The sequence below is a fragment of the Rhinichthys klamathensis genome, unplaced genomic scaffold (genome assembly GCF_029890125.1).
Source record: "Rhinichthys klamathensis goyatoka isolate OS25496 unplaced genomic scaffold, OSU_Roscu_1.1 h1tg000275l_1, whole genome shotgun sequence".
In the NCBI taxonomy this organism is placed as follows: Eukaryota; Metazoa; Chordata; class Actinopteri; order Cypriniformes; family Leuciscidae; genus Rhinichthys; species Rhinichthys klamathensis.
This window is the reverse complement of record NW_026606794.1, coordinates 1807245-2095602: the sequence shown is the minus strand read 5'-3', so window position 1 is coordinate 2095602 and position 288358 is coordinate 1807245. Positions and strand designations below refer to the sequence as shown.

The 288358-nt window shown below is 40.7% G+C and overlaps 12 protein-coding genes and 1 long non-coding RNA gene across 23 annotated transcripts; 5 read left to right on the top strand and 8 right to left on the bottom strand.

The window, feature by feature from the left end:
- Positions 1–13937: 13937 nt before the first annotated feature.
- Positions 13938–44143, bottom strand: muc3a (mucin 3A, cell surface associated). The gene is made up of 11 exons (XM_056268656.1): positions 43953–44143; positions 30512–30627; positions 29455–29513; positions 29283–29357; positions 28958–29076; positions 28819–28863; positions 16668–16848; positions 16123–16284; positions 15449–15534; positions 14771–14910; positions 13938–14535 (listed from the first exon to the last, which is right to left on the bottom strand). Exons 1-11 carry the CDS (start codon positions 44011–44013, stop codon positions 14491–14493), a joined length of 1089 nt encoding a protein of 362 aa, XP_056124631.1. The 5' UTR covers positions 44014–44143; the 3' UTR covers positions 13938–14490.
- On the top strand, positions 20660–20951 carry LOC130102683 (uncharacterized). The gene is made up of 2 exons (XR_008809258.1): positions 20660–20741; positions 20901–20951. It is a non-coding gene; the product is annotated as an uncharacterized LOC130102683 (long non-coding RNA).
- Positions 44144–116551: 72408 nt separating the features above from the next.
- On the top strand, positions 116552–126231 carry ache (acetylcholinesterase). The gene is made up of 5 exons (XM_056268650.1): positions 116552–116825; positions 122034–123511; positions 123742–123934; positions 124089–124267; positions 125012–126231. The coding sequence occupies exons 2-5, from the start codon at positions 122101–122103 to the stop codon at positions 125131–125133; spliced, it is 1905 nt and encodes a 634-aa protein (XP_056124625.1). The 5' UTR covers positions 116552–116825; positions 122034–122100; the 3' UTR covers positions 125134–126231.
- A 2056-nt stretch (positions 126232–128287) lies between these two features.
- zgc:92664 (uncharacterized protein LOC436695 homolog) lies at positions 128288–130299 on the top strand. Its single transcript, XM_056268665.1, has 5 exons — positions 128288–128510; positions 128740–128834; positions 129503–129723; positions 129848–129952; positions 130106–130299. The coding sequence occupies exons 1-5, from the start codon at positions 128490–128492 to the stop codon at positions 130168–130170; spliced, it is 507 nt and encodes a 168-aa protein (XP_056124640.1). The 5' UTR covers positions 128288–128489; the 3' UTR covers positions 130171–130299.
- Positions 130300–139477: 9178 nt separating this feature from the next.
- si:dkey-6n21.13 (P2Y purinoceptor 3) lies at positions 139478–142553 on the bottom strand. Of its 2 annotated transcripts, none has more exons than XM_056268653.1 (2): positions 142210–142553; positions 139478–141409 (listed from the first exon to the last, which is right to left on the bottom strand). In XM_056268653.1, exon 2 carries the CDS (start codon positions 141280–141282, stop codon positions 140044–140046), a length of 1239 nt encoding a protein of 412 aa, XP_056124628.1. In that variant the 5' UTR covers positions 141283–141409; positions 142210–142553; the 3' UTR covers positions 139478–140043. The 2 variants fall into 2 exon arrangements, with proteins under 2 accessions (XP_056124628.1, XP_056124629.1); XM_056268654.1 differs by having other exon boundaries at positions 142442–142549.
- Positions 142554–142906: 353 nt separating this feature from the next.
- Positions 142907–146411, bottom strand: si:dkey-6n21.12 (schwannomin-interacting protein 1). 3 transcript variants are annotated; one of them, XM_056268661.1, is made up of 7 exons: positions 146204–146411; positions 144834–145079; positions 144596–144711; positions 144432–144519; positions 144066–144227; positions 143322–143439; positions 142907–143222 (listed from the first exon to the last, which is right to left on the bottom strand). In XM_056268661.1, the coding sequence occupies exons 2-7, from the start codon at positions 145038–145040 to the stop codon at positions 143122–143124; spliced, it is 792 nt and encodes a 263-aa protein (XP_056124636.1). In that variant the 5' UTR covers positions 145041–145079; positions 146204–146411; the 3' UTR covers positions 142907–143121. The 3 variants fall into 3 exon arrangements, with proteins under 3 accessions (XP_056124636.1, XP_056124635.1, XP_056124637.1); XM_056268660.1 differs by having other exon boundaries at positions 144834–145051; XM_056268662.1 differs by lacking the exon at positions 146204–146411 and having other exon boundaries at positions 144822–144954.
- A 687-nt stretch (positions 146412–147098) lies between these two features.
- rnaseka (ribonuclease, RNase K a) lies at positions 147099–148361 on the top strand. The gene is made up of 3 exons (XM_056268666.1): positions 147099–147348; positions 147785–147867; positions 148075–148361. Exons 1-3 carry the CDS (start codon positions 147271–147273, stop codon positions 148217–148219), a joined length of 306 nt encoding a protein of 101 aa, XP_056124641.1. The 5' UTR covers positions 147099–147270; the 3' UTR covers positions 148220–148361.
- A 685-nt stretch (positions 148362–149046) lies between these two features.
- Positions 149047–160434, bottom strand: alox12 (arachidonate 12-lipoxygenase). The gene is made up of 15 exons (XM_056268649.1): positions 160246–160434; positions 158490–158635; positions 156512–156716; positions 156329–156410; positions 155237–155359; positions 154964–155070; positions 153640–153812; positions 153411–153554; positions 152357–152560; positions 152117–152203; positions 151639–151808; positions 151349–151470; positions 150330–150430; positions 149743–149913; positions 149047–149461 (listed from the first exon to the last, which is right to left on the bottom strand). The coding sequence occupies exons 2-15, from the start codon at positions 158631–158633 to the stop codon at positions 149282–149284; spliced, it is 2013 nt and encodes a 670-aa protein (XP_056124624.1). The 5' UTR covers positions 158634–158635; positions 160246–160434; the 3' UTR covers positions 149047–149281.
- Positions 160435–161738: 1304 nt separating this feature from the next.
- Positions 161739–186108, bottom strand: pelp1 (proline, glutamate and leucine rich protein 1). Of its 2 annotated transcripts, XM_056268647.1 has the most exons (18): positions 185938–186108; positions 185654–185718; positions 183801–183906; positions 183523–183672; positions 179988–180059; positions 179845–179904; positions 179584–179740; positions 179374–179506; positions 179181–179268; positions 178965–179053; positions 178380–178493; positions 177956–178100; positions 177315–177468; positions 177173–177228; positions 176836–177060; positions 169407–171200; positions 162788–162829; positions 161739–162297 (listed from the first exon to the last, which is right to left on the bottom strand). In XM_056268647.1, the coding sequence occupies exons 1-18, from the start codon at positions 186076–186078 to the stop codon at positions 162205–162207; spliced, it is 3684 nt and encodes a 1227-aa protein (XP_056124622.1). In that variant the 5' UTR covers positions 186079–186108; the 3' UTR covers positions 161739–162204. The 2 variants fall into 2 exon arrangements, with proteins under 2 accessions (XP_056124622.1, XP_056124623.1); XM_056268648.1 differs by lacking the exon at positions 162788–162829 and having other exon boundaries at positions 185938–186107.
- A 2269-nt stretch (positions 186109–188377) lies between these two features.
- arrb2b (arrestin, beta 2b) lies at positions 188378–231874 on the bottom strand. The gene is made up of 15 exons (XM_056268655.1): positions 231639–231874; positions 203744–203774; positions 203029–203089; positions 201317–201361; positions 200984–201180; positions 197931–197990; positions 196348–196415; positions 195658–195793; positions 193786–193870; positions 192602–192674; positions 190041–190178; positions 189774–189857; positions 189605–189681; positions 188828–188882; positions 188378–188739 (listed from the first exon to the last, which is right to left on the bottom strand). The coding sequence occupies exons 1-15, from the start codon at positions 231659–231661 to the stop codon at positions 188646–188648; spliced, it is 1227 nt and encodes a 408-aa protein (XP_056124630.1). The 5' UTR covers positions 231662–231874; the 3' UTR covers positions 188378–188645.
- Positions 231875–232943: 1069 nt separating this feature from the next.
- On the bottom strand, positions 232944–237519 carry hmgb3a (high mobility group box 3a). 2 transcript variants are annotated; one of them, XM_056268664.1, is made up of 5 exons: positions 237402–237519; positions 235334–235519; positions 235113–235252; positions 234600–234774; positions 232944–234504 (listed from the first exon to the last, which is right to left on the bottom strand). In XM_056268664.1, the coding sequence occupies exons 2-5, from the start codon at positions 235481–235483 to the stop codon at positions 234319–234321; spliced, it is 651 nt and encodes a 216-aa protein (XP_056124639.1). In that variant the 5' UTR covers positions 235484–235519; positions 237402–237519; the 3' UTR covers positions 232944–234318. The 2 variants fall into 2 exon arrangements, with proteins under 2 accessions (XP_056124639.1, XP_056124638.1); XM_056268663.1 differs by lacking the exon at positions 237402–237519 and having other exon boundaries at positions 235334–235546.
- Positions 237520–243597: 6078 nt separating this feature from the next.
- Positions 243598–265736, top strand: cd99l2 (CD99 molecule-like 2). The gene is made up of 12 exons (XM_056268547.1): positions 243598–244021; positions 253230–253280; positions 253421–253468; positions 256761–256829; positions 257230–257337; positions 258050–258130; positions 258701–258751; positions 260137–260208; positions 260314–260376; positions 260449–260568; positions 260644–260709; positions 265027–265736. Exons 1-12 carry the CDS (start codon positions 243598–243600, stop codon positions 265086–265088), a joined length of 1215 nt encoding a protein of 404 aa, XP_056124522.1. The 3' UTR covers positions 265089–265736.
- A 3299-nt stretch (positions 265737–269035) lies between these two features.
- On the bottom strand, positions 269036–287073 carry mtmr1a (myotubularin related protein 1a). 6 transcript variants are annotated; one of them, XM_056268598.1, is made up of 18 exons: positions 286720–287073; positions 285955–286060; positions 282476–282499; positions 281617–281640; positions 281234–281291; positions 280509–280583; positions 280333–280427; positions 280104–280211; positions 279710–279811; positions 279535–279618; positions 279284–279433; positions 278328–278516; positions 277916–278101; positions 277140–277346; positions 272100–272192; positions 271809–271926; positions 271541–271713; positions 269036–269261 (listed from the first exon to the last, which is right to left on the bottom strand). In XM_056268598.1, the coding sequence occupies exons 1-18, from the start codon at positions 286842–286844 to the stop codon at positions 269094–269096; spliced, it is 2085 nt and encodes a 694-aa protein (XP_056124573.1). In that variant the 5' UTR covers positions 286845–287073; the 3' UTR covers positions 269036–269093. The 6 variants fall into 6 exon arrangements, with proteins under 6 accessions (XP_056124573.1, XP_056124576.1, XP_056124574.1 ...); XM_056268601.1 differs by lacking the exon at positions 281234–281291 and having other exon boundaries at positions 280509–280587; positions 286720–287072; XM_056268599.1 differs by lacking the exon at positions 282476–282499 and having other exon boundaries at positions 286720–287072.
- Positions 287074–288358: the final 1285 nt, after the last annotated feature.

The following is a 288358-nucleotide window of genomic DNA, read 5'->3' as shown; positions in this document are numbered from 1 at the left end:
AAGCCACGCCCGAAAACCGCCACTGGCCAATGATGGTTTAGCAACCGTAACTAGGCACGGGAGGTCTGACAAGCTTTCAAGCGAGGGAAACATGCCAAAGCGTTGTGTGCGGATTGTGCAAATCTGATACCCGGTATCCTCAAAGTTTGGATGGGGGAGTGAATTTTTTTTTCCTTCCCGAAAATCTTAAAGGCAAGAGGAGAAATGACGGGCGTGGATCAAGCAGTGGGAGACCCCATTCACAACTAAATGTCGACAGGATTAACAAAAACACCTATAGCTTGGAAATAATGACGGTTCTTTGTTCATAATGCATATATTTTAACGTAAAATAAAACGATTAAAGACAAGACGGAGGCTCACTGACATACTTTAAAATATATTTCAGCATTTTGTTAATCGACGGTCTACTCCTGACTGAGTAACTTTAACCCAATCCGATCGCGGCTCTCCCGGTGTTAGTGTTATTCCACAAGATTTATGGATAAGCAGTTTGATGTATAAATATTTGATTATTATTATTATTATTATTATTTTTTTTTTTATACAGGATGAACAAATAAAGCAAAAACAATATAAACAGAAGGGAGGAGAAGGAATTATGCATAAATACATCGTAGTTGTATGCTACATGGCTTAGACAGCTTTATACTTATACAACTTTGTCACAATATCCACGCATATTCTCAAATATAAATCATTGTATACCTGCATACCTAAAATTATATGTATGCACTAACCCCCCTATAAAAAATAAATAAAAAATAAATAAATAAATAAAAAAGAATAAATAAAAGAAAGAAAGAAAGAAAGAAAGAAAAGGAAACACTGAACAACAAAGCCAAACTGGTGAGGTTAACCATTCTGCCATTACTGTTTACTTAGCTAAAGATGTCTTTACATTCTTTATCTATCAACCACTTTTCCCAGTCCCTTTTAAAAGCATCTTTTTTCATCTTTAAAATATATGTAAGTTCTTCCATAACCATGATTTCTTCAATAATTCCAAACCATTGTTTACACTTCAAAGTAGTATCTTTAAGCCAGTTCCTAGTTATAGTTTTTTTGCAAGCCGCAAGAAGGATCTTACATAAGTATTGATCACTTTTAGGGACTATGCCTTTAATATTTCCCATTAGTAGAAACATAGAGGTTCTAGGTATTTTAAATCCAAACACTTCCGACATAACTACCTGCACATCGTCCCAAAAGGACTGGATTTTCTCACAGCTCCAAAAAATGTGTGTGTGATCCGCTTCTAACTGTCCACACTGCCTCCAGCAAGCTTGTTGTCCGGAGACTTGTTTGTTTCTGATCTTAGGTGTTATAAAGAAGCGGATAAGGCACTTCCAGCAAAACTCCCTCCATATTTGTGAACTGGTAGTAGTTTGGTGTATTGACCACAAGTCATACCAATCCGTTTCTGTTATTTCAATCTTTAGTTCTTTATCCCATTTCAATTTTATATATAATGTAGAGGACGGGCCGCTACACATCAACACTTCATACAAATAAGAAATTATTCTGGGTAGTGTATGCTCATGCTCATAGGCGTCCATCATCATTTTAGTAAGGGGATGGATATCATTTACTTTAACTTTCCTTTTTTTGTTGTAGTAGTCCCTTAACTGGAAGTATCTAAATAAATCCTGATTTCTTATTCCAAAGTTCTCCTTTATGTCCTGGAAACTTCTAATTTCACCCTCTGTAATTACACAGCACAATGCTGTTATTCCCCTATCCCTCCACTGTTGAAATATTGGGTCATCCCTTCCTGACTTAAATTCCTCATCCTGAGTAATCCACCTAAGTATTCCAATTTCTTTCTCCAATTTGAATTGTTTAACAATAGAATGCCATACCTTCAATGAGAATGTTGTTATTGGGTCCAGTTTGTCTTTAATATAACCATGGATTTTACTCTCCCCTATAAGTGACTGAACTTGAAGATCTTGTATATGTGTTTCTATGTTTTTCCACTTGGCTATGTAACTAGAGGTACACCAATATAAGATGGGACGCAACTGTGCTGCACAGTAATAATTTTTAAGACTTGGAAGAGCCATGCCACCTTTCTCTCTAGGTAATTGGAGTGTTGAATAGCGCACTCTGGGTCTTTTACCCCCCCATATATACCTGGATATTATTTTGTCCCATTCAAAGAATTGCTTTGGTGGGATTTCCACTGGGAGGGATTGAAACAAATACAGCAGGCGTGGTAAGACATTCATTTTTATTCCTTTTATCCTATCACTGAAGCTCATGGGATATGTGGACCACCTCTCAATGTCACTCTTTATATTATTAGTAATTAGATCGTAGTTGGCCCTATACAATTTTGTTAAGTCTTTAGTCATATTTATACCTAGGTATTTTATACATTTTGCGTCCCAATTAATGTCATAGTTTTGTTTGAGTTGCGTGTTTGGTTTACAATTAAGCATAAGAATTTGGGTTTTTGTTACATTTAATTTGTATCCAGCATATTCATTAAATTGCTCTAATACTTGCATAAGGTTTATGAAATGTTTTTTGGGTTCAGTTAAATAGATCATAACATCGTCTGCAAAAAGACAAATTTTATGTTCCATGCCGTTAATTTCGACCCCTGGAATCAACAAGTGCTGTCTGATTGATTGAGCCAGTGGCTCTATATAGATGGCAAATAGAGAGGGACTAAGACAGCAACCCTGTCTAGTTCCTCTTTCCAGGAGGAATCTATCTGATAGAGACCCGTTTACTCTTACTCTAGCTGTTGGGTTCTGATATAATGACTTGATACACTGGATAGATTTGTCATTAAAACCCAACTTTTCTAATGCTAAGTAAAGAAATTCCCAGTTGACCCTGTCGAAGGCCTTCTCGGCATCAAGACTGATTAGGCCTATAGGTAATTTATTTCGATGAGCCTTATCTATTATATGGAGAGTTCTTCGTATATTGTCGTATGTTTGTCGACCTTTAACAAAACCTGTTTGGTCTTCGTCTATCAAGTCTGGTAAGAACAATTGTATTCTGGATGCCAAGATAGAGCTAAATATTTTATAGTCTGTATTAAGAAGTGATATGGGTCTATAGTTTTGACAATATTCCCTGTCTTTTTTCTCCTTGGGGATAACAGAAATGATAGCCTCTTTCCACGATGGAGGGGTTTTCCCTTCTTTTATGACCCAATTGAACGTGTCCCTTAGTAATGGCATCAGTTCTTTGTTGTAAGTTCTATACCACTCTGAAGGGAAACCATCGCTCCCTGGTGATTTGCCTGATTTGAATTTGCCCATGACCTGTTGTAGTTCCTCCGTGGTTATTTCTGCGGTTAGACTTTTATTTTGTACTTCACCAATAGAGGGCATATCTAATGTATTAAGGAATTCTTGTGTTTTGGTTCCATTCATACCAGAGGTCTGTTTGTATAATTCTTCATAGTACTTCTTAAATATATTTCTAATATCTGTCGGTTCGCATTTAATTTGATTCGTTTTGGGGTCTCGTATTTTGGAGATTAAATTATCAGTTTGTTGCTTCCGCATTCGTCTTGCCAATAATTTAAGTGCTCTCGGTCCTGATTCATAGTAAGTTTGTTTCACGAATCTAGCCTTTTTCTCCACTTCTGACTGCAACAAGCTGTTAACTTCCTTTCTCAATTCTCCCATTTGAGCCAACACCTCTTTATTTGATTTATGCTTATGTTTTAACTCCAATTGTTTTAATTCTGAAATAAGTTTCTCATAATGAGCTATCCTTTCTTTTTTAAGAGTGCTTGTAATAGCTATTAATTTTCCTCGAATCACTGCTTTTAATGCATCCCATAGTATAGAGGGGTCCACCTCTCCATTGTTATTTTCCTCCAAATATCTTTTTATTTCTATTCGGATTTGCTCAACTACTGATTTATTATTTAATATTCCTAGATTTAATCTCCACAACGTGTTCCTTCTTTCCTCTCCCAGAGAGATCTTCATATAAATAGCATTATGGTCTGATACGTCAGCTACCCCAATACTACAATTCTGTATCCGGTGTCTGTTTTCTTCTTGTAATAGAAAGTAATCTATTCTAGAATACACAGAATGCGTGGCAGAGTAGTGACTATAATCCTTCTCTAATGGGTGTAATTCCCTCCAGACATCAATTAGGCCCAATTCTGTACATATGTGATTCATGAATTTTGTTACATGTTTTTTGTTTCTTTTATGGCTTGTAGTATCCAGGTCATGATTAAGCACTATGTTTAGGTCCCCTCCACATATACCAACCCCCTCCATCTCCTCCGCCACAATATCAAAAAGTACTTTGAAATATTGTTTATTGCTTTCCGGTGGGGCATAAACATTTATCAAAGTTACCATGGTATTATTAATTGTTCCTTTAACAATAACATATCTCCCTTCTTTATCCTTTACTTCTTTGTGACAATCAAAGTTAACACCTTTTGGAATTAAGATAATGACCCCTCTCTTACGATGGTTTGGACATGAACTATAAAATATATTTTTAAAACCCATTTTTTTCAGTTTTTCATGTTCCTCATTTGATAAATGTGTTTCTTGGAGAAAATAAATATGTTTCTTTTCCTTTTTCAATTTGGCTATAACTTTAGCTCTTTTGACTGGGTTCCCTAGTCCATTAACATTCAAAGACATTATCTCAATGTCTCTCTCCTGCATTCAACTATCTCTATAACAATCACTGTATAATGATAACCCCACTGGCAAACATTTGAACAAATACAAACTACTAAACAACTTTTACATAAACCAAAACATATTAGATTAACTGAAAAGATATCAACTGACCTCCAGATGGGTATGTTTACCCATAACTTAGGGTTTTGAGTCACTGTCTCCATAGAGAGGGAAAGCCTCGGCTGAACTGAGGGCCCCCTTCTAGATATGAGATGCAGTCTGTAAGATGTTTTTGCACCCATACTAGATATATTTTCTTCATTGTCCATGTCTCCCCTAAGTCAATGCATGTTCACAAACGCCTCTCACTGTATTATTGAATTGTTCTAAATTACGGTCATCGCGCAACATTATTTCCCATTAACCCCTTATGTATTAGTCCCTTGTTCACGTCGTCATATAGAGGGTTTCTTACTAATTCACCGTGTTTGTTCGCCGAAAATCCTCCAGCCGTTTCCGTGCTCTTCTGCTTGTCTCCGCTCTCCGTTCTCTGCCGACCCGTTGCCATGCTAAACTTTTCCGTGCCTCGAATCGTTCCAGTAACGTTATTGGCCCGGCTGCATCTTCGGAATCCGTCACTTTATATCCTCTATCACGCAAGTCTTTCTCCACTTCTCCCGCTTCGTTGTATGTTTTTACTCCATTATCCCAATGAACTCTCATCTTTGTAAATGGAGTCTGAAATCGAATCCCCTCTTCTTTCAAAATTTTCTTGGCTTTAACATACGACTTGCGTTGCTGCACCACAGCCGAGGGGTAATCATGGTCGAAGAAAATCCTCCGCTCTCCAAGTGTGATTATTTTCTTTTCCCATGCTCTTCTCAGGACTTTCTCCTTCGTATTATACTGTAGGAAATTCACCACGATGGCCCTCGGTGGTTGATCTGTTTTAGGTTTCGGCGCCAGAGCCCTGTGCGCCCGCTGAATTTGACAGTCGTTTTCAATGTCAAGTTTACTCCGGATAATTTCTTCGACGAACTGAGTAACAGACCCTTTCTCGGCCTCTTCTGGCACTCCGAAAATCCGCAGGTTATTTCTTCTGGACCGCGACTCGAGGTCCGTAAATTTTTCCATCATCTTTTTGTGTTCTTGTATGAAGTCGTGTAGTAGACCATCAGTCTCGGTGCTCCAGCACTCCATTTCTTCAACCCGCGACAAGGTGGCCTCAGCTTTTGCATTTTGTTCCTTTATTTCTTCTGTTGTTGCCACGATTTTTTTATTTATGTCCTCTTTAAACTCATCTAGCTCGCGTTTCATCTGGGTTTTGAGTTCATCTTTAAATGACCCAAGCTCCGCTTTCAGCTCGCTGCGAAATTCCTGTATCTGCTTACTAATAGCATTTAAGCCCGCGCGCAGAGCGTCTGAAGTTTCTCGGTCGCCATTTTCTCCTTTTTCTTGCATGCTATCTGTCTCTGTTCGTTTGGGGTCTTTACCTTGCTTTTCGAGGTTTCTTTTAGCTTTAGATTTGTTGCCTCCGCTCATCTCTCAGCACACGAAGATTCTCAACAAATATATATCGAGTTTAGCGGAGTTTTTAAACTGACTTAAGGGAGCTCACAGCTTAACCTGCCATCGTGCTTCACTGCCCAACCGGAAGTCTTCAACTGGGAATATTTGATTATTTTCACATTCACTTACCCTGCTGTGCACGAACACAGCTGTTCCTCAATTTGTGTTTCCCAGTTGAACGGTCAGCGTATGAGGTGGCGGCTGCTTGCGCTGGGACGATAGGCTTTAGCTTCAATTTTTATGAAATTATTCTATACTCGATTGCATATTATGTCGTGAATATATCCCTCGAATGCATACTGTAGTCCGTTTAGTCTGTCTCTCTCAGATATTTCACATGTTCACCAAAAATGAGTAATTATCTCCTTGGGAATGTCTGACACCGGTGCATACACACTATAATAGATGTGCCAGGCGTGAAAGCTTGACAGGCGTAGCAACAGTAACTAGGGAGGGCGAGGCGTAGCAACAGTAACTAAGGAGGGCGGGGCTGAGCGAAGGGTCAATGGCTGGGTTTCAGTCACGTGATTATGATGACGCGCGAAATTCAGATGGAGGGCAGGGAGTGAAGAGCGCAATGGACGAGATGGAGGAAAGTCAGTACTGTACTACTTTACACGCTATTACAAGAGAAAGAAGTAAACAAAAAAATCAATGTTGAACGTGATCCTTACGTTATGAAGAGGAGCGATTTTTCAACTGAATTGAAAGATTTTCCTGCCAACGAGGCGGTAGATATCAGCAACTACCTCGTCTTACAGACATACTTTGACTTTACAAATTTCGGAAACGTTACACGTTACACAAACATAGCCCCTTAAGTTGTATTAACTCACCTTTGACGAAGTGATCACGGCACACACGGGCATTTTCCCATTCGGCTCCTCCCGACCGCAGACGTAGGTTTGCAAGCCAGTTTTTCGGTCAATTTCTTGCATTTTCCCCCCTTATGAACAACAACTTTTGGTACACGATAAAAACTCCTCGTGGTTTAATCGATTTAAGTAACCATAAACGATGCAAAACATAGGCATTTTGAGTTCCCTTTCGAGAGGTTCCTCCTATTGCGTAAGTAGCTTACGCTATGGGAAAACTCCTTTTCTCGAGAAATATTGAAGTCTTTATGTAAAACGCATTGCAGCTGCACAGCATACAGCAATGAGTGAGGCAGCTCGGTCATTGGCTGTGCTGCGGCAACTGCACAAACCTATGACGGGGCGACTCTGAACCCGCTTCCAATGAGCGTGCTTCGCGCCCGCGCGCGTCAGAGCCCACCAAGATGGGCGTGGCCAAGGGCTATATATTGGGTGCCCCGTCGTCTGAGTTCTTTAGATTTAATCTCCTTCAGCAAAGACCTTCTCTTCGCTGGATCCTCCGGATTTCTTGGAGTCTTTTTGCCGCCGCCGTCGACAAGCCGACAGCAGGACTGCTTCGAGGATGCCGGCGCCTTCAGCCGCCTTCGATCGCCTTCTGCTAAGCCATCCGGCGCGCATCACCTTTATATCCTTTCAAAGCTTACAGTGTTCGCCCCCGCGACACTTTTCTAAAAGAGCAAATTCAAGGCGTTGTTTCAAATGCCTTCCTGCGCCTCGTGTCGAGGCCCTCTTCAGGACGGGGATCGTCACATCATTTGCACCCGCTGCTTGGGACCGGACCACGCAGAGGCTGCCCTTATTCGAGGCGGATGTCCCGAGTGTGACGCCCTGGGCCTCACCGAGCTGCGCGCTCGCTTCGCCGTTTTCACCGCGAAAGAGCCCACTTCCACCGTGCTACCATCCCCTCTGGTCGAGCCGCGCAAGAAGAAGCGCCGCTCACAGAGGCCGCCAGAGCACACGGTTTGCAGTGATGTCACGCCGGGCCAATCCCCGCGTGCTTCACCACCACCCGAAGACTCCCCGCCGCCAGTCCAGTTCACACAGGTGGACCAGCACCCCTCCAGCGGAGCGATGGGTCTCGTCTCGTTTGGCGCGTCAGGGGATGACGACGAAAAGGATGACAGCCTTTCCTGTGATGCTGCATCCGACGACTGGCCGGGCTCGTCCTTCGACCCCGCGCCATCGACATTAGCGGGCACGAGCGTGGGCTCCAGCATGGACTCGGAGATCGTCCGCATCCTATCTAAGGCCGTGGAGAACCTCGGGCTCGATTGGTCTTTCCCGGAAGAACCCGCCCGCAGCCGACTGGACGAGTGGTTCCTGCAGGGGCGCCGACAGGCCCCTCGGCAAAGGCCCTCCCCTTTCTTCCCGGAAGTTCACAACGAACTCACGAAGTCGTGGAAAGCCCCGCACTCCGCTCGCCTGAAGCCTTCTTTTTCTTTGTCGCTCTCCTCTGTGGACGGCGCGAAAGAAAGAGGCTATGAGGGGACTCCGCCCCTCTAGGAGGCTGTGGCCAATCACCTGTATCCACCCTCCAACGCTGGATGGAAAGCCAAAGCTTCTCATCCCTCGAAGCCTTGCCGATCTACTTCAGCTCTCGCCGGTCGCGCATACGCCGCCGCCGGCCAAGCTGCATCAGCGCTTCACTTTATGGCTGTCCTCCAGGTGTTTCAAGCTAAACTTCTCCGCAGTATGGACGAGTCTGGACCTGATCCTGAGGCATTCAAGGACCTGCGCAGCGCCACCGACATAGCACTGCGAGCCACAAAAGCCACCGCCCAATCCATCGGGCGTGCTATGGCTACCCTAACTGTCCTTGAGCGCCATCTGTGGCTGACGCTAACAGAGATGAAGGATGCAGATAAGGCGCCATTCCTCGACGCGCCTATCTCCCAAAGCGGCCTGTTCGGACCAGTGGTGAAGGAGTTCGCTGAGCGCTTCACCGAAGCCCGTAAGGATTCGCAGGCTATGCGTCACTTTCTGCCCAAGCGATCTAGCTCATCGCAGAGCCGCCAAAGGCCGCCTCAGCAGCAGCGAGCTAAGACGGCGCCTCCCGTCTCTCAGCCCAGATCTGAAACTGACTTTCGTCGCCGCTCGCGCTCTGCCAACAGGAAGCAACCGCCCGAGCGACGGGGACCTCGGCACAAGATTGTGCTGAACCCAGAGCCTCGTAAGTCCTCCTAGCTACAGGGAGAAAAAGGGAGAGCGCGTGTCTCGCAAAAGCCGGACCGTTCTCTCCAAAACGTTTAAAACATTACCCAGTCCCCTTACAGGCGGCTGGAAATGTCTGTACAGCAGCCAATGTGCCAGCCACACAGCTCGCTCACCTGCAAACAAATGCCGTTTTTACGGCGACACACAGAAATCACATAAAGAGCCATTTTCAGCCTGTGTCATTAAAGGGTCACGTGTCCACACCAAAGTGCGCATTCCCACATATCAAAACTGTCAAAGCAGTGCCAAATGCTTTCCCAGCTCAGGCTGGACGCCCCATAAATGTAGATTGTGTGCCAACTGTCACGTATGCACCACTACACATAAGCACTGTTCCCACAGTTATAAACACTTCCCCAGTAAAAGCGGGAAATTCTATAAGAGTAGCGCGTGTGCCCGCTGTTATGCACGCACCCCAACTCACAAACACTGTTTATATGGCCAAAAACCTCCCGCCACGAGCGGGAAGTTTTATGAAAGTGGTGCGCGTGCCTACCACAGTCTGTGCACCCCCACTCATAAGCACTGTCCATACAGTCTTAAACATTTCCCCATCTCACACTATGAGTTTTATGGCGAGCGTGCCTGTAATCTCACACGCACCCCTGCACTCGGCATTCAACAAAGCTGCTCAGCGCGCGCCCGCGTATTAGCACAAGGCGATTTGCCGGCGGCAGCCATACGTCACTGCGACACGCCCCCAGCCAGCATTCAGCCCATATCTGTGCGAGCGAAAGCTTGGGAAAATATCCCCGGCATGCCGAAATGGGTTTTGAACATAATAAAACACGGTTACTCGCTTCAATTCGCTCGCAGACCGCCCCGCTTCACAGCAGTGGTCGAGACGAAAGTGAGAAAAGATGTTTCACATGTTCTACGCACCGAGGTGCTCAAACTGATAGAGAAAGGCGCTATAGAAACAGTCCCTCCCTCTATGAGCGAGGCAGGTTTTTACAGTCGATATTTTCTCGTCCCGAAGAAGGATGGTGGTCTCCGCCCCATTCTAGATCTCAGACATCTGAACAAAGCTTTAATGATTCGCTCGTTCAGAATGTTAACAACCAAGCATATCCTCGCGCAAGTTCGCCCGGGGGATTGGTTTCTATCAGTGGATCTGAAAGACGCTTACTTTCACATTCCGATTTTCCGATTTCTGAGATTCGCTTTCGAGGGACAGTCATACCAGTACACAGTACTACCATTCGGCCTGTCACTGGCACCCCGTACATTCACGAAATGTATGGATGCAGCACTTTCCCCCCTGAGGCAGCGGGGAGTGCGAATACTAAATTATCTCGACGATTGGCTAGTCCTAGCACAATCAGAGAGCCAGTTAGTGACACACAGGTCTTGGATTATCAGTCATCTAAAATGCCTGGGTCTAAGAATCAATTTTGCAAAGAGCATGCTATCCCCCAGCCAGAATATTCCTTTTCTGGGAATAGTGCTAGACTCAGTGCAGATGACGGCGCGCCTCTCATCAGAGCGCGCGCTCACTATCCGGCGCCTTGCAACATCGTTCAGAGCGGGCGCGCGCGCCCCCGTCAAGCGATTTCAAAGGATGCTCGGTCTCATGGCCTCGGCATCAGCTGTACTCCAGCTAGGTTTGTTGCACATGCGTCCTCTCCAACGCTGGCTCAAAAGCCGTGTCCCCACTCACGCGTGGCGCTCGGGCCACTTTTTAATCAGAGCAAATCACGGCTGCGTAAAAGCCCTGACGCCCTGGAAAGCTGTCGACTGGTATCAGTCCGGTGTGAGTTTGGGCGTGAACACAAGGAGAAAAATGATCACAACAGATGCCTCCAAAATAGGTTGGGGGGCCCTTTACGAGGGCAGGCCTGTCTCCAGCTTGTGGTCAAACCCGGAGAAGCGCCTACATATGAACTGTCTGGAATTGAAAGTGGTCGCTTTGTCTCTCAGAGCCCTGCTTCCGTACCTGAAGGACGAGCACGTCATAGTCCGAACGGACAACATGACGGTAGTCTCGTATATAAATCGTCAGGGTGGACTCAGATCGAGCTCCCTGCACTCGTTAGCCAGGGAGCTCCTCCTATGGTCCCCGCGCAACCTGCGCTCGCTGAGAGCAGCGCATGTGCCAGGTGTTCTGAACCAGGGAGCGGACATGCTGTCCAGAGACAAAGTTCTCCCAGGAGAATGGTCTCTCCACCCCCTGACGATTCAGTGGTTATGGCAAACCTTTGGCAGAGCAGAGGTCGACCTCTTTGCCTCCAAGGAAAATGCGCACTGCCCTCTCTTCTTTTCAAAGAGCACAGACGCGCTCGCCCAAATCTGGCCGAGCCGCCCGCTGTATGCCTTCCCTCCGCTCGCGATGCTACCTCAGGTCATCAGTCGGATCAGGGAGTAGAAATGTGCAGTGCTCCTGGTAGCCCCACTCTGGAAGAACCAGACGTGGTTTCCAGAACTGATGCAGATGATGCAATCTGCTCCATGGCCGATTCCGCTGAGGCTGGACCTCCTCAGGCAGGCCAACGTTATGATCCTCCATCCCCGCCCCGATCTGTGGGCCCTCCATGCATGGCCCCTCAACGGGTTCCCGGGAACCTCCCCAGTGGAGTGTTGGGAACCATCACTGAGGCGCGAGCGCCCTCCACGAGGCGCTTATATGCCCAGAAATGGAAGGTGTTCAGTGACTGGTGTAAATCCAGGAACCTGAACCCTGAGACATGCGAAGTACCGAGTGTGCTCGTTTTCTTACAAGAGCTGTTGGAGGCAGGCCGCACCCCCTCCACGCTCAAAGTATATGTGGCTGCCATAGCGGCATCACACGACCCCGTAGAAGGACGCACACTAGGGAAAAACTACCTAGTTGTTCGTTTCCTGAGGGGCGCCAGGAGGCTAAATCCCCCACGCCCCCCTCAGTGCCGATCTGGGACCTGGCCACGGTCCTGGACGCACTCAAAAGTGCCCCGTTCGAACCCCTCCAAACTGTGCACCTTAAACAGCTCTCGCTCAAAACTGCTCTCTTGCTGGCTCTCGCCTCGGTCAAAAGAGTGGGCGACCTGCACGCGCTGTCATCAAGCGCTGCCTGCCTGGAGTTTGGACCTAACGACAGCGGAGTTGTCCTCAGGCCAAAACACGGGTATATTCCTAAGGTGCTCTCTACACCCTTCAGAGCACAGGTGATATCTTTGGCCTCCATCGTCTCCAGCGGACGAAAGCGACGCTAATTTACTCTGCCCGGTCAGGGCGCTCAGAGTATATTTGGAACGTTCTGCCCTGTTCAGACAGACAGAGCAATTGTTTGTATGCTTTGGCGGCCGCACCAAAGGTCTCGCTGTTTCAAAGCAGAGAATATCGCGCTGGATTGTTGATGCTATAGCGCTGGCTTATGAAGCCAAGGGCCTTCAGTGCCCCTTGGGAATCAGAGCTCACTCTACGAGAGGCATGGCCTCCTCGTGGGCGTGGTCAAGTAGGATACCCATTCAAGATATTTGTGCGGCAGCAGGCTGGGCCTCACCGTCAACATTTATCAGGTTTTATAACCTACAGGTCCCCTCATTGCACTCCAACATACTGTCGGTCTAGCTATGCATAGGCTGGAGTGTGTACATGCTGAACATTATCTCCTCCCTTATAGGGTCCATCTCTGGCTGACTTAGAGGATTTTTCATGCATATCAGTACATAAAAATGTGCTTGTGTGTTTCTCTGGACGCCCATTGGGCCGTTCCACATTGTCCCTTATAAAGCCCGCCTTCGGCCGGCTCGTTGGATAATTACTTTGCTTAAAGGCTCAGGCATCTGGCTCCGGCTTAATAGAGCGAAGTCAGCACGCACGGCGTTTTACATGGTGTTCCCATAGCGTAAGCTACTTACGCAATAGGAGGAACCTCTCGAAAGGGAACGACTCGGTTACTAACGTAACCTCGGTTCCCTGAGAGGAGGGAACAAGTATTGCGTAAGCTGCCGTGCTTGTGCTTGGTCAGTTCGCTTCAGTCGATTGAACCTAAAGAACTCAGACGACGGGGCGCCCAATATATAGCCCTTGGCCACGCCCATCTTGGCGGGCTCTGACACGCGCGGACGCGAAGCACGCTCATTGGAAGCGGGTTCAGATTCGCCCCGTCATAGGTTCGTGCAGTTGCCGCAGCACAGCCAATGACCGAGCTGCCTCGCTCATTGCTGTATGCTGTGCTGCTGCAATGCGTTTTACATAAAGACTTCAATATTTCTCGAGAAAAGGAGTTTTCCCATAACGTAAGCTACTTACGCAATACTCGTTCCCTCCTCTCAGGGAACCGAGGTTACGTTAGTAACCGAGTCGTTTGTTATAGTGCTTTCTAAATACAGCAAATCACTTCCTGCCCTCCATTTGCATTTCGCGCCATGGCAACGCAGTGGCGTGACGTCATATGAAAACAAGCTATTGAGTGGTGGAATATACTATGGGAATATAGAGTAAGAAAGCCCTATGACCAGTGCTTTTGGAAGAACAAAAGAGTGTTGCATGTCTGTGAATTGGAAAATTACAAAGAGAACTAATAAAGATACTCTCTGTTATCTCTTGATGTGCTCAAAATCTTAGATGTTTAAATCTGTATTTGACGTTTTCTTATTGCTGGCAATAGCTCAAGAATATTATTTTGTTGTTCATGTATTCGATTGCAATTTTTTTAAAAAGACACCTAAAACAATTGAGAATATAGATATTTATTAATTTGAACATAAGCAAGTGTCAATTTACAAACATGTGGAGTATAATGATAATAAATAATTTGTGAAGTAATGTTAATAAATAATTTGTGGTCAATATGTAATTTACAAACCAATTCATATTAATGCAATGTCATAATGAACAATAATAAAACACAAAGACACCTGAAGAGCACTAACAAAGTAAAACCTGTAAAATTATATAGTTCTACACTATATTCTTATTTTGCTACCTTCATTATTTTAATAATATATCTGAAGGGTAGCAGGGCATTTCTGAAGTTTCACTGCTTCTCTTCATCATGTAATGAAACATATGGTCGGACAATGTTTGTCACACATCTGAGATACAGAATATATGCACAATTGTACTACTGCTAAATTGTATGGTATAAATAGAACTCTATTTGCAACTAAATTGAGCTTAATACATCAAGACTGGATATTTTGAAAGCATCAAAGCAACAAATATATTCAATATGTCAAACAGAGCCACCCTACTTGTGTTAAATTCCATGCGTTTAGAAAATCACACTAAATATCAAATGATGACCGGATCTGAGGTCTGTCCATTTTCATCTGTTAAGAGCAAAAGACATAATGAGGAATTTTCTAAAAACAATGATAGTGATGCTACAATGCTTACAGATAAAACAGTACAAGAAAAATGTACTGGCTGTTTGTAACAGGTACCTTCTGTGGACATACATATGTGTGGCTGCACATAGTTTTAGATTTGTTTACTTTATACCGACTGTTTGTATGAACAACATATGCTGATACATGTTTATCTGTGTATCCTGTCAGTACTCACAGGCTGATCTCTCTGAAGATAGCGGAGATGAATATCAGGATCAGGTGAGAAATTCTGGGTGTAGAATCGATCTGCAGAGAAATCTGGTTTTCCAAAACTGTCCTGCTTACGTGAGTATACAGGATTATCATACGTGCCATCTGGAAATACAAAAAAGGTAAGTTGACTAATCAGAGGTTAAAAATGTATAATTTTATATTCAAACTTGGGGGGGGGGGGCGGCGGGGGGGGGGATCTTCTATACACAACGTTAGTTTATTTTAGATCAGACTACAGTGCTCTTATTGCACAGGAAGGCAAAATGAAAACATTTATTTGTAGTGGTGTAGTGATCTTTAATTCTCCGTATAGGTTATGGGTATAAATTAGTGATTTATGCTGTGCAAATGATGTACACTCGCTAATATTATATTTCACATAATGCATGCATTCGGAACGAGACTGAGCCTTTCTTTTTGAGTTGCTCTCAATTTTGTGCTAGTAGCAAAAAAAATCTGTATCTGAAATACAGTGAACAGATTGGGAATGAATAAATGAATGTTTACCTATCAAATCAGGTTAATACCAAGTGTTTTATGTAACAGATTTTTCTAAAAATAACACTACTGTTAATACTAATTAATTGTGCACAACAATAATTTGGTGAATGATTCAAATGTTCAGTTATTTCTTTGGTACCTGAGTATGATGTTTTGTTTTGTGGTGGCCACTCAAAGTCATCATCTAACCATTCTTTCACTAGCTCTTGCTTAATGTCTTTATTCCTGTAAGTCAAAGAAATGGAGTTATGGACAGGAAGACATAAAAACATAACACCGTACACAATACACATTTGGAAAATAAGCTGTTTTCATTAAACCTGAGAGATAGCATTATCGCAGATTTTTAGAGGGACTGTCAGAAAGTTTTGAATCGTCCACAGATTTCATGACAGGATTGTAGCCCTCATACATGTAAAAATACCGCTAAATAAACAAATGGAATTAGAAAATTCTCAAGCAAACTGCCCTTTCTGGACTTGAGAGTAACTGATGGATTGTTATTTTCAGGGCATTCGCGGAACAATGATCGTGCAATGATCTAATGTTCAAAAGTTTATCAGGACATTCTGCAGGCCATCTGTCCACCAATTGATGCTCAACAGACGTTGGGTGATGTTACAAGGCAACGACCCAAAGCACAGGAGTAAATGGCCAACTGAATGACTTCAGCAAAAATAAATAAAAAATGCCTTCTGGAGAGGCCCAGTTTGAACCTCATTGAAATGCCTTGTTATGACCTCAAGAGTGCGACTCATTATTCCAAAAATATTGCTGAACTAAACAGTTCTGAAGTTTCATGCAATAGCTTACCTTTTTACCGTCCGTTTGTTTATCACGAGATAAACTGTCAGGATTGCTATAGTTATTACTGCAATGGCTGCTACTATTCCCAATCCGGCATATAATCCAACCTTGTACACCTGGAAACTGCAGTCCTCTCCCAAGAACCACTTAGCATCAGTTTGGTGGCAACTAGAGCAAAGATGCATTATAAGTCCTTTTCAATTTTCATAAAGACATCTGTACATATTTTTTACTATTGCTTTGTAATTGCTTTTGTTTAGTTTAGATCATTCCAGTTCTTTAGACTGGTCTTGCACCAATCATTGGTCTTGATCACATGAAATATTTCATCCTGTCAGAAGGATTCAAACTTTTGATATTGCTTACACACCAATTTAAGTATATATTCATATTTCTATAATCAAACTAGCCATTTAGTTGATGCTTTTATTTAAAAAAAAAATACACTTAGGCTATGTCGGGGACAGACGTACAATCATTCCGTTTCCAGCCCATATCTTTAACCACCACTATATAGTTAAATAATACAATTGTGTGATGATAGTACGTACTAGCAGGTTGGACCTTGTTTAGCAACTGCACAGGTGCCGCTGTTCATACACGTTTTTGGTTGAGGATGATTGTTATTGCATGAAGTCACACATGTCACTTTGCCACCCGACATAACACCAACATAATACTTTTGGAAGTCTTCAGTAAGATTTTTTGTAGCCTCAGCACACAACTCTTTGGCTGTGGAAATAAAGAGTCAGTCAAAATAAATAATAAATACAATAAAAGTATAATTGCCTGATTTAATTAGAAAATCTATGCTACCGTATATATATATTTTTTTTTTGCTTCCCCAAATTAATTGTTGGTCTCTCTGTATAGACGAATCCGGCGAAACTACCGGAAGTAAGCGGGCGCCATTACTGAGCTGTTGCTGGGTAGCGTTGCGCCATTGCCTCCTATTGTTTTATTTGCAACTTGCGTCCACTGGAATAAACAGCCCGCGATTTACGACTGTCACTAACGTTACAACTTTTATAATGTCGAGTGGGAAAACATGTTGGCATTTTGAAAAATCATCGGATGCCAGGCGAAGGAGAAAATACTCTTGAATACCTTTAAAACAACAGAAGGGGCGCATTGGGGTAGTAACGTTAGTAACAGTAGCAGCTACTGTTATGTCTGTTGTTAATGTTTGATTTGCTTGACTGTGACAGATTTTTTTTTAAAATAAATTAAATTAAATATGCATTTTTTGTTATAATAACAATTATTTAATGACATAAGTAAAAAAATATATATAATGAATATGTAATATAGTGCTCAGCAAAATGTCCTCTCTAGCTATTTTTTCTATTCAATTAACATGCTATGGTCATTAAATGGCTTTCCTGAGCTAAATGTAACGTTATGTGACATAATTGTTCTCCTGCTGTTATATTGACCTCTTTCCATGGTTTAAAAACACTAATTGGTCGATATTATGTATACTTTCTAGCTGTACCTTACCCTTGCCTTTTGCAATGTGAAAATTAGATAAATAATGGACACAAATGAAAAACATGAATTCGTTTATTTGATGTCATTCATTTATTTATTGTTGCCAAATGGACAGATCTTTTTATAATTTCCTCGTTAGCTAACGTTAGCCTAGCTAGCTTGCCAAGCTATTTTCATAAATAATCTGTAAGATCGTTTGTACCTTCATCTGTGACTGGAGGCCACTGTCTAACATCATCAACCCAACAAGTCATTCTGCCTGGCTGTAGCTGTCACATAGAGCTGTCATCGAGGGTGCGTTATCACCACAGTCTATGGTTATCACGGAGGTTTGTTTACATACCGGTAACAGCTCAGTAATGGCGTCGCCACAAGATGGCAGCCTACACAGAACGCTCGTCGGATTCGTCTATAGCTTCTCTTCCAATTCTCTCCTTTATTCACTGAAACCTTTTAGAGCCTTTTTTTGACCTTTTCTAAGTAGTGTCTTGGTTCCCCTTCGTCAGATCACTACAACGTGAGTCAGAAGTGATTCTGACGAATGGGGATCGCTTGTGAGAGCCTATCTAATTCGAGTGAAATAACACGAGCCAATGCACATTGGCATGCGATAATTGCACCTGCTGCTGTGCATCGCGGCGCGAGCATATAACAAGCAGCAGGTGCGTTCGCATCTTTGTCTTTCGCTTCGGAGCCAGACAGTGAATGCTGTTCCTGTCTCCTGCAAGATTTCTACACGGTGTTTGTCGAGTCTCTGCGAGGAAGCCTCTGTGTGTGGTGTTGGTGTGACGGCGCGAACAGCGGTGGTCGTGATCTCTCCGTCTCAACAGTTGAGAGCGAAAACAGCTGTTTTCACAGCTTTGTTGGTTCGGTGGGCGTGACACTGAGAGTGAGTGCTCACACAGGATTGCATTATTCCCCTGTGTGTAGCCGCGGCTATCCCCCTGTGCGTTTCAGCACCTCAGAGCACTTCTAAAAGAGCTAACACGATCTGTCTGCGTCTTTTTCAAGATGTCATTCAGATCGTGTGTTTCTGGATGCGGTCAATGTTTGACACTGGCTGATGGGCATGATCGCTGTATCACGTGCTTGGGCTATAGGCACGCTGAAATGGCGCTCATGGATAACAAATCTGAGCCCGACAAAGTGTGGTTCCTCAACATGGTCTGTGGTCCCGTTGGTCCCGCTTGCGCGGTGTCTGGGAGCCTGGCTAGCGCTTCCCAGCCCGTCTTGCTGGCTCATCCGTACCATCAGGCTCGGCTATGCGATTCAGTTCGCCCGGCACCCTCCCAGGTTCAGGGGTATCCACTTCACCTCTGTGCGGAGTTCCGATGCCCCTGTCTGGCGGGCAGAGATCGATGTCCTACCGGCGAAGGACGCAATCGAGCTGGTTCCTCCAGCCGATATGAGGACAGGGTTCTACAGCCCCTACTTCATTGTACCCAAGAAAGGCGGTGGGTTACGGCCAATCTTGGACCTGCGAACCTTGTTGAATCGGGCCCTGCACAAGCTCCTGTTCAAGATGCTCACGCAGAAACGCATTTTCGAGTGCATCCGTCCCCAAGATTGGTTTGCAGCGATAGACCTGAAGGACGCGTACTTTCATGTCTCGATTCTTCCTCGACACAGACCGTTCCTGCGGTTTGCGTTCGAGGGACGGGCATATCAGTACAAAGTCCTGCCCTTCGGGCTGTCCCTGTCGCCCCGCGTCTTCACGAAAGTCGCAGAGGCAGCCATTGTTCCACTCCGAGAACGCGGCGTTCGTATTCTCAACTATCTCGACGACTGTCTGATTCTGGCTCAGTCTCGGGATCAGTTGTGTGAACACAGGGAGATGGTGCTCCGTCACCTCAGCCTGTTGGGCCTTCGGGTCAACTGGGACAAGAGCAAACTCTCCCCTGTGCAGAGGATCTATTATCTCGGTATGGAGTTGGACTCGGTCAACCAGACAGCGCGACTCACAGAGGAGTGTGTCCGGTCAGTGTTGAACTGCTTGAGTACAATCAAGAGCAGGACAGCAGTCCCACTGAAACTTTTTTTCGCCGCAGTAACGCCGCTCGGATTGCTTCATATGAGACCGCTTCAGCACTGGCTTCACGGCCGAGTCCCGAGATGGGCGTGGCAGAGTGGCACGTACCGGGTGCACGTCAGCCCGCACTGCCTCCAAACCTTCAGCCGGTGGTCGGACCCTTCGTTTCTACGGGCAGGCGTTCCCCTAGAACAAGTGTCCAGGCATGCTGTGGTCTTCACAGATGCCTCTGCCATCGGCTGGGGGGCCACGTACAACAGGCATGCAGTTTCAGGTCTGTGGACGGGGCCTCAACTGCATTGGCACATCAATAGCCTTGAGTTGCTTACAGTACGCCTTGCACTGGGCCGCCTCAAAGGGCCGCTACGTGGCAAGCACGTTCTGGTCCGTACAGACAACACTGCGACCGTTGCGTACATCAACCGCCAAGGTGATCTACGCTCCCGCCGCATGTCGCAACTCGCCCGCCATCTCCTCCTATGGACTCAGAAGCATATGAGGTCGCTTCGTGCCATTCACATCCCTGGCGTGCTCAATCGTGCAGCCGATGAGAGTGGCGTCTCCATCCCCAGGCGGTCCAGCTGATATGGGACTTCTTCGGAGCCGCACAGATAGATCTGTTTGCCTCTCCGGACTCGACCCATTGCCAGTTGTTTTACTCCCTGACCGACGGAACCCTCGGCACGGATGCACTGGCACACAGCTGGCCCCGGGGCCTGCGCAAGTATGTGTTTCCCCCAGTGAGCCTTCTCGCACAGACACTGTGCAAGGTCAGGGAGGACGAGGAGCAGGTCTTGTTAGTTGCGCCGTATTGGCCCAACCGGACCTGGTTCCCAGAACTCATGCTCCTCACAACAGCACCTCCTTGGCCCATTCCTCTGAGGAAGGACCTACTTTCTCAGAGACGGGCACTCTATGGCTCTATGGAGGTTCTAGGTGACCTATCCCCAACCGGTGGTAGAGACCATCACTTCTGCTAGAACCCCCTCAACGAGGCGCCTCTATGCTCTGAAGTGGAACCTGCAGTGTTGGGAAAGTTCACTTTCTACATGAACTAGTTCAAAGTTCAGTTCACACATTTTAAAATGAACTAGTTCAGTTCATAGTTCATACTTCAAAATTTTTAACTAAGTTCACAGTTCCAAAAAATGAACTAGTTCATAGTTCTTTTTTCCATATGTTGCTGCGAGCTATTTATTTTGTTTTAAATTATTGCCACAGCCCATACAACCACAGACAGCAATTATTTTATCGGCGGGCAAAGTTTGCACAGAAATGTAAGATTTTTCCCATCCTCACCGACCTTGTCATAAAACTCGTTTAAATGATCATACGACGCCTCCTCGATGCTTTGTCGACCTCATGCTGCTTTTTGTTTTGATGACGCATGCGGCGGCCGCGGTGCGACACTGGTGGCTTGTGTTGCCAGATTGGGTGTTTTTTTCGCTACATATTAAGGCCTGTTTATGGTGTGTTTTAGCTGGGTTTTCATCTAGAAGGCTCTATAGAAATCTGGCACCCGATTGAACGAAGTTACTAAGAGAGCGTGCGTTCACAGACACCAGAATGAACGAGTTCACAGTATCGTTCATCAGGCAGTAATATAGTACGTTCAGTTCACGTTCGCCCAAAATATGAACGAGTTCATGAAGTTCAATGAACGCGTTCAGGCACAACACTGGGAACCTGTTTGTTGAATGGTGTTCTTCCCACCGGGAAGACCACCGAAGATGTCCGATCAGAGTTGTGCTTTCTTTCCTGCAAGGTGGGTTGGAGCGAAGGCTGTCTCCCTCCCCCTCAAAGTGTATGTTGCCGCTATTGCCGCACATCACGATGCAGTTGAAGGTAAGTCATTGGGAAAGCATGACCTGATCGTCAGGTTCCTGAGGGGAGTGAGGAGACTGAATCCGCCTCGCCCCCCCCTCTATACCCTCTTGGGACCTGTCTCTGGTGCTCAGCGCACTGCAGAGACCTCCCTTTGAACCATTGCACTCAGCTGAGTTAAAGATCTTGTCACTAAAGACAGTGCTCCTGACCGCTCTGGCTTCCATCAAGAGGGTAGGGGACCTGCAAGCATTTTCGGTCAATGCATCGTGCCTAGAATTCGGGCCGGCCAACTCTCACGTTGTCCTGAGACCCCGGCTCGGATATGTGCCCAAGATTCCTACCACTCCCTTTAGGGACCAGGTAGTGAGCCTGCAAGCGCTGCCTTCGGAGGAGGCAGACCCAGCCCAAGCTTTTCTCTGTCCCGTCCGCTCTTTGTGGGTTTACGTGGACAGAACGCAAAGCTTCAGGACGTCAGATCAGCTCTTCGTCTGTTACGGACCCCATATGTGTATTCCTCCACGATCAGCTCCTCTGCGGACGAGCCCGTGTCTTTCCCTCGACAGAGCCCACTCTGACATATATGCTGGTGTTCTTTCCCCCCTATAAGTAGGCTGGAACCACCCCAGAGACTGCCATATGTTGTACTACCCTGCTTGGCTAGTCCATATGTGTATCCGTCACAGTACCTCCCTCCGGGGTAGGATGTGGCTTCCGCAGCGTTCCCTTTCCCAAGGGCACGCTTTCCCAGCGTTATCCAATAAGTCACACTGAGTGGGTCTTGCGGAACAGCAGTGACTGACCTTCTCTGCTTAGAGCTCCTACTTCTGCCCAACACTCGGTCAGGCCAGGAGGCTCAAACGGAGTGCTGGAAGGGCCAGCAGCCGTGGCGTTTTGGTAGATATCCCCATTCGTCAGAATCACTTCTGACTCACGTTGTAGTGATCTGACGAAGGGGAACGTCTCGGTTACGTATGGTAACCCTCGTTCCCCGAGTAGGGAACAGAGACGTGAGTCCCCTCGCCACAGTTGCTGAGCTTCCGCTGTACAGCCGAGTCAGGTCCGGCTCCTCAGCGGAAAAACAAAGATTCGAACGCACCTGCTGCTTGTTATATGCTTGCGCCGCGATGCACAGCAGTTGGTGCAATTATCGCATGCCAATGTGCATTGGCTCATTTTATTTCACTTGAAGTAGATAGGCTCTCAGAAAAGATATCCCCATTCGTCAGAATCACTTCTGACTCACGTCTCCGTTCCCTACTCGGGGAACGAGGGTTACCATACCTAACCGAGACGTTTCTAGTAACAATTAAATTATTAGAAATGTGATAATGATAATGTTTTGTGCCCTTTTTCTAATTTATGCGTTTGTGTTTTATCTCTTAAATACAATTCATATCCAGAGGCCAGTTGGAAGTTATTTGTGTAAACTTTAAGCTTTTGCAGAACTGTGATTGAAAACATGCAGAATGTTTCGAATATTTCAACATCAAACAATACACATTAAAAACATTTCAGTTCCCTTTCGAAGGGAACTCAACAATACGTCATCGACGTTATGGGGAACGCCTCAGGCGTGACAGGTGTCTGAAATCACTATCAAATCACGTCAATCACATTGACCGGCGACAGCCCGTGAATCATTAGGTGAAATGATTAACGTGCGACCTGGAAGTATATAAGGGCGCCTTGCAAACATGACAAATCATCTCATCGTCTTCAGGGACTGTTTTGTATGAAACGCTACTCAAGTTACGAGCGAAAAGAGAAAGGTAAGATGAAACGCACAGCAAAAGCAGATTGTTTTCGTAAGTGTGCCGACCCGTGTCCGAGATTTCTGACACCGGCTGACACACACGAGCTGTGCGTTTTTTGTCTGGGAGAAGAGCACGCACGGGAGGTTCTCGAGGGAACCCTCTGTGCGAACTGCGAGCGTTTTTCTCTTAAAACGCTCCGCTCTCATCTGGCCCTCTTCTTGAGTGAAGGGGGCTCAGCATCTGTTCCTCGTGGTGCAGGTCCCGCTCGTGCTGAGGCCGAGCGGCGACTTACATCATGGGGTTCTCAGATGGAGCTCGTTGATCGCCTTGAGAGGGCTGTAAACCTCTCAGATGATTCAACGGCTGATGAGGGCGAGCTGCAGGTCGATGGGGAAGATTTTTCACCGACTGTGCCTGCAGCTGAGGCTCTTCAGGACACGCAGGAGATGGTTGAGGAGGTTTATGATCAGGAAGATCCTGAACCTCTTCAGCCATCCTGCCCCGTGTATGCTGAGCTGGTGGATGTTATGGAGTGCGCTGCTGGCAGGCTGCGGTTGCCTTGGCAGCGGGCTAGAGGAGGGACCGCTCGCGGAAGGCTCGATGATCGGTTTCTCCCCGGCCGTACACCACCAGCTCGGGTGAGCCTTCCATTCCTTCCTGATCTGCACTTGGAGATCGAGAAGGCATGGAAGAACCCATACTCTGCCCGTATTCACCAACATCAGCGGGCCAGTTTCGCTGATGTTGAGGGGATCAGAGAGCATGGGTACGTGTCAATGCCGCCCATTGACACGTAGAACTATCTCGTGTCTGGGCGGGCAGCGACACTGAAAGCTCCAACCCTGCCATCCAAGCCGCTGAAAACATCGGCTCGTTTGAATGGCAGAGCATACACGGCAGCAGGTCAGGCCGGTGCTGCACTTCATACCATGGCAGTGTTGCAGGCGTACCAGGCCGACCTGCTGGGGGATCTCGACCAGGGGGCAGGGATGTCCCCTGAGGCGGTGGCTGAGCTGCGCCGCACCACAGATCTGGCTCTCCGGGCTTCCAAGCAAACCGCTGCCCCGATCAGTCGGTCGATGGCGGCGATGGTGGCCACGGAGAGGCATCTGTGGTTAAATCTAGCTGGCATCGGGGAGAAAGAAAAAACCTTTCTCCTCGATTCTCCAGTTTCGCCTTCCGAACTCTTTGGCACCTCTGTAGAAGAGGTGGTGGGGAAGTTCAGGGAGGCAAAGGCGCGCTCAGCAGCATTTAGGACATGTATACCGCTGAGATCCGCGTCCGCACCCAGGCAGGCGGGAGAGCCTGGCCCTTCACGGTCTGAGGACCGTAGGCAGGGCCAGCGAGCCAGTGTCGCCTCTTGTGCGCCCCCTCCCTCGAGGAGCAGGTTGCAGAGGAGGCGTGACACCCGCAACAGAAGAGATTTGAGGGAGGTTATCCAGAACAAACGCTCACAGCGTCGGTAGTGGGTAACGACTCCCCGGAGGGTCACGAAATCTGCCCTCTCTCTTCTGACCCCCAGGCATTCATTACATCAGGCCTGGGGATGGGCCTATGATGAGAACTATGTTCTGATGGCCCACCTGGGCCTGGTTAGTGGAAACGCCCCTTTCAGGCATGTAAGGTGGCGGTTCCCAGGTTCGTAAAGAACTGTTTGGCGAATCTTCGCTTTGCACGCCGCAGGTGAGCTGCTGGTCTTCTCAAAGAGTATTTTTTGTGATTAAAAAATAACATATTTCTCTTTACAGACCTCGTTCCCTGTATAAAGAGTTATGGGGTCATGTCAAGGTAATAAGGTAAGAGAACTTTATTGGATATCAGGGCCCTGAAGTTCCCCGTTAGGTGGCCAGAACGATAACTATGTTAGCCTTCGGGCTGTTAGCCACCTCAGGGTAGAGTAGTTGGTCTCTCTCTTAAAATGTTTTTATTTAGAGTGTTGACTGACGCTAGAGCTTCAGATAGATCTTAAGTCCGGCCCACGGGACCGTTTGACTTTCCTGAGTATTTCGCCCCTTGAGCTCTGTTTGGGTTTTCATTAGGCTGAGCGATTCTGCATCCTTTTATATCGAATAATACAGACTTTATTCCTTATTAGGCTGTGGCTCCTCCGAGCCCTCAGATAGATCTATGCTTGCAGGTTGGCCCTCACCAGGGCCGCCTCTGTAGCTGGCTTAGGCTGTGCCAGGGATAATAGATGCGTTCTGCTAAAATTAGCATTTCTTCCTCTGACCCTTCACTTTGTGAATGTAGGTTTCTAGCATCCCTGTATAAACAGCCTCCTCCCATGGGAGTCGTTAGGCCAAGGCCCGCCCCCTTCTCTGCATTCTGGGGTGACTAGAGTAATGCAGCGTGGTGCAGAGGATGGTTTATAGGACATGGTAGGCCTCAAACAGGCCTCCGTGGTATATATGTCTTTATTGAGCAGGGTTAGGCCGTCTTTCGCTTCACGAAGAAGACTGGGTTTAAACCTGCCCGACCCTGCCGTGCAGAACTGGTTAGGCCGCCAGTATAGGCTTCACTCACCTTGCTGAGCTACTGCTCAAGCTTTGGGTTGTAGGTGGGTGGTTTTCATTCAAGCCCCACTCCCCTAGGTTGGGCACAGATACATTTCTGTTACCCCTAGAGCTGCTGGCAGGCCCGCACCCTGGTAAACTCAGGTTGAGGTCTGAGCGTTTCACTCCCAGTTCTGTTTTTTATCCTACCTCGCACTACTATGGCTCGGGTCGAGTATGAAGTAAGCCTTTACTTCTTCTTTGGTCGAAGTACGTTCCCCTGAAGCCAGACCATTGCCCTGTGCTGGACGCCCATGCATTGTTGGTAGGCCCCTGACTATCTGGGGCCTCCGCTGAGGCAGAGTGGCGTATGTTGTACTCCCCTTGTTTTAAGGGTATTAGCTCTCTATGCTGAGTACACTGCCATGGGCAATGTGATTAGGCACCAGGATGCTGTAGGCGCTGTGTAAACAGCTTATCTGCCAACGAAGGCTGCGCCATTAGGTAGTAGGCCTCAGCAGGCCTCCTTGTATGAGCAGCCCCCAAGAGGGCGCTATAGGCTACTTCTCGAGAGAATTGTTCGGCCTTGGTGGTTCGGGCAGTTGACTCACCGGTGGGTAGTAGGCCCTAAACAGGCCTCCTCGGAGGTGAGTCCCAACATTGTGGGACATACTTTATAGCTGCTGCAGGTAGCTAGCCGTACTAGGCCTCCTGTGGGTGGGCCCAATAGTTACGTTGGTGTAGTATGGTTCCCAACAGTGTTCCTTTATAGCAGAATTGACTTGCTATTAGCTAGTAGGCCCAACCGGGCCTCCCGGATAGGTGAGTCCCCAGCTGGGTGGCCTTAGCGGGCCGCCTTCGAACTGTCACCTGAACTCAGCTACCAGTTGCTATCAGGTAGTAGGCCACTCAGGCCTCCCTGAAGGTGAATTCCCTTTTGAGATGGTTATCAGGTAGTAGGCCTCACCCGGCCTCCCTGAAGGCAAATCCCCACCTACATTGGCTATCAGGTAGTAGGCCTCACCAGGCCTCCCTGGAGACAAGCCCAAGGACAGATAACTAAACAGCTAGCCTGACTTTCTATCGGGTAGCAGAAAATGCTCCCAGATATTATGGCTGTCAGGTAGTAGGCCTCACCAGGCCTCCCTGAGGGTGAGTTCCCCACGTACTATAGTTAGCGGGTAGTAGGCCTCTCTAGGCCTCCCTGTAGGTGATCACATACTGTTGCTATCAGGTAGTAGGCCTCCCTGAATGTGAGCTCCCAAATATTTTTTGGCTGTCAGGTAGTAGGCCTCACCAGGCCTCCCTGAAGGTGAGTTCCCACATGCTGTGATTATCAGGTAGTAGGCTCCTCCAGGCCTCCTTGAATGAGAACGGTCAGGTAGTAGGCCTCACCAGGCCTCTCTGACGGTGAGTTTCCACAGATTGTGGTTATCGGGTAGTAGGCTCCCCAAGGCCTCCTTGAGTGAGTACGGTCAGGTAGTAGGCCTCACCAGGCCTCCCTGAAGGTGAGTTCCCACGGATTGTGGTTATCAGGTAGTAGGCCTCTCCAGGCCTCCCTGAGGGTCCCCACATGCTGTGGTTATCAGGTAGTAGGCCTCTCCAGGCCTCCTTGAGGGTCCCCACATGCTGTGGTTATCAGGTTGTAGGCCTCTCCAGGCCTCCCTGTGAGTGGTTTCCTAGCGGTGCTGGGTTCAGGAAGCTAGTGGCCTCTTGCTATCATTTCAGCTGGCCTTATCAGGCAGCTGCTGAAGGCGAGCTTGCGCCCTGGCTCGACTAAAGTGTTCATTCTCTGCTACTGGTTCCCTCCTGGAACCTCTTTCCTGCCTACAGCCTGGTTTGCCTACCAGGCGGACCATGTGCTCCCCTCACGGAGGGTCACTATGAGCACGCGGACTCCTGAGTCTGGTCAGACGGTCGTAGGCCTCTCGTGAGGCCTCCCAGTTAGATCAGCCCTTAGGCCTTCACAGGCCTCCTCAGTGTTTGAAACACAAGCACTGGGTAGATCCATGGATCGAGTAGAGAAACTCCCCTCGCTGGTAAGGGTTGGAAAGCACTTGCTGAGTCATGCTCTCCGGGATATCCCGTCTCTGAGATCCGGGCAGAGTGGTTCACTGCCAGCTTCGCAGTCCCTCGGGTTGGATGCCTTACTTAAGGCAAGTGTCCAGAGGCTCTGTCTTCGGACAGACAGGAAGTGGCCAGACTAAGTGTCTATGCTCTGACGCCAGGTCAGGCCGTCCTGGTGGCACTTCGGGGTGAGTACGTTCCCCTGAATAGTGACGGGCTGGGGTTCCTTCGGGTTCCCTAGCCACATTCCCTAGAAGGGACCCCTTCTAATTGAAGTTGTGGTCCTAGGCCTTTGAGCAGGCCCAGGTAGGCCTTTTCATTTAACCATGTTTATGGAGGTTTTCCTGTGAGGCTTATAGCTTGGGCTATGACCGTAGGGAATGCTGTCACTGACAGCCCAGTTTGACCTGACGGTGAGTGGTTCTAGCGTTTCATTTGAAATTGCTGGTTCTGACAGTTGTCACTGCCTTTGGGCATGCACTCCCCTCAGCATGGCGGAGTGGGTATTTCGTTCCCCATAACGTCGATGACGTATTGTTGAGTTCCCTTCGAAAGGGAACGTCTCAGGTTACGAATGTAACCTCTGTTCCCTGAGAACAGGGAACGAGACAATAGGTCTCCCTGCCATGCCTCGGGGCTTGCCTGCCGTACAGTCCCTTCAGACGATAAGGTGGCGCCCTTATATACAAGGCGCCCTTATATACTTTCAGGTCGCACGTTAATCATTTCACCTAATGATTCACGGGCTGTCGCCGGTCAATGTGATTGACGTGATTTGATAGTGATTTCAGACACCTGTCACGCCTGAGGCGTTCCCCATAACGTCGATGACGTATTGTCTCGTTCCCTGTTCTCAGGGAACAGAGGTTACATTCGTAACCTGAGACGTTATTTCAGTAGTTCACTCAGTACTTAAAAATAAGCATTTTGTTTTGGCATAGAGTATGCAATTCAATGAAATGACAGAACTGATTAACAGTAGCCTATATGAAATAGCACCATTCTTCTTGCCCCTAGCACAATAAGTTTACTGAAAACTCACCATTGAGCTCAGTCGGTGATGCAGCGGCAGTATTTACACTTAAGTCTTCGACAATAGAAAAAAAAGGACAAACATAGATTAACAATGCATCTAATAACTTCAGAATATATAAAGGGATGAAATGCATATGACAACCTACCTGAAATGTTTTTTAAGTCTTGGAGAGTCTCATTCACCTCTTTGAGTACATAATTATAATCATCGTTGGCATTTTCATCATTTTTAATGGTAAAAATAGCATCATGCTTAACTTTCAGACTATCCATATGATTCAGAGAGAGAGAGAGAGAGAGAGAGAGAGAGAGAGAGAAGACAAAAATATAAAATCAGTCCTTAAATTTTTTTTTTTTTTTTTGTGTGTTTTCAAGCTGTATAATTAAGTTTATTTTGTAATTGTGGATATAATACATAACAATAAATCAAGTTATTATACATGTTTGGTTTATTACATTTTGCACTGTTACCTTCGTGGATTTTCATTCAAAGGCAAGCTTCTTTTTCCTCTATGCCTGTTTTGTGTTACTAACGGTCCCCCAGCACTTTGAAAGGACAAAAAAAAAAACTGCAATAAGACCTATTAGTCATACATTATAAGGGCATAAATATAATTACAAAATAGCTTGTGCTATGAATTACCTTAGACTTATGTTCTCCACACTCACAAAATTAGATATATGACGATACAAGGGGTCAACCTATAATAGAATGAAAATGTATCTGTTATATTTCAAGTATAGTAAATAAATTACCTCCACTGTTCAAAAAAGTTTGTGAAAGTCTTAGATACTTATGTCACTTTTAAAACATGTATGTTACTGCATAGGTAACAATGAATGAAACAAAGAGGCATCTGCAAACAAATGATTAAAAGCTAGAGCTTTTCTCAGAGTTAACTTAACTTTTTCACTTAAATTAACTTCACTTAAATTACTTTTAACCAGTGGCGTAGGTTTGATTTTGAAATTGGTGGGGACGGGGACAACAATATATAAATATATTTTAAGTTTTGATTGAAATTATTGCTACGGATATATCAGTGTCACTGGATATTGGTAGGGACACGTCCCTACTAAATTCTACGCCCCTGCTTTTAACCAACTGGTCCCAAGCTGATTTTTAGTAAATATATGCAGTTAGATCCACTCCCCAAATGTATGGGTAATAATATGTAAGTGATCAAGCACATTTGCAAGAAAAATTAATTGAAAATGAAAGGGTAGAATTGTAGAATTTTTAATGTTAATAACTTTCCTTGTGTTAATTCTCATTATGCTTTTACAATTTAGACTAAGGCCTTTACTTAAACTGGGTTAGTTCACCCAAAAATGAAAATTTACTCACCCTCAAGTTGTTCCAAACCTGTATGCATTTCTTTCTTCTGCTGAACACAAAATAATATATTTTGAAGAAAGTTGGTAACCAAACAGTTGATGGGCCCCATTGACTTACATATTATTATGGAATTATTATTATTATTTTATGAATGATTATTATCAATGGGATCCATCAAATATTTGGTAACCCATATTTTCTTTTGTGTTCAGTAGAAAATAGAAATTCATAGAGGTTTGAAACAACTTTAGGGTGAGTAGATGATGACAGAATTTTCATATTTTGGTAAACTATACCTTTAAATTATGTTATTTTAAAATTGGGGGGGGGGGGGGGGGGGCATCTAATCCACAATACCTACCTTAAGTATGAAATTATCAACAAATTCATTATATATATTAGATGATGGGTCTCCATGATCAGAAGTAAACTCTTCATTCACTTCAATCGCAACTTGAACTGCCCTTTCAATGTCCTCTGAAATAAAAGTAGAGGACATTTTAAGAAAACAAAGTAGTATAGGACTTTCAGAAAACAATTTGTACATTTTTAAGAAAGTATAAAATGTAACAACTTATTAAAACTAAAAAGTGGCTCCTGCCCATCTCATGTAGTCGAGATACCATTGTTTTGTGACTAGGTTTCTATGCAATTACAAATATTCAAGCTATGGTTTTATTAAGCCGCAGCTTCATTCAGCTTTGAATTCAGATTCAGATTTGAATACACTACATTTTAATAATGAGACCAATCTTACTGGAAAACCCAACGTCAAGAATTTTCATTCTGAAGATGACATTGTTGCAAAATAATTCCAAAGAAATTGGCATGTTACGTGTGTGACGTGGAGATAAAAGTTAATCATACAATCATTTATTTTTTATATTTGATAGACTTTTTAACAAACCTTTGACTGCAATTTCATTGTTAACATTACTGCAGTATCTCCCCGTATAACCAATCAGACAGTTACAAGCCAGGTTGTTTGTATGTGGAATTCCACCATTTTCACATATAATAGGTTTGGAGGTTGTGGTTTTAGTCGTTGACTGAGTAGATCTTGTTGTTGCTGTTGTTGTTGTTACGGTAGTCATAACAGGATTTTTTGGAGTGGTGACATCAGCTGTAGTTGAGGCTGGATTTGGTGTGGATTTGGTGTCTCCTGTAGCAATAACTCCTGTAGTTGTGACACTAGCAGAAGTAGAGGTGACAGCTCCTGTAGTTGTGGCAGTATTTTTGGTAGATGTGTCACCCATAGTAGTTAAAGCGGTAACAATTCCTGAAGTCGTGATTGTACCTGTTGTTGTCGCTATATATGCTGTAGTGGTGGCATCATCTGTTGTTTTAGCAGAATCTGTCATAGCTGTAATAGGATCTCCTGAAGTTACACCAGAAATCCCTGTTGTACTTTCTGCTGTATTTGAAGTTTCACTGGTTGCTGTGATTTCAATAGTTGTTGAAATATCTGGTGTAAGAGTGGTGTCGACTGTAGTTGTAGGATCTCCTGAAGTTCCACCGGAAATCCCTGTTGTACTTTCATATGGAGTTTTAGAGGTTTCTGCTGTATTTGAAGTTTCACCGGTTGCTGTGATTTCAATAGTTGTTGAAATATCTGGTGTAAGAGTGGTGTCGACTGTAGTTGTAAGATCTCCTGAAGTTCCACCGGAAATCCCAGTTGTACTTTCATCTGGAGTTTTAGAGGTTTCTGCTGTATTTGAAGTTTCACCGGTTGCTGTGATTTCAATAGTTGTTGAAATATCTGGTGTAAGAGTGGTGTCGACTGTAGTTGTAGGATCTCCTGAAGTTCCACTGGAAATCCCTGTTGTACTTTCATCTGGAGTTTTAGAGGTTTCTGCTGTATTTGAAGTTTCACCGGTTGCTGTGATTTCAATAGTTGTTGAAATATCTGGTGTAAGAGTGGTGTCGACTGTAGTTGTAAGATCTCCTGAAGTTCCACCGGAAATCCCTGTTGTACTTTCATCTGGAGTTATAGAGGTTTCTGCTGTACTTGAGGGGTCACTGGTTGCTGTGATTTCAACAGTTGTTGAAATATCTGGTTTAAGAGTGGTGTCGACTGTAGCTGTAGGATCTCCTGAAGTTCCACCGGAAATCCCTGTTGTAATTTCATCTGGAGTTTGAGAGGTTTCTGCTGTATTTGAAGTTTCACCGGTTGCTGTGATTTCAATAGTTGTTGAAATATCTGGTGTAAGAATGGTGTCAACTGTAGTTGTAGGATCTCCTGAAGTTTCACCGGAAATCCCTGTTGTACTTTCATCTGGAGTTTTAGAGGTTTCTGCTGTATTTGAAGTTTCACTGGTTGCTGTGATTTCAATAGTTGTTGAAATATCTGGTGTAAGAGTGGTGTCGACTGTAGTTGTAGGATCTCCTGAAGTTCCACCGGAAATCCCTGTTGTACTTTCATCTGGAGTTTTAGAGGTTTCTGCTGTACTTGAGGGGTCACTGGTTGCTGTGATTTCAATAGTTGTTGAAATATCTGGTGTAAGAGTGGTGTCGACTGTAGTTGTAGGATCTCCTGAAGTTCCACCGGAAATCCCTGTTGTACTTTCATCTGGAGTTTTAGAGGTTTCTGCTGTACTTGAGGGGTCACTGGTTGCTGTGATTTCAATAGTTGTTGAAATATCTGGTGTAAGAGTGGTGTCGACTGTAGCTGTAGGATCTCCTGAAGTTCCACCGGAAATCCCTGTTGTACTTTCATCTGGAGTTTTAGAGGTCTCTGCTGTACTTGAGGGGTCACTGGTTGCTGTGATTTCAATAGTTGTTGAAATATCTGGTGTAAGAGTGGTGTCGACTGTAGTTGTAGGATCTCCTGAAGTTCCACCGGAAATCCCTGTTGTACTTTCATCTGGAGTTTTAGAGGTTTCTGCTGTATTTGAAGTTTCACCGGTTGCTGTGATTTCAATAGTTGTTGAAATATCTGGTGTAAGAGTGGTGTCAACTGCAGTTGTAGGATCTCCTGAAGTTCCACCAGAAATCCCTGTTGTACTTTCATCTGGAGTTTTAGAGGTTTCTGCTGTATTTGAAGTTTCACCGGTTGCTGTGATTTCAATAGTTGTTGAAATATCTGGTGTAAGAGTGGTGTCGACTGTAGTTGTTGAATCTCCTGAAGTTCCACCAGAAATCCCTGTTGTACTTTCATCTGGAGTTTTAGAGGTTTTTGCTGTATTTGAAGTTTCACTGGTTGCTGTGATTTCAATAGTTGTTGAAATATCTGGTGTAAGAGTGTTGTCGACTGTAGTTGTAGGATCTCCTGAAGTTCCACCGGGAATCCCTGTTGTATTTTCATCTGGAGTTATAGTAGTTTCTTCTGTACTTGAAGTTTCACCGGTTGCTGTGATTTCAATAGTTGTTGAAATATCTGGTGTAAGAGTGGTGTCGACTGTAGTTGTAGGATCTCCTGAAGTTCCACCGGAAATCCCTGTTGTACTTTCATCTGGAGTTTTAGAGGTTTCTGCTGTATTTGAAGTTTCACCGGTTGCTGTGATTTCAATAGTTGTTGAAATATCTGGTGTAAGAGTGGTGTCGACTGTAGTTGTAGGATCTCCTGAAGTTCCACCGGAAATCCCTGTTGTACTTTCATCTGGAGTTTTAGAGGTTTCTGCTGTACTTGAGGGGTCACTGGTTGCTGTGATTTCAATAGTTGTTGAAATATCTGGTGTAAGAGTGGTGTCGATTGTAGTTGTAGGATCTCCTGAAGTTCCACCGGAAATCCCTGTTGTACTTTCATATGGAGTTTTAGAGGTTTCTGCTGTATTTGAAGTTTCACTGTTTGCTGTGATTTCAATAGTTGTTGAAATATCTGGTGTAAGAGTGGTGTCGACTGTAGCTGTAGGATATCCTGAAGTTCCACCGGAAATCCCTGTTGTACTTTCATCTGGAGTTTTAGAGGTTTCTGCTGTATTTGAAGTTTCACCGGTTGCTGTGATTTCAATAGTTGTTGAAATATCTGGTGTAAGAGTGGTGTCGACTGTAGTTGTAGGATCTCCTGATGTTCCACCGGAAATCCCTGTTGTACTTTCATCTGGAGTTTTAGAGGTTTCTGCTGTATTTGAAGGGTCACTGGTTGCTGTTAATTCAATAGTTGTTGAAATATCTGGTGTAAGAGTGGTGTCGACTGTAGTTGTAGGATCTCCTGAAGTTCCACCGGAAATCCCTGTTGTACTTTCATCTGGAGTTTTAGAGGTTTCTGCTGTATTTGAAGTTTCACTGGTTGCTGTGATTTCAATAGTTGTTGAAATATCTGGTGTAAGAGTGGTGTCGACTGTAGCTGTAGGATCTCCTGAAGTTCCACCGGAAATCCCTGTTGAACTTTCATCTGGAGTTTTAGAGGTTTCTGCTGTATTTGAAGTTTCACCGGTTGCTGTGATTTCAATAGTTGTTGAAATATCTGGTGTAACAGTGGTGTCGACTGTAGTTGTAGGATCTCCTGAAGTTCCACCGGAAATCCCTGTTGTACTTTCATCTGGAGTTATAGAGGTTTTTGCTGTACTTGAAGGGTCACTGGTTGCTGTGATTTCAATAGTTGTTGAAATATCTGGTGTAGGAGTGGTGTCGACTGTAGCTGTAGGATCTCCTGAAGTTCCACCGGAAATCCCTGTTGTACTTTCATCTGGAGTTTTAGAGGTTTCTGCTGTACTTGAAGGGTCACTGGTTGCTGTGATTTCAATAGTTGTTGAAATATCTGGTGTAAGATTGGTGTCGACTGTAGTTGTAGGATCTCCTGAAGTTGTTTCAGAAATAGTAGCTGAAAATGAAGTGATATCTGTTGTGGAAATAGAAACATTTCTTGTTATTGGTATAGCACTGAGCCTATTTTGCTGCACTCAGTGAAAAATATGTTAAAAATGCACAATAAACCTTAACAATGTTTTTGCAGTATAGGCCTTTATGAGGCAACTAAATAATCAGCACACTCTTAGAAGTACAGGTTCTATATATAACCTTAAAGGAAAATAAATAAAATTATAACCTGTTGAACATGAAAGTATTTTGCAATAATTTAAGCCATTTCTCCTTATATAGAACTTTTTAGGTGTTCCTTAAAATAAAGTCAAGAAGAACCCTAGGGTTCTATATAAAACTTGTTTTTCCCTAAGAGTTCTCTGTTTGTTTGTTTTATATCTGACTAAATCAAGAAAATTTACACAGGTCATTGTCACAATTTGGGGTTTAGGTTTCATTGTCGTGCTCAGAATTAATGGTACCCCTGGTAAATATGATCAAAACTGGCTGTAAAAAATAAATATGCATTGTTTATCCTTTTGATCTTTCATTCAAAATTTGCCAAAAATCTAACCTTAAATTGAAGTAAAAGAATTGAAAGTGTGTGGGGGGGGGGGGGGGGGGGGGGGGACGGGGGGGGGGGGGGGGGGGATCATTGAAATAAATGTTTTTCTCCAAAACACATTGGCCACAATTATTGGCACCCTTTTATTAAATACTTTTTGCAATCTCCTTTTGACAAGATAACAGCTCTAAGTTTTCTCCTATAATGCCTGATGAGTTTGGAGAACAACTGACAAGAGATCAGAGACCATTCCTCCATACAGAGTCTCTCCAGATGCTTCAGATTCCCAGATCCATGTGGGTGCTTCTTCTCTTCAGTTCACTCCACTCATCAGGGGCCTCATGTATCAACATTGCAAACACACAAAAACATGGCGTACGCCAGCTTTCACGTTCACGGCCAGATGCACTAACAGTGAAATTAACGCAAGAATGTGCGTTCCTCCACGTAAACTTCATGTTTGGCTTACGTACATTTGTCGTGATTTTTGTCCGTTGGCGACTCATAGAGGCAATAAAGTGAAGTGGCAAACATTACACTACGAATTGTTCTATCGCACCACCAGCTGTCAGATATTGCTTATAATTTGTAATTGATAAATTATTTGACATATTGTCACACGAGTCTTATTAAAATATTCTTCCTTGAAGAGTCTTTGGCCACTCAAACTTTCTTCCTCACCGTGCATTAAGGCAATATAGACACACGTCCTCTTCCTGGCAGATTCGTAACATCTTTAGTTGATTGGAACTTCTTAATTTTTACCCTGATGGTCAAAATGGGGGTTTTCAATTCTTTAGCTATTTTCTTAAAGCCACTTTCAATTTTGTGATGCCCAACAATCTTTTGATGCACATCAGAACTATATTCTTTGGTTTTACTCATTGTGATGGATGATTAAGGGAATTTGCCTTTGTGTTTCCTCATATTTAAACTCCTGTGAAACAGGAAGTCATGGCTGGACAATTCATGTTCCTAGTCCTCCTGGTGTGTTAAAAAAGGTAAACATTAATGGGAATATACTTCAGAGATATTTTACTCGTAAAAAAATGCTAGGGGTACCGATAATTGGGGCCAACGTGATTTGGAGAAAAACATTTTTTCATAATGTGACCACATTGTTTTAAGTCGAATATTTAGCTGGCGGTTGTAGAAATCGCACAATGCAGGAGAATCCAAACTAACACAGTCTTTAACACTAGAACTACCAAGGCAGTCATTTTGACCGTTTTTAAATTTTACAGTGTAATAACTATGTTAAAATAAAATCAATGTGGCTGTAGGACTTTGACTTTTCCTAAATATGTGTATATTTTATTCTGACATAACATATATATGTTATTTTATTAAAATCACAAAACACAAAACAGTTCTGACTATTTCTGAATGGCCATGGCGGTCATTTTGACTGCAAGCATTATAGATATCATAAGTCCGCTACATTTCCCGCCATCAACGCGCACATATTGTACAAGAAGTGCACAAATGAGCAAGTTTCGCGGAGGGACTTCATCACGCAACTGGCGAGCGAACTTCGCTCCGACCACATGAAATCAAAGCCACACAACTGGTGGTGCGAGCCAGGACCCGGGCAGGAGCAGCAGCAGATGGAGAGAAGGCGGCAGTGCCAAGTAAGGAGGAACTGCAAAAAAAAAAAAAAAAAAAAAAAAACACATTGTGTGGGAGCTGCACAGGAAAGGCGGTGTTTACCTGTGTGGACTGTGCGTACCCTAAGCGTCAGTGAATGTTGCGGGGTGTTTGCGCCGTTCAAATGAGCCCACTTGGAGGAAAACGTGTTAACCTGATTTTGTTCGTTAATATTTTTTGTTCACTGAAACTAATCGTTCTAAAGCAGTTCGTTTTCTTGTTTACCTAATGTTCATGTTTTTTCTTAGCCTGTTTTTGTGTGTAGCCTACTGTAATTGTGCTGCATACGTGTCCATGAAAATACATACACATTCATTTAAATTTATTAAATGAGTGATATCCTAACTTTAAGCTAGTATGGTTAGCATGCATCAAGGTCAATTGTTAAGCTAGCACATGAACTTTTATCATGGCTTACAGGAACAATGTTTAAACAAAACAAAATTTACAATGCATAAATATAAAAACAGACCACATAGCAGTATTTTTACTTTTTTTTTACTTTTTTAAATTTTACTTAAATATAATGTAGTTCATCAAGTTGGAGCAAGGACAGGAGCTTTATGTTTATGTGTGTGTGAACGTGCGCGCACGTGTGCAGATGTCTGTGACCATGCATAATATATTGTTAAAATGAAAAATGATAATATAAAATATAGTTTAAAAAAAATGTTTTATGTGACAATAGGCTAAATAAAAGTTAATTGCCTCACAAATTGTTCCATCCTTCCTATGTCACTAAAAGCCTACTGTATTTTATATCAATTTGAATATTTGACATCTGCATGGGCGGGTGACTTCATGACCAGGAAGAGATCAGAGAGCATCCGGTGCAACCAGCATTAGCTTCGAAAATTGCCGAAGCAAGTCGATAACAGGGATGCAGGAAGTATGGCAGGGCGACGCATCGTCTCGTTCCCTTTCTCAGGGAACTATGGTTACAGTCGTAACCTGAGACATTCTCTTTCGAGGGAACTCGCAATGCGCTGATGACGCTTTGGGAACGAGAATACCCAAATCGCCAAACTTTCAAATGCCTGAGTGTCAGCCTGCTGTCATCACTACACTAAGCACCTGAGACCTTGGGGCAGCATCCAGGTCCAAGTTATAAAATCTGATGAATGTGAGCAGTGAGGACCAGCCTGCTGAATCACAAACGTCTTGGAAAGAATTCCAGATAATAAAGCTTAGAAGCCATACTCCTAGTGGAATGAGCCCTGACCACCAAATGGTTGGCCAGAGGACTCACAAGCAAGAAGAATAGTCTTTACTATCTATTGCTCAATAGGTTGGATTTTCTCCACGGAGAAGTCCGATGAACATAAGTGTCCAGTGCTCGCACTGGGCACAAGAGGTTCAGCTTTTCCTGGTCCGATAAACGGGGGAGGACAGAAACCTGCAGCACAATAGGCCTCGGATAATGGTAGGCACCTTAGGAACATGGAACATACACCTTTGGGTAAGAATGACTTGGCCATCCCCGGTGCACTCAAGGCAGGTGGGGACCGAAAGGGCCTGAAGGTCACCGACTCTAAGAGGGACGAAATAGCTAGCAGAAAATAGTCTTAAAAGAAAGAAACTTCTCTGAGACCAAATCTAAGGGCTCGAAGGGAGCCCCAGAAAGGCCTTCTAGAACTATTGCAAGGTTCCAAGCCTGCACCCTAGTGCAAGTTGTAGGCCTCAGCCTCAAAGTGCCACGAAGGAAACGGGTGATCAGGGGGTCTCGACCCAAAAATGCACCACCCACCAGGGCGTGTAAAGCCGCAATGGCCGCCATGTATACCTTAAGCGTGGAAGGACATAGACCTGATACGAAGCGTTCTTGCAGAAACTCGAATACTGTGTTTACTGAACAGTTAACCGGATCCCACTGACGCTGGTAACACCAAGGAGTGAAAAACTCTCCATATAGTGAATATAGTTTCCTCGTAGCGGGAGCTCTGGAGCTTAGAATGGTCTCAACAACCTCGGTTGAGAGACCACTCTCTATGTGTTGGGCCCCCTCAGAGGCCAAACCCACAGTTTCCAAATCCCCTGCCGGGGGTGCAATATTGCATCCCCTGCCTGAGACGGAAGGTCTCTCCTATTCGGGATCTCCAAAGGAGGGCCGTCGACGAGAAGAATTAGGTCCGCAAACCAAATTCGGCTCGGCCAGGGTGGTGCTACTTAGCAGTAGGCTTATTCCATCCTGGCGGATTCACTCCAGAACTCCTGGGAGCAGAGCAACAGGGGGGAATGCGTACAGACGTAGCCTCGACCACGTCTGCACCATAGCATCCAGCCCCAAGGGGCTGGACCAAAATAAGAGGCCGCCAACGTGTTGTCTGTGGGACAAGAACCAGAGTTTCCTCCAAATAACCAAGGCGCGGGGATACTGCCACGTGATCTTGATCGTATGGAGTGGGTTTCCCCTCAGGGAGAACCCTCTGGTCCTGAGCGACCACTGTTCACATGATGGCCCCTCAGGTCTGGGAGGAGATGTCTCAAAGCATTCCTGTGCCAAAAGAGATGACGACTCCTCCACAAGCCCTGAGCTGAGCAGCCTTCCAATACCACTCCCCAGCTGGTGAGGGAAGCATCTGTCGAGATAGAAACTTGATGGCAAAGAGCTCCCAACACTGAAACCTGGGACAAGAACCAGTGTTTCCTCCATATAACCAAGGCGCGGGGATACTGCCACGTGACCTTGATCATACAGAGTGGGTTTCCCCTCGGGGAGAACCCTCTGGTCCTGAGCCACCACTGCAAAGGTCTCACGTACAGCAGGCCAAAGGGTATCACAATGGACGCTGCTGCCCTGAGGCCTAACAGTCTCTCGAACTGTTTCACAGTGTGTGACTGGCCTAGCTTTAGCTCTTATGTGGCAGTAAGATAACAGCTACACGAGCGGGCGACAGAACGGCTCGCATCATGACTGAGTCCCAGACCACTCCAAGAAAAGTGGTCCTCTGTACTGGAGAAAGCACACTCTTCTTGGCATTGAGCTTCAACCCCAACCTTCGCATATAAGCGAGGACGACATATCGATGCCGAACTGCTAACTGTTCTGATTCCGCTAAAATCAGCCAGTCGTCTATGCAATTCAGAATGCGTATGCACTACAGGGCCAGAGCTGCATCTACGCGTTTTGTGTGGGGTGATAGAGCTAGACTTTTTTGGAACAATGAGATAACGACTGTAAAGACCTGACGCAATGTCGGGTGAGTACACCTGCTCTATAGCTTTCTTTGCTAACAGGGCCTTTACCTCTTGCTCCATTACCAGAGCCTGCTCAGGATGCACTAACGTGAGCAACACCCCATTGTAGCCTGGAGGACGAGAACCATATCTGCCTCTTACTACTAACTGCAGGACCCATAGAGATATATTTGGCAGTAGCTTCCGTGCTGCCAGAAAATCTACCAAGGGAACCAGCCCCTCAAGGCTGGCCTCTGGTGTAATAAAGACAGCCAGTTCGGGACCTGAAGCATACTGGCAGGAACCACCCGAACTGACTGTTTTCGAACCCCCCTCAGAGGGCGCAAGTCTGACGCAATGTCGAGGTGACGCTGCGCCAGAAGCTCGCTGGAGACCGCTGCGCCCCGAAGCACCTAGGGTGGCGGGGTTGGCAGAACGTCCCCTGAGGGCACCGAGATGGAACGGGCACCGTATAATGAGGTGTACACTGTTCCACCCCGGTTGGGGCTGCCCTCACTGGTCTGACGCCGGTGGCGCCAAGACCTTTTCTTTTGAGCCGAAGCCTTCTCAGCGTGAAGAACAGTCCTCGGATCCGGCTTCTGCTTTGAAGCAGGTCCTGCACCCTGAGAACCGCGAGCCTGCCCACTTTCCTCGAAAAGTGACAGGCGGGAGGGGAGCATGCGAAGTGAAAGCTGCTCACAATGTCGGCAATAGCCACCTCGAAGGTTTATACCGCATGCTCCACTCCCAAACACATCACACAAAGCTTGTGCGTGTCCCCACTCGTTAAATAACGCGAGCAGGAGAGAACACAGAGTCTGTGCAATTGTTTCGCCATAGTGTTTTAGATATATATCCAGACAGACAACAGTAAATATAACAGACAGTTTGACACAGATCACTTGCTGAGGCAACAGAAGCTAATGCCGGTTGCACCGGATGTGCTCTTATTTCTTCCTGGTCATGACGTCATTCCTTCCATTGGACTATTTGACATAGATGCTTCAGACGCATTCACGCTGGAAGCGTTCCCAAAGCGTCATCGACGCATCGCGAGTTCCCTCGAAAGGGAACACATGCGCAGAGTGTGAGGTCATATTGTGTGTGCACGTCTAAGGTGCGGGTAGAAAAAATCGTCAGCAGCCTCTCAAAACAAAAAAACATTCGTCCGCTCTATTCCTGACCGCAAGTCCACCATCAGTGTTGTAGGTAGGCACTAGGCCGTTTTTTTGTGTTCATTTTTATTACATTACAATTGAAAGCGGTATCAATAATGTCAAAAATATGATGTGCAGTCAAGTTTTTGTGTGTGCATGCTGTTTAAATGAGTGTTCTTGCAAGATACGCTTGTTATTCGCAGAGTTTTGACGAGTTGTATTTTGACGACTAGAATCCAGCGCTGACTAGAATCACGCAGCGGAGGAATGGAAAGTTGACAAGCCATTAAAAAGTATTGACCTAAGAAAAACTTAAATATTTTCAATAAATCATGTTCCCATTCACTTCGGCAACGAATTTTAAAATTAATTAAACTAAATTCTATTCATAAGGTAAAACTTTTTTTAAACATTTTTAGGCATTATCATTGCCAATGCCTAATGCCAAAATGTTTTCTGTGTTCACCAAGTAATTGACAGTAAGGAGAAATTGACAATTTGATGGATAATTTAAATATATTCTGTAATCACATTTTGGTAATGTATCAATTCCGCCATGACATCTGAGCGCGAAACGCTGCTTGGATAGTTTCAAGATAGTTAAAAATAATTAAAGGTTGGGTATGGGATTTGCAAACCGGCCGGTAGATTTTAAAAATACACAACTCAAAAGGTCCTACCTTCTTTCCTCCAACGCTGGCCCTGACTCCACCCATTCGAAGAACATGGACGCGCAATCATGCATCTGCAAAACTCAGATGCGCGAGATTGCACTTACTCTCTCTCTCTCTGTACCGGGGCGACTTGCACTTAAGCCCCTTTCACACAGAGATTACGGAAAATACACGGATAAAGTGATCCAGGAATTGACCCGGGTTCGTTTGATTTTGGATCATTCACACTGCCAGTAATTTTCCGGAATCAGAGAGTGCGTTCACACACAACCCGTAAAAATCCCGTAAAGACACGTGACATCGATGTGACATGTAATGTCTCAGCAGCGTCTTAAGTTTGCTTATGAGCTGCGTTTTCTCTCTCGAGAAACCACGCTTGTGCATTTTTTCTCTGATTCGATCATAAACTAGCGCATTACGTACCGTTTCACTAGCCTGCTTTCACTACACTTTAGCGTCATCATTACGAGACGGCATTGATTACGGCTTTTGTTCACACAGCACGCGTTCCGGGAAACACGGCAATGTTACTAGGTCCCCAACCCGGCATCGATCCCGGCATCAATCCCGGGTCGTGTTTGCGTTCACACAGAAGGCGTTCTGGCAATTTCCCGGGATCAACGCGCTGTGTGAAAGGGGCTTTACTGTGACTGGGTCACACGCTTTGAGTATGCGCACGAAGGGGACACGCACGCGGGGGGGAGGGGGGTATGGTACGACCGTTTGATTGACTCATTTTCTGTCCAATGATTCTGGGTGGTCTTGGAAATGATTAGCTGGAGTTTTTCGATTCCTGCCCGTTCCAGAGATGATTAAATTGCTTAATTTTCAATTCAGTGCTTCTAACTCAGTGGCTGTAAGTGGGTTAGGAATAGGATTTCAAGTGATTTTGAAAAAAGGTTAAAAAAAAAGAAAATCACATACCCCACCTTTAATAATACAATAATAATTTAATTTAATTTAATTTAATTTAATTTAATTTAATTTAATTTAATTAATCATATGTGTTCATGCTTGTTAGAAGTTTTTTTTTTTTTTTTTTACTGATTATGAACACAAATTAATCACGACAAACCAAATGAATTGTAATTGTATTAATACGATTGATGAAAACCAGCTGATACCAAGGTATTTTAGGCCTACAATTCTAACATACTTTTTCATGAAAAATCATGATTGTATTTATTTATTTTTCGAAAGTAAGGTTAATGTAAGTAGCTTCTTGCAATACTCTCCTAAATGCGTAATAAAACCTATGTGCAAACATTACCGCTTTAATGACCGTCGTCCTTTATTTTTCAGTGCATTTGTTTTACAATATATGGCTATTACTGTCATGGTCATGGAATTAATATTATAACTATTGTTATGTAGAAGTGTAATGTAGACAGACACAACTAAAAGAGGTTTGAATTTTCCTTTGTTTAATTTTCACATTGAATATGGGTTGGAGCTTTTAATTTTGAACTCTCAAAGTGCACCAGATTGATGAATTTAACATTAAAATGCACAAAATGTTCTTACAGGGGGGCATGCCTCCAAACCCCCCTAGAAGGTCCGAAGACCGGGGAGTATAGTTAGCGTATAGTTATATAACGAGCACAGGAAACACAGTGAAAACACATACTACCGTATAAACGTGACAGCATTGACATGTTTTTTCCCCATTGAAATTAGAGTAAATTATTATTATATTATCAATATATCAAATTATCAATAATTGAAATCATATTATCAAAACATACTTTTTAGTTGCAGCTTTTATAATACGTAGGCCTATATACAATTAAATTATAAGATTAAATATAAGATTAAGAATTTGATGTATATTTTTCTCCCTACCTGAAATGAGAGACAGACTCAGGATCAAAATGAATGAAGATGTGTAGCTTATCCCAATCATTTCCCCAAATGATGCCGGTATCCAAACACATGAAAAATAATACACTGGAACCTCAGTCTTTAACAGGTGTAGCCTCTAACACATCTCAGCTTGTGCACCTTCAAATCTCCAACTCAATGTGATTTACAGACCTAAGTACATGGTTTAGATATTATATGTCACACATTCTGAAAGCTTTAATTATGTATCAAAGTCCAGAGAGGGATTGTACAGATCATAAAACACTGATAAAAAAATCAAGACTTATTTTCCTCAAACCATTTCACATTGCTACATATTTCCCAACGTCATTTTATAATACACTGATATTACACAAACTGGTGAATATTTCCTGACTAGCCCATCATAACGCTGTGAAAAACTTTCATGTTTTGGATATGATGGCTGACTTAAGGAACACAGCTTTTACACAACACATTCTTGTTACATAAAATAATAAATTATAAAGGCAAATGCGTGTTTGAATTGGGCTTTTAGGCAAAACATTTTTTTAAGATATTCAAAAACTACAAATAGGTCAGCTTCTTATAGTATATGCATTTTGTGAATTGTGTAACTGGGCTCTAATCAGTTTTAACTTGCCGTTTGTGGCTTCTTTGTGGCAGTAAACTACTGTGTGTTTTGTTTCAATTTCTCCATTATGCCCTTCAAAGTTTAGCGGATACAATATTTTAATATAAAATGCATCAATTGAAACTAGCACAATTTCCACAAAATGCTAAGAGGATGTTAAAACGATTTTGAAAATAACCTTCAAAGCACCTACAGTATAATTGTTAGGGTTGTTTCTTTCTTTAATTCCCAAATAAATCCAAATGAATTACATGTTCAATTTCTCTAGATAAATATAATTTAAAGTAACAGCAATAGATATATACATACAGAGAGAAAGAGAGAGACTGAAAAATAAAAATAGAATGTTCTGAAAAGGGATAATTAGAGTTAAGAAAAAAATGGGGAGAAATTAAACATAGCATGTTTTCAGTAAATATTACCAAAATACAAGTTATTTCTGTTTCATTTATTGATCAATTCAATGATTGAAAGCCTTGCTTGAGTTTCTGTTTCCTCACACACAGGTAATGATTTTAGAACAAAGGTCAATGTTACTTCTGTTTCATTTATTGATCAATTCAATAATTGATTCAAGCTCATGCTAAAGTTTCTACTTCCTCACACAATTTTAACGTTTTAAGAACAAAGGTCTGCTTTACATACTATAAGTTCCGTCTGTCAGTCGCGCTCAACATTACCTCGAAGACTAGCAAATGGGGTCTCATTCGGGAGCCCCAATCACCTCTGAGTTGTGATGGATGGATGACCATGTCGGAATTGTGGTCATGACTCTGGTTATACTGTATATATGTGGTAGGCTGTATATAGTTAACATTTTGGGAGACTTGAGGGTTACAGTTCCTCTAGCATGCCATGTGCCGCCGAGCTGCCGGATAATGGCGCGGGTCCTTCTTTTGGGGGACCCAGCGTGTCATTCGGTGCTCCGAGTGGGCTATTGTCCTCAGGAGAGGAAGATGAAGCTGAGCTTCCCCATTTTGGGGTGGTCGCTCACTCTGAATTGGATTCAGAGTTGACGGCCATGCTTGCCTGGGACGCCGCATGCATTCGACTCGAGTGGAACCCTCCATCTTGTCCTGAGCACTCGTGGTTGAATGATTGGTTCCTGGGTGTGGCGAGCAGTTCACAGCCACGTTCTGCCCCAGTGCCTTTCTTCCCGGAAGTGGATGAGGAGGTGCAGAAGTTGTGGAAGGCACATTTTACTGCCCGAAGCTACTCCATTCTCACTACCCTTGCTGGTGGGACCACCAAGAGTTACATGGAGAATTCCCAGGTGTTGCGTGTAATTGTGGTGCACTTGTGGCCACAAAGTGTCGCCACCTGGTGGAACCATCCGTGTCTTCAGTCCAAGGCCTGTAAGATGATGGCAGCCCTGGATGCTAAGGCTTACAGTGCCGCTGGACAGGCCGCCTCTGCCCTGCATGCGGTGGCCATCCTGCAAGTCTATCAGGCCACAGCACTCAAAGTACTGCATGAGGGTAGTTTCCCTCCGGGCGACGAAAGTCACAGTGCGGACTCTCGGCCAGACGATGTCTACCTTGGTGGTCCAGGAACGCTATCTCTGGCTGAACCTTGCAGAAATGCAGGATGTCAACAAAGTCACGCTTTCTCGACACCCCATCTTGCAAGGTGGCCTCTTCAGCGACACTGTCAAGGACTTTGCCCAGCAGTTCTCAGCAGTCCAAAAGCAGAATGAGGTCATTAAGCACATCCTGTGGCTTCTACACCTGCACGGTGTGACTGGAGACATCTACCCTGCCACTCAGTCGAGCCCTCAACGCAGGCAAAGCAGCCAGTCCCTCAGGTCACCGCTAAACCCTCTGATCGTCCATCTAAGCAGCCCTGATATGGGCAGCCCTGATATGGGCAGCCCAGAGATGGAGGGAGCTGCTCTGAACCAAGAGGTGGTGATCGCACCACTCCTTCCCCCATTTCTGTTCCGCCGCTGGCCCCACGGTCAGCAGTACCCACTTTTTCAATAAAAGAGCAGTTTCCTCAGCCTCTGGGCCATACCGGGCATGGTTTGCCAGTGAACGACACTCTGCTTCATCACGCCCAGCCCAGGCCCCCCCCCCCCACCCCCCACCCCCCACCCCCCACATTTCAAGGATGTGCTACTTCCTCACGCCTCCCTAGCCAGTCCCTCGCTAGGAACCACAGAACCAGGTACGAGTAACACTACACTCACTGCCTCGCTATGCTTCCCGGGTTAGGCCTCAGTGCTCCCCTGCCGTGCCGTTAGAGTTCGGGCCGTATTTGAGGACTACTGCTGCACATCTCGCCATTGGGTTTTTGGTGTTGTGTTTGCTTCAGTTTTCGCCACTGAATTTCTCTCAGGTTTGGTTTCTGTGGGCTGTATGTATGGCCTGTTATTGCAAGTCTTTCATCTGGATTCTGCTCTGCTCTGAGTCTGCTCTTTTAAGAGTAGTAAATTCCTCCATAATCAGGTCCCGATTCAGTGTCCTCCTTGTTAGCATGTTTAAAGGACATTAAAGGTTGGGTGGACGAAAATTTCCTCCAGCTAAACCAGAAAGACTGAAGTTATCTTGTTTGGCCCTCCACGCCTTTTAAATAATTTAAGTCCTACCCTGGGTCCTCTTCAAGGAAACATTTGTGATAACATTAAAAACCTAGGAGTTATTTTCGATCCTGAATTAAAATTTGACAAACACAGAAATTATGTAGTCAGAGCCAGCTTTATGCAGCTTCAGGGGCTTCGCAATCTTAAAAAATGCTTACTTCTAATGACTTGGAGAGTGTCATTCACAAATTAATTTCAACCAAGCTGGATGATTACTGTAACGCTCTTTACGCTGGAATTAGCCACTACTCACTCTTGTGTCTATAACTGGTACAGAACCCTGCAGCTTGTTTTCTGACAGGGACAAAAAAGCTAAAAGTGTTAGCATAACTTCATTGGGTACCTCTTCAATATAGTTGATTTTAAGGTTTTATTATTTATATTCTTGCTCCTACTTACATCTCGGATCTTCTTCATCCCTGTTCTTCTCAGAGAATCATGCTCAGATCCTCCTCACAGCTGTTACTGAGTGACTGTTCTAAAATTTTGATTAAAAACCAAAGGAGATAGCGCTTTCTCAGTTCTCAGCAAAGTCTTGGAACACCTTACCTATCTTCATTAGGTCATCCCCTACAGTTTCAACATTTAAATAATCTCTTAAAACATATAAAAATTGTCTGGCTTATTCGTAACTTGATTACACCTTTAGTATAATTATGTTTTAAAATGGTTTGATGTTTTGTATTATGTTTTACTCTCCTTTTTTTCTTTTATAATATTTGTATTTAAAACAATATATATATTTTTTTACATTTCTTAATGTCTGTTGTGCAGCACTTTGGTCTGCTCAGCACTCATGTTGCTTTTAAGGTGCTATATAAATAAACCTGACCTTGACCCTGATAAATTTGTCCTTTCTTCAAGAAAAAGAGATTTGATTTTCCTTGCAGCTAAGATTATATTCAAGATATTCAATTAATGTCTTATTTTTATCATCTTTACATCTGATATATTTCTTGTCAACATCCCAACATAAAGATTAGGTGACTATTATAACCTCTATATAGATATACAAATGAGTGTGTGTGTGTGTGTGTGTGTGTGTGTGTGTGTGTGTGTGTGTGTGTGTGTGTGTGTGTGTGTGTGTGTGTGTGTGTGTGTGTGTGTGTGTGTGTGTGTGTGTGTGTGTGTGTGTGTGTGTGTGTGTGTGTGTGTGTGTGTGTGTAAATGTCAGAGTTCTGTTTTGATTCCCTGCATATCTGTTGTTTAGCGTTCTCCTCACCCTTGTCAGTGTCCTTGGCTTCTCTTGAATGTTAATGATTACCTTTAACTGTCATTATTAGTTACCATTGTTATATTTGAGTATAAGTACCGGTACTACCTGTTTTGTTCAGTTCTTTATCTGTGATTGTTAACATTATGTGTGGAAAGAGTTTATGTTTCTCCTGAGATTCTCCTACGTATTTCTACAATGTTGGATTAAAGATGATGATTGCAAAAGCGAGAGTAAAAACAGGAAAATAGTCAAGTGGGGTGGGACTGGCATATGACATGTATTGTGATTTTGAAAAGTAAATCCAAATATCATTTGAATGTTTAATTTGAATCATTTCAAAATTGAAAGCAAAGAAGGTTAAGTGAGAGAACCCATAAAAAAGAGAGATTTACAACAGCCTATGGATAAAAAAGTGGCAGTAAAAAAAAAAAATGAAGTGGGGCATGGGTTAACATGAATTAAATACTCTTTTTTTTCTTCGTTCTACCGATAATGTGCTGGGAGGCCATTGATATTGTAACGAACTACATGCCTTTGATTGACAGATAAACATGCAATCTTATTTCACTGTTCTTGAGGTTTTTTCAGCTTTGTACAACGTTTGCTTCGTACATTTAGTTTAACTGTATTGTTAAAGAGGGCGAGCTTTACCATTTAATTGAGCTGTGCATGCGTTTTAGACACTTACATTGTTCTTGCTCCGTCAGTGCAATAACTGCATCCATGTTATGAGCCGAGTTTTTTTTATTTACTTTAACTGCTCAGTGCTCTGGTATTATCATTGGGGTTACGTATTTCAGGAGTTGCTAATAATTCAAATTTAAAATCAGAATATTAGCATAGCTCACTTACATTCACTGCAATATTGAAACGTTAGCGATACTGATTCAAAACACGAGCACCAGTGATTGGATGTTAAAGCGCGGTTTGAACGCCCCGCCCCCCAAACGAACTGAAAGTTTTGATTGGTTTTGCACCCGAGTCAGACCTGTCTGTTATTGGCTGAAGCGCTTCAGATCTGTCTGTTATTGGCTGAAGCGCAGGCCTCCACCGCAGTAGTTTTGAAAAGTGTCTGTCAAATGCAAGGGGGTAATCCATCAGCCGGAAGTTGAAGCTGCCTCCGGGGGCCGCCATTGTAGCTGGCTATCACCTGCTGTTAGCATCCCATTGACTCCCATTCATTTTGGCATCACTTTGACAGCGAATAACTTTACATCTGAGGCGTCCAAAGACTCCATTTGTCCATTATTTATTTCTAAAGAAACACGACAATGTATAAAAGGCTCCATTACTTTGTATCTTACGTTATGGCCCCGTAGAAGCCATTCTTGTAAAAATAGGCTAACGATTGCGTCATAACCACGGGACGCTCTGTCGCACAGTAGAGAAATTACCGTATAGACTGAAGTAGAAGCTCGTAGGCATTCGTTTACTTTCTATGAGGCAATCGGGTGGACATGGAGGCATAAAGTCATGGGAGAAGCCCATAGATAGAGAGTTCATAAAAGCAACGGGACAAAATATTTCAACAACAGATTTGTTTCAAATTTCAATTCAGATTTGACCCGGCACAGCTACTAGAAGGTCAGGACGGTTGCTCACGTGACAACTACGTCGTCAAGCTCAGTTTGAGCCTGCGCAGAACGCTTGGCTATCAGGAAGTGAGTGCCCATGTTGGGCTTCAACTCTCTCCGTTGAAATCAACGGGGTCGCTGTGTCCATTTCTTTTACTGTCTATGGTCAAATGTCAGCTTGCCCTGTTGCTCCGTCGGCACCTTTTTTCAAAGTAGTACCATAGCACTTTGTACTTTTGGTGAAAAATAAATGTAGCGAAGTTGAATACTTTATTTTTATTCTACTCAAGTAAGAGTAAAAGTACCACATTTTAATTATACTCAAGAAAGTAGAAAAAATCAAAAAATCTACTCAAGTACTGTAACGCAAGTATTTGTAATTAGTTACTTTCCACCTCTGATTCTAGGTGTAAATAACATTCTTCTTTCAGATGAATACAAGTTATACTAAAAATGTCCTGCTAATCCAAGCTTTATAATGGCAGTGAATGGGAGAACAAAATTGGAAGCCCAAAAAAGTGCATCCATCCATCAGGCCAGCTGACAGTCTTGTCTGGGCCCGGGACAAGATAATCTTAGATGGGGCCCCCCCACGATTTTTTTTATTTTTATAAAACACCATATACTTTTACCCAAAATGAATAATAAAAACACGTTTAAATGGGTACATTTTCTATAAATGTCTTAATTTTCTTTTCTGACCTACTGCAGTTCTTGTTAAAACACACTAGACATGCAAAATCTGTGCATTTTGGGCACTTTTTGTGTGAAATCATATTTATTTTTTGTCCATCAAAAGTGTGCTTTCACTTTTAAGCATGAGCAGCACAGCAAAAATAGACTCGGATCTGACCCATTATCTGTTCACCGATGATGACAGTGATGCATTTCAGCCGGCTTTTTATTTCTCATCTCCATAAATAGTAGTAAAGCTAATCCAAGGGCTAGAAATCAATGAATTCTTTGCTAATACTTCCTCGTCATCATGGAGAGCGCAGTTCGCACCGCTTTCTCCTTTCCACAAGCGTTTGCTCTCCCGTGGCGTCTGTCGTTGCTATGCAACAATCAACTTAGGCGCGCCTGTAAAAACGAGCGCGCCGCGTCGCTATTATGAGCTAATATCCAAAATATTTCCATATGTGGCTCTTTCCTCCTTTCTTATCAACAAGTGGATTTACAGCCACCACAGCAGCAGCACCGCCGGTCGCCATGTCTCAGCGCTTTTATGAAGAGGACGCAACTAAACGCGCTTTGGGCATGCACGCGCATCCCGGGTTTGAGAAAACCTGGTACCGTGGCGTGACGTTTAAAAAGAAATTTGTACCGACTTGGTACCGAAGTACCGGGTCTTTGACAACACTCATAAACGTTGGCTGCGCTGTTTCTTACCTTGCTCTACGTTGACTTTACTAACGTTAGTTCCAGCTTCACCGTCACCACCTTTTTAAAAATATTTGTTTAGGACATCTCGAAGGCCTCTATTTTCTTCTTCTCTTTCCTTTTCTTTTCTTTTCTGAGCACCGGACTTGTGCTGACCGGACATTTTGAGCGTAACGTTAGCCTAATGAACTTCAAATCAAATGACAACATCATATTTCGATCAGTGGCCAAACCATTTTTGTTTTGGGGGGGGGGGGTTCTTGACCACTATTTCAAGGACAATTAGGAAGAAAACGAATAAAAAGCTTTTATGTAACTCAAATATTAGATATTTTTTCAACAAATATGCCTATTTTATTTTATTTTAACAATTATTCCATAATTTAATGAGGGCACAGTTCTGGGCCCCCCTCCCTACCCTGGGCCCGGGACAACAGACCCGTTTGTCCCCCCCTGTCGGCGTGCCTGCATCCATTATAAAAGTAATCCACACGGCTCCGTGGGGTTAACAAAGGCCATCTGAAGCGAAGCGATGCATTTGTGTAAAATAAATATCCATATTTAAAACATTATTGACTAAAATAACTAGCTTCTGGCAGACAGCCTACGCAAGTCGACTTACGCCAAAAGAGTAACACTTGGCGATGTATGACGTATGTAGGAGAGTAGCGTAAGCTTTGACGCCTCTCGCAGTTCAAACTAACAGGGCTGGGCAACAAACTCAAGCTCCTCCAACATTTCTCTTTAAATATTTCGTTTTAGACTTCTAATTAGTGACCGTGTTTTGTTTTGCCTTATCTTCTGCGCTTCCTTGTTCGTCAATCCGTCATGCGTCAGGTCAAGGGTTACACTTTCGCCGTAAAACGATGCGTACGGCCATCTGTCAGAAGCTAGTTATTTTAGTTGATAAAGTTTTATGTAATAGTAAAGATATTTTTCTTACACACTTTTCTTACGCCGTGTGGATTACTTTTATAATAGATGGATGCACTTTTTTGGGATTCCAATTTTGGGCTCTCATTCACTCCCATAAAGCTTGGATTAACCAGGATTTTTAATATACCGTATATACCCGAATATAAGACAAGGTTTTTGTCCTAAAAATAGGCTGAAAAATGGGGGGTCGTCTTGTATTCAGGGTCATCTTATATTCGAGTGGAGGAATCGATTGATAGCCTTTTTCTCCCGCCGTCGACTGATGAGAGCGCCGAGGATCTCGATGCGGCGCAGACACGCTTGGAAAAAACGAGCGCGTCGCTTCCATTATGAGCGCGCATCCCGCGCGCCTACATTTGAAATAACGAACTTGAGCGCGCAAAAGACAAGATATGTGAACAGGGGGGGGGGGGGGGGGGGGGATGGGGGGGGGGGGGGGGGCGGGTCTCTGCTCGCTTGTCTCCGTCCGCTCTGGCATCCTCTTTTTCTTGTGCGGCTCGAGCAGAGGGAGAGAGAGAGAGAGCGGGAGCCGGATCGTCGTTGAAAACGGCCAGACGACCCCGCAGGGTGGTTAAATCCATCCCGTCGCACTCAGGACAGCCGCAGTCATGGCCAATCAGGAAGCGCATATGTGCCTGTCTCCGCCGACGAGCGGGCCTCTACACGAGGCACAGGTGATGCGAGGCATGTGGAACAATGCCTCGGAAATTTGTTCTTAAAATTATTTTCTGTTGAAAACAAGATTTTCCCCCCAAAATAAGTCTGGAAAATGGGGGGGTCATCTTATATTCAGGGTCGTCTTATATTCGGGTATATACGGTAACTACGATTGTATTCATCTGAAAATGGAATGTCATAAGCCGCTTTCCGACCAAGTAGTTACAGGAACTTAGTTATAGGAACTGTCCACTTCTAAACTGTTCTAAGAACTACTCTCCCCCAAACTCGGTTTTGCTGTTTGCGTTCGCACTGGCCAAGTGGCCATAGGAACTGGTAGGGGGGGTAAGGGAGTGACGCAAGCACGGCGGCGGCGGCGCCACATACAACAACAACAAACCAGCGTGGAGGAGGCTATCGGAATGTTCCTGTTCTGCCTTGCCGGGACCTTAATAACGGAGTACGAACGGCGGCGTTTAAAGATCTTGAGTTCTGTACAGAGAAACACAGAAGACGAAGGCTCCAGCGTAATATGATCTTAAGTAATATGATGGAAGGAGATAGAAGAGCAGAGCGCAGGAGGCAAACAAAACGACGGGTAAGTGTAGCAAGCATTAGCAATTAGCTGGTTGCAGGGTATCCGCGGGTCCTTAAAAAGTCTTAAAAAGTCTTAAATTAGATTTTAAAAATTTATGGCCTTAAAAAGTCTTAAAAAGTCTTATTTTGACTTATGAAAGGTCTTAAATTTTCAATGGCAATTTGAGTTAGACATATCTAAATGTTTTCCAAATTAAAACTATCTAATTAGCGTACTTTTTTATTTACTATTCGTTCTTTGTGCATTGCTCGTTCACGTGACATTTTGCACGCGAAACAGCAGGAGAGGAGAAGAAAGCTGGTTAATTTCAGTTCAATTGTAAGTTCATTCTTTATGTGCGTAGTGGTGTGCGATGTGTATTGTCTATTATGATATTGTAATCATTGTTTTACTTTAACGTTAACTATGTACGAGGGCGCACTGCGAGCTGACATCGCATTTGTCTCTCATGCTTGCTTTCACTGCGTGATGTGTCAGTGCAGTTTTAGGTATGTTCCCTAATAGACGTATAAAGTTTTTGTATTTTATATATCATATGTTGTTATCATACAATATTACATCAGCAAGAGGGCTGTTTTCCCGTGCACAATAGCAAATATGATATTTATTTTATATAACAGTTAAATTAACATTGTTACATTTTATAAACAATATTGTCAATCCCTTTATTTTATGTTTTCCCTTTATTTCGCTGACGAGAATTTCAAAATGAAACCGTAGCAGAGTCTCAATGCAAAAGACAGCGATGATTTCTTGACTGAAATCCGCGTTTTGAACGAATCATTTTAACGATTCAATGAACAATCACTTGCAGTTCCTGAATGAATCAGCCGTTTGAACAAATCGTTTGAATGAATGACTCCCTGAGACAGTGACTTGCCGCCACCTACTGGCGGGTTTAGTTTCACATTTAAAGTACCCTGTAATTAAAATGTTACAATTAGAAATCAGTTCATATTTAAATATTGAATTAAGAATTGAAAGAATTGAATATATCATAGCTTTATTTATGCAATTGTAAATGGAGTATAAATATATTAATGCCAGTTCTGATGCTGCTTCTGTGTCTCCTCTGCACTGCAAAGATGGATTTTGATTTAATGATTTAATATAACTGGTAACAGTGGTATTGTGTTATTATTCTAATATAATTTAATTTGAATGTTAGAATTTGACATAAAAGGTGATGCATACCTCTAAGTAAAAAAAAAAAAAAGTCCATATATGGGTGAAAATGCCCCTGGAACTCAATTTAAGGTTGCAAATATTGCCCTTTAATAAAAAAAATGTTAATTCCTTTCACTGCTGTGAACTGACCACTGCATAGAATATGAAAAATATGAATATCTTCGTGAGTCAGCTGTCAACAACAGGCCTAAACCAGCCATGGTACCAGTACACAAACACAATCAGTAAAATATCATCTAATTATCATCAACAAAACTTTGAAAATATTGAGAATTTTTTTTTTTCAATATTGCGCACCCCTAATGTAAGGTATTAATTTTGATTTCTTCAGGTCTTAAAAAGGTCTTAAAAAGCCTTAAATTTGACTTTAAAAAGTGTGCAGATACCCTGGGTTGAATTCGTTATGTTTGAGTTAGCATAGCCTACATAGGCGAATTGCAACAGACAGTGAAGAAAATGTGTTGACAGTGGGCGTGACTTATAAGTTGAACCAATCAACGTAGACCTAGGGAAAGGGAACTAAAAAAGTCCTCGCTCTAGACTAGGTACTGAAAGAGTTATAGGAACTACGGTCTGAGGAACTAAACTATCCCCAACAAGTCCGGTCGGAACACGCAAAATCAATGGTTATAGGAACGTTAGGTTCTAGGAACTGCAAAAGTCCCTCCGGTCGGAAAGTGGCTATATACACCTAGAATGGCTTGAGAGTGAGTAAATCATGGGGTCATTTTCATTTTTGGGTGAACTATCCCTTTAAGATGAACGTTTTAATGAAAAAAATCTGCATAAGTTTTCATTCATTGCTCTTTAGGCCAACACAAAAAAACACTAAAAAATATCCTATTAAATTTATGGTAGAAAACATCCTTGAGGAGGACGCCAAGAGCATCCTCCTCCATCCCTGAGCATCCTGCTAAGGAATGTTTTCGCTGTCGCTTGCCACCTGGCTTGGCAGCGCCTGGAGTGGGCTGGGCGTCCCTACTGCGGCCGGCTCCATGCTGAGGCCTGGCTGGGAATGCCCTCGGCGACGACCAGGCGGAGGAACTGCCACCGGCGGCGGGGTGGAGGCAGCAGGGGGCCGCCGGGGCAGGATGTGCCGGATGGCCTCCATCTGCGTTTGGGCAGCAGAGAACTGTTGGGTGCAGTTCTCCGCCGCGTCGCCGACCAGCCCAATCTTGGAAATTGGGGAGACCAGGAAACGAACCTTGTCCGCATCCACCATATCAAACAGGCTGAGCCAACGATGGCGCTCCTGAACCACTAAGCCAGGCCGATAGCGCACGCCACGACACTCGTGCCCTGGAGGGCGAGGTCGGATGCAGTGCGGTGCTCACCTATGAGCGCACGGTCTGGGCTACCCTCGTGCATGTCGAGTGCCCTGGCCGCAGCGCCATGGCACGCAAAGAGGAGGCAGCTTGCCCACAGGCTTTGTAAGCTCTACCCGTCGGAACAGACGAGAACTCACAGGCCTTAGGGGGGAGACGAGGATTCCAGTGGAGGATTCCACTGGAGCCCGGCAGCCTCGGCGGCCCGTTTTCAGCATAGCTGACATTTCTGGATCTGGCTCAGGCAACGTTACACTCCCAGAGGGAAACAACACAGCCGAGTCGTCATCTCCAGAGGCCAGCTCACCCTCCGATGCTGCTATCGACATCTTATCCTCTGGGGGAACCCCAATTGAAATGGCTGATCGGTCCATTACAGAGGGACCAGCAAGTTCAACAGGAATTCCATCGGTTGCGGTGTGATGGAGGAAACGAAAAGGAACAGGGAATGGGAAAAGGAAACGATGGAGGATTGAGGAGCCCACAGGGAATGGTTACCGGGCGAGACATCCATCACTATCCTCCTATCACCCATCCCACTCGGCACCCGGGGGTGGGGCATGGTAATGGGGATCTCAACACCGCGACAGTCATATTCCCGCAATGGGAACATGAACCATCCACAAAAGCTGCTTCAGCGTGCTGTAAGCCCAAACATGTGATGCAACAATTGTGACCGTCAGAGAGGAACAGGGAACGACCGCATCCAGAAACGCACAGGTGGAATGACATCTTGAAAAAGACACAAACGCACCTGTGTTGCTCTTTCAGGAAATAGGACCCATCACCAGTGCCGTACCACACAGGGGAATGACCGCGGCAACACTGAACTGTGAACTGAAACAGTTAGGCCGGGAGCCAGGTCCACTCCTCAGGATGTTTTTTGCTACCTTTTTTTCACTATTATTTCCTATTATCTTATACCTTGGGCCATCACAAGTTGATAATGACCACTCCCAACTCGGCCCCGTTTGGCCTCAGGGCCCAAAAAACACCCTTTTGGGGAAAAGCTTTTGGCGGAATTATGTAATTGTGAATATTAAGGAACTGCAGCTACATAAATGGTTATATAACCCTAAAATTTTGCATAGTGTATCCTGACACATAGGGGAAACTAGCAGAAAAAGATTATGGGGATTGCTGCCTTTTTACTGTCAAATATCACCCTCAACATACCCCAAAAGACAAAAAAATGTCTGTCCGCCTGACATATTGTCATCAAAGATGATCATTTTCAAGCATTTTATTATACATATAACTGCCACAAATGTACATGAAAAACTTCCCAAGTTTATAAGCTTCAATTTAAGTCCAAGATGACCTTTCTATCTAGAGGATTACAGCTGGTATAACCAAAGTTCTCCACTGTACCTCAAATCGGAGAAAACGGAACTTTCAAGCATTACCATTCCATATGGGATTTTTGCATATGAACAATATATCTAAAAAGAGTTGAGACTTGACTTATCTACTGCTATACTATATGAAGTGAATTGCATGAAAATTGAGTAATGTTATGCCCCTAGGTGGACTGGGGTCAGGGTGCAACATAGGGTACCATTCACAACAAAATCAATTAACCAAATGTGAGATTTATTAAAGCATAAAATAATTTTTTTTCCTTGGTTCTTAGATCTTTTTGCTGCTTATCCATGCTGTACTTAGACGATTGGTCATGTTAGTGTATTGTATTAGTGTAGAATATAAACTCTCAATCATCATTTTCCTCCTCCTCCTCATCTTCACCTATATTCGTATGGATTTCATCAGTCAAGTCCTCTTCATCAGTTTCATTTTCTGCCAAGACATCAACAAGGGCTTTGGGGATGACGTCGCCCTCAAACCATAGTGGTTCTAGCTTGCCTGTCTCTGTGTTTATGTGAAATCCATGGTCAAGAGGGCTTGGAATTTCCGGGTAGTGCTCATGAGCCCTCTTCCAGATGCATACTTGAAAGTTTACTCTTTTCATGTGCTGTAAGAGGACCCTCTTGCAAGGTGGGAAGGTTGAGAGGTCAACGGAGAGACCCTGTCGAAGCTCAAGACTTGAGCCACACATCTTCTTAACTTTAATCTCTCTTGCCTCATCAACTTTCTTGATTCGACGATTAAAACCGTAGAGGCGACATGTGAACTCTTGAACACCGCTGATAATCTGTTCATCGAGCTCCCAAGAGTTCCCCACTTCAGCAAAGATCTAAATAAACTTTGAATTCTGATTAAGAATTTTCATCGGACGGACCTTCCCTTTGCCTTTGAATGCTGAAGTGCAGTCAGCACCAGTGAATGCATGCAAGGCCAGAAGAGCTGAAATGTGTTCCTGTGAATAATCTTCAGCCAGCTGGTTGATGTTGATTAGTCTATCTCCCATGTCAAAGATGATGTTGACAGTTGATGACTTGGCATAATACAGGAGGATGAAGAAAATGTCAGAGTCTTTTGCTCTGACTCTAACTGTTCTGATGTGAGGCATTTTGGTTTGGATATACTGCATGTAAATGATCACCCTCACATCTGTTTCTTCATGTTTTGAACAGATCTCTGGTAGAAGTTCTTTTGACATAACTCCATCATTGCATTCTATCTTGAAAGCTTGACCAGCCTCTATGAAAATGACAGGCCTTCGGATGATGTCTTCCATCATATCATGAGAGCTCCAGTGATCCAGAAGTAAACGAATGAGTGCCTTCTTGTTTTCATCATTTGTGAGAAAACCATTCCAATCAGCAGGTCGATGAACATTCAGCCCATTAACTATAAAACGTTCACCTCAACCTCTGCGATCTCTCTCAGCTGATTTTGGTAAATAAAGACGGTCAATGTAAGTGTCTGTGCTGAATACTGTTTCAGCTGCAGCAGGTAGACTTTTGAAGGTGCGCTCTGATATAGTCTTCATTGTCCGTGGTACATCACACATGTAGAATGAGGAGTTTCCATCTTGAATGAGAGCACATTGGCTTAGAGAAGGAAGTTGTGCATTCTCAGCATCTTTGATCATGTGATTCATTCCTTTTGCTTTGTTATTTTTTGCGAAAAAGCCATCGATTGTTGAGATGTAGTATGGCGTCAGAGTCAAGGGATAGGTCATTAGGTCAGAGATGCTTATTTGTGACTTAAGTTCTTGTGATTTGATGAAGATCTGAAAGATAAACCCACTTGTGGCCTTGTACTGGATCACTTTCTGGTTTGATGCCACAAGCTTCCTTTTAGGTGTGGTAGAGGACATTGTTTTGAATCTGTTCCTCTTGATGGGTTCAAAGAAAAGGACCTTTTTTGTTTGAAGTCGATCACAGATGAACTTCTCTTTTTGAGTTTTGCCATTTTTCAGGGCATTCAGCACATCATAGCGCACCTCTTCTGGCATAGCTGCTCCTGAACTCAAACTTGTCAAGAGCTGAGAAGTCTCAAGCTGAAATGGGTTGATAAAACTCTGAAAAGCTTGTACTGTTTGCTGCACTTGCTCCTCAGACCGAGTGATTTCACGTGGTCGGAGATCTCTTTGTTGCTTCTCTGTATGTTCGCCTCGGCCACTTGTCATTTCCCACATGGCTTCTACAAACTCTCCTTTGGCATGGGCAGTCAGGATATGACGTTGGCTCGCTTCATAATTACTGGTTATTCCACAGATCCCAGCAGAATATGTCCCAGACCCTGAGTTTGACTTGAGCCATTTCATAGCTGTCTCCTCTATCGTTTTGTCTGTGTGGCAGCGGTTGCCTGGAATATGTGATCTGGAAACACTGATTGCTCCAGCACGCAAAAGTTTCTCTGATCCTGGATGTGTTTCTTCAATGTGTTCAAGAAAATATCCCAAGTATGTGAGGAATCTTGCATAGTTCTGTTGGTCTGAGCAGAAGAAGAGGTCTGGCATGTTGTTTAGAGCAGCTTTGTATCCTTCGTAGTCATTAATTTTGATTGCCTTATTCATTGACAGGACGAGCCAGATGCAGTCAATGTATTCCATCCAAAACTGTCCAGTTTCTCCCAGCTCCCCATTTCTCACTGCTTCTCTGAATGCATGATATTCTGCCATGTGGTGAGATAGGCCTACATCATCTGATGATAGAACATCAGTGAGAGTAGATTCATTCAGAGTGAGCTTTTCCAGTAAAGCAGTTCCTTCTGGAGAGAGTGGTTCATGAGTTTCCAGATACTTGTCATAGAGGAGTCTCTCTAGAGCTTCCAGCATGGATTTGTGTGTATTTATTGCTCTGTCCCAATTCTTACCATCGGTGACCCCAGCCACAGAGCCAGTGGTGATCAGATTTGCTTCCAAAGCCACTTCTACCCATCCACTCCCTTGACAGTATCTTCTGCCTATGCCTTTCAAGTATGCTCCACAGCAATGGAATGTACCAATGAGGATGATATGCTTTTGGTATTTTTCAGGTTCATTCCATACTAGAGGATATGCTTTCATGCAAACACCTAGATCAAATGTACAGATGGTGTACTCTTGTCCAGTTTCAGAAGACGTAGCTTGACTGCATCTGAAGCATTCTTGAATAGTTGTCAAGTCAGTTATGGGAGCATTGATCATGGGATAGTACCCAATTGTGGTGAGGCATTTTGTAGACTGGCCATTAAGAGACACCCAGCCTGACAAACCAGGGATGTGCTGATCCTTATAGTTGATTTTACGAGCAAAGACCCAAATTAGATCAGTATCTGATGATTTTGATTGACTATATGTGGTTAAGTTATTGGAACTAGATGACACCAAATTGGTGGGTTCAGATCGTTTCCGTTTGTAGTAAGTTGGCAACTCTGTGGCAGGACTTCTAAATGATCGCTGTTTTTTTGTAGGCTGAGTGTTAGGATTAGACTCTTGAGTGGGCTGTTCTGGGGTAGGGGAGTCGATATCTGCACAGGACTCTTGTGTAGGCTGTGCCGAGGAAAGTGCTTCTGCATCCACACAAGAACCAAGATCTTGCATGTAGATCCCTGCAGCGGTATGAATGGACCCTGCCCCATATACATCTGATACCAGCTGATCAAAATTGTCCCAGTCACTGTGGAAGACTGCTCCATCAGGCTGCCTCTTGATAACATCGGAGTTGCTGACTAATGAAGCACTTTCGACAATTGAATTTGCCAGAGCCGTTTCAAGTTCAATTGAGTATGTGTATGACTCACAGTGACCAAGCCTATTTATCAAAGTGGTGATGCTCTTAGATCTGAATAGATGGCGTAGTGTCATACATAACAAGATGTGTTTTTTCATCTTCCATTGACCTGACGTTGCTGATCTGCAGATGTCTTGAGAAATGGATGATGCCAGACTTTCCTCCCGATATGAGGGCTTCTTATCTCCACAAATGAGGTTTAAAATGAATTGTAAAACCTCTGAAGGAATCTCCTCAGTTGGATCATGGAGATCATGAGCCCTCAGAGGCCAAGGTAGTGGCTCAGAGGTTTTAAAGGCTGTTACAATTTTCTTGTGAAGACTATGGCTGACCTCTTTGCTCCAATCAGTAATTCCCAACTCATAAGCTGAACGCACTGTCGTCTTCATGGATTCTAGGGATGTACAAAACACAAATGTGTCTTTGAATGGGCAGGATGAGAAGGCGATATAATCTTTCAGATCGGGGCAGCATTCGATTTTTTGTCTCAGGTTATGGCTTGTGATCTCCGCAACAGTTGCTTCTCCAAATTCTGTTAAGGTTTCATTATACAAAGCTTTGAGATGAGCAAGTTTAACAACCTGGCCCTTTTCGATAACTTCAGTTTTTATATGGTCATGCACCCGAGTAAAAGCTTTACTGATCAGTGCCTTCTTTGAAGCTATTGTTTTGAAATTCCTGTTGTATTTATTACATTGCTACTGTATAGTGTATTTTTATTGACTTTTGTATTTTAGGGTGCCTGTTAAGATCTGGCTAGGGACAACAGATGGAAACTAGCACTTGTAGCTAACTCTGGCTTGTTTACAGCAAGTAACTTGTTTGTTGATCAATGAGCATTGTCCCTATCAAAAAAAAAAAAAAAAAAAAAAAAAAAAAAAAAATTCAGATGCTGCAGCTGAAGTGTCAGGCAGGGGTGCTCGCTTTACCATGTACTGTTTGCGACAGCATTCATGAAACTGTGCCTCCTTGGCAAAAAGGTCAACTCCTCTGATTTTGCACAGCAAGTCTTCATTACGGAGTTCCGTAGCTTTTTTCTCTATATGTTTGTATGCATTTGATTGGAATTTCTTCAAGCTGTATCTGTTGCCAGACACTTGCTTCACTGCGCTACTTCTGCAGAATATGCAATAACTGCCGAACAAAACTGAAGAATCCATATGCTCACGTGTCTGTCTAATGGAGACATCTTCTGTTTGACACTTGCTTAAAGCACGGATAGCACTGCGGAAAAACATGCGTCGACAGTTTTCATGATAACCACCATCAGAAGACAATTCATCAGGAATTGATTCTAAAACATCTTGCATACCACCACAATCAAACGTTTGTGTTTGAAGTTTCTTTTTCATATCATAGCAGTAAATGCACTCAGTGGATCAGCCTTAGAAGACAAAGGTATGAACTTGTCATTTACTGTCCCCTGGTAACCATGCAGGATGCAGATTTCCAGAGATGGCTGAGGTGGAGGCTTCTGCTTTGAAGAACTCTGGCCAGCTGTACAGTCTTCATCATTTTGTCGTTTTTTTTGACATGTTGACTGGTTTAGATATATTGTTGCATTACACACCCATCTGAAAATCAGTTTATTCATTACAACAATGAAATCATGTATAGTATTCAATGTCAATTCAATACATTGAGATCCCATGTTTAATATTTCATTGAAGTCTACCCTCAAACACAGACTGATGATCTGATGACAACCATCAGAAAATCAGTATATTTATAACAGTGACATTACACACACACACACACACACCATCATTCTCTCCCACTTCTGCTCTTTAGCTAGTCTCCCACTCCTGCTCTCGCTATCTAGCTATATTTGACTGGCTATGCTAGCTAACAATCTGACAAGTTAACTAGCTAATGTTATCTAGCTAGCCTTACATGTAGAAAAATATAGGACACCAATCTCCCAATAGAATCAATATCTTTCTATAACCAGAAAAATAGATTAACTTACCTGAAATCGTCTTTGCTGAATAACTTCAGGATGTCACAAGAAGGGTTAGGGTTATGGTTGGTTAGTGTTGGTTGGTTAGTTTGTTTATGTGTGTAACCTGTGGTTACCAATGTTTTATGTGTGTAACCTGGTTACCAATGTTTTATCTCCTAACTGTCACCGTCCCACAGGTGGGACGTTTGCCATTACATATTTTAAACAATAATATCTTAGTAAAAACCAAAAGTAATATTGACAAACTATATATAATTTGAAAGCTTACAATCTCTAGTTTTCTTATTTGGTGGCTGTTTTAAGGAGGAGCAGTAATTTATCAATTTGCAACAAGAATATTTCATATTCATTGGGAGTGTTTAGGCCTTTATTTTGAAATAGCAATAAACATGAAAAATCATGAAAGATTGGTAGAAACATCAGTTTGTTTTCATGCCAAGAGTTCAAAGATAACAAGATAACACCAATTCGATTTTATGAGAAAAAAAGGTCTGAAAATGTTTTAAATATAAAGAAAAATATTATGGATTCTCGATTTGTGATGCGGCTGTGAGCTATAGGCTAATGCACATATGTGGTCTTTTTATGCATTTATTAGAGGTTGAATTCAAATCAAATACTGCCAAACCACCCATACTACTTCTGAATAGGATGTCTACTTCATAAATCGTATGAAAATTATGGAAATAATGGTTCAGATCACTCAAAACATATATGAAAATGGAGGCACCCTTATATGGGCAGTAATGGAGTCTGGTGTTCGCCATAGTGAAAAAGTTTGGTACTGCGCCCAAATAAAATCTTACTGAAAGCTAATTTTGTGAGATATCAACCTAAAATGTGGAACACAACTTGTTCAGATTTTTGGCTTTCATTTTCTTGCAGTTTTAGAGTAAAATATATTTTGTAATATATATATATTTTAAATAAACTATTAATAATTATATTTTTACATTGCACATGTTCATAAACTCAAACTTATATAACTTTTTTTATGTTTTACTTTCATCATTTCTACACTTCTACAATAATCTGGCAAATGTCTTCTTTAAAACAAGACCAACCATAAGTCTATATTCCAAAGCATTCTTGAATTACAACCATTTAAGTTTGGATAGTAGTTTTTATGTCTATGCGAAAAAAAGGGGGGTGACAGTCATGGCCGTAGCCAGCTATGAGGTCACCGAGGTCCGGACCTCGGTCATTTTTTTTACATTCAAAAATAAAATGTCAAGCTCTCTGAATGATTAATTAGCAGTGTTTAAACCACCTCATATGAGTGTTTGCAATTCATGTTGCTGCGAGAAGCTGGCGCAGTGAACTGAACGGGGCTTGAGAGCGCGTTGTGAACGCGGGTGCAGCCTCCGTGTTGCCAGATCCACCTAATAGAAAGGTGGCAGTAGTCACCTGTTTTTCTGATTTAATGTGACACTTTAGGAAGTTATTAATGTGGAAAGGTTTAGTGATATATTAACCTTATTTCCAAAACACAAGCTTTGAACTTATTTCGGATTATTATTATTATTTTGTTTTGCTTGTTTTTCGTAGCAATATCTGGCAACATTTAACTGTCGGCATTAATACATTTAAAAAAAAAAGAAGCTTATAGACAAACTGTAATTGCATAAAGCTACCACATTCGGTAAGACAAACGCAATGACAATCGATTATCTGTAAGAAATGTATAACACTATCAAAAACAATAGCATAAAACAGATCTGTATGTTAGCCTACAGAATGAAATTTGCCAAATAACTTACTGGCCAGCTGGAAGACGGCTCATGCTGTTTAGTTAACCTTTCACAAAGCCATCATAAAAACATTAATTAAAGCAGTGTTTCTCAACTAGCAATCTATTCAGTCAGCATATTTGTGTTTGATCTGTGTGAATTTCGTCCGAATTTGACGAGTGATTAAAAGATGGCTAATTCGTAACAGTTCGTACGACCTCACTCGTACGAATTAGTACGATTTTTGCTAAAACGTACATATTTGACGAGTTGCCCAATTCGTATGAATTCGTACGAATGACCCTGACCCCGCCCCTAAACCTACCCATCACGTGGGTTTAGACAAATCGTACAAATTCGTACGAATGAGGTCGTACGAATTCGTACGAATTAGCCATCTTTTAATCACTCGTCAAATTCGGACGAATTGGTCGTGAGATTGCGTTGCACTTGCTAGACCTACTTTTTCTTTGCACAAAACTCTCCAGAAAGTGCCATTTTGGTTTATTTTTCACAAAAAAAATCCCGGGGGGGCAAACCCTCGGACCCCCCTAGTGAGAGACTACCCCACACATAATTAAATCCAAATTTAACCCCTGTATATATATATATGCCAAATTCCATTAAAAAAAAGGGTCACAGCTTAATGTCCATTGGGAAATGTGGGTCCAATGGCCAAACCATTATTATAGCAAAATTCTTTACACAACACCCCGGACCTCACTAATTTTCAAACCCTGGTTACGGCCTTGGTGACAGTATTATTCACTTGTAAGGTAAATAATTTTCGCCATTTGGCTATAAGGAATGTTTATCTTTACAGAAGGTTACTAATGTTTACTCTATTGAAGTTTGGCTTTTTGATAACAGACTGCACACTAGTCATCTTTATTCCTTGTGTTGCAAGTACTTTGTGGGCTTTAATAAATCTCACATTTGGTTAATTGATTTTGCACCCTGACCCCAGTCCACCTTGGGGCATAACATTACTCAATTTTCATGCAATTCACTTCATATAGTATAGCAGTAGATAAGTCAAGTCTCAACTCTTTTTAGATATATTGTTCATATGCAAAAATCCCATATGGAATGGTAATGCTTGAAAGTTCCGTTTTCTCCGATTTGAGGTACAGTGGAGAACTTTGGTTATACTAGCTGTAATCCTCTAGATAGAAAGGTCATCTTGGACTTAAATTGAAGCTTATAAACTTGGGAAGTTTTTCATGTACATTTGTGGCAGTTATATGTATAATAAAATGCTTGAAAATGATCATATTTGATGACAATATGTCAGGCGGACAGACATTTTTTTGTCTTTTGGGGTATGTTGAGGGTGATATTTGACAGTAAAAAGGCAGCAATCCCCATAATCTTTTTCTGCTAGTTTCCCCTATGTGTCAGGATACACTATGCAAAATTTTAGGGTTATATGACCATTTATGTAGCTGCAGTACCTTAATATTCACAATTACATAATTCCGCCAAAAGCTTTTCCCCAAAAGGGTTTTTTTGGGCCCTGAGGCCAAACGGGGCCGAGTTGGGAGTGGTCATTATCAACTTGTGATGGCCCAAGGTATAAGATAATAGGAAATAATAGTGAAAAAAAGGTAGCAAAAAACATCCTGAGGAGTGGACCTGGCTCTTGGCCTAAGTGAAGCACTCACCTTTCCGCCCTCTAACCAGCCGTCAACAAACTTGAAATTTGTTACTGTTAAAACAGCAGTTGAGAGCTCAAAGCTCGCAATCACTGCTGCACTCACACTGTAGAAACCACCAGGACTGGGAGAGTTTTCCAGAAGAACACCGACACACTCGCTCGTTGTAAACAACAGCACTCTTCAAACATCAAACGATCGGCTCCGAAGCGAAAGGCAACTAGTGCGTGGGTCCACTTCCGTATTTATACCTGGTCTGCGGGGCCGGAGTGTGCGATGCAAGTCACGCACGCCAAATTCCATTGGCTCGTTCAATAGTACTCGAAGATGACTGGCTCCCTGGCGTGATCCCATTCAGTCGACATCGACTACGTCTGACGTTCTCGACTGAAAGGGAAATGGAAGCTTTAGCGTTAAGTTCTGCCAGGAAGACTCAATTGCTACGTCACTTATTACCTTCTCATCTATCCAATCGTGTCTAATACTTGCGGTATAAAAGATCAGTACTTACACATGTTTGAGTTTGCAGATGCTGACGCTTTCATTCACCTCCATCCTCCCCACCACCACCAGGATGGTCCCTTCCCCTCCATCCTCCCCACCACCACCAGGATGGTCCCTTCCTATACCTCACAGGGGGTCGGCTGCGCCCCTGCCTTCGTCTTCAGGCAGGAAATGCAGAGTCCGGACCCTCGGATTGCGAGCTATGGACGGGGCCTAAGCCAAAGAACTTTATTGCTTGCTGGGCTATCAATAAATGTATTAATTGTTACAGTATTTATTCTCCCGAGTCTTTCTGGTAGAACTGACAGCTGTGGTTAATTTATCATAAAAACATATGCTGAAAAAATGTCTGGTACTAGGAGATGACAGCAAACCCACATCAAACCCATTGAGCCACGCATTCTCCACCACACCCTACAAATCCAAAAATGATCCTGTGGACTCAAAGCACTTTCTGTATGTCTCTCCCTTAAATATATTACCAGTGTCTGCTTTACATATACTTTGAGATACATATTAATTTGTTATCAGATAAATACCACACATAACTATACATATTGTACATAAATTTGGCCTTTCTCCAAGAAAATGAGATTTGATTTTCCCCGCATATAGCTAAGATTATATTCAAGATATTCAATTAATGTGATATGTATTTTTGTGATCTTTGTATCTGATATATTTCTTGTCAACAAGCAGCGCCATGAGCAGGAATGAAACCAAGGTTGTGAGGGGTTGCACGTTTTCAATGGGATCCGCTTTAAAAAGCTGTTTATAATTAGATCACTTATAGATCACTTATACTTTTCCAGAGCTCATGTTGTCTAGATTTTTTTGTCAACAGAAATTTCTTGGAAAGATATTTTTGCAGTGTTTCGTAAGCAGAACAATCCAAAAACATTACAGCCCACTGAAGAGATGTATGTCTATCCCTCACAGCCTCGCATTCACTCATGTTTAAAACCAAAAAGTACCAATAAATTACGTAATTGGTATACGTCGTGGGACAGAAGCTGGGAAAGATTTGCATGCAGGTATGATGTTCATTCTATTCATCATATGTTTTATTAACAGTTCATGTTAGTATTGTGCTTAACCTTAACCCATAATACCACTTTTTGTTCAATTTGTATTATTTTCTATATTTTTGATGACAGTGGTGGCTCATACTAACTTAATTTATTGCATTAACAAAAACTACTTTGGGACTGCACATTAATAGCCTTACCTTATAATGTTTATTCATCAGTGTTAGTGATATTCGTACAATTTATGTGTATGTAAAGTGGGACAGCACTCAACCATTTTTGATATAAATAAATTTGCCTGGTTCAAATTCCTAAAAATTTGGGTCGCAGCTCAATGACCATAGGAAAATGTCGGTCCCTTGGCCAAACCAGTTGAGAACCACTGCCGTAGACCATATTATCCTCATCTCTTGCCTTGAACATTGTGGAGGGATTAAAGGAAACGCCCTAAAATGGTTTAGCTCCTACCTGTCAAACTTGGATAATTTTCTTCTGCTGCTCCTGTATTATTATCTCTATGCTTCCATTAGGCACCATTTTTAGGAAACATGTTTCCTTTCATTGTTTTGCAGATGACACTCAAATATATCTGCCATTAAAATTGAATCTTTCAATGCCCTTACAACCTTCCTTAACTGATCTCAAACTTTGTATGTCACTTTGTATGTCACTGTTAAACTTGTTTAGTCCCTATGGGTATGATATTCTTAATGATCTCTTAACCTAGAGCAGTTGTCTTGCTTTTATAAACGACTGTAAAAAAACTTGTGTCCTATTTTATAGTTTCGTTAAGTTTGAAAAGCAGATAAACTTGGTCGTAAAAGCCAGCTTTTACCATCTAAGGCTCATGGCAAAAGTCAAGCTTTGGCTCTCCCTTAAACATTTTGAAAAGGTAATTCATGCCTTTAATTCTACCCGCCTTTACTACTATTCTCTTTATGTAAAAACCAACAATCTATTTCTCATCCTCAAATGGTGCAAAATGCTGCGGCTAGATTTCTGTTGAGTGCGTATCTGCGTTATCATATTACCCCGATTTTAATGTCCCTTTGTTGGCTTCCTGTGCGTCATAGCTCTTACAAAAAATAAGTTAATGTTCATTTGAAGTAAAGTTCAAGTATATTTTTAAGTATACTTTATGTAGTAAGTATACTAATTCAATGTACTAGAACTAAGTACTTGCAAGTGTACTATTTCAATACTACTTGGTACAACATTGGCCCAGTTTTTAGTGTATAAAACAGTGGTAAACTTTATGTTAAACATTGTAAACACATTTTTTAGTTTATGAAAGTACACTTTGAAGTACACTCTCAGTAAACTACTAGTTTAGTAGTTTATAGCCAACTTCAAGTATATTTATAAAAGTTTTCTTTGCATGAACATAACTGTCATGATTCTGCCCTCGTGTCCTTGATTTTCTCTAGTCTTGAGGCAGGATCATGACAGAATCATGTTTTGTGTGCAAGCACATGGTCTTGTGTTTTGAGCCATGTGCTTGTGTTGTCTCGTTACGTTACCCCGCCCCCTTGTTATCCTCGTCTCGTCATTATTGTCTAGTCAGTTTCACCTGTCCTTGTCTAGTCTGCTTCACCTGTCTTTGTCATTAGTGTTCCCCTATTTCATCCCCTTGTGTTTGCTGTCCTGTGCCAGTTCATTGTGTCAAACATTGTGAGTTATTCTCTGAGTATTTTGTCTGAAACCTGTTTATTGAGAATTGTGAGTTTGTTTCCTGTCAAGTCAGAGTCTTCGTTTGTCATCGTGTCTTAGTCTACCTCCAGTCCTGTTTTGCCCCATCGTGGGTTTTGTTTTCTGTTTTGTCATCATTAAACCCCTTTTGAGTTATTTGCTGTCTGCGCATGGGTTCGTTCCTCCATCCACATGACAATAACATCATTACTATTCATATATTATTTTTGCACTTTAAGTATACATATATGTTCCTATTCAGGTATTAATATTTATAGCCTACTTGAAAAATAACTTTAACTGTAGCGTTAGTTCTATTTCAAGTAGGCTTTAAAAATCACAGTTCCCTTTTGAAAGGGAACTCGCACTGCGCCGATGACGCTTTGGGAAACGCCTCAGGCGTGACAGGTGTCTGAAATCACAATCAAATCACGGCAATCACATTGACCGGCGACAGCCCGTGAATCATTAGCGTGAATGATTAACGTGCGACCTGGTAATATAAAAGGGCGCCTTGCAAACATGACAAATCATCTTTTCATCTTCAGGGACTGTCTGTGTGAAATGCAACTCAAAAAAACGGTGAGAAATGAAACTTGCAGCAAAGGCTGATTATTTTCAGAAGTGTGCAGACCCGTCCCCAAGATTTTTGACGCCGGGTGACACACACGAGCTGTGCGTTTTCTGCCTGGGAGAAGAGCATGCACGGGAGGTTCTCAAGGGGGCCTGCTGTGCAAACTGTCAGCGTTTTTCTGTGAAAACGCTCCGCTCTCATCTGGCCCTCTTTTCGAGTGAAGAGGGCTCAGCATCTGGACCTCGTGGTTCAGGTCCCGCTCGTGCTGAGGCAGAGCGGCGGCTTGCATCATGGGGCTCTCAGATGACCCGGCGACTGACGAGAGCGGACTGCAGGTTGAGGATGAAGATTTTTCACCGACTCTTCCCACAGCTGATGCTCTTCAGGATGCGCAGGAGATGGCTGAGGAGGTGTATGATCAGGTAGATCCTAAACCCCCTCAGCCACCCTGCCCAGTGTATGCAGAGCTGGTGGATGTAATGGAGCGCGCTGCTGGCAGGCTAATGCTGCCTTGGCGACGCGCTAGAGAAGAGATCGCTCGCGGCAGGCTCGACGATCGGTTTCTCCTCGGCCATAGACCACCAGCTCAGGTGAGCCTTCCATTTCTTCCTGACCTTCACACTGAGGTCAAGAAGGCATGGAAGAACCCATACTCTGCCTGTATCCACCGACATCAGCGAACTAGTTTTGCTGATGTTGAGGGGATCGAGGAGCATGGGTACGTGTCAGTGTTGTTTTTGGCAGCCCTTTTAGTTTTAGTCTTAGTCTTTTGGACAAAAATGCTTTTTAGTTTTAGTCACATTTTAGTCACTTAAAAACTTCATAGTTTTAGTCAAGTTTTAGTCGACGAAAACAAAAAAAGGTTTTAGTCAAGTTTTAGTCGCCGAAAACGCAAAAAGGTTTTAATCAAGTTTTAGTCAATTTTAGTAAAAAATAAAAAATAAATAGTCTTTAAAAAATAGAGAAAATAAAATGCGGCTGTGTCAAAATTGGTATCAAGTTCAAAAATAGAAAAGAAATAAAAGTGCCACTTTGCAATCTGTTAAAAAAGAAAAGAATAGAAATCCATTTGGCAAGACAGGTCTACTTATCCCTGCATTAGTGGCTGCAATGAGCCTGTTTTGAATTGCAGAATTTCTCAAAAGTCATGCTCAATGTTCAGCTGAGATCTGTACTTTGTTTTCAGTGAAACTGAAACAGCTGAAAAGCCCATCTCACAGAGATATGATGTGGCAAAGGGAAGAAGAAAGCACACAGCTCTCTGCCTTTAGCCTACTTAAAAACGTGATATATATATATATAGCCTATATATATATATATATATTAATAGATAAAATAGACATAACATACTGTGTTTGATATGGGATTAAAATGATGGGTAGTGTATGGGCAGTGTATAAGATATGAACTAATGATTAATTACTTTAATATTCCTTTGTTCCGATCAGAGCATGTGAGCGGAGAGCGCATTTATGAATATTCCGCCCTGCTCGCTCAGCTCAGCGTCGCGCGCTCAACACAGAATGGCCTGCTGGTTCGAGAATATGTGGAATAAGAGCTGCCTCGGACTAAAGTTTGTATTCTAGTCGACTAGTAGTTCTTCATTTAAGCCATAAGTGGACAAATCGGCCCTTTATATTAATTTAATTACTTAAATAGGCTATACGGGATATTGAGCGTTATAGCCGCACTCAAGCGCACGACCGCACGCATAAAGCTTGCCACAAAGAACCGGCAAAAGTAGTGATTATGAATGTGTAAAAAAATAGTAAGGAGACATTTAATTGTTTATTAATAAACTGGTGTTTTCGGTGTCACTGCAAAGATGAATTTGACGATGCGGACTCGCCATGAACGAATAAAGATAAAAAGGCATAAAACGGAAAATTTCCTCCCGTTTTGGAGGAGACCTGTCACGGCAGTGGGGCGCGCCCCACACTTTGAGAACCGCTGGATTATACTGAAACTGAAAGTATGTCCATAAATCATCTCGTCGTTTCCGACCACCAAGCCCGTTTATTGGCTTCGCCGCCATGGTCCTTCGAAGATGTGTGGTGAGTGACTAGCCGCAGCCGCAGAACTATTCGCTATGAAGCTGTGTTGTTGTGTGGAATCTGGTGCGCGCGCGGCATGGGTACCCAAAACAATGATAGGAAGCGGCAGCATTGCTGATACTTTTTTAGCTCAAGACAGATTTCACGCAAAATAGGCAGAAATGACATGCATTGTGAACGTCAGACTTATAGTCATTTTCGTTCCGTCTCGTCTTGTCAACGAAAACTCGAAAACGTCTCGTCATGTTTTAGTCACCTTAGAGCCATTTTTAGCTAGTCATCGTCGCGTTATCGTCATAAAAAATAAGTGCGTCAACGAAATCATTTCGTTATCGTCATCGTTGACGAAAACAACATTGGTACGTGTCGATGCCGCCCATTGACGAGACGTTCGCGAACTATCTCGTGTCTGGGCGGGCGTCGACACTGAGAGCTCCAACCCTGCCATCCAAGCCGCTGAAAACAATGGCGCGTCTGAATGGCAGAGCATACACGGTAGCGGGTCAGGCCGGTGTTGCAGGCGTACCAGGCCGACCTGCTGGGGGATCTCGACCAGGGGGCAGGAACGTCCCCTGAGGCGGTGGCTGAGCTGCGCCGCACCACAGATCTTGCTCTCCTGGACACCAAGCAAACCGCTGCCGCGATCGGTCGGTCGATGGCGGCGATGGTGGCCACGGAGAGACATATGTGGCTAAATCTAGCCGACATCTGGGAGAAAGAAAAGGCCTTTCTCCTCGATTCAACGGTTTCGCCCTCTGAACTCTTCGGCACCTCCGTAGAGGCAGTGGTGGGGAAGTGGCGGGAGGACCTGGCCCTTCACTGTCTGAGGACCATAGGCAGGGCCAGCAAGCCAGCGTCTCCTCTCGTGCACCCCCTCTTTGGAGGAGCAGGGCGCAGAAGAGGCGTGACTCCCGCAACAGGAAAGATTTGAGGGAGGTTATCCAGCACAAACGCACACAGTGTCGGTGATGGATAACCTCCCCGGGGGGTCATGAAATTTGCCCTCTCCTCTCTCCGACTCCCCAGCGTTCATCACATCAGGTCTGGGGATGGGGTTATGATGAGAACGATGTTCTGATGGCCCACCTAGGCTTGGGTAGTGAGAACGCCTCTTTCAGGCATGTAAAGTGGTGGACCCCAGGTTCGTATAGAACTTTCTGGCGAATCGTCACTCCGCACGCCGTAGGTGAGCTGTCTGGTCTTTTTAAGAGTCATTTTCTATTAAAATTCTGAAATGTATCTCTCTACAGACCTCGTTCCCTGTATAGAGTTATGGGGTCATGTCAAGGTAATAAGGTAAGAGAAATTTCCTGGATTATTAGGACCCTGAAGTTCCCCGTTGGGTGGCCAGAACGATAACTATGTTATGGAGTGTTGACTGACGCTAGAGCTTCAGATAGATCTATGTCCGGCCCACTGAGCCGTCTGACTTCTTCCTGAGTATTTCGCCCCTTGGGTTTTTTTAGTAGGCTGAGCGATTCTGCAGCCCCTTGTTTGGAATAATACAGACTATATTTTTTAGTATGGCTGTGGCTCCTCCGAGCCCTCAGGTAGATCTATGCTTGCAGGTTGGCCCTCACCAGGGCCGCCTCTGTAGCTGGCCTAGGCTGTGCCAAGGATAATGGAGACACTCTGCTAAAAATAGCATTTCTGCCTCTGACCCTTCACTTTGTGAATGTAGGTTCCTGGCATCCCTGTATAACAGCCTCCTCCCATGGGAGTCGTTAGGCCAAGGCCCGCCCCATTCTCTGCATTCTGGGGCAACAAGAGTAATGCAGCGTGGTGCAGAGGATGCTTTATAAGAACATGGTTAGGCCTCAATTAGGCCGCCGTGGTACATATGTCTTTATTGAGCAGGGTTGGGCCATCTTTCGCTTCACGAAGACGACTGATTCTGTCTGCCCGACCCTGCTGTGCAGAACTGGCATACATATCTAGGCCGCCAGTATAGGCTTCACTCACCTCGCTGAGCTACTGCTCGAGCGCTGGGTTGTAGGTGGGTGGCTCTCAAGACTAGCCCCACTCCCCTAGGTTGTGCACAGATACATTTCTGTCACCCTTAGAGCCGCTGGCAGGCCCGCATCCTGGTAATCCCAGGGTGAGGTGTGAGTATTCCCCTGTGATACAGGGTGGGACTGAGCACTTCACTTCCAGTTCTGTATTATCCTACCTCGCACCATTTTGGCTCGGGTCGAGTGGAAAGTTTAGCCTTCACTTCTTTTTGGTCGAAGTACGCTCCCCTGAAGCCAGAGCATTGCCCTGAGCTGACGCCCATGCGTATAGATGGTAGGCCCCTGACACAGAGGCCTCCGTTGAGGCAGAGTGGTGTATGTTGTACTCCCCTTGTTTTAAGGGTGCTAGCTCTCTTGCTGAGTACACTACCGTGGGGAATGTGATTAGGCACCAGGATGCTGTAGGCGCTGTGTAAACAGCTTATCTGCCAACGAAGGCTGCGCCGTCAGGTAGTAGGCCTCAGCAGGCCTCCTTGAATGGGCAGCCCCCAAGAGGGCGCTGTAGGCCAGCTTACTTCTCGTGGATGGCCTTGGTGGTCCGGGCAGTTGACTCACCGATGGGTAGTAGGCCTTAAACAGGCCTCCTCGGAGATGAGTCCCAACATTAGGTAGCTAGCCGTACTAGGCCTCCTGTGGGTGGGCCCAATAGTTATGTTGGTGTAGTATGGTTCTCAACAGTGTACCTTTGTAGCAGAATTGACTTGCTATCAGCTAGTAGGCCCAACCAGGCCTCCCTGATAGGCGAGTCCCCAGCTGGCTGGCCTTAGGAGGCTGACTCGGAACTACCACCCGGACTCAGCTACCAGTTGCTATCAGGTAGTAGGCCCCTCAGGCCTCCCTGAAGGTGAATTCCCACTTAGGATGGTTATCAGGTAGTAGGCCTCACCCGGCCTCCCTGGAGACAAGCACAAGGATAGACAACTAGACAGCTAGCCTGACTTACTATCGGGTAGCAGAAAAAGCTCCCAGATATTATGGCTGTCAGGTAGTAGGCCTCACCAGGCCTCCCTGAAGATGAGTTCCCACATGCTGTGATTATCAGATAGTAGGCCCCACCAGGCCTCCCTGAAGATGAGTTCCCACATGCTGTGATTATCAGGTAGTAGGCCCCACCAGGCCTCCCTGAAGGTGAGTTCCCACAGACTGTGGCTTTTAGGTAGTAGGCCTCACCAGGCCTCCCTAAGGGTAAGTTCCCCACGTACTATCGTTATCAGGTAGTTGGCCTCACTAGGCCTCCCTGTAGGTGACCACATACTGTTGCTATCAGGTAGTAGGCCTCACCAGGCCTCCTTGTGAGTAGTTCCCGAGCGGTGCTGGGTTCAGGAAGCTAGTGGCCTCTTGCTATCAGTTCAGCTGGTCTTAGCAGGCAGCTGCTGAAGGCGAGCTTGTGCCCTGGCTCGACTAAAGTGTTCATTCTCTGCTACTGGTTCCCTCCTGGAACCTCTTTCCTCCCTACAGCATGGTTTTGCCTACCAGGCGGACCATGTGCTCCCCTCATCTAGGGTCACTATGAGCATGCGGACTCCTGAGTCTGGTCAGACGGTCGTAGGCCTCTCGTGAGGCCTCCCAGTTAGATCAGTCCTTAGGCCTTCACAGGCCTCCTCAGTGTTTTGAAACAAAAACACTGGGTAGATCCGTGGATCGAGTAGAGAAACTCCCCCTGCTGGCAAGGGTTGGGAAGCACTATGCTGAGTCATACTCTCCGGGATATCCCGTCTCTGAGATCCGGCCGAGTGGTTCACTGCCAGCTTCTCAGTCCCTCGGGTTGGATGTCTTACCTAAGGCAAGTGTCCAGAGGCTTTGTCTTCGGACAGACAGGGAGTGGCCAGACTAAGTGTCTATGTAACTGATGCCGGGTCAGCCCGTCCTGGTGGCATTTCGGGGTGAGTACGTTCCCCTGAATAGTGACTGGCTGGGGTTCCTTTGGGTTCCCTAGCCACATTCCCTAGAAGGGACCCCTTCTAATTGGAAGCTGTGGTTCCAGGCCCTGAGCAGGTCCAGGTAGGCCTTCATTTAACCATGTGTATGGAGGTTTTCCTGTGAGGCTTAAGCCTAGTTCACACTACATGATTTTAAGCCCAATTTAAGCCTGATTTGCAAATCGTTGAGCTCGCCGACAGGTCAGGGTGTTATCGCGTGCAAATCGTGGGGGATTAGCAGGCAATGAACGCTCGCCAATCTGTTAATATGAAAGAGCCAACAACGCATCAAAGACGTTCGCAGACGCGTCGCCGAGCCCAGAAAAATATCTAGCATGCTAGATATCCAGAGCTGTCGCACGACTCAAGCTCACGTGATGTCATGAGCTACAGCCAATCAGAGCAAGGCATGTTCGCGTGTTGTGTTCTTCTTCGTCTTCTTCGCTGGGTATTGGCGCGCGTGCTGTTTCGCATCATTTCCGGTTTGTTTTATCGCGTGATTTTTCGTGACAAAACGTAGTTTGTAGACAAGAGAGAATCGTTGGGTGACAGAGTTGTTGTCAACTCGTGTAGTGCGTTACCTACTGTTGCGGATCAATCACGTTGTGTCGTGTGGTGTGAACAGCTCAACAGCTTGAACACTCCTGATTTCACAGAGAGCAAGTCATGTAGTGTGAACCGCACAGTTCAGCCCGACGTTTTAAAATCATGTAGTGTGAACTAGGCTTTAGCTTGGGCTATGACCGTAGGGAATGCTGTCACTGACAGCCCAGTGTGACCTGAGGGTGAGTGGTTCTAGCGTTTCATTTGAATTTGCTGGTTCTGACAGTTGTCACTGCCACCTGGCATGCACTCCCCATAGCATGGTGGCGTTGGTATATCGTTCCCCAAAGCATCATCGACGCAGTGCGAGTTCCCTTTCGAAAGGGAACGTCTAGGTTACGACTGTAACCTCTGTTCCCTGAGAACAGGGAACGAGACACTGCGTCTCCTTGCCATGCCTCGGGGCTTGCCTACTGAACAGTCCCTTCAGACGATAAGGTGATTTGTCATGTTTGCAAGGCGCCCTTTTATACTACCAGGTCGCACGTTAATCATTCACGCTAATGATTCACGGGCTGTCACCGGTCAATGTGATTGCCGTGATTTGATTGTGATTTCAGACACCTGTCACGCCTGAGACGTTCCCGAAAGCGTCATCGATGCAGTGTCTCGTTCCCTTTCAGTCGAGAACGTCAGACGTAGTCGACGTTGACAGAATGGGGATTACGCCAGGGAGCCAATCGTCTTCGAGTACTATTGAACGTTCCACCTTCTGGGCCTGGTTCGTAGAAGCAGAAAGAGCTTCCCAACCGGCCGGACCAGACTGTGACCATCAGACCCGGCTATGCGACTCATTATCGCTCGGCGCCCGCTGAAGTTCAGTGATAGTCATCACACTATGTGTTGAGCAGATATGCTCCTGAAAGCTCAGTGATATTCATTACTCCTAGTGTTGAGCAGTGCTCCTGTCTTGTGCGTGCATATCTCTGTCCTACTGGTGAAGGACTTGATATAGCCACTCCCTCCAGCCAATATGGGCCAGTTGTTGTAAACTCATTCTTCATGGTACCTAGTATGTGGTGGGTTGTGACCATCTTGGCCCAAGTTGGTCTGCAGCATCTGAACTGAATGACATGTAATTCAGATCTCTACCTTCCGCACCACATGCCATCCTGTGTGTTGCGTGTGAGGGTTCGAAGTATCAGTACAGAGTCCTACCCTTTGAGTGCCCCATAGCCAGTTGGGTCTTAAGGTCAACTGGGAGAGAGTAATCTCGCCCACAGGCTACGTATCTGCTGCCACACTCTCACCGACTGAGGAGTCATGTACAAAGGGGATGCTTTAACGGAGGCCTGGGCGACCTCCGTCTGCATTGACATTTCGTGCCTCGAGTTGTTGCAGTTCACCTCGCTTTGAGCCACCACTGCTCAGCGAGCTGGCACTGGTCTGAAAAGACAACATTGCGACCATTGCGCTAAGCTTCCCTCGCATGTCACAACTCACCCATCACCTCCTCCTTTGAGTCAGAAGCTTTTGAGGTCGCTTCATTCCACTAGTTCTTCCGGCCTGCTGAATCGTGCCGCCGACCAGCTATGGCCAGGGAGAGTCGAGACTCCATCCCCTGGCGGTCCAGCTGGGCAGGGACCACTTCGGGCCACACAGTTACATCTGTTGCCTCTCCGGATTCATTCCTCTTTCAGTTGTGTTATTTCTGTCCAAGCCGACAACCCTTGAACAGACATTGGCTCTCAGCTGGCCCTGGGGCCCTGCAGAAATGCGTTCCCCAGTGAGCCTTCTAAAAAGTGGCTATGCGATTCAACTCATCACACTCAGGTGTTGAGCAGAGATGCTCCTGAAGCTGAGTGATCTTCTTCACATCTAGTGTTGAGCAGTGCTCCTGTCTTGTGCACGCATGTCGCTTGCACCTACTCTGCTAGGTCAGGAGTGGTGCAGGTCTTGATAGTTACCCGTTATTGGCCCAACCAGACCTAGTTCCCCTCGACAGCCTTCCGGACTTCCCCTGAATACATTTGAGGGACAGGGCATGATGACACCCGCATTCAGACCCCTGGAGAGATTCCACGCCAGTCCTAAAAGGTGGACGTGGAGGTTCAGGTGGCTACCGCAGGAATATGTAGTAGTTACATCACTTCTGCGAGCACCCCCTAAAAAGAGGAAGTTGTGCTTATGCCAAATAAAGTAGAACCTATTCGTTGAGTGAGTCTTCTCTCTGTGAGGAGATCCTGAAGGCATTCGGTCATTTCAGTGCTCTCTTTCCTGCAAGATGGGTTGGAGTGGGCTGTTTTCCTCCACCCTCAAAATGATGTTGCCTCTGTTTTTTCTTGACACACATCATGATGCAGAAGCATGGGAAGCACATCCTGATCGTCAGGTTCCTGAGGGAGCAAGGGAATCTGCCTTGGGCCCCTCTTTATCCTCTTGGGCCTTATCTCTGGTGCTACTGCACTGCAGAGACCGCCCCTTTAACTTAGTTAAATATTCTGTTTTTAAAACAGTTCTCCTGCTCCCGTGGTCTCTACTAAAGGGGAGGGACTTGCTCGCTTTCGGTCAACGAGTTGTGCCTGGAATTCGGGCCGGCTAACTCTCACAAGCTGAGACCCCAGCCTGGATATGTGTCCAAGGTTCCTACCTCCTCTCCCTTAAAGGGACTAGGTGGTGAGCCTGCAAGCGCTGCCCCGGAGGAGGCAGACCCAGCCCTGGCTTTCTCTGTCCATCCGCTTCATTGCGGTTATATATGCACAGAACGCAAGCCTTAGTACCTCAGACCAGCTCTTGTCTGTTAAGGAAATCAGCAGAGAGGAAAGGCTGTTTCCAACCCCGTAGCTTACTATTTCAGAATATGAGAAATTTCGTGCAAAATGATGAAAATGTATCCAAAGTTTGTTCTTTGCTGGAAACACTGAAGCTTTTGAGAGATGATGTCACTTTGTTGCATGAGGGTGTGATTCCTTTACTTCCCGCTGAGGAACAAATAAAGCAAAATGAATGGTGTGGATCAGTTTTTCGGTTCAACAAAGGGTTTATAGAAGATGTGGAGCAATGGCTGTCTGATCTTAAACCTAAGAAAATTTCACTGACTCCTACCATAGCAGCAGCATCTGGACAGAGTATTGAAAATCCTCTGTCATCTCATTCTGTAATAGATGGAATACCAACAATGACTATGGCGGTTCAAGGGCAATCTCTTTCAGATGATTTGTTGCCTGCTGCTGCAACCTCTGATGCAAATGCAAATTCACAAAGGATTCTGAACCAAAGTGCGGAATGTAATGCATTGACGTGTGAGCATTTCATGGATGAGATTAAACCAACTGATAGTATTTCAAATGTATTCAGCAAAAAATCAAGTAAAGGAGCTCTTCTTCTGGTTCACGATCTAGTAGATCATCTACATTATCTGCTCGCCTTCAAGCTGAAGCTGAAGTGGCGGCTTTATTAGCCAGTCAGCAAATGCTGCAACTGAAGCATGCTGTGGAAGAAGAAGAGGAGCGTTTAAGAAAGAAAAAGGAACAAATTGATCTTTAAACTAAAATAGCTGTGTCTATGGCTAAAGCCAATGGCCCTCATTTATCATTCTTGCGTAGAAACGGGCGTATATATTGGCGTAAGATTATGCTTGCACTCCTCTCACCGCCTGATTTATGAAGCTGTGCGTACCTTTGAAATCCAGGTGTACGCAATACCTGCCCTTGATAAATCCCGCGGCTGAAAACGATCGTCATTAGAATAACACGCCCCTATATATTCAAGTCTCCGCTTCCCCCACGCCCTCATTTTACGCCATGTACTCACGGAAGACGGCACAGAAGAGAAACTTCTCTGACGTGGAGCCGAAATGTCCTATCACAATGCAATATTTTACAGCACGTCTTTTGAAACAATTGGCATTCAATTTCGAATCACGTCACATGTATTGGGGTGTAAAATAGTGATGATGATGATGTGATGTGGAGTACCATTCATTCACATTAATAATTGCATGACAATTTGTAATATTCTTCTTATTATTATGATTTTTATTATTAATGACGTAAAGCGCACAGGCTCGCAACTGAAGGAATACATATGGCTACAAATCAAATGGTTTGGTAAAGTCACACAAATTAAACATTAAAGTCCATGTTGCACAAAAATAAACACTGAAGTTTATAATTACTATGTTGTTGTTCATAATATATCACATCTTTTAGTTTGTCAGTGCGTTTTGTGGTGTTAGGAATTGTTTTTCTGCGCATTTCCGCACTAACTCAAAACGTGCGTACACCACCTCCTGAGCTGGCGTAGGATTTGAGCGTACCGTACGCCAACGTCCATATTGATAAATCTCAAAGTCACCGTGGTTTTGGGTGTACGCCAGGTGTACGCTGGAAATTTGGTGTACGCACTTTTGATAAATGAGGGCCATTGTGTACAGGTCTGCTGCATCAGAACAAAGCATGCATTTGGAAGTAAGTAAACCAAGAAAGGAAAAGGATGAAATGATCTGCTCTAATTCAATGGCAGTGACATCAGTTCAAGTTGACACACATGTCAAGTCACAGTCTCTGTCTGTTAATAATTCAACAGGAGGTGCAAGAATAATTCTCAGTTTCAACCTGTGCAACAACCGAGGTCCATAACACCATTTCAGCCAACTGCATCTGTGAATGGGCAGCTACTCGGTAACCGTAGTAGCAATGTACCTGTTTCAAGACAATCACTAAGTGATGGAGAACAAGGAAATATATTGCGTCTTATGGAAAAACAAAATGAAATTACTGCCATGTTGGTAAAACAACATAATTCATTACTTCCTCAGAGATATTCTATCTTTTGATGGAGATCCTGTACAATATCAATGCTTTAAAATTCATTTGAGGAGGTTGTGGAAAAAAGAGCAAACAACTATGGTGATTGTTTCTACTTTCTTGAGCAGTATACCCGAGGTCAACCTAGACTCTAGAGAACTTGTCAGAAGTTGTCAACACATGACTTCCACGCAGGGTTACATGAAAGCTAAGACCCTACTTAAGGAACATTTTGGAAACAAACTCAAAATCTCTTCAGCATATGGACAAGGTGCTCTCCTGGAAGTTCATAAAACCTGAGGATACAAGGGCTCTACAAGATTATCATCTTTTTCTTAGAGCTTGCTGTAATGCTATGGAGGATGTTCGTTAAATGAAAGAGTTAAACTTGGCTACCAACATGCAAATCATTCTTTCAAAGTTGCCTTTTAAGCTCAGAGACAAATGGAGAGCAGTGGTGTGTGATCTGCAGGAAAACCGTAAGGAACCAGCAGCATTTAAAGACATTGTGGATTTTGTAGAGAAGCAAGTAAAAATTGCAACAGATCCTGTGTTTGGAAACATCTTAGCGGCTCCTTTTGGTGGAGGTCGAAGCATGATCCGTTCCAAGACTAAGGGAAGTAGTTTCGCTACCACTGTTACTGTACCAGGTATGGAAGACGTTAAGAAAACTAATAAAGGAAGTGTATCCTGTCTTTGTTGTGGCGAAAAACATTTCTTGAATTCCTGTACTGTGCTTGCTAAAAAAATCCATAAAGAAAAGATAGACTTTCTGAAGAAGAAAGGAATCGTCTCGGTTACGGATGTAACCCTCGTTCCCTGAGTAGGGAACGAAGACGTTCCGTCGGATGACGACGAATGGGGGTTTCGCTTAGAAAGCCTATCGACTTCGAGTATACAAAAACGAGCCAATGGCAAAGAAATGCCATGGGTCAGCGGAATTTGCCTAGCGTAAGTCCGCCTCACCTCGTGGTTATTTAAGGAGAACGCTGGCAGCAAATAGGCATGTTTCTTCGCTGAGGAGCCAAGACTGAGCTCAGGCGATCCCCGCGGTACAGCGGAAGTGGCAGGAAGACGGAAGACTGAACTACTCAGGGAACGAGGGTTACATCCGTAACCGAGACGTTCCCTTTCGTTGTCACTCCGAGTTCCGTCGGATGATGACGAATGGGGATACCAGTCTAATCACGCCACCTTCTCAGCTGTCTTCCAGTGCCCTGCGTAAATCTGAGATCCCTGTCGTGAGACTAGCACGGACGAAGGACTCCTGTTTAGCACAGGAATGCCAAGGTACACTGGGGAGCATATCCCAGATTTTGGGGGAATATGCAATTACTGCCAACCCAGAGGGGGGGACTTAAGAATACACATATGACCCGAGGGATGCATATGGGGAATCACTGGGGTGTCCAGCCGCAGGTGGAATATTTCAACCCCAGGGGTGGCAAGGTGGCTTGCCGAGGGAAAGACACATGCTCAAAGAGGCTTACAGTGGAAATACACATGTGGAGGTTACTCAGAGGAGGAACCATGCACACGGAGGCACCTAGCCGACGCACAGGCAATAGACACTGGCGCCAGCGTCAACAGTGCTGGAGGAACTCAGGGCTTCAGAGAGGAAGGCTCACCTGAGGAAATATTGCACGTATCCAGTCCGCGGAGTGGAATGGCGAGCAAGCGAAGACACCTGAACGGCTCCCATGTTAGCTTGAAAAAGACAGTACATGGGAGGAGACTGGCTCCACTCGGAGATTGTAGAATCTGGCGAATGTGTTAGGTGTCGCCCAGCCTGCAGCTCTGCAGATGTCTGTTAGCGAGGCGCCATGCGCTAAAGCCCAAGAGGACGCCACACTCCGGGTGGAGTGGGCAGTCACACCAAGGGGGCACGGTCGACCTTGCTGCTGGTATGCCAAAGCAATGGCGTCCACTATCCAGTGAGACAACCTTTGCTTGGAGAGAGCCTTTCCCTTCAGCTTCCCACCATAACAGACAAAGAGCTGGTCTGAGGTCCTGAAACACTGCGTTCTGTCTACATAGATGCGAAGAGCACGTACTGGACAGAGCAGTGCCAAGGCTGGGTCTGCCTCCTCCGGGGGCAGCGCTTGCAGGTTCACCACCTGGTCCCGGAAGGGAGTGGTAGGAACCTTGGGCACATATCCAGGCCGGGGTCTCAGGATCACGTGAGAGTAAGCCGGCCCGAATTCCAAGCACGCTTCGTCAACGGAGAATGCGTGCAGGTCCCCTACCCTCTTGATGGAGGCCAATGCAATCAGAAGCGCTGTCTTCATTAGCCGCGTTTCCACTGCCGGGCTAGGGCCGGGCCAGGGCTAACAGCGAGCCGAGCCGAGCCAGTGGCCTCGGGCCTCAAGCACCGGGCTTGCGTTTCCACTGCCGGGCCAGTAGCCCCGCAGCGCTGCCCTAAACCGCGCCCCTAACACGCCTTTCTGGATCAAACATCATACAACCCAACCAATTTCAGCGGGTATTATGAATTTATTAATTTTTAAGTTAGGAAGATAGCATGTATATTAACTCACCGACCGTGGCTGCAATAGTGTCACGATTGTCTCGCGAGTCGCCACTAACAGAGGGACGGTGACCCAGCACACCGTCCATCAAGTCGATCCATGGAAAATCCCTTCTCTGAGCTCCGCTTTGTTCATTGTGCGTTTTAATCGCCTTGTGCAAATCTGCGCCCGCAACTTTTTTTTATTTTTTCCTGAACTTGAAGCGTTGCTCGCTGAATGCTTAGCTTAGAAAGTTCAGCATCGATGTATTTTATAACGTCCTCGTTTCTTCACACGCCGTCAAATTGACGTTGTACCCTTTCTTCTGCCCAAATGCTCAGAAGAGCTTTGGTATCTTCGACAGACCAGTACAGGTGATTCTCCATTTCGACCAGCGATTATTTTGCGCGATATAAAAAAGTGAAATGTGCATCTTGCTTCAGATCATAACGTTCCATAACACTGATAAACTCCGCCTTTTACCTTGAGCACGCCTCTAGCCCGAGCTGGCCCGCTTTGGCCCAAGGTATTCGACGGGCTAGAAATCCTGGCCGTTGGCCCAGAGTAAGCCCCGATCAAGCCCCGGAAGTGACAGTGGAAACGCGACTGGCCCTGGCACGCACTAGCACGGCTCGGCCCTGGCCCGGCAGTGGAAACGCGGCTATTGACAGGAAGTTAAGCTCGACCGATTGCAAAGGCTCAAAGGGAGCACTGCAGGTCCCAAGAGGGTACGAGAGGAGGGTGAAGGAGGGCTGTCTCCTCGCTCCTCTCAGGAACCTGACGATCAGGTCGTGCTTCCCCACAGACTTACCTTCTATTGGGTCATGATGTGCGGCAATGGCGGCGACATAGACCTTGAGGGTGGAGGGAGACAGCCTTCGCTCCAACCCTTCTTGAGAAAGGAAAGCACGACACTGATCGAACATCTCCGGGGGTCTTCTTGGTGAGAAGAGCACCAGTTGATGAAGAGGTTCCACTTCAACGCATAGACGTGTCTCGTGGACAACGCTCTAGCGGAAGTGATGGTAGCCACCACCGCTGGTGGTAGGGTATTTAAACCTGCCTCGTCCCGTCCAGGAGCCACACGTGGAGGTTCCAAAGATCGGGACGAGGGTGCCATAGGGTGCCCCGTCCCTGAGAGAGGAGGTCCTTCCTCAGGGGAATTGGCCAAGGAGGTGCTGTCGCGAGGAGTATGAGTTCGGAGAACCAGGTCAGGGTGGGCCAGTACAGCGCGACCAGAATGACCTGCTCCTCGTCCTCCCTGACCTTGCGCAGGGTCTGCGCAAGAAGGCTCACTGGGGGAACGCATATTTGCGGCCCCGCGGCCAGCTGTGCGCCAGTGGATCCGTGCCGAGCGTGCCCTCGGTCAGGGAATAAAACAGGGCGCAATGGGTCGAGTCGTGAGTCGCCATTCTCCAGGGAGGGGCTGAAACCAAGAGAGCTTGTCTGCACAGTTCAGGGCTCCAGGAATATAAACGGCACGAAGCGACCTCAGATGCTTCTGACTCCATAAGAGGAGGTGGCGGGCGAGTTGCGACACACGGCGGGAGCGCAGACCACCTTGACGGTTGATGTACGCTACAGTCGCTGTATTGTCTGATCGGACTAGTACATGCTGGCCCCTGAGCACGGCTCGGAAGCAGCGCAGGGCGAGCTGTACAGCCAGCAACTCGAGGCAATTGACGTGCCATAGGCGGTGGGGTCCTGTCCAGGAGCCCGCGGCAGCACGTCCATTGCACATGGCACCCCAGCCCGTGGTAGAGGCATCTGTTGTTACAACAATATGCCGGGAAGCTCGTTCCAGGGGCACTCCGGCCCGTAGAAAACTGAGGTTCGACCACGGAGTGAAGGTCTGACGGCAGGTCGGAGTAACTGGTACTCGGAGAGTGCCGTGTTGCCATGCCCACCTCGGAACTCGGTCGCGAAGCCAAAGCTGAAGCGGTCTCATATGAAGCAATCCGAGCGGTGTTGCCACGGCTGCAGATACCATATGCCCCAGGAGCCTCTGAAAAAGTTTCAGTGGAACCGCACTCTTGCCCTCGAACTGTCTCAGGCAAGTCAGCAGTGACTGCGCACGTTCGCTCGTAAGCTGCGCGGACATGGCGACCGAGTCGATCTCCATACCGAGAAAAGAGATCCTCTGCACGGGGCAAAGTTTGCTCTTCTCTCAGTTGACCCGAAGGCCCAGACGGACTACATGGCGAGCACCAAGTCCCTGTGTTCGCAAAGCTAATCTCGAGAGTGAGCTAGAATTAGCCAGTCGTCGAGATAATTCAGAATGCGAACCCCGTGTTCCCGGAGGGGAACAAGGGCTGCCTCGACGACCTTCGTGAAGACGCGAGGAGACAGGGCTAGCCCGAATGGGAGAACTGCGTACTGATATGCCTGTCCCTCGAAAGCAAACCGCAGGAACGGTCTGTGTCGAGGGAGGATGGAGACATGAAAGTAGGCGTCCTTCAGGTCGATCGCTGCAAACCAATCCTGGTGCCGCACACATTCGAAAACGCGTTTGGCGGTGAGCATCTTGAACGGCAGCCTGTGAAGGGAGCGGTTCAGAACGCGCAGGTCCAGGATTGGCCGTAACCCACCGGTTTTCTTCGGGACAATGAAGTACGGGCTGTAGAAGCCGGTCCTCATTTCGGCTGGAGGGACAGTCTCGATCGCACCCTTCGCCAGCAGGGTAGCAACCTCCGCTCTCATGATAGGGGCCTTGCCACCGACCATAGTGGAGCAGACTCCCCTGAAGCGGGGAGAAGACCGCGCAAACTGAATCGCGTAGCCGAGCCTGATCGTTCGCACGACCCAGTGGGACAGGTTGGGAAGCTCTAGCCAGGCTCCCAAGGACTGTACCAGCGGGGTCATGCGAACCACAGACTTCCCGTCGGTGGAGCAGCGAGGCGGTATGGCTGACCCAGACGTGGACGGCATAGCGGCCCTGTGTGGGGGTACAGCCATAGACCGCGTCCTGACAGAGGAGACCAGGGAAGGACGAACGTTCCACGGGGGTCTGCTCTGCCAGGGGTCTGGCGACAGAGGAGGATGAGAGCGGCACGGTCCGGGGACGGCGCGCACTGTCATCCGGCTCTGGGACAGAGGAGGACGAGGGGTGCACGGCCCGGGGGTGGCGCACCGTGTCGTCCGAGAACTCTTGTGTGATCAGAGACAGGACAGTCAGTTCTTTCTGGAATAAGGATTCTTCCCCGGCCCTCCACCAGGGAAAGGAGTGGCCCAGCTACCAGCTCCTGGAAAGAACTGAGTCCCATCTCTGAGCAGCCCATCTCAAGAGTGCCGCTTAACCCGGCGTATAGCGGGGGGCGGGGCTGGAAAGGGCTGTGGCGTCCCCCTGCGGCTTCCAGAGCCAGCCCGGGTGAACGGAGGAGGGCGCCTTCGGCGGTGGGCAGACCGAGGGATCTGCTCGGACAGCGGGGCCGTCGGGGCAGAATAAGCCTCAGTCTGCTCGTGGGCGGTTGAGAACTGTTGGGCAAAGCCCTCAACCACACCGCCGAGAGGCCGACCTGGGATATGGGGGTGTCAAGCAGAAGGGTCCGCCCAACATCCTGCACATCAGACAGGTTCAGCCACAGAATGGTGGACATCACCTGACCCAGGGAGCGTACGGCCACTTTCGTCGCTCGGAGAGCAAGGTCAGTGGCGGCGCGCAGCTCATTGAAGAGCCCTGGGTCTGTCCCGCCCTCGTGCATGTCCGTGAGCATCTGGGTCTGGTAGACCAGCAGAAAGGCCATGGCGTGCAGTGAGGCGGCTGCCTGTCCTATAGAGCTATAGGAATTCGCCACAAGTGTAGACGAAAAACTACAGGCTTTGGACGGGTGCTTAGGATCGCGCCGAGAGGAAGCACTCTGAGGACACAGTAGCATCGCAACAGAGCGTTCAACCGGGGGGACCCCAGTGTACCCATGGGCAGCGGCCCCGTCGAGGGAAGGAAGGGCGGAGGAGATCAACGAAGGATCGCTGGAAGACATGGGGGTCTTCGAGGATTTCGAGATCTCCTGATGCACATCCGGGAAGAAAGGCATTGGAGTGGACGCCGACAGCAGTCAGCGGCCACACCCAAAACCAATCGTCCAGCAGCGAGCGCTCGGACAGGGTGAAAGGTTCCACTCTAGTCCGATGCTCGCAGCGGCCCGGGAAAGCATGGCCGTCATCTCAGGATCTGACTCGACAAATGCCATATGCACACCCGAAAGTGGCAGCACTGTCGGATCTTCACTTCCTGAAGATTCTAGCCCGCCCTGTGATGCTGCGATGGACAACAGATCCGATTCTGGAGCGTCAAGGGAAACCCGCAGGGCATCCGAAAATAGACCCGGGGAATCCCCTGAACACTCGCGGGTTGCGTCACTGAAGAGGGGGGCGTGGTCCACGGACAAACAGTCGGCGGATTTGTTCCACACTCACACCCTCAGGTCACCCTGGCCACCAGCCGAAGTAGCACCTCACGTGGAGAGTGTTAGATCGGGGTGTGGAAGAGGGGACTCTCTCTCTAACGAGATCATTGAGTCTCGACCGTAATGACGCGATGGTCACGTTCCCGCGGGAAGAACGTGAGTCATCCACAAACGCTGCTCTAGCGTGATCAAGCCCAAGCACGCAGAGCAGAGAATGTGCCCATCAAAATCGGAAATGAGTCGACCGCAACCAGAAATGCACGGGCGAGCCGTCTTTAAAAAGACGTGCCGCGTGCGAGCTCTTTTATGAGAGGAGAAAAAAACTCTGCGATGTTGAAGCGAGCAGGGAGAAACACACTCATTGGCAGATCACTGCACAGATCAGCAGGCAATGTGAACTCGCTGCAGATCGCCGTCACACCAACACCGGAGAGAGTGGCTCGTCTCGTAGAGTGAAGTCAGAAATGGCTGTGGAGTGAAGAGATACTCTTGGCTCCGAAGCGAAAACATTCCTATTTGCTGACAGCGTTCTCCTTAAATACCCACGAGGTGAGGCGGAGTTACGCTAGGCAAATTCCGCAGACCCATGGCATTTCTTTGCCATTGGCTCGTTTTTGTATACTCGAAGTCGATAGGCTTTCTAAGCGAAACCCCCATTCGTCGTCATCCGACGGAACTCGGAGTGACAACGAAAGGGAACTGTTTTGGCTGTCTATGTACAGGTCATATTAGCAGAGATTGTAAGAAGTGCATAACATGCAGTGTGTGTGGCTCTGATCTCTGTTCAGTCCAGTAGTCTTACTGGGGCCGGTGAAGATGCTTGTACCTTGTCCATTCTTCCAGTTTGTGTTAAATCTAAGAATAGAAACAAAATTGTGGAAACGTATGCCTTTTTACATCCAGGTAGTTCAGCGACCTTTTGCACAGAAAGTCTTATGAATAAGCTTAATCTTTCTGGCAAAAAAATTAATAATCTGCTTTAAACCATGAATCAAGACAAATCGGTTTCCAGTTATGTTCTCAAGGATCTAGAAGTTGCTGGATTGGATCAGACACATTATTGTTCACTTCCTGAAGTTTATTCCCAGAAAAGTATGCCAGTTTCTTAATCCAATATTCCCATGCAGAGTGATCTTGTTCGATGGCCTTATTTAAATAGCATACACTTGCCCTCAATTGAAGTAGGAGTTGAGCTCTTAATTGGAGCAAATGTACCAGAGGCACTTGAGCCATGGCAGGTTGTTCGCAGTCAAATGAATGGACCACATGCGGTAAGAACCATACTTGGATGGACAGTGAATGGACTGCTTAAAGGAATGGAAAGGAATGGAACTTTCTGTAATGACCAACCTCATGTGACTGTTAACAGGATCTCTGTCTCAAAATTGGATGAGCTTTGGGAACAACAGTTTAAAACCGATTTCCCTGAAAATGCTCTGGATGAACTGGTAGGGATGTCTAAAGAAGATAATCAATTCATGGATCTCGTATCTCAGTCTGTAAAACTGATAGATGGCCATTACTGCATGGGTTTGCCCCTCAGGAATAAAGATGTGGTCCTACCAAATAATAAAATGGTTGCAGAACAGCGGGCTTTGAGTCTGCAAAGAAAATTCCAAAAAGACTCTGCATTTCAAGCAGATTATACTGCTTTCATGGAAGATGCAATTTCCAAAGGATATGCGGAAAGGGAAGGGGTTGGATGGGATACTGTTATACCCATCAAATATGTACAGAAATGGAGAAATTTGAGACCAAAAGATGTTTGAAACCTGTAGAGTTTGGAGAAGCCACGGCAGCTCAGTTACATAATTTCTCGGATGCCAGTGAGGAAGGCTATGGAGTTGTGTCTGACCTGCTTCTCCATAACAGTCAGAACATTGTACATTCTGCCTTCTTGATGGGCAAGGCTCAAGTAGCACCAGTGAAATCTACCACCATTCCCCGCATGGAACTTACAGCCGCCACTCTCGCCAGTCGGATGGACAGGCTATGGAAAAGAGATCTAAGGATGAAATTACAAGATTTTGTGTTTTGGTCTGACAGCACTGCTGTGCTAAAGTATATTCAAAATGAGTCCTCTAGATTTAAGTGTTTTGTTGCCAACAGAGTGTCTGAGATCTTGAGAGCATCCCAAGCTGCTCAGTGGAGATATACAAATTCTGCCAACAATCCTGCTGACTTTGCTTCTAGAGGGCTGAAGGTTTTTTACTTCTGGAGCATATGTGGACATTTGGCCCTCCCTTTCTTACTGGATCACAGGAAGAGTGGCCAGATATGCCAATTGCTTGGGGAAAGAGTTCGGTTCAAGACCCAGAAATCAAGCAAGAATTTGTGGTTAACACTTTACTGGTTCAAACTGAGGAGGGATATAGTGCTGTATCATGGCTTATTAATCATTATTCATCATGGACACGTCTGAGGAAGGCTGTGGCCTGGATCCTTAGGCTGAAGAAAACCCTACTAGCTCTAAGTAAAAGGAGAAAGCAATTGAAGGAAACTCTTGATTGTACTGAATTGAATCAACCATTGGAAGTTATCAATGGAAACATGCTTAAACTACGATCCAGTATGAGTGAAGGCTATCTTTCAGTAGACGAACTAGAGGAAGGTGAAATGGCGATTATACGCTTTTCACAGTAGATGAGGTTCCCAGAGGAATTGATATCTCTACAAAGAGGTGAAGACGTTGAGCAGAGCAGTCCTCTGTACCGTTTTAATCCAGTACTTGAGGCAGGTGTTATAAGAATGTATGGACGTCTAGATAATGCAGCTATGCCTGAAGAATCAAAACACCCAATAATATTGTCAAAGGATCTGCATATTTCTGAACTTATTTTAAGGCATGTTCACAATGAGGTTGGGCACAGCGTACGAAATTACACGTTGGGTAGGCTGTGTCAATGATATTGGATACCAGGAGCAAGTACTGCCATACGGATAATTTTGTCCAGATGGGTAATCTCCTAACGACTTCAAGGAACAGTAGGTTCTCAACAGATGGCAAATTTACCTTCAAGCAGAGTCTTACCAGATGAACCACCATTTACTCGAGTTGGAATTGACTGTTTCGGCCCATTCGAGATCAAACGTGGACGGAGCACTGTGAATGAATGACTCACTGTGAGTCATTTTTACCTGTTTGGCTATAAGAGCCATACACGTCAAAGTGGTTGCATCAATGAAAGCGTAAGCGTAAGTTCTACTAGAAAGACTCCATTGCACGTCACTAATTTATAATTCCACGCAACCAATCACAGCTCGACATTGAATATAAAAGACTGATCCCACCGTTCCATGTTGTTGCCCGCAGGTGTCGTAGCAAAGTTTTCCCCCATCCTCCCCACCACCACCAGAATGGCTCCCGTCCACTCGTCGGGGGGTAGGCTCCGCCCCTGCCTCTAACATCAGGCAGGACCTACAAGCTAACCTTCAGACCCTGACGGAGGACGAGGCCTACGCCAAAGAACTCAGAGACGGAGCTTGTCGAGCATCTACCTTTATTTTCGTCTGTAAACTCCTTTCACAAAATAAATTCTATTTATTTGAGAATTCTTCTGAGTCTTTATGGTAGAATTGGATACAGATTCTTTCATCCACGCCTTACGGCGGTTCATAGCACGACGTGGTCAAGTATTAGAATTACGCTCCGATAATGGAACCAACTTTGTTGGAGCCGAACGAGAATTGAGAGAAGCCATAAAAAATTGGAACCATCATAAAATCAATGATGTTCTTATCCAGAAGAATATCAAATGGATATTTAATCCTCCTACGGGATCTCATCACGGTGGTGTTTGGGAGAGGATGATTCGATCCGTGTGGAAGATTATGAATTCAATCTTGAGGGGGCAGAGTTTAGATGAAGAGGGTCTTCATACGCTTTTGTGCGAAGTGGAGTCAATTATTAATGGCCGTCCTATAACAAGATTATCTATGGATCCCAAAGATCTAGAGGCTCTAACCATCTGTTACTTCTGAAAACTCAACCATCTTTACCCCCTGATTTGTTTCAGAGGGAGGACTTATATGTGCACCGTAGGTGGCGACAGGTACAGTACATGGTCGACCTGTTTTGGAGGAGGTGGACGAGGGAATACCTACCTCAGCTACAGGAACGGCAGAAATGGCTTGTAAAGAGAAGACATTTTCAAGTGAGAGATGTTGTACTCGTTGTCAATGATGCCGCCCCTCGAAACTCATGGATTATGGGTAAAATTGTCCATACTATACCGGATAAGAGGCGATTTATCCGCCAAGTGACGATTAAAACAAGGTACAACTGCTTAGACAGACCTGTCACCAAGATTTGTCTACTTCTGGAAGCGGAAGAAGACTATAACTGATTTTTTTGTTTTTTTTACATGACTTAAGACTTTGACTAGAAGAAACACAGACATGTTTTTTACATGGACAAATGCATACACACTCATACTGTACATGAAAATATTTTGTATATTTCTAAAATGATTTGTATATTGTACAATTAATGTATTTATTATTGTTGGTAATTGATGATGATTATTATCTTTTGTCTGTAATAATCATGGGGCCGGAATGTAGGAGCATTAATTATTTTATATTTATTATTAGTTATTCACTGTCACGTGGGCACAGGTGATCACTTCCGTTTTCTTTATTATTTCCTTTGGCAGATTGTTTGATGCTGTGTTTGGAAGGGGCGAGTTGCGGGAGCCAACTTTCTGTTGACCGTATTGCATTCGATGAATCATGTCTGCATATGTCAAGCTGAAATAAAGGTGAAATCAAGTAAGATCATCAGTCTATTGTTTTGGTAACGATATGACGACCGAGTGCGAGCGAGTCACGAGCCATCCCGCTACATAGCCTCTTTGTGGCTATTGGATGCCGCGAACTTATACCAGTGACATGACCCCATAACTCTACACAGGGAACGAGGGTCTGTAGAGAAATACATTTTAGTGTTAGTTGCACACAAAAATGAAAAATAAGACCCACTTAGCTCACCTGCGGCGTGCGAAGTGAAGACTCGCCACACAGTTCTTTTGTGAACATGGGGTCTACCACCATTACATGCCTGAAAGAGGCACTCTCACTAACCAAGCCAAGACGGGCCGTCAGAATATTACATTCCACTCATCATGGGCCCAGCCTCAGGCCTGATGTAAGAAGCGCCTGAGGAGTCGTGGAAGAGAGGAGAGGGCTAAGATATATTAAGCCCTCAGGGGAGGTGATCCATCACCAACGCTGTTTGCGTTTGTGCTGGATCACCTCCCTCAGATCCCTCTTCTTGCAGGAGTACCGCCTCTTCTGTGACCTACTCCTCCATGGAGGGTGTGCACGAGAGGCAACGCTGGCTCTCTGGCTCTGTCTAAGGTCCTCGCACCGTGACGGGCCAGGCCCTCCCGCCTGTCTGGGCGTGGACACGGATCTTAGTGCGCATGTGCGTGCGGTCTGTGTTTGTGTTTGTAGCTCCGTCGAATTGATTAATTAATCCTTGATTTTCTTCTTTACCACTCATTTATAAACAAGCACTTTCTATTTTTACATCGTGTGAACTTATCCTCGATACTATTCCCTATAAAAAACAATCGGATTGCTTTGATATTGCTACTTAGATCCAACTTTGCGAATCTCGGCTACTAGCCTTTCAAACCGCTAGCATTTCACGCGTGGCCTCGCGCCTATTGACCGTCTGATTTTACACCCGTTTATCTGAAAGGATACAGGTTATATCCAGCATTCCAGTCCTAAATTAGTAGTGATATTGGTAGTATCACTACTAATTTACTGTTCATCTGTTATAATGGCGAACATATCGGATGTGTGTCTAACGTTACCTCTGAGTGCAGGTGAGGGCACATTCGAGCTGATTTCGGTACAATTGGAGCTGGAATCGGTGAAGAAACAGATCCGTGGTCTGCTAGAGAGGCAAGCCGAGCTGCGGGATCGGCGATCAGTGCTTGAAACGTCACGCGCCGATGCTCATAAGTCAGTGGTTAGTAACTTTTTGACTCCGACTTCGTCTACTCCGTGCGTTTCTCTGCCCAGGAGGACGCGATCATCTCTGGCTTCATTCACTCCGGCACCTACACAACACCATGGACCCTGGGTGATCCCACAGCGGAAGACACGAGCCAGGACCAGAGCAAGAACCTCTCCGCCCCTCCCGGTCTTCGAGATCTCCACCCGGAACCGCTTCTCCCCTCTTCGCGAGTCGGAACGCGACGACGCCGTGATCATCGGCACTTCCATGGTCCGTCATGTCCGTGCTACCTCAGGTAAGGGTAAGGTGCGCACTCACTGCTTTCCTGGTGCTCGTGTTCTTGATGTCGCCGCACAGGTTCCCGAGATCCTGAACGGTGAAGAGCGCGTCGGAGCTGTGGTGCTGCACGCGAGAACGAACGACATCAGGCTGCGGCAGACGGAGGTTCTGAAGAAGGACTACAGGAGCCTGATCGAGACGGTACGCAGCACAGCGCCTGAGGCAACGATCATCGTGTCTGGACCGCTTCCCACGTACCGACAAGGACAGGAAAGGTTGAGTAGATCATTTGAACTAAATGAATGGTTAATGTCATTGTGTAATGAACAGAAACTGCTCTTTGTAAATAATTGGAATCTGTTCTGGGAGCAACCTAGGCTCTACCGTGCTGATGGCCTGCACCCCAGCAGAATCGGAGCGGCTGTTATGTCGGACAACATCTCCAAGACGTTACACTCCATCTGACTAGTAAGTCAAAGTCCAAATCACAGTCTTTGCTGTCCCAACTTAATTGATATAAGTAGTGTAGAACATTATATAGAAACTGTGTCTATTCCTCGTCTAGTGAGGTCAAACAATAAATCCAGTGTAGGATCTAGGAAAAATCTTATTGTAATTAAACCAGAAAATCTAAATATCAGTGAACAAAAACAATTTCTAAAACTAGGTCTTCTAAACATTAGATCGCTCACACCTAAGGCGGTTATTGTAAATGAAATGGTTACAGATAATAGCTTCGATGTACTTTGCCTTACTGAAACCTGGCTTAAACCAAATGAGTATTTCGGTCTAAATGAGTCTACCCCGCCAGGATACTGTTATAAGCATGAGCCCCGTCCGATCGGTCGTGGCAGCGGAGTTGCAACAATCTATAGAGATATTCTTAATGTTATAGAAAATGAGATATATGAAAAATTTCAGTCAGGATTCAGACCGCATCACAGCACAGAAACTGCGCTAGTTAAAATTACAAATGATTTACTTTTAGCTTCTGACCAAGGCTGTATCTCAATACTAGTTCTACTCGATCTTAGCGCTGCGTTTGACACTATCGATCATAAAATACTCTTGGATCGACTACAAAACTACACTGGTGTTCAGGGACAGGCATTAAGCTGGTTCAGATCGTACTTATCAGACCGTTACCATTTTGTCTGTTTAAATGGGGAAAAATCGAAGATAACGTCAGTAGACTATGGAGTGCCGCAAGGATCGGTGTTAGGCCCTCTGCTATTCTCAATATATATGCTGCCACTTGGTAATATTATTAGAAAACATGGAATTAGTTTCCACTGCTATGCTGATGACACTCAATTATATATTTCATCACGACCAGATGAAAACACTAACTTATCTAAATTATCTAAAGATATAAAATGCTGGATGACATGTAATTTCCTGCTATTAAATCCAGATAAAACTGAGGTATTACTTATTGGTCCAAAAAACTACCCACAAAATCTCTTACAATACAACTTTAATTTAGAAGGATGTCCTGTTACTTTATCCACTACAGTAAAAGACCTGGGTGTTATACCAGACCGCAACTTGTCTTTCGAAAATCATATTTCATATGTTACAAGAACTGCCTTTTTCCACCTTAGAAACATTGCTAAATTACGTAACATGCTATCTGTTTCTGATGCAGAAAAGTTAGTTCATGCATTCATGACCTCGAGACTAGATTACTGTAATGCTTTATTAGCTGGTTGTCCTGCATCCTCAATAAACAAGCTACAGTTAGTGCAAAATGCAGCCGCTAGAGTTCTTACTAGGTCAAGAAAATATGATCATATAACACCAATTTTATCATCTCTACACTGGTTACCTATTAAGTTCCGTATCAATTACAAAGTATTACTACTGACCAATAAAGCCCTAAATGGTTTAGCTCCTGTGTATTTAATGGACCTTCTATCGCCCTACAATCCATCGCGTTCTTTAAGATACCTAAATTCGAGGCTTCTGGTCATTCCTAGGATATCTAAGTCCACTAAAGGAGGGAGGGCGTTCTCACATTTAGCTCCTAAACTCTGGAATAGCCTTCCTGATACTGTTCGTTGCTCAGACTCGCTCTCCCAGTTCAAAACTAGATTAAAGACGCATCTCTTCAGCCAAGCATTCACATAATGCTTACCTTTTATACCACTGTTGAATCAGATCGAATGCATTAATATTATGAACAGCAGCTACGCTGATTATTTCCCATCTGCTTTTCTGCTGTTATCTCGGGACGCTAGTCCCGAGGTAAATAGCGTTCGTCAGCTCCAGTTTGTATCCAGCCTCTCACGGAGACTTCAGATGCCCCAACACCTGCGATGAGACGACTCGACACCTGTGAAGAGACGACTCAACGCCGGCGATATGTTATGCCCTAAATTAATACATGATGATTAACTAACTATACTTTTCTATGTACATTTCTGAAATGCACTTTCTGTAAAGCTGCTTTGAAACAATATGTATTGTGAAAAGCGCTATACAAATAAATTTGAATTTAATTGAATTGAATAGTGGTATACAAGTTTTAAACGCCGCTGAGCGTGCCTTTGCCTCTCTGAACTTTCCAACCACCACCTCTACGGAGGTGTCGAAAAGCTCAGAGGGCGAAACCGGCAAATCGAGGAGAAAGCCCTTCTCTTTCTCCCCAATGTCAGCCAGGTTCAACCACAGATGTCTCTCCGTGGCCACCATCGCCACCATCGACCGGCCGATCGCGGCAGCAGTTTGTTTGGTAGCCCGGAGAGCTAGGTCTGTGGTGCGGTGCAGATCAGCAACCACCTCAGGGGACAGCCCCGCCCCCTGGTCGAGATCCCCCAGCAGATCGGCCTGGTATGCCTGCAACACCGCCATGGTATGCACAGCAGCACCGGCCTGACCCGCCGATGTGTATGCTCTGCCATTCAAATGTGATGTTTTTTTTTAACGGTTTGGATGGAAGGGTTGGAGCTCTCAGTGTTGAAACCGATCGTCAAGTCTACCGTGACCGATCTCTCCCCCAATGCGCTACCACGGCAGCTGCAGCCTGCCCACGGCGCGTTCCATAACATCCACCAGCTCAGCATACACGGGGCAGGGTGGCTGAGAGGATTCATGATCTATCCGATTATTAGCACCCTCATCAGCCATCTCCTGCTCGTCCAGAAGAGCACTCGCTGCGGGACTAGGAGGAGAAAAATCATCCACCTGCAGCTCACCCTCGTCAGCCGCCGAATCGTCTGAGAGGATTACACCCCTCTCAAGGCGATCAGCGAGCTCCATCTGAGAACCCTATGACGCATGTCGCCGCTCTGCCTCAGCACGAGCGGGACCTGAGCCACGAGGCCCAGACGCCGACCAGCAGAAAAACACAGAAAAACGCTCACAATTTACACAGACAGCTCCTTCGAGAACTGCCTGTACATGCTCTTCCCCAGAAAAAAACGCACAATTCGTGTGTTTCACCCGGCGTCAGATATCTTGGGCACGGGTCTGCACACTTCTGAAAGCACTCAGCCTTCTTAGTGCATTTCATAATTACCTGAATTTCAAGCGCTTACAGACAAAACAGTTCCTGAAGACGAAAAGATGAATGTCACGTTTGCAAGCACGGCCGCATTAACAATAGGGCTAGGCGGGGCTAAAGCCCCGGGGCCCGAGCAAGGAGGGGGCCCGTGATTGGCTGTGGTGCAGATTGACTACTACTAGCAATCTGATTTCCAAAGCCATACCACGCCCCCCACAAATTGGCCCTGTTATTTAGTGGGGCTTTGCCGTATATTCCATGCATTATCATGGAATCATTATCATTAATATTATAGTGACCGTTCGCAAAGACCCGCCTTTTTTAGTTACTGTGTGACAAGCCAGGCGGCTCTCAAGAGTCACGCACATCATGTTCTCACGCAGTGAAAAATACATCGCGGGGCAAAGACTAACGTTACACTGAGTGACTACATACAAGAGAGGGCTCAGACTGTTGATATGAAACAAAGTCTCAACTTTCAAATATTGTCATTTAAGTAATTTAAACAATACCGTTTTTCACGTTCAAGTCCACCGACGTTAATCCACTGACAGCTTTGCTGTCGGACAAAATTGCGTATTCGGCGTTATGATTGGCCAGTTCGCCTGTCAATCAAACCCCCTAGGGCAGCAGGGCATGGTAAATTGAAACGTCACGTTTAAATTTGATCTACCAATCAAATATATTTATTCTATATTTAACGCGTGAACAATCGACCTGCTGCTGTACGTAGGCCTATCAGATGATGGCTGCCTGAGCCTGATTAGAATATAGCCTACGCATCAACCTATCAATCGCCTCCACTCTTCACTTCATTCTAGACCAGGAGTCACCAACCCGTCGATCGCGATCGACAAGTCGATCTTGGAAGCATTTTAAGTCGATCGCGAAGAGTTTTCAAAATCAGAGAAAAAACACCAATATTTGTATTCATTATTATTTATTAATTAAAAATGCACCATGTGTGAGCCTACTGTGTGTAGTAAATGGTGTCTAGGGGATGCGGAGGCGCGCGCGCCGTTACAATGACGTCATTTTTGGCTCATGCGGACGCGGCGAGTATAAACAAGGCTTTACGCTTTAATCAGCTCAGCCACTTCACACTTCACATCAAGCTCTTCAAGCTAACGATACGCAAGGCAAGCTAACGAAAAGATGGCACAACGGTGAGGGAGTAGGACAAGGCTATTGCTAGTTTGAAATCTGCAGGGGTTTTCCTGCATAGACAATTATGAGGCGGCCGCCTCCGTCAAATGTATAGTTAAGAAACAATATAACGTTATAGACTACACACGACCAGAGTGCTGTTTTCCTGAATGCAAGCAAGATTGAAACCAAGATATTGATTTCATAACAGTTAATAAACAAATAGTTAAAATTAAGTTACTTACATTTTTAGACGCAATTACTGTTTTTGTTCTGTTTCAGCAGCGAAAATAGTTCCAAACAACAGAACCATCGCATCTCACAGCAACACTCATCCATTATTCATTACTGAATGATTCAGCGTTTTGACCTAATCGCTCGAGTCAAAGATTCAATTAACGTTACCCATTTTAAACCGTCTCATTCTGAATCAATCAGCCATTCGAACGAATCGTTTGAATGAATGACTCAATGACTTGCTCATTAAGACGGCCGCCTGCCGCTTCTACTGGCGGTTTAGTTTCAAAGTATCATTCTTTTCAACATTCCTTATTTGTATATTCAAAAAATATTCAAAACAATCTCATAATCTCATTTAATACAGTTATAATTTTTCAATGTAAATTATTTAATTTGATTGGTAACAGCCTTGTCTTATTATTTTAATTGAATGTATTGATAAAATGTAAGAATTTGAAATGAAATATAGAGCATACCAGTACATTAAATAAAATTAGGGGGAAAATGCCCTTTATAAAGGTACAAAAAATTATTCCGATAAGAGTGTTTTCAAAAATGAAACATTGGCAATTTAAGTTTAAAGGGAGTAGGCTAAAGCCTCTGTTTAGGCTATAAATGAAATGTAATTTTGGCAAAAGAAGAACTTTTAATTTAAATAAATGTTAATTTTAAATCAGCCTACTTCAGTGTGATATGTTACCATATGATCATGCTTAATTGAATAATTGTAATGTGATGATCAGATGCAGATATCTAAATCAAAGAAAATGGGTGGTTGGCGGGTGGATTATTATTATTTTTTTAACAACAGATTTGAGTGACTCAAAGTGCACCAGATTAATGAATTTATCTTAAAAATGTACAAATTTTTCAAAGGTCTGTACTCTGTAATTTGTGTGAAAATATTTTTGAAGAATTGAAGGATGACTGTTGTCATAATATTCTGTATGCTAGTTGCACTTACCATTTTGATTTCAAATAGCCTATGTTTTAAAAGGGAAAATGAAACAGTACATTATTGGCTTAGGCCTGTAATTGACTGATTATTGTGTTTATATATGAGTAATAAGCCTGTGGATATATACTTAACAATGTTATATTACTGTTGAAAATGTTGAATTATAGTTGACAGTTTGTATAGTTATATACTATTTGTATAGACGGTTTCATCGAACGCACGCGCGTTGCCGGGGTTACGCGCTGGCCCGAAGTTAACTTCCGGTCTGTGTTTGTTAACCGGTAATATCATAATATCATTCTCTGGTAATATGGCGCCGACTACAAACGCAGTGAAAATTAAGGTGATGAGTAGACTGAAGTTGGGCTCAGGTTGTTGTGTTGTGGGATGCAACCTGAGCAGGGATGTAGTGGAGGCTAAACGCACGTAAACGCCGTTTACGCACCTCCCAATATTCGGAAATAGCGTTTACCCACCTCCAAAGTGCGTTTATCCACCTCTAAATTGCGTTTATCCTCCTCTAAATAGCTATAAATTAAGCTTATGTCGTTTTAGTTTTTTATTGTTCATTACTAGTTTCATAGGTTGTTAAACCTAAGACGAACTCTTTCATATTGCGCTGCATTACTGTCAGTGTTGTTGACTTTTACTGACGGTAAGGTTGCGCTGTTGACGCTCGCGCAGCCTCTCGAGGAGAAATCTACACAAATGAGCGCACACACACACTCAGTTAACAATATACTGCCTATAAAAAATCTAAATGTGGAGTTTTTATATTTTTTACATATGTTAAGCAGCCTCAATTATTTTTCCTGAACACCATCACGATTGAAAATGTGACATTGATTTCCTACAACAGTTCAATAAACAGTTAAAATTAAGTCACTTACATTTTAGATGCAATATTGGCTGTTTTTGTTCTATTTCAGCAGCGAAAATAGTTCCAAACAAAAATCACAGCAGAACCACGGCGCATCTCACAGGAACACTCGACTTTTTTTTCATTACTGAATGATTCAGCATTTTGAAGGAATCGATTGAGTCAAAGATTCAATGACCCATTCGTAAACATCTGTCTCATTCTTGAATGAATCAACCGTTTGAACAAATCGTTTGAATGAATGAATCAATGACTCGCTCATTAAGACGGTCGCCTGCCGCCACCTACTGGCGGTTTCGTGTTATGTTTAAAAGTAGATCATTCTGTCCAACGTTTCTTATTTGTAAATTTAAATCAATTTCATAACATTATTTTATGCAATTGGAATTTTTCAGTGTAAATGATTTAATTTGATCAGCTTTATAGTGTCTTATCAATCGAAATAATTGAATTTATTGATCAAATTTAGGAATTTAAAATGAAAGATGAAGCATAAATTTAATAAGATTGGGGGAGGGGATGCCCTTTAAAGGTGCATATATTATAATATGCCGATTTAAATATCAAAGGTGATTGAACACTGATGAGAATATATTGTTTCAGAATAAAAAAAATAATAATAAAAAATCCGGACGAGAAACTTTTTTATTCGGACAAGTGAATGACAGATTAAGCGTATGAAAAGGCTTAATGTCGAGCCCTCCCTATATAGCAATGTCATCAGGATACACATACACCGGTAGGCAGTGGCCCACCTTACTGGGTGACCACGTCGTGGTCCACCAGAATTTATAGTTTACCCACCTCTTTTTTTACCACTACACCTCTGAACCTGAGGCTCTGGGACAAATACCTTATCAAAAAAAAAAAATGTCGGTTTCCTAAAAACGAAGGGAGACGGCGAGCGTGGATCACCGCTGTGCGATGAGAGGCTTGGCAGCCAGGCAAGAATTCAAGGATCTGTAGCACTCACTTCGTTACAGGTAACAAACTCATGATAAGCAACAGATAATTATGGAAGCTTGTTTCCGCCACTGAAGAAATAATAATAATAATTGCGACTTTTTATCTCACAATTGCGAGATAAGAAGTCAGAATTGTGAGAAATAAAGTTGCAATTCTGAGAAATAAAGTCGCAATTTCGAGGAAAAAAAGACAGAATTAACTTTTTATCTCACAATTCTGTCTTTTTTCTCACAAAAAGTCTATGATGAACTCTGTTGTTATTGACTCTACCGGAAGTTAAGTTTGGGCCACAAAAGCGCGCATGCGCAGTAACGTTTGTTTATGTTGTTAACGTTGAAACCGTCTATAGTTAAATAAATATTTTGCCAGTGACTAACAGGCAACAAAGAATGTCAAAGTAGAACTACATTGTGGCCTTGTTTTTTCATAATTTTCTGCAAGTGGTAGATCTTGGTTTACATTTGGACTTGGGATGTGATCTTAGGCTTGAAAAGGTTGGTGACCACTGTTTCTTAAGACATCATCGACCCCACCAATTTTCGGTAAGTTTGATTATTAACTTGATGGATATTGCTTTTTGTGTTTGATCAAACTCTATATTCGCCTAAAGGGCTGGCGTGGCGATAATATATCCGGTAGAAATATGTTAATTTTGCTGCGCCATCATGATGTAAGTTAATAATTTAAACGCGTTTTTAATTGTGGTTTAGATACAAATTATTTTAAACTGCTCAGGCACAGTAAGCAGCGGGAGAGAATTCATTTAGTAAATGCTCGTTTTGAGACCATGGTGAACTTGAGACGGTTTTGCACAGCCGCAGCGCACTTGAGTTCCGACCCTGAGGTCTTAAAGTGACAGTAGCTGCTAATAAAGCTGCTGTCGCCATTTGTGTAATGTTAATCAAACATAAGAAAGAAAGTAATTTACTGCTCTTGACTGAATCACTTTTGTAAAATAAATAACAATGAGTGTTGAATTTATAGTGAAAATTATGTATTGTATATTTGATTACTTTTTACAATATAATATTCAGTGCTTTAAGTTTTTCAAGTAGGTCGATTTCTTATGTGCCATTGTTCTATTGTTATCTGGGACTCTTGTCATCAGTAAGCTTGAGATTATTTTCTTAAACTACTATTATTTATTGTGATATTGAAATTGGTCACAAGAATTATGAAATTTTAGTGGCATTAAATTTTTATATAATAAAAATATAACTTGACTGTGAAGTATAACTTATATAACTTGAATATAATAGAATATAACTTGACTCATAGCCCCGGGGCCCAGTGAGCTCTTAATGCGGCCCTGTTTGCAAGGCACCCTTATATTTCCAGGTCGCACGTTAATGATTCATGGGCTGTCGCCGGTCAATATGATTGCCGTGATTTGATAGTCATTTCAGACTCCTGTCATACCAGAGGCTTTCCCCAATGCATCATTCGACGACTTTACTTTCGAAAGTGAACCAGTTTATTTGTAGTGCATAGTTTTATAGTTTAATAATAAGGTTAATAAAAATATCTTTTAAAAAAAACTAAAGATAAATACTTATGGACTTACTAAATGGAATGCAAATGATAACTTCACACTCCTTTGAAAGTGACCAATAACACCCTATGACATGAAATTTACAGAAATTTAAATGATCTCATGGATGTGGCTGTTGTGGTTCGTGATCATAGAGGCACCAGCTGCTGCAGTAAATGTGGCGTATTCAAATTATTTTGATATAGTTCTACCAGAAAGACTCGGGAGAATAATACTGTAACAATTAACCATTTATTAACAGCCCAGCATGCAATATTATGATATAGAGTTTTTTGGCATCGGCCCCGTCCATAGCTTGCAATCTGAGAGTACGGACTCTGCATTTCCTGCCTGAAGACGAAGGCAGGGGCGCAACCGACCCCCTGTGAGGTATGGTAAGGGACCATCCTGGTGGTGGTGGGGAGGATGGATGGGGAAGGAACCCTCTTGTGGTGGTGGGAAGGATGGAGGTAAATGGAAGCGTCAGCATCTGCGAACTCAGACATGTGTAAGTACCAGTCTTTTATACCACAAGTATTAGAACACGATTGAATAGATTAGAAGGTAATGAGTGACGTAATAATTGAGTCTTCCTGACAGATTATGCTAGACCTATGCTAGAGCTTCATTTCTTTTACATTTACCTGCTTTAAATACACATTGACCGCAGTCAGAGACAATTTATATAGAGACATGCCACTTCCTCAATCCTCAATACAACTATATAGGGAAAACCCGTAACGCCAAAGATGGCGGTTGTATGCACATGCCCCGCCCCTCCCGCTGGAAAGCCAATCGTCTGCTTTTAACAGTCAAGCCGGGAAACATGTAAGCCTATCGTCTGGTTCCACTGACGCATGCGCACAGTTGAGGTTTGCGACAGCGGAGACGAGAACCCTTGTGCATGTGTAGTAAACGTATAACCTGTAAGGGAAAAAGGCCTTTTAAACCTTATTTTGGGGCAAAGTCATCAAACTTTTTCAGCGATTTTTATCATATTTTACTGCTGTTTCTATACAAGCAGTTTTTATGTCCTGGTGACCAGTGAAAGTGCAGTTCTGACTCTCTGCCCATTCATTTAGATTGGAGCCTGGTCTTGTTAGTCCGAAATAGCTGCCCGGAGGCGTTGCCAAAATGGCGGCCGAGTGGCATGACTTGCCTAAAAGGACTTTGCCGCAGTGCACAGTTGTCCTAAAGCCAACGGGGTGACAGTGGTGCCAGGACTTGGGCCTGTCATCGCTGCTTGCAGCTATATTCTCTTTTATTGTTTTGGTTTGTTTTGAATGTTGTTATGTTTTTATCGATGTAAAGCACTTTGGTCAACTTTCAGTTGTTTTAAACTGTGCTCTAGAAATAAATTTGACATAATTCATCAACATCAACATTTTTACATAATTCGTTGTATTATATATATTTAAAGTAACGTTAATGTAAAATACAACCGTTAAATCAATGTTTTATTTAAAATTTTATTTTGACAATTTAGTTGATAATAATTGAATAACTGATGACAGACAAAGCAGAATTCATTTGAAAGGTAAAATTATTTTATGACTTACAGGCATATGAATATTTACATATTTAATTGAACATTATTCAATATCATATATATTATGAAGATCATAATAGAAACACTATTTAATGATTTGACTCAATTAACCTGTAGGTTTTAATAAAAGCGAGGATGTCTGAAATGTACATCTAATTCATAGAAATATTAAATAATACCCTCATTAATTACAATAATGATCCAATAATATCAAAAATAATAATTAATAATAATTTAAAAATAACACTAGTAACAACATGCCACTTGGCGCCTTTTGTGCCAATTCTGGTGCTGGTGGTTGTGGTGATGGGGGAGAGTTTTCATCTTACCTAAAGGTCTAATTTTATCTTTTTACTTCAAAATAAAAACTATAACTTTTACTCCACAAATCTAAAAACATTGATGTGTCCACAAATCCCCATTATCAAATAGACAAAAATGTAGTCATAGATCACTATTTTCAGAGACACAAAATTAGATCAACTAACCTCAAAACTGCTTCAGCTGAAAAAATCTCACAAATGTTGATATTCATATGAAATGACAAAATTAAAAATATTCATATGAAATGACAAAATTAAAAATAGCGTAGCCATTCATCAAAGGTGCTGAGAAGAGATCTATGGTCAGGAGAATTTTTTTTTTTAAAAGCAAAAGTGAGACAGAAAAATACTTTTTTGTAAGAGGGATGAGACTGGCATATGACTAAATTACACAACGGAACATGGAAATTATGGGAAGAAGATGTCTTTGTTTTGTTTGCTGTCATGGTTCCAAACACTCTAGTTTATATCCACAATCAAGGTTTGCATGTATGCCTTGAGAAAACCGTAATCTCTACTTTGTTCTGGTGAAATGCAATACTGATTCTCCAGAACAATATCTAAGTCACTGGACAACCTCCATTTTCAGCTCAAGATGAACATTTAAATAAATCTGCATAAGATTGTATTGCTGCAGGCCAACATTAAAAATAATAATAATACACTGTAAAAATATCCCATTTAATTTATGGTAAAAAAAAATAAAAAAAATCAGCTGTGATTTGCCAGTAATTCATCATAAAAAATATGGTGACAAAGTTTTAGAAGATGACAGTGGTCAATATGTGTTAACTTATAACTGTGTATTTCATGAAGTGATACATGTCAAAAATAAATTTGACAGTAGTAAATTACATATAATGTGATGTTAAACCATGCAGTTTGTTTTTACCATATTAAGAATTTTTTACATGTTCTTCTGTAGAAATTACAAACACTTGTTGCAGTGTAGCAATAATAGGCTATATCACAAAATCTTGAATACTTAAATTTAAACATTGTGACCAAATTATGTTATTTTTCATCTTTGACTGATAAAAATTTAATTAGTTGAATGTTACACTTTTCAGTTTAAAGTGCACAGGTGTGGCATTGTGTCCTGCACCAGTATGTTTCCTGTATCCTGCACCTGTGCACAACATTTCTGTTTATTTTTTATGGCCTGTGTGGCCACCACCTAGTAACTTGTCATATGCTTGTCAGAAATATTTTACGTAAGTTTATCATAAAAAAGTGTGCTTTTGGTCATGGTTGATAACAGTACTGTAGGCCTGTTTTATGATTAATGTCTTCGTAAATGAGTATTTTATCACTTCTGTCCATAGCTGACATATTGCAGATAACTATGGTGTATTATTCAGAACCCTGTCATCAAATGATGGCATTGTTCTTTAATGATATCAAAGGCTAAAATATAGTTTGTTCAAATCTCCAGTGACTGTGGAAATAAAAGTAGCTCTGGACTCTGGACCATGAAAATACCTTTATTGACTGAACTTTCAACCTGCCAACTGTCCAGTGTCCACTAACTTTGATGTTTTATGAGGACAGAACATTTTATGAACACAAAAAGATCCTTACTGGGTCATTCTGTTCAAGATTTTTCACATATATGTATAACTATAGTTAAAAATCAGCTCACTTTGTCTCTGTTATATTTGATGCTTTTTATGAATATACAATCAAATGAGCTGAAGCGTTATGGGAGAGAGTGTTGGAGCACATTTTGTTTGTCATTATATTTGCTAAGTGCCTCAAACTTTATATATGGCTATAATATTCCCCTATCAATCTGTTTCGAGTTATTTTGACATATGTACTACTTATTCCTAAACTATGTAGTTTACTGTTGTTACAACCTGCCATATTTTATTTCAAATTCATGAGTCATCAACTCACCAAGACCAAGAGGATTTACCACCAGGAGGAGCTCTAGAGCAGTTTGCTGAGGTTATATATTGCTGAGGTTGCTGAGAGATAGCCTATATGATTGGGTCAGAGTGAAAAAAGTGAGCAAAAATGTAAAGTGGTTTTGTGGAATTCCACACACCAGCCAGAGGTGACCACTGGATTTATAGAAATCATTTCAAATCAAGGATTACATGTCAAATCTAAAAATAAAATAAAAATCAGTAACAAACTACAATTAGTAAGTAAAGCCAAGCCACCCTGAACTGACTGTAAAATTCAAGCCGCTCTGCCATTTTACAGCAATAGTATCCAGCTGCAGACCCGCAGCACCACCAGTTTCAGAACCCCAGCCATGACCCCAGCGCCAGAACCGGAAGTAAGGGGCGGAGCTTACGTTCTAACACCAGCGCCAGGACCGGAAGTGAGGGGTGAGCTTACGTTCTAAACCGAGTAACGCCACCTAACGCGTTGGAGCGTAATTTGCTTAGACACGAGACAGCATTATTACACACGAAACCATACTTTAACGTATTATAATGATACATTAAGGTATAGTACAATAAGCATTTTAAAACATTGATTTTGTGTAATATAATTCTATATAGTTATCCGTTTCATTGTATTATGAGAGTTACTTCCTGTTCATGATGGTGAAAAATAATGCTTGAAACTTATGGTCATCTTATATCAAATATACTTTATTTCACAAGAACATGTGCAGCATGCATTTTTCTTTATGTAAAATAATGTCAAAAATCTAAAAAGAGAGAGAAAATCCGGCATTGTTTTAAAAGAAACCATAAAAAATTTACCGTACTTCAAATAATAGCCGAGTCCCAAATAGACGATTGTCTCTTTTACACGCCTGGTGTGGCTGCAGGTCTGGGTAAATATAAGTCCGGTCTCAAATAGAGGTCGGGTCTGTTTTTTAGTTTCAGGTTGTATTAAATCTTCTAAAACCCGTCAGATCGTCCGCTTTTTGGCGGCCGCCAAAGCAAATTTGTGTCCCGCCAAAGCCTATTTTGATCGGTGAGTGATGTAGAATAGAATGACTGCTGCGCATGACAGGGCAGAGCAGAGAGAGAGAGAGCCCTGGCCGCGCGCGCGCGCACTCTCACGTCTTCAAACAACACTTGCTCTTTATTTGTCACATATCAGTTATAGTTCATACAACGAGCAGTGACTCACTGTGTAATAAAAACATACCCTAAATATTATTTAAAAGGTGCAACAATTTTAAATATTTTTAAATACTTGCAAAAATAACCATGCTTGTGTCATTGTAAATAATTCCGCCCCTCCCTCACTTCCGGTTCTGGCGCTGGGGTTCTGGCACTGGGGTTCTGAAACTGGTGGTGCTGCGGGTCGCGATATTTTTTTTCACAGGATGGTAGGGGAAGACTCATGAATATTCATTAGGGAACTCATCCCTGATTGGTCTTAACCCCAGTGACGGGTAGGTTTAGGGGCGGGGTTAGGGGTAAGTCATCAGACCCCCAGTGACGGGAAGGTTTAGGGGCGGGGTTAGGGGTAGGTCATCAGACCAATCAGGGATGAGTTCCCTAATGAATGTTCATGAGTCTTCCCCTACCATCCTGTGAAAAAAAATATCGCCTGCGGGTCTGCAGCTGGATATATCCAAAGCCCGTCTACGGAAAGCCTGGCCACTCCCTTTTAAGTCCTATTGTACCGAATTTTGGTTGTAGTTCCACCAGAGTTCCACTGGGGGCGATCGTCCGAGTGCAAAATGAATGGGAGTCAATGGGGCTAGACGGCTAAATTTGTCTCTTTTACCCGATTGTCATTGAGAAATCTCAGATTTGAATGTAGGTTCTGCAAGTTCAACATGGGTTATAGGTCGAAAGTTGAATGAACGAGTGCTTATGTCCTTTCGATTTCTTACAGGTTGAGTTGTTGTTGCCCATAACACGCTAGCATTTTGCTAATGGACGCTGATTGGTCAGTGAAGGACTGATTACGACCAGAGACACCGCTTGATGGCATCGTGGCATATACGATATGGTACAACCATAGACGGATACAACTACAATGCAGTGCAAATAGTAAATATAAGATACAGTGAGTAATAGTAAATAGTTTAGTCAATAAAATAAACAAACAGTATACAGCAAATAAAATAGTAATGAAAAGGCTATATAAAAATATAGGCTATATAAAATAAAATGACACAACCCTGTCTATTTTTGTTAAATTTCAGTTTTATTGATCAGTAAGAGACATTATAACAGTATAAGTAGCCTAAAAGGTATAATAAGTTATATAAGACAATAAATAAAGTAAACCATTCAGACACAGCAGGATACAACGTTAAAATAGCCAAAATATAAAGTTATGAAACTTCACTTTGCCCTCAGCCAAAACGATTTGCCAGGGAACAAATGATACGATTAATGATACCAAAGATCGCCCGTTAGATATACACAAGACGAATTATATCTCATGTTTAACCACTACTAGAGAGAGACATCAGAGCCGGCGTCGAACGTCAGAAGCACTAGCCGAGGAAAGGCTGTTCCAGGCGGGGTGCAGAGCGCTGAGACCCGGTGAAAGACTGGTCCTCACAACTCCGAAAACGTCAGATCAAACTTTTAAATAGGCGCTATCTTTATAAATAAACCACAGATTTGAGCTTTAAACAACTACATTGTCGACTGAAAAACTATTAAAACTACATTTCGTGACACAATAACAGTAGTATTTTTAAATTTCGCGGCTTCTCTCGTCTGTCTATGCGCGAAAGCACCAGTGAATGAAGGATTGCCGTAAAGCATGTTTCTGGTCGTACGATGTGTATGACGTCATTGACATTTTAAAAGACTTTTTAAAGCAAATAAGTGACTCTAAAAAATCTAACACCCAGTAATGTGTAATTTTGTTGCATCTTCTTTCGAATACAACATTCAAATTACTAGACAAAAAATTATATCCTGAGAAAAGTGGATTTTTAGGGGTATTGCTCCATAGACCTCCATTCATTCTGCACTCCGCCTGTGAGCGCCCTCATATGGACCTAGAGTGGAACTGCAACCAGTTCAGAACCCGGAAGTTTAATGTGAGTGGGAGCAGAGAATGGCCCTGTCCCAAATGGAACCCTAAGCACTCGCGGTCTTCCTCTGAGTCCGCACTTTCGCGACGTAACGCCGCTTTGAATGTCGGGAAGAAGTCTGCTGTGGAGTCCGCATCAGCGTGGGCTCGGCAAAAGTGCGCATCAAGGGCGCAAATCGACCGCAAAGGGGGCGCTCGCGAGCATCCTTCTGAGATCTAAAAATCACAAATGGGACACACTGCGGTCTCACGGACTTAACGGACACGCGCACGCGGCAGCCATTGTAAGTCCACAAGACCGAAAGTGCACATGAAGTGTGCCATTTGGGACAGGGCCACTGTCTAATGCCCTGTCCCAAATGGAACCCTAAGCACTCGCGGTCTTCCTCTGAGTCCGCACTTTCGCGAAGTAACGCCGCTTTGAATGTCGGGAAGAAGTCTGCTGTGGAGTCCGCATCAGCGCGGGCTCGGCAAAAGTGCGCATCAAGGGCGCAAATCGACCGCAGAGGGGGCGCTCGCGAGCACCCTTCTAAGATCTAAAAATGACAAATGGGACACACTGCGGTCTCACGGACTTAACGGACACGCGCACGCGGCAGCCATTGTAAGTCCACAAGACCGAAAGTGCACATGAAGGCCCTGTCCCAAATGGAACCCTAAGCACTCGCGGTCTTCCTCTGAGTCCGCACTTTCGTAACGTAATGCCGCTTTGACTGTCGGGAAGAAGTCTGCTGTGGAGTCCGCATCAGCACGGGCTCGGCAAAAGTGCGCATCAAGGGCGCAAATCGACCACACGGGGCGCTCGCGAGCACCCTTCTGAGATCTAAAAATGACAAATGGGACACACTACGGTCTCACGGACTTAACGGACACGCGCACGCGGCAGCCATTGTAAGTCCACAAGACCGAAAGTGCACATGAAGTGTGCCATTTGGGATTGGGCCGGAGTGTGCCATTTGGGATTGGGCCAAATATGGGGAGAACTCCCACTCACAATAAACTTCCAGGGTCTGAACTGGTTGCAGTTCCACTCTAGATCCATATGAGGGCGCTCACAGGCGGAGTGCAGAATGAATGGAGGTCTATGGAGCAATACCCCTAAAAATCCACTTTTCTCAGGATATAATTTTTTGTCTAGTAATTTGAATGTTGTATTCGAAAGAAGATGCAACAAAATTACACATTACTGGGTGTTAGATTTTTTAGAGTCACTTATTTGCTTTAAAAAGTCTTTTAAAATGTCAATGACGTCATACACATCGTACGACCAGGAACCTGCTTTACGGCAATCCTTCATTCACTGGTGCTTTCGCGCATAGACAGACGAGAGAAGCCGCGAAATTTAAAAATACTACTGTTATTGTGTCACGAAATGTAGTTTTAATAGTTTTTCAGTCGACAATGTAGTTGTTTAAAGCTCAAATCTGTGGTTTATTTATAAAGATAGCGCCTATTTAAAAGTTTGATCTGACGTGTTCGGAGTTGTGAGGACCAGTCTTTCACCGGGTCTCAGCGCTCTGCACCCCGCCTGGAACAGCCTTTCCTCGGCTAGTGCGTCTGACGTGTGCCGCTGGCTCTGATGTCTCTAGTAGTGGTTAAACGCAATAGTATCCAGCTGCAGACCCGCAGCACCACCAGTTTCAGAACCCCAGCGCCAGAACCGGAAGTAGGGGCGGAGCTTACGTTCTAACACCAGCGCCAGGACCGGAAGTGAGGGGCGGAGCTTACGTTCTAAACCGAGTAACGCCACCTAACGTTTTGGAGCGTAATTTGCTTAGACACGAAACGGCATTATTACACACGAAACGTCATACTTTATACTTATTATAATGATACATTAAGGTATAGTACAATAAGCATTTTAAAACAATGATTTTGTGTAATATAATTGTATATAGTTATCCGTTTCATTGTATTATGAGAGTTACTTCCTGGTCATGATGGTAAAAAAAATAATAAATAATAAATTTTATATAAAATATACTTTATTTCACAAGAACATGTGCAGCATGCATTTTTCTTTATGTAAAATAATGTCCAAAATCTTTGAACATTCGGCATTGTTTTAAAAGAAACAATAAAAATGTACCGTAAAACTTCAAATAATAGCCGAGTCCCAAATAGCCGATTGTCTCTTTAGCCTACACGCCTGGTGTGGCTGCAGGTTTGGGTCAATAAAGGCCGGTCTCAAATAGAGGTCGGGTCTGTTTTTTAGTTTCAGGTTGTATTTAATCTTCTAAAACCCGTCAGATCGTCCGCTTTTTGGCGGCCGCCAAAGCAAATTTGTGTCCCGCCAAAGCCTATTTTGATCGGTGAGTGATGTAGAATAGAATGACTGCTGCGCATGACGGGCGCTTAACGAGCAGAGAGAGAGAGAGCCCTGGCCGCGCGCGCGCACTCTGTCTTAAAACAACACGAGCGCTGTCTTGCTCTTTATTTGTCACATACCAGTTATAGTTCATACAACGAGCAGTGAAATGTAAGTCTGGTATTCCTATAGACTCACTGTGTAATATAAACATACCCTAAATATTATTTAAAAGATGCAACAATTTTAAATATTTTTAAATACTTGCAAAAATAACCTTGCTTGTGTCATTGTCAATAATTCCGCCCCTCCCTCACTTCCGGTTCTGGCACTGGGGTTCTGAAACTGGTGGTGCTGCGGGTCTGCAGCTGGATATATCTCGTTAAACGAGGTATAATTCGTCTTGTGTATATCTAACGGGAGATCTTTGGTCTTATTAATCGTATCATTTGTTCCCTGGCAAATCGTTTTGGCTGAGGGCAAAGTGAAGTTTCATAACTTTATATTTTGGCTATTTTAACGTTGTATCCTGCTGTGTCTGAATGGTTTACTTTATTTCTTGTCTTGTATAACTTATTATACCTTTTAGGCTACTTATACTGTTATAATGTCTCTTACTGATCAATAAAACTGAAATTTAACAAAAATAGACAGGGTTGTGTCATTTTATTTTATATAGCCTATATTTTATATAGCCTTTTCATTACTATTTTATTTGCTGTATACTGTTTGTTTATTTTATTGACTAAACTATTTACTATTACTCACTGTATTATATTTACTATTTGCACTGCATTGTAGTTGTACCATATCGTATTACCATAGATAAAGGATCCATCAGTTATCTTTGTTATTGCTAAAATCGGGTCAATCACAGAAAATGCGTTTTCCACAAAGCGGCCAATAGGGCGTCTGTGTATTTATTATGTTTATGCTTTTGCACTTTCTTTTCTCTCGAGGCATCAACTACACATCTGACACGGGTAAATATCTTTTTTTACAGTCTATTGTATATAAAGAGTTCAGTCCGCCTATGGCCTTAACATTGGTCCCGCTTCGGATGCCACGATGCCATCAAGCGGTGTCTCTGGTCGTAATCAGTCCTTCACTGACCAATCAGCGTCCATTAGCAAAATGCTAGCGTGTTATGGGCAACAACAACTCAACCTGTAAGAAATCGAAAGGACATAAGCACTCGTTCATTCAACTTTCGACCTATAACCCATGTTGAACTTGCAGAACCTACATTCAAATCTGAGATTTCTCAATGACAATCGGGTAAAAGAGACAAATTTAGCCGTCTAGCCCCATTGACTCCCATTCATTTTGCACTCGGACGATCGCCCCCAGTGGAATTCTGGTGGAACTACAACCAAAATTCGGTACAATAGGACTTAATAGGGAGTGGCCAGGCTTTCCGTAGACGGGCTTTGGTGGGAGTTCTCCCCATATTAGACATTCTCTGATATATCTCTTTTACAGTGGCATACCTGCGTTTCCACTCTTTGGCCTGCTGGGGGAGCAGTTTCAAACAGACGCACGATGGGTATAATTCTGCATATCAGCTTTTTGTGTTACTCTGTGTGATGATTTCTATCCACTGGAAGCACGACTAAGGATCTTGTATGCCTGCCATCATACTGTCATCGTCATTATAGTTATAATTATCAGTATAATATAGTATAGTATAATAATTATCATTATGCTTAAGGATTGATTCAGTACATCCATTTCTTTAATGACTTTCATATGTCTCACATAGGCCTAAATGTACTCAAATAAATATTGGTGCATAAAAAAATATTTTTGTTTCTGACTAAACATGTCATCTTTCCTAATGGCGTAACTAGTTTTTGAATATCTTTACAAACATAATCAGCATTTTGTCTTCAAATTGCTGAAATTTACAGCAGTAAATTATGAGGCCAGAATTATTGGGGGCAGAACGAGAGAGGGAGAGAGAGATTGATGTGTCCATGCAATCGCCAGTAGGCCAGCAATTAGATAATAGGTTGAGCTCAGCAAACAGATGCTTTTAACTGCCCTTATTGATTGCTCTGACAAGGTGTTTTTTTTCTATCCACCATCTCTCTGCGTTTTTCTGTCTGCAGTTTTTTCACTCTCTACTTGGCTTGAAAATACATGGATGCCACGGCTGGTGCTGATTTGGCAGGAATCACAGAATGCAGAACCAACAAAGAGGAAGATGGATTTACTCTGTATTAGCATTTAAAATGGTGCACTATAATTTTCCAATTAAAGACTAGAATATTCTCTAGGTAAGAGTACACTGATAGCAATAGGACATAGCCACTCTTTTACCATACATATTCAATAGTAAAATTTAGTCAACACACATTTATTACAATAATAAATATTTTACATGGATGACAGGAATGCGCTGTGTGAGTCACAGTGTGACCCACACTTTAACATCACACAGGTCCCGATGTTAAGGGGATACACTAATGTCAGTACAGATCCCTTGGTGGACATTGACTTAACTATATGTTCACAGAACTGTAACCCAAAGATGGTTGCAGGCAGTACTGAGCTCTACTGAGATGGTTTACTTTGGATGACTTTTTTGCCTTTTCTGTGCTGATCGTATTAAATCTGTGGAATAGATGTAAATAAAAAGTGTGTTCATCTGAACTGAGAGTACCACACTCTTATTTCTATCTAAAAGCATTACTCTCCTGTATCAAAATGTTTAAACATTCAAGTGAGGGGCATGACATTCGACTACTTCAATTATGTGGAAATTAGTTTCTGCTGAGTTCTGTGGGAGCAGATTCTGTTTGGGCCTGGTCATTAACAATGAAAGTGAAGAGGAATAAAGGAATGATGAAATATGAACGTAGAATCAAATAGACAAACGTATGTAGCATGCTTATCTTTTGGAAAGATAGCAATATGGTATGATGTTATAATCCCATGATAGCCTATGCATTAGGCTGCTTATTTAGACAATTCTGTCGTATTCAAACAAACTAATCCTGCGTTGTTACGTGCAGTAGCATAGCCTATGCTGAGATTTAAAAATATTTTTTAGAGTTGTAGTCCTGTTTTAATCTATTTTGGGAGTATTATTATTAGAGAAAGAATCTTTGTGATAAATATAAAAAATACCCCATGTAGGCTATTTTATATTGCACACTGTGCGTTTATTTACACGGCGGCGGCGGCGATACAAAACAAGAAGGACCTGACAAGTGCACTTAATGCTGACGCCTGTGCAAACTACGCACTCTACACACAGGCACTTTAGAACTGGGTGGTTGAGAGCGAACAACAGTGATGCATCGTCTCCTATGATCGTCTCGCGAGAACTCTATGGTTTGTTTGTTTTTTTTAGTCGATTTTGCTTATTATAATGATTCTCCCCCTACCGACACAGCAGTGCAGTGCGACTCTTCTCCTAGTTCCGTCAGAGGCTTGATCCAGCGTTAAAATCAGACAGGCAACACTATAATTCACTCCCTTCACGCTACCCCTAGCACAGTTGTCCTGCTTTTGCTTATCGCCCTACGGCACGGCAACAATTCTGGCTTTCTTCATTCAAGGACAAGCAGAGGAGGGGAAGAGCCCAGGGCAGAGGCGCTGAAGCAAAGCCGGCTTGTGAACTGGAATCGCCAGGTAGCCTACAATAATTCAGTCATCTTTGTGGCTTCTGTAGCTTTTAACTACTCGGGCACTATATGTTCTTCAGTTGACGAGTCCAACAGGCTACATTGTGTAAAAATAATAAAATATATATAGTAGATGAGATCAGAATTTAGCGTCAGGGTAGTTACTCTGGGCATATTTACATTTCGATTCATGTTGCATTTATATACGATTAAGGCAGTTTTGTTTATATTATATCGTGTGTTTTTGTTGTTGTACAGTAATTAATAGTGATCGGTCTTAGGGGTTTTAATTAAGAATATAGTGACGTTTAACGGCGTTGATTATTTTATGTAATTTTGAAGGCCAACCCGATTATTGCATAATTGTTATGAAGCACTGACTTTAATTTCTGTTCTACAGTAGACTACGCTAAATACTGATAATTCCTGACAAAATGCTGCTAGAATTGTGCGCATTGCGAAGAAATATAATTATAAACAAGTAACGTTAAGTAAACCTAAAAACATTGTGAGTATTAGATGCTCGTGCCTTTAATGGTCATATTTGTGGCGCTGAAGAATGGATGAAATTAGACATGCTAGAGAAATACAGTGGCGCACGCGCACTCGGAGACCCTGGTTTCATGATAGCAAGTCTTGTTTACCTTCAGCACCTGTCTACTTGTAACCTTTTTAAAACCAATTTAACTACAGCGTCAACCGATCGCTCGTTTGCTTTGAATCCTTCTGGTACGTAAGGCTCAGTTTACGTGCGTGTCTGTGATTTCTGTTTATTGAAGTTCACCGCAAAACACGGCGATTGGAATTATAAAATGTTGTCGGATTTCCCTCTCATAGCTTTTATGTCAGGCTTAGATGAATGAGTTCATTATGTTTATTACGGGTAGCCAAATTGTTTTTTTGTTGACACTTATTTGAATGATTTGGGTCTTTACTGCTATGCTGATATCTCCATGTAGCCTAACTTACCCATTATATGTCGTAATGCACTCCCAATGTGTAGATATAACACATAGCCTATTAGTTAGCCTGCTCCCCCCCATACACACAATTATGTAGGCCAGTGTTGGGGTAGTTACTCAAAAAAGGTAATTAGTTACTAGTTACTAGTTACTTCTGTAAATTGTAATGAGATTACTTTACTAGTTACTGCGTTTGAAAAGTAACTTCACTACTTATTACTTTACTTTCCCGTTTCTTAATTTATGGACAAATATCATAGCCCTATCATCACTTAGCCTGTCTACATAGTGTTTATTGTATAAATATATACAAAATGGCATGTAAAACCATATGAAAGAACAATATCCCTGTCTGCACAAGGAAATATATCTCACTGTAAAATCCACAAACAACAGGATAAAGGAGGCTATGGTGCGGTCATTTTAAAATGGGGTCAACACACAAGTTTTAAAACACAGGCTTTGGGAAACATGAGAATAAACTCTTCTCCTGAGAACAAAACAAGCTTTTTATTCGACTCATGGCAATAAAAATAAAAAATGAAGTGGTCAATGAAAAATAATAAAATAAAGGTCACTTTTACATTTTTAATCTTAATTTAAAATGCATTTTTCTTGGCGATTCAATAGTCGGCAGGGGAAGCATTCCTCTACAATGAACCCTGCAACAAGCCTGTTCATTTTGTTTTGTGTTACCTGCTGTGCTCCAAGACTTGAGAAGAGTTTTTGTAACAGCGCGCGCGGCGCCGAATCCGAGGATGAACGACTTCAAGAAGCCGAATCTGCCCGAGCATGTAGCCTACGTCTCACCGTGACCGCACCGGCACACAGTTTGCGTGTCTAAATCAGTTGCTTATGTTTACAAAATGAGCCTACAATAGCATAATAAGCATTTTTAATAGAAAGATCCATGTTTTATAAAATGTCCACGAAACTTAATGAAATGTTTAGTGAAATTAGAAACTATTTAAGAGATCGTTGATTTAGTTCTATAGTCTACATACATGTTTTTATATCCACATTTTGTTCTAATGTCACAAGTAATAATCTCAGGGTTTACTGGATTTTACGTACACGATTCTTTTGGTAGTGTTATTGGTGGTGATGTAGCCTACTAAAATAAACATCGTCACGTGTGGACCTTTCTTCTTCTCACCGTTGATTCCTGATGGTTAAGAGGACAATTACTCGAGTCGCCCCGTCGTTTCACAGAATAGTACAATGGCGAGCGCGTCGAGTATAAACGCCTCGTCCGTTTGGGGAGGTGCGCGTGCAGTCAGCGGAGACTCGCGCTGCAGAGACCCCCTGTCTCCGTCTCCGTCTCCATTTCCCTCTCTCCTTCGCACCGGCAGCTATGTCACTCAAATCGATCTCTATGGCAACGGTGCGCACGCACCACTAGACAGAACTTTACACACAAGCAAACACGGCTTGGGTAACGCAGGAAAGCGCGTTCCTATAGTATAGTAAAGTAGTGTAGTTACCGATATTTTTAGTGTAATGCGTTACTTTACTTCGTTACCCAAAAAAGTAATACCGTTACTGTAATCCGTTACTTTGTAACTCGTTACCCCCAACACTGATGTAGGCCTATCACAATTATATGGACATAGGGATGGATTTCAAGGAATTTTATCTCTTTTTGCGTGGGTGTTACCATTTTTTCATCTGATCTTGTACACTGCAGTTTAAGAAATATTCCAGATGTTTCCTTTTTCTAATTAAAATATTTCAAACAAAACAATTTTCTTGGAAATATTTTTTCTTAATTGTTTTTCTGTATGTGTCCTCAATATCACTTTCCATCATGTTAGTCTTCTGTTGTTTCCCTTTATCTTTCAAAAGCCAATCTGTGATAACATCATCCTCCAGGCAGATATTGATGAAATGTTTCAGTGACATTTTCCTAAAATGGTTCTAAATTAAATTACTGGTGACATCCTCATGTAAGCTAACTCAAATCCCTCCCTGATAAAAGTCTTAACTGTACCTTTTTTCTATGCTCAGTTGCAACAACAAAAAAACCTTATAGTGATAATTGAATGGTTTTCTTGATTTAAACAGAGCACATTTCTGAAAGTCTGATACCCACAACACAGGCATATTAATTGAAGTTAGATAGCTCAAAATATACTGCATTACAAGAATGACCCACTTGGTCTCTCAATTACATAGAGACTTCTGACTCAGATGTTGATGCAGTTATGATAAGCTTTTAGACTTCAGAAGCTGTGCTCCGCTGGGAAAAGTTAATTATAGTCGTAAAACTGCCTCAGAGAAGGGCAATTAACGTTAATATTCTATTGTAGCTTGGACACTACCTCATCAACTGGGGGATTGTTTGGAAACTTAAAATATTCTGGTTGTAATTGTAATATTAGCATGTCTGCAGTTGGCTTCTGGACAGCATGAGCACAAGTGTGTATGCATGGGCACGTGTTCACAGCTGAGCACTCTCTCATGAAATATTAGATGGACAGACCACGAAACGGAAAATTCCATCGATCTCAGTGCCGCTCATCAAACTGTCAGTTTTGAAATGTTTTGGCCTATTGGTCATGTCACGCTGTGGGTACCACGAACTGACAACACAAATAGAGCGTCATTTAGGTTTGCTTGTGGTATTAATTTGATTAAAATCTTAGCTTCCACTGTTAGTAAGAAGGAGATTCGAACTAATCACGCTTATTCTATTCTGTGCTTTATGGAAACAAATATGAAACCAAGTACTGACTGGACAAATAAGTGAGGATGCAATGAGGAGTGCAGGCTCTTAATTTCCATGGCAACAGAGCTCAACCTGAGGTAGATTAAGGTTTGCTGGCTGGCAGTGATTGTGACACTTGCAAAGAATGAGAAAGGAACAGATATGACTAATGGCTTAGCATTAAAGTTTCCCGTTAAATTGAAAAAGACAGACTGTCATTCTTCCTCATATGAAAGAATTGTGGAAAGTTAGACAGAGAAAGAAAGCTGTGTGTTTAATGACATGATGGTGTGCACAACAACGTGTAATCCCAAGCTGAAAGCAAACCCCCCAGTGAACTTCATACATGGATTCCAGGATCTAATTTGAGTCCCGGCACCCTCTCGCCCCTCTGCGTCTATCCGCGATCCCCACTTATAGCTACCCTTGCCCCCCATTTCCGGCATGCAGCTGTCTTTTAAGATATTAATAAATCCATTGAGATGCTGTGACTGATGAATTGCGTTGCAGTCCCCCAAGCCTCTTTTCACTATTGATTCCAATATTATCTTACTTGTTATTTTAAGATTGGTTTCTCTGAAACAGCCCAGAGTTTATGTAATGAGCAGTCCAGTTTAATGCATTTGGCACCAATTCCTTATTAAGATATCTTTTATCCTAATAATCCATGGATGGTGCCTTTTGAAAGCCTCTATTTCATTATTTTGCAGAACACAAAAGAAAATATTTGTAAGAATGTTTCAAATGTTTTTCCATACAATGAAAGTTCATTGTATGGGAAAAAACAAACATTTTCCGTGTTACACAGAAGAAAGAAAGTCATAGGCTTGTTAACAACATCAGGGTGAGTGAATTGTCATTTTTGGGCAAACAAACTCTTTAATTGTGTAAAGGTTGGGTTGCTGAGAACACTTACAGTAAGTGATGCTTTGTGTAGGGTGCTTGTAAAAGAGAAAGGGTTGGAAAGACAGAGAGGCAGATGGACTGATAGAGAGAAGTAACACCCTCAAAAATAGAACCCCACACAGGCAAAGGAGGCTGGGGGAACAGAAATAGCCTTGTTTAAACAGACCCTCACACAGCTGCAGTTAAATTCATGTGCTTCTATCCCTAACTGTGACCCCAAAACTAATCCAGTCAGCATAGCAACCAGGCAACATGTAAAACATAAACATTCACCTCACAGGTGTGTTTGTGGGTCCTAGACAGTGAGCATTAAACCTAACTAGAGCAGACTCTGAATTTATCTACGGATCAGTCCCTTTTTGGTTGGTCGCACTGTTTTAGCCTGCTTGGCCCTGTCAGTGTTCATTCAGTCACAATAGACTTTGAGCATGCACATTTTAAATGTACATTGAATTCTATCAAGAAGCCGGTATTTTTTGCTATGAAAATTTTGCAGCTATTGAAATTTATTCTTGGGGAAACTTTCTTTGAATGAGCTTGTGTTTCTGGTATTCAGCATTCACATGCATAGGATGAAATTGAATGGATCGCAAATCTGTTTTGTTGCCTCAGTTTTGTAACTTTTGTCTTTCATCCACAGGTCATACTGACCTTGGCTCAGAACAGTGAGATCACAGTAGTTTCCCAGCGAACAAAAGAAAATCACCATGAAGACCTCAGACATTTTCCTTCTGCCCGCTGTGCTCCTCATGTTCCTTTTCAACTGCTGTCTCGCACAGAGTGAATCTGACCTCGTAGTAGCAACGAGGCTGGGTCGTGTGCAGGGTGTACGCTTGCCTGTTCCAGACCGGAATAATGTGATCGCTTTCTTGGGCATCCCGTACGCTGAACCTCCGCTGGGGAAGAGGCGTTTCAAGAAAGCAGAGTCCAAAAAGCCCTGGAATGGTGTCTTCGAGGCTAGAGACTACCCAAATGCCTGCTATCAGTTCGTAGACACCTCTTACCCAGGCTTTCCAGGTATCGAGATGTGGAACCCCAATAGAATGATGAGCGAGGACTGCCTGTACCTTAATGTGTGGGTACCTCCTACCCCTAGGCCACAGAACCTCACAGTAATGGTCTGGATATATGGTGGAGGCTTCTATAGTGGCTCCTCCTCTCTTGATGTCTATGATGGCCGGTACTTGGCATACTCTGAAAAGGTAGTGGTTGTGTCTATGAACTATCGTGTTGGAGCTTTTGGATTCCTTGCCCTCAATGGCTCATCAGAAGCACCAGGAAATGTGGGTCTCCTTGACCAGAGAATGGCCCTCCAATGGGTCCAAGAAAACATCCACTTCTTCGGCGGTAACCCAAAACAGGTCACCATTTTTGGAGAAAGTGCTGGAGGAGCATCAGTTGGCATGCATGTTCTGTCACCAGACAGCCGCCCGCTCTTCACACGTGTTATAATGCAGAGCGGTGTTCCTAATACACCCTGGGCTACCGTTAGCTTTGATGAGGCCCGTCGGAGAGCCACCTTGTTGGGCAAACTCGTTGGCTGCAGCGAGGGTAATGATACTGAGCTGGTTGACTGCCTGAGGAACAAACATCCACAGGAACTAATTGATCAGGAGTGGCAAGTGCTCCCCTATAGCAGCTTGTTCCGCTTTTCTTTTGTCCCTGTCATAGATGGTGTTTTCCTTCCCGACACCCCAGATGCCATGATTAGCTCAGGGAACTTCAAATACACTCAGATCATGCTGGGTGTAAATCAGGATGAGGGATCTTACTTCTTGCTTTACGGTGCACCGGGATTCAGTAAAGACAATGAGAGTTTGATATCTCGAGAAGAATTCCTTGAAGGCGTGAAGATGAGCGTTCCCCATGCTAATGAGATTGGCTTGGATGCAGTTATCCTTCAGTACACTGACTGGATGGATGAGAACAACCCCCAAAAGAATCGAGATGCCATGGATGATATTGTAGGAGATCAAAATGTCATCTGTCCTCTGCAGCATTTTGCAAAGACTTACGCCCAGCACACTGGCCTCCATACCCAGCCAGGAGCCGCAGCTCCAGGGACACTAGGCTGGGGAAACTCAGGACCAACAGGCTACAACAGTGGCAACTCACATGGTAAGGTCATTATAGTGGTAAAGAATAACAGTGTAAAACACACCGGAGTGAAGCATCAACAGTTAATAAACTTAATGCAACCTTGCCGAGTCTGACAGATGTCAGTATAAAATCCAAGACCGATGGGATGAAGATAGAGCAACACGGACATTAACAGAGTGCATCTTTAATATGAAATTGTGCAATACCAGTTTTTCTCAATCTATACCCCTTCTTCCTTTTGTCCTTAGGTGCTGTTTACCTTTACCTGTTTGACCATCAAGCTTCAAACCTGGCCTGGCCTGAGTGGATGGGCGTAATCCATGGTTATGAGATTGAGTTTGTGTTTGGCCTGCCATTAGAAAAACGACTCAATTACACAGCAGAGGAAGAGAAACTCAGTCGACGAATGATGAGATACTGGGCAAACTTCGCTCGCACCGGGTAAGAGGTGGCAAAATAGCAAAAGAGTTGGTGCCCATGAAAGATTTGTCTTCATTCTTTTTCAGAAAAGGTTTGATTTATCTAATAGTTGTGTAGTTTTGTATTGTTGCCTGGTAGGTTAACTCCCTACATTCTTTTTTCTGTCTCCATGAAGTAATCCCAACATTAACACTGATGGCTCCATGGACAGTCGGAGGCGGTGGCCTCAATTTACAGCTACTGAGCAAAAGCATGTGGGCTTGAACACAGAGCCACTGAAGGTGCACAAGGGTCTAAGAACACAGGTTTGTGCTCTGTGGAACGGCTTCCTACCTCGCCTGCTTAACATCACAGGTAACAAACCCAAGCAGTATATTCCTCTGTCATGCAATTACATTGTAGATCTTCCATGTTTAAAGATATAATATAGAGATATAGGTCATTTTCTTAGAGTTTAGTTTAAAGATGAGAAACTGCAGGTTTGTGTTTTATGGACTGGGTCAGTGGAATTTATTGTTGTTTAGTAGAGGGAGTCTACATAACGGTAAGATTAATCATCTTACAAAAGAAAATGTGTTAGGTTCACCTTTTCCATCGAATTGTCCTCTCTCTTACATTTTTTATTAACAAATTTAAGTCTGAACAAAGTACAGCCATAATATAAACTATACACTGTTTCTCAAGGAAATGCCTTGTCTGTGCTAGTGTATCTGTTTTGCTCAGAATCTAAACAAATGTCCTGTGCCAACTATTACACTGGAAGTGAACCAGAATATAAAGCAATTAAACACTTGCTCTTGGGTGGGGGCAGGGAGGATTGTGCAGGCCTGTCCATAGTAACTTAGAATTGTAAGTTATAAATTCTCCTGTGGGAGCTGTTGCCAAATTCTTTGTTAAATGGGCGGGACCTTTATATTGATGCATTACTGTTGAGTAGTTAAGTAGTAATGGATTACTTAGTTTCTACAGCTCTCTATACAGAAATGTTCCTCTTTTCTGCCATTCTTAAAATCATAATTCCCTCAACATTTTTCTCTTGCCTTTCTGTCAAAGCTCATGCTGTTGTTTTCCTCATTTATTCCCATATTTCTTACCCAGAAAACATTGATGATGTTGAGCGACAGTGGAAAGTGGAGTTCCATCGCTGGAGCTCTTACATGATGCACTGGAAGAGCCAGTTCGACCATTACAGCAAGCAGGAGCGCTGCACAGATCTCTAGATAAATCTGGTGTTAATGTAAGAAAGTGCAGATCAAAGAAAGGGAAAACCGATGACCATAACCCTTAATAGTCTCTTTTCAGAACAGCAAAGGTTGCCAAAGCTTTTTCGTTGATTAGTCTCTGAGTAGGCATGAGTGTGAATTTGTGAATGTTGCACTTCAGTGCAGTTTTGTTCCTCCCTGTGTAGAATATTATACTTATCACTCTATTATATTATGTGAATATATATATAAAGAGAGGATGTGAATTCAAGATGCTATTAGAGATTATCAAGTGCTGCGGTCATCAAATGTATGTATCAGAAAAAAATGTTATAGTTATATTACCTCTGAACAGTGAGAGTGCATGTCTGTTCCATTGGAACCTAGAAACCCTCATTTACACTGGTCCTCAGGATCCCACTTTTTTAAAATAATTTTCTTGTTTTTATCCTGTGTTTTTATTGGCTTCAATTATATTGGCTGATTCACCATACATTTATCTCCATAATGTATCTACCACATCGACTCAGTAATTCATGTGCTACTTTATCCTGCTGTCTCTGCTTTCTTACTGTGGTCCAACTCAAAATACTAATACTTCATGCTGGAATCAGGAGCCATTTAATTTCGTGTATATTGTTTAACTGTACGGAACAGTTTCTGTGTGGGCGAGTCTGTGTATTAATGTACTAATATTTAAAACCTATTTTTATTTCGATTGCTACTTATATTGCATGTAGTCTAGTGCCCACAGCATGACTCTTGTGTGTATGTATGAGAGAGAAAGTCTGTTTTTACCATATACCAACTACATAGGACAGTATACATGTCTGTGTATTTCACCTCTCCTTAGTTCAAATTTCATATGGGCATTGTATGTTTGAGTATTTTATCTGGGATGGAGCGAGTAAGACTAATGTTGTCTGTGTGCCAAAGGGTCAATATCATTTTTCCCCCTTGCTGTTTCCCTGTCTCGATGGGAAAGGCTTCTCATTACGATAATGGAGAAGAGTAATTTACTTAGTGCTCATTTTAAATGACAGCCCGCTGTGTCAGCCATCTTAACTCCAGCCCTTTTGATGCAGTGGGAGGATGATGAAGGAAAACACAGGCAAAGTGAAGAATACAGGGTTACTAAATCCACTCCTGACATGTTCTATATTTATTGTAGTAATTGGTGTATTTTTTATTTAAGTAAATTATTTGCATGATTGCATCAAGTATCAAAAGAACTAAAAGTTTTTAGTTAGCTTAAATAAGAGCAAATGTTTTATTTATTTTGTGTATTTATTAAAAGTGTGGAATTGCATACGTATATATTGAATTTTGCCTGTACATCTGGATCAAACATTATTTTGTATTTTACTGTGTGAATGTATCATGGTCAATCATTCTATCATAATATACACTGGCATATACATGTGAACATGCCGAATTTGTGAATGCTAGCCTATGCCCGTCTCATTGACTTCCCGTCAGTCTGTTTTTACTAAATATGTCTAGTACCATTCATCTAGCATTTTGTTAACACTGGACTGGATCTGCCTGAGTGCTGTGATGAGACAGCAGATCTTCCAGCACACAAAACGATAGGTTGACATTAAGCATTTAACCTCTGAATATGACTGGAATAATGTAGATTAGCTTTGAACAATGCCATTTAAAATGAAAATAATATGTTGTACTAGCTATAAAATGTAATACAAGTATGGTGCAATTATGTGTGTTTGTTTAAGGGTATGAATGAAAGCTGCTCTTTTCCACCTCTCTCTTCCACTCCATGAAATCCCCCTGTGCATGCCTTAGACCCCTCCTCCTCTGTATTATGTGCTTTTAAAATTGACTGTTATCCTCTCTGACAATATTAGATCTGATGTCTGTTTATAATATTACACATTTATAGCTATAAAAACATTATAATAGCCCAGATATAGATATTGATGTTAGCAATAACAAAATACACTTAAAATGGAATATATTTATTTGAATGTTTTGATAGTCATGTAATGTCACAGGCTTGACTGATAAAAACAGTGGTCATGAATTGACAGCAATGATCATAAGTATTGTAACTGTTTATAAATCAGCTGTTTCTTCAAAGCAATATAGAGTGTGCCATATGCTATATATTTTTTCTTCAGTTAATGTTATTGTTTGGCTAATTTGCATTAGCTTGGCTTTAAAAGTTTCCTAATGTCGTTTATTAAGGCAATTCTCAAGTAAATTGGTTGAGGAAACCTGCCTCTTAATTTCATCACAAAGAGAAAATGTTATCTATAAATGGGCTATTATATTGTAAATTAATATTATTCTACCCCAAATATATGTAGAACAATGCGCATAGCTAAACAAGCATGTGTTCTGCATTTGTTGCACTTTGACAACATTTATATAATAATAGAAATCACTGTTACTGTTCTTTTTCTTCCTTTCTTTTTTATTTGATCCAGATATCGCCTGTCGTGTCAAATTAGTGCCAAACATGTATAGCATCGTGCAAATCCTCCGCATGATGTTATTTGTCATATCCGCCTTCTTTGGGCACCATATCAGAAGCTTTCCAACGTAACCACAATAAACAGTTATTGACTTAAAGGAAAGCTGCTTGTCTGTGTGGTTCTTCTCTCATTCAAAGTTTAGACCATCTGAACGTGAATTCTAGTAGTTGATTGTTTTGTGCACCAGAGGGCAGCATACGCAAGATTATAGGCTACATTGTACGAGCCGACAAAACTTCCTTTTAATAAACTTAGTAATTGTATCTTTACACACATATATTAAAATATAGTGTATATATTTAATTATGTAATTCCTGGATGTCCCATGTATTGTAGGCCTTTATAGCACAACATACAAAATAATAAATTAGTTTTAAGCGTAACGTTAGTCATCTCGGTGATGATCACAATGACGAACAAGATAGGTAAAAAAGCAGCAACGGTTTCATCTGAGACAACAGCAACCGTATCACTTCCTCCATAATACGTTGACATAATTTTGGACCAATAAATATAAAAACTAGGTATAGATCAGTTGTATGTATACAGAGCGCAATTAAACGGAAGAAAACATGTTTAGAGAAATCTAATTGCGCAGTTTGAACGCAGCTTTGAATGTCTTGAGTGCCTTTCTGTTGTTGACCAATAACAACCGAAGCCTGTAATTTAGACCAATAAGCACCATTGAATCACAGTGTCATCTTTATGGCGCACTTATGCTACCCGTATAGTTAAAAATGCTTTTATTATTGTTTCATAATGTAAATAGTTGAAGAATAAGTATCATAGTTTATGCCAGTCATTGCTAACTTACCCAAGTTAGCTAGCTTTCTCCTAACATTTCTTAACCGCAGTCCTCAGTTGTAAATCAAAACAATGACTTCCGCCTCTACTAAGGTAAATGGGTTTATAAATATGGTAACGTTATATAAATAACGATTAAACGTCTGTCTTTATAGTGTACATCCATGCTAACTGGTTCGCCGTATTTTATTTTTTGTCTTGGTTTGTTAATGAAGCTATTAATTGCTAGCATGCTAACTATCAACCATATGTCCGTTTCTGAAAACATACACGTTTTCATAAACATTCGGTACAGTATTTATTTCTTGCTTTACGTATTTAGGTTGGTGAGATCTTTTCTGCAGCTGGAGCTGCTTTCACAAAACTGGGAGAGTTAACCATGCAGCTGCATCCAGTGGCCGATATTAGTCCAGCAGGGTGAGACACTCTCTATTCACCGCAAGGTCCTTTATTAAACACACAATGCATTAGTCTTTTGGTTTATGTACTGCTACTATTTTTTTAGAGAACGTGTACTTTGTGTAATGGACATGGCCCGTACATGGAAAACATTTACATGAATAATTTGACCTATCTTTTGGCTTGTTTTATTTTTGAATTTCCCAAGGATCCCTCAAAAGTTGACAACACTCCTTATCTACTTTTTAATATTATCCCACTTAGTTTGTAGTTTGCAATTGCTCCAAGATGTCATGGACAAGATAAAGTATTGTTTTCAATGATATTATGGGCCTTGTAACTTCTATTGCTGTTTACTGGGAGAGCTAGGTGGATATACACTGAAGTCCACTTATCCATACAAAAACTCAATGTAGACACCCTTCTCACCGTTTTGTTGTTTTACTATGGGTTAGAGTCTATCTATACAAATTGTCTTCCTCAAATGCAGGTGAAATTTGCACTTTTTAATTTGCAGTTAACATTTTTCTTAAATCTAGTGAGGATTGCTATTTTCTAGATTCCCATTCCTTGTGGAAATTCAATAAAAGCCAAAGAAGATTCTGAAAAAGTTTTAATGTTTTATATTTGTGTTTGTAGGCCATAAAAATTTCTCAGTAATTAATTAGACATTTTCTAAACATAAGGCCACAAGTGAAGACAACTGTCAAGAGGAAGATTTATGAAGATGGTGGAATTCCTTTAACCACCGATTCACCAAAGAAGAGTACGAAAAAGGTGCCAGTTTCTATGGCTCCCCCTGCCCCACCGAAAGTCATCGCTGTGCCAACATCTCAGGTTGTGGTGACTGCAGGTTTACAGCGCCCAACCACAGGTGCATCTAGCATTAAGTCATCAAAAACAGCAGGTGAGCATTCCTTAGTGTTGCATTTCATTTTTACACTTGAAAAAATCCTACTTTCACTTCAACTGATTTAAGGCATTTTAATATAGTAAAATATAACTAATGCATTCATATAATTTACCCTCAGATGTCACTCTGAGTGCACTGAATGACTCTGATGCCAACAGCGATCTGGTAGATATCGAGGGGTTGGGTGATAGTTCCACATCTAAAAAGCTAAATTTTGATCAAGGTAAGAGACCGTTTCTCAATATTTCGGATTTTCTCATGTATATATTTAAATTACTTATATCGTGCTATTCATGTTTTTCCACATTATCTGTTATTTCCTTTGTTCCTGGTTCTTAAGGTAAAAATAATATCTGTATTTATTTTTTCCCTGCAGATAGTCTAAATCTTGACTCCAGTCTCATCATGAATTCCAGCGACTTGCCATTGTTATCCCGTTGAAATCTTCTGCAACATACTATCAGGAAATTGAACTAATATTTTCACTTCAGTAAAGGAGCAAGAAACTTGCATTTTCTTAATCTGGTGAAAATGTTTCTTTTTCCAGTAAAAGACTAATTTCTAAGTTAATAGTGAAGGTTGGCATATTTACATTTATCAGTGTAGAACAGTTTTGAAAGATGCTAACAAATATTGCTTAATACATATTGATGTTCTTGGTCCAAAAGGCCTCATTTTAAAATAAGTTACTGTAAAGGCATTATTGTGGGTTTTTTTTTTTTAACCATTCCAAAAAAACATTATAACCAGTACTTTGTTTTGTGGGGGAAGTGTGGCCAAAAGGCTTGAAATGTATTGCTGGTTGTCGAAACTTTGTTTGGTAAACTGTTAAAAAAAGTTATTTTTTCATGTTTAATTTTATATATATATACGTTTATTTTTTGCAGTACCTTTGGTCTATTTCCCATTCCCACATAATATTACTTAACATTTTTCCACCAAAAAAGAGAAAGTAAAAACAGTGCCATCTCCTATAGCTAAAACACAACAAAAAAAGTTGAACTCAACTTAACTCAACTCAACTCAACCAGGTTTTTCTGGAATCATTTTAGAGCAGTGTGGCAGTAGCATCTTCTATATAAATGCAGCTTTAGCAAGTTAATTTTTGTTTAACTTGTATAAAATTCTAACCTAGTGGGTTTATTGATCTGAGCTAATTTTTGCATAATTGGGCTGTTAACGAATTAGTCATATAGTCTTAGCCCTACCAATGTTTCTACATGGAGAACAGCCAAATCAGTGTTAAATCACTGATTGCATATTGAAAAGAGTATGTAAAATGCAGCCCAGCAGATCTCCTCATAATGACACTTTCTGCCAATATCTTTGTTCCTCATTTGTCAGAAGTAACTTCAATAATTGTGGCCAAGAGTGTGTAAGTTAGAATGATGTTATTTTTAATGATGTTTTCTTGCAAGACTGAACAATGGCTTTCATTTTAATTATGAGATTGTCATGGTAAAATACATACAATAATTCATTTCTGGACAGGTGGTTTTCATAATGCTCCAAATACTGGAGAGTCGTTGAGTGTGTCTGTCTGACGGGAGCAGCACAAACCATACTGGCAACCCAGGGAGAGGGCAGCTGCCAATATTGATGTGCTGCTACTGTCAGGCACACTGAGGCATCAAGTGGTCCAAGGGAGGAAAGATGATGAAAGGAACATACAAAAAATATATGCAGATTAATTCAACAAAACCTTTAATGGTCATACTATTAAAGAAAAAAGCAATGCAAAGCAAATAAAGGATGTGAATTCACAGCTTTTAAAGAATAACTCACTGAAGACCTGGTGATTCAGTCATGAATCATTTATTGTTTGTCTGGTCATTTGTAAAAAAAAAAATATATATATATATATATATAATATTATATTTTGAGTTGGGGAAAAAAACCCTGCTTTCACACATTTTTATTCATAAATCTGAAAGACAGCTTTAACTTGAAACCTGATTATAAATACAATACAGATAGAATATCACATTACTTGTTATCAAAAAGCTTACCTCTGATCAATTTATTACAATCAGATTTATGATACAAGCAGAACACTAGGTGTTTCATGCTGTCATGTTAATGGAGTAACTCCCAGGCTCCCAGTGACAGCACATCATAATTTGGAATTTGCCCTTAGAACTTACAAACCATGATGTGCTGCTACAGGGCACTCTGGGCTAAATAAAAAGATGACGACAGACTTCATTGGTCCTCACTAGGATAAGATTAGAGACAAAAATTAATTGTTGGATTAAATGTGACATAGAAATGTCTTATGCATATTTAGCGCCATGACTAAGTTATTACAAATTAATGAGAAAGCAATATGAACAAATTGCTTCTTTTGTTTCTAAAAAATGTAATAAAAGTTGTGTGACAGCAAAGAGTGACAGCATTACTGCAATTTCTCTGGCACAGACAATCATGTGGAAGCTTGTGGTCATCCACTTCTTTTTAATGACAGTCTAATAATGCCCTTTGAGACTTAATAAGTGAGTTACTGTGCACACACTGTCCTAAAATGGATGTTGAGGATGAAGACAAAATGGAGGATAACAAAAGGGGGAGATGAGGAGGAAAAAACTAGTGCCTGTCAAAAAAGGTTTTATTGCCATGGGAATAATTTACTTTGAGTGAAATGAAGCAAGCAAAAATTATAATTTATTATTAATATTTATTTTCTTTAAAAAAAAATTATCTTCCAACTTCTTAGGCTTAATATTGTGAAACAAGATTAAGTATCACTCTTATAAATCAAAGTATATCTAATAGCATTACACATACAGTAATTTAAATTTTTTATGAATAATCCAATGAAGTAATTGTTGGCAATTTTTTTTTTTAAATTAACTTCAAGGATTAAAAGTAAAATTTGTCCATATGTATAATAAAAATAAAAAAAAATAAAAAAAAAAGAGGACAGAAAAATAATGCTTGTACACTCCACACGAATCATTTTCAAAAAGACAAATACTTAGCAAAAAGGGGCAAGTATATATTAACAATCAATTAAAAAGAAACATAATTACAAATTTAAGGTTTTTAACTTTTAGGTCTGCAATATATTGAATAACACGGTAGGTTTTAATTATGGAGAGATAAGAGGATGAGTGAGGCGAGAAAAAGGGAGAAACATCTGATAAAAAAAAAAAAAAGAGTGTGATTTTGACACTACCAGATTAGTTTTAAGATGAATTACTGTAGTATTCATCTGTAAAAAGCCAGTGATGGTCAAAGCGATGAGGGTATATGACAGATAATTTGTTGCAGTGTGTAAAAGGTAAAATGGCCCATCACTACATTTCACTGTTTTTTTAATTTTATTATTATTTTTTGTTGTTTTTAAATAGCTTGTAAATAAATTAACAAAAATAGGAAACAGAAGCTTACACCTACAACACTGGACCAACATAAATGTAGCATCAATTAAGTAGGAAAACCACATAATCACTGTTTTACTGAAAAACTCATTTTATTTATATTTTGCTCAAAACCAATGACTAACAAAAGTTGAAAGGCCCAAAAAAGTATTTGATATTTATAATCTCAACTGTTGTGGCAGAGAAAAAGAAACACCAAGTATTTATGAAGGGCTTCGTTTTTTTCTTTTAAGTACACCACACCCTATGTTGTCTGATGAAGTTCTAATGTCAGCAGAAAATCAAGGCCTAAATACAAAATAATTAATTCTGACTATTGTAATATGCCAAAACATGATCTTTAATTTTTGCTTAAAGATATTTGAGACTTCATCTTGAAGTTACAGTTCACAAAAAAAGAGGAAGTTTATCTATAGCAAAATGCAGGCTAAATTTGTGCTACACAAAAGCCAAACACTTAAAAAACGTATGATATTTAATATTTTATGTTTAATACTTTTAGTTCAAATCAACCCTGACAAACAGTTACATCTCATAAAGGGCAGCCTATTTATGGTCCGAGTCAAATGATCACGTCAGCACAGTTGCAGAAGGCATTTGCTTCTGTCAACTTCTGCCCGTCGTTCATCGAGAGAGGGAGAGAAAGGGGGGTGGGGGGTGTTAGCAAAAGAGAGGGAGAGAGAGAAAATGAGAAAAGGATAGACAGCAATGGGTGGGAGAGGGAGACCTAAAAGAGAAGCTCACACACTTACATAGACACATACACACCCTGGCCTAACTTTGCTCACCCATTCAAACCAGGGGCCGTTTTGGTTAAGCTTTGAAACGGACACAGGAAAGATTTCACTTACCCTCGATCCACGTTTTTCAGAATGTTAGGCAACAGGGGAGAGGAAAAGGTTCCTGGTATTCCCAAAGTAACCCGGCGGACTCCCCTCTTCCAGTGTAGTCTGTCTCCTGCACCTGGGTAGGGGGGGAAAAAACAGTAATTCCCCAACTTAATTCAATGAAGTTGTTTTTGTATTCAAAAAAGCCAAGCAAAGTACTTGAAAAAGACTTTTTCATTCTTTCAGAAAACTCGGTTAAACTCACAAAGTAGTTCGCCCACTGCAAATATGTTAATTTTACACAAATCTACAGCTAAATCTACAATTAAAACACTTTGGCTGCTTTCAAAAAAATTGTAGAAACAGAATTAAAAAGTAAAACAAACCCACAAATGCACTTATCAATGGGAATCCCAAGTCTTAATTTCAGGTCAAAAATACACCCATTCGTCTGAGCTTGGGGCTCCCATTCCAGATTGGGGGGTGGGGTTCCAAGAGTCAAATAAGTGCCTAAACCTTTTGTCCACCAGCACCTATTTTCAGCCCTTAAACCCCTTTCTCTCCCTATTCACCTTCAGACCAGCAGTCCAGTGCAGTGTGCAGCCTCTGCTTAGCTGTAGCTAGTGAGGCTGCCTGAGGAACTTGGTAGGCATAAAAAGCAGGGGTTGTAGCCTTTTTCCCGGGGCATCAGTTTCTACAATTAAAATGAACATTTTCGGGGGACAGGAAAAATCTCCAAAAAAATCAGGGCATCGCCCAGGGGTCCCCTTAAAAGAGTGTGAAGTTTGAGGACAGTCGGCGCTACCGTTTCAGAGGAAAAAATTAATTTCTAGGGCTTAGTGTCTGGGGCGCGTCAGTGCTAGCAGCTCTCGCTTGCTTGATTTCTTGTAGCCTTGCCAAAGCATTCATACAGCCAACGGAGAGAAAGAGAGGGAGGAGGGGGGAACAAAAGAAGGAGAAGGCTCGGCTGCAAAGATGCACAGAAAGGGGGATATGAAACTAGGAAAAGTGTTATGTGTTTGTGGTGTTTTTTGCGTTACACTGCGGGAAAGCTTTCACCACAAACTCCAAACACAATCGACCACACAGGGGGGGGTTTTCAAGTCCAAACGCATTGTTCAAAAAGAAAAAACAACAACAAAATGATTTTATATTCTCGCCATTAGTTCATTATCAATTGAAAAAAACAAAAAAAAACAAAGAAGGAACAGCAAAAACAGATGTCAAGAGTTTGGAGAGCTAAAAAAAAAATCAAAGTTTTCATACTTTTATACTCTTGGTGCGACCGGATTTTAAGCAGGGTCTCTGTGGGTTTTCTGTGTAGTACAAGGCTAGCTACAAAGATTGGAGAATATGTTGATCTGGTTCTACAGATAGTTTTACTGAGTAGCACAACCATGGTCCAACAGTACACACAAACCACACACACACACACACACACACAGAGCCAGACAAGACAAAGGCCTCTGTGATTATTATAATTATACAAATAAAATCGATTTAAAAGGGAAATCAATGTCCAGCCATCAATACATTTTCAGATTATTATTTTGTTATGGAATGTTCAATTAAAATATAATCTTACATTTCATAAGTTGTCTGAAAACCATATTAGCTTCACAATAATTTACTAATAATACACAGCTATAGCTAAATAGCATATTTTAATAAAATCACTGTTATTATAAAACTGAAACAGCACATTTATATTGTACTCTTGTGAATATAATGTTTGTCCCAAAAGTATACAGTCCCTTGTCTTTTACTTTTAAATCCTACAAGTACCATCTCTTACAATCAAAAAACAAAAGCACTAAGCTTCAGGAACCACACACCAAAACAGGAAGACTAAAAATACCCCAACAAAAAACGTAAAAGGCAAGAACTAAAGCTTTTTTGTGTGACATCTGCCAGTAAAGACTTGATTGAATTAAACAATAAGAACAAATTCCTAGCCATTCACAATACTACCAAAAACTTATTACAGCCTTGAAAATTAGAAATATAGTATAAATAATGACAATATGTGGTTAATGAGCATGTTGATCTTTTTTTTCTTTTTCTTTTTTTTACTGAAAAATCTAAACTACACATGCCATGCCCAGCCTCTCCCTTATATTACTTTCAGCAGATGTGTAGCAAAATCAAGAAATATTGTTAAATATGACATCCAGGAACAGGTGCAGAGCTTTCATGGCATACCCAAGACCACATCTTCACTCTATGCAATTTATTCATTTGTTCAAAAAAGCTCAGGCAATGGCAAAACAGTACACGCACACTGCATACTTGTAGATATTCTAAAATATTCAATATGACAAGAATCACTGATCAAATCTTCTACAGCTAATTTTTTTTAAAAAGATTGTTCTTGAAGAAAATCTTATGAGCCCAACAAAAAAGAAAAAGAAAAGGCAACAAGGAAACCACTGGAATTAATACATTAACTATAAAGCAAACCCCATGCCAAAACTAAGAAAAAGCAACGTGTACTTTCATCACAAGTTTACAGGGTCATTGTAAAGACCACAACATTCCTTTTGACAATAACGTCAACACTTTATGACAATTTTTAAAACAGCAAAGCAAAGTCACACATCATTCTATAATATTAGTCATACATCTGTAATTTTAATAGCAAATTAATTGGTCTGACACTGACTGTAATTTGACCTTTTTTTTTTTATAAACAAAACAAAACATACTCTTAATACATATAAATACTAAAGCACGACAATAGGTTGCGATATTACAATATTATCTGGAATATTAATCTGCCAGGCATACCTACGAAAAACGCTATACAATGATCAGTTATTATTAAACTAAAGCGATGTAAAATGGGAGCATGTTTCAAAACTGCCAATTAGTCGAGTATCGAGAAAATATGGATACTGTGATGCAAGTAATAAATTGGTTTAAAACGTGCATACTTGGAAGCTTGAACTTTTGATTCATCGCCAAATAATTCTGCCGTGGTCTTGAATGTCACATCAAAGCGCGTCTTCAACTAACGTTACATTCGAAAAAATTCGTCGTTATTTTTTTTACCGCTTCCACAGAGTTCTACGTTTCGTCACGCTGTCACCTTAGATGTCATTTGAATTTTGACGAACCAACGTTCTGAATCAAATTCAAATGTAATTTAGCTGTCATTTTGATGTTAGACGACATGTTTTCATTCCTGTCTACACTGTTTAGATTGACGAAATCGCTGTGAATGGATCTAATGACCAAATCTCTTATTAGATGGAGCGAATTAAAAGAGGGGAAAGTAGTGCTTGAAGCTTGGTTGTGGGTGAGGGGACAGATACAGAGGGGAGTGGTTCAGAGTATTAGACGCACCGAGAAATCATTGTCTTTAAAAGCTAACATATGCCAAAACTAGAAGACCACTTTATTCGGTTTGCTTTATGGTGTTAATATAGCCAAAGCATCGTTTAGGTTGTAATAAGTTGTTTGGACGTTATCCCGCGGGTTCCAACACGTTTTGGAGGTAGTCTGTTTAATTATACTAAGAAATAATGTTTGTTTTTGTTTTTGTTCAACACAAAAGAAATAAGTGCCGAAACAGCTTGCACTAAACAACAAATTTAGTTAGCAACGTCTTTCTATAACGCATACGTAACGTTAATTTTCTGAAAGTACTATTAGTTTGTAGCTACATGTTCGTTACTTCTTTTCTTTTTTTTCAATAAGTTAATAATAAATGGTAAACGGGACCGATTTCACAAAGCTTGCAAAAAAGTATGTCGATAACACAAAAGTAATAATTATATAAACAAAAAAGGAATAATTACATACCTTTTATGAAAATCCTCTTCCAGTTTCCAATATTTGAAAAAGGTTGTTAACGTAATAAACAGTCTTGAGAAGAAAAAAAAAATGTATAATGAGGAATAATGTAGCTGTTAGAAGTGTTCCAGTCACTGATGCTCTGAAGTTTGAAAATGGCGCCAATGTTCCACTGCAGCAGCTCTACCACTGTGATGACACGGGACAGATAAAAAAATAAATATAAATTTTCCTCAGTGAAAAATATTTTTTTCCACAAACGGATCTGTTGCACTTTGGCTAAAATAAGCTATTCTAGTTATCTCTTGTTGAATTGTTTGCTTCTATAATTTATAATTATTTTTTGATAATTTTTGATAACCGTCAGATCATGCCTTAGCCGCGGTGCAGGTCGGGAAGTGCCCTTGCTGGTTTTCTTTTAAATTTCCAAACTACAGTCCTGAATGCCCGCCATGTCGCCCCCTGTTGTATTATCTGTGTATTTTCTGAGCTTGCACCCTACAGTCGACGTCAAAAGCTTTGTTTTTTGCGCTATGACTCCAACCAATTTTTTTTTTTTTTTTTTTTTTTTTTTGTATGTTACCTTTTCTGCAATAAAAAATAACTTTACAAAGTATTTACATGAAATTTAGATATCCGCTTGTATCTTTTATGTTTATATTTCTACCTCCCATGGCACCTGTTATTTATTAATTTGTATTGTAGTTTTTTTTTTTTCTCTTTCCTTGATTAATGTTTAATAATAATATTCTTTAAAAACAAATCTTGAACACAAACAAAAAAAAGACCAACTCCAGAGTTAACTGTTGAAGTTTTACTGAATTTGACAAACGTAGCAACATATTCTCACAAGAGTACACAACTGATATATATATACCTAATATCCAGGGCAGAGACAGAAACTTTTGGCAAAAATCCAACAGATAGCAGGGGCTAAAGAATAAACACATTTAAATAAATTGTGTATGTGTGTGTGTGTGTGTGTGTGTTGATTTCTATTTATTTATCTATGCCTAGTTATGAGTTTAGTATGCATTTGACATAGACATCAAGCTGTCTTTTATATGGTTAAAAAATAATATTGCTTGCAGCTTATTAAAAAACAATTATGTCACTGGTCCAGGGTGAGTCTCCTTGCAACATGTCTGCTCTTAATGCAATAATAAATATCGGATAAATGAATTATGACTACATCAAAAATCACAAAACAATCTCTTAAAACATCTAGATACTCAACATACATTATCTGTGCATCAGCACTACCATGAGTAATGACTGTATCATACAGTATCATTTACTGCAAAAAGCAAATTATAGTCTGTACTGAGATCTTCACAGAGGAACAGAAAGAGCTACATTTATTGCTGCAATACTGACAAGGTATTTCATCAATAACATGCATTCTTCCACTAATACCATATATAAATGTTTACATTTAGACAGGCTATCCTTTAGTTCAGAAAATCTTGCAACAGGACAGTTGATCATTAACCAATGTAATACCAAGCCGTAATAACAAGTCTCTGAGGCTGAGGTCTTCCGTGGATCGACGGAAGGACAAAGGGTAGTTTACTTGTTCCTTATACTTATGTACTCGTGTTCAGCGTACTTAGAAAGTACACAAAGCGAGGTTCCTGGTACAATACAACTGTATGAAAAAGGGAGTAAGGGACACTTTTTGACCACTATGGCAAAACTGAAGGTCTGTTTAAATGATGTAAATATAACTTGTGAACAAGATGCCTAAACCGTCACCCTTAAGAAGTTTATTCTACAACAAATTAAGATTAAATAGTCACAGAAGGACAAACAAATCTGGAACAGTGCTTAATGGTGCATAGCATCTTTAAAAGAGCTCATAATTAGATTTTCATTTAAACAAGTTCAGAACATTTATTAGAACAGTTTAATTATTCACAACAAGATATATTAATCTATGACAGCCCTAAACATAGTTCATGCACAAAATATGTCTAATCTGAGGTGTGCCAACAACTGCAAAAAATAAGATAAACAATAAATGAGTGTATTATTCTATATATGCTTTTGCAATTTATATACACTAAATCAATAGTAAACCTAATCAACATTTTTTCAATAACGAATTAACCCTCCAAACAATCAACAAGAAAAACAATCTGTTAGGGGTCTTGAAAAGACAAAACAACCACAAGATCCTCCACGTTTTATGTGAATACACAGGATTATACAAATACATTGAATATAACAAAACATTACAGTTAATTTCAAATGAATCCCATTTGAAGGCAGTTCCACCAGGCTCACTTGTTAGTGTCCTGCACTGTTATTCCTTAAGGTAGACCTCTGAATATTTTGTTTTCAGCAGTTGGCCCATTGTCCTTATGGTTCCGTGTCTCCTCAGCTTCATTCTCCTCTTCCTCTCCTTTCCCCAGCATTCTCAGTGGCCATAGCAGACCATGCTGGGCATGTTTAGGTTTTTGACAGCAGGGCCCATTTTTCTCTTTGGTAAGGAAATAAAGCAGTGCATTCAGCCAGGCGTTGAATGAGGCCAGAGGCCGGGTGATTTTATAACAGATGGAAACCATGCGCATGGTGTGGCACTGCACCTTACTTGTCACTTTCAGAAGCAGGAAAATGGTGCGAGTGACATGGAAGGGAAAGAAGCAAAGGGCAAAGAGCAGAGTGATGGTAATTATGGTCTTGATGGACTTGCGACGCCTGTTCACGTAAGGCGAATGAGCACCCAAGATGATTGACATGCCCTCTCCCCCTATCCCTGCGACGCTTTCACAGCCTGTTCCACTTCTGACTCTTTGAGGAGGAGGTTGAGAGTGCAGCGTCCGAAATATAGTCAACACCACACGTGAGTAGCACCAGGCAATGATGCTAAATGGTGCAAAAAAACCCAAGAAATGAAGCGTGACCCCGTAAGGGATGTAATCATGGAACTCTCTATCAATGGCATCATCCCAGCAATTATTGAACATCTCCTCCCTCGTGCCCTTACCTTCACGTGGAAGATACTGCGTCTGTGCAAAACGAAAAATTGGGCATGTTAGTGCAAAAACAGCAATCCACACCAAAACGCAAGTCCCCTTCACGGCTCGTTTGGTCTCCAAGGTGATGGTCTTCATGGGGTGACAGATGCCCAGGTAGCGGTGCACTGAGATACAAGTGAGAAAGAAGATGCTGCAGTAGAGGTTGAAGTAAAAGAGGAAGCGCACTAGGCGGCACATGAAGTCTCCAAACACCCAGTCGTCCCGCATGACGTAACTAGCCACCAGAAAGGGCAGGGATAAACCATACATGAAGTCTGTCGTGGCCAGGTTCACCATGTAAATCAGGGACGCATTCCAGCGTCTGGTGCGTCGAAAGGAACGGTAGAGAACCACAAAGTTAAGGGTTATACTGAAGACAAAGGTAAAGGAGTAACAAATTGGCAGGAAGATGTACTTGTAGGACTCGTCAATATTGCAGGAGCCAGTAACTGAAGAATTAAGTGAGGAAGAAAGCTGGGCGTCTGCACCCTTCTCTGTTTCAAATAAAACAGTAGGCACTCTTGTCGTCATTGTCGGCTAGTTCTTAGGGAGCGTCCTTGTTTCATCCTCCCATTCTTTGCTTCTGAGACCACCTCTTTTCCAATAAGCAACTTTTTTGAATTTCCTGCGATCTCCTACTCCTTGTTTAGTTTAACATCTAAGAGAGATACATTGCTGTTAGAATACACAAAATGTAACCAATTGTCAAAACCTTTGCAGATGTCATCCCAAGCCTCCCACTTGCTCTTTCTAGCCCTCCCCGCATCCCCCTTACTCTTTCACAACCCCTGGTACTGTTTGCACATAGGTATATATGCTGCTGATTCAGGCCCTTTTCACTTCATTAACCCATCAAACAGTAACCACACTTCCCCTCTATGTCCTATTCTCTATCTTACCCGCCCCTCAGCCTGTCCCTCGCATCAGGACTCTCTACCCCATTCCTTTTAGCATTTGTCAAACTACCCCTAGACTCCCTCTGGATCCATTTGCACATTAAACAACTTTGGGATGCTATGTCATGGCTATCCCTACCTCCTGGTAAAGTTAGCACACAGCTGACTGAGCCCATGGTGAATTGCTTATCGCCTACCACTTCTCAGACATATAAGACACTATGTCAATAAATGAGTGAGTACCTGGAGGTCGCTAAATGGCAGGTAGTCTGCTTTGGCTGAATAAATAACAAGGTCCTTACTTGGGAAATAACACAACATCATAAACAGAGCAAACAACCCTAATTATAAATCACATTACCTATATATCGCAAGAGGTCACTGCCTGAACTTATTTAATGGCAAAAGACAAGAAGTAAAAAGAGTAAAAAGACAAGAAGATTTATAGGTTATATATATATATATATATATATATAGGTATTGTAAAACCATTGACATCACATGCAAGGACAACAACAAAACACCAGTTACATCTGGTTATGAGGTGAAAATGTTCACTTACCTATTTAATAGAACAATAAAGTCCTTTTTTAGATAAAAGAAAGAATCTTAGTATGAATAAAACACGAGGAGTACCTCTATTCCAACACTGAAAACAGTTAACAGCTAATTTGAATATCAAGCTAAATACAGAAGAGCAAAATCAAAGAACATTTGTTTGCATCATTGGCTCCGTATAGTCAATTCACCCTTGAATCTTTCCCTTTAACATCAGTTTCCCGAACTATTTTTACCATTCTCTCAATCCAACCCTCCTTGGTCATCTCTTGCTCCATGATCTGTCCCTCCCTCTTTCTTCTTTCCTCTATTAGTGCTGAGCTGGCCTTTTGACAATAGAAACTCTGGCTAGGCAAAATACACACACACAACAAAAGAGCAGTGATTTTTAAAAACAATACAATACACAAATCCAATCTTAATGAAATCCCTTTTATTCCACAAAATAATATTTAAGTATTTCACAAACAGTGACAACAACAATCCAGTTATGAGTTGCTTGGCAATGTATGTACGCACACATACTTTGTGGCATTTAATGAGCCATGTCTTAACATGTGAGGCTTGGCATAATTGGCTTTGCCACTAAACAAATTAGATTAATATTGAGCAAAGGAGCATGGCATGGCATTTAGTGTCTTTTGTTGAAAATGTTCAACAATGTTCAAAGATCTTTTCAAAGAAAATGTTCAAAGATCTTTTTGATCTATCAATTATGAGAATGTAAACGGCTATTTTAAATTCTCATTGGTGCCTTAAAAGTGTCATAAAAAAGCTGAAATGAAAAACTTAAAAAACCTTACAAGTATTTTGCAGTGATGATGGAGTGCTGTAGCTTTTCACAGTAAAGTCATTAGATCAGGCAGCTCTTGTAAACGAATGTCCGGTCATTTTGTTCCATTTTGTTGATTGTGCATCAGAGTGATGTCATATCTTGTACCTCCAGCAGCATGGCATCCTGCTCTGTTCTCAGCTTGTCCCTTGTGAGAAGTCGACCCACCAGCTCTGAACTGAGGTCTACACACACACACACACACACAGACCCACGCTTACTCATTTATTCACATCAGACTATTATATCATCACTGTAACATAATAGTTAATGCTTCAGTTTACCATGAATGTCTTTGCTTAGTGAGGTCCTCAATGCTTTCAACTCCTTCAAGCTGAAATTCTTCAAGTCATTTCGCTCATAGTGCTTCCTTTCTTTGACAGCCTCACTGGGAGGTATAGTCTGTGATGGGGGTCAGTGGAGTGCAATTATGCATATCTTCACTACCATTCAAAAGTTTGGGGTCGGTAAGATTTTTGAAAGAAGACTGTAATGCTCACCTAAGCTAGATTTATTTGATCAAAAATACATATTGTGACATATTATTTCAATTAAAAATAACTGTTTTTTATTTTCAGCATAATTACTCCAGACTTCAGTGTCACATGATCCTTCAGAAATCATTCTAATATGCTGAATTGGTGCTCAAGAAGAATTTATCATCATCATCAATGTTGAAAACAGTTAATATTTTTGGGGAAACTGTGATGCAGTTTTTAGGATACTTTGATGAATAGAAAGTTCAAAAGAACTGCATTTATTTGAGATATAATTTTTCTGTAACAGTGTAACAATGTAAAAGTCTTGACTGTAACTTTTGTTCAATTGAATGCATCCATGCTGAATATTAATTTCTTTACTTAATTTCTTACTGACCCCAAACTTTTAAATGCTAGTGTACAGAACATTCCATTCATACATTACATACGAAATACTACATACCTATTTTGATGAATGTGCTTTCTCAATTCAAATGCATAAAATGAAATGCGAAACACACATAAGAAGAATATGTGATCTGCTCTAACCTGTTTTTGCTCCAGTCTCAATTTGTGTCTAAGTACACTCAGTGCAGCTCTGACATCATTCTTAAACCCTCTTGATTTGGTTTTCTTAGTCGTTGCAGAGCTTGAACCACGCTCCTTCTCTAACCTCTGAATGCTGCCACTCTTACTGGACTGTTTTGCCACCTGAAAATATAACAAAGAGCACAAGCAGCATTTATTTTTCTCTTCATAAAACAGACATGAACAAAATTGTACAGTATGTCTCTATCCCTATCCTTCTGAGCGCTACACCCACTGAAGTTGTTCACACTGTTCACATTATGTTGCCACCCACACCCAGCAACAGTGGAAAAAAATGCAGTGTGGCAAACTGGCAATTTATTTCACCTCTTTCTTTGCCTCTATTTCCTCTTCTTCCTCCTCACTTTCACTGTTATTGATGAAGCACAGCTGTAGATTCATCTGGCTCTGGAGCCTAGAATAATAAAGCATAGTTTCTAAAGATTTTATTCAAATTCAGAAGTAGTTGAGATTCATTAAATCTTGGTGACCTTGATGTCAGAGAAGTCAGACGACTGTTGCAATCATCCTCCATGTCCTCATAGGATTCTCTGTGACTGCTCAGCCCTCTGATTTCTGGCCAGTCTACTGTCAGCTTGTCCAAGTCCTGTAGAAAAACATTTTAGTATAAATTCATCGTGGCTGTTACTGTAGATAAGTAGACAAGGGGTATTTATTTTTCATCTTTCACAATTGAATGCAGATGAATATCTTTACTTTCATTCAGACCTTTTCGCTCTGTCTCTGCTCTTCTTGTTGCTTCTCAAGTTCAGCAATACGAAGGCTCAGATCCTCCCAGTGCATGATGGGTAAGCCCAGGTCATCATCAGGGTATCCCTTTTGCCATAACAAGGCTGCCCCCTCTGCATCCTCCTCTGTCTCATCACTCTCTTTTTCATTTCCTCTCTCCCGCTCTTTTTCTTTTTCTCCATCCATTCCAAAGACCCCTAAGAGAATAAAAGGGGCACAAGGCCTCTGAAGATTAAGAAATCAATATATTTTAGGTTTAAAAATATTGTTATTTCTATAATTCTCAAAAGAGCAGCAAGGCAAACACACACCTTTTGAGGTGCAAGTTGAAGGAGAAAACTTAATGCCAAGAAAATATAACTTCACATTCTCTTAAGCACATTTTATTATTACCAACATTTCAGCAAAACAAGTAGCCTTTGTTAAGGTAAGGTACATACCATGACAAAGGCTACTTGTTTTGCCGAAACATTGGTAATACCACATGTTTATGGTGATACTATGAAAGAAGCTGCCTCTCATTGTTCTGTAAGAGAAACTGGCATCATCAGATAAAGACATTTATTTTATTTAACATTTAACAATTATTCATTAAAGCTAAGTATATGTTTATGTTCATAGTACTTTTTTAATTACTGGAATATAATGCAAAAGCGGCCATCTTTTAAAAATATATATTTATTCAATGAGACGCTAGTACTTAGTATAGGCTATACTAGCATTTATTCATTTGCATCTAGTCCCAATAATGACAATAAATTATTCAACTGTTAATTACTAGTTCTATATGGTTCGGTGGTTCATAGATCACTCCAGACTAGTATGTATTCACATTATTTCTGGTGCCTATTTCTTTTGTGTTTAGTATTTATTAAGTACTAGTATTTATTCTAGTAACTATTCAAATAGTTATACACCGTTTTCTTAGTTTTAATTAAACAGATAGTGTGTATTTCAGTTGTAGTATATTTTGTAACAAGTACATTTTACTAGCTAAAACGGCTTATCTAGCAACATTTGTGTTTTGTTTGTCTTTCAAAAAACATTATGGGCGTAACATTAAAAAAACAATTCCTTGAAACGTTACAACATCCAGAACATGCATGAGGAGCCATCTAACGTGTTTCCTCAGAAACTGCAATAAGTTATCTCAAAACATTATGTCTGAAACTGACTAGTTTGGAAATTGGTCATGTCATAAACAAGAAAATATTTCCATATTTTAAATAATACATTCCAATTATTTAAAAGTCTTGTAATCCTGGTGCTAACACTTTGGCCACGTATTGAACTGATGATGATGATGTATCCTAAAACTTTTATTGCTTTAGAGGTAACGTTATACTTACTTTTTAGCTAGAATGTGTTTGCAAATTCTGTCCAACAAGTCAAACCTCATACAAATTCCATAGTTTTCTTGGGGAAATTTCTTTATAACTTGTTTTCCTCTGAGCTGTCCCGTTACGCGCCCTCCTCGTCTTCGTTTATCCTTCACTCTTTTTCATCCATGAAGATGAATTTCTTTTTCTTTTTCGCTCCTTCGTAAACTTCGATATTTAGAGGCTATTTTATGTGGAGTTAACGTTTAAATCCGTTCAATCAATCCGACATTTTGTTCTTTAAACATCCTCAACGCAGACATCAAAAACTAAAGGAATTTGGCGACGTTTTGTTATGGGGAGAGAACGTGAAGGGAGGAGAATGAGCGAAGAGTAATAAAAGGAACCACTTCTTCAGGTGTCTAGTTTCAGTCAATTTACAAGTCGATAATCTTTAAAATCCTAGCATGAAGTCCTGAAGAAAAGCTACTGCTTGCACATGAATGTTTGTTTCCCATATTTATTTTTTTAAGACGAAAGAAAAAAACTTTGGGTTTGGGTGTCAAATGTCAACAAGTCTAAGCATGCTTAGTTTATGACAGCAAAATTATAAAGGCGAATTACTGTTTTTTTAATGGTGTTTACACATTTTATTTTATTTTTTAAAGCCTCGTTTGAGGACAAAACATTATTCAAATATCTTTAATTCAAGGGATAAAAATTAAATCCTCAGAATAATCAAAGGTTACTGGTGTTTTAATCATCCGTTTAACTGGATAAACAAAGAAAAGATTGACTGGAAGGGAGATGAATTGTTGCGAACAGACAGTTGAGGAGCTCGGCAATATTATTAACGAAGTGCTAAAAACTTTGTTTCAAACTCTTTATGACGTTGCACTCTGTTGTCACTCTACTTCCGCTTCCTCCAAAGTCAGCTGACTTATCTGGTGACTGTTGACATCGATCTTACCGAGACCAGAAAAAAACTTAACAGTAACTTCTAAAAGATCAAATGACGGTCGTATAACGTTTATTTTATTTGAAACGATCCTCTGGCATCTCTGGTAAACGAAACCTGACAAGCTTTTATTATTGAAATGGCTTCTTTGCTTTTCTGCGGTCCTAAACTGGCAGCATGTGGACTGGTCCTGAGTATTTGGGGTGTCATTATGCTGGTAAGTTCAATATTCTCTATTGTGTCTCTGTTCTTGTTTTTTTCATTCATTGTTTATAGATACTGAAAGGCCTTTAAAATACATTATTTGCCCATTTCTTAACGGTAGTAATGAGTAAATTGCCTTCACACTTAATTTCAATAACATGCAGTCAGAGTACCTATTGTCCTGGAAAAGGGAATTTTTAAAAGTTTGATTTCTAGGCCCTGGAAATTAATGCAAATGTCTTATCTATCTATCGATCTATCTATATCTAGAAAAAAAGAATTGTGTGTGTGTCCTATCATTATACATTATTTGTAGAAATCCTTATCCAAGTCATTACAAACTTTTGTAAAAGTCATGGAACAAAAATCATATCCTGAATATGATATGTCTGTGGTGGGATAAACACAGCCCACTTCATAATCAACAGTTTCTTTCTGATTTCTCTTAGGCAATGCTGGGGATTTTTTTCACCACACATTCAGCTGTGCTCATAGAGGATGTGCCTTTCACAGAGGAAGACATCCAAAACCTGTGAGTTCCTTTTGCCATTTACTCACCCTGGAAAATAAGTCTGTCTAGCATAGGGAATGTCACATATAATTGGAAGGCTTCATGTTAGTGGCTATGACTGGCTTCCTTCCCCTTTTCCTTCCCACAGGCAGAGGTGTCCAAATGTGTAGTCCAGTTTAGTCAAAATTTAGCCTATTTTCAAACCAACGATCTTTTCTCTCATTTCAGGGATACGCCACTGCAAAACATCTATAAACTGTACAACCAAGTTGGATATAATTGCTTCATTGCAGCAGTAATCTACGTTGGTTTAGGATTCCTATCATTTTGTCAGGTTCGCCTGAACAAGCGCAAGGAATATCTGGTGCATTAGTACCAGTTTAACTCTACCTCTAAATTCTCTAATGTTGCATTTGCCTTAAAATAAAGCTTAAATATGTGGGTATTTAAGATGGAATAAGATTATGTATTTTACTGTGCTTTTCTTTCTTGCCTTTCTATCTTGAAGCCTGTCATAAAAATACAGCATGAGTGTGATTGATCATTATGATTAGTACCTCACACATTTGCCTTTTGCTATTTTGATCTGTGGACCTACCAAATCATTCAAAGATATTGGTTATCTTCAAACGCTGTTGATAAATGATTTAATTGTGATTTTTATTTATACTTGCACACCTGTCAAATATACAATCTCATGAAGTAAATGTTGAATGAAATTTTACAATATTCACATTGGTTGTTTTCACAATAATTGACTCAAGATTTTGCCTAGATACAGTTTGTCACTATAGAAATTGGTAAGTGTAGACCTTGTCTCTGAGTATACATGGTTCTGAAATTACAAACCATCTTTTGAAGATGAGAACTTCATTTACAGTTTTACATGTGTAACTTCTAAATGTTTGATGCAGAAATTAAATGTTATTAAAACAATTCTATATGAAATAAATGGAAATGGAATTTGACTTTATTTGCAATGGAAATTATCTGTACAGGGCTTTTTTTCACATAGCTGTTAGGAAAAAGCATAGTAATAATAATTCATTTTTCATATAAAGTGCTGATGGAAAGATCAAGAATACAGTGAGTAAATATCCAGAGAAACCAGTACAGTACAATCCAAACAGTCCCTTTAAATATAAAGTTTAAATGCATTTATTTTTGTTTTAAAAAGTAAAAAAAAAAAAAAAGTAAAATGAATGGAAAAAAACTTTGCATCAATGCTTTAAAAAATGTTACAAACTAAATAAATGACATAATTATGACAGTATTTCTGCTGCAATAGATGCAATTCCCGAGACAGGCATTGCTCGCGGCTATATCTAGGAAAGGGACTTTGGTTGTTAATTCAAAGTGTGCTAATTTTAAGTTTTAGCTACTCAGGAAAATGTTCACTGATGTATATACACATACAATTCAAATGAGAGTTTTTCTAAATGGTGATGCTATTTTCCATGTGGCTTGGACACAGGTAAAGGTACTGCAGTTCTAGTCCCTCGTTCTGAGATATTATCTGCTCCTCCAGTTCCTTCAGCTCCTTTCTGAATTTGTCAATCACCTTCAAAGCAGCAGGCTCAGTAAAGTACTGTTCCACATACTGACCCATTGGGATCTGAAGGAAAGAGAAGAAACAGAGAGGTGTTACAGTGAGTCACTGTATTATACTTTAATGCTTCATGGGAAGAAATGTCTTTCAGATGCTTCAAGTTCAGTTAATCGAGGTCTTTCAGGATTACTAGAAAGTTACAGGCAGGATTGATCAAGGTTGGAGCAAGACTCGGCAGGAAAGTGGACCTTGAGGGCCAGAGTTGAGAACCCCTGGATTATAATGTACTTTATACAACCATAACTGATGTAAAAGCACACTTGTGACAGCCAGTGCTGTTGACCCACCGCATCTGGCTGTGCCCGACCCAAATGCCATGTGATGGCCATCTGCACGCAGGACTGGCTGATATCAGGGAGTGTGTCCATGATCAGGCCCATGGTGACAGCATCCTTATCTGTTGGTGGAGGGTGCCGCATGGTGCAAGGTGTATTGGGAACCCATGCACACCAATCAAACTACAGTACAGAGAGAAAGATCAACAGCGATCACAATCAAGCATACAAGTGATGCCTGTGAATTTAGACTTATTTCTGGCACCTAAAACAAGATTTTATCTTTGCTGTGTGGTTAGGGGCAGCTGCAACACTAGGATTTCTATGATAAAACTGAAAGAAACAAAATCTTAATCTATAATGGCAAATATTTCATTAAATGATCTACATTTAGACTGTTCTTAACTCATTGGTTGATCAATTTAATCTAGAAAAAACGAATATGGAAAATTGCCCCCCCATTCATCCCTAGTAACACACTCCCTGTAAATTATTGCGTTCCTGGTAACATCTATTCAATATAGTGTAGAAAACGTATGTCTGATGTCTTTAAAGTAAGTTTTTTAGATTTGATAAGATGTTAGAGATGTGTTTGTTACCTGTCCATTGTTGGTGGCAGCATGTTGGGCTGTGCTGGTAAAGATCACCACGCTTAACAGTGTGATCAGTTCTTCTTTTGTCTTCAGCTCACTGGCTAGGCCTGACATGGAAGAAACGACAGTGGTTACTCCTAACAGTCAATTTCAAGAGCCATTTATTTAGCTCATGGTGTTCATTTTGATATGACACATACTTTGAAACCAGGCTACAGCATCAGTTTATTTGAAATAGTTTATTTTGTATTTTAGCACATCCTGAGCATGTTTCTTTAGCTAATGACCACATGGGGGCACTGTATCTCTATTCTTTATGCTCTTTATTACTTCATTTTCCTGTTTTATGGTTTATACCTGGGCTACATCATGTGTATATATCATGTGTCATTTTTAAAATGCAATATTTGTGATGTGTGTATTGTATGGATGATTTACACTACCATTCTAAAGTTTTGGGCGGGTAAGATTTTATGCTCACTAAGGCGGCATTTATTTGATAAAAAAAAAATCTGTAAAAACAGCAGTATTGTGAAATATCTTTCCAACTTAACATAACTTTTCTATTTTAAAAAATGTTTAAAAATGTAATTTATTCCTGTGATGGCAAAGCTGAATTTTAAGCATCATTACTCCAGTCTTTAGTGTCACATGATCCTTCAGAAAGCATTATAATTTGGTGTGTTTAAATGTTTATCTTATTATTATCAATTAATATATTCTTAATATATTTGTGGAAACTGATCTTTTTTTTTCCAGTTTTCTTTAATGAAAAGAAATGTTTATTTTGAAACAGAAATCAAATGTGTCATTATAAATGTCTTCACTGTCACTTTTGATCAATCAATTGCATCCTTACTGAATAACAGTATTAATTATTTTTTAAAATAAATGGTACTGACCTCAAACATTTACATGGTAGTGTATATTGTCAAGCCTTAATAAATACACTGCACAGCGTTTATCATTTATCCACTACATGACATTTGTGAGTTCAGTGATGCAGTAATGTATTTATATCTTACCAAAACCAGGCACATCCACAAAGCCCTCCACAGCCACATCATTAATCCAGGCCTGAAGTTCTGAGTCCTGTTCCACCTCGCTATCACTCTTGTAGTACAAGGAAATGATTCCTGAAACAAAACTGAGAGAAAAAGAGCATATAAGGAAACGGGTCTGTTTGTACAGGAACTTTATTTATATATACACCGCTTCATTCATGTGTAAATGTCTGAAAAATGATTTCTATTATATAACCACATTCATAAGAATTAAAAGCACAGAATGAAGAATTCCTATTTGATTAAATTACTTTTGAATCGCACCCCACAGCATCAGAGAATGGTCCCTGTAGAAATAGTCTCTTAGCTTAGTAACCCCTCTGTCCAAGAAGTCGAATTTGGGCTGGAGGGAGCGATAGGTCAATACCTTATACTCCCTCTTTGCCAGAATCAAGAGTCCATCTCCACCTGTTGATACCACCTGAAAAACACAATTTTTGAACTGACTGAGTTATATACTACTGTTCATAAATTTGAGCTCAGACTTTTTTTTATTTAAAAAGTAGGCTAATACTTTTATTCAGCAAGGATGCTGATCAAAAGTGACAGTAAAGGCATTTATAATATCATTTAGTAGCAAAAAGCTATAAAGCTCAGGGGTATGTTGTATACAGACAGACCACTAAGTTGTGGTCATTAGAGTTAAAACCCCATTAGAGTGAAGATGATAAAAAGATAGAGAGCAAAAAAGGTGCATTTTTGTGGGCTTTATTGTTTGAGGATGCTCACCCTTTTGAAGATACCATCTGGGGAGATGAGCTGTGTTCTGCCACGACAGTTAATCTCAAGCGTATACCTCAAGTGTGGAGCCAAGAGCTGCAATGAGAGAAAAAACGACAGAAAGAGAGAGTGAAGAAGACCCGTAACATGCAGTACAACTGGACAGTTTAATGAATGACCAGTGATTAGCTAACTTTAAACATGCAAATGGATCTTTTCTAAAAAGCACTTTTTAGCACTTCCTCTAACCTTATAAATAGGGTGAACAGCAGGCAGCTGACGCAAGGTGGCCATACAGATCACTTCTATCACCAAGTGTGTGCGTAGCAGATGTGATAACACCTGAAAGATCTGGAATTCAGCATGACGAACCCACATCTTAGCCAATAACCAGGCCAGAGGTGGATCGCTAGGTAGGAATATGGGTGTGTCCTTATCAGGTTTCTGTTCAAGCTGAAAGAACAGGAACAATCAGTCATTGTCAGTCCGTTCCTGAATGTTACGGTCACAGATTGTCACCTTTCAATAGGCCTACTAATATGCATCATTTAGTACTAATGTTTTTCTTTAAAGTCCCCCTGTGGTGAAAATCAAGCTTTTAATGTTGTTTATATGTCTATATGGTGTTTTTAATGTGCTTTAAGACATTAAAGCACATTAAAGCACTCATTGCTGAGTATTTTCTTAAAACTGCAGTGAACCAAAGACAGTCTCAAATTAGCGGTTTGAAATCACGGGTGTTTCTGACGTCACAAACTACCTTGTAGTTGTAACCAATCACGTCAACGAGTGATCGTCAACGAGTGGATCTCTGAGCTGGTGCGAGTGGAGGCGGGTCCAATTTGCATATTAATAGAACTGCATATACTTAATGAGGCAATGGTGTAGCTTTTTTAAGGCATGATCAAATATGTGTTTTAAGGGATACAATTATTGACAGGGGGACTTTAAGGAACTAATATGCACCCTTTAGGGGTAAACAAGGTACAAAGGTGTACCTTTTGAAAGAGTACTGCCCCAGTAACAGCTTTTGTAACTTTTTTTTGAGAGTGTACTATGATTTTTACATTAATAACAGCAGTTAAGATTGTGGCACATAAAACTGTTTTGCCATTTAAATTTGTGTCTGTAATTCAAAGGCATTTCTATAAAATGTCTCTTCCATTCAGTAAAAGCACAAGAATATGTGAACATGAAGATGGGTTTGGCTGATAAGGAGTAAGATTGAGAAACTCTGCTCTATATTCATCACATATTATTATTATTATGCCAAGTACAGTTAATGTGTGTCAACTGGTTTTACCTGTATGGCAATGGGAATGAGACCTTTCTCGGGGTGTTCATACAGTAAGCAAAGCGGGGCAGCTATGTGCTGTGTCTTGTCTCTGATTACATTGGCAGGAATCCCATCCATAATCGCATAGTCAACCAGGAATATATTTCCTTTCTTCAAAAGGAGAGACAATGAAACATTCTTCGATTCACTGTTCCAATAATCCATTGTATTCAAGAAAATAAACACTAACTCTCACCTTGAGTTCCTCCTTCAAAGTGGTTGTAGGTATCAGAGAGGACTGTACCATGTCTCCAGTGACAAGGAAGTTCGAGGGCACCTCTTTGCACCTGGCAATCATCCGTGGGTTTGAGCCGTTCAGGAATTGGTAACCAAAAAACCAGTCTTCTCTCCAGTGCTTCATGGTGTATTCTAAACAGCATATTCATCACAAATTCATGTTATTCATTTAATAATGTTGCGCCAATACAGCTATCGACAGACTTGATAACGGGTTAAATCTTTCTGTGGAAATGTCCACTCCACTCTGGTTCTTACATATGCTGCATTGTAAAAAAAAAAAGATACAAATTACAGTTTTTTCTTTACTCCAGATAACGTGTTGACATTCTCATTTTTCTCATCAGCGCGTGAAATTATGAGACTGTACAGAAGCTCACAAGTAGGCCTATTTTATGAGGTAAGTGCGGTTTAGTTTATTATTGATTTTCTTTTGATACACCGAATAGAATGTTTATATAGCACCTAATTTTTTCACAATTTATACCTTCAGCACTGAAATTCATCGTTAGAAGCATTGTGAGCTTTCATAACCCAGAGTTAAAAATGTGTGAAACATCCCAAAACTCAGGGCTGTAAGAGGATTTTATCCAGGGTTTAACTAGACCATAACCTAGGGTTAAGTGCAGACTGTTAACATTTAGACTGTGGAATTTTCACATGCCATTGTGAAATGCCATTAATGTGTGATTGGTCTATGACAGGTTACATAAACATGTTACAAAATACATTTTTCTGGGAAGAGAGAATTGAGAGATTTCATGAAATGCAAATGTTATGGTAACTAACTTAACTCTTTCCCCGCCAGCCTTTTTTTAAAATAAAATGCCAGCCAGCGGCAGCATTTTTGAATATTTTCACAAAACTTTCATGGCCTCCGGAATATTTTGTTTGAATATCTTAACATGCAATAATAGCAAAAGAAAGAACAGAGCCATCAGCTTTTAATCCTAAAAACCTGTTTGTTCTAGCTTAATGCATTCCTTATTTATCAACACTTGAATGTGGGTAAGTTTCATAAAAAAGCAAACTTTTAAGCAGCAAAAAGATTTTTGTCAGACTATATCCGGATCAGATTCAGAAGGATGATCAAAACATTAACAACCCCAAAGCTTGCACATTCTTATAGCTCGTCCTGGCTTGACATTTCATTCAGTAACATTATGGTTTGATTTATACAGTAACGTTATGCCGTTTAATATTGATGATCGCATTATTTTACATACGGTATGCATTTGCTTACATATGGGCTGCAACCGAAAACGTACGAAAATTGTTGTTACCGGCTATAGGGCTTCTTAGCTTCCAGAAGATCCTTTTGAAATCGTCCAGGTCATTCCACGACTTCCCGAACTTGATTGCCAGTTTTTTCAGAGAGAGCTCCAAAAGCCTGACAGGCAGAAGGGATGGAGGAAAAAATGGTTAGATAAACCAGTGGTTTATCTAATACAATGATGTGCAGACAGAGGAACACACATGATTACGCACCTTAAAATATCAGGTCACTTTAATAAAGCATAATACTTGAGCAAAACCTGCAGTGCATCTTTACTCACGCATAGTGAAGGGATCCCACAAAGTCACTGCGCTTCTCATTGTCGAAGCGAACGTCCTGGGGGAGATCGGCCTCTGACTTGGCATCAATGCATTTTGGAATGCCGGGGGCCCATGCAAGCCATCTAATAGGTGAGACATGGAGTTTAACAGTGATTTGTGAGGACTAGCCTACCGTAATTCCTCAAATAAAGGCCGGGGCCTTTATTTACCTGAACTGCAGAGATGGTAGCCGGCTTTTATTTGAAGCAGGCTTTTATTAGAGGCAGGCCTTTATTTCTAATTCGCGATCCCCGCCCGCCCGCCAGCCAAGTTTCCATGGTGACGCGACATGCTTGGCACGTGTTCACCACAGCCAAAATAGCGCTGTATGACAGATGTAGCGCTTTTATTTCTAAAAAATTAACAAACTTGCTTACCATGTCATCAACTATCTTCTATTCTGACTCTCAAATCCGTGTAAGTGAGTTTGTTTTGTCGTTTAAAACCCTTTATAAATGATCTTGATCTGTAACGTGAGATGGGCACCGCAGTTCGGAGATTCCTGTTGTATTTGTTAAGTTACAGCGCGTGAATTCTTCAGTTTCTCCCGAAATACATGAAAGTAAGTGGCCGGTGAACTGGGAGAAGAATAGAGTAAACTTTATAGTTACTTACACTGTGTATCTGATATGAATAAAACACGTCGCCAAATATATTTGAATGGATTGTTATTGCTGCTTCCATAGACACCATTGTGTATTTTACAAACTATAAATTTATTGTTTTGCTATAAATCATATCTATTTAAATGTCTGAAACCTAAAATAAACATGTGGTTAAAAAAACTGAATAGTTGTGATATATGACAAGCGCTGAGCGCGTCCGTCTTTGAGTGTACACTCATTTAAAGTGTAAGTTACCTATTCACACTATTTTTTCCCCGGCCTTAATTTGAGACCGGCCTTTATTTGTCCGCGTTGACCACGCCCCCGGCCACTATCAGAGGCCCGGCGTTTATTTGAATACCGGTCTTTATTTGAGGAATTACGGTACATTCTTTACAAAGATAGGAATGCTGTGATAAGTAAAGTGTATGCAATTTCCCAAGGGACCTGTATAGTTTCTGCCTCTCCTGAAGCTCTGTCTTTCTGTGAGCTATCTCCAGTGGCAAGGTGTCATCACTCAGCTTTTTGGCTATGTAAGGAGGAAGCAGATTTAAGCTTTTAATCACCGGGTTTCATCTTGTTAGATCGATCTTAGTTGTTGCTGCATGAGCAGCTGACACTATAACTGACCTGTGCCTTCTCTGAGCTCTACTACCACTCCATCTCCCACTAGCCAGCGGTAACAAGGAAAAGTATAGCTGCATCTTTCTCCAGGTATACTGACTTTCACATATCGGCAGAACCAGTTATCCTCCACCCAGTACTTCTGCTTTTCCAGTCGCACCAGTATCAGGGGACCCAAATCAGCTGCGCTGCTAACCGTGTAATCATCCTCCTACAAAATGATGGAAATAGAGGTCTTTTCATTTATTATTGCCGTCAATATTGTATATTTAATTGTGATGCTCATTTCACATTTGTACATTTATTATACCTTTGCCATCATCAGTTTTGGGGGTAACGCATTACAAGTTAAGAGTTATGTAATCAGATTACTTTTTTCAAGTAACTAGTGAAGTTAGTAAGCATTAATTTTAAATTTGCAACAAAATATCTATTCAAATAAGTAATGCAAGTTACTTTGTTTTCCCATGAATTAACTGACACCTCTTCTGTCTTCATGTTGAGAGAAATCGAGAGTAAGGGCAGAGGCGTTGTGTGCGCTGTGTAAATATGATACTTATCGTAGTTCTAGACTAAATGTGAGCATGCATTTACTCATCTCACTTGCACAAAAACAGATCGAGTATTTCTCAAAATCAATAAAAACAGTGAAATGCAAACTCATAAAAAAAGTACGCAAACCTGCAATAATTAAATGTTAAATTACAAAAATATACTATGTATTTAGTCTCACTTTATTAACCAATGTTTTTGCTTCTGACCTTTGATGATCCGATTCAGCCATTCTAATAAACAAAAATGACTCGTCACATAAGTGCTAAACATCACATTTGTGTTTAATTTTTTTCTATTGCTGAAGTAAGAGTGTTAAATTTCCTTTTCTGCATCATATTCTTCTGAAATCCAGAACGGCAGCAGAGCAGACACAGTTTGAGCTGTGTCCTCTACTGTACAGGCGAGAATTTGCATTTCCTTCAGCCTGAGGCTTTCACTTTTGGTGTTTAAGGGCCTTCACATTTGCCAAAAATATATATATAAAAAAAATTGTTATTAAAAAAAACAAACAAGCAAGCCCAGCTCAGGTGAGAAAAAGTAACCTAAAAGTAATGTAACATTACTTTCCATAAAAAGTAAGTTACGTAATTAGTTACTTTTTTAGGGAGTAAAGCAATATTGTCATGCATTACTTTTAAAAGTATTTTTTCTCAACACATGGCCATCATTAAATGCTCACTTAAATTTCATCTTTAAAAACACTAATTCAATAACACAGTTAAATGTGATCTTTATCAAATCTCAGAATGATTATCTATTTTTCATAATGTGCATTATAATGTTGTGATGTAGCAGTACACTTGATGCATTTAAAATGATTCATTTTTAGCTTTAAGTGTTTCATTTTTTCATATAGACAAAATAGTATGACTAAATAGTATGAATTGCATGAAAATAATTATCGGCTTATCGTTATCGGTCAGAATTTTAACATTGGTATGTCCCTATTTTTTAGAGACTAAGAGATAAGATCTACATTTTTGGAAAGTGTGATGTGATATTTTGAATAAATTATTCATTATATTTCATTGGCATTGTTCATAAATGTGATGTCAAATCAACAAAAGATCTCTACTGCACTATACAGAGGGAAATTGAAGAAATATTATATTTAAGACATTTAGGCCTAGTTTCACAGACAGGGCTTAGATTAAGCCAGGATTAGGATTTGGTTCAATTAGGACATTTAAGTAGATTTTTTACATATTTCCTTAGAAAAAAACATTACTGGTGTGTGTGCTTTTTGAGACAAAACAATAGCATTGACATATTTTAAGATAAATCAGTGCAAGTTGCTTTGAGTTAAAACAGCTCAAACATGCATTTTAGTCTGGGACTTGGCTTAAGCCTGGTCTGTGAAACCGGGGGTTAAGTGCTTAATACATTGAAGTGCTTCTCAGAAGCACACAAACATATTCACTGCATTTACCGCTCCTCTACAGAAGTCTAGGCCTGGATTGTCCAGCACGGTTCTCTCACTCTCTCCTCTCTCTCCAACCAGAGTTATGTACACATAGTTATTGGTTCCTGAATATTCCGAGGTCCCGGTGGCCACGGTAACTTTGTACTCCATCTCTGCACACATACACATTCAATCATGTTGAACAAACTGTAAGATATTTTTACTGTTTCAGCCAGACACAGAGCCGTCTCAGAAGCCTAATTCGTTTTTCAGTTACAGGAACTATTCAACAGAGAGCTATAGCAGATGTTAGTCTTTTCCCTCAAAGGATTTGCGCAATCCATTTATGCCTGCACCGGACGATTACAAAAGCGAGCGAGGTATTGTGGAAGTGAAAGTCGTCCTCTGAATGACAGAGGAATGTCTTGCAGCAGAATGATCTCCCCTGCGCTATAGCACCTTGTGAAAATAGAAAATCTGATTCATTTTCATTTAAACATGAAACCAAATATGTGTAGGGGCGGGCTTTTAATAAAATGAAAAACTAATTAAAAAATTAAACTCTTTAAACATTATCACTCAGAAAAGATTCAAGTGCAGGCAAACACTTTAGTGTAATTTGATCTTGTGAGCTTCCACTGTTTTGTGACAATACAAATACAACACAACACAATTCAAACTAAAGGAGTGCATTGTGTTTTTGGTATTTGCAATGGAGAAATTGTAATAATGACTGTAATAGACAAACTGATGGTAACACTAGTTAATGCATTACATATCCTGCACTATGGAAAACATGTTTTACAGCATTAGTTAATCTAGGTAAATGCATTTGTTCATTGTTAATTCATGTTTGTTCATAATGCATTAACTAATGTTTATTTAAAACAACCAGAACTTTACATGAACATGAAACTAATTGAACAATAGTTTTAGGGTTTATTATTTCATGTCAGCTATTGCATTTACTTATGTTAACATATAAAACCGTATTACAAAGTGTTTCATTTATTAGTTGTTGCTGTTGTAGTGCCTTATTTCCTGAATGAGGATCTGTCAAATCAATCAAGCTTGGTAATCTTTAACCTTCATCCGCCCAGCTAGAAACTTTAGGTTTTATTTATAGCTTGTCCATCCATTGCGCCTGCCAATAAAACTCTGATGTGCCGTTGTACTCTGTTAGTACAGGCCCACAAAAATGTGTTTCGCCTGTCTGACACAGACATAATTGTCATGGCCATCAGAGATGATGTTGTGAAGGACATACTAGTTATGTCAATTGACCGTGGTTCATAGAGCTCTAAACATTGAACCAACCTGCGGAGAAATACTTCTGGGTTTAACTTAAATCGACAGAGGACATTAGAAACCCAAAGATGAATCTGCTTAACCCCCCTGGTGCTCTTTGGTCACTTTTGACTGAAAAATTATGCCTTTTTAATTTGTTTTACTTCACCTGAATGACATTACACTTGGTGACTTTTGTGACATTTGCTATGTGAACACACACAATAAATCTTGGATATGATTTGAAAAGGTCACACTTGTACTCCTCACGGTCAAATGTCCACCATAGAAATTAATTAGAAAACAAATGTATTATAATTATTGCTTAGTAGTACCATAAAATTCCCTCAAAATATAAAATAATATTGAACAAAAATATATTAGTCCACTTTTGACCGGGAGGAGTATGAGTGTGACCCCTAAATGAAAAGCACCAGGAATTTACAGATTAAATTGACAAAGAAATCTGTAGAAAAATTGGGCAAAAAATTATTACCTTTCCTCTGTAAAATGGTGTGGCTCCTTCCCTACTGCAGGTTCTCTTGCCTCTTTTCTTTAGTGTCCTTTCTTTCTCAACCAACTAGTTTCCTTCTTTCATGTCACCCTTTTGCAAACCCCGTTGTACACAGCAACTGCCTGCTCGCTGACCCTGAAGTTTCACTGACTGGATCAGGCAGATATTAGCTTTGTAATGTCCTGTCTGCACTGGTCTCCTCCCTCATACCTTCTTTCCCTCCCTTCCCCCTCTCCCACCACTTGCTTTCCGTCATAGTCCTCTGTAGGCTGATAGTTTAACCACCTCATTTGTTTATTCATTTTTCTTTGCATTCCATTTCAAGGAAGTGGGTTGTGCTAGCTCACAGAAAATACCACAAGGCTCAAAATAAGAATATTTTTGCACTGAACTTGTGAAACCACATTGAAGCCAATAATAAACTTTCACATGAACCGTACACTCTCATCAAGTCCAATCACAGTTCAGCCAGACCTCTAAAAACTCTGCATTCAAGGTCACTGATACAGTTTGTTTCGTTTACTTGTAAAAAATGGCTTTCTGTGTGGAATTACAAGCAAAACTTTACCTTTTTAACAGGCCACTGGTAAATACCAAATGACCAACAAGTTTCACTTATTATTCAGTGGTCTTTTTTTGTTACATAATCAGCTCTCTGTCTTGATCCAGAATATCTATTAATAGGGGTTTTTTTTAAAAAGGTTTTAGTTTTTTTTATTTATAAACATGACTTATTGGATGAAAATGACATGCTAACTTATAAACAACATTTATAATCAATAGATACAGAGTGCAAAATATGTTTCAAAAGTATGCAAAACATATTTGGTTGAGGAAGCACATAACAGACAGTGGTGTGTAATGTAAACAAGTTCCTGTGTCTGCTAGCTGTCCTCTGGCATGTTAAATAAAGGGAAGGTGATGTACGCTACCGTTCAAATGTTTGGGGGTTGTTTTTTTGGAAAGAAATTATAACTTTGCTTCAGTGTAAGAAATTGTAGTCTGCCTTGACCCAGTCTTATCAACAGCAATCTTTTGAACAGTAGTGAACAGAGATAATTCTGAGAAATGTTGTGGTATCACATCAGCATCATGTCCCGTTAACAACATACAGGAAGCGCTGGACTTTATCTAATCACAGCATGCTTTCAAAAGATAACGCTAATGATCATTTAAACGGAACGCATTCATATATTGAAATAATACCAAAAATATTCAGACGTCAGGGATGAGCAAGATCAGAGTTCAGGAAAGATAATAAATGCATTTCTGTGGTCTTGTTTTGCATGCCATTTCTACAGGAGTTCCCCATTTAGTGGACATCTTACAGCAAAGAGCTTTTCTGTTAAAAGTGTCTTTGAGAACACTCAATATACTGCAAGTTCCCCATTACAACACATTAATTTCATTCAAACTGAGGTTATAAATTACTTCACCTAAAAACATACTGTCTACTTTCTACAGAATCCATGAAGAAAGTGTCATAACAGATTCACTTTATTGCATGATCGTGCTAAACAATGCCAAGTATGTGTTACATATACAAACGATATAAAAAAAAAAAAAAAAAAAAAAAGACACAAAAAATTAACCATAGTGTCCAACTGATAAAGGGACTTTTGAATACTTGAAACTACAGTATCATCATACTTGTATTAAGCTGCCAGAAAAATAAAAATACCAACAATGACCACCTAAAAGTCATCTCTCAGCTTATGAATAGTTTTTGCTGTGTTCAACAATTTACCAATGGTAATGGACTTTGAGCCTGAAAACCTAAAACTCTTTCAAAGAAACCAAGTTGGAGCTTTTCTAGTGCAACTACAACAGAGGTTGATGGGACATTATCAATCAGATGTGACTATGTGGGATCTTTCAGGACCTTACAATTCATTGCAATGCTCCTCTGATGTGAGAGAGTGAATGAGAAGCTTGGTCATGTTAGGGCTGTGATTGTGAGGCACTACGATCGTCATCATCTGGCGGGCAGTCAACAAAGTCTGCCAGCATGGAAGCCATTACCTCATCATCTTTCTGGAAAAGAGTTTGAGAAAGAGGAGAGAGTGAGCTCGAGGGAATGTACTGGAGAGAAAGGCTCAGAATAAGCAACAATTAGTGTCTGCACGTGTTTACATGCCATTACCATAATAAACAGAACAAGTCACAAGTAAACTACACACAAAAGATATAAACAGTACAAGTAACAAGTAAATTACACACAAGAGATATAAACAGTGCAAACAACAAGTAAACTACACACAAGCGATATTACTGCAAGACATACAAGGCACTCTCATTTGTTTTGGCTTCCTCAATTGTTAAAAAAAATCCAAACTGAGGACAGCAGCATACTCTCTACGCTAGTGTTGTCACGATACCAAAATTATGACTTCGATGCGATATCTGGCTAAAATATCTCGATATACCAATACCATAGCAAAAATGTTTTAAATAAAACAAATGTGAAACTAATTGAATATGACAGAATTTAAAATGTATTTAAAAAAAATAATGTAAAACTCACTTGACCGGCGTGTTTATGCCCTGATTTTTGACCATTCCCTTCCTATTATATATATAAAAAAAAAAAGTTATTACATGCAAGTGTGAACGTCCTTACAGAGATGTTTGCAACAAATCACATTGGCTAACCTTTCACAATTCTGAACCGTTTGGGATAGTGGTGGGTGATGTGACACCTTATTTCATGACATGAGTAATTCAATTTATTTTTTAAAGTAACACCAGGTAACTTTTCAACCTTCATAATATACTTCCAAGTCTCTTGTGATGGTACATCGACTTACAATAGGTTGAATGACACGTCTGCCATAGCCTGACGGGGTCTGTAGCGTTTTTAATCGTACTTTTAAACTTCGGGTTTCAGGGTAGTAACCGGCAAACAAAGAGAACTACAAAACTCGACTGCTTTACGGCTTATACGTCACTTCCACCACCACCTTAAAATCGGACGTGCGAGCCAAATGTTATAGTCAAGGCCGAAGCAGCACAGAAAAACAAGAAAGCAAAGGTTTTATCGGAGCAAAGCAAAAAGAGAAAAAGAGAAAGTGATCACGTTAAAGGCAGAACGAGGATTAACATTGGGCCAGTCTTTTCTCGCTGGCGTGAGCTGAAGGAGGAGGAGGGGTGCCCGACCGATGCGGACTTGGCAAAAAAAAAAAAAAAATTAAATGAAAGCCTATGTCTAAACGGCGTGCACAAGTTTGGTAGGGGCTAGCAAGTAAATGTATAAGATGTACAAAATCATATTTTAGGATACCTAACATGTCTGTGATATTTGTTTATTTGTCTTGCCTCAAGCTATAATGCAAATCGATTTGTAAAATTTGCAGATTCATTTATGGTAGTTTGATATTATAATTGACAATATATAGTTATTATCTACCACTCAAACATTGCATTGAAGTATCATATAGATTCAGTAAAACGGTAACCAATAGACTAGGCTACTATAATGACGCTGGCTTGTAAACGTGATCATTGCGATTATTTGTCGTTAGAAAAAAAAAATAAAACCCATGAAATTATATTCATATGACATGCTGAAATATATGCCACTGTACCTGGGATGAAGACATTTCACACGCGACGCAAGCAGAACACCTGCATGTGACCTCCTCCTACAGTGTTCAGGGCTATCATGGTTGTCTTGTCAACAATTGCACGTGCATGTAGGATGACAGACTTTACGACAGTAGTAGAGGTCTAGAGGACAATACTGTTTCCCAACTGTAGAGGGACCCCACCCGGAGAGCAAAAGTAACCTGGTGTTACTTTAAATGTAGTATTCAGATAGACTACAGTAGGCCTATATAACTATAGCATTCAAGTAAGAAATGAAATGTTTAACAATGCATAGTAGGCTTGCTACGGTAGTCGGTGTTACACGGTGTTCAGTTGCAACACCGGTTTCATCACTTGCCCACCGCGGCACCACAAAAAAAAAAAAAAAATATATATATATATATTTAACGCAATTACGCAGTATCCGTTTTTTTCTGTTACCCGTTGACTAGCGTTGTATGATCACGCTCTAATTAATGTGAATGCTTTTAAAGCCACCTTTCCACTGCACACGACAGCCGTTGGACCGGAAGTCATTCATTTCCAATGGAGAGCCGTACGGGAGCTGCGGGGAGTTCCGATCATATGCGTATGCGGAAAATTCATATCCGATTTGAGCTTTGGATCCGTTGAAATATCTGAACTTCTGCGGCTAGACCGTACGCGACCGGCCGACCGGATGTGATGTATTCTAATCAAAACTATGAGCGTGAGGCTAGAATTACCAATATTTCAACTCTTTAATGTTATTCTGTAAATGCTATTTCTGTAAAATGTCAGTTATTAATAATTATGGCAGAAAAAAAATATTTTATAATTATTAAATCAATATTTATATTGATTAGCTCTGTAAAATCTATTGTTTTTATTGTAGATGTATTGAGGGTCATTTGTTTTGTGTGGATATATTCATGCATGCATTACATTCATCATTCATTTTACCATTGTGAATAGCCGAGGGTAACGGTTGCTTCACGACCAATTTCAAAGTTCCGTGCGACTGACACTAGGGGGCGAAATGCGACAATCGTATGCGAATGTCGTGTGCAGTGGAAAGGCGGCTTAAGACTAAAGAGACCGCGCTGTAAGTCCTACGGCCTGCCTAACACACAAATAGAAAAGACGCGCGTCAGTATCGAGTTCTCTTTTGGGCTTGAACAAACCGTAACACACAAATTATGCCAAAATGTCGGATTTGTCGAGTGTCCTCATAAGATCAGTCTTAAATGATTTAAATAAAGTCTTAAATGAACGTAGAGATTTGTGAGAAAATGGGACGAGTGTCAGATCGCGTCTCTGTCAGCAGCGGCTGGTCTTAAAGTGTCATTATGTTAAATCAAAGAACGATAAGAGACTAAATTACTCACTCAGACCCGGCGCCAGGAGGATTGTTATACCTGTAGCCTAATAATCATGAATGCACTCCGCTATATTTAACATCTCTGGCGAACGGCTTCTTCACGCAAAAGAAAAACTCTTCATGAAGCGCAGTGAAATTCAGCGACCATGGCGTTTCCTGATGGATCGAGGTTGTTCGTTAACTTAAATTTTTACGTGCAATTCACACAAGCTCAAAGCACATGCGAGACTGCTGCGAGTAGTCAAACTTTTATTAATGAAACAGAAAATCAGAGGGAATCATTTCTTTAATGTATTTTTATTTATTTTTTTACTGGTTGGCCAGTCACACGGCTTTCATAGTTTTCAGTTACGTGACTGGTGCTGTTCTGCCCGTGCAAATGCGCGCATTTTACGTTTGCCTTTAAATTAGCTATTTAAATGGCCCTGCCGGTGATACCGGTATTACCGGTGTTGTCACACGTAGGGATGCAGCGATTACCGGATTTCACAATTAACCGCGCTTTAAAACGTCACGGTTAAGTAATCGTAAAGACTATGCTACACCGAGTGTTCTGCACGGAACGGAACTTTTGCAACTAACACAAAACGAAAACAAATTTACACCAGCGGTGCACCAGCTTAAAGTGCCGTGCTCGTCAACCGCTATGGCAGAGGGACTAAGCAGCGGCGCTCTATTTCCACCGAAAAAACGCCTTAAGGGCCTGTTCACAGATCGCGTCTTTTGCGCGCTCAAGTTCATTTCAAATGTAGGCGCGCTCATAATGGAAGCGACACGCTTGTTTTTTCCAAGCGCGTCCGCGCTGCATCGAGATAAAAACATCTAAAATTTTCAGAATGCCTCAAGCGCACCATAGGTCAAGTAACAAGAACCAACAGAGCTACGACAGACTTTGTCCGCCCTAGCGCTTTGGAAAAAGGAGAACGTGGCGTGCAGCTTTCAGTGCAAAAAAACAACAACAAAAAAACAGCGGAATGTTTTGGTTACGTAAGTCTGTGGAAAACAGAATGTGACGTGCTCTCAAGAGTTTCAGTCAGTGAACATTTAACTTAATATCCTATTGCTTTCTCCTGTCTGTTTTGAGTAGCCTAAATGTTAGGCTTTGTAGTTTTAATATGCCCGGTGTAAAACACTAACATAAGATCAGGGCCGTGTAGGATAGACTCTAACGAGCTGAGGATCTGAATCAGGTGTGTTAAATAAGGGAGACATACACAATATGCAGAGCAGAGGGTCGCGAGGACTGGAGTTGAGAACCACTGCTCTAAGGGGTCAACAACTGTGCGCTGCACAGGTATATTTTACTCTCTGCATGGAGTGGAAACAAAGCTCGGTGTGCGTTCATGCGCAAACCTCAATACTCAAGGAACTAGTTACAAGGAAATGCTGCCATTTAACAGCTATTATTGAGGCAACTGTCCTTTGCAGCAATGCTGAGAATGCAACATTAGGGTTTCTCTGTCTTAAAAAGTACTGCGGTAATCAAAATACACACAGCTATTTAAAAGTTTGAAGTCTGTAAGATTTTGTTTTTAATAGAAGTCTCTTTTACCCTCACCAAGGACGCATTTATTTGATTAAAATACAGTAAAAACAGTAATATTGTGAATTGACCGTTCGCAGGCCCCTCCCCCAAAACGGCTATTGTCCAATCACACATCATAGCAACCGTTACTATGTGAGCAGGTCCGTCAAACATTGACTCCAAGCAAGATGGTGAAGCGGTGCGCCCACGGCGTTTGTAAATCGGACACTAGATACCCCGAGAGATTGTCTGGAGGAGTTGTGTTCTTTCCATTTCAAAAGCCGAAAACACAACGTGCGCGGTCCCTGCAATGGATAAAACAGTGTGGACGGCCCCACTCCCAGTTAAATGGGTCGAACATGGTTAACTCGCGTGCAGCGTGCGTGAGACTGAGACAATGAGATTAGTCAAAGACAAATGGAGAAAGCAGATCAAGAGGATCCACAAAGGAAGTACGTTTTCTAAAGTGTTGTTGTTAACATGATATTTTCGGGGGGAAATGAGCAGCAGTCACTAGCAGTGCAGGCAGCACCTGTAGACTAGTTACAGTTTAGACTAACGTTAGAGGAGTGCACGTTCGCAACGGGGAACGCATGAAGCTTACTTGACAACATCAGTTCATATCAATATCGTAACGAATAGAAATAATGTATGGTTATCTGCATCTTTCCGTCTATTATGTATAGTTACTTTTTAAACACGAAAATCGCATTCAGCATGATGACACGCAAGCGGTTGCCGTGGTAATGAACAACCTGCTTGTTAAAGCGAATGAATAATCCTGTATCTGAGGCAAAATTACTAAATATGCAGCGCGAGTTATATATTTCTAACTCCAAACAATTAGCCACTGAAACAGCTTATAAAATCTTCTTCAAGGCTGTGCTGGTTGCATTTGAGGTAACGTTACAGGTCATGGGGTTTCTCAGATTTCGCTTGAGACCGGTTTGAGAGCTTGAGAGCATTATTAGGCTCGATAGTAGTCGTGTCTCCTTCATTGCGTATTTTTATATTTTGAATATATCCCTCCACTGCATACTGTAACCCCCTTTTGCCTCGATCTGGAGCATATCGCGGAGGTATTGCTCCAAAAAAGGTCACTGACGCACCTCTTCCCGTCATGGCAATCTGTGGCGCTGGTCGTGTTTGACCATTTGTTTGACGGGCGTAGCAACAGTAACTAGGAGGCGTGGCTTTTGCGAACGGTCAATTACCATTAAAATAATTATTTTCTGTTTTAATATATTTTGCTATTTAATTCATTCCTGTGATGGCAAAGTTGAATCTTCAGTGATTTCTGAAGGATCATGTGACATTCTAATATGTTGATTTGGTGCTCAAAAAACAATTCTTATTATCATCCATGTTGAAAAGTGGAAACTGACCCCAAACTTTTGAACGGTAGTATACAAAATTGTATATATAGAATTATTTTGTATAGGGGTCATATAATGGTACATACATTTCAGTATAATCAACTTGTAAAAGTGCGTGTTGGCAGTGCCTGTACACAACCATCATATAATGATAAAAATCCATCCAGTGTTTTTTTTTATTAATCTCCTTATATGTTTTCCTGTCTCAAATCGAGCCCTCTGACCGTGTGACCCCTCCCACGATTGTTAATTGACAGCAGCGTTTCAACACAGACCCACCCTGAGCGAGCTGTCATCATACTCCGTCATTGTTGATACGTTGGAGCAGAATGGCGTCTAAACGATTGTGGTGTTCTGTTCTTGGGTGTAATAACGAACACAGCAGTCATTTTGATGTTCCTAAATCCGAACCGCTGAAGACGCAGTGGCTGAGTTTTGTTTTCGAAGGGAATATTGCCCACGATCAACGTCAATGCTTTCATGTTCGCGTGAATCATTTCGCATTTTGATGCACTATGTACCATAATAATATTTCACAAGTTCGTTTGCCCTTTCTTTTTTCTTGAAGTGGAGTTCAAAACTTTGGGTAAAACGCAGTGCTTGTCACAATCACTTTTTTACCCAGCCGTCCAATGACAGTGGAGGAGGGGCGGGAAAAATACTACACCGACCAACCATCCTATTTATACAATGGAGAAGGTAATATTGCTGGTTACTGCATTTTTATATTCAGTAATATTCTTCAAAATGAGATGATAGTAACTCCCGTGGATATTCCAAATCATAGCAACGAAACGTCTGCACCTTCAAAGTGCTCTCAAGGGCCACCAGCTGGCTGTTTTCAGAAGAGCACCAGGCATTTTTTCAGCTGGCTAAAAACGCTTTGGACACACGTTAATTGAAATACTTATTGTTAGGCATATGGCCTATTAGTCTCTTTTTCATTTATGCAATATATTGGAGCCAAACTTGAGAAGAGAGTCCAGAAGATTCTGCAGTATTCCAGGACATGTAATTTGCGTAGTTGTAATTCATAGGCGGGGATTATGCTTATTGTGGATGAGCGTGGACGTGCGACCTATTTACGAATGATTGGAATTCATTAACATACACGTTTAACTATCAAATCTGATGTTTACAAAGCGCTTGTGAAAACAGAGGAGCGTTTCAGGAAGGTCCATATTACATGCAATTTTACTTCTACATTTAAGAATGTTGCATGAATGAGGCCCAATGTGCGTTTTGAGTCTAAGAGAAAGAAATCTGCACCAAGGTTAGATGGATATTACTCAGTTACCTTTTTCTTTTCGATGCCTTGTTCAGCAGACTCTCCTTCCTCACGATCCCCCATTTTCCTCTTCGTTCCTCTAGCATCCGCATCATCTCCCTGTTCTCCGCTCTCTTTCTCTTCCTTAACGGTATCATCTGCACTCTGTAACACCTCCTGCTCTGTTGTGGATGGTGCGTTTGGATTGTTTTTTTCTTCGGGCTGTAATTCCGTTTCTTGCTCTTGAACTTGGCCCTCTACAGGCAATTCTTGACCCTGTTGTGATGGCCCAGCTTCTTCTTCGTGATCTTCTGGCCTTGCCACTTCCTGCTCACATGTTCTCACTTCAGGTTCAACCGCCTCCACTATGTTATCCTCTTCAAGGCCCTCTGCATCTCCACCAATTACAAGAGTCTCTATTTGTTGCTTCCCAACCACAGCTTCATTTCTCTCAACCGCTCCAATGTTCTCAATTTCCTCTACGGTCCCCTTCTCCTTGATCCGGTCATCTGCATAGACACTCCTCACACCCTCCATCTCCTCGATCCCTGCATCTACTTCTCGTTCTCCCTCCATGCAGAACATTTCCATTCCTTGCTGCTCCTCCGCCGCAAACATGACTTCTGGCTCCTCCTCGCCCATCATCCCTCTGTCATCGTCTCCCTCCAACGGCTGGATCTCCTCACTCTCCTCTTCGTCCTCATCCTCCCCCTCTTCATCTTCATAGTCATCAAAGTCCTCTGCCTCACAGTACTCATCATCCAGGAAGTCGCTGCCTTCCTCTTCCTCCTCTTCCTCCTCCAGCCCCTCCTCCTCTTCCTCCTCTCCTAATTCTTCATCCTCCAGCTCCTCTTCATCGTCCTCTTCGTCATCCGAGCTGTTGATGTTGATGACATTCTGGTCCACGTCGTTGCCTGGAGGCTGCGGTTGGAGCTGACGGCTGGTCTGAGCGATCTGGTTCTGAAGCTGCATCTGTAAAGACAAGCCCAGCGTTGGCGGCTGCCCACCTGGAGAATTTTGCATCAACATCTGTTGAAGTTGTGGACCACCAGTCAGTGAATCAGCAAGACCAGCAGGTGACGCTGAGAGTGAAGCTGCAGTTGAGTTCAGAGGAGGCACCAGAGACACAAGCTGGGCCGTCTGGCTTGGTCCAGGGAAAGAGTTAATGTTATTAACGTTAGCTGGCAGAATCTGATGGGGAATGGAGGTGGGCAGCTCGTTAGTTAGCGAGGTGTCAACCGATCCAACCTCTCCCACTACTGGGACGGATGGCTGCAGGCCACCTACCACAGATACCGGTGGCTGGGACAACGATTGTGCATTTGCCGCTCCATCTTGCATCTCCATCATCATACCTGCTGGCATAATAACAACACTATCATCTGAATCGCTCTCCAAAGAGATCTCCACATCTTCTGGCTCTTCTTTGTCGTAGCGGACAAAAACTTGTCGTTGGCTTTCAGGGGCTCCGAAGCCCGCCAGTTCACCTGGTTGGGACGGAGAGAGCAGCAGGTCACCTGGGCTGGCCATAGTGCCTGCTGGAGTTGGGAGAACTGAAGGAGCCAAAGGTAGATGGTTCTCCAAAGAGCCAAGGAGGGTAGCAGGGCCTAAGCCCATGGGATGCCTGGCAGGGAAAGGAGGCCCTGTTGTGGCTCCACCAAGGAGGGTAGGGATGGTTAGGGAGGGGTTTTGGCCAGAGGCAAGGACAGGGGCAGATGCGGTTGATTTGAGAGTTAAAGGGGTGAGAGGGAGAGAGATTGAGGGTGTGCGAGGATGAATAAGGGTGTTGCATATGGTCAGAGCCTCAGCACAGAATGACGATACCTGTAGGAATGAATACACATGGAAAATGTGACCACTGACATTTCCTCTTTTTTTTCTGAGGTCAGTACAAATTTGACTACGCCAACAGATAATGAATATCGCCATTGTTCAAAGAGTAACAGTAACTGAGAAGGAATACCCCATCTAAAAACAAAAGAAATTCTCATTTACTCACATTAATGCTATTCCAGATGTATATGACCTTCTTTTGTGGAACACAAATGAAGATTTTTAGAAAAACAAGTCTATATAATGCAAGTGTACGGGACCTCCAAAGTTGTTTGTGCTCCACAGCCGAAACAAAGTCAAATATCTGGGATTGCATGATGGAGAGTAAATAAATATTAATTTTGGGGTATCTATGGGCAAATTATTTAATTTATATAATAATAATAATAATAATCCATAGATACCCCACAATTAATATTCTGTTATCATTTACTCATCCCCATATTTTGTGTCCTGCAGAGAAGAGTAAATCAAGGGTGAATAAATGAAGACAGAACTTTCCTTTTTTTTTTTTGGCTGAACTATCCTTTTTAAACAGAGTACATGTTAGACAGATATGGAGAAATCTGATAACTGTGATGAACAGACAGAGGCAGGTCTATGCCAGGGCCATGCTCTCTTGGCAGTTTCTATTCTAGTGTTAAAATAGGCTAAATTTAGCCTTGGAAATAATAAAAGAACCAGTTTGGCAGGTGTAATGTTTCTTTTTAACATCTTACTACTTTTCTGTACACCTTTGTAAATATGAAACACTGTCTCCAGTTACAGTCTCTTGCGTCATTAGAAGCAAATAGCCACTACACCACCCAAAATGAGCATTCACAGTGAAAGCAAACAGCCACATAAGAGGACAAATACACTTTGTTAAAATGAATGTTGCTGTACATCAGTCACTGTATACTTTGAGACTTCTTTTTAAAAACATGTTTGCGTGTTCAAACAGGTTTGGTTCATGTCATTAAATAGTTTAAACTGGAAAGTACACAAAGGGCTTGATTTTGGTAAACTTATTTTACAAATCAAGGTTTTAAGATGAACAGTACCTGTCAAAAGTTTGGAAACTTTTTTTTTAATGTTTTTGGAAAAAAGTATCTTATGTTTACCAAGGCTGCATTTATTTAATCAAGAATACAGTAAAAACAGTGATAGTGAAATACAATTAAAATGTAAAATTATTGTTTTCTATTTTAATACAAATATTATTATTTTTTTATTCCTGTGGTGGCAAAGCTGAATTCAGTATACATTACTCCAGTCTTCAGTGTCACATGATCCTTCAAAAATCATCATAATATGGGATTTGCTGCTCAAGAAACATTTATTATTATTATTATTAATGTTGAAAACAGTTTTTGCTGCTTAACATTTTGTAACAATGATGATATTCAAACATGTGGTAAGATTAAAAAGAGAAATTAACGCTTTTATTCATCAAGGATGCATTAAATTGATCAAATGTGACAGTGAAGACACTAATGTTACAAAAGATTTATATTTAATGAATGGTTTAATAAATTTAATAAAATGTAAATAAATGATGTTCATTGAATGTTATATTCATCAAAGAATCCTGAAAAAAGTAACATTTTCACAAAAATTAAGCAGCACAACTTTCAACAAGCGGCGAGAATACTTTGTGCGCAAAAAACAAACAAAAATAACAACTTTATTCAACTATTCATTTCCTTCTCTGTGGGCCGTGATATTTCACGTAGTGAAACTACGCAAAGCTTCTAGGTTGTACGTCACACGCATCACACACATGACCAGCGTCGGCCAATAGTGAGCCTACGTGTGACGTGCAACACAGAAGCGCTGCGCAATATCACTACGTGAAATCTCCCGGTCCACAGAGAAGGAAATGAATAGTTGAATAAAGTCGTTATTTGTTTGTTTTTTTGCGCACAAAAAGTATTCTCGTCGCTTGATAAACTTAAGATTGAGCCACTGTAGTCACTCGGACTATTTTTAACGATGTCTTTCATAATTTTTGGGCCGGTCAGTTTCGATCCCTTAAGAAGCCTATGGAGGAGTGATCCAGCTCTCAGATTTAATCAAAAATATCTTAATTTGTGTTCCGAAGATGAACGAAAGTCTTACGGGGTTGGAACAACATGAGGGTGAGTAATTACTGACAGAATTTTCATTTTTGGGTGAACTAACCCTTTAATGTCTACATATACTAATACATTCAACATTAAGTTGTATAAATTAACATTAATATATTATGAACAAACATTAACATTGAACAATAGCATATTTATAAATTATTAACCTATATTAGGAAATGTTGTAGAATGTTTTTCATTGTTAGTACATGATACTTAAACCTTATTGTAAAGTGTTCCTTAAATACCCTGTTGAATGTCAACACTGATTTCAGCAGCCTCTTATTACAACACACATTTACTTAACTCTGTGGCCCTTTTCAGTGCTTCTGCTTTCATTAGCACAATGCACTTGGGAGTCACAACAATGATGTGAAACTAGCTGAGAAATACTGTAAATCAGCAAACAAGTGAGACTCCCTCTGGTGGATAACATTAAGATGCCAAGGAATATTCAGGGTTCAACCTTGTCTAGCATTTTATCTTGAGTAAAAACACAAAATATGGGATATCTGTTAAACTTATAATTGAAGACTAGCAAGCCACTGTGTGTGTGTGTGTGTGTGTGTGTGTGTGTGTGTGTGTGTGTGTGTGTGTGTGTGTGTGTGTGTGTGTGTGTGTGAGTAAAAGCACTTCTTCAGTAAAATGTTTGGTACATAAGCTGCAAAATTATAATTGTATTCCCAAAATGTATTTGGACAATTAAGGCACAATTAAATATTTACAGATGTATTTGTGTTATATAGCAAAATACCACACCATTTGTTTTGTTTTTTTATAAATAATATATAGCTATTTATGTGCTATTAATATATAGCACAAGTATATGGAAGTAAAATAATCCCAAATGTTTTTAAAACAAAAAGCCTGTTGAATTGTACTACTTGAAAAAAATATGCATTGCATTAACCCTGCTTGTATTTTAATGCATTGTATTTTTAGGGCTTGTATTTTTATAGGCTGAAATTTAGCATGGTTGAATATTTAAGCTGTGAATATTTCAAATCAAAACATTTCAAACACATTTTCATTAGTAAAATTTCAATAATCCATATTCACCTTTCATATTTCATTTCCCAAATATTCAAACTGATTAAAAATACAACCTATAATATTCAACAGGCGGTTTTCGGTCCATTTTATTTCGCTTTGCAAATTCGCTTCCACAAATTCAGTGGTTCAAATTCGACAGTAAATTCAACGTTGACATCCAGGAGCTGCAGGAAAAGCAGTAGATTACCGAGCATAATCTCCATCTGCTGTTAGTCGACCACACCAGCAGGGGGTGCAAGCGCGTGTTGTTGACGAAGACCAGAGCAACAGTTAGCGCAAGCCATTCATTCATAAAAACTCAGCATGCATTATGTTTTTTGTGACTATTATCTGGGTCAGTATATATGCGGAAAAGATGATAAAGGCACAAAAGCTGTTTTTATGTTTCATTCATTGTTACTTTCCCTGTGTAGCCTTATGTTATCAGCCTTTTCTACAGTGAACGGGATTATAATCTGTTTCCCTCAATACATCATCATACTCAAAGATTCCCCGAATTCCGTCAGGACAAAGCGCTTAACGTAGCTTAACGGACTACAGTGATATAAAAGACCAAAATCGCACCTTATTTGGAAAGTATGTATTGTACATGTACTGCATTAGATTAAACTGGGAAGTAGCACTTTCATATTGTTGTTCTATATTGTTAGTTTAACTAGTCGCTTTGGATAAAAGTGCCAGCTAAAAGACAATGTAAAATTGGGTTGACATGCGCACATTTAGGGACCGTCTCTAAAGTAACAAGTCCTATAGGCCTAAACGTTTCTAACTTCAATAGCAAACTTCAATCTATTTGAATAAATCGCGCATTATGCCTGAGCCTGACACCTACATGAACACTTTACAGTTGGTTTTATGACTGTAAGTCGTTCTTTTCAAATGGTATTTAAGTTAGAAACGTGTATACCAATTTCGTATGTAACTTTAGAGACGGTCCCTAAATGTGCGAATGTCCAATGTCAAACCAAATTTATGCCAGTATATCACTGGGAAACGCTCAGCATTAAACTTTGCGCGTTAAATTCATATTCTGAGTCCATCTGCTAGCCTGCGAGTTTGGTCTTTTATGTCCATTAAGCTACGTTAAGCGTTTTATATGTCCAGCAGGGGAATCCTGACATATTGAGGGAAACCAAACCCTAGTACTGCATGCAGCACATCGCTGCAATATAAGGTTAAGGCAACTAAACAACCAAGAGAAATATGTCAAATGTAACACTGGATCTGTACATCCGCATCGGGGGAATAACATTATCGTTCATGGTAGAGAAAGATGCATGTAGGCTACACAGGAAAAGTAATCGTGAACACACTGAATTTCACATAAAACAGACGTCATAATAATCACAAATACACTTACATTTTTGTAAATAAGTTTTTATGAATGAATGGCTTGCACTAACTGTTGCTCTGGTCTTCGTCAACAACACGCGCTTGCACCCCCTGCTGGTGTGGTCGACTAACAGCAGATGGAGATTATGCTCTGTAATCTACTACTTTTCCTGCAGCTCCTGGATGTCAATGTTGAATTTACTGTCGAATTTGAACCACTGAATTTGTGGAAGCGAATTTGCAAAGCGAAATAAAATGGACCGAAAACCGCCTGTTGAATATTATAGGTTGTATTTTTAATCAGTTTGAATATTTGGGATATGAAATATGAAAGGTGAATATGGATTATTGAAATTTTACTAATGAAAATGTGTTTGAAATGATTTGATTTGAAATATTCACAGCTTAAATATTCAACCATGCTAAATTTCAGCCTATAAAAATGCAAGCCCTAAAAATACAATGCATTAAAATACAAGCAGGGTTAATGCAATACATATTTTTTTCAAGTAGTACAATTCAATAGGCTTTTTGTTTCAAAAACATTTGGGATTATTTTACTTCCATACAAGTACACTTTTCATTAAAAAGTTTGAAATTTGTTAGATTTCAAAATATTTTTGAAATACATTGTTCAAAATTCAGACAAAAAGTATTGGACACTTTCTGATGCTTCTGAAAATGTTTCTGATTTCTTTGTGATGAACTACACCGGGGGTTCTTCTTCTGGAACCTGATAGGAACTGACCTTATACACCATGAAAAATAACTGAGACCAAGTGAAAAAGTGGCTTGGACAAGGGAATTCTGAGAAAAGCTCTAGCAAAATTTTGTTTGGAGATGTCACTTAGTTTGATAGTTGTATCATTTACATATTTTTAAGTGTGACATAAGCGTCTAAAGACTTTTTGGGGCCACTGTATATTGTCTACACTAATAAAACACCTTTGATAAATCTGGACTTAAATTCAAATCCCACACAACGCTTCCATCACTTACCAGGAAGACAACATGACTGTGGATAAGATTTAGCATGTTATGCTCTGATCAATTAGATTAAATGGACAGGGTTTTCTGTAGACTACAAGATTACCACTTTCAACCCCAAGTTTTGACCAAGGATGTTCACTCACCATTATGTTGCGATCTCGCCGGCCGTGGCTGAAGATGGAAACAGCGCAGGAGAGGGAAGGAGGCCAGCGGGGAGAGGGCACCAGCACAAGTGCCAGTAAGAGGCGGTAGAGCTCTCGGCGAGGGGTAGGGCTGCCATACTGTCCACTGACAGCACCGACCTCCAGCAAACAGTGAGCCTGCTGCTGCAGACGCACACACAGAGGCACCACCAGGTCTTGGATCCTCTAACAAGGGAGGGCGTGTTTAGAAGAGCAACGTAAAACACACTTTTCCATACTTGTATGCAACATAAAAAGACATTAATACCCAAGCATGAACAAATTGTAATGAACAAACCTTATGCAGATCTTCCTTTAACAAAGTTCCACTGGTCAAAATTATCTGTCTTAATGCTGTAAAGGAATCATTCTTCATTAGCAAAAGTTGTTTATCTCAACCAATAAAACTTGAAATTAACTGATCGTTACTGAGCTCTCACCCCGTAGAGCAGCAACGCATGTGTCTTGATTGGCTAGCACATCTCCTTTCCTCTGTAGTGACATTCCATCTCCTATTCCCTTAGTCCGACGAGGACCTGACTTGCCAGCAGAACCAATCAGGTCAGTCATTGATGACTGTTGTCCAGAACGAAGCTAGACAGCAGAAGACAGAACCGTTGGAGAAAGATATAGAACTAATTCAAGCAGGGCTATAATTTAATGTATTAATTCAGTTTCTAAAACTCAATGACAACCCAATGCACAAAGATGGCCATCAGACACATTTGGGGGTGATGTTTTATATTATTACAATTTAATACAACTTTAAAATATAATATGGCAATATGGTGTTCAAGAAACATTTATTTTCAATGTTAAAAAACATTGCGCTGCTTTATATTTTTGTAAACCGTGAAACAGTGATACTTTTCTCCCCTGATTCTTTGATGAATAGAAAGTTTTAAAAAAGCACTTATATGAAATAGAAATATTACTGTCACTTGATGAATTTAATGCATCCTTTCTCACTTAGAACTATCTCTTTATCGTTTTCGTTAGTTATTGTCCTATTTGTTAACGGGCCTTGATTGTTACTAATTACATTCCTTATGGTGTTTGATACAAACACCCTTAATCTTACCTTGACTGCTTCTGATCCTGGCGTGATGTCACCCATCAGATGAGTGAACAGTAACTCTGTGTGGGACGGGCTTCCCTGAAGCAGAGAGACACCCCCTACTCTTACCCACAGTTCTATGATACGGTACACGGCCACTCGCACTGCACTATGGGCAAAATATAACATCATACAAGTTAAAAGCTTAAACACTTGACTAAAATAACAATGAGTACGCATACTTTGTGCTTCAATAACAGAGAAACACACTGACGTGGTAAATCACATTTCAATGAAGACATGATCACAAGTGTTCAAGAGGAAGCATTTAAGGTTTGGTTGTAATGGATGTACAAATAGTATTGTCTCATCTGACCACTTATTACATGTTAATACAAGGCATAAAATGGTTTCATATTTCTGGTCATCAATGGTGTTTCTGTAATACCTGTAAGCTCTTTGCTGGCCCAGACTAGCCTCAGGCAGAGGCGTCCATGCAGACAGAGATTGTGAGAAAAGCCTTGTGAGCACACTGCTATACTGGACCAGTCCACCACCCACACTGTACCAAAAAAACACAAAAAAAAACATGAAATGTATACTTCAGCTACTCCTGGACAGAAGTCATTTAACCAGCAACCACTGACAATTCATTAATCAAAAATCAAGCAATTACACAATTTATGTAATATAATATTAAATATTCAATTGCATTGTTGGAATTTAACGGCAAGTGTCAGTAATTGTTAGGATCTCTGTTATGTTATACATTTTTTTATGTTTATTTAAACAAAAACAGGCATTTAAATATGATATGCATTTAGACATGTCTCATAGTTTTAAGGCCCTATCTATTTGTGTGAAGTGCCAGATGCTAGGGTGTATGTGTTGGGGACATCCTCATTTGAAAAAAATGGTATAAAAAGAGTTGTTTTCTTTTAGGATTAGGTTATATCATTTATAACAAGCTGTATATAAAAACAAAAGTCTATTGAAATTCCCAATTTAAAAGAGTAAATTCATGTGTGCTTACGCTTTTATGAGAGCAGAGAGAAGCTCTAGAGTGTCGTTGTGTATAGAGGGTAAAACCAACAGCTTCAGACAGCCCTCTCCTGTTGGACTCTGAAACAAACTCCTTCTGTTAGTGTCCACATCCATGTTAAGCAAGTATAGTGAATCATATCATGAACAGCGACAACAATTTAATTTAGATGCATGAAAACAGAGAGATAGAGAGTTAAAGCCTTACAATGCTCTTCGTGTTGACAGCCAAAGCTCGACACACCAAATTGAGAACATTCTGAACAGGCAGACGGACTGAAGATGCAGGATCAACACTACAAGAGGAAAGTACAATATCTCAATATTATTAAAAACACTAAACTTTAAAAAAAATCAGCATTTGAAATAAAACGAATTAAGCCACAGAGCATTAGCACAACCTAAGAGTGTGTTTAATAGCCAGACAAATAGCCTTGTAACGGTGATGGAGCTGAAGGATCAGAAGTGGATCTACATCATCCAGGGGAGCAAAAGGGAGTTCCACACCAGGACCCTCATACTGCACTGTCCCTTCTAAAAACAGTGAGCACAGAAATTAACAATTTTGTTTCTCTCAATACAACAAAAACACTCTCACTCCAGCAACATACCCGTTTCTGTGCCCTGGTACAACTGTCCCAGTATGCTATTGGCTGATGCTAGAAGGCCGTGCAGCTGATTGGTCCACCCCTCAGCCTTGTGCCCACCTCCCCCTCGTTCCAACACCCCACCCAGACAGGGCAACCGGCCATAACACTCACAAGCCACCTACCAATAAAGAAAAGTCAGAATTATGATGCAGAAGGTTGGTTCAACTACGGACAGTATCCTTTAATTTCCAGTATAACACTGAACAACTGGATGTAACCAACCTCTTGTACTTTAGGATTATCAGAGTCCATCTTAGAAAGGAAATACGCTCCAAGCTTTTCCTGTAAGGGACAATGTTAAGCATTTTCAGATCCAAAGTAACTGCATCAAAGAAATACATTTAATCAATGGATATACTACTGACCCTCAGAGATCCGCAAGCCCGTGGGTAGTAGATCATACACGCCATCATTCCTTTCATAGCAGCTAGGTGGCACTATGATAAAACAAAAAGTTTGCTTCCTTTAATACTTTTTGCGACAACAAAATGTAATACTTCATTGAACCATATACACTATCGTTCAAAAGTTTGTTGTTTGAAAGATTTTTTTATGCTTTTTGAAAGAAGTCTGTCATGCTCAGGATGCATTAATTTGAAAGCAAAAAATAACAGTAAAACAGTAATAGTGAGAAATATTAAAATTTTAAAGTTTAAATGGCAAAGCTAAATTTTCAGCAGCCGTTACTCCAGTGTCACATGATCATTCAGAAATCAATCTAATACAATGATTTGCTGCTCAAGAAACATTTATCATCAAGGTTGAAATCAGTTGTACTGCTTAATATTTTAGTGGAAACTGTGATAATTTTTTTTTTTTTAATAGAAATCATTTATTTGAAAAAATGTTTTGCAACATTGTCTTTACTGTCACAGGATCAATTTAATCTGTCCTTGTTGAATAACAGTGATAGTAGTGTACATATTTCCACAGAATAAACCAGCTTGGCATGAACTAGGAAATACTAAAAGACTATGCAACTAGGCAAGTTCAATATGATTTAAGACTACATTTTAAAGACCGGCCTATGGTGAAAATCAAGTTGTGTTGTTTATATGTCTATGTGCGTTTTTTTTTTTTGTTATTTGATTCAAGACAGACTATGCGCAAATTCAGTGTCAACAACACCATTGCCGAGTACTATTTTCCCCTTAAAAGTGCAGTGTACCAAAGACGGTCTCAAAAACACGGTTTGAACCGGCCCTAAATCCTAACGTCACAAATATTTAACCAATCCAGTCAACAGCGGAGCTTTTCCTATCATTATTTCTAGGGATGCTGATTTTTAGATGGCAGCTGTCTGACTCTGAGATGGCGAACGGGAACATGTTTTTTTGTAACAAGCAACACTTTATTAGCAGTTTGATAACTCAGCACAGGAATCGACTCTCGTCGTCGACTGTGTCCGAAATCGCTCACTTGTTCACTGATTCTCTAATTAATACCTAAATAGTCTTTGGAAGTTCAGTCCACTATATCAGCAAGGTGTGAAAGAAATAAAATGAGGAATTCAGACAATGATGTATTACACTGTGCGTGAGCTGGAGCAGAAACAGCTTTGTCACATACAATTATCCTGCACGTCACTTACTTTAGAAATAAATAATAGTCATAGTAACTTTTATTTGTAAATAATTTTACATATCTCTGTTATTTTGATTAAATAAATTTGATTTCCGTTTTCAATGGTTAACCTATTTGTGTTCGTAATTTAAACGAACCACAAATCCTTAACTCACATCAAGAATAAACACAATAAGTGTAAATGATTGTATGTATTGTATTTATTTTTTATATCTTTAACTCTCCTGTCCAAGCACCTTTTAAGACAGTGAGACAGTTTACATGCACACAATTAGTGCTGCCACTAACGACTAATTTTCTAACGACTAATCTTTCGACTAATTTTTCGATTAGTCGACTAATCTAAACGACTAATTAAAAAAACAAACATTGTTTGTCATTTCGTTGTGTCCATTTTATTTTGAACTGAAGGGCCAAAATATAAAATGTCACCTGTTGAAAAACATTATGTATTAACAATCTAAGCATAAGTATCTGCATTTCCATTAGGCTATACCATTAGTCAGAGTCCTAATCTAATCCTCTATTAACAAACATGCATGTATTCATTACTTAAATTAGCTCTTTGTTCTGCCTTAAATTAATACATTAACTTACTGTACATTTTTATATGTACATTTCTGAAATGCATAACTGATAACATCACTGTGAATTGTAGGCTAAAGTAGATGCACTCATGCATTTTAGGTAAAGCTGCTTTGAAACAATATGTATTGTGAAAAGCGCTATACAAATAAATTGGAATTGAATAGAAAGAGTCTGGACTAGCCTACTACGCTTAGCTCTGCCTTATAATAAATCGCGCTGAAAGCAGGCAGGCACGCAGATATGCAGCTCTCGTTTACACTTGCGTGCATGCCGGGCCCGTGCCGCGGTTCGCGTGAATGTGAAAGCAACACGGACTCGGGTGCGCGTTTTAGCTGATTATGTATTTAGTTAAATAAAACACTTGTAAGGGATGATAGTGTTGATGATTTACCTTGGATACGAGCGAGAGCGAGTCTGCAGTGTATTCGCGCTTAGCCCGTGGAATCAGGGCAACACATTTAGAAAAGTGTCTCCTCAAAAGAGTCCATTTGCAAGCAGCAGAAGGCCACCTTATGCGACACACGCACCTGTGTTGTTCACTCAGCTGCGCATAGCACAGAATTAATTAATATATTTTGACCCGCGTTCTGTTTTCTATCATGCGCCGTGTACGTTTGCGATTGCGTAAGATGCACGCAAACACACCAGGGTTCGGTAGAATTAAGTTGAGTGTGACTGTGAAACCAGACCAATCGCACAGACTGGTGTGTGGAGGTGAATTACAGTGAGCCGTTTGAGACGGGAGACCAAAAATAAATATGCGGTCAATAGTAAAACGACACGTCGACTAAAAAAATTGGCGTCGACTAATTTGCATGGTCGATTACGTCGACTAAGTCGACTAATCGCGGCAGCACTACACACAATACGCTGATAACAATCAAAAACCAGTTCATTGAAATAACCCGATTTACCTGTTTACATGCAAATCAATAACCTGCCAATGCAAGTAAACCGCGTTTACAAGACTGTAATAAAAAACAGGTAATTGCCCGGTGGTGATGTCAAAACGTAAGCATCCATGTATTTCACTCAGAGTATTCTATTTATTATGCAAGTTGTGGTGTTAAATAAAGCATTAAAAAAATCCAGAGTATTTCAAATTGTCCTCTCATTATATGTGAAGTTTCTACAACTGTACCACTTGTCCTTTGGCTGCACAAGATGAGAACAAATTTAAAATATTTCTTGGCTCAAGAAAAAGTCAGAGTTTGCGATGTATATCTCCTCCTCAACCACGAAACACTCACATATCAAAGAGGCGCACTTCAATAAGCCGACAGAACGCAGGATAAGGTGTTTACATGTCGGGCGAAATTGGAGTAGTGGGATTTTTTTTTTTTTTTTAGCTCTGTTGACAGATTTATTCTTAAGCCATTTATGACCTTACACTGATAAAGGAAAACGGTTTAACGGGTCCATATGACCAACATCACTAAACCAGTATAATGAGATGACGAATACGATGATGCGTTGCAGTCGGTTGCAGCTCGTGGCTCTAAATTTTGCGGGTAGATTGCGTCAACATGCATTATCGCAATAGTGCTAAATGAAGCAAGGGTGTAGTAGAGTTACATTCATGCTATTTTAAGGCATGAAGAAAATATAGAAAAACGTTTAAATATGTCCTTGTGATTATCAAAGATGTGTTTTAAGGTATAAAATTGACCACAGGGTGACTTTAACGGATATAAATCTACATGTGACGAGGACATGCATGCATTTTACCTCCGATTTTAGGCTGAGCAGGGAGGTCAGAATGCCCAGGATGGAGTTGAGTCCCACCTCCCTGGCCAACTCTGGCAGCTGGGACGAGTACTGCAACAAGTCCTGCAGCACACTCACAGCAAGCTGCACAGTAGGGAGAGGGGACTGCGACTGTGTGTTTGAGAAGAACAGTGGATGCATTACTAAATCATATAGAACTTAATAAAATCCAGAAAGACCTATAAAGTGGATCCAGGCAAGAGAGAAGAACAAGCCAAATGTCTGAAGACATTTCTCACCTGAATGACCTGCTGCAGTGTCCGCAGCCATGAAAGGCAATGCTGTTGGAACACTTCACTTGAACTGTCCTTCACCAGCACAGACAGGAGACAAAGACCCTCAAACCTGAAACACATGTAATTAGAAAGCCATAAAGTCAAGATGAAACGGAAGTAGCAACAGATCTTTTCTTCCGTATTGTTATGTACTTCTGAGAAACTATTGAAAAAGAAAGAAATGTAGGGCGGGGACAGGTTATACCTATCAGTTGTTACTTGAATGGAGACAGATTTAATACGAGCTTGCAGTCTATTGTAAGAAAGAGGCAGGGTTCAAGCTGACTTCTTCAAGCCTGCTCCTGGAGACACACTGTCCTGAAAAATGTATTTCCAACCTGCTTCAGCATGCTTGTCTGGGATTATCAAGTGATCCTGAAGAGCTTTATTAGCTAGTTCAGATGTGTTTGATGAAAGTTAGAGCTAAACTAACTTTGGGGTTAGTTTAAGGGTTGAAGACCTCTGCACTAAATGATTGGAGAAGACCAGCATACATCACAACAGAGAACTCTGGTTTCACCACAAGATTCAGGTATGATGTTCTGATTAAAAATGGTGAGGTCAAAATATATATAAAAAAATAAATAAAAATAAACCATATGCATGGATGAATAATTTACAATGAAACGCATTTAGAAAATAGATGACAACTTTAATGTTTTTGCAGAATGACTGGTTTCTAAATAAATGCAGTCTGGGATCACATCCTGGCTGGTGCCTCTGAATCTTACTATTACATTTAATCATTTAGCAGGCAATTCTATCTAAAACGACAAGAATTCAGTACAACATGCAACATCATTCTAAGAGGAAGTAACATAAGTATTTCAACAAAGCTTTGACCAGAAAAGGACAGGACAGAACTGAGATAAAAGTATAATTGAAGAGACAAAGCATCAGGAGAATTCGGTCATGCATGCACATTGTGACTTTAAACGTTTATGAAAACTGCAATGAACTGTTCTTTACTTTTGTTGACAGCTCACCCAGTGGCGTAGGCAGAAATTGTATTTTGGGTGGGCCAGTGAAAATGTGACTGGGCCTATATTTTTGTCTAGAAAAAAATTACTTCAATAATAATAATTATTGAAAAATGACTTCAATAATAATTAACATTAATAGACAAACTGAAAAAACAGTTACACCTTTATATTCGGCAAATCATCATGTTCAACCAACAGAGCTCAATAAAGGCTGGACAAACCAGTATACACAATAACCTGTCTATTTTATTCTATTCAGCAGTGCAAATACAGTTCACCCGAAAATAAATTAAAGTAAGCTAAAATAATAATATCACAGTTAGATCGGCGGATAAACCCGCGTCAGGCTGACGGGGAGAGAGGGAGCAAGAAGCGGCCGGCGCCAGCACCTGACTAGCCTTCTCCTGGGGAAATGAGTCGGAAGAACTGGGCTGGGTGGACTCGGAAGATGAAGGCAGTGGCGTGTCTTCTTCCTCAACTCTTGCTTTTTTTCAAATAGCACATTAAAGAAAGTTGTTTAGCCATTATTGTGGCGCCGACGCCACTGAGAGTTTTCCTATCGGAACCCCCAGCAACCATAGCAACCAATAACGTTCCGGAGAGAGGCTTTCTACAGCTTGCTTCACCAGTTAAATTTTATTCGAAAAACAAATTAAACACACACAGCAGTCAACAATTAATCAGGTAAATATTAATATATTTTCATAAATACATTTGAATAATAAAAATAAACAAAAAAAAATATTTTTATCAAACTTTCCTGGGCGGGCCAGTGAGTAATGTGGGCGGGCCAGTGCCGCCCTGGCCCAATACTGGCTACGCCCCTGAGCTCACCTGGTCTTACTGGAGCCGAGCCGTGTATTACTGATGCCCACCAGACCACCCACAGCTCCCGTGCTCTGAGGAACGATTCAAAGACACTGCCGTTAATATAAACAGACATATGAACATCACCTCAGTGTGCTTTCAAGTGAAACAGAAAGATATCGGCTAAGACTACATATGAATACAAACACTAAACTAACGCTTCCATTTAAATAAAAGAAGCGTGCGCGCTAACAACGTAACTTAGACAAGACCGGCAGGAGAAACCTTTAACAGTTAGACTTTAGTCCTACCTGAGTCCCGACCACGCCATGCTCACGGTAGTTTGCTAGAAGAGCGGGTAGATACTCAGGTCTGTCCTCCTTTAGGACAGACACTAGTCCTTCTGTTAAGCGTGTAATGCTGGGGCCATGCAGCCAAGCCGCTGAAGCCATCTTAGCGCCCCTGTATGACGAGCAAACTCTGCGACGAGTGTATAGTTCAGGTGACGTCAACACGTCGCGTCGGCGGCTAGTTTGGAGTGCATACTCATGTGCATACTACATACAGATGTTAACTGGTTTATAAATCTATCATATAAATAGATACGTGTAGAAACATCACAAAACATAATTTATGCTAAACTTAAAGCGTTTATGTTTAAAAAAAAAAAACCTTTAAGTGACTTTTCCCCTATGTAATGATCTGCCTTTACTCGAGTCGCAGAGTTACAGACACATGGCAAACCATAAATAAAAAAATGTTAGATAATAACATCTTCCCATCGAATTAAAATGCATTTTATTGGCTAAAATGGCATTGCTTATACAGTATATTTGAATTCATGTCAATGATTTAAAAACTTAATTTATAATCAGCCCATCAAGTTTGGACACATTTGACTGAATTTATGTTTTTCATGATATTAAAAACATTGTGATCTTAACGTGGATTACTTGGAATTGAATTTATAGACAAATAAAAATGGCTTATCAACTTATTTACAAAACAAAACTTTAAAATGTTTGAAACTGATGGGCCGTATTGGAACTTTTTCAATAAACAATCCAGGATGGACTATATTTTTGTATATTTCACTAAACAAATGTTTTAAAAAAATTACTAAATCATAAAGAATAGGTGTGAATGAATAAGTAAAAATAGACATGAAATGTTAAACGTGACAGTGAAAGTAACTTGTACATTAATAGACAATTTCGCTAATTTATCAGGTTCATTTTCAAGCTTTCATTAAAATAGAAATTGGATTTAAAATAATATGTCCCTCATTTTTTTGTGATTATAATTAAAATAATTGTTCTCAACAACTGTTGACTTCAATGTGTTTGTGGGTGTTATTAAGTACTGAAATTTGTTGGATAATGGGTAGCGCTGAAGTTACCAGCGCAGCTTGTATTCTGCACTAATGACTCTTAAAGTTATAAATGTAATACATTTCCATTTGAAAAAATCCCATAAAATAATGCTAAAGCATTTCATATTCTGCAGAAAACAAAACAAAAACCAAGACAGACATGACCTCTTCTTCAACTGAAGAGCACACGAAAAGGCACATCTAAAGCAAGTATGCACACTGGCATGGTTGTATGGGTGCTTTGTTTAAAGCAATCCTTTATTTTAGAGATAGCTTTTTGTCCTTCAACGGGAGCTCCACTTTGTTCACTGCAAAATGTTACTTCCTTGTACACATTGTAACATAAGTAAATTTGCCATTGTTCAGTAGTAAACTATGTAGAATGTCATAGGAATGGGCTGATCCTGGGAGAACGAGATAAAAAGTCAAATTTCCTGGAAATCATGCTATAAATGCGATTTTAAAATAACCATCATCAAAATATTTCTGGCAGTCCAATGGTTACATAAACAGTTTCTGTGAACTAAAACAAAGAATTAGCATGTGATTTTCAACCAAACTGAGTTTAACTTACAAGCAACATTATAAATCATCACATTTTGGCAAATAAAGTTTGGCAGGCACAAATAATGAGGAATTACATTGTGTGTGTGGCACATACAGAGCCTGTCCCTGTCCTCTTGTTGTATCTACAAGCTAATTTCGCACTGTTGATTTGTAGCAGTGTATACATATTCTACAACTCAACATGTGGAACAGATGCTAAAATTTACAATAAGAAACCAGACACTTGTGTCCCAATGCACTTTGCCAACTATTCTTTCACTAAAAATGCCACGTCCTTAATTATTCGAGTATTGCGTGCACTATAAGTGCACAGAAAAGTGTTACTATGTAGTCTTGTATGATATGTATACATTTTACATAACTATAACATAAAAGCTGCTGAGCAAGTATGGATGGATTGGATTACGGGTCTAGGAAAATGGAATAAAATCAACACCAAACTCAAGTTCCCTATGGTGTTTTGGAACAGTGTATGTACTGTACAATGAAATAACATAGAACATAATATCATAATTACATAGCTATTAATGCCCACTTGATATATAAGTGGGAATATGATGACAAAAAAACAAAATGAAAGGAAACAGAAAGGAAAAGGTAAAGAAAGAATGAATCACCCCTGAATCAATGGACCCTTTGCCCACCAATAATACATTGATGTCTAGATGACCCATCTAACATCAGTTTCCTCCCATTCCTTCTCCCTCAATCATTCTAACAAATAAGCACCCTGGTGAAGTGGTTGATATGACCAGAGAAACAGAGGCTAAAATGGTGTGAAAAGGAGCTGACAAAGAAAGAAAGAAAGAAAGAAAGAAAGAAAGAAAGAAAGAAAGAAAGAAAGAAAGAAAGAAAGAAAGAAAGAAAGAAAGAAAGAAAGAAAGAAAGAAAGAAAGAAAGAAAGAAAGAAAGAAAGCTCTGACGATATCAGTAAGTGCTCCACTCTATCATATGGGCCCAGTGGAGCAGAGGTATAAGAGTACTGGCAGGTTGACACCCCACCCCTGTCGCCCTTCCTTACAACCTCTACACGGTGTCGCGTGTGTGTGTGTGTGTGTGTGTGTGTGTGTGTAGGGGCCGTTAGCAGAAGTGGTCGTCCTCCTCATCTTTCATTCCCTTCAGCCTCAGCCTTGCAAAGTCCTCAAACACAAAGTCATCATCCTGTGAGAAATTACTGAAGACAAAAATAAATGAGAGTTATGTTATGCAAACACACATAAGCAAGAATCTCATTCTATGAAAGAGACACACAGCTAACTCACTTTGTTTCAAACTCTATGAGGTTGGCGTCCACAGGGGCATCTGTCTCTGGCACAGCTATGGAGGAGGACACAGATTAGAAATGAAAAAAAAAGTCATGAAAACTGTGCAAATGGAAAATAAAAAAAATGGAAAAACATAATTAAACCTTTGTTTTAAAACATCTGTTAAAACATAAGGTCCAAATCACCAAGATGATATGGCACATCTTTGATATGACTCAAAAGTGAACCATGCTACAAGTATCATGTTCACAGCTAGCATGGACAATGCTAGTTTATAGAGACTCATATTTTTATATACACATATTCATAGTGATCCATAAAATGCTTACATGTTTCATTAAAACAACTCTGCATAAATCTAACATAATAATAATAAAATCAATAATACAAGCATTAATAATAATAAAACACAAATAAAACAATAAATACTACTACAAGTGATTATTATTATGATGATGTTGTTGTTTTATTGGTATAGTCTAATGATTATTTAGTTATTGTCAAAAAGCAGGCAATAAAAAAAACAAAAAACAATAAAATACCAATTATCAGAGATTAAAAGAAATATGTTTTTTTATATACAGTATAATTATATATTTATATTATTAAAATGCATTATAATAATAATAATAATACATTATTATTTTTCTGTTTTATTGTTAAAAAAAAAACAAGTTATCAGACATTTTAAAAATTTGTATCAATAATATAAATATAAAAAAAAAAAGATATATACACACACACACACACACAATGTCAAACTTGAGATGTTACCTGACTGCGGTCTAGAGTTGGGCTGTTCGGAGGGCTTGGGGTGCATCAAGACAAAAGGCAGCTCCACTGACACATCACTAACAACAGACAACGTGTTTGGATTAAGTCTTCTGACGTTCTGTACAAATATAAAGTCTGAAGTACTTCTGTGTCAAAAGGACATACTCACCCTCCACGAGACACCACAAGCTTGACTTTAACTCTGTAGGACACCAAGATTCCCAGGACCTCCTTATTGGACATATCCTTCACTCTGTAAGCACAGGGAAACACATACTGAGCACACAAAACTGTTTGAGTGGACACATGGGTTAGGTTAAATTTATAAGCACTAAAAACTCAAAATGTACTAAAGCCTATACTGTATGAATTGCCTTCTTTTCTGGCAGCATGTAAAAACAAGCATGTTATGCACTGTGAGCTGAAGGCCACTTACATGGTACTGGAGGCCAAGTTGGTGTCTTCATGTTTTAGCTGTCCATCCAGAGCAAGACCCCTCTTCTCTCTGTTATTGCACAGTGTGGGGGTGAGGGTGTACACCTTACAGAACGTGGAACTGGGTGACACCTGGTCACTGAAGACGGCAAAAACACAAGAGAGTGAGTATTGTGATTCATGCATATCAGAAAAACAAGCATTGACTATATTGTGTAACAATTAGATTAATTGATTAATCTTCAGTACTAGAAATTGGTTTAAAAAAAAAAGAAAATTGTGGCAAAATGCATTTTAGGATAATTCGAGGATTAATGAGAGGTACAACTGTTCTATAGTGAGATAGTTAAGACTGTAGTTAGACTGTTCTATAGTTAAGTGAAAACCATTACAATTAGTCAACTGAAAAAGCTGAAATAAAATAAAATAAAGATAGGATTAATAAGCTTATAAATAAAATAAGCTTAAGTACTAAAAACCCCAAAATAGTAGAGAAATATAAAATAAAAAAAAGAGAAATATTAAAAAAAAATACTATAACAGTATAATACTAAAGCTGTCAGACATATTACATTTAAGGACACCTGGTTCAGTGATGCCTGTCAAATAATAGAGACATGTCTGTGTGTGTGCCGATCCATAACAACCTCAAACAGCACCTTGCATGTGTTGGATCATTAAGCAGCACTTCGGCTGAGTTTTGAGAAAGAAAAACTAGTTTGACAGACTGTAAAATGTGATTTATGGGGACATAAACAATGCTTCAGGATTAGAGATCAGGAGAACATATGGTGAGGAAAGGAAAGACAACATAAAAAAAAGAGGAAAGAGGAAGAGACATGTACAAGGATCTATAGTATGCTACCTATACATGACTGAGAGGAAGTTATAAAAGCCGAACAAAGGGAAAACACCTGGGTCATTCAAGGTTGACGCTAACAAAATAGTAACTAGCCACTGATCTCATTGGTTTCAAATGGATGAGCGCAAAAAACAACAGAGCGCGGCTGACTGAACAGCTCCGGACTAGAAAAAAAGCCTAAAGAACAGCTACGGTCCTTGTTTTGGGGGGTGAAAGAGCAGCACGGTCTCATCTTGTGGAGAGGGTGGAGAAAAGGGTCCAAGAGCCATCATCGACAACTAGGGATGGGCTCAGGGTCACAGGAGCCAGAACGAACAGTTAGATATGAGACTCACCATGATGAATGTCGACCCACAGACTTGCTGTAGGTGTCGTGGGAGTGAAGAACCACATCAGTAACCTGTAGTACTGAGAGAGAACAGTCTTTGTCGTCCTATCAGCATTAAACAACTAGTGACTAAGAGGCGAGATTGGACCATCATGGGGTTGTCAGCAGCGGCATGAAGGGATCAAGGCATTTGGCATCATGTCAAATGAGGGATGCTACTGTAAAATGTCTGTATAACCACTACAGAAAGGTTGAGAAGGTCATAGACCGGTACAACTTGAAACTATTAACAAGGGAGTAACTTTTGGGTTTTGGCAGGAAAAAGAGCAAAGCTGTACAGTGGAGAATGAACTGGAGTTTCCACGGGGCGGTTGGTCTCACAAACATGGCTTTAGCTTTAGCAACAACAGAGCTTGATTAAATCGGTGAGGATATGACAGAGGCACCTGTACAGTAAACTTTAAGTGCTATAAACAGTGTTGTGCCTGAACGCGTTTAATGAACGATAGTTCATGAACTCGTTCATATTTTGGGCGAACGTGAACTTAACGTACCGTATTACTGCCTGATGAACGTTACTGTGAACTCGTTCATTCTGGTGTATGTGAACGCACGCTCTCTCAGTTTAACTTCGTTCAATAGGGTGCCAGATTTCTATAGAGCCTTCCAGGCGAAACCCCGGCTAAAACACACCGTAAACAGGCCTTAATATGTAGCGAAAAAAACCCCCAATCTGGCAACACAAGCCACCAGTGTGGCACCGCGGCCGCCGCATGCGTCATCAAAACAAAAAGCAGCATGTAGTCGACAAAGCAGCGAGCGAGGAGGCGTCGTATGATCATTTAAACAAGTTTTATGACAAGGTCAGTGAGGATGGGAAAAATCTTACATTTCTGTGCAAACTTTGCTCGTCGATAAAATAATAGCTATCTGTGGTTGTATATGGGCTGTGGCAATAAAAAAAAAAAAAAAAAAAGCTCGTGGCAAAATATGGAAAAAAAGAACTATAAACTAGCTCATTTTTTGAAGTATGAACTATGACCTGAACTAGTTCATTTTAAAATTTGTGAACTTAACTTTGAACTAGCTCATGTAGAAAATGAACTTTCCCAACACTGGCTATAAATCTGTTCAGACCACACATTTGTGAGATGCACATTGAACACATTCCTACTTCACAGGAACGAAGGCATTGAGGAAAACAGCATGAAGTGATGGCATGTAAAATTAGAAGTAAAACACAAAATGGGAGAGGGGAAATGATAACAGAAGAGATCTTATGAAAAGATGATGGAGGACTCAATTTGAGGGAGTTGAAGAGAGAGACAGAGAAGAGAGCGAGATGGAGAAAGTGGGACGGAGGGCTACTCACTCGGCTTCTACCTGAGCCACAGGACATTTGTACTGTGCGGTGCTGAACAAACAGATATCGGCATACTGTCGCACTGTGGGGAGAGAGCAGGGATACACAGCAGGGTTACCAGGGGCGGGAGGGAGCATAGATGAAACAAGCACACAGACAGGACAGCTGACATTCACACTAAACTACAGAATGAACACATCAGCACAAGAGGACCTGAAGGATAAACTCGAGAAAAGATCTAAACAGCACAAGGATAGAAACACATTACAATCACATACTCATGTACACCATTAAAGTCAACATGAAATTAAAATTAAATACACTACCTTTCAAAATTTGGGGGTCAAGAAATTAATACTTTTATGCAGTACACATAATACATTAAACTGATCAGGAGTGACTGAAAAAGACATTTATAAAGTTACAAAAGATTTCAATTTCAAATAAATGCTGTTCTTATGAACTTTCTAGTCTCTATGTTAGATAATAAGAAATGTTTCTTGATTACCAAATCAGCATATTAGAATGGTTTCTGAAGGATCATGGGACACTATATATTTTTAATATAAAATATAAAAAATGTTTAAAGTCAGCATTGGTGAGCATAAGAAACTTCTTTCAAAAACAATGAAAACATCTTGTAAACCCCAAACTTTTGAATGGTAGTGTACCAGATTATTATTATTATTTTTTAAATATCCAGTAAATATATTTAGTAAACATTAATAGATATTAAACATCTGGTTTGACTGAAAAATTTCATTACGGAAATAAATTAAGTTGTGAGCACCATTTCATGCTACCATTCAAGTTTTGATACACAAACTACAACCCCAGCACAGAAAAAGCATCATTTCAGTGCAAACACACCAGTGAGCTACTAAGATATTTGAAATTCTGTCACAAATGAATAATGAAATGGATTCATTGTGAAGTTAACAACATTAATCAGCAGTAAACATCTGTGAGTGCATGAGATACAAATGCAGGACAAAAGCAACAGGAAAGGAAAAGGGGAAGAGGAAAGCTAAAGGATTTAATATAGCTGATGTTAGCAATTCTAAAGGCAACTTTAAAACATAAAAACAAACACAAAAGCTAAAAATAACATTGTGTTTTTACTTGTAAGCTGTAAAACATTGTATCATTTCCTCTAAATACATGTAATAAAAACGATTAAATGTTCACCTCACCAGAGATTTTAACTCGTTTAACTGTTTTGGTGGAGTTGTTGGTGACATGGACATTGACACTGATAGGTTCACCATGGTAGTAGAGCTGAGAAGGAGAAGGAAATCAAATACTTTTTTACTTTTTAATAACTGTGAATTGTTTAACATAATTTGCTTAAATTGCACATTTGTTCTTTTACACACTTGACACAAACTCCTTTTACTCACTCATTCGCTTCGGTTGAATAGTGCTTGTATTGTGCAACATTTTAGTCATTCCTGCAGGTTTCGCGCGCACCACTGATCTATATAAATGGCGCTCTCATAGAGCCGCCTCTCAAACAGCTCGCGAGTACCAAATTTACTTCTTCTTCATAGCTTATTGCGCTTAAATGGTCAAATACATAAATAATTGTCAAAATGTCCATCTTCCTGAGTATTCATGTAAATACAATCAGTTTTGGAACGTAAATAGTTGTGAGAAAAATGCATGTTGTGTTGTGTAACAGTATATTGGATCCGTGCATAAGCTCTTAAAGTGACAGTAGCCTAATAAACCTGCTGCTTTCAGTCATGTTAATCAAAAGACAAAGAGACTCTTGTCTCTTGATTGAATAACTTTAGTAACTTTAATTGTAAGCATTCATCTGCATTTAATTTTTACAATGGACACTCCAGTGATTTAGAACATTTGATTACTTTAATTTCTTAGTATTCCTAACGCCCGTTTCACACATACTCCGTGTGCAGTGCGTATGCGGTACAGGAGCAGCACGCGCTATAGTGCTTTCACATATGCTGCGTGCATTTGCAGTGCGCAACTGATCCGCGGCTGTACCACAAACACATTTACTCACTTTTTTTTTTCAAATCATCAATCAAATCAAGTTTCAGCAACTTTTATTTTAAAAAAAATGTGTCACCAGTGCGATTATCTTTGTACACATATCTACACTCTTTAGCCTATTCACGTTTAAACACAATTTAAACAACGTATTATTCAATGCATTACTTTTATATGGATTATATGTTAAGTTGCTCAAGCAAGTGGTAACATATTTAACCATGTACTTATAGCCTATTAAAATCACAAACATTTTAAATTAAAACTTAAAATTGACAAAAACAGCAGACTCATACTTTTTCTTTTGCTTAATTTAAATCTTTATACAATAAATCTTGCATGTCACAAATAACTTGTTTTTCCACCTCAACGTATGAGACGATCGTCGTTCATTATGTGGCCTTGTTGAAGTAAATTGTAGCTTTCCTTGCTTGGGTCTTAAAGTAAAAAGATGACTGTGAAAAAAAGTAGTAGGCTATTTAATTTAATGCATTTATGGTGAGATTACTACATGTTATTAAATTAAATGCATTTATGGTGAAATTACTACATATTCAGGTCAGTCTGTGTTCATTTTGACCACGAACCGTGCGCTGTCACTTTAATTCAGCGTTTGCAGCACAGCCAAAATAGACTCGGTGCGGAAACGATCTCTGCACTGCTGTATACGCACCGCAACTGGAACGGATCGACGGACCGCATCCGCGTGCAGTGTGAAAGCTCTAACCTGTTAACATGGGTACGGGAAAAAATACGCACCGCATACGCACTGCAGACGGAGTATGTGTGAAACGGCCGTTAGACCTACCTGAAAAACTTAAAGCCATGTTTATTTCATTTGTCTCTTTATTTTATATATATTTGTGCTATCATTCGCAATTTATTTATTCGTATTTTATTACTGACTGTTGTTTATTTGTAAATGTAGTTCAATGTATATATGTATATATGACAGTTTTCCCCGTGGTATCAAAAAGCGAATATCGATATTTTTTAAGGTATCGTATCGAAGTTGGAAATTACAGTATTGTGACAAAACTAGTTCACACCTCTTTGTCTAGCGAGGCCTCGAGGTGAAGGGAGCGGTCAGACATAAGGAAGCTGCGTGTGGTCTCCACCATTGGCTGCGGCCCAGGCTTCTCTGGAGCGTACTGCACCTTACGAATGACCAACCGCACAGAGTTCCTGTTAAGCAGAGGCCAGTTAGACACAACTTCTGCTGTACTGTCCTAGCAAAGAAAGAAAAAACTTCTCCCTCTGAGTAAAGATGTACATTACAATTCAAAAGGGTGGGGTCTGTAAAATGTTTTTATGTTTTGAAAAGAAGTCTATAATTTATTTGAAGCAATTTATTCCTGTGATGGCAAAACTGAATTTTCTGAATTTTCAGCATCATTACTCCAGTTTCCAGATTCTCCTTCAGAAATCATTCTAATATGCTGTTTTGCTGCTCAAGACACATTAATTATTATCAATGAAGAGCATCTATGTCTTCATTGTCTATCCTTCATGAGTAAAACTATTAATTTCTTTGAAAAGAAAATCATACTGCCCCATAACTTTTGAACGGTAGTGTATGCATCGCTGAACAATATTCGATGGGGGTGGTGGTGGGGTAATCACTACACTGCTAAATAATATTTCCAATATATTGTACCTGATAAGCCAACTGGCCACTCAATGTACTGTATATAAACAGTTAAAAAAAGAAAATAAACTCACAAGGAGCAACACTTTACCGTTTGTGAGTCTTCTCATCCACAGTTTTGGCACAAAATGCCCTGACTTCAAAGTCAACACCACATGCCTATGAGTCAAAATACAAAGATATATTACCACTGAGAAAAAAGAAAAGAAAAAACATTTTAAACAATGTTACACATAGGTGTGCATTACAGTAGCTGAAGGACAGCTTGGTCAAATAGTCAGTCATTAAAGTCGTCATGTTGCGACAGTCTTTTCTTCCCTAATGTGACGTACAGTACTGTCTTAGTCTTAGGCACGTTAATATTTTCCATTAGAAAAAAAACGTTTTTTAGCCAGTTATTTGTTTATTTTGCTGTAGCGTATCAGTAGGAAATATCAGTTTACGTTTCCAAACATTCCTTTTGCCAATCATTTGGCAAAATCATGCTCCACACGAAGATCTGATCTCACCATCATCAAATTCGTCTGGGGTTACATGAAGAAACAGAAAAAAACTGAGATAGACTAAATCCAGAAGAACTGCGGCAACGTCTCCAAGACACTTGAAGAAACCGACCTGCAAATTTACCTGAAAAACTATGCACAAGTGTACCTGGACAAAAGCTTTTTTAAACACAAAGGGTTGTCATATTGATAAATATTGGTTTGATTTAGTTAATAAAAGTTAATTGAAAAATAATATCCATTTATGATATTATTTTTTTTAAAGCATCCTCACTTTATAGCATTTAGTCTGTTTCTTCATTTCAGATGAACTCGATGATGGTGAGATCAGATCTCTGTGTGGATCACACCGGCTGTTGTCAGACTCATTGTGCATACAAAAATCTCACTGGATTATTACAATTATTGGCTAAAGGAATGTTAAGCCCCTTTCACACAGCGCGTTGATCCCGGGAAATTGCCAGAACGCCTTCTGTGTGAACGCAAACACGACCCGGGATTGATGCCGGGTTGGGGACCTAGTAACATTGCCGGGATCAGTCCCGGAACGCGCGCTGTGTGAACAAAAGCCGTAACCAATGCAGTGTCGTAATAATGACGCTGAAGTGAAGTGAAAGCAGGCTAGTGAAACGGTGCACAAGCGTGGTTTCTCCAGAGAAAAAATCGCAGCTCATAAGCAAACTATACACGCTGCTGAGACATTAGAAAATGTGACATCACATCGATGTCACGTGTCTTTACGGGATTTTTACGGGTTGTGTGTGAACGCACTCTCTAATTCCGGAAAATCACTGGCAATGTGAATGAGCCAAAATCAAACGAACCCGGGTCAAATCCCGGGTCGCTTTATCCGTGTATTTTCCGGAATCTCTGTGTGAAAGGGGCTTAATATTTACTACTCACACACAATAGCAAAAGATATAAATAACTGGCTTAAACCCTTTTTTGTGTGCCTAAGACTTTTTCACAGTACTATATATCTGAGTGAAACTATCTCGAACAAGAACATGTAGTGCGGGACTTGATTTTGTCCATCAGGACTTGATTGTATCGTTGGATTGTTGTGTTTTGCTATTGCTGTGATCTCATTTGAGTTACAGGTTGTCCCACCCTCGTGTCAGTAAACACATCATCAGAGAAAATATTATAAACTATAATGATATGTCATTACCTTTCCTGTGTCCTCTGGGCCGGGCTGTAGAGTCACTGAACAGGGAAGGTTCTGAGGAATCTTTTCAACAAATAAAACGACTTTAGCAAAATAACCTGGTCACAATCAAGAAAATCATTCAAACAAAGTGAATATAAATTTTTTATAGTGTTTCACAAGACAGTTTTCAGTAAATTTATTTGGGTCTGTAAAGTTGTAGGCAAGGCAAGACAAGTTTATTTATATAGCACATTTCATACACAATGGTAATTCAAAGTGCTTTACATAGAAGAAATTAAAATAATCAAAAGAAATAAGAATAATTAAAACAGTTTAGAATAAAAAATAGAATAAAGTACAGTAAAAACAGTCGGACGAACAGTGGCACAGTGCTCATTCAGTAAATGCATAGCTAAACAGATGTGTTTTGAGTCTGGATTTGAATGTGACAACTGTAGGAGCACATCTGATCTCCTCTGGAAGCTGGTTCCAGCTGCGGCTGGCATAATAGCTAAAAGCAGACTCACCATGCTTAGAGTGAACCCTTGGTATTTCTAGCTGATGTGATCCTAATGATCTGAGTGATCCGTTTATATTCAGTGAGCATATCTGCAATATATTGAGGTCCTAGCCCATTGAATAATTTATATACCAGTAATAATACTTTAAAATCAATCCTAAATGTAACTGGGAGCCAGTGTAGAGACCTGAGGACTGGTGTGATATGTTCATATTTTCTGGTCCTGCTCAGAATCCTGGCAACAGCGTTCTGTATGAGCTGCAACTGTCTTATGGTCTTTTTAGGAAGGCCAGTGAGGAGTCCATTACAGTAATCCACCCTGCTGGCTAGGGCTGCACGATTTGGGCCAAAATGATAATCACGATTATTTTGATCGGTATTGAGATCACGATTATTTATCACGATTATTTGTTGATTTTAACCAAAACAAATTTTATTGTCACATAGGCTAATTATAACTGCTTTCACATCCATATTGTGCTACATTCCTGCTAATGTACAACTATGTGCATCAAAATAAAATAGGTCCTCTTATTCACCAAAATTCAGTGCATCTCCTTAAAGGGATAGTTCACCCCAAAATGAAAATTATGTCAGTAATTACTCACCCTCATGTTGTTCCAACCCCGTAAGACTTTCGTTCATCTTCGGAACACAAATTAAGATATTTTTGATTAAATCTGAGAGCTGGATCACTCCTCCATAGGCTTCTTAAGGGATCGAAACTGGCCGGCCCAAAAGTTAGTAAAGACATCGTTAAAAATAGTCCGAGTGACTACAGTGGCTCAATCTTAAGTTTATCAAGCGACGAGAATACTTTTTGTGCGCAAAAAACAAACAAAAATAACGACTTTATTCAACTATTCATTTCCTTCTCTGTGGGCCGTGATATTTCACGTAGTGAAACTACGCAAAGCTTCTAGGTTGTCTGTCACACGCATCACACACATGACCAGCGTCGGCCAATAGTGAGCCTATGTGTGACGTGCAACACAGAAGCGCTGCGCAATATCACTACGTGAAATCTCCCGGTCCACAGAGAATGAATGAAAATGAATAGGAAATGAATAGTTGAATGAAGTTTTTTTTTTTTTTTTTGGCGCACAAAAAGTATTCTCGTCGCTTGATAAACTTAAGATTGAGCCACTGTAGTCACTCGGACTATTTTTAACGATACGATGCCTTTCATAACTTTTGGGCCGGCCAGTTTCGATCCCTTAAGAAGCCTATGGAGGAGTGATCCAGCTCTCAGATTTAATCAAAAATATCTTAATTTGTGTTCCGAAGATGAACGAAAGTCTTATGGGGTTGGAACAACATGAGGGTGAGTAATTACTGACATAATTTTCATTTTAGGGTGAACTAACCCTTTAAAGAATAAATAAAAATAAATAAAACAATAAAGAAAATGTAGCAAAACTTCAACAGGGCACTATTTTACATTGTGTAAATACATTTTAGGAAGTAAAATATAAACTTGCATTGTACCTGCATAATGGATGTGAATAAAACGCGCAAAATATACAATCAATAAAAAACTAATATTACATAACAGAATGTAACCAAATGAGAACATTTCAAGGCAGAACTATGCACTATGGAAGTTCGATTAATGGATGAAATTCAGAGTCATTCTTATTTGACGCTTAAAGAAATGTAAAATGTTGTGGTACAGTGTCAGTGATTAGTTGTGAAATCTTACTGCATAAATTTAATCTATTTAATCCTCCATATGAAAGTTTATGTGCTCGAATTATTTCTATTTATTAAACAATAGTTCAAAACAAGACGTTTGTAGAACTGATTATTGGAGTCCATTAATCGAACTTTCATGCCTCTTATATAGTAATTATATATTACTATGTAGTATGTACCAATTTACTAATGCTCACACTCGGCCTCTCTCGCACACGTTCGAGCACGCTCTTGGACACTCGGTCTCTCTCGTGCACTGTGGCTCAAGGAGGCACGTGATCAGACAGTGGTTTACGGAGCACTAGATTGGCTTTGCAAAAAAAAAAAAAAACTTTGATACGGAGCGCTCTGTGAACGGAATGACGCATTTTAAATATCGCTCGATCACGCAAATTTTATCATGGGAAGCCAAAATCGTGATCGTGATTAAAATTCGATTAATCGTGCAGCCCTACTGCTGGTGATGAAAGCATTCACAAGTTTCTCTAAGTCTTGACTGGAAACAAAGCATCTAATTCTTGCAATATTTTTCAGATGATAGTATGCTGATTTAGTTATTGTAACTAATTACTGTGCTGTGTAAAGGCCAATTCACACTACACCAACAGACGACAACAGACACTTTGTCGGATCTTTCTGTTACCCCTGTCAGTTGGCGTCTGTCGGAGCTTGTTTGTACTGTAATCTGGTGATTGTCCACGTTGGTGCGGTGCAGTGCGAATTGGTCTTAAAAAGGTATCATAAAAGTTCAAATTTGTTTCACTCAAGTTATACACTGAATAAAAACACATGTGTACAGCTGAACATTACAAATACTGAAATATGTAAGTGGGGAAGAAAAGTAAAAGTTAAGAGTCACCGTGAAGTTGAAGGGGTACGCGTTCTGGCCTAGCTTCTTGAGCAGTCTCTCCTGTAGCCGACTGAGCGGTTTGCGCTCCTCAGGCAAAGGGGGAAAGGCCTGGAAACTGGAGATGAAGAGATCCTTTCGGAAAGAAAGGCCCAGCACGTCCAGGTCTTCACGACCATATCGGAAGGCACACGTCAGAGTCACAAACACTGGTAAAAAGGCACAAGGTACAGAGGAGAGAGACCGAAAAATAAACAATGGTTTTGATGAAGATTATTTAATGTTTAAAAAAATAACTTTGCAAGCAACACAAGAAAATGGAGATACAGTAAATCAATGTGTTACCTTTTCTGTCTTTTAGGTATTCTGGGTCAATCAAGAGCACCCCATCTAAAATCAGACAAAATACAGTGAGCGAATAAGAAGAGAGAGAAACTGCAAGAAGTCCCAGTATAAAGAGTACATAACTACTGGCCCCTAAAAAAAATCCTTTGCAAAACCTTATTTTATATTTAGTTTTTGAACTACTTTGAACTTGTTGCCATAAAAAATAAGATACATGTGCTAAACAACGTGTGTGATGGTAGTGGCTAAAGACTAAAAATCTGTCTGCACATGTACATAAAACAGTAATTAAATAAATAAATAAATAAATAATGTAGATTCTCACAAGAACACATTCTGTGTGAGCGGCCCTAAATAACCTCAACTGCAAAATGGGTCGGTATGGACTGCAAACTACAAACTGTTCAATGATTGGCCAATAAAACAAACAATATATTAACCTCCAAAAGCCACTTTATGTAAAGTCTATTTAATGAGTTACACATCTGCCAGAATAATGTCTTTGAAGTTAGAACTATCTTAATTTGGATGATTTATTTATTCTCAGATATAAACTGTGATATGTGATATATGATGAATTAATCAGTCTATCATGTAATTAATTGGATTCATTTTTTTTTTTTTTTTTGACAGCTCTTAATTGACCATTTTCTACAAAAAAAACAGAAAAATTACACTTTTAAGACATAGGACACATAGAAAAGGAAACTATAAAAAAATTAGAAGAAACACTAATGTTGAAAAGTCATAAGTTTAAAATAATTTTTTTAAATTTTTTTTAAAAGAAATTAATCCTTTTATTGAGCAAGGAAGCATTACATTAATCAAAAGTGACAGTAAAAGACATTTGTATTGTAACAAAAGATCTATTTTTCAAAACAAATTTTGTTCTATTGAAATTTCTATTCATCAAAGAATCCTTAAATTACATTTGTATTATATACTGTATTACATTTTCTACCAAAATATTATGCAGCACAACGGTTTTCAACATTTATAATAATAAGACATATTTCTTGAGGACCAAATCAGCATATAATGATTCTGAAAGATCATGCCAGCTTTGTCATCACAAAAATAAATTAAATTTTAAAATGCATTTAAACAGAAAATAGTTATTTTAAATAGCAATATTTCACAGTATTACCGTTTTTGCTGTATTTTTCGGTCAAACAAATTCTGCCTTGGTGAGCATAACCAGATTTTTATAAACATTTTTTTTTAAATCTCATGGACCCCAAACTTTTCAACATTATTGTCTTATTCTTTCAGCCTCCACAGAGGTTTGGATAGAATCACAGTCATAGAGACTATTAACACTATATAAGAGTTATCTTGTACAAGATTACCATGATAATATGTAATACTCCTGACAGAGATAATCTCCCCACACAAACGTAATGAGAGAAACGTCTATATCTCGCAGAATGAAGTCTCCTGTGACCGGCTGCCATGCAACAGGGAGAGAGACGTTCCCTCAACAGGGGGGATATGAAGAGAAACCAAAAATCTCACAGTAACATTATAGTTACTATAACATTATAGCAGGTAAGTAGGTAAAAAAGCATTAAATAGGTAATTAAACCCAGTGTATGTCCATTAACATCAACTGACTCAACAAAGACGCAGATGTTACCAAGGCATGAAAGGAAGTCGATTGGTTCAACAAAAACTCCCAAGATGTTTTGAGTGGGAACTCCCATCTGACTTACCTACAGGGTCCACGTGATCTAGATGATCCACAAAGTCCCTCTTCCCCAAGTATACTGTGAGCTAGAAAAAAGAAAACCAGAGACATGTTTGGGAAAACAGCACAAGTTTGAACTTGCTACACAAAGACCCTAGAGATAACGCAAAAAGCAAGTGGTGCCTCTATCAAGGAACTCACACACACAAACAATTTAATAAACGGCCTAAGGCATGCCACACTAACCCCTAGATGACCTACTCCCTTCCTGAAGACAACCCTTCTAGACGGCGTGATCTCCAAACACACATCCTCCACATGCAAAACGCTTTCCATTACAGAGAACGAAAGCGAGAGATGAGATGAGGGGATAGAGAAATTAGGTAGGAAGGCAGCAGCAGGGTGGAAATAGCCCGAATGCAAGCCGAGAGAAAGAAATTATAGAGGAAATAATGCTGTGATAACCAACACTGTGCTGATAAAGAAATAGTCAAAGGAAGAAAGAAGAGTAGAAAGAACAAACAAACAAATTAAGAAAGCGTTTAAAGACATGTATACAAAGGCAATTAAAAGGAGCTTAAAGAAGTGAACAGGAAGAGAAAACTCAGAGAGATGGATAGAGAATGAGGGAGGAGAAGCAAGAGAGAGAGAGAGAGAGAGAGAGAGAGAAAAGGAAAAGGTCCACTGAGACCAATGAAGATCCCACCTTCCACCTTCTAACACACTCTGGGGAATCTTACCTTGCAGTTGGGGCTGGACTTCTTGAAGACTCTGTAATGAGAGGAAAGAGAGAGAATGTCATATTAAAACCAAATGTATTTAGCAAAAAGGAAAGCACATTGTAGGATGAAATGTCTGTTTGAAGTTTACTGTTTTTGTGGAAAGCGGTTCATTGAAGTTGCTATTTCAGAAAGACCATGGTGATGCCAAATCCAGGAAATCAGAAAAGCTTTGTATTCAAAAGGAAGGCCAATTCATACTATTCAACAGAATATGAAATATCACTTTTAGTGTTTTTTTCATCCATTAAGGGTAGAAATTCAACACCCTCCAAGTGTCAAATGCAAAACTAGTTACAACTAGACATGTGACAGTCATTTATTTTCTTTTAAAATAAGAACTGAACATTTAAATACAATAAAACAATACACAAAAAATGTATAAAGTAAACAAATGTTTCAAACAGTTTATTTATCAGAATAAACACCAACAGTGATCAGGATTGCATCATTGGGGTTTACTCTGCAATAAGAACCGGCTGGATGTACATTATCCCGCTTATCAGCGGAGAGAGCAGTTGCTAGCGCGGCAAGTTCAAACTAGACGGACATTTAAGAGATACGGTATACAGTCATACCACTTATTACACAGCATTTTGCCACATACATAATTATGGGGATAAGAGATAAGTTACTGATTTGAGATGAAACTGTTTTAAAATCGTACCTGTTTGTTAAAAGTGTACAAAACAATAGTTGCAAAACGACAGCAGCTGCGTTTGTATGAAACAAGAGTCATAATTAAATAACTGTACAAAAAAAAATGATTTTACTTGTTTTAATATCTTATTATTTAAGTATTCCACAGAGCTGTGTAATAACGTTAGTTAACGCATTAACTATTTAAGTATTTAGTGCTGTGATGATAACCATTACGAAATCTGAATGGCTGTTTAAAACATTTAAATACTGCTCAGAAACAGAAAGTAGCGCAGCATTTCTGCTGTTCCATAAGTGTCATCTGCTGTCAGAGAGTGAATGTGCATTTTCATTCAGCGCGTCTGCTTCACCCGTTGCACCATGCGCTTCTCATCGGTGTTGGGCTTGTTCACATCAGAGTGCGCATGCCTCTTTGACGCAGCATACATGCAGTGCTGTACATTTTAACCAGTTGATGGAAAAGTATTCTTAAAATGCATTCTAAAAATCGGAATAATTCATAATAAATAATTATTCACGGTATTGAATAAGTGCCCATGATAACAATACCGGGCATGTTCATTATTGTGATGTATTTTATTACCGTATCAGCACATACATCCCATGGACCGTACATCCCCAGTAGGCCTTACTAACCCTACATTTATTAGGAATAGTTTAAACTGAATTTTAAGAATGGCGGTCTTTAAAAATGAAAAATAATACTAATAATAATAATATTTATAAGCCCTGGATGGAAGTGACATGCCCAAAAACAACAACAACTATTTAAAATATAATATAATATAATTTTCCATGTGGTGACAAATATGTGGAATATTCCTCACATTAGGGTGAAAAACACTTTTATTCCCAGTAAGAAACATTATTCACCTGCCATTAGCAGGTGCGGTAAAAAGTTACATTTGGTCCCCTTATCCAGGTTATTACAAGGCCTAGAAATATGAAAACCAGTGACCACCTGTGGTTAACCAATGCAATTACTCAAATATTATCTGTGGTTACATGGGCAAACACACACAATCTTTTCCCTGGGACTGAGAGAGACAGAGAAGAAGAGAAGAGGGACAGAAAGGGCAAAAGCATGACAAAAGGAAGGAAAGAAAGAAATGATTCTGCAAACAGAAAGCAGCTGGACAAAAGGAAGGGAAAAAGGCGGAGACGGACAAAAGAAGAACATAAAACAGTAAATGGGATAAACGCAGCTGCCCAGAAAAAGAGGGAAAGTAAAAGAGAATGAACAAGAGAGTTAGAGAGCTCACAAAAGAGATTGTAGGTGTCAGTGACTCATCTGAATGTTGGAAAAAATGAAACAGACAAAGACTGAAACATGAAAGAGTAGCTAAAACATAAAGGGAGGATAGAGAGAGCATGAAGAGAAGGCAGATAAGAGCAATATAGTATGTTCATAAACAAAGAAAATCATTTGTCCTTCCAAAACATGCATGACTTTTTTACTGTGGAACACAAAATGAAAGAGTTTAAATTGTCATTCTTTCCCATGCAATTACAATGAATGAAATCTGGAGAGTTAATACAACATGCACCATAACAGTATCAGAAAAAATATCAAATATCATATGATATTTCATATGTTCATATTCACACCGCACAGACAAATGCCAACAAACAAGTTGGCCGTTGGATTTAGAATTTGATGAAAAATAACTGTCACGTTCACACTGCCCCAACAGACACTGACAAACACTGATTGAACATGTTCAGTCGGGTGAAACAAACCCCGACCAACGCCAACAGGGGGTAACACACTGATCCAACAAAACCCGACAAACGTGTTTGTTAGCGTCTTATTCAATTTCATTATTTGGAAAAGAATGGCCAAGGTATTTGCCATATTTACATTTACAAACACAGAGAAAAAAATAAAGTCATACAGGTTTGGAACAACATGAGTTTGAATAAATGATAACAAAATTTCATTGTTGTGTGAACAATCCCTTAAACAAGTTACAAGTAATGCATTCTGTTACTATTTTTTTTGTTGTTGTAGAAATTCCAAGTAACATTACAAGCTACACTAAATAACCTAAATAATTGTTTAACATAGAAAAATACAATTTTAACAACTTAATCTCTCAAAGCATGTGATCAGCAAAGGACAAAAATACAATATACAATCTTTTCTTTCTTTAATAATCGTTAATTTTTTATCATTTAAATAATAAAATATATATTTTAAATGCTAAAACTGTTTTATTTGTATTATTATTATTCAAATTATATATATAAAAAAATAATAATAAAGTATAACTATGGAAAAATCACATCCGTGAGAGAAATAAAGAAAGGTGTAAACAACAAAACTGAGAAAAAGACATTTGGAAAGTCACATTTTGTCTTGCTAATGCATCTCTGGTTAATTCAACCAAAGTGAAGGTTAGCTATTAAGAGAAATGAGATAGTAGGTTAGATATGTTAGAGATTTTCCCCAACCCTCACATTTTTTAAATGCAAAAGTATTGCAAACTTCACTAACCCATTACTTTCCATAAAAAGTGACAATTTAGTCTAAATATGTACTTTAATTAATACTGAGAAAGAATGCAGAATGCAGCAGGAAAAGGAAGAGTGAAACCTCACTCTCAGCAGGAGGTGACAAAAGTTAACACTCAGCGGCCGAACCTTCAGCACAGGAAGACGGGAAACACCAACTGACACATTCACTAACCCCTCAAAACAATACACGGGTTACACAGGCTGCTCACGTGTCCACTAAACACTAGACAAGGAATGCTTGAGTTTATAAATGCATATGTGTGTTTCTTGAGTGAAATCTGATTATGGGCGTGTCTGTGATGTCATAAGTATGGACAGCATATGAGAGGAAATAGTCTCACCCTGCTCTAAGAGGAGTGGCGTCCCAGAGCTCCATCTGTTTCGAATGACGGAAAAATAACAGCATGTGCTTTCTCCCACTTTATTCCTTTCCCTTCTTTTTTAGAGTCACTCTCTCTCTCTCTCTCTCTCTGAATCACCATCCCTCAAATCATTATGTCATCTATGCATCCCAATCCAAACCTCTTTAAACAGCCTGTTCTCCAAGGGGTCATCAGGGTTTGGCTGCCTAGCATGGCCCTGCTGGCCATTGATTGGAGATGCTGCCTGGAACTACGTCATTATGGGGACAAAAGCATCTTTCACTATTGACGGCTGTTCAAAAGTACATGTATCCTAACAAAATACATTTTTGGCTAACAGTATGTATATAGTGCAAATATATCATAGTTGTGGAGGGCCATTAAAAGCAGATTGGCCCTAAAATGTCCAGTTTCTCTATCTGCTGTCTTTCTTTTTAATTAGATAGTCATTTAGAGAAGGGTTTGTCACGGTGTGCCTACAGCGTTGTTAAGAAGTCATTTCCTTCAGCTCCAGAGTAATTAGCCACATAGAATTTATGGCTCAGGTGACTGGCTGGGGGGGATACTACTTCTAATAATAGATAAATAAAACTGTATCCAAAATGAGTGCCCTATGAGCAAACATGCCAAATTAAAATTTACCTAATTTAAAAACAAACAAACCATATGTTTGAATAAAACTGTCTCCAGAAACGAGTGCCTATAAGAAAACATGGCAAGCAAGCAAGAAAACAACTAGCTAACTAAATAGATAAACAAACTCTGTAAATGAGTAAACATAACTAAATATGGTAATTAAAAAATAAAAAACAAATGTATACATATATATATTGAGAGAGAGAGAGAGAGAGAGAGAGAGAGAGAGAGAGAGAGAGAGAGAGAGAGAGAGAGAGAGAGAGAGAGAGAGAGAGAGAGAGAGAGAGAGAGAGAGAGAGAGAGAGAGAGAGGGAGAGAGAGAGAGAGAGAGAGAATCTCTCTTCTCACAAACACAGTTCAGAGAACTGCTTTGAACTGACAGCAAAACACTAGCACTCTGAACTGGAAGTGGATTGTGGCCATTACCTCTCACCGACATAAAACCACACAGACAAGTCAACCAAAGTGTGTCAGTAAACTCACACATGATGTTCCACCCACTTGAACATTTTTAAGTGCCAAGCAAACGTCTGTGAAGAGGAATATTATGAGGAAGACTTCTTGTAGACCCATTGCCATGGCCCGGCACTGTTAGGCTGTTTGTTTACAGACAGAGATAGATGGAGACTGTTGACCCCATCCTCTTCAGTCATGAACGCCAGCTCAAATCAGACTCAAAGAACATCAAACAATGGGCTTGTAGATGCCAAACAAGCACACACAAACTTCTGAAAGTTCTGAAATGACAAGAACAAAGAAATGCCCGCTGCTGGGATGCCACATTTATCAAAATGACACAAGACACAAATACACCCACAAATGCTTGCATTGGTACAGCATTCATGCTCACTGACAGCACCACAGAAGTGCAAATCTATTAGCCTGTAAGCCAGTAACACCCATAATGAGTTTCTCAACTACTATATTTCATAATAGAAGGGCTCCCAAGTTGCATTTTTGGTTATAATATATGTGTTTGTGAGCTGTCTGACATGTTACAGGTAGTCTGATAAACTACACAAAGTTTTTTTTTTTTTTTAAAGAACTTTTATTCAAAAGGATCAGTGTTTGGGAAAATTACTTTTAAAAATAATGCATCACAATATTGCGTTACTCCTAAAAAGTAACTAATTGTGTTACTTAAGTTACTTTTTATGGAATGTAATGCATAAGGTTATTTTTTCGTTACTTTTTCTCATCTGGGCTGGGCTTTGTTTTTTAATAACAATTTTTATAAAATAAAAAAAGCTGTATTTTTGATCAAATAAATGCAGCATTCGTGAGTATACAGTAAGACACTTTTGTAAAAAAAAAAAAAAAAAAAAAAAAAAAAAAAATCTTATTGACTACAAACTTTTGAATGGCAGTGTATTATACTTTGCAGAAGAATTGTTTATTGTGATAAATAATAAATCATAAATGCAACAATTTTTGAAAACTGGTGCTGGTTGATTTGTAATAAAAAGCTACAATAACAGCCTCACAAATTGATTTATGCCGAATGTTCTACTTGCCCTTCAAATCAAGTAGTCCTTTAGAGAGAAATCACAATTAAAAGCTAAAAAGTCAAGATGTATTATTCAGTGAAACAGCGAGGGCATTTAGTTCAGCTTGTTTAAAGGTACACTGTGTAGTTTAAGTATTTTATTAGCTAAAATAAATGTCTTTATTCAAAAATATGTCCTCATTGGTGTAAAATTACCTCTGCCAATGATCTGACTTATCCTCGTAATTGAAGAATTTCTTATCTTTAATTACATGGGACAGGTAAGTCCATGGAGGCTTCCATGTCGTTCCGCATCTTTAAAAACTATAATAGAGAGGGACAAAAAGCACTAGCCTACCTAAACGCGTTTCCACTAGACAGTAAAAGAAATGGACACAGCGACCCCATAGATTTCAACGGAGAAAAGTGAAGTCAATTAGAAGCACTCACTTCCTGATTGGCTGAGTGTACTGCGCAGCCTCAAACTGAGCTTGATGACGTATAGATGTGACGTGAGCAACCTGTCTGACAGTTGTAAGTCTTCTAGTAGCTGTGCCGGGACAAATCTGAATTGAAATCTGAAACAAATCCGTTGTTGATATATTTTGTCCCGTTGCTTTTATGAACTCTCTATGGGCTTCTCCCTTGACTTTACACCTCCATGTCCCCCCGATTGCCTCATAGACAGTAAAAGATTGCCTGCGAGCTTCTCCTCCTGTCTATACGGTAATTTCTCTACTGTGCGACAGAGAGTCGCGTGGTTATGACGCAATCGTTAGCCTATTTTTACAAAAACGGCTTCTACGGGGCCATAACGTAAGAAACAAAGTAATGGAGCCTTTTATACATTGTCGTCTTTCTTTAGAAATAAATAATGGACAAATGGAGTCTTTGGACGCCTCAGATGTAAAGTTATTCGCTGTCAAAGTGACGCCAAAATGAATGGGAGACAATGGAATGCTAACAGCAGGTGATAGCCAGCTACAATGGCGGCCCCCAAGGGAAGCTTCAGTTTCCGGCTGATGGATTGCCCCCTTGTTTCCACTACGCGTTTTCATTCAGAGCCAGCATCACGTGACTGAAACCAGCTGAAACGGACAAGGAGATCAGTGAGAGGCGCTTGTCACTGTCCCGGCAAATTTGAAAGGCTGCACTGCACGGTACTTCATAACGCAGGATCATACTTATGCCGAGCCACAGGAGAAGGAATCCCCATCGCCAAAAAAGCTAAACATTTAATCTAAAAGGAAACGTGACCAGCGAATTAAAAAAAACGAGGGTAAATATCGGGATAGCTTTTCCCAGGTGGATAGAGCTAATGAAGGAGAAAGACTTTGAAAGTGTCGCTGAAGTTGCCTGCTTTCTTCGACAGGTAAGTCAATGTTACAGTCTAAATTACAAGCTTTTTTTTCATTGCTTGGTTGTGTAATTCATTATATAGGCAGCATAACAATAGAACATGTATAGTTAAACTCGATGAAGTGCTATTGGAAGACATGTTGTCATAGCTTCTTGGCACATAACGGCGTAGTTCCAAAACGCATTTGAAAAAGCGAGGCGCTAGAGAGCACTATTCGTTTGAATGCAAAATACAATTTCATTGCTGGATGGGAGAAATTCCTACACAGTGTACCTTTAATGCTCTCTGCGGGAATTGATCTCAATGCGAAAAATAGTGTTTTGATCTATTTGTGATTTTTTTAATTATCCAAATAGTCATAGAGTTGATGAATACTGAAAAGGCTACAAAGTTTATCAATTATAATTAGCGCATAGATTCAATATTAGCGAATAGCTTTTTTATTTTGAAATTAAGTGAATGATATGACGAGCATTCAGGCAAACACGGCTTAACAAATATTATGGTTTGTACAATCCAAATAAATTTCAAATGCTTACTGATTAAAAAAATGAAATTCAGTATTTTTATAATTCAATAAATACTTTTATACTTACACATAAAATAGAGCTGAACTTTATTACAAAAATTGAATAACAGTACTGAACCATGAAAATGTACCATGTACATAACCATGTAAAAATATTAATATATTAATTAAACCTTGATCATTCATGTTAGTTGTTTTTTGCTGATAGCCGATTGTCCCAGCAATCAGTTATCGGTGCCAATTAATTGCCAAAACCGATCAATATGTCGACCTCTAAATGATGTTTTATTAAGAAAGAGTGGGAAGCATTCAGTTAATCAACGATAAGAGGTAATATATCCAGCAGACTTACCTCTGTTCGTTGACAGTTTACCAGCATCCCTCCACCACCCCTTCTCCACACTTTTAGTTCTAACTACTCCTTTACACAGGGGGGAATACTCGGGGTTCGGGCCAGATTACGAGCTCTGAGCCCTCCCCCCGGACCGCATGCCAAATACGCATAAACCGTTACTCTATCTAATTATATGCAAGTGTGAACTCGTGAACTTCTAATATATTCCTAAAAGCACTTCTCCATCTCTCTCTTTACACATTATTTGCTTACCCGACATTCAATTTCCAATTTTTGTCATCAAGTCATAACCCTGAACCTTCTTCACACTTTCTTAGATTATAAAAGTCACCAGCCTGACCAGTGCACTTCAATGAAGAGATCTTATTAATACTGCATAGCCGATAAACAGGTCTGGGTAAGCTGCCAAAGCCACATTCACACCTCCGTCTGTGTGTCAGCTAGCATATGCATGCACCTGCTAAAAACCACAGACTTTATATAGAAGCTCAGAAACACTCACAAACCTCATCAGAAGCAGACACACACATGCAATCTGCCTAATATGCTCTTCATCGCATGGAAATGAGGCCCGCAGAACAAAGGGTTAATTAAAAGGAGCGCACATGTACGCCATGATCTGGCTTTTTATGCACTTTATCCCAGTTAAGCTGCACACTTGTCTAAAATATGCTGTATTTGGTTATCATAGCAGCCAGAAGCGCTTTTTTACGTTACCATGACAACAGAATGAGGCATAAAGTTCAAGGCACACACACTAATACAGAGCATGCATTTGTTGAAGAAAGGAAAAAAGAAAGCAACTGCAAATTAGAGAAAAAGAACATCAGGCAGTGTGAATGTGGAGTGAAGTGGCTTATTATGTGCTTGCACTATACACAAAGCATTAAATGACTAAAAAAATATTATTAAAAAAGATAATTATCGCACACACACACATACATACACACATACACATCAAACGTTCAAAAGAAATTAATACTTTCATTTAGCAGTTATGCATTAAATTCATCACAATCATAGTAAAGAGACTAAAGACAATAATAATGTTACAAAAGTTTTCAAATTCTGTTTTGTACGTTCATCAAAGAATACTGAATACAAAAAAATGTAATGCATCCACAAAAATATTAAGAGGCGGCACTGCTGTTTTCACCATGATAATAATAAGAAAAGTTTCTTGAGCAGAAAATCAGCATATTAGAGTGATTTCTGAAGGATCGTATGACACTGAAGACTGGAGTAATAATGCTGAAAACTCACACATACAAAACGTCATGTTACAGAAAATGTTTAAGCTCGCACACTTGCACAGTGCTAAAGTTGTACTAGCTACAAGGTCAACAAAAGACACAGGTTTAAAATAAAACCTAATTTACTATGTTTTACTGTACTAACAACTGCTTGTAGGCATTTGGCAGAAAGTAAAGTTACCGTGATACATTTATGGCTGCCATATGCCAAGTGTCAGGCTGAATATTTACCCTCAAGCAGACATATGATGTTACTTAAAACACACACACACACACAGATCACCTCAAACATGTTTAAACCTTATTTTGTTAAATCATGGAGGATGATTTTGCCGGTCGTATCCTAGTTACTGGCATCCATTTACAAACACAGCAAATAAACATAGACAAATATACACAAGACCATATATCTCTGCTCTGCAGGAATGCAAATATTAGTAATTGTACACAAATAGAGAGAGAGAGAGAGAGAGAGAGAGAGAGAGAGAGAGAGAGAGAGAGAGAGAGAGAGAGAGAGAGAGAGAGAGAGAGAGAGAGAGAGAGAGAGAGAGAGAGAGAGAGAGGAGAGAGAGAGAGAGAGAGAGAGAGAGAGAGAGAGAGAGAGAGAGAGAGAGAAAATAGTTCCTGTACCCTCATTCAAATGTAAAATGCAAAAGACTTACCCTTTGAACTGACTTGATGCTACAACAAAGTGTGTCTTAAGTTTCTTGCTTACAAAACCATTTTTGGACATAAAACACTTTGAAATTAGAAAACTAAACAAAAACTAGACAAGTACAAACACACAAATGAAGATCTCTACTTTGTTCACTCTGATTTTTTTCATCTGTTTTGTTACTTTTCCATTTCTTTCCTAAAATCACTTCAATTCACCCTCAGCCAATCAGAGGCCAAGGACTGATTCTGATTGATCACATTGATGACATCATTCTAAAAAAGTAGCCAAGATCTGACAATGGAGACTGTTACAGCATAAGGACACACACACACACACACTGAGGAGACAAACTCGACCAGGCACCTTCATTAGTGCCAAGGACTGTGAGCAGAGAGAGAGAGAGAGAGAGATGTGAAAATCAATCAGGGTCTCAATTTAATTTGGGAAGGGTAAAGAGGGGCTAAATAAAGGCACATTTATCAGGGCAGATAGAGGGACAGAGACATGCCGAGAGGTAGGGTGATGACGAGAGTACTGTAGACATTATTTTTTAAAAGCTTTACAAAAAATAAAAGTGGCCTTGTATGAGCATGAAAGTGCATCAATTACAAAAAGCAAGCACAACTCTTCAATTATGATCACATTAAACACTCTAACCTCTGGTTTTCCCGTGTAAAAGTGCACACCTAAGTAATAGAGTTACACCAAGCACAATTACTTGATATTTATTATAGTGTGAATCAGTTTAATGTTTTTTTAGTCTATGTTTGGAAAACTATTTCCACAGTATTTAATATGCATATTGTGCAGATTATGTAATGTTTTTTATATGCATAGAATATCTGGATTATTTTCTAGATTTGCCAAAATGTACAGTACATAGCAGAGAACCCTGTAAGGAACACTGCATCCCATAATGCAATGCACTCAACATTAACTTCCATTTCAAGTGTGATAAATGAACAGACTGTAACTATCATCTCTTGCTTGACTTATTTAACAGGATGGTCAAGGATTAAGATATTTTTTATACAGAAATAAATCCAAAAAAGAGGAAAATAACCATTATTATTTTCTAAATAAAATTTGGAGCCAATAAACAAGCACCGTAGTGAGGTCATGTGTCACATTCTATTGTTTGTTTAATGCATACCGTTTCTTGTACAAAACAACAACATTAAAACAAAATTGGAAAAATGGATAAAGAACTTGCAAAAAGATTAAGATATAGCAAATAGCAATTTAAAAGTTGCGTTTATGGTTACATTTGCATGTTTTTACATTTTCATGTACAGTGATTTATTTACATTGGACCTGCACTCCAGGTCCTCTATAATAGTTTACTCTTGATATTAAGATGAAATAGAAGAAAGTATTGCAATAAAGAATAAGAATACAAATCTGACACACTTCACTTAAGTAACACCGTCTGGTTTGGTGACTAATGCTGTAATTGTAAGCAAGTAAATGATGAAGTGTCCAGTATAATCAGGATACCACAGGCTATAAACACTGCAGGGCTGGTTGCCGTTTACGAACAAGATTACGCATAAGTTTACAGCATTTTGTCATGTAAAACAAAGTCAAGATCTGAGTGTGTGTGTTTCCCACATTAGTGGCTGTCAATTTTCTACACGGCCAGAGGCTAAACCCAAGACTTAATACCAAATCACCCACTGAATTCTGCCTATTGTTTCGGCAGATTACAGCGTGCGTCATTTGTCAAGGATTGTGCGCTTTGCCAATGAGCAGCGACCGGCTAGAGACGCACTAGTCAATAAACACTAACACTAACATATGCGATTAACTCACATGAGGTACGTCAGGACATTTAGATCAGACTGGTATTTTAATATGGGTCACGACCAAAAAAAAGGCTAATTCGACAGGAATGTCTGGGTCTCAAAAGCAACATTGTTCATGACTCCATCCTTCTATAAATTGCACTTACCATATTTATAAGACTTAGATGTTAAAAACAAACACATTGAAAATTCAATGAGACTAAAGTAGGAAGTGCTAAATTACACGATTGTGTTCTATGTTCCTGTTTTTAGTCTATTTATGTGCTTTCATAATCCACTTTATGTCCAGGCTAAATCAGCTTACGGGTGTTTTAAACACGGTTTCTGAACATTTTGTCTCTCGGGTGCTACTGAGAGTTATTATGGAAGCTCCATCAGGCCACACAAAGGCTAAAGTGAGAAATCAGGGTGCTGGAGAAGCTGACAGCACAGCACACTGGTAATTGCTGACTGAGGAAGATCTACTTCAGCTTTCAGGATCAGAAACGGCTCATGCGTCACCGAATGCGTCTGCGGTAGTGCTTGTGCTCAAGCGTGACATGGAGCCAAAAATTTGGAGTTGAAGAAAAAAACAACAACAGAAGAATGGAATGGAGACACTGGGAGAGAAAGAAAAAGAGACGACAGCTTTTGCATTTACTGATGGAATTAACGATCGACTGGTGCAAGCGCAAGGCCAGTAAAAGAGAATGAGCGATTAATAAATAAATGATTGGTTCGAGCCCGCCATTAAACTATAAATGGCTCATAATATATAGTGCCTTTCAATGTCAGATAACTGCGGAACAGACTGCTATGTGCGAACACACATTTTGGCTTACAGTACAATGAACTACAACTTTTGATTGTACCCTGCATATTTCAGTTATGCAATTCACAGAATAACTTTCATTTGCAAATACATAAATGGGTACAAATGAGCCTTCTTCCTTTTCAGATAGCCTTATGTTGCGAATGCAATCAATAAACGAAAAGCTGGATTATTCTTATAAGTCAGGAACATATTAAAATGAAGCAGCAGAAAACAGGAAAACTATGGCATATGTAAACGACTGCAACATAATCTTTCTTTAATCTTTATAATGATTAACGTTACATTGCCCCCTGAATTGTGCCAAAAGAGCTATTTGGTCAACTGACTAAAACATTTTTGTTAGCGCAGCAATAGTCAATGTGTAACTTCTGATAAAACACTAAAAAGATACAAACATTGCCTTTACAGCCATGCAGCAAACTGGTGACCTCCTAATTCCATGTAATATGAGTAAAAGTTGCGGCATATTTTCTCCGAAATAGCCTACTATGAATCAGAATGTTATGAAGTAAACAGGATATGTAGTCGAGGATCCATTTACCCCTGAAAATAAAAGGCGGAGGCGAGAAAAACTGCACTTGTCAGAACTACTGTGATGAGTGAAAATACAGTGTTTAGGAAAGACTATAAAAAGCAAAGTACTTGACATTAATTTCATAATTAATGATATTAACATGACATTAATGTGCATAATTGCACTGCACTTGATTATGATTTGCATTATCACTCAGTTTCAGGCCTGGTGTTTTCTTATTGTCCTCAAATGTACTGACACCAAGTAAAGAAAGGTCTTTTCAAATTTGCCTGCTGACAGTTTGAGACTCTGAATGATTAGTAACACTACTCGAGAACTAGTGTACTGCTTACTAAGCAGCATACACTGACTACTGTCCACTACATACTAGTAGCATTCAGAAGTTTGAGGTCAGAAAGGTGCAGTAAATTGATCAAAAGTGACTGTAAAAACACGTATAATGTTACAAATAAATGCGGTCCTTTTGAACATTTTATTCAAAGAATCCTGAAAACTATTGATAATAAGAAGAAACGTGTCTTGAGCAGCACATCAGCATATTAGAATGATTTATGAAGGATCTGACACTGAAGACCAGTAATGTTGCTGAAAATTCAGCTTTGCCAACACAGGAATAGATTGTATTTCAAAATATATAACAATAGAAAACAGTTATTTTATATTGTAATAATGTTTCCTAATATTAAAGTAATTTTTGGTCAAATAATTGCAGCCATGGTGAGCATAAGAAACTTCTCAAAAATCCTACCGAGCCCAATATTGTAAATAGTAGTGTATTTTGATAAACAGTATGTAAATGACAAGACACATTTTCAGTAATTAGAGTCCAGCTACTTTTTAGTTGCATGATTAAATAATAAGCAAGTCATACTGAATGAAACCCATGGCCGATATTATATTTTATTCATCACACTTCAGTGGATGACACAAACTCCATTTCTGCTGCCAAAGTTAGGCTACACCATCTTGTTCACATTTAATGGGTTGAGCATTCAGTCAGAAAGTGATTGAAAATGACCATCACAGAGAGAGAAATGGACCGTTTGCCTCTCAGGAAATCTTTACAGGGACCACACAAAAGCAGCGCACAAGTGAATAAACTGAGAACAAATAAGAGAAACAGATTATCTGACAAGATATTTAACTTGACACTAGCTTTTATTCTCCCTAAGGTCTGAAAGAGGAAGGATCCTTTGAAAAACCTCAGATAGAAAGATACGAAGGAAGTAGGGGTGTAAAGGTTCTCTGTTAAAATAAAATGCACTTGCACCGCGGTTCATCTTAAATCTGACGACGCATCTATAACATGGTTTGTTGAAAATAACAACGCGCAAAACAGACAGAGTTCGGCTAATGTCTGTTTCTGTCGATGGATAAACATTCTGGCTTCCCAATACTCTACAACAGCGATGATACATTTTTTTTGTATTGTATTTATTTGTGCTGTTGCTTGTAGTTTGATTATTTGTTCATATTTTCTTTATTTGTATTTGACATAGAACATACCGAACCGTACCGAAACTGTAACCCCTAAAACCGAACTGTGAGTAATTTGAACCGTTTCACCCCTAGAAGGAAGTGCTGGTGGCAGCATCTTTACAAAATGGTGATGCTTCAGCAATTAGCAAGCAACAATGTGGCACACAATGCCAAGATGGCACTCTCTCACGTCTCACACTTCGACCTGTGTGAAAGATAACACACTTGGTCAGCATAATCTTGCCCTCAAAATTTTCTGGTGAAATATTCCTTTAATGTTAAGGATTAACATTCATATTTGTGAGGTCCAAAATTACCTGGCCATACAGTACCTGCCAAGAGCGGGTGAACTTAGAAAAATGTCAAGTCATGAACACACACATAAAAAAAAAATTAAAAAAAAAAGAAGGATAGTTATTGGAGCTCCTTAAACGGAGGGCCTCTCTCTTGGTGAGAGGTATAGGAAGCACACAAGAGCAAAAAAACTGATAATATAACAAGTCAGCTAATAAACACATTCCATTCTGTTCCCATATCAGTTTGAGGAAGAAAGGTTGCTGCGCTTTAGCGGAATCATCACATATATCCTCGTCCCGGTTTCCTCTCTCTCCAGCCAGAAAACCCGAAAAGGAAACTCGACCCTTTTACACACTAAGTCTATATAGGTGCTATAATCAAACAGTTTTATTAATCAGGATCATTTAACACAATTTTTGTTTTAAATAAAAAAAAAAAGTAAATAAATATGTAAATAAAATGAATGAAGTAGCCTAAGCACTAGGGACAACAAAGAAAAAATGCGGAGGAATCTGCAACATGATGGAAGAGAATTGCAGAAACATGATTAGTAAAGAAAAAGGTTGACAGAAAAAGTTGTTGGCTAAAGGAAGAAATAGAGAATGAGCGAGAGAGGAAGGAGGAGAAGAGTGGAGTCAGAGCCCTTGCCTAATCTTGTGGTGGTCACACTTCCTTCATTCTGCCTGTGCGCATCCTGTTCTTATTGTGTAGGTGTGAGAAACCAGCAAGGGTTTGAGCTATGGGCCGCACACAGATACATAGATGCAAAAGCATCAGAGTATAGTCAGGCAGCAGAAAGACCGACAGAGGCATCGCTGTGAGACAGAAACTTGTGGTGAGTGGCAACGATTCCAGTAGCACCTCGGTGTGAGGAAAAAAGAAAGAGACAAACTTTCTTTACACAAACCTTAGCTTCTATTTACCCCTAATATTTGAGGTTGATGAATAATAGGCGATCATTTGGATTTCCTGCATGACATACTGTAATTACCACATGGACCAGCCTTGTTAATGATCTGTCCGTCACGGACTGCGTGTCTTTGCCACTTCTGTGGAGTTTTTTTCTGTGACTAAATTAAAATTTGGTCAACTTAGCTTCTTCTCGCCGACTAACGTTTAGTCGACTATTAGGAGGCATCCCTATTAGTTTCATTATTTATTTGTTAAATCTTCTTCACAGCACTAATATCAATTGATTTTTTTTTTTTTTTTTTTTTTGTGCTAATGTATAATTTATAGCAGGCAAAGTACTGAATCATGCCCAGAAGAAGACGATGCAAAAAGTAGGAAGGTCTTCATAATGTATTATAACATTATTAATAGATGACCTTTAAAGAGTTTTCAAATATTCTAAGACTAGATCTATATGATCTAGCAACTTTGTTGCATTTCTTTGGAATTGCATTTGACCGTCAGGTGGTTCAGTTACCAGCTCGAAAACATTCATATATGTGAGGTCCAAAATTAGCTTGCCACACCTGCCAAGAGCGGGAGAACAGAGAATAACGTCCAGCCATAATTATTTCTGGATGTGACACAATGGCCTTTCCACAAATATGAAAAAAATTGTTAAATGACAGTTTAATGAGACAAATAAATAAATGATGATAAACTAAAATGGAATTATTTTCTTTATTTGTGGAAAACAGCAGCAAGTAAAATATTGCAACATTTTGTAATATATTTGTTGCTACATAAATGCAAAAAAAAAAAAAAAAAAGCAGCTCCACAAACTCAGAGAACTGTGTATGTAAACAAGCACAACTGCTTCCATTATTACTAGAATATAACTTTATTATAGAACTTGTTGAAATGTCCTTTTTTCTCACATTTGGCCCTTGGAGAGTGTTAATATTTGACCCTGCATATGTTAATAGTTTTCACAAATACTTTAGACATTGAGTTGAAAAGCGGCCTCTACCAATAGAAAATATAGCAAACAGGAAGTAGATAGTATTAGTTAGTGACAGGTGACACTGAATCAGAGTTGCTGTCCAGAGGGTTTCAGCTTCCTCAGTTCTTCGTTTGGCCTGTTTAAATGTCAGTACAGAAAAAAAAATGACACGAGTTATGGGAACAGCATATTCCACATAATAAAGTCCTTTCAGTATCTTTCTGAAGTCTCCCTCTCTCAGAAACACACTTAATAACAACCCAACCTCAGGGCAACGCGACAGCTACAGCCTTGCCATAACTCACATGTACAAACATGAATAATGTCTCGCACACTCACACGAGAAAAATCTAAATGATCAGAGTTTATACATTTCCAAACAAAGAAAAGCAATAGCATTGAGAAAGATGCATGCTGATAAACACAACACACACGCGCAATGCGAGTGCAGAGATGAGAAAGGCACAAGTCATGCATTCGCTGCCTTCCTGAACATGCAGTTTGCGTCAACACCGCTCTGCGTGTGTTCCTGTTGCCTGCTGACTCTGGGTGCGTGTTTGCATGTTTTTCTAGCTCAAGAGAGAACAAGGGAAACAGCAAAACGTACAGACCAAACAGACAAATATGGAATGAAAAACATTTCACGCCCTTGTTTATGGAAATATATTCCAGTTGCCACTGCAAGTCATGCTGTTGTCAGGGAACGTTGTCCTAAGCCTTGTGACCCTAATAATTTTTTTGTCCTGGGCCCCATGGATTAAAACATTGGACCTGCCTTTGAGGGGAATAGTGTTTCCCACATGATTATGTGAGACTCTCACAAACAGTCTTTTCAACCACACGATTGTATCGATTATATCGTTGCACCACCAGGTGGAGACAAGTGGCTTAAAAAATATTTTTCATTGAATCATTAAAGGGATAGTTCACTTTGAAATAAATTTTTGGTATGTTTTAGCTTACCTCAAGGGCATCCAAGACGTAGGTGTCTTTGTTTCCGCAGTAGTTTCAACTTTGATATTTTTAGGTCAAACCGTTCTTGTCTGTCAGTCATATAATGCAGGTCTATGGTCACCACCTCAAAGAGCATGCACAGAGAAGTCCAAATTAAACATGATTTAATGACTCGTAAATGTAAGTACACATTGATGGCCTAAGACACGAAACGACCGGTTTGTGTGAGAAAACGAACAGTATTTATATCGTTTTTACCTCTTGTAAACACAGCCACGTCCAAGTGATCTGAGGGCGCAGGCGCTTCGGTCTTTTCCGGCAAGCGCCGGAAGTGATCTCTCGCGCGTGTACGTCACTCATACAATTGTTTTATTTTTAATTTTTTTTTTTAAATTTCTTTTACGACGGTTTAAACATCCCGGATAAGCGCAAATTAGTACCATTTTAATTAGCCGTCTTACCTACAATCTCTGTTCTGTGTAAACAATGAGTGACGTACACGCGCGAGAGACCACTTCTGGTGCTTTCCGGCGTTTGCCGGAAAAGACCGAAGCGCCCGCGCCCTCAGAGTACTTGGACGTGGCTGTGTTTACAAGAGGTAAAAACGATATAAATACTGTTCGTTTTCTCACACAAACCCCCGTTTCGTGTCTTAGGCCATCAATGTGTACTTACATTTACGAGTCATTAAATCATGTTTAATTTGGACTTCTCTGTGCATGCTCTTTGAGGTGGTGACCATAGACCTGCATTATATGACTGACAGACAAGAACGGTTTGACCTAAAAATATCAAAGTTGAAACTACTGCGGAAACAAAGACACCTACATCTTGGATGCCCTTGAGGTAAGCTAAAACATACCAAAAATTTATTTCAAAGTGAACTATCCCTTTAATTAAAAAAATAATTCATTATTGAAACAAGTGTAGTATTTATGATCGAGTCATTGAATCATTCATTGAAACCTTTTTTTAATTTTTTTATAATTCATTCAGATTAAATAAACATTTTAAATAGACTGCAGCAATTAACATTTTCTCAGAACCTCTCATAAATTACATCATCTTCTTTAGTTGTCTGTTCACAAACATGGGCGAATTATGATCTCAGTTTGAAACCAAAAAAACTGTGATTCTCACTTTATCCAGAATTGTCCAGGTCTATTTTAAAGTTAATCTGGTGAACTTTTGAGAGTTCAAAATTAAGAGCTCCAACCCATGTTCAGTGTGCAAATTGAACAAACAAAACAAGTCAGTGACCTTTAAAGGGGACTCTTGAAATGACAGAGGAAACAACCAAGATCATTAAAACAGCAAAAGGTTCGAGAGGTACTGCAAACGAACATATTCATGAGTTATGCACCATATGCAATATTATTGCATTATTATATTCAAGTTTACTCAAAATAAGTTTGTGGATCTACACAAATATGTTTTTTTTTCCTCTTGATGAGAAAGGCGAGAGATAGAAGAGCAGACACGGTTATTATCACAGGATTGGATTGGGCTGTACGGTTGGTTTACACATCACAACACAAATATAAACTCAGTCAGGATCAACACTTGTTTAGGACAACCACAGAAAAAAATATTATGGAAATTGGAAAAGAATGTGTGACACTTCAAAGTTGATTGATAATTGTCATGCGCTGCCAAAAGAAAGTAAGACATTAATAATACCAGCTCAGATCCCATTTGTTTGTAATCTGTGGTCTTTGGTTCAGTCTGCTTACACAACGTTCTTCAAGTTCACTATATCTAGCCTAAATACAAAGTTAATGTAACACAAGTAAATAGCACTTCAATTAAAGGGATAGTTCACCCCAAAATGAAAATTCTGTCAGTAATTACTCACCCTCATGTTGTTCCAACCCCGTAAGACTTTCGTTCATCTTTGGAACACAAATTAAGATATTTTTGATTAAATCTGAGAGCTGGATCACTCCTCCATAGGCTTCTTAAGGGATTGAAACTTGCTGACCCAGAAAAGTTAGTAAAGACATCGTTAAAATAGTCCAGTTGACTACAGTGGCTCAATCTTAAGTTTATCAAGCAACGAGAATACTTTTTGTGCGTAAAAAAACAAACAAAATTTATAAAAAATGAATTTCCTTCTCTGTGGGCCTCGAGATAGTTCATGTAGTGTAACTGCGCAGCACTTCTGTGTTGTACATCACACGTAGGCTCACTATTGGCCGACGCTGGTCATGTGTGTGACATACAACCTAGAAGCGCTGCGCTGCCTTTTAGTTTTTTAGGATATTGATGCGAATATAAATGCCTACTAGTTATATTGCTTAAATTTGTTCCCCGGTACAATTTTGCGATGTCTGCTTATTATATTGCATTTTTAAGGAACTTATTTTGCTTTTTTTTGTGATATCCGGCAACCCTTCACCTGGAGCTTTAATGAAGAGAGGGAAGAGTTTAGAAGAGAGTAGAAGGAGAGCAGCAGTATGCAAACTGAACAGCAGCTACTGTTAAGGCCCCGATACTCACGGCAAAGTCCTTTTTCGTTCTTCACTTTGGGGTAAAAAGAAGTTTGAAATACGTGAGCAGCGGTATACTGTTAGCAAACGTCCTGACGCCGCCCAGGCTGCTAAAAGAGCGGCGTTTAAATAATTATGTTAATATGTGCTGCGCGCATTTCTTTCATGGCAAAATAAACAACTAAATGACAGCGATGAGAAAACGGTAGTTAAGAAAGCATCTGATCATAGTGATGTGGATGTTTGCACAAGCTCTGCAAATCGCCACGTTTATTTATATATCACTTAATACAATAGATTGTTTAAAAGCAAGCATCTTTACAGAATTAATCATTCAATTACAACAGCATTTTCCACTATAAAGCGGCTCTCCAGTGTTCATGTTTTTTACTCGCGGGCATTCGACCTCAAGAAACTGAACAGAAGAAATGAACCGGCAAAGATTTCCACGTCAAAGAAGGCGGAGCCTCACAGCACACCTACCAATTACGTAATCACCTCGGACCAATGGTAGTTCGAATGCGTTAACTAACCAGAAATGTCCTGAAAGTTCGCTTTTGCAAGCCGTTTCAAACTCCCGAAAGGAACACCTTCATTTTGGCCTGATTTTGTTCGAAATAACGTTACACCAGTTCTTTGATTTGGCTTTCAGTATATCAGGGCCTTTAGTGCCTGTTGGTCAAGAGTTATTTAATACAGTTTAAATTATACACACCTTGTAACCGTGTTATTATTTTACTCTAGCCTGGTGAAGACTGAGATTCCGCTGTGTGCCGGTAACTATACATTTTTTTAAGGCTATAGATATTGATATAGGAACTGTTGTTGTGGAGTAAGCTTCATTCATTTAGCTTCATATTTTTTGTTGCTCTTATTCCACACGGCAGCAAAGTCATGCTTTGCAATTTACTATATGGTTGACTTCATATTCCAGATGCCTAATAGTTTACTTGAGACAAGAACCAGAAAAATGCTTAACATCAAGCCCTGATAACCTCAATAATACTGTAAACGAATCCTCCCACATGACAAACAAGTGGACACTCACATTTGGTGGTGCGTGCGTAGTAGAAATTATGAATTTAAACATGCAAAGAGAACATGCAAATGTCTGAAATGCAAAAAACATGCAAGACCAAAGCTTTGAGAAGACCAAGCAGGAAGAGACAGTGCTGAGAAAAATAGAGACAGTAATGGATGGAGATAGTAAACGTGTGTGTGTGAGAGGGACTTGATCAATCTCACTGTTGTCTTAGGATGGAGCCAAGGGAAGCACCAAGGATGTCTGGTTTATAATCACCTGTCAGCCGTTTACACGTGCAGACAATTTACAGAACACTATGCTAACCACTCAGACACCATGTGAGATCACAGAGCAAATGTGCACTAGCACCCATAATTACAGCCTATTTTAAAGAGCTTGTTGCTCGTACTTTCAACAGCCCACATCTAGGAGCAAAGTAAAAGTTATTTGGAAAAAAGATATAGAGGTCAAGTACAAGCAATTTCCTAATTAAAACAGCAATATAATGGAAAAAAGGAACCCAGCTGAGATTGCTTTTCCATTATATTATTTTTCCAATGGTGAGATGCTGTGTGTGTAAATGTTATTTGTATAGACCACTTCCTATTGGGAACTTAAACTGCTGAATTCTTCAGAATTCCAGCTTCCCGTGAAAAGAGCTTTACAAGATCTTATTTGCACAGGGCAATACTCTGGTCCTGACAATTGAAAAAGTACAATACAATTATTTTTAGAAAAAGATACTGCTTGCTAAGACAACAATCACTAATACTACTGCTCAAACTTCGTTCAAACCCCTAACCCCAAGTATTAAACGTATGTAACTCATCCCCAGCTACATGGATGATATAGCTTAAAGTGTGTGGCTTATTAAAGAAAACTATCATCATACAAACCAGCTGAAAATGACTAAAATCTCCATGGCAACCACCCAGATAGTGGCAAGTTTTGCAAGCACCACGTATTTTCTTCATAGAATATAAAATTGTACAGTGAGCTTTAGTTTTTGCAAGTGTGGCCTTATTCAGCACACATAAACCCACCACAACATCTACGAAAACAAACCCATGGAGCGGAACATCATTCATTTAGGACAAAATCCCATGAGAAGGTTAACTCAGTCCACAAACTATGTTAGAGGAACTGACCACCAGTTAAATTTAGAGACTTAATCCATCAGTGTAGACAGGTGTCTAAATAGTCTCTAGTGAATTGCCCTTTCTGCCTAAAATGAGATAATGGAGCCATCAGCTGATGAATTAGAGGTGAGTATGTGCGTGAGAGATAAACACACACACACACAGCAATATTGTGACCGTGTTGTGAGCCATCACTGATAGCACCCTTTCCATCTCAATGAAACTCTAGGGATAGTTCACCCAAAAATGAATTATCTTTCCTTATTTACATTATATACTTATTCCAAACTGCATGACCTTCTTTCTCCTGCGGAACACAAAAGACAATATTTTGAAAAATATCAAAGCATTTTTCTCCCATACAAGTTAAATTCTTCACAATTTCTTCTTTTGTGTTTCATAGAAAACCCAAAGTCGTGTGTGAGAAAATGACAGAATATTCTTTTTTTATTGAACTATCCCTTTAATTGCACAAACAAAATGTTCCATTTCTATACGTTTTCCGTCAAATGTTCACCGCAGACTAAGAGGAAAAACCAATGTGAAACTAGAGAGCCTGTAACATTATCAATCACTGATGAAAGAGAGAGTGGAAAGGGCACAAGGAGAGAACTAGAACACGAGAAGAGGTGAAAACATGCACAAAACAATACATCACGCTCATGCTAATCGCACTAATGCAGATGTGATTTAATGGACCACACCAATCAATCACCCTACAAAAAGAGGACAACAACATACGAGTTTGAGCATGCAGATGTCACAACACAAGCTGGAGTATGGGGAATATATACTAACCAGCCGTAAACTAACTCAGCTGCAGGATATTGCGCAAGTATGGTGGTGCAAATCCAAAAACACTACATGACATTTTGTTCAGCATTTAAACTGTTCTGGTCTTACCAAAGTGATTCCCTGTGATTACAAATCTCTCTTGTCCTCTACCCCTTGAGAATGGACTGAATAGCCATCGTAAATAAACACAAGCTAATAAAGTTTGGCTTGGATGTATTAAAAACAGCTGTACAAGTTTCAAATTAGGCAAACACTGTTTTCCTGCCGTTTCACTCTTGAATCCTTCCTCTATCTACACCTTATTTTCCCATTCCTCCATTTCATTCTTCTTCCCTCGCTGTCCATTGCTTGCTTCCTAAATGTTGCTCCTTTTAATACATTCGTGTAGGGATGCACGATATATCGGCCACCATATCGGCATCGGCCGATATACGTTCATCTTTAATGTTAGCGTTATCGGTCCGATAATAAAAATGTTCCGATATATTAAAGCCAATAAATTATGTAGCCTATTATTTCCTTCAGCTGAGACACTTCAGATGTGCACTGTTCACCATGATGTTTTTGAATTGCTTGAAATATGATTGTAATCACTTTGAATGAAAAATGCAATTAAGCAGCGCAAGTCTCTCATATAGGCTACATAAAATTATAATGAGAGCATCATTATGATTGTGTGATTGGGACATGAGACTTTTTTTTTTTGTAACCAGGCACTCAATTATTTAAAAATGTGGATTTAGATTTATCAGCCAATATATCGGTTATCAGCTTTCATTTTTTTTTAAATAAAGAATTATCGGTTATCGTTATCGCCGCATCCCTACATTTGTGTTATTTACTCATGGGCATTACTATTAAGCCACATTTTCTTGCACTTAAACCTTAAAAACTTACAACAAACCAATAAACTGAAGATTGTGAGATGAGCACAAAGTTGTTACATTATTATGCATAAATAAAAATGAAATACGCCAAGCATCAGTTCAATAAAGAATAACACAAACACCCTGAAGGGGTTTATTCTGCAATATCAACCGGCTGGATGTACATTATCTCGCTTATTACATGGCTACTTGTTACATAAGTAAATAATTAAACGAAATATTGACTTGAGTCTATATATTTTATTAGCTCTTTAAACGCACCACGAAGAAATCAGTTGCTAGCAAGCGGCTAGTTCAAACTAGACAGACATTTAAGGTAGGTACAGTATGACTATACCACTTATTACACGGCATTTTGCCACATAAATAATTATGGGTATAAGATATTGATTTGAGATGAAAGTTAACGATTTTAAAATTATACCCATTTGTTATCTTATAATTCCTTACAGTGAACAAAACAATCGTTGCAAAATGGCAGCAGCTGCATTTGTACAAGAGAGTGAGTCTGCGAAGCCCGGATGACATAAATAATTGTACACAAATATTAATTTGAGTTTTAATATTTTATTAGCTAACCGAACATAAAACTTCCACACACAAAAAAAAAATCTTAAGCGTATAGCGCCAACCGGTTGTTATCGGAGGATAATAACATACCACTGGATGACGCGATTGACCAATCAGAATCAAGTAGCCTATTCCACAGAGCCATGTAATAATTTACAATAACAGTTTATTATGCATAATTACAAGCAACTAACCTTAAACCAAACCCTAACCCTAATTATATGTTGGTAATTAATATTACTCAGTACTTAAATGTATAACTACACTGAAACAGGGGCACTTTAAAATAAAGTGTAACCCAAAGTTTTCCACCTGGAAAAATTTAGCAGACAACATAATTGAGGCACAAAAATAAGACAAAACAAATATTACTAAATATAGAATCAAATACTGTATAAATAAACTTGGATGGATGCAACTTGGTTTTAGCAACAACAACAAAAATGTTATGATAAGCAAGCATATAAATGTGAAAAGAAAAACGGATATCACAGTATTGGCCTCTTGTTGATACATCCTGTTTCGTTAGCCCGGAAAATGTGTAATTATCAAACATGAAAAAAAAGATATAGACACAGAGGGGATTTCATAAGACCAGCACAAAGCACTGAGCTGCACGATCCCCCACCACCCCCACACCAGACAGCCTCCACAACTCCAGTGACTGAACCACAAGAGAGGCTGAATCAGAATCTACCTATAGAAACAGGCAGGGCTATACTATTTCCATCTATGAGGTCTTCGGTGGCAAAATATGTTTATAAATAGAAATTATAATAAATACAACAATTATGGAGTGGTAGCGAGCTTTAATTTACCCAAGGCTAATTTGAAAGCACAGAAGGGTCGATGACACCTACATAAAACGCCTCTTTCACAGCTTTGCAGCGCTATGAATGTGTGTCAATCAATACACGCTAAGTTTGCTGTGCATGGCCTGCTCTGTAGTGGGCTGATGAACAACTGCTCCCCAAGCACAAAAGTCATGCTATTTAATCTTATTACAATACAATAACTATGCAACAATCACTGCTCTCCTTTTGAAAGCAAACGTTCACATTTCAGCAGCAAAACCAAGCCTTGAGAAGAGAAATCTAGAGGTTAAAAGGTATAGTATAGTCCATCCAAAAATGTAAATATTTCACCATTCACATGCATCTTTTATCCATACAATGAATGTGAATGGTTTCTAAATTGAAACACCCTTTGTGTTCTGGCCAGGAAAGAAAGCCATACAGGTTTGGTATAAAGTTAGGTTGAACCCTATAAATACTAAGATATCATATTTAATACATTAATTTCTAAAGCCTCTAAACAGTCATGATCAAAACTGTTGCACACAATCTACTACTGTACATGCCCTCTGCCCTCTGATTGATTTTTCATACCTAATTCATGTCCACCTTCAGGACATGTGACTTTTTGCTGTGAAAACTTTAATGATTTTTATAGAAAGCAAACGCAAGATAACTGTTGTTAGCAATATTTTAAGATAACCAGTTACTGGACTGAAGGAATTTAGGCGTACTTGTTAATACATGCATCTTTTTTTTTTCTTTTTTTTTTATCGTGTTAAAATGTATGCATAATATTTATTTATTTATGATTTAACACCATATCAGCAGCAATGGCTGGCAATCAACAGTATTAATTAATAAATAGAATTATGATAACAATATCACTTCAATACATTGTTTACAATAATTTAACAAATTCGTCTTAAAAAAAACATACAAATATACCAATAACAACAACAGTAATAATAATAATAACATAGAATCTTTCAATTTAATATATGATAGACATTCTACAATTATTCCAGGAGAAACCTTTTTAAAAATGTCTCTAGTATGCATAAAATATGATACAACAGGCTTATAAGGAAAGTTTATCTCTCAATCATCATTGAATTGCGTTGCATTATGTGTTTTGTCCCAGCTTTGGTCATAAAACTAGCATTTATACATAATCTTATTAAGACAATACTGACAGCTATAGAGTGACAACTAATATTTATTTTATGCAAGTAGCCTGATTTAATGAAAATCTCATTAAATTTATATGACAAGCTACAGGAAAATCAGCTTACTTTTTGGCCATATAAATAACAACATATGCACCAAATTGCATGTTATTGCTCAGTTTGGACTTCTGGATAAAATGTAGGTGTTTTTTCCTTCTTGAGTGTGAGCTCTATATTATAGTAGGCCATAAAAGCTTGATGTATATGATACAAAATATGCAAACCGTTTTGTCTAAAAGTTAAACAAAATGTTCCATCTTTAAAAAAAAAAAATTTGACAATTATTTCAGGTGCTAGGGGCGTCGTGCCTGCATTGTGGAAGTACTAACTGTGTCATATGTCAAATCAACATCAAAACAGGGTAACCTGACTGAAACACCTCTGTTAAAGCCTTAAATGTAGCCTATAGATCCACGGGAACCAGAAAGCCCTTGGGTTTCCTCTCCTCCTGATGGTGTGAGCCGTGACATGTAAGCAGAACTGAAGGCACAACTGAGAGGATTGCTGGGTTACTCATCAAACTCAGCGCACGTACATGGTCGCCCACGACTCGACTATCCATCTACTCTGCGTCTATAAGGCCTATTCTGCGCGCACGCGCGCACACACACGCACACACATAGAGAGAGGTGTTAAAATGAGTTTTAGTAACATTCAACCCCACTGTTTGCTGCAACAGGAAACGTCGAGGCCTTTTCTGAAAGTTGAGGAAGTGCGAGTGTAGTGATGAGCAGGAATTTCTCGCACTGGGTGCGACAGACTTTTCGGTCGGACAGTGGAGAGGAAAATAATGAACAGTGCTCGTTTACATGCATGCAGTATTATAATAACCTGTCGTAGTAAATGCTTGTTATTGCAGAGAATAAATATGACCAGCCGCAGCGAGCGCTGCAAAAAAAATATCACAGTCACACAACTTGAGTCCTCAAACAACAAGATAACATCAGATCTCGGCAGACAACACGAGCAGTTAAAGCAACTATGCCGCACTCCCACGCATAACTTCAAGATTTCGGTTGCAATTGCTTTTCTAGGCTGTACAAGAAGGGCTGTAGATTTATGGTATAGCGTGCTGGTCAGTCACCCCACCCTGGGTGAAGTACATAAGATGTCCAGTGATCATGTTTTTAAAAGCGGTTGTTTCGAGTGCCGATGCATATCCTGTAGGCTACACAGATCACTCAAATAGACTAATAGGTTTCCCACGACATCCCTCCAGCCTCTGGGGTTTGGTGCGACTGTTCATCATAGGATGCGCTGTGAGAATATGATATCGTGACTTCAAAATTAGAAGTCAGAGCAGCAATTGAACCTGCGCTGAAAACTGTCTCTTACCTGGTCCCCGCCTTGTCGCCCATCTCCGCAGGCCTTTTTCCTTTAATAAGGGGAAGATGCTTTGTAATGGGTATTTAACTGAGCCGAGACTTCGAATAAAGCGTCCCTCCTTTCCTCAATCACTGCCACTCTCGCTGGCGTTCGCAGGGTAGTTTCCTCAGCCCAGAGACGGAAGCCTCTCGCCCCACTCCGCTCGCTGCCGCTTCAGACACCAAGCGACTGGGCTTTGGCCTCAGAGTTTGATGAGCACCGCGAGTAGCCAATCAAATGCGGAGAAATATGGAACGTCATCCTCGGGTCACGAAGTACTCCCTCTTTGCCATAGGGGCTACCAATCAGAAATGTCTTTAAGAACGAACGTGTGATGCTTAGTACAGTATGAGGAAAAACTAAAACATAACATTTACGTTACGTGTATCATGTGGCGTAACCAAGAGTCTGTCCCGCGTTCTTTGGAGAAAGTGCGAAAATATGTTTGCAATATAACTGACAGGATTTGGAAGGCTTTTGCATTTTCAACTAAATAACAACCGTATAAATGTTATCTCTAAACGGACACCACTAAAAAAATAAAATGATGAGAATATGACATTAAACAGGAGAGCAACAGACTGTGTTGGACTGGGAACCGATAGTTAATTTTCTCCAAGACAAACTAATATAGAGTTCATTTATGACTGCACATGACTCCCATTTAATTTCAGTATGTCACTAATGTCATTATCAAGAAGAAAAATCCCATGATGGCATTATGTAACGCAACCATGAACTAAAACGTGTATACATAGAGCATTGCGCCATCTAGCGACTTAACGGTACATAACATACACATATGAATCAGAATCAGGACATTTTAGTTTGTGATCAAATTGAAAATCATGGATTTATAGTCTAACCTTTGATTATTTAAGGACCATGGTGGACCGTATAGCCCGTTTGCCCTGAACTAAACTTTGAATGCCTTTCTAAGCTTAGACATATTGCACCTGAGGCCATTATTTGCATTTTTAATTTAAAAACCATAGCTTATTTAGAATAAAGAACTGTATATAAGCTTCAAACACGTTTGTTTCAAAACATCATGTACTCTATGCACTGAGATTTCAGTATCACTGGGTGCCAGGGCAAAAGCAATCATTCAACCTTTAGATAGTTTTAGTTAAGGATCTGTGGCTTATTGTGTACCAAATCATTCATAGACCCATTTTTTAATACAATATTCTAGATATTGTTTAGTAATCCACATTCAGTAAGGTCCGGTTTCTATCTCACGTTCTTGGTCAAAATACAGTCATACAAAACAAATAAAAATGTTTCAATTTAATTGCAAACCTCAAACATATAAAATGAAAATCATAGATACAGATAAGTACAGATTTATCATCAGCATTGTTTCTTACTTTATATTCAACAAAAATAAGGATCAAACTAGGAATGCACCATATTGTGACCATTTTGGACAATATTATAATTTTTTTCCCCCAATGCTAACATTATACTTTTTATGCCATATTTCAATAGTGCTAAGTTCTCGTCTGCTTCATATTGTAACATTTTGACCACATTTTACAAAATTCAGTATTTCTATATTGGTACATTCCTAGATCACACAACAGTTAATATATAAGAAAGATAATATAAATATCTTTCCTATATTGATCTTGTATGTGCTAATATCATATAGTATAGTAAACAACATATAGCACACACCCCTGCAACAGGACTAACTGACGTGCTGGTGGCAACGGCTCTTTTGCACTGATTTTTTCCTAAACTGGACAAGGAAGAGGAAGCTTTAACGGGTTCAGCATGAAATGTCTGATATCGGTGCACAGTATACAAAACTGTGACACGTTTCCACATGCAACATATTACAATCATAAACAATATCTACTCAGTGTCAACCATATACAGAGCTACACACTCAGGAACCTCTTAAACGAAAAGAAAAATATAGGACAGGGATTTACATATACAGAAAGGGTATTACTTGTTTAAAGGCCTTTTGTTATACAATTGGTAAAATGATAAAACATGGGCTAGGAAGACACTGGGCTACCATGATGAAGTGAGAGCTTCACATGTGCACATGCACTCACACACTCACACACACACACACACAAAGCTGGAGGTAAGAAACTGTGGTAGTTAGGGTACGATTACACAACAACGACGTACTAAACACGGAAAAGTTTTTCCTTTGTGTTTTTTTGTGTACATGCGAAAAACGCATCCCCGTTCACATGGATCTGCTAAAACGATCAAAAACACTGTATTATACATGCCAGGCCAGTAGTTGGCGATGTCACTTTGTAAAGAAACACTACGCACGCACCTATAGACTGAACACGTAATACGCATGCGCATGGTGTCAACGTTTTCACAAATTAGTGATTTTGTAGTTTACATAGAGGCAATAACGTATTGTTTTCAAAAGTTTAAAAACGGCGTTGTAGTGTAGATGAATGGCCAAAACGCATAAAAAGTTTTCCGTTTTTAGTTGAAAACGGTGTTGTGTAAATACCCCTTAGTCTCTCGCCAACAGTACGAAAAAATTCCACCTTTATTAAAACAACATCTGGCTATGAAAGACCACCAGTGTATTCCGTATCTACTGTACTTCAATGGGGGAGAAATAGTTATTATAGTCATAATTGATCAAACACACGAAAATGACAGTCTATTCATCATCATCATATTCATCATCATCCTCTTCCTCGTCTTCCTCCTCATCATCATCTTCATCATCCATATTGCTCTTCGCCATTGGTTTTGGAGCCATACAATTCGCCATCATTCCCATGGCCATGGGCATGGGCATGGACACACCCCCAACCTTGCCCTTCGTCTTGTAGTCCGCAACATCCTGCACAAAAAGTAAATATTGTTATATTGTAAAACACTGGAATTGGGATATGTTGCATGGTGAAAAACTATTGAAGCATCTAGATGGAGACATGCCTTTTGATACTTGTCCTTTAGCTTGTTGGCCTTTATCAGGTAGGGTTGCTTGTTGGAATCTGTGAGGCTGTTCCACTGTTCTCCTAGTTTTTTGGCCACATCTCCAATACCCAGGCTGGGATACTGAGCCTTGATTTGTGGACGATGATCCGAGCAGAATAAGAAAAACCCAGAGCTGATGATCATAAAAGGTGGCAACATAAAATTAGTCATCAAAAATTGAAAGATAATGATTCATGAGCAATGATAACACTTATTTATGCTGTAAATAAAATCATTTTTATTTTTTCATTTAATCGGTTACATTTTAATTAAAAAATAATCATTTAATCACCAGCAATCTATCCTTTTAAACCCCTACATAATAATTAAACACCAGAATATAATAATATATTTGACAGAATAGCAATGATAGCCATATACAGCATCAAATCAACAAAATAGCCTTCATAATAACTGCCATTAGACAATTTTTTAAATATTGAGGTAATTCAGTGTGGGATGTCTACTCACGGTGGTCTCTTGGGTGCATTGGGATCCTTCTTTTTGCCTCTCTTTCCTCCAGGCATGTAGTGCATCATCTCTTGATCATAACGCACCTTATCCTGTTTGGCCATGTCGTCGAATCTGGATTTCTCTTTATCGGACATTGCCTATGCAACAAATCAAGAGAATTTACCACTGCTTTGGTAATATTTGAAAATAATATTAGAAAATCTCATTGCAAATCTAACCTTCCATCTTCCAGAGCATCTTTTGGAGAATTCTGAAAAGCTGACTGGAATCTCAGGACTTTTCTTCTTGTGCTCCTCTCGGCATGTCTGGACGAAGTAGGCATAAGAAGACATCTTGCCCTTGGGCTTCCTGGGGTCCCCTTTTGCCATTTTCGTTAAAGGAGAGGGGCTTAATTCCACTAAAGTCTTCTCTTCTGCTGTATTTTTTTTAATCTAAAATAATAGGAATAAAGAGTATTAACACAACCTAAAATAAGAATATTTCCTTTTCTGCCAGGTGTGGCTATTAAAAACTAGTCAAAACACAACACGACTCAATCCCACTCATTGTGCTTTTGTATTTTAGATGGTACAACATTTCTAAACCCAGTGGGGTGCAGGGCTTATTAAACTAAGATGATACACAAAGGGAATTCCAGACCCGTCCTTCTTTCGTGGGGGATGTGAACTGATTATTAATGAGACTGATTGGTGTTCACTGCCCGTTTTTGGGAAATATAATGTGCCACCACCACCATATTCTTTTGTGGCTACTGTGCAATAATAATAATTAGTAACACACATTTTATTGATTGTTTTTATTACAAGCAAAAGTTTGGACTACTCTAGTCTAATGCACACAGACATGAATTACCTTCATACACAGTCTAAGTTATATATCAGCGCATGTGATGTGGTGGTAGCCTATAAAAGTGGCTACTAAAAACAGAAAGGCCATCAGCTAAAATTATTCAACATCCTTCACATGAATGCATCCTCATGACAGAAAGTGTTCTTTATTTTGATAAATCTTGCATACCTTATTAATATTTTATTTTGAACTCAAGTACTGTTCTTGGTTTAAAACTATGCATTCCAGCGTTCTGCCTGTGTACAAGCATATAGAGCGGTATATATAGTAACTGGTATAAGCCCTGCCTTGCGCTGCTGTTCTTCATTCATTAAAATGGCTTCTTTGCGGAGCGAGCAAACAGATGGGTTCACCGTGCAACAAAGCAATACACACCCCCTCGGGTTTAAAAGACGATTCTATAGATTCAGTGTCTTTAATTAAGAGAAAAACATATTTATCAACTAAAACAGATGTGGTACTTTTAGTTTCAAATGGCTGTAAAAGGCTGTCAGATCGTATTTTGTTGTATTTAACTGTTTTTCTAAGTTGAGCCCTAGCTGTCGCTTGGCGCAGTGCTGCCTTAACAAAGACCACAGCCAGCCATTGCCTATGCGATTATATCCAGCGCAACTGTCAAGCTGGAAAAGATGATAAATCACAATATACTGTCTTTATTTCAATACGGAGAGTTAGAGATAGCCATTTGAGAGCGAAAGCGAAAGAAATGGGCAGTTTGAACCTAAAATAAACGTTTTCTGTCTAAAAAATTATCCCGTCCTTGCTTCGTGAAGGAATAGCTGCTCGTCAATGGTCTCAATCGCCAGCCATTTTAATACACGGCAAGCGCGTTTGTTTAAGTTGAAGAGGGAAAACTGCAACAACATGTTTCCAGCGCGCATAAATATTCATATTTTACATCATAAGATAGAGAGTAAAGAATCATTGCATAAGCGAAGGATCTCGCGGACAAAATTTTTACATTACGTGGAGATGTCATCGAAATCGGTCTGTATAGAAGAAGGCAGGGTGGTACATAGACAGGACAGAGCGAGCCATATTCAGCAGCGATGCGCGTGAAGAAAACAGTCCGAGAAAAATCAGTATAATAACTTTTAACTTTACAATTAAAAGAAAAGAAAACACCATCAGTGCTGTTGACAGTAATAAATATAAATATCTGATAAATTAGGTTTGACCTCTATTAAAAACATTTTTCTTTTATTTCCACACATTTCTGTGATTTATTAGAAATTACAAAGACAAAAATTGGCAAACAAACTGCAAATATACACAACTCCTTGACCTTCACATATGAAAGAATTTATATATTTTTAAATCACATTTCTTCTGCTTTGGAGAAATAAATGTTAGTTTCACATTTTATTTTTATAAATGTGCATAAAATGAAATATTTTAGCTAAATATGAAAGAATTAAGTTGTGTTAAATATTAGACAGTTTTCCGTACCTGTGTTGTTGAGTTGATTGAAATCTCGCCACTGTCTTCCCTTCTCTCTCCTCTTTAAACCCCATGCACTCAGCCTCGCGCTAGCTCAACACGAGACCGGCCTGATTGGCTAGGCAGTCTCGCCGATTCAAAACAACCTCCATTCCTCGCCATTGGGCAGCGCTGCATGCACATCTAGCGGCTCTTCTTCCAGATTGGTCCTGTCGTGTGTTTTCGTATGCCCAGCCTCTTTACTTTTGAGGATGCTTCCATATAGCTTCCATAGAAAAACACTGGCCTTTAGTTTGTACATTTTCATGTTAAGGTTAGTGCTTATACTTTATCGATATGTATTTAGAGGTTACTTAGTGAGCCTCCAAATGAATAAACATCACGTTCTCGTACTTTCCATCTTTCGCTCTTGTATTTTTTTTAGTACATCTATGCTTTAAAATCTACCGTAGCTTGTAATTCTGGTTTCCACCAAAATATCATCATATTAGTCTTCTTAAAATTAATGATTATAGTCCTGCAAGGATCTGGACCAAAAGGCTTTGCACAGCTGTAAGATATAATGTCAAAATAACAATAAATTACTTGATAATTACATTCATTAATCATTATGAAAATGAACACATAATGTGCATAAAAGCGACAAACATATAGGCCTACTTTAAGTAGTACAACCAGGCTGAAATCGGGTGTTTGGTACTGTTAGTGCCACGAGGGACCAAAAACACATATTTCTCACATCTTTGTATTATATTTCACACATTCAAGCACTGTTCTATAGCCTATCAATTTTACATCTGCAGTGGCAGATGTGGGGACACTGCAGGCTTCTTAGCTGAAGGCCCCTGACAGTTATAGATAGTTTTAATATTTTGTATGCATTTAAATAGTTTTTTTTTATAAATAAAGATATTTTGGGGGAATACTTAAACTCATAAATGGTCACACTTTAGATTAGGGTCCAATTCTCACTATTAACTAACTATCAACTACGACTTTTGCCTCAATAAACTAGTTAAGTGCTAATAAACTACCAATATCCTAGTAATATGTATGCGAATAAGTGACTAGTTAATAGTGAGAATAGGACCTATTATACATAAGGCAGCCTGCAAGAGCAAAGCATTTTGGGATGCACCATGGAGAAGCTTGTCCTGTTATGAATCATGATATCCAGGGTCCATGTGTACTTTCTTTGCTATATTTCTAGGCAAGGCAGTCCTGGGTAGATTACTTACAAATGGCTTACAAATCAGTTGGGTTTTAGACACCACACCCCTCCACGAAATCCTAAAGGACCTACCTGAGAGGTAAGACTTGAACCATTGGAGTGCGGTTCCCGAGATGCCCTTCATCTTTAGGATTGACAGGAGAATCTGGTGGTTAACTGTGTCAAAGGCAGCAGACAGATCCAGCAGGATGAGAACTGAGGATTTGGAAGCTGCTCTTGCCAGTCTCAGAGCTTCAATTACTGAGAGCAGGGCAGTCTCACAGTTGTCATCGTTTACACACAACAATTGTTCACACTTATTTCAAATGATGTCATCAAACCAACTGTATGAAATATAACAAGAGACAACTTTGCCCGTGATGTGGACAGACATGATGCTGAAGCAGAATCAATCTCCCATTGATCTTGATTATGTAGTTGCACAACTTAAAGTATTTGAGTGTAACATAACATGCTTTTCATTTAGAGTTTTATTGGACCTTTTTGGCTTTTGCAGTTGGACTGAAGTATTTTTTACAGCATGCAAGTGCTGAATACTATACAATACTATACTTGCAGTGAATAAAGTATACAATATATTCACCTTACTCAGTTGCAATTACTATTATTTTTTTATGTAATTGCAATTTTTTTTTTTACTGTATACAATATAATTTTAACGTTCAGGATGCTGTGTTCTCCATTTCTTGATGAATTGTCTAATGAATTATCTGTAGTGCTTATATTATTGACTCATGTGTAAGAAATAGTCTGCCTCGATCAAGATTCCTCACCAAAGTATATTTTAGAATGAGTTCATCCCCAAAATGGCTAAATTATCATAGAGATGAATAAAATCAACAGTTATATTGTTTCTGCACCATTTGGGTTGATCACATCCTGAGCAAATGGTCATCAATTGTTGAATGGAATGGGTGTGGGACACAGAGAACCACCTCAGACAATGGAGTGTCTCAACTTCATTAACATACAGACCACAGCTGTTACAACAAGAGCAACTTCATTTACATTAAGAGTGGTAAACTGTAACAGGATAAAAGGTTTGGTATTTGGATGTTCTAGGTTCATTCTGACACCGCTAAACCCAAGGTCCTTCATGTACTTTGTCACTGCTATGCTGTAATAAACTTCATCTTTGAGATCTTCAACATCCACATCATTTTTTCTTACACGTGTGTGTATGATCTAAAAGCATTGTTTGATTTTGAGTACAGGCCGGGGAAATAGTTTTGAAGCAATTGTTTGACTTTGCCAGAAGAGTCAATGGTTTTGTGAGTGTAGTTTTGAAAATTTGGATTTGTGTTTAATCAAGCCTGCCATCTATCTATCTATCTATCTATCTATCTATCTATCTATCTATCTATCTATCTATCTATCTATCTATCTATCTATCTATCTATCTATCTATCTATCTATATATTTCTGAAACATGCTAGCAATGTGATGACACATACTAGCAACAGCATAGCAACACCCTAGCAACCACCCCAAGTACCCTAACAACCACAAAGCAACACCCTAGCGACCACCCCAAATACCCTAGCAACCACATAGCAACACTAGTAACCAGAATACCATAGCAACACCCTAGCACCCCGAATTCCATAGCAACCACCCTGAGTACCTAAGCAACTGCACAGCAACACCCTAGCAACCACTGCGAGCACCTTAGCAACCACATAGCAACATCCTAGCAACCACCCCAAGTACCCTAGCAACCACATAGCAACCACCCTGCGTATCTTAGCAACCACATAGCAATACCCTAGCAACCACCCAGAGTACCTTAGCAACCGCATAGCACCACCCTACCAACCACCCCAAGTACCCTAGCAACCACATAGCAACACCCTAGCAACCACCCCAAGTACCCTAACAACCACAAAGCAACACCCTAGCGACCACCCCAAATACCCTAGCAACCACATAGCAACCACCCTGCGTATCTTAGCAACCACATAGCAATACCCTAGCAACCACCCAGAGTACCTTAGCAACCGCATAGCACCACCCTACCAACCACCCCAAGTACCCTAGCAACCACATAGCAACACTAGTAACCAGAATACCATAGCAACACCCTAGCACCCTGAATTCCATAGCAACCACCCTGAGTACCTAAGCAACTGCACAGCAACACCCTAGCAACCACTGCGAGCACCTTAACAACCACATAGCAACATCCTAGCAACCACCCTGTGTACCTTAGGAACCGCAAAGCAACCAACCCGAATACCCTAGCAACCGCATAGCAACCACCCTGCGTATCTTAGCAACCACATAGCAATACCCTAGCAACCAGCCCAAGTACCCTAGCAACCACCTGGAGTACCCCCTAGCAACCACCCAGAGTACCTTAGCAACCGCATAGTACCACACTACCAACCACCCCGAGTACCCTAGCAACCACATAGCAACACCCTAGCAATCACCCCAAATACTTTAGAAACCGCATAACAACACCCTAGCAACAACCCCAAATACCTTAGCAATCGCATAACAACACCCTATCTATCTAATATTTTTAATAAATTTTTCTGTATATCTGTCTGTCAAAAATTCAAACTTTTAAAATTACTAAACTAAAACTTTAAACTATTTCAAACTTAAAACCTGTAAACTTAAAGCTGTTAAAACTTCTTCAAACTTTCAGGTCTAGCTTTCTCAAGCCAACTCTGTCAGGGGTTTCCTCTGACAGTCCTGTCTTTGTTCAATGTGTCTTTGTTTGTGTTGTGCTTGAGCACATGGCTCTGTCTTTGTTTGTGTTGTGCTTGAGCACATGGCTCTGTCTTTGTTTGTGTTGGCCATGTGCTCCTCTGTTCCTGCCTCCTTGTTTTCAATTACCACGCCCTCTTGTTTAGTTGTTGATGAGTCCCCCTTTATAATGTGTTCTGTTTCCCTCATGTTTTGCCAGTTCGTTGTAATTGAGTGTGTTGTGCGACCTGTTACTTATTGCCCATTGTTCCAGTTGTGGATTTCGTTGTATGTTGTTCCTGTCTATGTTTCCTGTTGTGTGAGTCAAGTCAGTCAAGTCAGTCTTGTGCTTCATTCCTTGCCTTCTGTTGGATCGTGTTCACCTCCTTCACCACCATCTCTTGTCCTGCCTGCTGTGTGTCTCAAACAGTTTAAACTCATTCTGCGCTTGAGTCCTCTCTCACTGTTCCATGACAGAACGAACTGGCCAACATTGGACTCAGCAGAATGATAATCAGAATCCTGCCACCTGCTAACATTCGGGAGAGACAGGCCCGTCGTCATGGGCTTGAATGTGGGAGCTTTTGCAGTTTATTATTTGGACCATGGCTGTGGGGCTAGATTATAATTATGCTGCTCTTAAGGACATCTTTAACGCCTGCTTAGATGAACCCCTGCCTGCATGGGAGATCGATGCTCTCATGATTCTGAATTTCTGGGGTTTCTCCAGGTACCTTGGCCATCGCAGTCATTGGAGAATGCCAAGTCGACCAGAATCTGCCTGCAGCAATCACCCCTCCACTTCTGTTATGCAAGAGCCAGTCAAGTCATCCTCTGTCTTCTTTCAGCCAGTCAAGTCAGTTCCAGCCACGCCGCCCGGAGGCTTCAGCCACCATGCCTGTCACCAGATCGGTCTCAGGGCGGGGAAGACTAATATCCAGCATGGCCGATCCACCGCTGATGTCAGCGCGTACAGCCAGCAATCCAAGGCCAGCACTCTCAAGCCTGCTGGCAGCATCGCCCTCAAGCCCGCCAACCTCAGCACAGCCTGTTCCAGAAAGAAGAAATCCCCAGTCTGTTCCAGCCACCCCAGAGTCAGCGGAGAGTGCTGCAGGTACTACAGAGACGGTCAAGCACACAGTATTGACCCTTCGAAAGCGGAGGAAAAGAAAGGCCTGTGCTGTGCAGTCCAATTCCCCACCTTCTCAAGTTCCAAGTCCAATGGTTCCCGAAGCTTCTAGTCCAGTGAAATTATCTTCTAAGCCGCTTGATGTTCCTGTCAAGTCAGATATAGGTGTACTAGTCAGGCCATTCCCAAGTTGCCCAGTTGTCATTGCTGCGGAGTAGAGGTCTTCACGGGTCCACTTGGATCCGAAAACCCGAGGTCCGACCCGAGACCCGAGCGGGTTCGGGTCCAAAACTCCGACGAGTGTCTCGGACACAGGTTGGGTTCGGTATTAGTGGCCTCGGGTTTTGGGTAATTTAAAATAAATATGCCTTTTCCAAATGGACCCGAGAAGACCCGAATTCTTTTAAACTATGTTGGGCATTTAACAAAATTGCAGTATTTAAAACAACTCTATGACACCGTTCTCTCACTTTTTCTAAGTGAGAGAGCGAATCCGCGCTTCTATATGCACATGGGCTATAAGCATAAGCACGGTTGCCTCCGCATTTATTTACTCAGTTGCTCGCTCGACATAAACCAACCCCTCCCTTTGCCAAGAAGAACTAGTGCGCCATCATGTTGTCGTTAAGCCGGGCCTGTCAATCAATTTTAAAAATACGCGACACTGTCAGAAAAGCATGGAGGCGATAACAGACATTGCGAAAAATGTCAGGGAAAACGAATGGTGGTTCTAATCATCGTATGGTCCGGTAAATAACATTATGCCAAATTTTATGGGACGTAATGGGTTACAGTGATGATTGACATTTTAGCACTTCAGCGCGCTTACACTTGCGCCTCTATGTTAAGTGCATTTTTGAGAAACGCAGGGCTGCAGGCTGTGCACAATGTAAATGCCGTTTACGTTCGGGTCCAGTCGGATTCTAAAGGAAATGGCGTCAGGTCGGGTCGGACTCGGGTCTAATTTTATCGGGTCTGTCTCGGGTCGGGTTTTTCGTAAAAAAAAAAAATGTATGCACGTCGGGTTTGGGTAAGTAGTGATTCGGGTCGATTCGGGTCGGGTACAGTTTTTAGGAGCCTTCTCTGAATGTCTTGTAGGTCTTGTCAAGTCCACAGAAATTGTTCCTGCCAAACCTGTCATGGCCACAGAGTGTGAAAATCCTGAAAGTAAATTTCCAGAGCCCGCTCCTGAGAAAGCAGTTCCTGAGCACGCTTCAGAGGAAGCTATTCCCGAGCCCGCTTCAGAGGAAGCTGTTCCCGAAACCGCTCCTGAGAGAGCAGTTCCTGAGCACGCTCCTGAGAGAGCAGTTCCTGAGCCCGCTTCAGAGGAAGCTGTTCCCGAGTCTGCTGGAGAGAGAGCAGTTGCAGTGTCGGCTCCAGCCCCTGTGGACATATCTGAATCAATGTTTAAGCCTAATCCTGCTACCCTAGAGGCCACCCCAGACTCTGTCTCTGAACCTAGTTCCAAAACCTTCACCTTTCCTGCCAGTTCAGTCATCGCCCCTGAATCTGTCAAGCCCAATTGGAAGTCCAAACCATTTTGGCTCGTTCCTGTACCTAAGGGTGCCTTTAAAATAATAGTAGATAATAGTTTAAAAGGGTGCCTCAAGTTCCCATCCCACCCTCTATGTGTCCTGCTAATGGCTTCCCTAAGCCGGCACCTCCCTGGTCTACCTTGAAGTTTTTGCCTGGTTCTGTTCCCACCTGCTTCATCACTCCCTCTGTGTTTCCTGGCCAGTTTGGGACTTCCATGTTAACACCCCACCCTCATGTTTTGCCAGTCTGTGTGTGCGATTACACAAACCTGGAAGACCTTCTGAATGTAGATAAGCAGTAGACTTTCAAAGAAAGAAACATTTAAAATATAACAAAGAAGTAGAATCAATGAATAATGAATAATTTACTGCCATTGTGAGAATAACGTGTAATCAATAGAACATTAACTGTAGTCTGATTATGAGTATTTTAAAATGCAACAATCTAATTACTAAAGTACTTACTTTTTGGAATCTGATTATGTAATGCAGATTACATTTAATCAGTTACTATCCAGCACTGTTTACAGGCTATAGCAAACTGTAATAATCACATTTTGTTTTATATTATTCTACATTACTATAATAAATGTATTTAGTGTTAATCACACTGTGTTCGTTTGTTGGCCAGAGTAGAACTGCCCTCTCTACTAAACCTGGTTTCTCCCAGTTTTTTCTCCCAGAAAAAAAGTTTTTTTTTCTTCATTTCTGTCACCTGATGGAGTTTGGGTTCCTTGCCACTGTCACCTCTGGCTTGCTTAGTTAAGGAATATATTCAGCAATGTTACTGATTTGACTACACTGACACTATTGGATGAGAACTCAACTTAACTGGATGATGACATCACTGCTGTCTGCAGAGCTGCTTTATAGCTAAATTGAACTCATTTCACAATTTATGTACTGAAATTAATCAACACTGAACTGATTTCAACTGAATAATCAGTGTTTACTATTGTCTTTTTAAAGCTGCTTTACAGCAGAATTTAATTCTGTTTGCATCACTGAATCACTATTTTCCTGTTTATCACTGTAAAGCTGCTTAGAAGCAATCTGTATAGAGGGTATGCATCGTCAACATCGGCCAGAGTGACTGCGGTTACGCCCACTGAGTGGCAAAAAGACTGAGCGGCAGCGTTTGTTTTCAGCGTGAATGCCGCGAAAAACACACAAAACACATCTAAAACGGTAAAGAGCTTTGAGATTGACTGTGCAAGATTAGACAAGAAATCTGAGGTATATTTTTACTGAGTGCCGAAAGCTACAGAAAAGAGAAGCAAATGGATCGCTGCAGTTCATAGACACAACTGGACTCCAGGCAGCAAATGGGGGATTTGCAATTATCATTTTGTGTCAATATGCTGTATTTAGGGGTAAAATCATATCCTATATTATATTGTTATATATTGTAACAACTCATCAATTAAATATTGACCATCGTATATTCTGCATAACTGGACGTTTTTAAATAAACATTGACAAAAAACGATACATTTTAAGGCTGGACGATAAGACGATACAACATTTATATAAGTGATCACATGGATTTAGACCTATATTGCATTTATATAAAGCGCTCACAGGCAAATTTGCTTTATGTATTATCCCGCTGTCGAAGTCAGGCACATGTAAGCATGGAAACACGATTCCTGGCTGTATGTCAATATCCATGGATCACTGAATCTGTGGGAAGTTGTAAGGAACACTATATCGAGTCCAACCTTTAGTTTAAACTGATAATCGATTTTTTTACTCACGTTTTCGCAGTTTCCCCTATTAAATCCAGTCATGCAGCAGCTCTTTTGCCACTCAGTCCGGCTGAGGGGGCGTGTTCAGGCGGGAAAGTGACGTCAATGCATACTCTATAAAGTGCTATATACACTCACATAAAGGATTATTAGGAACACCTATTCAATTTCTCATTAATGCAATTATCTAATCAACCAATCACATGGCAGTTGCTTCAATACATTTAGGGGTGTGGTCCTGGTCAAGGCAATCTCCTTAACTCCAAACTGAATGTCAGAATGGGAAAGAAAGGTGATTTAAGCAATTTTGAGCGTGGCATGGTTGTTGGTGCCAGACGGGCCGGTCTGAGTATTTCACAATCTGCTCAGTTACTGGGATTTTCACGCACAACCATTTCTAGGGTTTACAAAGAATGGTGTGAAAAAGGAAAAACATCCAGTATGCGGCAGTCCTGTGGGCGAAAATGCCATGTTGATGCTAGAGGTCAGAGGAGAATGGGCCGACTGATTCAAGCTGATAGAAGAGCAACTTTGACTGAAATAACCGCTCGTTACAACCGAGGTATGCAGCAAAGCATTTGTGAAGCCACAACACGCACAACCTTGAGGCGGATGGGCTACAACAGCAGAAGACCTCACCGGGTACCACTCATCTCCACTACAAATAGGAAAAATAGGCTACAATTTGCAAGAGCTCACCAAAATTGGACAGTTGAAGACTGGAAAAATGTTGCCTGGTCTGATGAGTCTCGATTTCTGTTGAGACATTCAGATGGTAGAGTCAGAATTTGGCGTAAACAGAATGAGAACATGGATCCATCATGCCTTGTTACCACTGTGCAGGCTGGTGGTGGTGGTGTAATGGTGCGGGGGATGTTTTCTTGGCACACTTTAGGCCCCTTAGTGCCAATTGGGCATCGTTTAAATGCCACGGCCTACCTGAGCATTGTTTCTGACCATGTCCATCCCTTTATGGCCACCATGTACCCATCCTCTGATGGCTACTTCCAGCAGGATAATGCACCATGTCACAAATCTCGAATCATTTCAAATTGGTTTCTTGAACATGACAATGAGTTCACTGTACTAAAATGGCCCCCACAGTCACCAGATCTCAACCCAATAGAGCATCTTTGGGATGTGGTGGAACGGGAGCTTCGTGCCCTGGATGTGCATCCCACAAATCTCCATCAACTGCAAGATGCTATCCTATCAATATGGGCCAACATTTCTAAAGGATGCTTTCAGCACCTTGTTGAATCAATGCCACGTAGAATTAAGGCAGTTCTGAAGGCGAAAGGGGGTCAAACATAGTATTAGTATGGTGTTCCTAATAATCCTTTAGGTGAGTGTATATAAAGGTGACTTGACTTGACTTTTGCCTGAAAAGAGCAAGACTTAGGAAATTTGCTGCTCCATTCATATAAATCAGGACATAAAACTGATATTTTGACTTGTCTCATATGGACTGCATTTTACTTGCCCAACTTCATCAGCTTATTTTCTAAAATTTTACACTGTTCAATGAAAGTCAAGAAACATGATGATTGAATGCAGATGAATTATAGCTCACATGCTTCCTGTTTTGTAAGACTTACAGTATTTCAATGTGCCACTATAGGGGGGTGCTTTGCTAAATGTGAATCAAAGTGCACATGACAGCTGTCAAGTCTACAGTGAAGATCTGTATTCGGGAGAAGTGAGATTGGAATAAAGAGTAAGTTATATAGTACTGCTGCACTGATGATGTATTTTTGTATGTTTATCATCACCCTGGTTCCCTCGACAAAAACCAAGTATTATTTTTCAATTGGCTTTTGGATTATTGCAGAAAATAAGCTCTGTGATCAACAAAAGTTTATGATTATTACATGTTTTGTTTTGTTCATCATGGTAATTTTCAAATATGAACACAACTTATGAATTTTGAAGCCTAAATACAATGAAAAGTAAAAAGCGAAACATATATGAACACGGTCGCATGAATTTAACTTCATCCCTAAGCTTCCAATAACATTTTCAGTCTTCATTTAACATTTCCCCTGAAAGTTTGCGTTAATAGTTTGCAAGAGCGTGATTATAAACACAATCAGGCTGTGAAAGTGGAATAGCGAGTAGATGAATTTACCTGTTCAATGTGACAATGTTTCTTGTCCCAGCCAAGTAGTCCCATAGACAACTGTTAGCAACTGTCTTTTTCAATTCATGTAAAATCAGGGGTATATAATGAATCATATAGAACAAAAAATGAAAATATCTTGAGGTTGTTAACAAAAAAACAACAAAAAAACGTACTTTGTAATGACGGAGCCTGCAGTGCTAAAATACTAACTTGTTTCATGGGTTTTGGCCAACAAAATGTTGCCATCCCTGCAGCATTCTATACAGATATTGGGTTAACCTTATAGGCCACGTTCTGTTTTTCTGACTGTTCCAAAATTTAGATTTTTCTCAATTGTGATACGACTTACTTAAACTCTTTCAAATCCCAACTAAAAATAGTATTTTATTTTTATGTTTGCTTTGTAATTATTTCTTGTTTGCATAAAATGTACTATTACATTTTAAGTAAATGTAAAACAAGAGAACCATGGAAAAAGGGGATGTACTGTATTATGATCTCTAATGCACCACTTATTATGCACCCATTTTAAATGGGATGTTGTTTCTGCGAGCATACCACAATTAACACACTGGATGAGTCACTGTGGCTCTTTTAATTTGCATAACATTTATGTTTTATTGACTTGCTGTACTGCACAGATATAACATAAGTAATTTCAACTCATGGATGAAGTTGACTTGCTAATCTTAGGTTTCACAAGTCAATGAGAACATTAAAACAAGAGTAGGCCTAAATGCAAAAACTCAAATCCACTCAACTCAAATTACCATATTCTGAGTTAGCGACTGACAATTAGGCTACACATGCTGCTAACAACAATACAGTGTCGATATACAGCGTAGCACATTCTAGCCACAATTAAAAATCCAAAATATAACTTTAAACTATAAGTGTCTGATAATAGCAAAATAGATATAGACCTGGAATTAGTATCTACATTTAAAGGAGCTGTATGTAAGAAATTTATTTCAATTAATCATAAAATGGCCCTGAAATGTCAATAGACATTAAGAAATCATGTACATTTCAAATACTTATATCACTGACAACAGTAGTCTGGCCAGGATATTGTCATTTAAAAAGTGCAGTTGCAGCCCTCAACTGATGTTGATGTTGTCATGTTGTGTTTTGGTCTGATGCTCCACCCTCCACCTATCTACCAATCACGAAGTCAGTAGTGTTGCGGCATCAGGGTTGCCAGCTCTGCTGTAGTTACCTCAGCTGCAGCTCGTCACGTTCCTGCTGGATCCTGCAGCCGATCTGGCAACCTCGAGTCAGGGAGGAGGGGGAGGGGATACACCACTCTACAGCAATTTGACAGTGATTGCAGTACTAGTTTTGGCCACAATATTACATACAGCTCCTTTAAGAATCTGCAGGATTTTAACTGGCTTTTATTTTTGTCCAAGTAGCCTAGTGTTTTTTTATATTAATTTTTTTACTTTATAGCCTGTTTGTTTACTAACTGGTGGCGCTTCACGTCTGAATTGCTATTGTTTTATTTATTTATTTTTTCAAAAGTGAAACTAATTTCTTTATGGTAAAACTTTAATTAGCAAACAATTACTGAGTGCACATTAACAGATAGGCCTACTACAGCCTATAAACCAGATCCATGTGTCATCCCACCAAACATAAATTATTAACTGAAGTCAATTGTGCAAGACATTTCATTATTCAGAGATGCACAATTATCCTAATTCAGTCATTCCAATCGAATAGCCAATTGCACGAGAGAAGGTCATCTTATCTCCTCGTGCAGCCCTTCACGAACTGTAAACACATTCTTATCACGCGTATTCTACATTCAGCCGGTCACAAAGTTCACTAGCCTATTTTCGCATATTTATTTAAAACTAAAAATAAGTAACATCGGTAGGTTCGATTATTGTTTTGAAACAGTGTATTCCAGCGTGCTCTAACTAAGTAAAAAGCGGAGCTGAGGTTAAGGAACCGCCCTAAAGCCGGTACTGTAACGTGATCAACACGCGGCTGTGAATCTTGTGCTCGCTCTCGCTCATTCGCACTGCAGACTGTCGCCCAGGCTTTCCTGATCTAACCGAGGACCTACTCTTAAAATTCCCGTTAGGCCCCAAGGGCAAACAGTCATAAATACACCATCTACTGCCAATATTTAATACCATTTCGGACTTTTAACATGTGGAAGAAGCTCTCGACATGGACGCTTCTAGCGGTCTTTTCTCTGCTGATAGTGAAAGGTAAGCGCTGCGCCCCTCTTTGTTGAACCCGGTGCCATGCCTACTTCATCAGTTTTTGTCGGCGGTCGGCGCCGTAGGCAAGCATTGATTTAAAGCATTTAGACTTTGACTTTTATGTAGACTATGCGTTTATTTAAAGCACTGGTGCATGAATCACATAAATCACCGTCTTATGAGTTGCGTTTTAACATCTGTCTGGGTCTCGATCATCTGTCTGGGTCTAACGTTAGCCATTGCTACGGCGCTGCATGACATGTTGAGGCTCAACAAATCATTTTCAGCAGTATACAAAAAAATAAAATGTATGTTTTTGATTACTTTGTGGTTTATTGCGTGGTGGGACCTTTTGAATCTATGCGTTAAGCATATTAATGATTATATTAAAAGTGCAGCTAACGTTAATTAATATCAATCTCTTGTATGTCATTTTTGTTTCACCTTGCGCAAAGATGTAGCTAGTTAGGAAAATTTTAGTTATTACTATTAATAGATTTTGTTCATTATTAAATTATGTAGGCTATTTCACATATTTAAACATCAATCAATCAGGTGTCTTTTGATTATGTTTCGCGTATTTCATGAAGTAACATCGTAATTTTTTTAAATGTATCAGTAAATACTGTGCCATAATTTGTAATATTGTTACAATTTATAGTGTTCTGTACCCCTCGTTTAATAGGAAATGAAATGTTAAATGTATCTTTTGTAAAGACATTAATAATATTTATTTTATTTTATCTAGGGTGAAAAAAAACCCCAATACTGTTCAGTACTGCCTAAAATGAAAATATATTCAGAGGACAATGTCATTTTCACATAGTCTCCTCATCCTATAGCACACAGGTACTTTGGGAGGCTTAGAGTCAGAGCGCATGCGCATACGAAGCCACAATGCGCCCAGGTACAGGATAGGAGTTTGGAATTTTTTGGAGACTGCGGAAGATAGGAAGATACCATCATTTTATACAGGGGGTAACGGTCCCCTCTGTTAATATGAGACACACGAGTTTAATGTCAAAGATTCCAAGCTTGTTTAAGCAAAACCATGTTGGACTATGAAAGGAATAGGCTATAGCATCTTTTTCTGAGAAAGACTACTTTGAATATTGTTTAGAAGCACAGATGATGTGCATTCCATGCTCTGTTTGGTAAAATACCCCTTATCTAAAGCCATCAGTGAAATGAATGAGGAAAGCCACAGTCTGCAGTTCTGGCAGAAGTAAACGGCCCCTCCCTCTTTTTCTGTCAGCCACACCCCTCTGTTGTATGGAATTAGATACATTTCCACTCCCTACCTGAAAACCATTGTTTATTTATGAGCATATAGTTTTACCACTGTTTTAGGTGTTAGGTTCATGTTTAGATTTTTTTTAAATTCCAATATATTTGTCAATTATCTATCATCACCAGACTATCTGAATTAAACCCCAAAATAAATATATATATATTTATATTAAGTATATAATAATAAACTTATACAGTTTATTAAAATATTATAAATTATAAAGTATATTATAAACTAATATACTGTATTTAAACCCACAGGTATCAGTCGTGAATGGGAAAAAAACATTTGATAGATTAACTGCTGTCACATGACATATTGATCACATAACAGTGTGCCAATGCTGAGCTGGCTTTGGCACTGCTGCATGCGGGATAGCTTTTAGCTTTTAGTTATACCAAGTGTGCACTAAGACAACCTATAATTGAGCAAGAAAGCCGAAAAAAAAACCCAGAAGAGGCAGACAGAAAGAAGTAGAGACAATTGGATAGATATAGATATAGAAACAGAGAAGGATAAGACTGACCCCAGTGGAGTGTTGCACCACATTATCTGTGACCCAGTGCTAAAAGTATATGGTAGACATTCATTTCATTAGACATGGAGAGTTAAGAGAGGCTTATTTCAGAAGAAACTATTTTAGAAATATATACTAGCAAAAATAACACATGGGGAAGGAATCTTTGCAGAAATGTCATTGTTGTGTAGTAGGCCTACGTGAACACAAAAGATCCTTTGTCCCTTTGTACTTGAAGAATGCATTGGTGAGCTGTCATTTTCTTGTCTTTGTTAAAATCCAGTAATGTGACGGAACTACTGTGGAAATTGTATCAAAAAGAGTCTTTGGTCACACTTTAGATTAGGGTCCAATTCTCACTATTAAAGGTGCATTGTGATATATTATTTAGGAGGATCTGTTGACAGAAATGCAATATCCTATACATAACTATGTTTTCAGTGGTGTATAAAGACCTTACTTAATGAACCGTTATATTTTTATTACTTTAGAATGAGCAGTTTATAAAGTTTATAGAATGAGCAGTTTACAAAGTCAGCGAATAAAACACTGACACAATTGATGAACAAGTAACAATAACATATCGTTTTACTGAAAAAATTAAGTAAACATTTCTTAATTTATCTTTGTGAAGAAACCTCATTGCTGAACTGGCTACTCTCTGCTGTCTCAGACGAAGACAACTCCTGTCGGCCACCGTAACTTTTGTTGGTTGCAATTCATAACTTCACCACTGGATACCGCTAAAAATCACACACTGCACCTTTAACTAACTATTAACTATGAATTTCGCCTCAATAAACTCCTAATTACTGCTTATTAATAGTTAGTAAGGTAGTTGTTAAGTTTAGGTATTGGGTAGGATTAAGAGATGTCGAATATGGTCATACAGAATAAGGCATTAATATGTGCTTTATAAGTACTAATATCCTAGTAATGTGCATGCTAATAAGCAACTAGTTAATAAATAGTGAGAACTAGACCCTAAACTAAAGTGTTACCGAGTCTTTAATAAACCAGTGGACACCAGATCAAGTTTTAATATCAGATCCAGTTTTTAACATCAGATCCAGTTTTAGCATTAGCCTCCATCTATCATCTGATATTTTATTACAGGACCTTATACTGCCAGTATTGCTGGCAAATAAGAATATTACAGGGCTTGGATGATCTGGGGACACAAAATTATGCATTTTTATTAATTTTATGTGCATTTGTAGTGTGTGTGCAGGCATGATTTACATAAATACAAATTGCATGCTTGTTCATGATCTGAATACTCATTTAGTGTGTTTATGCATGAGCTGCACAAATATATCTTATTTTGTTGTGTGTTTTACAGGCATAAGTCAGGATTTTGACTTGGGAGATGCATTTGACGATGACACACCACGTAAGTATGAAAATTATGATGATGTAACCATGTAAGGAGTATACAGCAGTATTGGCGATTTGTATAAACGGCATTGCCGTAGTGCCAGACTGATTTTATTTTGCACATTAAATGTATTTAACTTTTTTAAAATCCCATAGCTACCCAACCACCTAAAGTGGACCCAGCAGGTGGTGCAGGAGGAGCAGGTGAGAGTAATCATTGTTTGATGCAATTAATAGCACTGCGATAAGCAATCATTGCTGTTAAATGAGCCTTTCAAAATTAAAGGTGAGGTATGTAAGATTTTTTTTATATTAAAATACATTCTCATCATAACCCAGTTTATTGTTCACTGAGTATGCCATTTAGTATGCCAATTAGTATGCCATTCATGGGTTTATCTCCACCAAAAGTGTAAACATTCAGCCCCCCAGGCACCATTTAAACATTGAGAGCGATCTGCTCAGATCCGTCAATCTCTTTCCAGCTCAACCCATAGGGAGAGTTTGGGGCATGGCTACCGTAGCAGTCGGAGCCAGAGGGTGTTTTATCTGGTTTGGGAGCATGACTGATATTCAGCTTTGTGTACAGATGTGCAAGCCAAATTTCGCTGTGTGTAGACCTTCAAAGATTAAACTGGTCATGAACTTGTCAAAGCGAACGGGGCATTGCAACACACGCAACGTGCTACAATGGAATGAACATTTCCTGATAATTTACTCACCCCCACGTCATCCAAGATATTCATGTCTTTCTTTCTTCAGTTGAAAAGAAATTAAGGTTTTTGAGGAAAACATTCCAGGATTTTTCTCCATATAGTGGACTTTAACGGGAACCAACGGGTGGAAGGTCCAAATTGCAGTTTCAATGCAGCTTCAAAGCTGCACGATCCTAGCCGAGAAATAAGGGTCTTATCAAGTGAAATGATTGGTCATTTTCTAAAAATAAAAATGTATATACTTTTAAACCACAAATGCTCGTCTTGCACTAGTTCTATGATGCATAGTACCGACCTAGTCTTTGCACGTTCGCTTTGTAAACACTAAGTCAAACACCATTTACAAAAAAAGAAATAAAATGAAAGGTAAAACAATGATGTCGGATTATTTTGAAGGTAGAGGAGAAAATGAGATGGAGTTTTTCGCCCTAACTTTTTGAACCGGAACACGCGTGACCTTTCAACGTGATTACGCAATGCGTGGCGCATCGCAGAGCTAGTGCAAGACGAGCATTTGTGGTTAAAAAGAATATATATTTTTATCTATTTTTTAGAAAATGACTGATCGTTTCGTTAGATAAGGCCCTTATTCCTCTGCTGGGATCGTGTAGAGCCCTTTGAAGCTGCATTGAAACTGCAATTTGGACCTTCAAACTGTTATACCCAAGCACAAGCCCTGAAAAGTAAAGCCAAAACGTCTCACTCGCACCCCGGTGGCTGGTCCTATTATAGGTCATAAACCCCGCCTCCCTGTGTTATTCAGTTGAGAATAGCTGTTATTCACTTATTTAGTTGAGACCGATTTAACAATTAAATTACACTTCAAATATCGTTTTTCCAGAGATGGTTTCTGTCATTTACTGTAGTTTTTATCACGCTGATGTAATTTCAAGTGTTTTTAAAATAAGTTTGTTTTTAGTTAGTTATTCGATGCGGTGGTGTGACGTCATGATTGACAGCTGTGATTGACAGGTTCTCTGAGTGAAGTAGTCACTGAAGCACTAACAGACTTTTTTTCGGGATCTTCGGAGGACTGAGGAGATTCAAGCTTTAAATTTAATATCTAAATTTCTATAATTAATAAAAAAAAAGTGCAGGAGCGTGTGCTTGTGATTGATTCAGCGATTCATGATTCATTACTTCCTCTTCACTACTGCGCATGTCTGGTCCCGAAATCGGGATACTGGCGGCTTCACTTCTGACCAATGGAAGAGAGCGAAGGGTCCATCTTTGTTTACAGTCTATGGTTGTACCCCATTGAAGTCCACTATATGGAGAAAAATCCTGGAATGATTTCCGCAAAAACCTTAATTTCTTTTTGACTGAAGAAAGAAGGACATGAACATCTTGGATGACGTGGGGGTGAGTAAATTATCAGGAAATTTTCATTCTGAAGTGAACTAATCCTCAGAAAGACAAATGTTCCAGTTTATATTGTTTACTTTGACGTGTCCAGTGTAGACAGCCCTAAATAGTTGTGACGCGTCATGTCAGATACATTGGATGGGTTTATTATAAGAGACATAAGAGTTCACTCTAGACAGAGTGTGACTCAATTGCTTACTCATGACAGTGACACATTGCAACACAGCTAAGAGTTTTCCTAACACCGTGTCTACACCAATAGAACCCATTATACTCAGTGATGTTGTCTACACTGAAAGGGGTGTGACGCGACACAACAAATCCCTGACAGTAAAATGATGCCTCTTTCTATTTATGACGTACTCCACAAGTACTTACAATACTTCTCATAGGAAGGAGGAGGCACTTTGTCACGTCCAGTGTAGACAGCTTCTAGCTGTTGTGGCGCGATGTGACGCTTTAACAGTTGCGTCCGGTATAGACGTGGTGTAATATGTCAAAAGCAGCCTACATTTACCTGTTGAGACATTCACAAGAGCCATAGCTGCCAACTTTTGAGTTTAGCTTGGCGTGAGACTTTTCCGACTTTGGGGGGTGGAGGTGGATGACATTCTCCAACGGGGGTGGGGGGGGGGGGGGTGGGGGCAGGTCTCTCACTCGCTTTCCCGATTTTAACTAATTTGCGGCATAACTAGTCGATCACGAGTGGTTCAACGGGTAGATATATAGATAAACTCATCTTCCAGGCATTTGACCGACCAGGTTGCCACTTCAGCGTGAGAAATCGGGGGTGTGGCGTGTGAAACCAATCAAATGCGTGTGTCTCACGGCCAATGCGTGAGAGTTGGCAGCTGTGTCTGTGATGTTTGAGTTGAGGGAGGCACGACATACGAAAGGAGTGGCTTCTCACTGCAGAACCAATGGGTGGAGCTTGATGTCCAACCCCCCCTCACTGGATGAGATGGGGGAGCTAGACAGTCCAAACACACCCTAACCCAGGGATGGGCAACTTCGGTCCTGGAGGGCCACTGTCCTACAGAGTTTAGCTTCAACCCTAATCAAACACACCTGAACAAGCTAATCGAGGTCTTCAGGATTACTAGAAAGTTACAGGCAGGTGATTTTTTCAGGGTTGGAGCTAAACTCTGTAGGACCGACATTGCCCATCCCTGCCCTAACCCTACCTCTAAACATAACTCCAGAGAGGGGGAGCCAGACGTCATTTGGCGCTGCAGTGAGCAACACTTGGGCCAAAGGGATGTTTGCAAAATATGCTGTATTTTTGTAATTCTGCAGAATCTACATAGTTCACCTTTTAATGATGTGATAGATCATCACCTTTTATGACTTTTAATTTATGGAATTTAAAACCTGATTTAAAAAGTCTGAAAGAAAGATGTTCATTTGTTCAACAGTGAAACCCAGTCCAAAACCTGCTAAGCCCACAGTCAAAGAACCAGCAAAGGCCAAACCCAAACAAACAGGTGAGATGCACTTACTGTATTACTGTTCTGCTTGAAATGAACACAAAGCAAATCCCCCTACTGAACTTCTTCAATAAACACTGGAGCTGGTAGCATCTTTGAGTGCTAAAACATATAGTTTTTATATCATGTGTTATGCTGTGTCAGCAGGACATTTATCCTGATAGATCACAGAGATTTATCTGCGGTAAAAAAAAAAAAAAAAACATTGTATGAGACAGTTTAGGTTGGGGAGTAGTATATTTTAAACATTGAAAGATGTAAAAGAAAAATCTTACAAATGCTTTTTTTGTTATTAATTTTGGTGCTCACTAATCACTCTTCATCATAGGTTTGAATCCCCAGCACCCTCTGAATGTGAATTGCTTTACAATACTAACATATTAACCTCCACTAACAGAAGAGACAAACACTGATTTATTTGATGCCACCATTCGGCCTGCCCTGTTGCCCCGAACAACCCATAATCCTCTCCGAACCTCGGTTGCCCCTCGGAAAGTCCAGTCTGGTGTGTACCGTGCTGACAGTTCCCCTGCAGAACTGTTCATCGTGTTTGTGTCTGTGCGTGTTTGCATGAATATTTGTGTATTCAAAGCTAATAAATAAAAATGGCCAAAAAGAACGTTAGATTTGATTGAGGCTAGTAAATAATGCGATCATGGATTGTTTAGCATAATTTTCTATAATGCTCTAATGTTCTTCCATATTCAGAAGAAAAATAAAGTCCCTCCCTAATATTATTACATTATTAAAATAATGCATGCCTCATACAGTTTACATCAAATAAAAGCCATGACTTTAGCCGCTCTGCTCAAGTAATTTAGCTTATACTCATGCGATAAAAATGATAATAGAATTACAGCAGCTAAAATAAGTCATGGCCACAATCACTGATTTGCTGGTGGATGTCAACTCAAATCTTTTTTTTTAACTCAGATATTTCTGTCAAATTATCCTCTGTCTTGTACCCTAATATCACAGCACATTATGATCACATGGGCATCTTTTGCATTTGTCTTCATTATCATCTTGTCTTGTGACTTTGTGTGGGTTCCATCTTCACAACATAAAAGTGTGAAGCATTTAAACGTTTTAGTTTGTTTCAAACATATATTACACAGAAACATTTGTTTTTCATTGTCACTTAGCTGTATTAAAATTACAATTAGTTCTGCGCATATTCCATTTGTAATGACAAGAGTAACTATTTTGGCTGACAGGTCCTGACGACTTTGATCTTGAAGATGCCCTGGATCCCAACAATGACATCAGAGGAAAGGGCAAAGACTCTGGCAAAGGCGGTATGTATTTTTCTGTTTACTCGTGATTTACCTTTCTGGCTTTAAGGTTTCAACACAAATCTGTCAGAAAGAAGAATCTAAAATGTGCCTCCTTCAGATAGAACTAGCCTGCAAAACTGAGTTGTGAATGATATAACAACTCATTTTGATGAATGGTTTAGGCCAGCATAAACTGTTTCATTAGAGCAGACTTTTTTTCTACATTCTGAAGAGAGAAGGAAATGGTAAGCTGAAATGAAACTTTTCCTCTCAAAAGGCTGTTTCTCCAAAAAGAGATACAAAAGTAAAAAATAGAGGAGTAGGTCCAAATGGCAGATTCTGAGAAGACAGAAAGTTGAGTTTAAGGCCTCTGAACATCAAAACATGTTGTGCATCATCCGGTTTCTGTAAAAGCCCATGTAATCTCGAAGGTCATCAAAGGGATAGCCAAAGGAATCACACAGTAAAGTAAGACAATAATATTGCCCTCATAATCTATCATATCACTGTGAAACTCAGGCTACTATGTTGCTAGTCAGCGTGGGTTAACCCAAGCTAGCCAGGCTTGATGTCATCTCCTGTCCCTGGCAGATAAAGACCCCGGAGAAGGGGGCCGTGATGACGGCAAACCCAATAGCAGAGGTGGTAAGAAATAGAGTAACATACTTCTACCACTCGCTTCCTCTCTTTATCTTCTTGGCTGGAAGAATCACATTTTGTACCAACAAATCAAAGCTGATCTCACCATTATTAAAATCTAATCGGCTTTCTGATTTCAGCACGAGCTTTAATGGATTGAAGCATTAACCTAGTGACCACCATGGCTCCTGATCTCTTGCATCTTAACTTTGCATGGATTTTGAGCTTAATCAATCAGATCGCTAGTTCCTTTGCTTTCTCTGGATTGTATGTGGCAGTAGGGCTGGGTATATTGCTACAGATTTCACAAATTGGATAACACTTGATTCCTGTCTTGAATCAATTCAATATTCAATTAGATTCATTCAGAAATATTTTAGGTGCATCTCAACTAATGCTGTGAACTACAAGGGGAACCCTGTTAGTTGGTTCTTTACTATAATATTTAAGGTTACATTTAACAACAGAGCCTAAATGATTATTCAATTGCTATTTATTTTTAGATAATAATCAATACTAAAAAAATAAATTATTCATTGACCTGCTTTATTATTTAGATTTTGCCTTGAATTTGTAGTTTTATTGGGTTAAAAAAAACATGTCTCTGCTTTTAAATTTCGTTGTCGAAATTTAATCATTTACAAGATTTATTCAAACATACAATAGGCTACATTATTGCGACATCATGAACGGGTTAATTAAAAATAAAATTAATATGTAATATATTTAGCAAAATGCTCCTCATTAGAGTTTTATTTTAAGATAATTAACGTGCTATGGACCTTGAATGGCTTTCCTTGATGTAAATGACTGTTCCGTGACTTTGTCAAGCTGTTTCACTGACGTCTTGAAACACTGATTAAACGATTACATGAGACATGATATATTTCAGTAAGTTGTGCTGTATCTTTCAACATGCGTTTTGATTTTACCTCCATTCATGTTTATTTTGTGCTATAACTTTAATGAGAAAGAGACGATCGGTCTCGCTCGCGCTCACTGCTGCCGTTGAACTGCATTAAAAAGACCGTCAAAAAGCGTTCGCTTCACACAAGGTACATCGCCACCTAGAGGAGAAGAGTGGAAATAATAGGATTGAATATTAAACAAACAGAAAATGATTGATCCATTTTGATGATCGATATTGAATCTAGCTAATTTTTAATCCAGCATTTTTTTTATTTATTTGCCCAGCCCTAATCGACAGCTCCGCTTTCTGTTTCTTGCAGGGTGCTGGGCTTTTCCTTTTTTGGGGTAATAAAAGCTTCACCTTTAGATCTTTGGGTCTGTAATGGAAAGCTAATAAGATTTGTAAACCTCAAGACTGACCCATGCATGAGTGCTTCTCGTGTTGTTCCCAAGCTAATTGGTCTTTTCTAATATCTCAGGTAGTCAATTTTCAGACGATGACCTTTCTGATGTGGCCGATGATAAAACCTACAACCCCGAAAAGGGCAAAGGTAACTTAAACCTCCTGACTGATCCTCACATCGAGGGACCTGTCAAATAAGAAACGATGACTGGCCAACTACAGAAGTTTCATTTCAGTGTTCACATTTCTGCAGGTGGAAAAGGTGGAAGTGCCAGCATTGGTGGCGATGTGGATCCTGCTGATGAAAATAACTATGGTATGATTGAGTTAAATAGTATTTAGGGATATTAGAAGAACATTTCATAGAGGCCTATGTATTCATCCTTAGACACCATGGCTGAGACCGGAACCATCGCTGGTATTGTGAGCGCTGTCGGAATGGCTCTGGTTGGTGCAGTGAGCGGCTACATCTCCTACCAGAAGAAGAAGTTTTGCTTCAGCATACAGCGTAAGGAAACACTTTTCCTTCTTAACTGTACCACACAGCTTGTGCACATGTATCATGTGCTCGATCTCTCCACAGAGAGTCTGAATGCAGATATGGTGAAGGCAGATGCCCCAGATGCTGTTGTCGCACAGGAGCCACAAGGTAATGACCCTTGTTTATAAGGCTAATGTCTTTTTTTTTACTACGGACAAGACTTTTAGGAGCAGTCACTGTACTTTAAAACATACTATTGGTGTATTGACTTATACTCTCTTTATAAATACATGATAAGGAAATGCATAATACCGTAAAACTTCAAATAGTAGCCCGGGCTTTTATTTTCCCAAATCGTCGAACTGCACCGGCTTGTATTTGAGACAGGCGTCTATATGAGACAGGCTTTTATAATTTAGTATTGAGATGTTGTTCATTGAGTGTATAGGCCTGTCTCTCCATCCATCCATCTTCTTCCGCTTATCCGGGGCCGGGTCGCGGGGGCAGCAGTCTAAGCAGAGATGCCCAGACTTCCCTCTCCCTGGACACTTCCTCCAGCTCTTCCGGGGGGACACCGAGGCGTTCCCAGGCCAGCCGGGAGACATAGTCTCTCCAGCGTGTCCTAGGTCTTCCCCGGGGTCTCCTCCCAGTGGGACGTGCCCGGAACACCTCCCCGGGAAGGCGTCCAGGAGGCATCCGAAACAGATGCCCGAGCCACCTCAGCTGACCCCTCTCGATGTGGAGGAGCAGCGGCTCTACTCTGAGCTCCTCCCGAGTGACCGAGCTTCTCACCCTATCTCTAAGGGATCGCCCAGCCACCCTGCGGAGAAAGCTCATTTCGGCCGCCTGTATCCGGGATCTTGTCCTTTCGGTCATGACCCAAAGCTCATGACCATAGGTGAGAGTAGGAACGTAGATTGACCGGTAAATCGAGAGCTTTGCCTTACGGCTCAGCTCTTTCTTCACCACAACAGACCGGTACATCGACCGCATTACTGCAGAAGCTGCACCGATCCGTCTGTCAATCTCCCGTTCCATCCTTCCCTCACTCGTGAACAAAACCCCAAGATACTTAAACTCCTCCACTTGAGGAAGGATCTCTCCACCAACCTGAAGTGAGCAAGCCGCCCTTTTCCGACTGAGGACCATGGCCTCGGATTTGGAGGCGCTGATTCTCATCCCAGCCGCTTCACACTCGGCTGCAAACCGTCCCAGTGCATGCTGAAGGTCCTGGTGTGAGGGGGCCAACACGACAACATCATCCGCAAAGAGCAGAGACGAAATCGCGTGGTCCCCAAACCTGACACCCTCCGGCCCCTGGCTGCGCCTAGAAATTCTGTCCATAAAAATTATGAACAGAACCGGCGACAAAGGGCAGCCCTGCCGGAGTCCAACATGCACCGGGAAGAAGTCTGACTTACTACCGGCAATGCGAACCAAGCTCCTGCTTCGGTCATACAGGGACCGGACAGCCCTTAGCAAAGGACCCGGGACCCCATACTCCCGGAGCACCCTCCACAGGCCGCCTCGGGGGACACAGTCGAATGCCTTCTCCAAATCCACAAAGCACATGTGGACTGGTTGGGCAAACTCCCATGAACCCTCCAGCACCCTGTAGAGGGTATAGAGCTGGTCCAGTGTTCCACGGCCTGGACGAAAACCGCACTGTTCCTCCTGAATCCGAGGTTCCACTATCGGCCGTATTCTCCTCTCCAGTACCCTGGCATAGACTTTCCCAGGGAGGCTGAGAAGTGTGATCCCCCTGTAGTTGGAACACACCCTCCGGTCCCCCTTCTTAAAAAGAGGGACCACCACCCCGGTCTGCCATCCCAGAGGCACTGTCCCCGACCGCCACGCGATGCTGCAGAGGCGTGTCAGCCAAGACAGCCCCACAACATCCAGAGACTTGAGGTACTCAGGGCGGATCTCATCCACCCCCGGTGCCTTGCCACCGAGGAGTTTCTTGACTACCTCGGTGACCTCAGCTACGGTGATGGACGAGTCCACCTCTGAGCCCTCAGCCTCTGCTTCCTCAATAGAAGACGTGACGGCGGGATTGAGGAGATCCTCGAAGTATTCCTTCCACCGTCCGACGACATCCCCAGTTGAGGTCAACAGCTGCCCACCTCCACTGTAAACAGCGTTGGTAGGGCACTGTTTCCCTCTCCTGAGGCGCCGGACAGTTTGCCAGAATCTCTTCGAGGCCAGCCGATAGTCCTTCTCCATGGCCTCACCGAACTCCTCCCAGGCCCGAGTTTTTGCCTCCACAACCACCCGGGCTGCAGTCCGCTTGGCCTGCCGGTACCTGTCAGCTGCCTCAGGAGTCCCACAAGCCAACCAGGCCCGATAGGACTCCTTCTTCAGCTTGACGGCATCCTTTACTTCCGGTGTCCACCACCGGGTTCGGGGATTGCCGCCTCGACAGGCACCGGAGACCTTACGGCCACAGCTCCGAGCCGCCGCTTCGACAATGGAGGCGGAGAACATGGTCCACTCAGACTCAATATCTCCAGCCTCCCTCGGGATCCGGTCGTGGCTCTGCCGGAGGTGGGAGTTGAAGATCTCTCTGACAGGAGATTCGGCCAAACGTTCCCAGCAAACCCTTACAGTACGCTTGGGTCTGCCGTGTCTGTCCAGCTTCCTCCCCCGCCATCGGATCCAACTCACCACCAGGTGGTGATCAGTTGACAGCTCCGCCCCTCTCTTCACCCGAGTGTCCAAGACATACGGCCGCAGGTCAGATGAAACGACCACAAAGTCGATCATCGACCTACGACCTAGGGTGTCCTGGTGCCACGTGCACTGATGGACACCCTTATGCTTGAACATGGTGTTCGTTATGGACAAACTGTAACTAGCACAGAAGTCCAATAACTGAACACCGCTCGGGTTCAGGTCGGGGGGGCCGTTCCTCCCAATCACGCCCCTCCAGGTGTCACTGTCGCTGCCCACGTGAGCGTTGAAGTCCCCCAGTAGAACAACGGAGTCCCCAGTCGGAGCACTTTCCAGCACTCCTCCCAGAGACCCCAAGAAGGCCGGGTACTCTGCACTGCCGTTCGGCCCGTAGGCACACACGACAGTGAGAGACCTATCCCCGACCCGTAGGCGCAGGGAAACGACCCTCTCGTTCACCGGGGTAAACTCCAGCACATGGCGGCTGAGCTGGGGGGCTATAAGCAAACCCACACCAGCCCGTCGCCTCTCACCATGGGCAACTCCAGAGTGGTGAAGAGTCCATCCTCTCTCAAGGAGTGTGGTTCCAGAGCCCAAGCCATGCGTAGAGGTGATCCCGACTATCTCTAGTCGGAACCTCTCAACCTCACGCACGATCTCAGGCTCCTTCCCCGCCAGCGAGGTGATGTTCCACGTCCCTAAGGCTAGTTTCCGTGTCCAGGGATCGGGTCGTCGAGGCCCCCGCCTTCGACTGCCGCCCGATCCTCTCTGCACCGGCCCCTTACGGCTCTTCCTGCAGGTGGTGAGCCCACGGGAAGGCGGTCCCACGTCGCTCCTTCGGGCTGAGCCCGGCCGGACCCCGTGGGGAGAGGCCCGGCCACCAGGCGCTCGCATACGAGCCCCAACCCCGGGCCTGGCTCCAGGGTGGGGCCCCGGCTGCGCCATACCGGGCGACGTCACAGTCCTTGTATTGTTGTGCATCATAAGGGGTTTTTGAACCGCTCTTAGTCTGTCTTAGTCTTACTCCTCCTTGAACTGCCACCTTAACGTGGTGGAGGGGTTTGAGTACCCGAATGACCCTAGGAGCTATGTTGTCTGGGGCTATATGCCCCTGGTAGGGTCTCCCAAGGCAAACAGGTCCTAGGCGACGGGTCAGACTAAGAGCAGGCCTGTCTCTAATCTCTAAAAATCTCCAAATGCTCCACGTGAAACTGCGGTCTTCCGACCTTTTACTATCGCGTCAAATGATTTTGATTAATATGCGCGAGGGAGAGAGCAAGACAGCGCTCGTGTTGTTTGAAGACGTGAGAGTGCGCGCGCGCGGCCGGGGCGCTCTCTCTCTCTCTGCTCGTAACGCGCCCTGTCAAGAGCAGCAGTCACTCTATTCTACATCACTCATCGATCAAAAAAGGCGTTTGGAGGGACAAAAATTTGCTTTGGCGGCCGCGAAAAAGCGGACGACCTGACGGTTTTAGAGCATTAAATACAACCCGAAACTAAAAAACAGACCCGGCCTCTATTTGAGACCGGCCTTTATTTACCCAAACCTGCAGCCACACCAGGCGTGTAAAAGAGACAGGCGTCTATTTGGGACTCGGCTATTATTTGAAGTTTTACGGTAATAATAATAATAAATGATTTGAAGATACCCAAATGGCTTTAATTAGCTTTAAAGGTGTTTTATCAGTTTATTAGTAACTTTTTTTCTAGTCTGCATAATTCATTGTTGGAAAATACTTAGTTATTCTATTCTATAATGATATTATATTACATGCAAATATTATATTTACGTTATTTTTCTTCCTACTCCAGTTCAACAAACTCTTCTCCAGCCTCCCAACGCTGAGCCGCCGACAGAGGAAAATGCGGTGTAATCAGTCCAAACTGAAGAGGGCGCAGTTCGAAATCGTTGTTCTCCTATTTGAATGCCACTGTATTTCCCAGCAGAGCACATTTGCACCACAACGCCCTTTTTTTAAGTACCAATGTGAACTGTTGAAATCGACCTTAAACATAGTGTAATGTCTTTTAATTGAGCATATTCCATCTGTTCACGTGCAACAATGCTAGTAAGCCTGTTTGCAATAATATTGCTATGAAATGGAAAACACCTAAAAATGTTTTTTTTTAGCATGATCTGCTGAGACCTGAGAAATTAAACTTGGGTCTCTTTATGGAGCCCATACAAAAAGTCCCACACATACTGCGCTAGTCTTATTGTTTGTCAGATCGGCTCATCATTCCTATTATGCAGAAATGCATATTAAACAGTGAGACAACTGATTAATCCAAGGTTTACAAAAACGGCTGATTGGATAATCATAGAATTATGCTTTTATAGGTCAATAATGTGTTTTTCTTTTGTTTTCACAGCAAGACAGGCTTATCAGATTGGTTGTGATGGAATCTGCAAGATGATGAAGGATTTGTGAAGGGTCCTTTTGTTTGTTTTAACATGATCTGTATATATTTGCCTTGCTTTCACAGAGCAATGTGAAAAGATTGTTACACATATATATGCAGGTTTTTGTGTCTTAGCTAACTTTTTACTAGAGTGACTTTTTGAGGAAAAAAATTGACGCTTAAGTCTGAAACTAACCGACAGCTGCTTCCTTCTAAATTGCTTTTTTTGTTTGTTTTTTGTAATGACTAAAATGGGTATAACTGTGAAGATGTGACGTGTGTTGATGAAGAAACTGCTTTTGTGCGTGTTAGTTGGTTGTCAGTGGTTGCGATTCCTTTTTAGGAATAGATCATTTCGGCATGATCAAAATGACTAGATACATTAGCGTAACTTGTGGGTGAAAGTAACCAAAAAGTAGTGTTTTCATGTTAGCGCAATACTTAAGCAGTGTAGTAACTCTCGCATCGCTAATTCTGATCGATTGCCTTTTTTTGGGGGATTTTAAGGGATTAATGTGCTTGTAAATCGCGTACTGTTTCCAAGTTTGTACTCAAACCGTTGTATCAGTGTATCTCTATTTACACTTGTAGCAGTAAATGTACATAAATGTTTGTGCCCCCCAGTCTTTTGAATTATGGGGAGTAGTTTTTCGCCCAAGCTTAGTGTTTGTATCGTTTCTAGCATGTTTGAGCGTTAGCTTTGAGACTTTTTGAGAATTGTTGCACCCTTCCTAGTTTTGCTATTGCCTTAATGAGTCCCTATAGCTGCTTTCCCGTTTTGCTAATTTTCCCACCCTGTTTGGGTCTGGCGTTTGTGCCACAGAGCTTGGCCAGACCCTTCGTTTCTTCTCATTTGGAAGGCCACCATCTGGAACTAGCAAGCGGAGTTAGCAAAACTGGATTGGAAAGCAGCTCAGTCCTTACCATCCTCTCCCTGACTTGAGATCCTCCAGATTTCCCTGTAGCTGTTGTTTTTCACTGTGAATTCAGGTGCACCTTTGTTACTCCCAACCTAAGCCCTTGCCAATGGTGCTTTCCTTCCCAATGCCTTACCACACTAACATTAGGGAAGACACGCTAGCTTACTTGCACGGCACTAACAGTCACAACCATTAGAAGGGCTGCCTCACTTGAATGTCTACAAAGCAGGCGTACCAGGTTAAGTACGTTGTTCTAATTCAAAGGTGTGGTCACATTCGCTGAGCTCCGAAGCAAGGTCCATTGTTAAATGTAGCGAAGCATGAAGCGCTCACATAGAAGTCAGTGAGAAACCACAAGTTGGTCAACATGACGTATTTGTGACAAACTTTAACGCGGAAATCTTTTGATTCATATTAAAATGGCCGGATTTCGCCCACGAAAATTGCCGAACAACGGTAAATGTGACCACACTTTAACACTCTATTGCAGTTTGAACACTTCTAAAATATTGTTAACTCACATGCCCAACATAAAGTAGATTTACAAGTCTTGCAAATGGTGATGTCAGAAACCCAGCTGCGCAGAATGTTCCCTTTAAACGGCACGTTCTACCAAGGCTTTTGTACAGTATCTAGGGTGAAAACAGAATGTTAGCTGAATGTAACTTTTTACTGCTTTGGCTACCAGAACAATGTAGCTTTTTTGGTGCTACACTTGTCAGAAATGAAGAACACCAAAGATGAAATGTGATGGTTTTGCCTTTTTGCATGTTCTTTGACTTTGGTGTGAGTCTTGTGGAATGAATTTGAAAGTAAAAGATACAACAGTCTCGTTAAGGCAAGAAATTCACAAGTGTCTTGAACATTTTTGTCAACATTATCATCTGTTTGTGTTGAACTGCTACCAGATTTGTTGCTTGGACACATGGTGTGACTGTTAAAAACCTCCCTAATTCTTTCAATTGACCTGAATCTATTGAATCTACATTTCTGGGTACTATATGGTGGATGGGATGTTTCGTTTGTAAGGATCTCTGGGCTCTCTGGTGTCGTTTGGCCAGTATAGTTGCAATTTTGTCAAAACAAGGGTGTATGTGCTGAACTGTACAGATATGCATGTTTTGGATTCTAGCTGTAGATATTAAAGTTTTTTTTCTTGTGTACTGGGTTTATTTATGAACTTGAGAAATGTGAAATTGGAGAAATTGGAAGTGAAGTTTCTGAAGTGTCTTGATTTGCACTGCCAGTTTAGTTATTGCATCATGATATTACTGCCACTGATCAGATTGTAATGCTCGGCTTTAATGTGAACCAGAAATATTGACCTTCATCACAGTTTTCATCAGTGCCTACTTAATGTGATGAAAACACAATTAATTACACAGATATCAACTGGCAATCCTATTCTAAACATTGTAATATTCAAATTTAATACAATTTCACTCTGTATTTCACTGGTTATACTTGGTGGTAAAAGATCAGCATAAAGAAACCCAATAATAAACAGTTTATCTGGTCTTTGATTCCTTTGGTTATTTATTTTTCTTAAATTCAGGATGCAAGGGTTTGGAGTCGTGTTTTTTTTTTTTTTTTTTACATGTAGAAAGAATAACCAGGGCGGCACAAATACAAAAATACACTCATAAAAGAAAGAAAAAAATACATTATAAATTCAGTTTTTAAAATATTACATGTAATTGGCGTTTTAAACATTATATGGCATCCTCTGTTCAAATGATCAGGGCTGTGTAAAGACCATTGGTGGAAATGGTTCTATGATCCACTTAGACAAAACATTTCTTTGCACTCAGATCATCAAACATGAGTATATAACAAAAACGGGGTTAATATCAGATGGTCCTTATTTACCTTGTAAACGTACATTTCAGTAGTACAGGAAGTACAATAGTAGTGCAATATTAGGATGTGCACATAAAAACTATCAAACTAACAGAAAAGCAAAGACCAATGGCAGTATCACAACAGCAATATTCGAATGAATTAGTAAAACCTAATAAAATAATGACACAAAATGAGTTCATAGGTAAGGAAATAAATGTTATGTAAGATTTTTTAAATAACTAAAGGGATGTTAAAGGTTATAGAGGTATTGGCACACAGGCAGGCAAAGCTGAGGCAGTAAAGAAAAACTATTAGACAAAAACAGAAAAATTACAAAGAAACACTGATTAAAATAGAAAAAAAATATTATAAATTATTAAAAAGTATATTTACAAGTCAAGTTAAAATACTGGCTTATTTTTTCAGAAACTGAATCACAATCAAAAGGTTCTCTGTTTTGAAGGAAGTCTACACTTTATAAAACACAACCGAAATGAAACTAAATTGTGTGGGAGACTGTCCTCCTTTTGGGTGTTCATGCTAATTTTCACATGTATATACGCTGGCTCTCTATACGTCCTGCCAAAAGCATCATCCAGTGAGAAATGGCAGATAGATTTAAATATCACATTATCATGTTTACTGTAACCTATAGATTCCTACCACACATTCTGTTAATAATGAATCCTCTCTAATTTGAGCATTGCATGTGTGTTACACAGAGGAGTGTAGTGGTGTACCGCCATGTGAGGGAGAATACGCATGCTCTGATGAAGAGGAGATTGAGCGTGATGAAGATGCTTCTTTCTGTAACTCATCCACCTTCCTCTGTAGCTCTGCACGCAGATACAGCAACTCCTTCAGGTTCTGGTGTACAGGCATCTGAACACAAGTCAACACACAACATTTCAGTTCCCTCAGTGTCAGTTATAAAAGTTCTAGTTGGTTTTTAGTCAACAAGCATCACATGACCGTACAAAGGCTGCATTTACACTGCAGGTCTTGATGCTCAAATCCGATTTTCTGACTATATCCGATTTTTTTGACGACCCGCTTACATCATCTTTTAAAAGTGACCCGTATCCGATTTTTGCATTTACACTGTACACTGCTGAAACTACCAAATGTAGACAGCAAGAAATACAATGGATGCAGATGCGAATAAAATTATCTAGTGTTTTGCTTTCCACAATATTTTTAAAAGTCATTAAGCTTTTTATCTTACGGTGGTGCTGTAGCCACGAGCGCTTAAAACCGTGCCTCCCCATATCTCGTGAAATGTCTTCAAACACGGATTTATTTCTGTAACAACTCTGCAGAACCCTCTCTTCGCCCCAAACACTCAAAAGACATGAAACCTCCGCATTGCTCCACTGTGTGTATCCTTCGTCCTCCATCGCGCCTATAATAAGTCATGTGATCTCAGTTGGTGGTGTCCACCTGAGTTGACGTCACTTTTTTAATGACAAACGACTCGCATTTACTGGGGAATATCCGATTTGTCAGCTTACATGTCACACGCAAATGCACGTATCCGATTCATATTCGATTTATTACCACATATGAGTGAGGCCTGAATCCGATCTGAGAAAATCGGAATCCATGCGTTTTTTTCCTGCTTACACATTCATGGGTCATATCCGATCTGACTGTGCCACATGAGAGGAAAAATCGGATTTGGGTCACTTAACCATGCAGTGTAAATGGGGCTTAATTGTTTAAATGCCTGATATATGTAGTGGTTGCCCATATTAAATTAGTTTTCTGGCTATTTCTTGGAACAGAATAAATAATTGAGGGCCAAAAATGTAGGTTCAGGAAGAATAAATCAAATGACCTTTATATATATATATATATAGCGCTTTCGGTAATAAACAGGGAAGTAACGGTCAATGATGCAAACTTCATCAAAAATGAAACCAATTCTGCTGTAAATCAGCTCTACAGAAGACAATAGTGTCTTTATTCAGCTCAAATCAGTTTAGTGTTGATTTAATTCAGTTCAATAAGTGTTGATGCTGCAAAATTCGTCAATTATATAAAAAAGTTAAATCAGCTATAAAGCAGCTCTACAGAAAACAGTGATGTCATCATCCAGCTCAATTCAGTTTAAGTTTTGTTCTCATCATATAGTGTCAGTGCAGTCAAATCAATAATATGCTGAATATTAAGTCTTTTAAACCCCGACTAAGCAAGCCAAAGCCAACAATGGCAAGGAACCCAATGTTTACATGACACTGTTTTCAACTAAAAACTGAAGTTTTGGCCATTCATTTACCCGACAACAGCTTTTTGGGGGTTTGAAAATGCAAACTATGGCTGTTGCGGTGAAGGAATTTCCCTTGTGGTGCTTTTGAATGCCTCAATATCGGGTTCAGATGACAGAACATAAACCTGACAATAGAGCTGCACGATTCTGGATAAACAGAGAATCATGATTTTTTTTGTTTCAAATAGATCATGATTCTGAACAGACAAAATAACTTGTAATTTACTAGAGGTTCTGACAAATGCTAATTGGTGCAGTCTATTTAAAATGTTTGATGATTCAATGACTCATAAATAGGGTGCTTCATTGTTTCATTACTGGATGACTCAATGTTTTTTGAATGAATCTCTTGAGTGAATGATTCAATGACAAATCTTTTTTTTTTTAAGTCACCTGTCGCCACCTACTGGTGCAACAATGTAATCGATACAATCGTTATTTGAAGCGCCATGTTACTTTCAAACGGTGATTTGCTCAATTTTGATCGCTACTGTAGACATCAGTGTTTATATCCGAACTATAAAATTTTATCCCAGTACTTCAGAGACCATTTTAATTACTATATGACAGAAATAATGATACTGTGTGGTTGAAAAGAAGCCATTTCATACCTAAACATGATAACTGTTCTAACATTCAACGTTTTTGAAAACGGTGACGTCATGCATATTACGTGTTCAGTCTATAGGGCGCATAGTGTTTCTTTACAAAGTGACCTCACCAACTACTGGCCTGGCTGGCATAATACAGCGTTTTTAATCATTTTCGTGGATCTGTATGAACGGAGATCGTTTTGACAACGTTGTCGCCTGTATGCGAAAAACGCAAAGGAAAAACCTTTCCGTTTTTATTACAAACATACGCTCAAAGTAACCCTTAAAGTGTTTTGCACCTGTGGTCTCATGCGGGGGTTCCAGCGAACGTAGTATGCAGCCCACAGCTCCAAATGTCTTAGACTGGCCAAGGGGTACAGCACATGGTTTTCATAGTCTACATAGAAGGGGTTGGTGAAGTCCTCTGGCTGGCTATTGATGTAGGACCACAAAGACACCGTCTTACTGTTCACTTCCTGAAAAAATAGAACAATTAAAAAAAAAATCAGCTATGAAACATGTACGTCACCAAAACTCCACCCTCCCCCTGGATTGGCACAATGGTACATGCCTTTTCCACTCGCTCCTGTTCACTGTTGTAAAGGAATGTACCAAATAGGCAGCTGTAGAGGTGATCCAGGATGGTGACGAGGAAGAGCTCATTAAACTCAAAGGCAGTGGGAAACTGAGAACACATCATAAAGACAGCCACAGTGAGTTCTAAAACATCAGTATCCATTTCATGTGAATTCATAGGAATTTGGCTCAGTGATAAATCACACACATAACATTGTAAATAATATTTCAATATAAATTAAAATAGCTAGTGATTAGATAGCAATAAAAGGTACAGCTTACCTGTCTCATAATTTGCCAAACACAGTCTATGAACTGCACAAATAGAGGCGAGCGCTCAGAGTTTGCATGATTTTCATCTCCATGTCCAACACGCTGTGATATAGAGAGATGAGAGTAAGATTTTTCTTTTCTTTTTTAAATCAATATTTCTATTCAGCAAGGACATATTAAATTGATCATAAGTGCCAGTAAAAACATTTGTTACTAAATATTTCTATTTCAAATTAATGTTGTTATTTTGACCTTTCTATTTAAAGTGTATCAAGGTTTCCACAAGGTTTTCATCATTGATAATATTAATAAATGTTATTGTGCACCAAATCAGCATATCACATTTTTTTCTGAAGGATCACGTGACACTGAAGCCTGGAGTAATGATGATGAAAACTCAGCTTTGCCATCACAGGAATAAATTACGTTTTAAAAATATTAAAACAGAAAACAGTTATTTTTAGTAATAATAATAATGTTGAGTTCAACATCATGCCCCTCAAGCTCAGCGAAGTCAGGCAAGTCGTGGAGAAGGCAAGGTCCTCTTTCGCACCTGGTCCCAATGGGGTCCCCTACAAGCTTTATAAGAACTGCCCCAAGGTACTAGAGCTACTATGGTATCTGATGAGAACTGCCTGGAAAAAGCAAATCATTCCATCTGAGTGGCAAAGAGCGGTAGCAGTCTTCATACCTAAGGAAACGAACTCCAAAGACATTAGCCAATTCCGGAACATTGCACTACTGAATGTAGAAGGAAAGATCTTCTTCTCAGTGCTAGCCAGGAGGATGACTAACTATCTGCTCGAGAATGGCTATGTTGACACCAACTGCCAGAAGGCAGGAGTTCCAGGTTTCCCAGGATGTGTAGAGCACTCCACTATGATCTGGGACCAGATCCAGAAGGCCAAGCGGGAGAAGACCGACCTGCATGTCATCTGGCTTGACCTTGCCAACGCGTACGGATCAGTTCCGCATCAGCTGGTCAACTATGCCATGGAATTCTTCCACATGCCCACCTGCGTCAAGAGCCTGGTAGCTCAGTACTTTAGCAACTTGCAGATGTGTTTTTCCCTCCAGGACTTCACCACCGGATGGCAGCGGCTCAAAGTAGGAATCGCGATGGGGTGTACTATTTCTCCAATACTGTTTGTAGCAGCCTTTGAGATAATCCTCATCGGGGCAAGGCAAATGGTTGGGGGGATCAAACTCCCAACTGGCAAGAGGCTTCCCCCACTGAGGAGTTGCATGGATGATGTCACCAGCCTCCTTCAGACATCAGCATGCACATCAAGACTGCTGAAGAGGATGGACGAATTGATGTCATGGGCAAGAATGAAGATCAAGCCCTCCAAGTCTCGGAGCTTGTCCCTCAGGAGAGGAGTCAGAAATGACAATACCAACTTCGTCATTGGAGGGGAAAAAATCCCACTTCTATCAGAGCAACCGATCAGAAGCCTGGGGAGGCAGTACACTGCAGACCTATCTGACAAACAGATGGGGAAAACCGTCATGAAGCAGCTCTCCGACGGACTGGCAAGGATCGACCAAAGCCAACTCCCTGGGAAGTTTAAGGTCTGGTGCTACCAGTTTACACTCTACAGGAGGGTGATGTGGCCCCTGAAAATGAGTGAGATTCCCTCATCAACTGTAAGTAAGATGGACGGAAAAGCCAACTCATTCATCCGAAAGTGGTTGGGGTTGCCACGGTGCCTATCTGAAACCGGTCTATTTGGAAAAAACATGCTGCAGCTGCCACTGCAGTCCATACAGTTGGGCTACATGCAAGAAAAGACCAGGTTGGTTCTCGAGCTGAGGGAGTCCACAGACGAGTCAGTAAAGAACGCAAATGCCAAGGTTCCTACTGGCCGCAAGTGGAATGCCCAAACCGAGGTCGATCAAGCTGTCGGTCGGCTACAACACCGGGAGATCATGGGCAGAGTTCAGGTAGGAAGAGCAGGTCTAGGATGGGGAGAGACGCCACGCTTTTGGTCCAAGGCCAATCACAAGCAAAGGAAGGAGATGGTGGTAGCAGAGGTGACGAGGATGGAGGAAGATCGCTACAAAATCAAGGCCGTGGCGCAGGGTCGACAAGGAAGCTGGACAACCTGGGAGGGAATCATGAACCGGAACATCAGTTGGTCAGACGTGTGGAAGACCCCACAGGCAAGACTTAGTTTCCTTATTCGTTCAACCTACGACACGCTTCCCTGCCCTCGGAACCTCCACCAGTGGTTTGGAAATGAAGAATCCTGCGTACTCTGCAATGCTCCCAACGCAAGTCTCCAGCACATCTTGGCAGGCTGTAAGATCGCTCTCTCACAGGGACGCTACAGATGGCGCCACGATCAGGTCCTGAGAAAGCTAGCCGAAGTACTTGAGGAGTGTCGACAGGGTAGCAAACAACCACCATCAGCAGAGGACCCCACCATCTTTGTGTCGGAAGGAGGGGTAAGGAGAAGCACCAGATCAAGAGAAACAGCAAGGCTCTTCTCCCCCAACCAGGAGTGGGACATGAGGGTTGACCTAGATAAGCAGCTCCGGTTCCCCACGGAGATAACCACCACATCTCTCCGGCCAGACATAGTGGTGTGGTCAACCAAGGCGAGATCGACGCACCTCATTGAGCTCACTGTACCACTGGAGGAGGGGATCGAGGCCGCCTTCGAACGGAAGAAGGCCAAGTACTCGGAGCTCGCTGCCGAGTGCCGGGAGGCTGGCTGGAAGACGACCATCCACCCAGTGGAGGTCGGATGCCGAGGTTTCCTTGGGGTGTCAACCATACGCCTCTTGAGGGAAGCAGGAGTGGCCGGAGGGAGGCTAAGGAGGGCAACAAAGGATCTGGCAGAGGAGGCAGAGAAAGGTAGCTTTTGGCTCTGGCTGAGGAGGAAAGATAGGTGTTGGGGGAAGAACATCTAACCCCAGATAACAGCAGCAGGGAGAACAGCTATCAGCTGCAGGGGGTGACAGGGAGACGTCCCTGTCACTGCTCCGCCACCAGGAGACGTTCCAGAATTAAAGGAGCGAAACGTCGGTGAACGGTGGTTTCTGGCTGATGACCCTGCAGCTGACCCATGGGCACTGGAGGAGGTGCGACAGGCAGCAATGCCCAGCAGGTGGTAACATCTTCCTGTGCAATTACTAATAATTCATTACATTTATATAGCGCTTTACATAGAAGGGGGGATCTCCTCAACCACCACCAATGTGCAGCATCCACCTGGATGATGCGACGGCAGCCATATTGCGCCAGAACGCCCACCACACACCAGCTTACTGGTGGAGAGGAGACATAATGATGAAGCCAATTGGTATATATATATGGGGATGATTAGGAGGCCATGATGGACAGAGGCCACTGGGCAAATTTGGCCAGGATGCCGGGGTTACACCCCTACTCTTTCGAAAGACATCCTGGGATTTTTTGTGACCACAGAGTGTCAGGGCCTCGGTTTAACGTCTCATCCGAAGGCTCTTTGACAGTATAGTGTCCCCATTACTATACTGGGGCGTTAGGACCATAGACTGAAAAAAAGATGGACGACGCCCCTTCGCTCTTTTCCATTGGAGAGAACTGAAGCCGCCAGTGTCCCGATATGGCGCTGACATATTGGAACTTGAGTCTGCGCAGTAGCGTTTTCGGGACCAGTCATGCGCAGTCGTGAGCAGGAAGTAAAGCCGCGAAATCAAGGCCCCGCCCTCACTCTCGCTGAATCAATCGCTAGCACACGCCCCTGCACTTTTCTTAAGTGGCCTCTGTCTGCTCCGTTCCTCTCCAATGATGTCTGCTGATTGCAGTACCTCGTTAAAATAAGGTAAATACAACTACTAAATACATAGTCAACATTATGAAAAAAAGTCCGTTGGTGCTTCAGTGACTACTTCGCACAGAGAACCTGTCAATCACAGTGGTCAATCATGATGTCACAGCACCGTTTTTATAGCATCAAATAACTAACTAAAAACAAACTTATTTTAAAAACAAACACTTGAAATTACATCAACGTGATAGAAACTACAGTAAATGACAGAATCTATCTTTAGAAAAAAGATATGTGAAGTGTAATTTAATTATTTAGTTGGTCTCACGTCCCGTTGAATAACATGGGGAGGCGGGGTTTATGACCTATACTAGGACCGGTCACCGGGGGGCGATCGAGACGTTTTGGCTTCACTTTTGAGGGCTTGCTTGGTTAGGACCCACACAGACCAAAGGGTGAGCGCCCCCTGCTGGACTCACTAACACCTCTTCCAGCAGCAACCTGGTTTTCTCAGAAGGTCTCCCTTCCAGGTACTAACCAGGTGTAACCCCTCCACCCGGGTCCCACTCGTCCCGCTCCGAGCGGGCCTCGAACCCGGGTCTCCGGCATAAGAGTCAGGCACTCTAACAAGGAGGCTAAAGACTGCAGCCTCTATCATCTGTCGCTAGAGCGCCTATTGAGATCAGAGGAGTGAGGTTTACTCGCACAGCAACTACTAGCTGGCCTCCATTACACTCACCCCCCTAAACCTCACTCCCATCCGGGTCACGGCACCAATGTAACCCCTCCACCTGGGTCCCACTCGTCCCGCTCCGAGCGGGCCTCGAACCCGGGTCTCCGGCATGAGCGCCAGGCACTCTAACAAGGAGGCTAAAGACTGCAGCCTCTAGCATCTGTCGCTAGAGCGCCTATTGAGATCAGAGGAGTGAGGTTTACTCGCACAGCAACTACTAGCTGGCCTCCGTTACACAGGCTCAACCCTGCTTAGCTTCAGTGGACAACCAGTCTTGGGCTACAGGGTGATATGGCTGCTGGCTTCACAAAATTACTGTTTTTACTGTATTTTTGATCAAATCAATGAGTTGTATAAATGAATAAATGAGTGAGCATAAGAGACATTAAAAAAATCGTTCAATTATACTACATAATATAAATACAATATTATATATCAGGCCTAGAAATCCTTACACACTCAGGCACAGTTTACATATCACAGATCTGATTGGCTAAATTAGATTTTTTACCCCCATACATTAGGTTCTATTTCACTGACACACTCAGCATCCCTCACCGCAGCAAACTTGTGTCCGAAGCCGATCCATTCCTTCTCCAGCAGCACCTGGAAGCCCCTGAGAGTCCTGTAGTAGGAGTCCAGCATCAGCATGGACAAAGAGGTGAGCTGAGCTGTGCGGTCCCAGCCATCACTGCAGTGCACCACCACAGAGCTCTTACTCGACTCAACCTTATCTGCAATCCGCACTGCACCCGCAAGCAAAAGCTATAGAGAGAGAGAGAGAGAGAGAGAGAGAGAGAGAGAGAGAGAGAGAGAGAGAGAGAGAGAGAGAGAGAGAGAGAGAGAGAGAGAGAGAGAGAGAGAGAGAGAGAGAGAGAGAGAGAGAGTCAAATGCTTTAAAAGCATCTAATTGTCTTGCTTTCTGATTCTGACTCTTCTGGGATACTCGTAAACTTCGAGCGGAACTGACTTTATACATCTGCTAAATCCACTCTGTAAAAATGGAAGGGCTCAGAAAAGTTCTCACACCGTGTCTACACCAGATGCGAGCGGCTACGACAAAAGCGAATAGAATTCATTATAATCAGTGATGCTGTCTACGCGGGATGTGGTGCAGCACGACTGACGCCCGGTTCTATTTCTGATGTACTTCAAGTGCTCGTGCAACTTCTGACACAAAGAACAAATGGATTTGCAACAGTCGCTTTGTCATGTTCAGTGTGGACATTTTCTAGCTGTTGTGGCGAGATGCGACAACGGTCGCGTCTGGTGTCGAAACAGTGTCAGAAAGGTCTTGCATCATTTGTTCGCTAAATATCAGAAATGCTGTTTACCCGTATGTACTCCAGCCAGTGTGTGGCATCTATGGCCGAATGCCAGCGAGGTTCATCGATGGTGGGGTAGACCACCTCCTTCAGCTTACGCAGAGACTCTCTCATAACATGAATGTTTGGGATCTCCAGGAAAATCAGCTCCATGCTGGGGTAGAAATTTTTATTCTCATAACCTCCATCTTTAGCCTGAGGCATAAAAAAGCAGAAAATAGGTAGAGAAGATTCTTGGCTTCCATTTTCATCTCCTGACTAGCACAGATGGCTACTGAATAATTCAAATTACATTTGTGGAAAACAACATGTGCGTTATGTGTGATAGAGACACTTAAAAATCTTTTTCCTGCATTTCCCTTCCCTCTGCAACATTGATGAACTGAACTGAAAAAACATCAGTCAAGGAAATCACTTTTACCTTGTGATTATCAGCCACGGTGTTCTGCCGAGCATCAAATATGGTGAGTTTATGGGACTGTGCATTGGCATCCATGATGGTCTGGAGGTAATGCTCATCCTCCTTACACCGGCGGTCTGTCGGGCCCACCATGGGCTGACTACAGCGCACTATCGTGGCCTGGGTTTCTGGGTGGATCCATGACAGGACCTGAAAGAGGACGAGGTGCAGAAGTCCAGAATGCTTTTAAATGCTCAAGTGCCAATCATTTAAATAGTTTTTAAGCTTCTTCTTCTATTTTTTCTCCCCAGTTTCTCTGTTTTTTTACCTGATACAGGTATAAGATATCTGAAAAGCTTCCAGCTTTGTTGACTTCATTTAGATCTTTGTTCTATTGTTGTTTGTTTTTCTGCTTGCACTTAGCTTCTTTGTTCTTCGTGTTACTATTGACCACTTGAATAATTACTGAGAAAATTTCACCTGTATTAATATGCTACGAAAGTGAAGAAAAATGCCCCACAGGTCATCGTACTGCCACAGTGACCGGTAAGATTGGTAATCGGTAAGATTTTTTAATGTTTTTTAAAATAAGTCTCTTATGCTCACCAAAGCTAAATTTATTTGATAAAAAATACAGTAAATCATTAATATTGAAATATTATTACAGTTTAAAATAACTTTTTTTATATTTTAATTTATTTCGTCTGATGGCAAAGCTGAGTTTTCAGCATCATTACTCCAGTCTTCAGTGTCACATGATCCTTCAGAAAATATGTTGATTTGATGCTCAAGAAACATTTCTTCTTGTGCTTATTCTAATTTTTGTGAAAACAGTTATATGTACAGTATATTTTCAGTATTTAATGAATAGAAAGCTCAAAAGAACAGCATTTATTTGAAGTTCAAATATTTTGTAACATTATAAAAGTCTTTAAATGTCTTGCCCACACAGCCCACAGACACACATGCTCACTTACCGGTATACGATGTTTCATTCTGAAAGAGGCCACTCGTTTGATTTCATCCTCTTTAATACTGGTTGGGGTAACAAGCAGAGCAGGGTAAGTGTCACACACTTCATAATTACTGTTGATCTTACTGATTGTCCAGCTCTCATTGGGCAAACCCTGCAGACAGTGTGGAGACAGAAAAATGAGCAAAAAGAAATTCAAATTTTCAGTCAGACCACTCTACTCTTTTTTTTTTTTAAGCAACGTGCAAATCTCACCATTCTTTTATACTCTGCCACTGGATCATAAACCTTCCATCCATCCTCTGGAAATTGTTCTTTGTATTGGAAGGCGAATAGGGACTGGAAGAGAAAAAGGAGCAAATGGATTTGTGGAGACATGAACCAAACAGCACTGGAACCAATCACTACTTTGACTGGAGCAATGACGTACCAGCTCATTGGTCAGGGGGAAGGCATGCTTTGTCAAATCTTCTAAAATCTCCACATTATTCTGTTCCTCCTTTTTATAAGCAAACCTGGGACTCCTCATATCCTATTAAGACAGATCACAGATCATTAGCATGGAGAAATTACAGTTTTGGAGACTGAAATCAGACTAAATTGTAAATCAGATCTATTTTTGGCAGTTGCTTGCATTCCTCTCCGGTTGGCTTGACAGTATCGCGGAATTTCAATATTGAGGTTATTGCGACAGCCCTACCATGAATCAGTTAAGACAATAATTACCCCTATAGACCGTCTCTGTGTTTAATCCAAACACTGTGGGTGGATGTTTACTATAAGTGGAACAGACCAGCATGTGGGTGGATGGTGGTGCATCTGACCTTACAGACGATCTCCATGCCACTAGTATTCTCCCCATGACTCTGTACACCGATAGTCTCCAACCTGCTGATGGCACCCAGGTTCACATCCAATATGAAAGGAGCGTCCTGCATGAATGGAATAAGACATCTGCTTAACTTGAACATTTAATTTCATTGTGTGGCCATATCACAAAATATCAAGACACTACATTGATCTTGAAATAGACAAAAATATTTTGAGACGCACCCGTTCTAGACTGACAAAGTAGAGTTTGTAGTCTGTGACTGTGAGTGTGCCGGTCACAGCTCCAGTAAAAGGACAGATATACATCACATCTTTAACTGCAGAGACAGAAGAAAACAAATGTTACCCGACACGAGCAGATACAGGAAACAAGAATCAACATGAATGATCTGACATACCAGTGGTTTTGATTGTCTCTCCAGGGACAAGTGGGACTTCATCCATGGGTACTTGTTTTCGTGCATCCCTGAACACTTGCTACAGGGTAAAAAGACACCAAAACGTCTCAAAACACAAATAGCCCTCATTTTATTACGCTAAATATTAGGTTCATACAAAACCATTCAAAAGGTTGTGGTTAGCAAGATTTTTTTTTTAATGTTTTTGAAAGAAGTCTTTAAGGCGCACCAAGGTTGCATTTATTTGATCAAAAATACAGTTCAACAGTAAAATTGTGAAATATTATTACAATTTAAAATAACTGTTTTTCTATTTTAAAATACTTCAAAATGTAATTTAGTACGGTGTTGGCAAACCTCCGTTAATAACATCAGTCTTCAGTGTCACATGATCCTTCAGAAATCATTCCAATATGCTGATTTGGTGCTCAAGAAACATTTCTTATTATCACGGTTGAAAACGGTTGTACTGCTTAATATTTTTGTGGAAAAACTTCAAACAAACAGTATATATTTGAAATAGTCAATATTTTTACATGGTTACAAATAATGCGACTTTTGATCAATTTAATACATCCTTATTTAAAAAAACTTTTGAACGGTAGTGTATGTTTTATCACATTAAAATAGCTGAAACCATGAAGTCTAGGCTGATGTAAGGACTAGACAGAAAAGAGAGAAGGAGGAGGGTGAGAGTAAGCAAGTAGAGCTGAAGCGAGAGAAACTTGCCGTAGTGTGAGACGGCAGTTCAATGTCGCTGCCATCTTCACCAGAGTCCTGAGACTGAGCAGAGGCCGCAGGAGAAATACAGAATATGTGACGAAGAGAAAAAAGTTTGTTTAAAAGTTCCAGCAGTTTATAAAGAATATGAGGAACAGAAAGAGAAAAAATGCAACAGAGATAATAGTTGCGCTTTAGGGTTGAAAGGTCACATCCTCACACAGAGACAGGAAGTGTGATTTGAGGAGGCAGAGAACACAGAAAAAAATACAGCTGCTCAGCCATCACTGCTACACTAGTACATCTGTGCGAATGCCAACTAAATAATTCAAATGTATGTTCTGATGTGTTTCTGTGCAGATCTCAGACTCTTGATCTTGAGCCTTACCCTTAAGTTTGGCCTCCTTGACACCTGGAGATCACACATAGACATCAGACAAAAATGAGTTACAAACACACGCACTTTCATGAACATGTAGGCACAAAAGCACGCAGACTTAACACACATTAGACTTAATCTTAGCGAAAATGTCATATTTTACTCCAAAAAAATTAAGCTTATTTTTTAGGACTAATAATATGTATTGAGTAACCTATATATAATGTAAAAAAATGTGTTAAAAATCATATTTTTTTTAAATTGTCAAGTGCATTTGTAAAGAACAATGTTAAGTAGCTATACGTGCATTACTGTATAAAAGCGTTGAACTTTTTAAAAAAGATTAATACTTTTATTCAACGATACATTAAATTGATTCAAAATTGACAGTAAAGACTTTTACATTGTTACAAAAAAATTGTAAAAATAACAATGAACTGGATTTTTTTGTGACCAGCAATATTAATTGCATGCATATTATTCTTACATTTGATAAAAACAGATTAGAAAAGAGCAAAAGCTTGTCTATGGCGGGCGGCACCAGTTGTATCCTAAAAACAGACTTTATTTTGTATGCAAATTATTAGGTTTTTTTCTTTTGAATATGGTGTGAAATATGACGAGACATTTCTTCATTTAACAGCTGGATGAAGCATAAACAAGGGCTTATGAACAAAGGACAAACATGTAACTGTACAAAAAGACAGTGTGCAAAAAACAATAAGGAAAACATACTAAGTGTGCACAAACAGTATATATATATTTGTGGTGTTAAGTATAATCTCTAATTTATAACTCAAAGCAGGGCAGAGCAGTGGTCCTGTTAAAGCAAACTGACAAACACCCCACTAGCATCAATCACCCTTACCCTGAAATCTATCTTCTTCCCAACCTGTCAATCAAAAACACAATATCATAATGGCTCACTCTGAGACAAAACACTTAACAAAACTGGTCCACGTTCATTCTGAATACCATGTTTCCAAACTTAGAATTAATCTACTACACAGTAAGACAATAAAATCGAATCTTTTTCATTTTAACGCAACTCAAAATTTCACTTCCAATCCATACGTTTATTTAGTAAGCAATAGTGTAATAAGTGAGATCATGTACAGTCAGCTGGTCATTATCACAAAACAAACCCATTCATGGTTCCTTATTAACATAAAAAAAACCTTTACTGTGTGATAAGAACATTTAAAAGGCAGCTATATAACTTATGTATATATAACTTAAGACTCAATTATACTGTGAAAAATAATCATTATAAATAAGTGTAAAATATTATTTGGAAAATAAATAGTTTGTTTTTTCTACTTACTATAGAGCATTATTTATTTGTTTATTTGGCAACTTTACAATAAGGTCTCATTCATTAACATTAGTTAACGAACTAACAATGAGCAAATATTCAGCATTTGTTAACCTTTGTTGTTAGTTCACAGTGCATTGACTACTGTTAACAGATACAACCTTTGATCTTAAAAATGTATAAGTAAATCTTGAGAATCTAATCTATATCATTTTTATTATATCATTTTATTTCAATTTTTTTATTTAACACTTATTAATTTTGATCTATTTTGTATTATTTATTCATTTATTAAAATTATATATATATATATATATATATATATATATATATATATATATATATATATATGACATGCATATTTTTGTGTCCAAGTGCATTATTTCCTTTTAAAATAATTTTATAAAATCATGAGATACAGTATATACTTTATTCTATAAAACCTATTTAGTTTGAATTCATTTTAAGTACATTTAAATAATACATATTCTTTTGATTTGTTATTTTAAACCCCCAAAATGTCAGTTGGTGCAACTGTCCAAACAAATGTACAGAACTAAGAAAACTATTTAAAATGGTGTCTTAATAATAAGAAATTAAAAACTTTTTAGGTTTGAAATCTTTCATATAATTTTATAGTTTCATATATTTTAAAGGGGTCATATTTTACAAGGGTGCACTTTTTCAAGTTGATTGTACTGAAATGTGTGTTGGCAGTGCCTGTACACAACCATCATATAATGATAAAAATCCATCCAGTGTTTTTGTTTTAATCTCCTTATATGTTTCCCCTGCCTCAAATTGAGCCGTTCGTTTTTGTGACGTCAATAAAACGGACGCCCCTCCCACGATTGTTGATTGACAGCGTTTCAACACAGACCCGCCCTGAGCGAGCTGTCATCATAGTCCGGCATTGTTAATACGCTGGAGCAGAATGGCGTCTAAGCGATTGTGGTGTTCTGTTCTTGGGTGTAATAACGAACAGAGCAGTCATTTTAATGTTCCTAAATCCAAACCGCTGAAGACGCAGTGGCTGAGTTTTGTTTTCAAAGGGAATATTGCCCACGAGCAACGTCAATGCTCTCATGTTCGCGCGAATCATTTCTCACCAGACTGCTTTATAAACGACGGTCAGTTTAAAGCTGGTTTTGCTAAGAAGCTGCTCCTGAAAAAAGAATCGGTACCAACTATTTGTGTTCCCTCTGCACCTCCAGAAGAAGTAAGTGTAAAGTTTTATTAACCTTTGCAAATCGCGAAAAAAAGTTTTTCATGACCATTAGTTGTAACGTCAATCTGTCAATGAACTAACGAATACATCAGTAAACACATAGCGTTCGTATCTCACTTCTCTACCCTGCCAGTACATACAAAAATAGATCAAAGTGACATTACGTTAACCAACCATTCAGAAACGTCCTGTTTGAGCCTTAAAGTCCCCGTGAACCGGAAGTTGCAAACGACTTTTCTCCAGTGTTGTGACGTATTTCCGAGAGAAATGGAATACTAAATGAGGCAAAATAGTGGGCGTGGCTTTTTTTCCCAACTAGCACCTGATTGGATCTAGAAAAGTTGGTGTTTCATTCAGAAATGGAGGCAGATCTTAAGGCAAGTTTACAATCGGTTGTTGAGGATTACTCGCCGCCTGAAACACCGCCAGCAGTGGTCACCTGGACGTGGCGGCTCAGGAGCAAGTTCACACTCGCGAGCATCTCGATGTGTCCCAATGGTAACACTAATTGGAACTATAAAACTATTTTTATTTGCTATTACTGCTGCAACCTTAACCGTTATGATAGTAACCTGCGTGTAACTCACTAACCCGTGAGTGCGACAACCAAAAATGCACCTCCTCGCCATCTCTCCTCTCACACACTGTCAATGCTCGCAAACACACAGGCAGCCTGTCAACTGTCAGTTGGAGGGGCGTGGTTACGGATGTTAAGCAGACACCTAAACCGTCAAACCTACGTCATCAGGGAAGGTCCTCCAATGCAGAGGGGAGGGGAATTTTCAGATTTTGATTAAAGATTACGAAGCCAAAAATATTTTTGGTGTGGATTGACTTGCATGGATGAATTGTTTACCACAAAACGATCAATTTATGCAAACAAAGTAAGTATGGTCAATTTTGAATTCATGGGGACTTTAATTGTCGAACTTCTTTGCGGCCGTCATCTTGTTCCGGGTGCGACTCCGGTTCAAACTGATACGGTTGCACAGATGTGTCCTCAGAGACTCCCGCTGCCATTCTCTCTCCAAAATATACCCTCAACTGTTGTCAAGGCAACACTCCACGTGTGTTGTGTGAAAACGCCAGTAGAACAGAGGGGCGGAGTGAGCAAAGCTCATTATCATTTAAAGGCATCTGCACTGAAACGGCGTGCTGAAAACAGAGCTGTTTTTGACCAGGTAAAATAAGTGTTTTCTTAAAATACTAATGAGAATTTTTAATAAAAGTATATTACAAAGTTTTCATTTAGACCCTAAACATTCATATTAACTAAACAAAAATGGCATTATATGACCCCTTTAAGAAATATCAGTAGTTTTAGCAGTTGATATAACTGAAAAACTTTCGTCCAGCAATTTGTATATTCTCAAATGTCAGGGTGGCAAACATGGCTCTTTCATTATGAATTGACAAGGTAATAACAGTAAACATGATAATGCATCATCCAGAGGAGCCAAACTGATTCTTGTGGCCGAGTGAAAAGGTTTGTAGAGCTCTCTCAAATACTGGTAAAAACTGCTAATTTTAAGTGTGGGTAGGTTTGTACATTTTCCATGTCAGGTGGTACAACTACAGTATATATACATACTATATACATCTATTTGGTTGTATTGCCTGACATAAAAACAGTCAAAAAATTAATTTAAACACCCTTATTATGTATTTATTCTTTCACTGTTTTCCCCTAAAACTTCCTTGTGGGCCCCTGGGGGAACCCAGTTTGAAAACCCATGTTCTAGACAATACGGGTCTGATTTAAAGTGAAAAACATCCTTAAAACACCCTAAAGTGAAAAACACACCTTGCATTCACGGATAATGGCTTCTGGAGGGACACCGCCAGAGATCTGGCTGGAGATAGTGGCCGCTATCAGCTGTTTACACCATTCCACATGAGATCCAGATGGACTGTATGAGGAAAAAACAAGTAACGTTAACACATAACACACTTGAGCAAGCACTTCAGTCAATGCATCTGCCATTCTCTGTGATGATGAAAAACTAAAGACTCCATACTGGCATAGTTAGATAGATGCATTAATGTGCAGCGCTGACATCCTGTGGTCTGTAGACTAAAGATGACAGATGGTGATATGAGGTCAGAGAAATGTGTCACACACAGTCTGATCTTTTAGAGCCGAACAATTAAACGACATAGCCTAAATTGTATTTCTTCAATCCAGGCTTTAAAAATGTTTTGCTTCCTAGGTGTTTTAGTTAATGTATCACTTCTTGGTAGCAAAAGCAATAACCTTAAAACGATGATGGGAAGATGCATGCTGTTTCGGGTGGATAGAAATCATTCACAGTTTTAATACAAATGGTTTTGATTCTAGTATTATTTGAGCAGAAAACTTTAATGTACTACAGTACATACTATAAATACAATTAACGTTAAACTATAATGTACTACAGTATAGGGCAATATTTGAACAATAGGCATATGGGGCTCATCTACCCTACACAACAGGCGTGCATGTATAACGCGCGTGCACACTGTAAATCGCTTTTTTTAACGAAAAGTTCACATATAATCGCACATTTGAGGATAAAACCAAGACATGCACCTGTCTAATGAATCCTCGCTGTCTTGTCGAGATGCAGGGATTCCTCCTCCGAGGATTTGAGGTTTTCGCGGCACCGGCGGCAGCACCGGACTGTCCGAACCTGACGAATGCTGCTGTTTCTCCATTTCCCAGCTTCCCGAGCTCCGTCTAGTAAAATGTGACTGTCTTTTAGCTTCCTCCAGTCCGAGAGCTGAATTTCTGTGTTTAGGAAGTCATCTCTATGTGGCTTGTACGTGTGCAGAAGTCTGTGGTTGTCTCTCTGCTTCCTGCTCTGATGCTGCCGCTCGCTGACAAATAGCGTTTCTCTTTATTTATGTCAAGGAAGCAGCCATGACGAAACCCCCCTGCCGCCAAAACCCATATTTAGATCGCAAGTATATCGGCGCATAATATACACAGTGCTGGGTAGTAACGGATTATTTTATACATGGTTACGTTATTCTTACAATGGCAGTAAATGTAAAATTTCTTTCTAAAAAAAACCCCATCACACTAGGCACGAGCCGATCACTGAAAGCTGAGAGCCACAGCATTTGATCACTGCATTTACAGAAATCATTTCACTTTTAGGAAGTGTTTTCTCAACATTTCATATTTAATCAACTCCTGACAAACATATTCATTATTATTTGAATGATCACCCAGTGAGTCATTTAACCAAGTCTTTGGAAGGCTTTGCCTTTTAAACACATTAAAATGTACAAACTCACATCATTTTATATTTACATGCAAAGCAGGAATTCACCAACTTTTTTCATCTGAAACTCTTTGGCTAATATATTTACTTGAAGAACCCCCTGAGATTGTATGTTAACAAGTTATGTCAATACAAATTAGTTCAGTGTGCTCTGATGTCGGTTAATGGTCACATGCAGGTAAACAAATTTTTATTTTTATTTTAAATCTTTTTTTAGTAAGTGGTTCATTTTGATTGTTTTTATTTCAAAATTATTTTCATTTGTGTGTGTGTGATTTAATTAATCATTAATCATAAATTTCATTAAACTCACAAACCCCAGTCTGGAAAACCCTGATGTAAATAAGGGTAATGGACATAAGTAACAAGTGTGTGTGTGTGTGTGTGTGTGCATTTGAATAGGCAAAAATGCACATCTTAATGGCAATATACTGTGATGTTATTTCCATCAAGAAGTGCAGACATTTTTGGTCAAGATTTTGTATTGATAAAGCAAGAGTCGAGCACTCCGCAAAGTCTTCTCTAAGACATCCCAAAGACTTTTAATGAATTTAAGGTCTGGATTCAGAGGTGCCAATTCATGTGTGAAAATGATTCTTGCTCATGCTCCCTCTCAACCATTCTTTTACAATTTGAGCCTGATGAATCTTGACATCGTCATCCTGTAATATGGCCATGATGTGTCTTTCTACATGGTTGTTTAAGAAATGAAAAACTACACACTCCCTCAGTTAGGGTTAGAAGAACTGTTGTCAACATATAAGATGCTAGAAACATAATCACTGCAACAAAGATCTAATCATAGACTCTTAAGCATTTGCCTATTTAAATCCATACTACTGACTTTTTTGGCCTGACAGCATGCGTGTGTGTGTGTGTGTGTGTGTGTATATATATAGCTTTACACACATACATATTGTGCTTACACGTATTTATTTTCCT

Coding starts and splice junctions, on each gene's coding strand:
- arrb2b (XM_056268655.1), bottom strand. CDS start 231,661: ATGGGCGACAAGGCGGGGACCAG. Junction 203,090..203,743: donor AGTCCAGCCCCAACTGCAAG/GTAAGATTCCCC, acceptor TCTTTTTTCTAG/CTCACAGTATACTTGGGGAA. Junction 201,362..203,028: donor AGATCACGTGGACCCTGTAG/GTAAGTCAGATG, acceptor GTCTGATTTTAG/ATGGGGTGCTCTTGATTGAC.
- hmgb3a (XM_056268664.1), bottom strand. CDS start 235,483: ATGGCAAAAGGGGACCCCAGGAAGCCCAAGGGCAAGATGTCTTCTTAT. Junction 235,253..235,333: donor GATGCTCTGGAAGATGGAAG/GTTAGATTTGCA, acceptor TTTGTTGCATAG/GCAATGTCCGATAAAGAGAA. Junction 234,505..234,599: donor TAAAGGACAAGTATCAAAAG/GCATGTCTCCAT, acceptor CTTTTTGTGCAG/GATGTTGCGGACTACAAGAC.
- cd99l2 (XM_056268547.1), top strand. CDS start 243,598: ATGGCCACAGAGTGTGAAAATCCTGAAAGTAAATTTCCAGAGCCCGCT. Junction 244,022..253,229: donor GCTCGTTCCTGTACCTAAGG/GTGCCTTTAAAA, acceptor TGTGTTTTACAG/GCATAAGTCAGGATTTTGAC. Junction 253,281..253,420: donor ATTTGACGATGACACACCAC/GTAAGTATGAAA, acceptor AAAATCCCATAG/CTACCCAACCACCTAAAGTG.
- alox12 (XM_056268649.1), bottom strand. CDS start 158,633: ATGGAGTACAAAGTTACCGTGGCCACCGGGACCTCGGAATATTCAGGA. Junction 155,360..156,328: donor GAGAGGCAGAAACTATACAG/GTCCCTTGGGAA, acceptor CTCACCTATTAG/ATGGCTTGCATGGGCCCCCG. Junction 150,431..151,348: donor TGTGGATGTGCCTGGTTTTG/GTAAGATATAAA, acceptor CTTCCATGTCAG/GCCTAGCCAGTGAGCTGAAG.
- muc3a (XM_056268656.1), bottom strand. CDS start 44,013: ATGATTGGGATAAGCTACACATCTTCATTCATTTTGATCCTGAGTCTG. Junction 29,358..29,454: donor GTGGAGAACATAAGTCTAAG/GTAATTCATAGC, acceptor GTCCTTTCAAAG/TGCTGGGGGACCGTTAGTAA. Junction 29,077..29,282: donor TTGAATGAAAATCCACGAAG/GTAACAGTGCAA, acceptor TCATATGGATAG/TCTGAAAGTTAAGCATGATG.
- rnaseka (XM_056268666.1), top strand. CDS start 147,271: ATGGCTTCTTTGCTTTTCTGCGGTCCTAAACTGGCAGCATGTGGACTG. Junction 147,349..147,784: donor TTTGGGGTGTCATTATGCTG/GTAAGTTCAATA, acceptor GATTTCTCTTAG/GCAATGCTGGGGATTTTTTT. Junction 147,868..148,074: donor GAGGAAGACATCCAAAACCT/GTGAGTTCCTTT, acceptor CTCTCATTTCAG/GGATACGCCACTGCAAAACA.
- si:dkey-6n21.12 (XM_056268661.1), bottom strand. CDS start 145,040: ATGGATGGAGAAAAAGAAAAAGAGCGGGAGAGAGGAAATGAAAAAGAG. Junction 144,712..144,833: donor AGCAGAGACAGAGCGAAAAG/GTCTGAATGAAA, acceptor GTTTTTCTACAG/GACTTGGACAAGCTGACAGT. Junction 144,520..144,595: donor CTGACTTCTCTGACATCAAG/GTCACCAAGATT, acceptor TTATTATTCTAG/GCTCCAGAGCCAGATGAATC.
- ache (XM_056268650.1), top strand. CDS start 122,101: ATGAAGACCTCAGACATTTTCCTTCTGCCCGCTGTGCTCCTCATGTTC. Junction 123,512..123,741: donor CAACAGTGGCAACTCACATG/GTAAGGTCATTA, acceptor TTTTGTCCTTAG/GTGCTGTTTACCTTTACCTG. Junction 124,268..125,011: donor TCGCCTGCTTAACATCACAG/GTAACAAACCCA, acceptor TTTCTTACCCAG/AAAACATTGATGATGTTGAG.
- si:dkey-6n21.13 (XM_056268653.1), bottom strand. CDS start 141,282: ATGACGACAAGAGTGCCTACTGTTTTATTTGAAACAGAGAAGGGTGCA.
- zgc:92664 (XM_056268665.1), top strand. CDS start 128,490: ATGACTTCCGCCTCTACTAAG. Junction 128,511..128,739: donor TGACTTCCGCCTCTACTAAG/GTAAATGGGTTT, acceptor TTACGTATTTAG/GTTGGTGAGATCTTTTCTGC. Junction 129,953..130,105: donor AAAGCTAAATTTTGATCAAG/GTAAGAGACCGT, acceptor TTTTCCCTGCAG/ATAGTCTAAATCTTGACTCC.
- pelp1 (XM_056268647.1), bottom strand. CDS start 186,078: ATGGCTTCAGCGGCTTGGCTGCATGGCCCCAGCATTACACGCTTAACA. Junction 177,229..177,314: donor ATGCGTTGCTGCTCTACGGG/GTGAGAGCTCAG, acceptor ATTCCTTTACAG/CATTAAGACAGATAATTTTG. Junction 171,201..176,835: donor GGCGAGATCGCAACATAATG/GTGAGTGAACAT, acceptor TCATTCCTACAG/GTATCGTCATTCTGTGCTGA.
- mtmr1a (XM_056268598.1), bottom strand. CDS start 286,844: ATGGAGAAACAGCAGCATTCGTCAGGTTCGGACAGTCCGGTGCTGCCG. Junction 281,641..282,475: donor GGAAGAAGATAGATTTCAGG/GTAAGGGTGATT, acceptor TGTGATCTCCAG/GTGTCAAGGAGGCCAAACTT. Junction 278,102..278,327: donor CCGTGGCTGATAATCACAAG/GTAAAAGTGATT, acceptor TTTATGCCTCAG/GCTAAAGATGGAGGTTATGA.